This window comes from Ochotona princeps, chromosome 13, assembly GCF_030435755.1.
Source record: "Ochotona princeps isolate mOchPri1 chromosome 13, mOchPri1.hap1, whole genome shotgun sequence".
Taxonomy (NCBI): Eukaryota; Metazoa; Chordata; class Mammalia; order Lagomorpha; family Ochotonidae; genus Ochotona; species Ochotona princeps.
Genome location: NC_080844.1, coordinates 39395515 through 39683872, shown reverse-complemented (window position 1 = coordinate 39683872; position 288358 = coordinate 39395515). Strand labels below are relative to the sequence as shown.

Here is a 288358-nt window from a genome sequence, read left to right as displayed (position 1 = left end):
GTAAAGAAAAGTTAAAAGAATTTGCCTCTTCCAAACCTGCCCTACAAATGATCCTTCAAGATGTTCTCTTGACAGAGAAGAGGAATAGCACCCACTAAAACCAAAGGCAAATGGGAAGAACATCCCGGTAAAATGACAATAGAAGACCAAACCAATGAACAACCCATTCCTAAAATGACAGGACCAAAGTATCATCCATACATATTAAGCTCTGAATGTAAATGGCTTAAGCTCAATCAAACATCATAGATTAGTAGACTGAATTAAAAAACAAAACCCACCTATTTATTGTTTAGAAGAGACACACTTCACCAACAAAAATCAGCAGAAACTATATTGCATGGGTTTTGTTTTCTGTTAGTTTCATCTCTTCAAAACACTTTCTTCTGATTAACTCATTCAATGACTCATAGATCATACAGTAGCATCATTTTCTTCAAGAAGGTTCTTGATTTTCATTTTTTCAGCTACACGTTAGTCGTTCAGTAGCATGTTATTTAACTTCATGGTGTTAATTTATTTTTTCTCCCTGATGTTGATTTTGTTTTGTGTCTCTTCATTTAAGGGAATGTATAGTAGCTGTGTAATGGAGACTGTCATATCTAGTAATATGTCATTTAACTTCATGGCATTGTAAATTTCTATTTTTTTTTCTATTGTTGATTTTGTATCATGACTTTTCATTTAAGGGGATGTACAGTAACTGTGGAGACAAACATATCCAGATGTGAGGATGCAGTGTTGTATGCATTTCTACTTCCAGACAAAGTTGGACTTACAATGAAACTGTTCACTGTATCTTGACAATAGGATGCTGGACTCTCTGCCATTGTTCATGCCAGCAATGATGGACATATGACTGAGTATGAAGAACTCGATTTTAGTAATGAGATAGAGGAACTAGGTGGGAGAGAGGGAATTGGGGAAGGGATAAGGGAAATGCCAGGAGCCTATGGAACTGTATCATAAAATGATAATAACAATAATAAAATATAAACAATGACAAAAAGAAAAAAAAAAGAATGGTCAGGCGACTGAAGGTGACAGTAGAGTTGGCGTGACAGGAGGCCAGGCCGATCAGGTGAGCAAATTAAAATATCTTTTTATTATTATTAAAATATCTTAAAAACAAAACAAAAAGACAAGCTAAAATTTATTTTCCAGCATCTCTTAGGGATTTGGGCAGAGGCCTAAGTGGATACTATCACCACCCTTACTGTCTCAACTCAGAAATGGGAGCTGGTAACTCCTAAGGCAAGACAAAAGGAATTCTTCAACATCCAGTTTCCAAATGGCTGCAGAAGCAGCCGGTGCCGCTGGTGAGCCACTGTGCACCACGGTGCCGGCTGGAGGCCTTAGAGAGGTTCCTGCACTATTTTTAGGTCTGTCCATCATCCTTCCCAGGGATTCTGGGGATCCCTCACATCTTTTGCAACAGTGCATTTTCTGATTTCAAACAGCCACCTTCACTAATAAACTAAGAGCCTCGGCAGTCTCAGCACGACCATCTGTAGAATGGGACTCCTCCCGCTACCTCAGGGCCCTGGGATGAGAGCCAACAAAAAGTACATGGAGGTATCCAACCCCCTTCCCCTCAACTCCAACACTCAGTAGAAACTCAACACATGGTGAATGGTCACGCTCGCTGTCAGTGTTGGGGCATCGCAGGTTATTCTGTCCATGGACAGGAGGGGTGTGTTGGAGAGAAGAAAATCCAGCTATTTTCCTTGCAGTTGCAAATATCATAATCACAGCTTGATCATAACAGTCACTTATCAAGTTCCCTCCTATATGCCAGGGACTGTACTGAGCAACATGGCGTTCCCTGCTCCAAACCTCACAACCCTGCAAGCTACGTATCCCATTCTGCCTGTATGGCATCTGACACTCCAAATGGTTAACAATTTGTCAAAGGTTTTCACTAGGAATTCAAAGTCCATGGAGGAAAAAAAAAATGTAAGAATCATGCAAAAGTTCAGAGAATACTCAGAATAACTAGAGAACTTGAGCTACAGGCATAGAGATCTATAGTCAGTTCAACCATGTGGAGCAAATGCAGGCTGTCAAACGGCTTGATGAAGCCTTCAGAGTGGAAACCTGGTCTGGAGTGCGGAGCATTTAGTTACAACGGGCACCGTTGGGCCTCAGCATGGAGCCCTGTTTCCACAGTGCAAGATGCTGCCCGTCAAAAGCCTCCTGAGGCAGCTTTCAAACCACACGTACCTGCTTGCCCCACCTCCCCAGGGAGAGGGGACTGTGGGATAGCTGCCGCTCCAAGCAGGTCCCCAAACAAGGCTGAGATGCCCTGCAATTTGAGGAGACATGCAGGGAACTTTTTTCCCCTGTAAAAACTCATGTCTCTCAGCTTTACTGTCTCTAGGCACTGAGAGAGAAGAAAAATGCAAAGGTCACAAATAAAAATGCTACTTTCCCCCCATGCGTTTGGAGTGACATGGCGATGACAGGAAAATGTGAGCTATGCGAGGGAGGGCAAGTGGGACATGCCCCCAACGGGCTTCTCTTGACCACGGGGTTGTAGGCAGCCCAATGCGCTGCCTTGTGCACACCTGGGCAAGGCCTGGCACCCGGGCAGCAAGTCTTCAAAGCCAGTCTGTGCCCCGGTTTTGGAAATGGAGAAAAAAAAAGTGATACTGATAGAAATACCTGGTGTTTATTAGCTGTCTTCCAATGGGGTCTGTCCCCAGTGTTGCCCGTTGTAACTAAATGCTCCGTACTCTAGACCAGGTTTCCACTCTGAAGGCTTCATCAAGCCGTTTGACAGCTTTCATTTGATCCACATGGTTGAACTGACTAACCCCAGGGAACGTACTTTGCTTGAATCCTTTCCCACTTTGGCAAATGCACACCGGAGGGGTGGGAGCGGTCGTCCCAGGCAAACCATTGAGCCCAAAAACCCATCGGCTCCAGAAACAATTCCACAAGGAGGCAGGAGATTTGCTTGAATCGATATGGTGCAGCCAAAATAAATGGTTCTCATGAGAAAACATGATGACGTGCGTTGTTTTTCCTCCAACAGATCTCTGATGCCATCGGCCAAAGAGCATTACAGGAGGTTGGGTTCGGGATGCACAAAGGCTGGGGCCAGGCTGGAGTCTCCCAGGCTGCTCGCTCAGCCACAAGGGAGCAAAAACAGGGAAAGAGGCGGAAGTGGCTTTGGGTGGGTGCCGTGCGGCGCAGCAAGCCAACAGACCTAGGTTTTTGGCAGATCAAAAGATGGCTCCAGAAGATAGACAGGAGTGGGTGGTGTCTGGGCATCTCCCCAAAGCTCATCAACAGTAGCAAAGTGAAAACGCACATGGATGCTCTCCCTCCCCTCCCCGGGGTGGGGGGGGGCGGCATAGAGAATGCTGGAAGGAGAGGGGAGAGTGGAATGACAAATCCCTCCAGGGCAGTCTGGGTTGAAGGTTGCTGCTGCCTGCTCCAGCACTCCCCAGCAAGCAGGAAACACACATGGGGCCCAATGACATTGACTCTACTGCGCCGCCAGCTTATTCTGCCTCTGGGAAAATGAGAACAGCTTGACTGAAGATGTCAGGGTGGCAAGTGATTTGCAGTTAAAAAATTTTTTTTCCCTCAAGGGGGACCCCAAAAAAGACTTGGAGCCTCTTAAATCCAGCAAAGAACAGAGGCAGCACCCCCAAGTCTAGCAGGAAAAATGCAAAGCGCAAGGACTCAGGCCCTGGGTGTCTGAGATGGTCTCTGGTAGCACACTGCTGCACCACTGATGATGAAAAATGAACAGTGTGGTGCCAAGGAAAAGCCACCAGCTGCCATGGTATGGTGGCTAAACACCTAGGATTTTAACCCAGAGCTCTAACCTTGGATGCCTCATCCATATAACAGTACAATAATCCTTGCCTTACCACGTAAGGATTAGACAAAGCACAGGATATAGCAGTTGGGGTCACTGGCATTCAGTATATAACAAAAAGCTTTTGGGCAGGAGTGGGAGGAGAAGTCAGGGAGGGCTGGTGTGGTGGTTCAGTTGAGTAATCCTCCAACACCTAGCACTGAGATCCCATATGGGCACCAGTTCATGTCCTGGCAGCCCCACTTCCCATCCAGCTCATTGCTTATGACCTGGGAGAGCAGTAGGGTCAGCCTCCCATGTCACTGCCAAGGGCCTAGGGAGGTCCTCCTGTAGCCAGGCCCTGACCCTCGCCCCCTCACCACTGTCCATGTCTGGGGTCCCTTGGAAACAGCAAGCCTTTGCTTGTGGATGTGAGGTGTGGTTGGGGTACAGGCAGTCTCCCAATGCTGTTCTTGCCACAGGGCCAACTGCCACCTTGCTGAAGAGCCCTGAGCCTTGCGGCCCCACCTCCAGTCTTCATCCTCACTGTGAACCTTACCAAGGATGCCGCTCCTTCACTCCATTGCTCCCATCTTCCTCTTTCACACTGGCTGGCCTGGGAAGGCTTCTCGGATCCACCCACTTTCAGACTGGACCATTCTCTCCTAAATCCTCCCATGAGGCAGCCTCTGTCCCTACCCCAAACAGCCTGAGGGCTCAGAGGAGGTCTTGCTGCCTGCCAGCTCCTGGTCCCTCATAGTGCCATTCAGTGTGGCTCACGCAGAAGCAGGGGACGGAGGAAGGATGGCCTCCCACTTGGTCTCAGCCTATGGGTCCCCAGACAGTCTGGCGGCAGGAGGGGTCTCTCTTCCCCAGGTGTGAGTCCAAGCATATGAGGGCTGTGCTAGCCACAGGCTCGCACTCTTCACCTCAACTCCGCTCTGGACTTTTTTTTTTTTTTTTTGGTTTCTGTGAATTGAGTAATTTTTTTTCTGGGTCATTAAAAGTTGTTTAATTTGGTTAATGCTCTGTTTATTTAATAGCAGATTCCACCCTGGAAGCCAAGTTCAGAAACTAAGAGGCAGGATTGCTATTTCTTTGGTAGAGATCTCCTCGGCTCCAGTCATCTCAGGCCAGGCATGCTCTAGGAATCAGACTCCAGCTGAAAACGGGCGTCCTCGGGGAGGAGCTCCAGAGGTGGAGACAGTTCTGTAGGAAGCCCAGCTCCGCAGAGGGACAGGGGCACCGCTGGAGAAGCACCACCACGGGTAGGTTCACAACTGTAAGAATGGCATCAAAGCACACACAGAGTCTACTTCTTATCACTGCTCTTCTCACTGTTGATGGGTCCCATAACCTACTCTAGAATGAAGGAGTAAATTTAAAGATAATTGCATTCTTCTTGACAAAGTCCTGTTGGACAGGAGCCCAGGTTCAAGACCTTGTGGTGGACAGGCCTTAGGTGGGATCTTAGAATGTCTCTCAGGACAGGCTGGGGCTTCCCCAAAGCATCCCAGAGCATAGGCAGACAAATCCAAGAGAGTGAGGAAGGCTAGGCTACCACCCCTGCTGCCTAATGCCAAGACTGGGTGCAAGTCACGTCAGGCTGGACCACAGTACTCCCTGACAAGCACAAGATCTAGAGTTGACAGCAGTTCTCCTGGTAGGAGAACTATGGGCACTCCCCTGCTGGGCTGCAGCTCCCGCGGATGAGCATGAGAACCAGGGCTGGGGGTAGGTCAAGTTGGTCAAGACAGTACCCATTGGCATGTGTGAGGGCTAGGTCTGGGAACAGGTCAAGCTGAGCTAAGCTTCAGCACCCATTGGTGTGCACGAGAGTCAGGTGGGATACAGGATGGACCAGGCTAGTCCACAGAACATGCCAGCACATACAAAAACTGGGGCAGAGGGTGGCATGGTGGGGGCTTATTAGAGATCACCCCTACTGGGTCATGACACCTGCTGATGTGTGTGAAGAATGGACCTAGGGTAGACTTGGCTGAGCCACAGCACCCATTGTTTTGCATGGGATAGGTGACAGACTGAACCTGTCCCTGCACTGGCTGGTTTTAACTATCAAAACCACTCAAGTAACACTCTAAGAACATTCTTCCACATAAACATTCCCCCATCCCTGGGCAACGTATGTTCCACCCACTTTTCCCTATACCTCAACCCTCCCCCCCCTCACTGGAGGCCCACATAGACATGTATCCCCCTCAACTATGTAGGCTATATTAAAAAAATAATAATAAAATTTAAAAAGAACAAGGAAGGCAGGCCCATAGGCAGACAAGTAACTATTAGTTCTGGGGGTCTCAGGACAGCTGTTGGGGGCGCTACAATCCAACGTAGAGAAAAATGCAAACAGGCCAGGGTGCTGCAGACATGCAGTGAGGAATCACCAAGAGTAGGCTGGATTTGTTCCCACTGACAAGGCTCCTTCCTTTGCACACATGCTTCCATCCCACTCCAGAAACACACCCTGAACTCAGCCCTTGTCAGCCCTGCACAGGTTCTGTGTAGCCCCTGGAAAACATCCTGCTTTGTCGCTACAGTCACTGCCGTGTACACTCTTCTTTCTCCCCTGGAAAAGTACATCCCCGCTCTCACTGAGCTGCCATGAGGATGGAGAGGTACAGGCACGACCACTCCCATCCTGCCCTGCGTCTCCCTGTATCTGCCGTCCCACCGGATCCCCAGCCACCTTCCTCCTCCATCTCCTCCCACCCCTTTCTCGCCCCCTCCCCCCAGTCCTATGGGTTCCCCACAAAAACTCCTGTCATTACAAGCCCTTTGAAAGAATGCCACCAACTCCTGTCCCAGCCTCAACAGGAGACATGCGGCCCCACTATCCAGGGCAGGTCAACCAGAAAGCGAGCTGTGAAATGTGGGCAGCCCAGTTCACTGAGCCACACAAGCAGCGAACCTTGTTTTTCCTTCCAGCCTCCCAACCCCACCAGGAAGACGGACCACCTTGAACTAGGTCAACCAGATTTCAGGCCTCTCTGCTCGCTCCCCTTTGGCCTCCTGTGCCTCTCTCTCCACGCGGCACTAAATCGACAGTGATGATTTAGGTCTGGAGGAAAAAAATTGGCAAGTGTCATCAATTCTTGACTGAACTGGACGAGACCTTCCTGCATGGAAAATCACATCACTAAGGATGTCGGGATCAGCTCTACTGGGGTAGTTTTCTAGAAAACAGCCCAGAGCTGGCTACAGCTGCAAATCCTGGCTGCTCAGGCATGGAAGTGAGGAAAAGGGGGAACTGTTTTAGAGACGCTAGCCCCATGTGACTCATGAGGAGCCATCCATCCCACGACTTGACTTTCTCACCCTATCCTGTCCTCTGCGCTTCCACAAATGACCAAGCCTAGCTTCCTCTTGTGACCTGAGACACCAACCCCTTGGTAAACAAAGCAGCAAAAACAGCTGGCATACAAATCACACTCGCATGGGGTGATGCCCTGCTCTCTGTTGCAAAACCGTCTGCCTTAGGTCATCCCTTTACCTCTTGGGGTGGCGATATAAAAACCGATGAGTGACATATTTCCCCAGCACAACTGAAGGTGGGATAGGAAATCTCATTCCATGGCTCAGAGGATATTGCTGGGCTCAAGCCAAAAGGCACCCTGACCCGAGAGAGTTTGTTATCTTGTTTGCTTTACCCTTGAACCTAAAGCTGCACAAACAGAAGGCTTACAAAATGAGAGGTTCTTGAACTTCGTGTGTGTGTGTGTGTGTGTGTGTAGTTATTAGTACAGTGAAAATGCAGCTTACTCTCATTTCATTCCTGCAAAACTTTCGCTCCACCTACCCTTGTGTAACCAGGTCATATCAAGCCCAAGTTATATGAGAACATGGATTCTAACTTTAACAAATACATAAAGTCATGACCCTTTTGTTTTGATATGCTGCCTGTTCCAGACAGGCAGAAAAGCCACCACTAAAACCAAGAGGTATACAAGACTTCACAATTTATTAAGAAGATTAGCCGGCTTTAGTTTGTCCACTAGTGATTAGTCACTGAATGTGCATTCTCTTGGAAGCCTCAGCGGCCAGGTAACTCAGGGGCTTAACTCTGCCTTTCTCATTCTTTTTGATATGTCACGGAGCAGTGGAAAGTGTTCCTAACCATGCTATATACAACGTGACAAGCCCACCTTAAATATTGTATGTTTTTTTTTACTTTCCACTCTATTTGTAGAAGGGCCTGCTGTGAGATCACAAAGTTCATGGTTCAGCTGAACTTTTGAACTCAAGTGAGGATTTGACACAGCAAAACAATCTAAATGAACCCAACGTGAAGTTTTCATAGTCGAAACTGCTTTTCAGCCTATTGTCTGGGGTAATTGGGTAGGAAAGTTCTTTATTGATGTTGTAAAAACTACCAGTTTAATAACCAGCAGAGGGAGCGGGGAGGAGATGAGTGGATGTACCTTGGAGCATCGAAAATCACGCTTCTTTGCGAGTTCAGTGAACTCTACCTGACCCCTGGCGGAAGGTCTTCCGGGGACAACCCACCAACACTGGGGTTTGGGACAGAATGGCTGGAGCCTGCCAGAGCTTCGTATGTTGCAGCAAGATTACTCCTCAAATGCTCCACAAAATGCTAACATAACTCATTTACAAATCAGTAGCTGCTATAGAGCTCTGAGTGAACCCCATGGGCTAGATCCCTCACGTCCCCGTCCTCAGCCAGTCCTCCCAAGAGCTGTAGGAGGCTGCTCCTATGCTACTGCTGGGTACAGAACACGGAGGTCAGAGACTAGCAATTTGCCAAAGATTACAGAGCCAGAATCTGGCTTCTCTGTGCCTCAGTTTCCACATCTGCCAAACTGACATGTTGGACTAACCTCAAACAAGGGCTTTTAAGGGCTGCCTTTATACACATGCAACGGATTCCACGTAGAAGACAGAAGAGCCACAATCACAGTCATCACACCAAAACACCCCACCTGCACTGAAAACATAGAGCTGGGAGGGTTCATGAGCTCACCCAAGGTCACACAACCCATAACAACAGTAAGATAAAACCCCTGCTGTTGAGGCACATGCTCCGCCCATCTCCTGACTGCAACAATGTCAGTCATTTGGGTCTCCTTGGCCCCACAGCTCAAGTCTGGATTGAGATAGAGACAGAAGGTGGCCAAACAAGGGTGGGGAGGGGTGTTTATTCTGACTCAATATCAGATTGACCCTTTCAAAATTTTTGCTTCAAAAACAAAATCATCATCTCTTGCAGGTGTGGGGAATCCTTTCTTTCTACCAAGGTTCTATGTGGACATTTAGAACATCATTTACAGGTCACCCAAAATGACCCACTTAAAATGAACCTGAAATCGTATGAAGTTTCAAGTCCAGCCTGTGCTTGCTTGCCTGAACCAGACTCAAATGATTTTGTGGACCTTGTGCAACACAAACAGAAGCACCTCAAATATATTTTCTCAGTGTTTTGCATCTTCCATCGTTTCTGTTGAGAAGTCATTCATTGATTCTTTTTTAAAATAGATTTTTTTTTTTCAAATTCAGAAATACAGAGAGAAAGAACTTCCATCCAATGATTCACTCCCCAAACGGCCACAACAGCTGAAGCTGAGCCAATCTGAGGCCAGGAGCCAGGAGCCTCCGCTGGGTCTCCCACGCAGGTGCAGAGTCCCAAGGCTTTGGAGTGTCCTCAATTGTTTTCTCAGGCCACAAGCAGGGAGCTGGATGGGAAGAGGAGCTGCCGGGATTAGAACTGGTGCCCATACGGGATCCTGGCTCATGCAAGGTGAGGACTTTAGCTGCTAGGTCACAGCGCCGGGCCTCAGTCATTGATTCTTATGAAAAACTAAGTGTGAGTCTAGTTGCTTCTTGGAAGAAAGTCTTTTTTTCTGACTGCTTTTAAGATTCTGCCTCAGCTTTGTTTTTTGTTTTTTCGGTTTGGAGGCAATTTTACTTTGAAGTAACCCAGGCTAGTGTTTCTTTAAATTGACCTGTTTGAGGTTGAATCTGTGACCTGATGATTTTATTCATTAGGAAATTCTCAACCTTCATCTCCTCATATATTATTTCTGTACTCTCATCTCTGTTCTCTACTTCTGAGTTTTCAATATCTGTATATGAGTCCCTCAACCTTTATATCACTCACTCCTGTATCTTCTTTCTGTTTTCACATACTTCATTTTAGATCTTTTCTATTGCTGTAACTTTCATTTCAAATTCTCTCTTCAATTAAGTCATACTATGTAAATATCAACAATATCAGTGATGTGAATTATTACATTTTTAATGCTTTTTAAAATATTTTATGTTCTTTAATTTCTGGATCTCAGTCTCATCCTTTTCCTTTGAATACCAGCATAATTATTTTAGAGGTTGTGTTCAAGAATTCCAATAGCTAGAGTCCATATGGGATTAACACTCTCTTGTTTCTTCTGTTTGCATTCATGCTGTTGTGTCTTCATGTACGCCTGGTTATTTTTTATTGTCTGCTATAAGTCATGTTTTTAGAACTCTTTGTTAGACTATCTTGAGCCTAGGGTATTGTCTTCCTCCAAAGAGAGTTTACATTTTACTTGTTCTAGGTACCATGGGGCATTTGCAATCCAGGCTCATCTCATCCAAGTTCCAGGGCTGATACTATTCAAGGCTGGACCAAGAAAATACAAAGTTCATTCACACTTCCAAGATGGAGACTTTCAAGATCTCTACAAAGAGACACAGTGGTGGGAAGGACCAGCCAAGCACTTTCACAGGTTTAAATTCCAGTTTGTCCTTCACATCCTGTGAGACTTTTAAAAAAGTATTGGTTCATTTCTAAACCACTCTTTTAAAAAGACGTATTTTATTTATTTGAAAGTCAGAGTTACAGAGATAAAGAAAAAAAAATCTTTCAGCAACTGGTTCCCCACCCATGCCACCACCCAGATAGCTGCAATCGCCAGTACTGGATTGGGCTGAAGTCAGGGGCCAGGAGCTTCTTTTAAATTGGAGCCTAAGCCCCTGCATGATCCTCTGCTGCTTCCCCAGGCCATTAGAAGGGAGCTAGATTGGAAGCAGAGCAGCTGGGACTTGAACCAGCATCCATTTGAAATGCTGATGCCATAGATGGAGGTTTAACCCACATGCCAAAATGCTGACCAATCACTTCGCCCAGATTTCACAAACACCACAAGTCCTCAAGTAACTTTTGGATTTCCTTCTCCTTTTGGATCTCACACTACTAGTTCTTCACCAGGTGTCTTCTGATTGCCCCGAACAAATTTAAAACTTTTATTTTTGTTTACTTTTTTGTGTGTTTTTGCAACCAGAGATCCTCCAATTAAAAACAGAGGTTTTGGGGCCCGGCGCAGTGACCTAGTGGCTAAAGTCCTCATCTTGTATGCACCGGGATCCCATATGGGCGCTGGTTCTAATCCCAGCAGCTCCACTTTCCATCTAGCTCCCTGCTTGTGGCCTGGGAAGGCAGTCGAGGACGGCCCAAGGCCTTGGGACCCTGCACCTGCGTGGGAGACCCGGAAGAAGCTGCAGGCTCCTGGCCTCAGATTGGCTCAGCTTCAGCTGTTGTGGCCGTTTGGGGAGTGAATCATTGAATAGAAGATCTTCTCTGTGTCTCCTCCTTTCTGTATATCTCACTTTCCAGTTAAAAACACAATAATTTTAAAAATGGATGTTTTGAAATTATTGTGTTTATAATGTCTTTTTAATGAAAATACTTCTTTTGTAAAATGATGATCAGAATACACATTTTATTTCAATGTGTCCTAACACCTTATTTGACCAAAAATAATGTGACTCTTATCATTCCTCGAATTCTTTTGAAATTTGATGATTGATAAAATACATAAATCCAGGACACACAACACACATGGTGTCGGCACTATCCCATCCCCTTTTACAGGTGAGGAGCTGGCTCACAGAAGTTTCGTAGTGTAACGCCCTCAAGGTGAATCAGTTTATTAGTTTTTTTTTATTGTGGTTGAAAGCACATGTCACAGAATTTGCTGTTTTTGAATGTTGAACTATGAAACTATGGCACTGAGTACATGGTCACTACCATCCCTCTCTGGAATGTTCTCTTTTTCTCAATTCACAGGGCATCCCCAGGAAACACTTGTTTCTCCCCCTCCTTCCCTCCAACTCATGAAAATCACTATATCCTTTTGGTCTCCAGATGTGACTACTCTCGGGTATTTCTGTAAGGGCAGTGATACAATCTTGGTCTTTTTGCGACTGGCTTATTACACTATGAATGATGCTGTACGGCTCACCCACTTTAAGGCATATGTCAGAATCTCCTTGCTTTTTAACGCTGAATACCATTCCATTGTTTGAATACACCACATTTTATCTGTCTACCAGATGACGGATGTTTAGTTTGTTTCCATCTTGATTGTCTTATTTGCAGATTATCTTTTAATCTTTTTAAAAATTTTTTTATTGGGAAGTCAGATTTTACAGAGAGAAGACGAGATAAAGATCCTCCAGCCGCTGGTTCATTTCCCAAGTGGCTGCAATGGCCAGAGCTGAGATGATCCAAAGCCAGGAGCCAGGAGCTTCTTCCAAGTCTCCCATGAGGGTACAGGGTCCCAAGGCTTTGAGCCATTCTCGACTGCTTTCCCAAGCCGCAGGCAGGGAGCAGGATGGGAAGTGGAGCAGCTGGGACACAAACTGTACCCATATGGGATCCTGGTGCATGCAAGATGAGGATTTTAGCTACTAAACTATTGCACCAGGTCTTGTTAGTCTGTTTTTAAAAAACATTTCTTTTTTTTTGTTTGTTTTTTGAAAGTCAGACAGAGAAGGAGTGAGAGAGAAACCTTGCATCTGCTGGTTCACTCCCAAAATGGTCACAGAGGCCAGAGTGGGCCAGGCTCAAGTCAGGAGCTTCATCCAAGTCTCCCATGTGTGTGGTAGAGGCCCCGGCACTTGGGCCTTACTCAGTTGCTTTCTCAGGTACATTAGCAGGAAACAAGGTCGGAAGTGGAGCAGCTGGCATATGAAACCACACCTAAATAGGATGTTGCCCTTACAGGCAGCAGTTTAACCTGATACACCACAAGGAGGGCCTCCGTTTAAGATTTATTTACTTATTTGAAAGACAGAGAGCAAAAGAGACAGAGAAAAAAATTATCTTCTATTGGTTCATTCCTCCAAATCCCTCCTGCTCTAACACTGGGCCAGAGGACCCCACCTGGGTCTCCAACGCAGGCAGCAGAGATCCGAGTCCTCGGGCAATCGCCTGCTGCCTTTTCAGGGAAGCTGGATCAGAAGGAGAGCAGCCAGGACTTGAAACAGTACTCGAGTATGGGATGCCAGTGACACAAGCTGAGGTTTAGTCCGCTGCAACACAATACCTACCCTTGCAGTACTTTTGTTGAATCTAGCGCATTTATATAGTCACTTCGTGACTCATTTATTCAACAAATCTCTGTGAGGTCCTGTTGTTACCTCGGGGCTTTAAAGCTGTGACAAGATACACAAAGTTCTTCTCTCACACAGATTTTGTACTGGTGGGCAAAGCAGATGATAGACACCAAACACATAATTTTTTAAAAAGCCACACAGTGTGATAATTAACATGCATAGAACAAAAATAGGATTATTTGGGCTGATGCCATTGATGCCATGATGTAAGCAGGTTAATTCTCCACCTGCGGCACTGGTTTCCCATATAGACACCGATTCAAGTCTAGCTGCTCCACTTCTGATCCAACTCTCTGCTAACATGCCTGGGAAAGCAGTGGGCTCAATTCCTTCAGCCCCTGTACCCACGTGGGAGGCCAGGAAGATACTCCTGGCTGCCAGCTTTGGACCAGCCCAGTCCTGCCTTTGGAGAGTGAACCAGTGGATAAAGCATTTCTGTCTGTCTCTCCTCTCCCTGCAACTCTACATTTCAAGTAAAAAAAAATAAACCTTTTTTTAAAAAGTCAGCACTTTGTGATAGCTGTTGGGCTGGAGGAGACGTTAGGGTGCTCAGGGAAAACATCACAAAATAGCTAACATGTATGAAAAACCCTGAGTGTAAGCAAGGAGCCAACATGCCAAGAGTATTCAAAGTAGAGGAGCTGTAAGTAATCAGACTCTAAGGAGGAAACAAGCTTTGTGATGGAGGAAACAACAATGACCTACGCCTGGTCCTGGTGGGCAAACGGGAGAATGGTTTGGGGTCAGGTAGGGAGGGTAAGCAATGCTTCTTAAGAGGATGGAAGTTTTGATTAAGACGGAATGTTGGGAGCTGACATGGCAGCTCAACAGGCTAGGCCTCCATCTTGAAGTACAAGCATCTTATGGGCACCAGTTTGTGTCCTGGCTGCTCCACTTCCAAACTAGCTTCCTGCATGTGGCATAGGAAGGCAGTAGAAGACGGCTCAAGTCCTTGGCCTCTGCATCCACGTGGGAGACCTGGATGAAGCTCCTGGCTCCTGGATTTGGACTTGTCCATCGCTGGCCAATACAGCTATTTGGGGATTGAAGCAATGGATGGGAGATCGCTCTGTCTCTCCTTTCTGTAAATCTGCCTTTCCAATAAAATGAATTTTTTAAAAAATGGAGCAATAAATATGTAAATACCCATCCTCCTGTCAGTATTGCAACTAAGCATCCAATGTTCCTTACTGCAAAAGCCTGTGCTTGCTGCCTGAAGACTACATGCAAGGACTGGGAGCAGGGAGCCAGAAGCTGGTCTCCAGCAGGTCTTAGTGGGCCAAGATCACCACCATTGTTAGACAGGCAGGGTGTTAGTGGATAAATATGCACTCAGTCGGGGTAACTCAGAGATGCAGCCTCACCACATTCTCACAAGGCCTACTTTAGCCTTCTAGAACTAAATAGAACAAAGAATCTCTATGCTACATCACTGTCAAGTAAAAAGAACGACACATGTGAAAACTCAGAAGGAGGAGAATATTAAAACATGATAAAAAGCAGTCAGACATTGATAAATGTTGGAATTAGCAGACAAATTTAAAATAACTCAGATACGTGTGACACAGAATTTAAAGGAAAGAATGAATACAAAGGACACAAAATCCAGAGAATTTCATGGAAGACACTGAGCCTCTAAAAACATAATCAAATGGAGGGGGCAACACTGCGGTGCAGTGGGTGAAACCGCCACCTGTAATACCAGCTTTCCATATGGCTACTTCACTTAAGTTCCCTGCTAACGTGAGTGGGAAATGAGTTAAAGAAGGATCAAGTGCTTGGGCCCTGACCCCCTCTGTGAGATCCAGATGAATTGACAGATGGAAGATCCCATCCTCTCCCCACCATGTCTCATAGTGCTTTCAAATAAATAAGTATTTTTTAAAAATAAATCAAATGGAAATCCCAGAACTGAAAAATATTTGAAAAAGAAATTTTTTAATCTTACAAAATCCTCAACAAATTTAGCAAATATAGAACAACAAATATAGAATGGGTTTGTGAACTTGATATTAGGATAACAGAAATTATGCAAACTGAGCCTAATAGAAAAAAAAGTTGGGTGGAAAAATTACAGTTATAAAGACTCATGGGAAGGTATTAGCTGACCTAATAATGTACAGTGACCACAGGGGCAAAGAGAGTAAAGAGAGAATTGGGCAGAACAATTTCTTGAAAACTACTAGCCAAAATTTGTCCTAATTTGATGAACCCCAAGACTCAAAATGTCAAAGCAAGCATAAGAATAAAATCAGGTAAAACCATACATAAGCATCCTGCAGTCCAATTACTAAAAAAAATAAAAATACTATCTGAAAGAACCAGGGTGGCATTGCAGTGCAGTGGATAAAGCTGCTGCCAGCATTCCATAAGGGCGCCGGTTCTAGTCTTGGCTGCTCCACTTCCAGTCCCACTCTTGCTCCCTACTAAAGGTCTAGGAAAGCCTTGAGAACAGCACCCAGGTGGAAGACCTGGAGGACGCTCCCAGCTCCTGCTTCAGGGCAGCCCAGCTCTGGGTGTTGTGGCCACTCAGGTAGTGAATCAGCAGATGGAAGATTTCCCCCATCTTTGTCTCTAACTCTGACTTTCAAATAAAAAATAAATCTCAAAATATTTTAAAAAATAAACACACAACCCTGCGCTTTACAGATGCACTCATTAACTACAAATGCACAGATAAATTCAAAGATGAGGCAGGGCATATCATGTGAACACTAGGCATGTTAATACCAGGTTAAAGAACTCTTCAAAACAAGAGAGATTATCAAAGACAGACAGGCACGTACATTTTATAATAGTTAATGAAGAAAATACAACAAACCTAACTGCAAACACACTGGGTAATGGGCTTCAATATATTCAGAGCAAAAAAAAAAAAAGAATTAAAAAGAAAAATAGGTAAATCCACAATTACATTTAGATTGTAACATTCCCCTCAACAATGGACACAAGACACAATGTCTAAAAGCGTGTGAAATTAAACAGCATCACTAACTAATTTGAACTAATTGCTATTTAGAGCGCCTCAGGAAATTGGGAACACACATTTTTTTTTCAAGTGAGCACAGCATTTGGACAAGACAGACCAAATGCTTTGAAACCATAATGCTAAGGGAAATGAGCCAATCCCAAAAGGTTAAATACCACATGTTTGCCTTAATTTAAGATGACACGATGTTATGTATAACAAGTTATGTTATGAATGTTATATGTTGTGTATAAACCTAAATTGAAATGTCAATGAGGTGGTCACAGAAGGTGGATAAGAAATCGCATTTACTTTTACCATATTGGTTACTCGTTACTATGTCAATTAATTCCATGGTGATGTAAATTTTTGCTGATGGTATGTTGGAGCTTTTAATTGATCGGGATGATAGTCTGCTGGCTCTGTCTTCAGACCAGAGAGTGTATACCTAAGAAGCCGTTGAACTTATCTGGACAATAAGATGCTGGACTCTATGTTTGGTATATGCTTGCAATGGGGGAATCTCAACTGAACTTGAGCTGTGGTTATGCAACAGGGTGGAGGAATCCACCATGGTGGGAGGGTTTGGGGAGGGGTGGGGAGAATCCCAGTACCTATGAAACTGTGTCACATAATACAATGTAATTAATGAATTTAAAATAAAATTAAAAAAAAAAAAAAAAAAATGAAAACGTGAGCCGCGGCTGCTCTCACAGGCCCTGCTGCCATCCTGCCCCATCCCTTTCCCCCTCTCCCCTTCTGTTCCCGCCCTGTGCTGATCAGCTGGGTGGCTTCATCAGTTCCCCTGACTTTTATCACATGTATCACCATCCCATCTTCAGCCTGGAGAGGCTCCCCGAGTCTTATGCAAAGATTTTTCTCCATGAGAGCAATTTTTGTACCCTGCAGTTTTTCCACCCAATTTTCAACTACACCACATTGCACAGGCAGGTCAGTCCCCTGTGGCTCTTTGGAAGGTTCCCAGGTGATTTCAGTTCTCTCATTCTCTCTGTCCACTGTGGGTACCCACCAGGGCTGAGCTGGAGCAGACACTCAGCGGACACAAGAGAGCGCTGGGCCCAGCTTCGACTTGGTTGTGCTGCTGCCGTGCAAGCCCTTGCCTTAACCAGACAGGAGACGGTCTCCATGTGGCCGTCATTCTTGGTAGGATGACAGGTTCTCTCAGAGAGGGAGGTGGCCGATTCCCGGGAGCCAGCAACGCCTGACAGGCTTGGCTGGGAGGACAGACAATGTGGCTCCTCACATTGGAGTGGGATGTTGAGAGGCCAAGCTACCACAGACATGGTGCACACATGAAACCAAAGGCTCGACTTCCCCCAGCCTCCACACACAGGGCGGCCATGCAGCAAGTACAGCCGCCAAGAAGATCTGCCACAGACAAGCCATGAGAAAAGAGTCTTGACCCCTGCACGCTGGGAAGCTCAGCTCAGCTCAGCAAATGCACCCCCAAGCAGCACGCCAACCACACACAGACAAGGGCTGTCAATACTGTCTCCTCCCTGGAGAAAGCTAAATTCTGCACAAGTTCATATGGCTCACAGGTCTTTTACTGAATGCTATACAAGTTAGTCCTAATTTTGACCATCACCTCACTTGGGAAGTTGTGCTGGCCTCATTTTATAGCTCAGGAGATGGGGGAATCCAAGAAATTAAGATGCTCACCCCTAGGATACACTTGGGATATGCTGGCAACAGGGGTAAAGTCGGAGCTTAACGTCTACATCATGCTGTCATGTCAAGATTCCCTTAGGAGCAACAAAGACCTTCATTAAGCAGCCTTCATTCTGTAACCCTCCAAGAACTTTCTCTGGCTACTTAGGGAAGCCCCCAACTTCACAGATGCACTTACCCACCTCCCAGGCTCCCAATTCCCCAGCCCAGGTCCTTTGCTCTGCCAGGTGACTGTGGCAACCTTGGGCTCCCCACTTCTGCAGCTTAACATATTCTGTCCAAAAAACAAGAAATTGGATTTCCTTGCTCAAACTTCTGGTACTCCACCACAGTCCCTTTTCATGTCAGGCCCCTGGTCAGAACAACATGCCTGAATCCAATGTGATTTACAGATCTGTGACAATCTATAGCTACTGTGTCTGGTATGTCCCACCTCAGGAACACACGGTGAAAACAACCTTACAAAGGCCACCCAGGAGAAGCGCCGCCCCCACATGGCTCCAGTTGCCACTCTTTGCATTTAATGAACAAATTCAAATTGACAGAAAAATTAGGAGGACAAGGCAGAGATTTCCCATATCCCTCTGCTCTCACATGCAGCCTCCCCTGCGACGAACACTCCCCGCCAAAGTGGCCCATGTGTGCTCTGGTTTAGATGTCAGTTTGGGTATTACTGCCAAGACCCATGTGATAAATGGGTCTAAAGTTCAATGTTAAGGGTAGACATAAAACCTAATCATAGTATTTAAGGATGGGGCCTTGGAAATGATTAGCCCAAACTTTTAGGGTAAAGTCACCACAATCGAATCAGGGCAACATGGTAACGGGAGACAAAGATAGAGGCACACTGCTTGTTCACCTTGTGACGCTCTGCACGGCCCTGGACTCTGCCTGCACAGGGTGAACCAGAGGAGCCCATCCAGTCTTGGACGGAGAAGTTCCAAAGCCATAAGCCTTTTCACTTTCTCATTTTACTGCAGTGATGAAAAGCTGAGCAACACAAGGTAACACAACCAGTGAATCTACCCGGACACATCCTAATCACCCAGAGATTACATTAGGATTCCAGAGTTACAGTTTATCAAAACATGTCTTATTACATCATGCTCTCGCTTAGAAACCTCTGTTGGGCCTCTGTAACTGAAACGCATGTTTCTCAGGAACAAAAAGTCTTTTCCAGAGTCATGTCTATGTTCCATCACACTGAGTTTCCCAACTGTCTTCCAAGCAAGCTGTTTTCTGTACCCATGCACTTGGTGCTTCCTCTGGCATGGACACCCTCCCCTACGCCTGCAGAATCTAGGCCTAGGCTATCTCTCCTTGGAGTTTCCACAGCTTTTGGCACATATCCTTGTAACAGTGGTTTATTGCAATATAATCCAACAAACGTTTCATGAGCAATCAAGCAGTGGGCAAAGAGCCAGGCTTTGGGATCAAACAATATGTTTGTTTCCTCAATAACTCCCAAGGAAGCAGTAACACCAACACCATCATCAAAGCACATCTACCGGAAAAGTAAAATATAACTTACAGAAAAGATACACAAAGAGGAAAAAGGTCAAGCCAGGCTGGAGAAGCCAGGGGAGCCGTCATTGAGGCAGATGACATGAACACAATCTTAGGTGAGTAAGAATCTGCTAGGCCTGGCACAGCGGCTCAATACCTTACCTAGCAAGCATCAGAATCCCATATGGGCACCAGTTCATGTCCCGGCTGCTCTCGCTTCCCATCCAGCTCCCTGCCTATGGCCTGAAACAGCAGTCAAAGATGGCCCAAAGCCTTGGGACCCTGCACCTGCTTTGGAGACCTAAAAGAAGCTCCTGGCTCCTGGCTTTGAATTGGCTCATCTCTGGCCATTGTGGCCACTAGGGGAGTGAAGATGGAATATCTTTGCATCTCCTTTCTGTACATTTTATCTACCTTCCCAATAAAAATAAATCTTAAAAAGAAGAAAAATAATCTGCTGATGGGTGGATTAAGGAATGAGCTAAGAACATTCACAAGAGTATTTTTCTATATGGTCAGCAGTATAAACATCCATATATTCTCTAACATTTCTTAAGAAATGAGGGCCTGGCATGATAGCCTAGTGGCTAAAGTCCTTGCAGGTGCCAGGATCCCATGTAGCCACAGATTTATCCCAGCTGCTCCACTTCCCATCCAGTTCCCTGCTTGTGGCCTGAAAAGTAGTTGAGGATGGCCCAAAGCCTTGGGATTCTACGCCTGTGTGGGAGACCTGGAAGAAGTTTCTGGCTCCTGGCTTCGGATCAACTCATCTCTAGCCGTTGCAGCCATATGGAAAGTGAACCAGTAGACAAAAGATCTGTTTGTCTCTCCTTCCCTTTGAAAATATGACTTCCCAATGAAAATAAATAAATCTTTTTGACAAAATGAGACTAGGGCTGTTTAATCTACTATAATCCATTGGCGAATTCTATGCCTGGCATATATGTAGAACAAACAGAACCAAAAATTACTTTGTAAATTGTAATGTACACTGAACTTTTTTCACCAAAGGAAATATTATCACAGTCATCTTTCTTATGACTACATATCATGAAATTTGGACCAAAAGCATCACAAACAAGTTCTATAAATCAGAATACAGCATGGCAACAGACACAGAGAACAGAATTCAGAGAGCCATCTAGACGGGTTGTTAAATGTGGTACTTTATAAGCAGCATATGTCAACTTAAAAAGACATTTGCCTATTAATAAGAAAATAATATACCTGTTGCCCAAAAAAGGAAGAATATTCATATGACAGACCATTTTCATCAGAACCTTGCAGAAAGATGATGGAAGTGAGCATTTGTGGAAGATGGAGTTACGCAGCTCAACACTTGTCGGTGAGCACACGGAGTAATCACAGGCAGAACGGCCTCAGAGAACACCTTGTCGGGGATGCTAAGGGGATATGCTTGAACAAGTGGCTGCCCTGATGACAGGCCCTCCTCTGACTATCCTGCTTCTATTTTCCGTTCTTCACCTCCATCTCCCACATACACATCAAGGTTTTTCCATGATTTGTTTTTTATTTTTAAAATTTTCTGCTTTTTTTCTTTAATTTTATTTTTGATGATGTTTACATAGTTGATCAGAATGGGAAGGGTTGAGGACCAGGGGAAAGTGGGTATAATCATTGTTTCCAAATGTTCTACTTATGCCTCCTGTTTCTGGGGGAAGGGAGGAGATAAGGAGATGAGCCATGCCCAGCCTCCCAGTAGCCGGGCCTGGGGAAAGGCCACCTTATATCAACCCTGGGTCCCAATGTGGTGCACGCTCCAAGGGCTCTGCCCAGATAGTTTCAGTAGTTCTGACATGTTGTTGAGCTCGCCAGTTCAAGGATGAGGAACACGTTCAATGTCCACTGGCTGACACAGTCCACCTTAGAGTCTCCATTTGCCCAGATATTTGCTGTCATTACTTGATTGGGGTAGTTGTCCAATCGGTTCTGTTCTCCTTCCCCTGCTATGGTAACAGACACCTTCTGAAGACCCCCCATGGACTGCCATATTCTCCATGGTTGGATCTAGGCCAACCATCTACTGTTCAATCCTTTCCACTGAGGAGGACCAGTTCTCACAAGCAAACTCTAAGGCCCTGGGCCAGGTGACCCGGGCCCCACCAGATACCCCACCCCTGGGGTTCATGGTCCTGGTACCCACCATGCAGGTGGACCCAAGAACCTGGGCCAGGAAACCCAGGCCCCATTGGACCCCCTGCCCCTGGGGCTCATGGACCTGGCACCCACCACACTCAGACTGGCATGGCTTGCCTCACCCCGACATTCACCAATGGACGTTGCAACCTGGCTTCATCTAGCCTGCTCCCAGTTTAGCTCCTGCTGGTGGGTGATGCAACCTAGCCCGGTCCAGCCAGCATCAAGTCTTAGCCCTAAAGTGGACTGGCTGGAGTTGCAGTCTGACCTAGCCTGTCCTGCACCCTGTCTTTGTTCTCCTATCTGCCAGTAGATATTATGAACTGGCCCAGCCCCAGACCTGATTTACATGTATGCAAGTGGGAATAGTAACCTAGCATGGTCTGGGCTGCTCCTTGCCTTGGTTCTTGTGCTCACCTGCAGGGACTGTGTCCTGACAAACGAGTTCCCCAAGCTCCTCTATCAAGTCTCATCCCAGTGGCAGAGCTTATGCACACCAGTGGGTCCTTGGCCCAGATTAACTTAGTCCACCTCTTGTCCTGGAATGTACAGTGTCATTACCCAGCTGGCCCACACCCATTCCGGTTATTACTCCTGGGAGTTACAGTACAGCCATACCTGGTCCACAGCCAGAGCTCACATGTGGTTCAGCAGGAGCCAAGATCTAGCTCAGCTCATCCTACATCTACCCTGCCTCTCATGAGTACCAGTGGGTGCTGGAATCTGTCCCAGTATGACACTCCCCAGACCCAGTCCACACCCATGCTGAGGGAGACTGCAGCCATGTTAAGCCCAGACCACTGCCCCCATTCCAGTCCCTGTGCTCACCAACGGGAACCCCAAACCAGTTGGGGCATCCTTTTAGCTCCCCAACCAGACCAGTTCTCAGCCACAGATTTTGCACATGCCAGTGAAGATTGCAGTGCCCTAGGGGTGAGCTCACATATCTCCTCCACAGATTCTGCCCCCAGACCTGACTCTTGGGTGCTAGTTAATGTCCTGGGTCAGCCTAACATTACCCGTCCCCTATTCCAAATCTCACTGGTGGGTACTGTGAGCTAACCTCATCTGGTAGGCCACCAGCACTAGCTTTAGTGAATGAGAGTGAGCAGTTTTCTTGGTGGTCAGTGTTAATTACCCCAGCTCAAGTCTCCCATGCATGCTGGTACTTTCGTCTGACCCTTAAAGGTCCTCCTTTCTCCTCTTCAAACCATTGGCCTTGTCTATGGAATTCCCTTATGGAATTCATTCTCCTGGACAGGAACCCTCAGGTCCCCATTTGCCCTAACATTTGTCATCCCAGATACTCCATAAGTCCATTCTCCCTGTCACCAGAGCACATTGCCAGGCAGCCCGAGGGCTTCACCCAGTGCCATTGGCACATGGGCTACCCAGGGACTCCCCTCCACCTGCGAGTTACATTGCCCAGCTGTCCACACCTGTGCCAGTCCAAAAAACCAAATTTTTTAAAAGATTTATTTATTTTGGGCCTGGCACAGTAGCCTAGTGGGGTAAGTTCTTACCTTGCACACATTGGGATCCCGTATGGGAGCCAGTTTGTATACTTGCTGCTCTACTAACCATCCAGCTCCCTGTTTGTAGACTGGGAAAGCAGTAAGAATGGCCCAAAGCCTTGGGACCCTGCACCCGCATGGGAGACCTGGAGGAGGCTCAGAGCTCAGTGCTCAGTGCTGGCCATTGCAGCCTCTTGGGAAGTGAATCAGCAGATGGAAGATTTTTGTCTCTGTCTCCTCTTCTCTCTGTACATCTGCCTTTCCAGTAAGAAAATCTTCTGTATTAGAAGCAAATAAATAAATCTTTTTATTGTAAAGGCACATGTACAGAGAGAAGGAGAGAGAGCAGGATCTTCCATTTGCTGGCTCACTCCACAAATGGTTGCAACAATCAGAGCTGAGATGATCCAAAACCAGGAGCCAGGAGCTCCTTCTGGGACTTCCAGTGGGTGAAGGGTCCCAAAGATTTGGATTGTCCTCCACTGGTGTCCCAGACCAAAAGCAGGGAGCTGGAAAGCAAACGGAGCAGCTGGGACACGAACCAGAGACCACAGGGGCCCTGGCACAGGAGGCGAGGATTTCAGCCTTTGAGCCATTGAGCCAGGCTCTCTCCACAGTTTTCTCATTTTGTTTCACTTCAGCATCTCCTTTGGGATTCATCTATGCTGAAGACTTCACTTATCCTCTTTTCACAGAGGACACCAAAAAGTTTCAGGGTTGCAGTAGTTCTAATCCAAGAATGGCAATAAAAGTGATAAGGGTCTCCTTGCTACTCCCAGCTATAGTGAAAAAGTGTCTAATGCTGTACCATTCTGAAGTTTTTTACAGATACTTCTTAACAAGTTGATGGAGTTAGTTTCTATTCCTGTTTTGCTCAGTTTAATGTTTGCCTTTTGTTTTCTTTTGTGTTGTACTCGTGATACAAATGTGTCATTGGTAACGTTTAGTTCATTCACAATGCTGTATAACCATTCTCGCACATTTTCACTCATCATCCCCAAAGTAAACTTTGTTCTCAATAAACAACTACCACCTTCTCCCCGACAGTAGCCCTCACAGTCTACTTATGTCTCTCTCAACAGATTTTTCTTTCCAGAAATGGAATCATATAATATGTGGTCTTTGGGTTCTGGCTTCAAGGTTCTTTCACTTTGTAGAATTTCACAGTACCTTAACTTCCTTTTGGACTGTGTAATATTCCATTATATGGATATATCACGTTTTGCTTATCCATATGTCAGTTGATGAACACTGGATTTTTTTCCTCTTGACTTTTGTAAATAATTCTGCTATGAAAATAATATACATATTTTGTCTGAATATCTCTTAAAATTCTTTCAGGTGTACAAAAGAACTTCAAACTTTCATAGACAAATATGTACTTTGAAAAACTGCACACAGCTTTCAAATGTTTTTGCACCAAAATAAAATTTATTTTCCCCAGAACTCTTTGAAATATCTTCACACATTCAGGAAAGGATTAATGAAATCATACAATGAATTCTGCGTTTCGCTTGCTGAGAAACTGCCAAATGTTTTACTACACACACACTATCACATAGAAATTGCCCAGTGTTTGTTTCTCCATACACCTGCTGACACAACACTTTTAAAAAATTGTAACTATGCTACTGATTTGAAGTGGTTTCCTGTGGACTTAATATGTGTTTCTTTAATAACTAATGAAACAGATTGGTTGACAATTTTGTTTGTTTTCATTTTTTTTTTTTTAGAAATTTCTCTTTGAGACATTTACCTAATTTTTATGTTGTTCAGCATTTTTGTTGTTCAATTGCAAGTTATTTATTTACCCTGGATATGAGACTCTTGTCAGATAAATGATTTGCAGATTTTCCCCCATTCGATGGGTTCTTTTCACTCTCTCTATAGCATCCTTTGATGTATAAAAGTTTTGTTTTCTTAAAATTTATTTCATTTGAGAGGCAGAATTACAGGAACAGAGGAAGAGAGAGAAATCTCTGATCTGTTAACTTCCCAAATGGCCACAACCACCAGGGCTGGGCCAGGTAGAACCCAGGAGCTTCTTCTGGGTTTCCCATGGAAGGAAAGGGGTCCAACGACTTGAACCATTTTCTATTCTTTCCAAGGCACATAGCAGGGAGCTGTATTGGAACTGGAGCAGCCAGGACTCAAACATTTGCCTATATGGAACTCTGGTACTGTAGGCAGTAACTTTACTCACTACACCACAAGACCAGTTCCACACAAAAGCTTTAATTTTAATCAACTCCAATTATCTATTATTTTTAAAGATTTATTTTTTATTACAAAGTCAGATATACAGAGAGGAGGAGAGACAGAGAGGAAGATCTTCCGTCCAATGATTCACTCCCCAAGTGGGCCGCAACAGGCCGGTGCACGCCGATCCGAAGCTGGGAACCTGGAACCTCTTCCGGGTCTCCCACGCGGGTGCAGGGTCCCAAAGCTTTGGGCCGTCCTCGACTGCTTTCCCAGGCCACAAGCAGGGAGCTGGATGGGCAGTGGAGCTGCTGGGATTAGAACCGGCGCCCATATGGGATCCCGGGGCGTTCAAGGCGAGGACTTTAGTCACTAGGCCACACCGCCAGGCCCTATCTATTTTTTTTTTTTTTTATTGTTGCTTAGGCTTTTGCTGTCTAAGAAATTTTTGCCATGAAGATTTCTTCCTATTTCATGTTAATTGATTTATAGCTTTAGTTCTTACATCTTTCATGTTTTAATTTTTGCATGTGATGTGAAGTAAGGATCCAATTCTAGTTTTATCCATGTGGATATCAAGATACCACACTTCCCTGCTATTAAATAGTCACTGTACCTTTGGCAAAAATAAATTGACTATGGATGGGCATTACCCTAGTGGTTAAGATGAAGGTTAAGACAACCGTGATCCATATCTGAGTATCAGGGTTTGATACTTGACTACAACTGCCTGCTAATTCTAACCCTGAATAACCAGTGGTGATGGCTCAAGTAATTGGGTTCGTGGGGAACCTGAACTGAGTTCCTCCCTCCCAGTTTTCGTCCAGGCCAGTCCTGGCCACTGACAGCATTTGGGGATTGAACCAGTACATGTGATATTCATTCATCCATCCACCTCCAGCTTTCAAATAAGTGTTTTATAAACCTACCATGAATATTGGCTTTATTGCAGGACTGTTATTGTGAAGTTGTTGTTTATGTCCTCTTAAACTCGATAAGAGCTCTGAAACCCAGTGTGACAGTATTTGGAGAAGGGGCCTTTGAAAGATAATCAGGGTTAGATTCAGTGATGAGAGCAGAGCTTTTATAACGGGATTAGTACACACAGAGCAAGTGTGTCCCACCCTTCATGCACTGACTAAGCAGAGGCCATGTGAGGACACAGCAAAAAGACAGCCAACTGTAACCAGGAAAAGAGCCCTCACCAGGAATCAAATTGGCCAGTACTTGACCTTCAACTTTCAGCATCCAGAACAGTGAAAAATACACTTGGGCTGTTCAAGCCACCCAGTCCACAGGATTTTGCTAAGGAGATCTAAGCTAAGTAGGCCCACTCTTGATCCTAGTCTACTAGTCTACATTCTGCTCCCACTCCAGGACCATACTGTTCTGACGACTATAGCTTCACAGTCAGTTTTGAAATTGGGATGTGTGATCCCTCCAGCTTTGCTCTTTCAAAATCGTTTTGACAGGTTAGAGTTCTCTGCAATGTCATGTGAAGTTCAATATTAGCTATCCCATGTCTGAAGGAACAACAACAAAAAGAAACTGTGATTTTGGCAAAGATTGCATTGAATCTGTAGGTATCTTTGGGTGATATATGCGATCTTAACAAGTCCTCCAATTCATGAACATAGGGTATCTTGCCAGGTAAGTTGGCTTGCTTTTGTTGCTTTCAGCAATATTTTATAGTTTTGAGGCTGTACAAATCTTACACCTCTCTGGGTTACCTCAAATCAAAATATTTTTGGTTATTTCTAACTACAGGAAAAGATTCAATTTTACTCAACACTGTTCTGAAATGATGAGTTCAGATCCTCCTGTTTGTTAAGATATTGAATTTTTAGGAAATCCATCAATGCAAATAACACATACTTGTTATCCTGGTATCAACTTGATCATAATATATCATACTTCTCAAACTTCTTGGATACAAAATCATAGGCCTAGTGACTGGTATGAAAATTACAGAAACAAAGATGACACCTAATTTTCATGTTTGAATTATTAAGGAGACCAATGGTGCCATTCAGTCAGATATGAAAAAGAATTGATCTGGGGCCCAGCGGCGTGGCCTAGCAGCTAAAGTTCTCACCTTGAATGCCCCGGGATCCCATATGGGCGCCGGTTCTAATCCCGGCAGCTCCACTGCCCATCCAGCTCCCTGCTTGTGGCCTGGGAAAGCAGTCGAGGACGGCCCAATGCATTGGGACCCTGCACCTGCGTGGGAGACCTGGAAGAGGTTCCAGGTTCCCGGCTTCGGATCGGCGTGCACCGGCCTGTTGCGGCTCACTTGGGGGGTGAATCATTGGACGGAAGATCTTCCTCTCTGTCTCTCCTCCTCTGTGTATAACTGGCTGTAATAAAATGAATAAATCTTAAAAAAAAAAAAAAGAATTGATCTGGAAAGAAGAAAAATTCTGTTGAGAGCACACTGATTTTGGATGTCATTGAGATACCCAATGGAAGGGTGAATGCCAGGAATTTAGAATACTGACCCGAGATTGGCTGAAATCATGGCTTGTGAGTTCTCACTGGAAAAGGAAGTAAAAGCAAGAATGGGATGTAACACACCACAGGCTGTTTACCCTGCATTATTCTCTTCTTCTTGCTTTTATTAGGAAAGCCACACTTAAACCAAAACAAAAACTGATTTCTCAGCTTGCCTTGCAGCTAAGGGTGGAGAGTTATTTGATGTGGTTCTGGTCAGAGACAAAAGCAGCAGTTATTGGGTGGGGCTTTCAGGAACTTTCTTCCAAACAGAAGTGATGCGGAGGGTCTTATCCCCTCTCCCAGAAAAGCACAAGTGAAATGAAACTGGTTTGTACAGTGACTCACTTTGGGGTGACGAACACTGCTTTCTTGGCCAACACATCTGAAAGGGATTTGGGAGAAAGAACCCATGTTCTATTTAATTCTTGGGTGAGGAATCTAATAAATGGAGTGACTAAGTACCAATGGAATTCAAGGTACTGAAAAAACACTCTCATTTGCCAGATCCATTCATCCCTAGTCAATACCTTCAATTCTGAAGAGCAGAACCCTTCTCCCCTCCCTGTGAGCTCAGAGGGGACAACACAGCCTACAAATGCAAAGCACACATCTTACAGACTCACACAGAACTGACTCAGGTCTCAGCTTTGTGAGCTGCGTGGTAGTACCTCATCTCTCCAAGTCCTGTCAAGTGCACTGGGTGACAATGACAGTTCCCACCTTACAGGATCATGGGGAGTAAAGAATGAAACAAAACATTAGATTCGAAGAATAAAGCATAGTACTCAAACGTTAGCTATTATTATTGTTTTTTTTCTTAAAATTTATTTTATTTTTATTACAAAGTCAGATATACTGAGAGGAGGAGAGACAGAAAGGAAGTGGAGCTGCCGGGATTAGAACCAGCAGCCATATGGGATCAAGGCGAGGACCTTAGCCACTAGGCCACGCTGCCAAGCCCTATTATTGTTATTTGTATATCAGTTTAAAAAAAAAAAAAGAGCTCAAGGAAAGTGAGATAGGTGCTTTGAACGAAACGGTCTGCCTGAAACGTGCAATATATGTAAGGGACATGCAGAACAAATGAGCAGGGCCAAGAGTAAGGATGGGAAGGAAGCCACCTGAGAAAAGGCACAGAGCCTTCCCCAGCCCAGAACAGCAACAAAATGGGTGCATGGTGCTGTTCAGCTCCCTACACTCTCTCAGGCACACTGGCTCCCAGCGGCCATCCATTCCCAGCACCTGTGTTCTTTTGGCTCTTTTGGTGGAGGGCTGGAAGTTGTTAGAAGCCCTTTCTCTTGTTTCTCTGGAGGGCCAGAACTACCTGGAAACTTACTTCTCCTTGGGATGCAGCCTTTACCAGTGCCAGTTGTTCCCGAATGGGTCAACTTGAAATGTAACCCAAGTGTCCCAGGATGAGCTGCTTGAAGCAGGTTGACCCTTAAGCTTGACGGTGCATTTAAGGCTGACAGTGTTACCTCCCTGCCCTGTTCCTCACTCACTTCTGGTTTCCCTTGGTAATATCAGTGAGTAAACAGCACCACAAGGATCTTCCATGGCTTGGGGATATGTCTAAGGAACTATATGTCCACCACCATGTCTCTCACAGGTACACAATAGATAATGTGGAAGCAGAGAAGGACATTCTAACATGACCCAAGTCACCATTACCGTGAACAAGAACCCAAGCCTGACCAGGGCAGCATATGGTCAGTCAGAACAGAATAGCTCACTCTAGAAAACTCATTGTAACCTGAGGGCAGAAGAAGCCAACATTTTTGTCCTGTGGGTAGAATTTCTCTTTGTTTCCTTTCATGAACGCCTCCACAAACCACAATGGGTTGGGTATAAAATCTCTTGACTCAGACCTGAAGGAAGTTCAACGTCAGGTCAAGCAACAGGGAAAGGGAGGTGAAAATTCACACCCAGGGAGGTCAGAGAGAGGCGGTGGCCCCAGACCACTGCCATCCAGTCTGCCCGAGACATGTAATCTCAAGATGGGTATATGTTCTGACTCCTCCCAGTCTCCTCTTTACATTTCTGCCAGAGTGACCTTTCTGGTATGGAATTGAGGAAGGTATCACAGACAACATAGCATTATGCCAGGTAACTGCATGGTGCCAGGGTGTATAGATGACAGTCACTCATCATGCCTCTCCCCACTGAGTGTCCAAGTCCTAATTCCTAGAATCTGTATGTTATGTTGCCTCACATGGATAAAGGACCTCTGCAGATTTGCTAAGATAAGGGTTTTTCAATGGATTATCAGGGTGAGCCTAGAAGTCAAGGTCAGAATCATGTAACTATGAGTGGAAGGATGTCGGCTGTGAAGCACCAGGAATGGATTCTCCCCCAGACCCTACTGGAGGAAAGGCCCCTATGGAGCTTCTGACCTCCAAAACTCTGGGAAAAGACTTTTGTACTTGTTTAAGTCACTGATTCTGCAATAATTTTTAGCCAAAAATAAATGCAATAATGTAGGAGATAGTCATTTCTTTGTGAGTCCACCCTTGTGGTGCATGCGTGAGGACTTATTTCTCTTTGTTTCACCAATGAACAAATTAATTTCCATTTCACTTCCTTGATGTATCCCCTTGAGTACAGTCCACCATGGGGAGAAGAAACAGGAAAAAAAATGGATATTGAACCTTCATCCACATGAGGTTAACAAATGCAATCGTGAAGGATGCAGACATGTTTGCCCAAAGAAGGTAAGGCGGTGAAATAGAAAAAATACAAAGCCACATCAAGTGTGGTCTGGAGAGTCAACTTCTGCACCTGCCAGAAAGCCAGTGGCAAACACTGCTGCTTGTTAATCCAGCATCAGCTCTCCCGACTTTTCCGAGGTTTCCTCGTAAAACCCTAGTTTTGTTGAGGTCCTTTCTCCTCCCCAAAACCACATGCCTTAGAGAAAGCCTTACTTGCGGCCTGAAGCACCCCAAGGACAGCACTGATGAAAAAGGTTGAAGCCAGATTATAAGACCCCAAGAAGGCAATAACAGGGGAGAGACCTGGGACAAATTGTTGCTACTGCATAGAAGATGGATCTGGATTGGAGAGAGAGATGGGACTGAGGAGCGAGGACAAGGAAGTGGGTGGCAAAGACAAAAGGGGCCCAGATTCAGACACCATCTGAGAACTTGATGTCTGAGTGAAGTGGAAGGGCACACTTTAAAGAAAACTATAGAGTTGTTTTTTTAATCTAAGTATATTCTTGTACACACACTCATCACCATAATCCCCAGAATTAAGTGTCGTCAATGCCTCCGAATGCCCACACCTGTATTAAAGGAACGCCTCAAGTCTCGCTCCCCTTCAACTTCAGCTGGGCTGGAGCCTGTATTTAGCATATGTGAAAAGAACTTATGATTGAAGTCAGCAGAGCTGTTAAGAGCTAAGATTAACACCCAGAAAAGCCACATGGCCTTTTACCAGAGAAGGGATCCAGCGTTTTCTCTGCTTGCTTCTTTTGTCTCTTGGACAGGTGCAGAAACATGCCCCAGTCGAAACATCTGGAAGTGCATCAGGCCCTTTCCTCTGCTTTGTGTTCTCCTGTCTTCCATCAAGGGCCAGCCCCAGGAGTGTACTTGGCAGGGACACCCACACTTCTGCAGTAGTCATGCTGGCGTCACTTTTCAGTTTGAAACAAAACAGATCACTGCCCCAGGTCAGGGATTCCTACCCCTACGCACAAGTGTCATCACAGACATACAGTCAGTACTCTGGAAAGGAGACCCAAAGCTCACCGTGCCTTGGAAATGGCACCTGATCGCTGGCTTGCCATTGGTGAGAAAGTGCCACAGACTGTTGAGACAGGATCAACAGTCCTGGGACTGTAAGGTAGAGTGATCAGTGACACCCCAGGTTGAAACATGAAGGCCACCAGTGGACAGCCTGTGTGTTTCACATCATCAACGACGCCCGATGAAAGATTTCTCTTGGAGAACCCACGGAGGGCTGGCCTTTCCCTCCTGTCTCACTCCCATTCAGCCCTGTATTTATATATGCAAAAATATTACAGTTGGAGATTTTCAGGTTATATTTCATAGATGACATTTTTAATCTGCCTCAAAAATGTAAACAGAGCGAGGGTGTTCTGCAGACGCACTGCCTGAAGCCACTGTCAAACAGAAAATTCCGTGGAAAGTGTAGCCTGTCTTCAGTTTAACTAAGTTAAGGAATGCTGCAAAAACAGGTGTTGTCTGACACAAGTAATAATTATGGTGCACCTTGATGGATGGTAGCTTAATCTGTTCCTTGCACGGTAGCCTGGTCTCAGCCGACTGAGTCTAGGGCCCCAAGAGCAGAAGAGAGACTGAGTGTGGCTGGTCTGTAACACGATTTACAAGACAAGGCTTTGGGGGCAGTTCTGATTGATTCTCATAAGGGAGTTTAATCATTTCTCCTGTTTGTCCAACAAATATTTAAATCTAGATGGATATCGTGGTGCTGTTACTAACGTTTTCATTAATGGATTTTAAGAGAGTTTCATGGAGAGCATGACTTGATCCAATGACTTTAACAGAAAAGGAAAAGTTACTGGAACATTTGTAGAGGCCATGAATAGGCCCATACATTAACGCTTCTGGACGAATCCCTTGGCTCGAGAAATGACTATGGTAGATGGAAGAAAGCAAAAGAAAAGCCCTCCCTCAAACTGCCAATCCCACGCAGCCTCACATGGAGTTGGAGGGCTTCTTACTCAGGACGTCCTTCATGTACCAGCCATCCATCCCAGAGATCTTTCAGGGTCCGGAATCAAGCCATGTGATGGCTACAGGAGTCCTTCTTTTCATCCTTCTAGCTGCTATTTTTAGCTTGTGTTTTATCAGTGACAGGCAGGTCTAGCTGTTGATGTTCTTGGAGATCTTTCCAAAGCAGAAAGTAGCCCATCATCCCCAGATGGCAGAACAACACACAGGCAACCCTGATGACAAAGCCTGCAGAGCTCACTCCAGTCAACTCACCTGCTGCTTCAAGCATGGATTGTGAGAGTCCACCGGGAGGGGTAGGTGAAGACGAAGATGAAGACTCTGGGCGGCCTGCATCTGGATTCCTTCACCCAGCAACTGGGTGGCCTTGACCAAAGCACTTTTAAGTCTCAGCTTCCCCATCTGAAACCAGGGATAATGGTACAGCCTACTTTGCAGGACTCCATTAGCTCTAGTAAGTTCTACAAGACCTAGTAAGTTCTGAAGGACTAGTAAAATACAGTAAGTTCTGAAGGACATCCACATGTAAGTGCACAAATTATTTCGAAGAACTCATGGGACAGTGAGGGAGAGACAGAGAGACATGAGCCAGTGCAGGCTGTGACAGGGGTAATGACTCGAGGCCATGTGCACAACAGGACTTGCAGGAGTTCCAGAAGATGCTGTTCCAAGAAGGCATTAACACAGCCATTGGCTTGATGCAGGATCACCCATGCATTTAAGCCCAGCTGCTGTCTTCCCTGGGCTCAGCCTTGTTATCACAGGCCTCAGGGACCAAGCAGTCGGCAAGAGCCAGCAAGCAAGCAGATCCTATGTGCACATTCCTTGGATGTCCCCCATTCTAATCCTCCATGAACACCACGGTCACACTGAATGCTAACCTGCAAACTGTCCAGTCTTCCCTTCCTACCATTCCCTCCAGGAGCTCTGTTTCCTCAACTGCTTTCAAATGACACTGGCTGACACTCTGAGAATCTACTGTGTGCAGGGCACTAGTCCAGGCTTTTGACCACATAGAAGGTACCTGCTGTTACGTCACCCTCTGTGCAGTAATTAGCTCCCCCGCCACCATGTTCCTTTTTTTCGGGGTGTAGAGAGTTGTTGCTCTGTCTCCCACAGGGACTGTTTAAACTGCCATATTCCCACGAGATCACCCCCTATTTTCCAGGACCACCTGTTCCCTGGAGTTCCCATATTGGATTCCAAGGGCTAGTTCTTAGTTTTTTTTTTTTTTTTTTCCCCTTGCGCTCTGCTGGGAGAACATCAAGGAAGCATCAAGCAGAGAGCTGGACTCAGCACACACAGAATCCTCTAGGTCCTCGGTGTCTGGCTGCTATCTTGTCTCAGCCACACTATTCACGCCAGAGGATGCCCTCTCCAGGTCCTCCACACCTGGTCTCTCCAGTCTAGCTCCTTTCAAGAATTCCCTCTCTGTATTATCCAACAGGACTCAGCATGGCCAAACCTCAATTATAAGTCAAATTCACACCTCACCTCTGGATCCCAGGCAAATGTGGTTAGACCTTAGTCCACTGGTTCAGTACTCCTATGTGGTCCATGAAAGCAAGTGTTTATAACACTCTATCTAATATGTCATAAGAGACTTCCTGCCCAGGGCATATAGAAGCACTCTAGAGATAGATTTCTCTACCTAGTCCCAAACATCCTATCCTATGTAGAAACAGCCACAGAAAGCATAGCTTTGTGCTGATGTTGCTGATAAGGTCTCCTACAGAGAAAGCCCTGCCTCATGCCAGAACACAGCATCTAACCCCCTTCCTCACCTGTCAGGGCAGGATGGCCCAAGTGATCAGGAATCACCTGATGATTCAATTCATGTTTGCTGCTATGTGCACAATCATATTAAAACTTCAGTCTTCTCAACATAGCAATATCTATTCTTTTTAAGCTTATTGATTTGAAAGGCAGAAAAGAAACAAAGCTTTTATCTGCTGGTCCACTTCCTGAATACCCACAATAGCTAGGGCTAACACAAGCCAAAGGTAAGAGCCATCTGTCTCCCACATGGAACTCCGTCTCCCACATGGGTGGCAGAGACCCAGCCACAAAAGCCTCCTAGGGTGTATTAGCAAGATGCTAGAATCAGAAACAGAGCCAGGACCCATGCCCAGGCACTCTGGGAGTGATGTGGGCACCTACGTGGTAACTTGACTGGTGGGTCAAGTACCAACTGCACACCCTCCAATACCTGTTATTTTTTGGATATTTCCCATGCTCAGAATTTCAAGTCTATCCCACTAACTTTCCCAATAGTAGCCTGGGATTACTATTGTCTTCACTTTTCAATAAGAAAATTTGCACTTCAAGAGGTGAAGTTATTATTCCAAGTTGGACAGCAAAAGCTGGAATTTCAACACCTACTAATTAATCATAGCCAAGTGTTGGTGACTCTCACCGACATGAAACTAGACATTACTGGCTTGCTGGGGAGCCTCTGGCCTTGATAGCGAGTTGAGGGGCATGGATTCCAGTGTAAGAGTTCCCTTTTTTTTTCCTCCCTAGAAAGGCCTTTTTATCCATTCATTCTACATGAGGAATGCTATATGCTCTTTCTCTGTTCTTCAGCCTCCAACATCAGTGACCTTTGGTGACCCTCACCGACCTCTCGACCCCCATGGCACCAAGAGGATACCTTTCTTCCAGATCACTTGGCACCATAGAGCAGTCGAGAAGATTCACATGCCTATAGCTCTCCCTCATTCTTGGCCTAATTCCTTCCTTAACTATTAAACACACTCGCGCCATTATTTCCAGTCCATTTGCTGCTCCCTTTTCCTCCTTCACTCGTACCCAAGCAGGTTCCCTTTGTCTGTTTTTATTCTCAAATTCAGTCCTGATATGCGAGGACCCTGTAGACGCTGAAGACCACAGAGGTTCCAAGCCAGCAATCTGCAGAACGACCTGGGGCAATCTGACCATAGAGCTCATCACCAAGAAGGTAGTGTCTCCCCCACAAAAACACACCCAAAGCAAGAAAGCTCTGCTCTCCCTAGATGGGGCCAAGAGAAGTTGTGAATTCACAGCAGTCTCCAGACCACCCCCTGTGGGAAGGAGGTGGCCAACAGGACTAGGGCAGGGAGGATCTCCACTTACAGTACATGCTCAACCCAGCTCAACAGCCAACTTGCAAGCCCAAAACCCAAATGTAGAAGTACAAAGAGTTTCACAGGCTCTACCCGTGTCAGCTCAGCCAAAACCACAGAGCCAGAGTGATGCTAACCCACAGCTGGAGGGAAATGATAGTTTGGGGAATCAAAGGCTCAGGAAGGAATGAGATGATCAGACCTTGGCGAAGCACTTCCCCAAGCCAAACACAGGGGCTGCAGCTCACCCCACTGTGGCCCTGGTGCAGCAGCTAAGGAGCCTGCAAAGGCCTCTCCAAAACCCTCCTTCTAAAACTTTTGAGGAGACCAGTGCCCCTTCCCATCAATAATAACCAAAGGAAGACTCGAAGGTCCTCCCCCTCCTTTCCTTGCCAGTCTCTTTTCTTTCTGTGCCTTCAGGAATACCTGGGTCTTCTCTTCCACCCTTGCCCTCCATCAGTCTCTTGGCTCTGTGTGGAGGACCGAGACTCCTGAGGTCTTCTGCACCACTAAGGGGCACTGTATGTTTCATAGCTTCCACAGTAAAATAATACAATTTTTAAAGAGTTATTTATTTTTATTGGAAAGTGAGATACACAGAGAGGAGGAAAGAGAAGAAGATCTTCCGTCTGATGATTCACTCCCCAAGAGGCTGCAAATGGCTGGAACTGAGCTGATCCGAGGCCAGGAACCCAGAGCTTCTTCCAGATTTCCCACATGCGTGCAGAATCTCAAGGCTTTGGGCCATCCTCAACTGCTTTCCCAGGCCACAAACAGGGAGCTGGATGGGAAGCGGGGCTGCCGGGATTAGATCCAGCGCCCACATGGGATCCCATCACTCTCAAGGCTAGGACTTTAGCCACTAGGATATCATGCCAGGCTCAGACAAATGTTTTTCTTGTTAATAGTGGCCATAATTCCAATACATTACCCTCCTCACAGAGTCTGTTCTAGGCTAGCAAGATTTAAGAGAAGGTAAGGAGATGGTATGGGAAGCAAAGTTCAACCTATTTCCTCATCGCCTTAGAAACTGCAAAGGGGTTGGGAGTCTCAGGGCTTCCAGAAGATGCCTGATGTATCATCAACACTCAGTAGTTTGTGGAATTCAATAACACCTGCACATTTAAATTTCATCTTTAAACTCCCAGATTTAACAGTTACCAATAAAGCAAACCAAAATAAAATTATCTTCTAATTTATTTTTCCCTTGAATGTTCAGAAGCATCCTTATATGTACATGTATATTTAACTTTATTTTATGGCAGACAGAGGGTGAATCCCTGCATTCTGGAAGATCACTTTGAAAGCCATAAAAACAGAGGATCAAAAATTGATCAGAAACAATTGCAATGAAATTTTTGTAATTCAACATTTAACTGAATTGAACATACATTTCTGAGCATTCCCTACAACTCCCATACTAGCACTGAAAATAAAGCAAAAAAAATTCCAAGTAACATGATCCTTGACCTTGAAAATCTTTCACTCCTTATTCAACTACCACTTCCATTTCTGAGTGCCATTTGCACTCTTTTCAACAATGATAATAACATAATAAAAGTTATAGTGTCCTAGAAGAAATGTATTATCAAAATCAACTTCCATTACTGGTAAATCAGCCATGGAATGCTAAATAAAGCAAGAATTAAAACATAATAGCAATCATGTATTGAACTCTTACAGGGCACCAGCCACTATGCTGAAGTCTTTACCGTCATTCCTCCAGCATAAAATATGTGAAGTAGACACTGCTATTGCTCATCTTTACAGATGATGGAAGAGATGGTGAGAGGCGCTAAGGAACCTGCCTAGCTGATACAGCCAGAAAACAATAGAGGTTGCATCAGGATACAGATTCATCTGACACCAGAGCAGCAAATTCTCAACACCTTAGCTGCACTTCCTCTCAGGGTAATTTTGGACATCTTACAAATCTCGTTTTACTTGACTACTTATGTTAGCCCCAAAAATAGAGTGAAGCAATGCATAGCAAATAAAGTATTACAATGTCAGAAAGAATGTTGTTCAAACCATATGATTATGGAAGAGTTTGGGACGTATACTATACAACATGAGACTTTCAGGATGAAAGAGGTAGAGAGGCAGATGGGCTGATGTTGGGGCATGGCTAGGGAAGGGAACAACAGTTGCAATAAGTAGGCACATATGTCTGAAGCAGTGAAAGTGAGATGCTGGGTTATAAAAGGAAATTGGAGTAGCCTGAGCTAAGAATCTTTCCTTTAGAGGCCCGGCGGCGTGGCCTAGCGGCTAAACTCCTTGCCTTGAATGCCCCGGGATCCCATATGGCCGCCAGTTCTAGTCCCAGCAGCTCCACTTCCCATCCAGCTTCCTGCTTGTGGCCTGGGAAGGCAGTTGAGGACAGTCCAAAGCTTTGGGACCCTGCACCCGCGTGGGAGACCCGGAGGAGGTTCCTGGTTCCTGGCATCAGATCGGCACAACATCGGCCCGTTGTGGCTCACTTGGGGAGTGAAACATCTGATGGAAGATCTTCCTCTCTGTCTCTCCTCCTCTCTGTATATCCGGCTTTCCAATAATAATAAAATCTTAAAAAAAAAAAAAGGATCTTTCCTTTAGTCCATGCAGAGATTTCAAAGGATCATGAGTAGGTAAATACATAAGCAGATCCCTACAGACAATTGAACTGGGGGATGAGAGTGCGGGGACAATGACAAGATAAATGGAGAGGTGAGTACCAATTTCAGAGTCAGGAAAGGCTGAGTTTATGACCTGGGATGGCACAGGCATTGCCCCTTGCATCTGAATTGCTGGCACTGAGAGGGACATGAATAGAAAGAAAGAAGGTGGATTTGGAGGCTGACCCGATAACAATGGGAGTCAGACAAGAGACCACAATAACTGCCTCTGTCTACACATCTTGAACAACAATGTTATCATCCCCCAAAAAAGGGAAGACAGGTTTGCTGGTTGCTTCGGTTTGTGAGTTTGTGTTGGGATGGGGTGTCAGAAGCAGTGATCAGCTTTTGTCAGGGCACTTTCATGCTAGAACCACCAAATTTGCAAATATAGCACCTAAGACTAAATCCCAAAAGAAGTATCAAGGTCAGAATGTAAACTTTTGGGACATGTCTACTTCAACAAGATCAAGTTGCTCTATGCACAAAGGGTCAAAAAAAAAAAAAAACAAAAAAACAAATCCTTCCTGATTGTGACTTATTTTCAAAGCAGAGTAAATTTTATTCTTCCCACAGCCCAGTAAGGAAAGGATTCTTTTTTTCTAAGGCTCGAAGAGGTGGATTAGGTTTAATGAGGTCATAAAACTTGTACACAGAAGAACTAGAACTGGAAGTTCAATGGTATTCCAAAGTTAGGACTTGCTTCTGCTGGGGTTGCTGTGCTAGGTCAACAGCATGAGCTCAGAGGTCAAAGTCAGGCTGGTCCTCTGAATCAATAGTCGTCACACACAAGCCCACTCCGAGACCCAGGGATATGGCTGCCAGTTTTCTAGCTTGTGATACCATGCAGTATACGTCTCCCAAGTGCCTGGAAAATTCTTCCCACATAGGTATTTGTCCCTGGTATGATGCCCAAGGCCCATTTAGCCCTTCAGATCTGAATATATATGAGCAGAAATGACGTTCTGTGATGGCTATGTTTAGGATTTTTTAAAATCCCAAGAAAGTTGAATGAGAGTTTTATTTAAAGGATAACTAAAATAGAAAGCTTACTTATGAAATCATGCGTTCACAATGGCTTTTGGGACATCATCCAACAAGATTCTCAGAGTCACACAGCAACCCTGCATTCAGTGCCTGAGAAGTACATAAAGAATTCCCCCTTTTGATACATGCACTTAGCATGTAAGAATTAAGTTGCTTTTCTGTTTATTAAAATCGCCACCTTTGACCGTATAATACATATTCCACTCAAAAACAATCATTCTGTAAAATAGAGCCGCCAATAATTGGGGCCTTCCACAGCTTGGCACCTTTTTCTTTCCCCTTGGGAAAGAGCCGTCACCTAGCAATGCAGACAGCTTGTCCCCAGACACAGGGAGTCATCCCTGTCCTCTAATAATGGCTTGTCTTGCCAGGCAAGCCAGGCAAGCCATGGCAAGCCCAGAGCCTGCAGTATTTGTGGCCAATTCTTTACCCTCAGCGTAGGGCGAAGTGGGACAGAGCAAGGGCACTGACGTGAGCCCAGCAGAGGTCCTTCTGGGATGCTTCCCTCCATGCATGAGGCACAAAACAGTCAAGCAAAACAGCCATCCAGCCTAGTCCTCTTATATTTTTCATAGCCCACCCACAGCCTGGCCACCCAACTCCTCCCACGCCCATCAGAGTCTCACCTGATCCACAGGCTATTTTGAAATGTCCTGACCAGGAACCCTGCTTCCATGGTGGGAATCAGATCAGGCAATGTAGCCTGACTTTGAAGTCATGAAAAATTGTTCTTGACCATTTGAAAATGAATGTTGAGGGGTTCAGGCCTTGGGCTTGGGGGCAAGTGCCGCTCCTCACAGTGTGGTGGCTGTGGGGGGTGCCCCTGCCGGGACGGACCCAATGCTGGGGGCTCACGCCAAAGACACTGCCACAAGGCAGTGAACGAGTCCTCAGCCTCCCCCAGGACCCAAGAGAGCTCTTTCCTCAGGGTAAGTGCACCATGAGGGAACTTGGGAACTGGGTTAAAATTCCTAGCACCACCCAGCTACTAATATCTTGCAGCTGGGTGAGTTTGGGAGGGGTTCAGGCCTTGGGTTTGGGGGCAAATGCCGCTCCTCACAGTGTGGCGGCTGTGGGGGGTTCCCCTGCCGGGTCGGACCTAACGCTGGGGGCTCACGCCAAAGACACTGTTTGGAAGGCAGTGAACGAGTCCTCGACCTCCCCCAGAGCACCAGTGTACCAAATGGTGCCAGGCTTTGCCTGCTGGCTGCCCGGAGGCAAACTCTGGGGTTTTTTAAGATATGTTTGCTGCCTGGGGACACCCATGACTAAGTCCATTTTTAGTGTAGGTTAGTAGTGAATCTTGGGTGATTCCCAGTGACAGGGACATAGAAGTTTTAGGCAGGTGTGGGGACTGAGACCTGGTGGTTTGGAGGGAAGTACCGAGGAGACAATTACGGTTAGTTAGATACACCAACCCAATTCGGAATACAGAAATGGCCTGTTTGCCTAGAACATCACTGATCATCACACACTAGCCCACACCAATGCTACGGATGGGGGCCTCTCTGGCAGTGATGGGTACCATTACCCAACTGTTTGGTGGAGTGGTGGAGTGGTCACATCTGGCAGGGTCAAGACTCTATCCAATTCAGTTCTTGACTTATCAGGCCTCAAATTGTATTTTGTGAAGGAGTATGTTAGCAAGCAAAATCTTAACATGATTGCTTTTCCTGTAACTTTACTATATGCAAGTGGCATAATAACTGTCAAAGACATGCTTTGCAACAAAGTTTTAATTAGAATATAAATTATTCAATTATACTGTACTTTCTATGTATGTATAATTTTCATTAAATATTTTATAGAACACTTAAGCCAAATAAATTATATGAGTTAAAGTCAAAAAAAAAAAAAAAAAGACTATCCAGCACGCGAGAGAACTTGGTATGGGGGTAGACACTATGGGGTTCTATGGGCCCAACGCTGTGGAAATACAAGTTACCCTGGTTAGCTCACAAGCTGGGGTTGGGATGGACTAAGCTAGATGTGACCATGCCACCTGCCATCACACACAGGTGCAGGAGCCCAAAACAGTCAGTGCAGGTCAAGGCAGCAGCACCTGAAAGTGCATCCTTTAACAGGATGTGGGGTGGGCCGTGCTACCACTGGAATGGGACAGAATGGGCAGGGCTGAACAAACTTTAACTCACAAGAAACAACAGAAATCAGGTTGGAGCACAGGTCATGCCAAGTAGGTCCTTGCATCTACTGATCTTCGTAAGACACAACATCTAATGGGACAGGACAAGAGATGGGCTCTATCAAGTTGAATCAGAGCAACCACTGGCCTTCACAAGATCTAAGGCTGGGAATAGGCCCAGTTGGGCAGCTAAGGTTGAGTTTCCCACCAATGAGCGCATGGGCTGGGTTGAGTTTCCCACCAATGAGCGCATGGGCTGTAAATGGGGCTGCGTTCCGATCAGGATACGAGTGTAATCCCACTTGGCACAAGTGTGGACTGGGAATGGAAGCACCAAGCCGGGCCAGACTCCAACACCATCTGGTGCTCTGCAGGACCAGGGGAAATGTATGACAGACTAGGCTAGGTCTCAGCCCTTACTGAACCATGTGTAAGCTGTATGGGGGTATGGAAGAGCCATGGCTGGGTTGAAACACCCAACAATAAGAACCAGATTGGGTTGAAGAACAGTCAGGAAACACCACTGTTCCTGCTAGGACAGGAGGTGAACTGAAGAGGGCTGGCTCATGGACCCACTGGTATGCGCGAAACCTGGCACTGGGAGAGTTTCTGATGGAGGAGCCTGGGCAACTCCTCTGGCAGGACACAGTCCCTGCAGGTAAGCGCAAGAAGCACAATAGGAAACAACCCAGAACAGGCTATGGAAATTATCCCACTGGTATACACATGGCATGGATTAGGGGCAGACCAGGCTGAACCTATTCACATCACCCGCTGGTGAGTCCGAGCACCAGAACAGAGTGTGGGTCGAGCCAGGTTCGGTTGCGACACATACTAGTACACAATAAGGAATGCCAAGGTGAGATGAGCCGTACCAGATGTGGTTGCAGCGCCCAAACAGCACATGTGATAATCAGGGAGGAGGCAAAGCTGACAGGGGAATGTGAGCTCCCCTGCTGGACAACTACTTCCATTGGAAAGCGTGAGTCGGGATGGGGGCAGATCAGAATAGGCAGGGCTGTTACACCTGTGGGCCTCATGTGGGCTAGATAAGGGAAGGGCCATGGTGGGCTGACTGTTCCGACTGGTGCAAGCAATAACTAGAGTGGGTGAGGGTTGGTTGGGCTAGCCGCAATACTAGCTGGCAGAGGCTGGCACTTGGAGCTAATTCTGTCAAGTCAAATGCCAGAACTACCTGGAGAGTGCATAATCTGGGAGTGAGTGTGGCCTAGCAGGGAAATAGTGGGCACCTCCTTCGGGGCTACCACTCTCATTGGACAACACGAACACCAGGAAAGGGGCAGGGGTGGCTGTACAGAGGGCACCTGCCAGTAGGTGTGTGGGCTGGATAGTAGGGTTGGTTGGGTTGAGCTGGGCTTCAATGCTCATCGACACGTGCGAGAGCTAAACAGGATGTGGGACAGACTTGACAAGCCTGCGGTGCGTACTGGCTAGCATGGGAACCAGGGTAGGGGGCAGAATTGGTGGGGGTTATGGGGAGTCGCCCCAACCAGGCTGCAGCTCCAACAGGTTTGCGTGAGGACCGAGTATGAAGTGGGCAGGATCGAACTGGACTACAACACCCGTTGGTTCACGAGGAAGACAGGGCTGGAAACAGAACGGACCCAGCAATCCCAATGACCAGCATGAGCATAAGCTGATTGGTGTGATGGATGGTGTCGGACTCTGTACTAGCAAACTCGCACAAGAATCAGGCCTGGGATCATCTCAGATGAAGTTTCTTTGGAGATCCCTCCAACTGAACTGCTGATCTTAGAACCCCAACCCTGAAGAGACTGTCAGCCAGTGGATTCTGAATAGGGTTCATTGTGATTGGAACTGAGAGATTGGCAGTAATCCAGAACTGATGAACTATCAAAACTGTATGAGCAGGACCCTCAGAGCGTGCCTCCCGTTGGGGATCTGGGATGGGTGGGAGGCTGGGTGGGGCTTTTCCCTTTGTTTTTTTCCCTGACCCCAGATACAGGGTAAAATGTTATTGATGTGGAAACAATGGTATTACCCACTTTCACCCTGTAGCCCTTGACACTTTGTTCCCTAATCAACTAAGTAAGATTATTAAAAAATAATTAAAAAAAAAAAGAAAATGAATGTGGTTTCTTTTTGGGAGCAGAATTGGATCCACTTAGTCAAACAATGAGCTATGCCTCATTCCTGGGATGTGAAGATGTTATGTTTGCTTATTTTTATTTGACTTTCACACTCTTTTGCAAAGAGAAAGTTCCCAGTCTTCAAGATTACATTCAGAATTTTATGATTTCCTACCCAAGAGAGGCCTGCGATGAATGGTTCTGGCCCCTTAGTACCCAAACAAACTATCTACCAGCAGCATCCACTTAAAGAATGAAAGCTGAAAACAAAGTCTGACAAAGCTACCTTTTCTCAAAGACAAAAGTGATGGGCACAGGAACTACCATTCCCTCATTTCTAATGCCAGTAGGCTGTGGTAACATCTGGGCAGCAAGATGGAGCCACATGGGTTTATTGGCGTTATGGATTAGGAAACTGTGGAAACCCTTTTCTGAGTCTTTCTCGCATGTATTTTTCAAGGCAAGGACAGTTCAGCCAGTGGTGAGCAGTAACAACTCCCATTCTACAGAAGAGCAAACAAGCCAGTACTGACAGTGCTGGGACTCAAATCCACGCCATGACCAGTGCTCACTGACGTGTTTCCTTCCTTGGGAAATGGTCTCAAGAACAAATGCTCTGAGCCCAGCTGATCTTATTTTGATGTCCAGAGGCTCAATCATGGCTCTCCCTGTTTTCTCTTTCTCTACCCACAAGCACCATCTCTCCCCATCTCTGTGTAGGTGTCAGTGGCTCAAAACCATGCTGGGACCTGGGGAGAGGGTGAGGAAGGACAGTCACAAGCATTTAAGAGTATGTTTGCACATATAAATCTGTATGTAATTTAGTGTTTGAGAACATACAGCCAAAAGTGGCATGTACCTTAGGGCTGACATGAAGAATTAGTAAGTGTCCTGTGAATAAAAGTCTAGATGAATTCATAATTTCTTAAAAAGTTTTGGCATCTGTATCTTTTTTAAACTTCTTTAACTTATTTTTTATTTGTTCGTTTATTAGAGAGAAAGAATTTCTATCTGTTAATTCACTTCCCTTAATGCTGCCATGGCCAGAGGTGGGTCAAGCCAAAACCAGGAGCCCAGAATTCCAGCTGGGATTCTCATATAGATGGCAGAGGCCCACCTGCAATGAGCCAACGCCATCTGGCTCCTGGGGTGCACAGTATCAGGAAACTGGAATCAAACCCAGGCACTACAATATAGGATCTGCATGTCCCACTAGCAGCTGCTAGTTCAAGCACCTGTCCCATTCTTCAAAGAAAAAAAAAAGACTGAGGGAACAGAAAAACAGAGAAATACAGAATGAAAGAGAGCTCCCATCTGCTGGTTCAATCCCCAAATGTCCACAATAGCCAGAGTTGTTGGGTTGTGCAAAAGTCAGGTGCCAAAATTCAACCCAGGTCCACATGGGTGGCAGAAACTCCACTTCTCAAGTCATCATCATCATTGCTTTCCAGAGTGTAAATCAGCATGAAACTGAGTCAGGAGCTGGAGCCAGAGTCAAGTGTAGGTATCTGCTCTGGGATTAGACATGTTCAATGCCAGGCTAACTGCATGCCCATATCTGAACAAAGGCTCAAGCACTGTTAACCAACTCTGTGATCCTCAATGATTTGAACACATCACTCTGAACTCTAGCTATCAACCCACTCGTCTGCAATTGAAAAGTCTGTCAAAAGAAACTTTTTGGTCGTTCTTTGCCAAGAATCATGAGGGCTAACGAAACTGTCTTGGGAATTTCCTATCAAGCCTGGTTACCAGGTAGCTCTGCCACTTTTTAAAACACAGACCTAGGAATTCATATATATGTGGTGAATGATCTCTATGCACACTGGTAGACTAAGTTCAGTTTCTTCATAACATTTTGTTATGTAATCACTTTCTTTCTGGTTCCCATTATTAGGAATTAATTTTGCTTGGGCTAGCAAGACATGGTAGTCTCAGGGTATGATGACAGCATCTGCAGAAATCCAACAATTGAAAGAAAATCTTGTAGATGTCCATTTCCAGAAGTACAGTGGCCTGTATGTCCTGAAACACTGTGATGACAACAGTAGTATAAGAGCCATTGCCAGAGTAGCCGGTGGAAGACCTCTCTCTCCTTCCCTCTGTGCAACTCTGCCTTTCAAATAAAAATAAATCTTTAAAAAAATACACTATGCCTTAAGCAAAAGGATGAGGTAGAAAAAAGCAGATCTACAGTTATAGACAATAGAAAAATTATAGGAAGTAAAAATAACAAAAAAAAAGCTTCCCCAAGATGTCACCAGATAGAGAGGTTAGGGTAACTATAGTACCAGTATGTTTCAAAAATGCACAGGTAGAATTTAATTTAAAATTAAGTTTTAGCAAACAAATTCACAATTTAAATTACTAGAAGTAAAAGAAAGCAAGATGCCAAAGGTCAGAATCACCAACAAAACCCGATGCAGAAAGATCTCAGGCATTTGAATTACCATTTACAAAGCCAAATGAGAATGTTAACTGTGCTTTTCCATGTCTGATACATTGTAAGTATTTTAAATAGTATGCTTGAAATAAAACTCAATACAAATTAAAAGCATTTCTGAAAATGTACCAACTAAACTGCTAAAAACAAAGACAGAATTGAAAGTTTAGTGGAAAAGGACACAGTGCAGTAACCTATGGCTAAAGTCCTCTATGTGCATGCATTGGGATCCCATATGGGCACCTGCTTGTGTCCCAACTGCTCCACTTCCCATCCAGCTCCCTGCTTGTGGCCTGGGAAATTAGCAGAGGATGGCCCAAAACTTTGAGACCCTGCACCTGTGTGGGAGACCCGGAAGAAGTTTCTGACTCCTGGCTCCTGGCTTCAGACCAGCTCAGTTCCAGCTGTTGCAACCACTTGGGGACTGAATCAGTGGATGGAAGACCTTTCTCTCTGTATCTCGTTTCCTCTGTAAAATCTGACTTTCCAATAAAAAAAAAAAAAAAAAACCTTAAAAAGTTTAGTGGAAGGCTTAATCCACATTGTGAGTGAGGGAATCACAAATGAAGAAATAAAACATACCTAAAGAAATCACACAGAAGAAAATGCAGAGAAATTTTTTTTAATTAGAGAAGGTGAAGAAGACAATACTGAGAAGGTCTTTTACATTTCCGATTGCTATTTCAGAAGGCAAGAATGTTGAAAACTTCCCAATATTTTGAAATACGATCCCAATCTCTTAGAAATCCACAAAGAAAGTTCTAAACAATGAGAATATCATAAAAGTAGTCATAAATCCTTCAAAAGAATGGAGATTAGGTTTGACAGAAGACTTCTCAACAACAATGATGGAAGTCAATAGGTGGATGTCACTGAGAGAAAATAATTTCCAATCTGAAATTATAAACTCAAGGAAGCTCTTTCAAATGTGAAGGTAAAAAAATTTTAGATAATCAAAAATGGAAAAAAGTTTACCATTAACAGACTCTCCCTGAAAGGGCTTCTGAAAGAAAATACCTCAAGAAGGAAAATTACCCAACAGAAATATCTGTGATGCAGAAAGAAGCGATGAAGAGAGTGATAAACATGTAGCTCGACATTCTGAACGATGTGTCACTGATTTCTAGGTCATGACGGGACATCATTTTGCCATCAACATCTGTGTTGATGTCACTCCAGAGCTGGGAAGAGATATGCAGTGGCCCATCCTATCATGTATTTACAACACATGCAACAGACATAAATAAGCTCCAGAGCATAGATACTAGAAAATGAGGTAAGATCACTAAGAAGTAATGAGTTTTTATGATCTTGAATTGATACATAAGCCATCTACTCCAAGTGTTGCATGATTTAGTGCTTGTTTATTTGACAGACAGGGAGAAGGAGTTCCCATCCTGGGATTCACCCTCCAAATGTCTGCAGCCCTGAACGAAGCCATAAAGTCAGTCCCTGTCTCTCAAGAGGTGGCAAGAACTCTACTACCTGTGTCATCACCAGTACCACCCAGGATGTGCCTCAACGGGAAGCAGAAGAGTGGGAAACGGGAAGCAAACCCAGGGACTCCCATGCGGGACACAGACGTCTTAGCCAACACCTCTCAACTGCTAAACACTTGTCCCTAATTTATTTTAGTAATAATTTATCTTCTTTCATTTTTATTTTTATTTGAAAGGCAGAGTTACAGAAAGGAGAAATTTTCCATTTGTTGGTTCACTCTCCAAATGGCCGTAAAGGCTAAGTTGGACCAATCCAAAGCCAGAAGCCAAGAACCTCCTTTGCCGAGTGCAGGGGCCCAAAGACTTGAGCCATCCTCACTGCTTTCCCAAGCCATTAGCAGGGAACTGGATCAGAAGTGGAGCAGCAGGGACCCAGTACAACAGGTGAAGGCTTAATCTACTATACAGAACACTGGTCCCTAATAATAGTTATATTAACAGCCAGATTGCAGAATTCCTAAAAAGCTAACGATCTCATACAGAAGCTCCAGTACAACACTAATGTTGAGATCTCGTTTTCTTCATCTATAGTATTTTAGAAATTATCCTAAAGAAATAGCTATGGATTTGAACACAGATGAAACCATAGGGTATTTTAACACATTTTTATCTATAAAAATCAATAAGCTGTAAAAATATAAGCATTGCTTAATCACAGCAATAGTAACCATACTAATATCCCCAGAACATTGGGATCATACACATCAATGAGTACGATCGCTGTCTGCAGCCAATGCCAGACGCTCTGCACCTGGCACAACAGTCACTTTTGATGATTTCCACTTGACAAAGAGAGTGACTCTGTGGCCATTGATTATTCGGTGAAACATCCAGTCAACAGCCATGATGAGCCAGACAGCCCAGCTTAGCCAGCCACTAACGTATAGGGTATCCTTCCCCCTTGAGTAATCTCTCTGCTGCTCAAAAGTAAGCTGGGCTTATGTCCGGTGTGAGAACAAACGAAAGAGGATAATTGAGTCTAATTCAATGTGTACTCAGACCTTTCCATCTGCATGCAACATACTTACGGAGTGTCCTGAACATTCATCTGCCATCTGTACTGGTGGACCCCTCCAGGCGCTCCTTTTCCAGAATCCCCTCAACTACCAGCTTGACTCACAGGAAACTGTTTGATCCCTGCAGCGACCTCTGCACACTGACAGACCTGTCTGCCACCAGACACAAGAGCATTCACCACCTCCAGCACACGGCATGGAACTGCTCCAGGCCTCTAGTGAGAGGCTTCCCTACAAGTTGGCCCAGTGGGAGCCAGAAGTTCCCACAAGGTCCATGGACCACCTAGGTGATCAGGACCACAAAAAAGGTAAGGAAGCTCCCAGCCGACAACCCTCACCTCCCTCCCCAACAGTGCTGCCCAGCACTGGCCCATGCTGCAGCCACAGTTGGGAAACCAACCCAGCTGTCCTCTCCCTTCCTGAGCCGTTGCTGTTTATGGAGCCCCTTTGGCTGTGTACTTCCAAGTCCCTTTGAGAACCCCCTCCCTTCCTGAAACAATGCCCTGGCTCCAACTACAAGTCAGGTGATGACTGTATTCAACTTGGATCTTTCCAGCTAAATAGAACAGGTCTGCCCCATCCAATTGCTGCCCAGAACAGAAGGAAAGGCATTGTTGAAAGTCTTTGGAGCACTAAGCAGCACTCACATGTGTGAAGTTTCTCCTGCTCTTAGGCACCAGCTATTCAGACAACACGTTTTGACATCTCCAAGGAAGCCAAGTTTGCCACTTTGTGAACACAGTTGCCTATGATTAGGGGAGAATGTGACAAGGAGGGATTGCCTTTTCAGAACATCTCACACACAGCAATAGATCCCGTGGAAATGACCCCAGTTTTCCCTCTTCTCACTGGGAAGACGGGAACTGGATACCCCCACCTTTGAAGGTGGTAGCTTTGGTTTGGGATGGAGGGTTTCAGCAGATGTGATATAAAGGGCCTGGAGCTGGTAACCACATCTTAGAATTTGGTGACTGGCAGTTTACTTAACAATGGAATTATTGGATGGAAGAGAAATTGGAAGCCACCTGAATGTCCATGGTGGAGAAATGCTGAAACAAATGAGGTGCTATGACTGGAGTTCTCTGTACCCCGGTTAACGTAAGATTGAAGACCACTTAATGACGTGGGAATACATTTGAGACATAATGAGGTGCAAAGTTGCAAAACATGTACTACAATAATTCACCAAAATTCAGACTATGGCAATCAGCGAGTGGTAGAATTACTGAATATTTTCTTCTTTTCTGCTGATATCATCTACTTTTTGTTAAGCAATGGAGGCGGTTTGCCTTATAAAAAGAAACAAGTCATTATTCTGAAAGAATCTAAACACTGTGGGCCAGAAGAATCTAGAATTGTGCTTTTAATTCAGATAAAAACCAAATAATCTATTTAAAATCCAACCAGAGCAAGGAAGCTCAACAGGACTTCAAACCATCTCCACATAACGGGGGTGAATGTGCTGGGAACATTGGCAGTTACAGTCTGTCCGTGAAGCCAGGGAGAGCACCTGTGAGCCACAGAGATCAAGTGATACATTGCCTCTCCAGGCCATCTCCTTTCTCCATGCAGGGCTCCAGACTAAACACCTTACCAAAATGAAGCATTTCATCCTTTAGTCACCCCTGTGAGTCTTATCTATCTTCACTGTCCAAATCATGCATTTTTTTTCTATTTACAGTATCAGCAAATAAAAATGTAAAGGACAAAGAGAGGGATGGACTTTGCGGCACAGAGGTGAAAATCACTCCTTGGGACAGCCTCCAGTCCCTCTGAGTGCCTAACCCAGAAGTCCACACTCAGTTTCAGCTCTCTGCTAACGCAAATGCCAGCAAGCAATAGAGAAGAGCCCTTGTACTTGGGCCCTTGCCACCCATGGGCATCCAGGAAATTAATCAACAGACACAAAATCGAGCTCTATCTCTCTTTGGACTTTCACATACATAATTTTTTTTAAATGCCCACATGCCAGGCACTGGGGCACAGCAAGCATAGCGTGGGACTCCCATGTCTCATAGGAGTGTCTGGTTTCAACGGCAGCCACTCTGCACTTCCAGTCCAGCTTCCTGCTAAGGCACCTAGGAAGCAGTAGATGACCCAAGCTCTTGGGTCCTTGCCATCCACCTGACGGAGCTCCCAATTCCTGGCTTTGGCCTAATCTAGCCCTAGTGGATGTGGTCATTTGGGCAGTGAGCCTGTAGTAAGAGGTATCTGTCTTTATCTGTGTCTCTCTTAATCATTCTGTCTTCTTAATAAATAAACAGAATGCTTCAAAATAAATTAAAAAGCAGAGAACTGGAGAGTTCAGCACACGTTTTCCTGACATCTCAACATCCGAGAACTGAAATAAGACCTCTATGGACTTAACACAAAAGTTTAACTTTACTTCAACCCCAAAGTCTTCTTGGAAGTCCACTGAAGGAAATGCTTAACATTCAGCGGCCTTTCATCCTGTCTGCCCAGAAATGTGAACAAAGGATCTTAGAAACTTGACTCTCCACCCTGCTACTGAATTCCCTTCCTCTGCACTGGGAGACTCAGCCCCACCGGCCTGGTGTAGGTGAGAGCACCACTTCCCAGGCACCCAGCAGGGTAGCGGAGTGAGCACTCTGTTCCTGAGTGGTGAAAAGGCTGGTAAACTTGGCATCACTCTTAGTGAACACATTCTCACCTTGAGGAGGACCGTGGAGCCGTAGGTCTTAAGAGAGTTGGGGTGAAGAGGCAAGCCAGGCAAGTGCTGTGGTACCAGTACCTGCCAGTACCGCTGAACAGATCCCTCTGAGAACGCTAGGATGGGATGGACTGTGACAAAGTCAGTTTGGCAAAAGCTTTATTCTTGCACTGTTCTTGCTGGTAACTTTGTATAGTAGACACAGAAAGCTATTTGGTGCCAAGACAGACTTGTATGCCAGTAATTTTGATAACCTATGAGCTGTGCGATGTCTTTCTTTTCCTACCTTGATCCTAGCCACTTACATGGAATCTCTACTTTGAATGTATTTGAATGATCAATACACTTTAGTTCTTTTATATTTGATTTGGAGAAGCACCACCAGGAAGTTTCAAGTATCCCCATGTGTTTGAGAAAACTAAAGTCCATGAGATGAAACCTGGCACCAAGAACTGATGTGCAAAGAACTTGTGGGAAAGAAATGTAAAGAAAACTTTGCATCTATTGATAGAGCATAATAATTAGGGCCAATAAGAAGATAGTCTGGTTTTCACATGTTTGAATTGCAATAAAAGAAAATTTGGATGTGCTGTGCCAATTTTAAGTAGAAAATAAATGTATCTATAGAAGATCTTAAAAAATTGTCCTGCGGTTTTAAAAAAAATACAAAGAATCTGCTTACTGTCTTCCATCATATGGGCAAAATAGTTAACTCATGTATTAGAATTAATGCCAGAAAGAATTAAAACAAAAAGCCAAAATAAACCACTTAATGTACACACAAAGGAAAACAGCCATTGTGTGACATAGCATCCACGCTCACATGTCTACTGCATAAACCTTCTTAGTATCCGGAAGGAGGAATAGCCTACACAGCCATCACCTAGTGGTGATGCATTGTGGTGGTGTAGACACACCCAACGCAAAGCTATTCGGCCATGAAAAATGGAGTAACTGTTCATTTACAATAATATTGATGGGACTGATGGTCCCAACATTAGGAGAAATACAACAACCACAGCACCTAATCTCGCTCACGTCAAGTTCAACAAGGCTGTTCCCAAGGATGCTGCTAGGGTGTTGGCCACCAAAGGCTGGGGATGGATGTTGCGGGTAAGAAATGGACGGGGAACGGTGATTTAGCAGTTACCAACTTACAGTTCGGAATAAGAAATTCTGATGGTCTATTGTGTGGCAGGATAGAATGAATATACATAATGCATTTTTCTTAAAAAAAAAAGTTAGAAGGACTATAAACTTTTTCCCCAAAAAGGAGAGATTACATTTGAGAAGATCAATATGTACCCTAATGTAGACACAACAAACAGCATTTGGTACTCATAAAAAATGATAATTTTTTTGATGTATCAGAGATTTTAAAAACACATTCAAACACTACAGTATAAAGTTGATGTAACCTGTATTACATAATACTAAAACAGAAAAAAGTTACACAAAGGATTAAATTTTTTTTAATTGAGTCAGGTTGGCCAGTTATTTCTAGAAGAGCTAACTGGCTAACTGAATTAACCAACAGGTTATTTTCTCTTATACTGTTCTATTGGGTTGCTTGACTTCAGTTCCTCCCTTCCGCTCCTTACACCCATTCTATGCTCTACCCCCTCCCAGGGAGGGCACCAGCATGGTGTGTACATAATCCACATAGTCTGCCCAACAGGACGAAGAAGCTAAGCAAACAATCAGGTGTTCCTCTACATGACAAGCAACGTTTTGTTTTAATTTTCTTTTTCTTCTCTTTGAGATCCATGTGGGCATCTTAACCTTGAAAAACCAGGCAAACAGAAGTATCCCAACTTGCAGCAGCTCAGATCTGCCAGCTTCCAATAGCACCACTCAGACAAGCATGAGGCCATCCTGATTTGGGGATCTAAAGGTATTTACCACCAAGACAATCAGACACACGACGCAGGGGGACTTTTGAATGAGTGAAACCTTCCCAACCCAATTCTCACTGGTCACACAAGTGCAGGGCCTATTTAGAAAGAACATAAACAAGCCAGAGGTATGAGAAAAAAGGGGCCTTCCCCACACAGGACTCGCAATCGGGGAGAAGCCACGTTCTGGGAGTCCGGCTTCAAGGGAGTAAGAGGACCCACGCCTGCGTTCCATAATTCTTATTCGCTAACTGAAGCCAAGAGGCCAGGATGTGTGTTTAAAGCCTCTTTAATTCAAAGACCTGTTATCTTTACTTGACCTTATTTCCTGTCATTGGCAAGCATCAAGCTGCTTCTATTCCCCTAATAGCCATATAGTATAACCCTTGCTGGGAACAACCGCTGTGTGTACCTTCTTTTGTGGCAGGCCGCAATCTTGGGGAAGTAATGTGTCTGTTTTGAAAAGAGTCATTTATAGCCTGCTGTTTGACCTAAGGGACCCAGGAGCACCCCCAGCCACCCACCCCCACTTCTGGCCTCAGACACCGTATTTCCTTCCTGGGTTTTTCTACAGGTCTAATGCAGCACAGGTGGTGGTGTGCTCTCATACCAGGTGTCTGAGGCCAGACGCCTTCTAAAATACTGGGATCAACTTCCTCCCTTTGGCTCACAATTTTGCACTGTGCCCTAGTGAGGCTGGAGGACAGCATGGCCAGAATTTTTTATTACATTTCTGACCATCCATTACATGGCTTTTCCTCCTGTGGTTTAACAGTCCCTGGAGGTGCTATACAATCCCCCACACTTGTTAGTAGGAACAGTGAGGTCACACATGCAGGCTGACCACCCTACAGAGGAGTGAATCTAAGGGGTCCAACTACCTGATTCAACTACACAGAACTGGCCACAGAGGAGACACACCTGGGCAGGTGCGTGGCTGCAGAGAGCATCGCCTCACACACCATGCAGTGGTGAGCCTCATGCGTACACATCACCAGAGCCTAACCAGAGAGTGGGAGTTCACAGCACCTGGTACATGGCCTGGGCCCACAGGCGTGCCAAGAAGAGACCCAATCAAAAGAGCTTACAACTCAGGTTTGCTGAGAGTCGACTGGGTCTAGCACTGCACTCAGAGTAAACTTCTGAGGGATGTGCAGAGATCAACTTTCTTACAGAGACCAGGAAGCAAAGGCAGACAGGTTCAGCAGTTGCCTGAAGTGCCATGGCTCAGAAGTGGCAGAGCTCGCTCCAAGCCCCATTGAGTCAAGACTCACACTTTTCACCCATGGATCATATTGTGCCATTCAAGGGAATACGTCTGTATACCCAAAACAGTTCATACAGGTTATCCAAACATAGAAATGGTACAAAGTTGTTGTAGGAGGCACTGACAAGGATTTACCATTCAGACTAATTTCATCAGTGGTCATGTCTTACCGTAACATTCACTACCCTATATTGTATAGAGCCAACTCTACTATAAATACAAAAACAAGTTTCTGATGACTGACAATGGCCCTTCAATAGAAAATACTAGAATGTGCTCTAAACCCAATTCTCCAGCCTGAGAACCCAAACAAAACACTTTGATTTCTCTGAGGGGCCTACTTAGGGTGAACACATGTTCTAGTGGGAGCTGCCCCCCAGGCTGGCTCGGAGAGCAGCCTGAGGCCACATCTACTGCAAGCACTCTTGCACGATTATCAGGTTTCTCCAGTGAAGTTGCTGCACTGGTGGGCACAGGTCTAGCGCTGCACCTGCTTCTGCTACTTTCAGCAGAACAAGAACTCACACAAACCTGAAGGTTGGATTCGAGCACACACAGCACCCAGAGCGCATGACCCTCCTGCTCCGCTAGGACACGGATGCATGACTCACCAGGTCTTTCAAGGCTGGCAGAGGCTGGAAGAGCAGCAGGCCTTCTGGAATGCGGAGGCATCCTAATGGTTCCACGCATGCGTCTCAGCAGCTGTCCTAAAAGCAAAGGGCAGGCAGGAGAGTTAGGGACAGGGAGCGAGGGCAGGTGGGGCTCCGCACTGCCCCTGCTTCATGCAGGGCTGATTTCCTGTTCCCTCCTTCAAGTAGTAGAGTGGAGTGGAGTTGGGTGGGGGAGGAGCAGCTCCCACTGCACCAAGCAGTTTGGAAAAGCCCGTACATGGTCAGCACCTGCCATTTTACAGGTGGCAGCTCCATGTCCAAAGGCAATCAGGGAAAGCCTTGCTGAAGGTCATGGTGGGTGGTCCGAGGGGGAAGACCTGACCACTGGGTGACTGATTCCACTCTGGCTTCCCTGGTATAATGAAAAGGTCAAACACAAAACCAAGCAATCTTTACTTCAGTGTTAGGAAGACCAGAGTCGTATAAATACAGTAAGACTTCTGACCTGTCCATTTACTTGTATTTACCCCCCTCCCCTCCCCACATACCACAGTGGAGAGAGAAAACCGGGGAGATGGAGGCTACCACCTGAAACCTGGTAGAAGCACAAACAAAATTTGCTTAGAATAACCTGGGTGGGCTCGGTGTGGTAACCTAGCAGCTAAAATACTCGCCAGGATCCCATATGATGCTGGTTCATGAACCTGGCAGCCCCACTTCCCATCTAGCTCCCTGCTTGTGGCCTGGGAAAGCAGTCACAGACAGCCCAAAGCCTTAGGACCCTGTACCCGCGTGGGAGACCCAGAAGAAGTTTCTGGCTCCTGGCTTCAGATCAGCTTAGTTCCAGCCATTGCAACCACTTGGGGAGTGAATCAGCACCCTGAAGATCTTCCTCTCTGTCTCTCCTTCACTCTGTATATCTCACTTTACAATAAAGATAAATAAATCTTTTTAAAAATTAGTAAATAACCGGGGTAGGTGTTTAATACAGCAGTTAAAGGCATAGGGGACATGCACCTCCTGTTAGGGCGTGCTTGGCTCAAGCTTTCACTGCTCCCTTCCACATCAGAGGAGCATTGGAGAAAGCAACAGCAACTGACGGCTGAAGCCCGTGAGCCCCAGCAGCCCAGGAGCAGACCGGGACTGAGTGCTGAGCTCTTGGCTTCCAGCTGACCCTACCTTGGCTATTGCCCACACAGGAAGAGGGAACCAGTGAGTGGGAAGTCTCTGTCTCTATATAAAAGCAAAAGTACACTGAAACATTTGACATGATAAGTAGAAAACAATAACTAACTGGCAGAGATAGAAGGTGAACAGAATGAAGCAGATGAAATCATCAAACACGAATTCTAAAAATTTACAGGACAAGCACCAGTTTCTTCAACAGATTATAGGAGGGAAAAAAATGGAGAAGGAAGCTACAAGTTGAGAGGGCTGAGGAATATATAAAGCATATTCCATGTGAGAATATAAGTCAAATCTATCGTTAAGTGTATGAGATCATCAGGAAAACTTTAATAAATGACAGTTACTGTGCCTAATTTTTTTATTGAAAATTCAGGTTTACAGAAGGAAGGAGAGAGGTCTTCCATCCGCTGCTTCACTTCCCAAGTGGCCACAATGGCCACAATGGGCAGAGCTGAGCTGATCCAAAACCAGGAGCCAGGGGCTTCTTCCAGGTTTCCCATATGGGCTCAAGATCTCAAGGATGTGGGGCACAGGCAGGGAGGGAGCTGGATGGGAAGTGGAGCAGCCAGGACACAAACCAGCACCCATATGGGATCCCAGCATATACAAGGTGAGGATTTAGCCACTAGGCTATTGTGCTGTACCCTGTTCCTATTTTTAAAATATAAAAGTGATACTGTGGCCATGTTTAAAATAAATGAATCCAGTCTTTTGGGTATACACATAGAGAATATTTACAGTTAACATGACATTGGGACTAGTATCACAACCTACAGGCAGTGGGGGCCCCAGGTAGATAAAAGCAGCTGGGCCTCGAACAGGCACTTGTTGAAGCTGGGGAAAGGATACACGCAGTTTGGCTGCACTATTTTGCTATTTGTGTGTGTCTAAGATTTGTAGGAAAAATTAGGAAGGAGAGAAGTCAAAAGAAAAGAAGGAAAGAATGGAGTCCTTCGAATGGAGAGCTCAGCTCTGGTCTTGATCAGCTGCAAGACTCGAGGTCACTTATCTTCAGCCTCCTAGAGAGGCTCTAAAAATCAAATTAAATCACAAATATGTGTAAATAGTAGGTGATAAATGACAACCGTTATTTAATACCAAATAATGAATTTGCTGTTCTCATGTGTAAGTTAAAGTGGTGCTAGCAAAAATATACTTTAGGAGCCGGAGCTGTGGCATAGCACGCTAAGTCTCCACCTGTAGTGCTGGCATCCAATATGGGTACTAGCTCATGTCCCGGTTGCTCCACTTCCAATCTGGCTCTCTGCTTATGGACTGAGAAAGCAGAGGGAGCTGGCCCAAGTCCTTGAGTGCTCACACCCACATGGGATACCAGAGAAAGCTATAGGCTCCTGGCTTCAGACCACCCAACTTTGGCCATCGCAGCTATTTGAAGAGTGAACCAGCAGATGAAAGAGCTCTTTCCCTGTCTCTCCTTCTCTATCTGTAACTCTCTTTCAAATAAAATCAGGTAAATATATCTTTTTTTAAAATGTACTTTAGTAACAGTAACTATTACTTCAGAGGAGTTACTATGCCAAGTTAATGTTGTTCTAGATGCTTTTACTTGGAATAATTCAATCCTCGTAATCAGAGTGAAATATCTTCAAACAAAACTTAGAGACTTGTAGTGAGAAAGAGCAGTTAGTGTTGCAGGACGACACCACTAGGGATGTCTGCATCTTACAGTAGAGTGCCTGGGTGTTAACCTTGGCTCTGCAGGTGAGGGTCAAGGTGGGGTCCCTGTTACCTATGTGGCAGATGGGGAAAGAGTTCCCAACTCTGGCTTCTATCTGGTCCAGAACTACTTGAAGTAGGCATTTGGAGAGTGAATCAGTGGATCGAAGATCTCTGTCTCTCTCTCTTTTCCTGTCTTGCAATGTTATGGTCCAGAACATTAAACCACTGCCTTTATCTCTTGTATCTCATACCAGAGCACCAATGCAAGTCCCAGCTGCTCTGCTTCCCACGCTGCTCCCTGCTAATCCATCTTGGGAGTGATGGTGGTCCAAGTAGCTGGGCTCTGCCACTCATGTGGGAGGAGGAACAGTGTTCCTGCCTTCAACCTGGCCCAGCTCCAACTACTGCGACATCTGGGGAGTAAACCAGCGGATTGAAACTAGTTCCTTCTGTCACTCTTTTAAATAAACTTTTTTTTTTGAAAAATAGTTTTTTGTCTTCTACTTCACTAAATTTAGAAAACAGTAAAAATTAGAATGAATTAGTTTCAGGTTGGGGGGCTAATTTGTCTGCCAATATTATTTGACAGTACAATCATTTTGCTAGCCTAAGATTTTTTCTTTTCTAGGCATGGTCATAACATTATCATCCTCACCAGAAAAAAAAATCTGAGAACATCTTCTGGCTTTCTTCACTTTATAGTCAAAGTATTCCCTTTGAAGCACACTGCCAGTTTTCTCTCTTCTCACTGTTACCTAGACCAACTCATCCAGATGCAGCAGCATTATCTGAAGCCCTAAGATTTCCCCCAGCATCATCCTTCAGACTGTCTTGAAATCCCGTTTCTTTGCATGTTTCTTTTCAAGAGGGGGGGCGGGCGCAGAGAGCAAGAGACAGCAAGCTCCCAGCTCCCAGCACCCTCCCCAAATGCCTACAACGGCAGAGACTGGACCAGGCCAAAACAGAGCCACCAGGAACTCAGTCCTGATCTCCCAAATCAGTTGCAGGAACCCATCCATTCGAGCCTCCCTTGCCGCCTCCCAGAGTGTGCACTGATAGGAAGCCGAAGACAGAATAGGAGCAGCACTCCAACCCAGGCATTCCAATGTGGGATGTCGCCATACCAAGCAGCATCTTATAACTACGAGGGCAAGTGCCCACCCCTGCGAGGTTTTTTTTCAATGTGATATTAACTTGGATAAACGCTGACGTTGTTACGTTAGGTGGAGGAGGAACACAAGTCTGCCAAAGGGAACAACTTGTATAAATTGCCAATTATCAGAGAATTTCTCTTCAGTATACCGACTGCACCTTGTTGGGATGGCCTACTGGACACCACAGAGCTGCATGCAGCCAGGGCTGTCCCCTGGTCACGAGTCTGAAGACGGCCTCTTTCTGCTCCTTCTCTTTCCATTCCAGGCTCCCGTTCACCACAGAACATGATGAGTGGACTTAAAGACACCGGACACCAGCATTCCCACCCCCTCCTAGGCTAACCTGGCCTCGGGGGTGGCTGCCTCGCTGGGCCTAACCTCATGCACAGCCTTGCACACACTCCATCTCTCCACCCCTTACTTAAGTCCCATGCAGGCCAGGTGGTCTTACCTGTTACCCAAGCCTCGGCACCGAGTCCTCTGCCCAGTTCAGAGCAGATGCTCATCGAAAGTCTAAGTGATTCTATTTTTTAAAATACCTTATTTTTCATTTATTTGAAAGGTAGAGGGGGGAAAGAGAGGGAGAGAAAAAGAAACAGATCCTCCCCTGGCTGGTTCATTCCTCCCACTGCTTTCAACGGCCCAGGGCTGGGCTGGCTGAGCCAGGAGCCTGGAACTCCATCTAGCTCTGCAAGGTGGAGGCAGGGGTTCAAGTCCTTGGACTACCCCCACGCAGTTTCCCAGGTGCATTAGCAGGGAGTTGGATCAGAAGTAGAGTAGCTGGGACACAAACTGGCACACATATGTGATGCCAACATTATAGGCAGGGCTTAACCCACCACATTAGCACCTGAATGATTTATATGTGTTCTTCAAAGAGGTTCTTAACCCATATGCCACAAGCTGGCCCTAAGCAAGAACTTGCTGTTGCTGTCACATACATGCCCTTGAGGGGTTTTGTTTTTGTTTTGTTTTTTGGGGTTAATTTTTGAGATAACATTTTAAATTTACATTACACTAAAAAGGCTTTATGAATGAGAAGTTTAACATATATAAAGCAAAAAGACTCTACTTGGAGTATAGGCAACAGCTATAAACAATAATTAAATGGAGGGGCCCAGCGCAGTAACCTAGTGGTTAAAGTCCTTGCCTTGCATGCCTAGATCCCATATGGGCACCGGTTCATTTTCTGGCTGCTCCACTTACCTTCCAGCTCCTTGATTGCAACCTGAGAAAGCAGTTGAGGATGGCCCAAAGATTGGGACCCTGCACCTACGTGGGAGACCCGAAAGAAGCTCCTGGTTTTGGATTGGCTCAGCTCTGGCCGTTGTGGCCGCTTGGGAGTAAACAAGCAGACAGAAGAACTTTTCCTCTGTCTCTCCTCCTCTCTGTAAATCTGACTTTCCAATAAAAATAAATAAATCTTGAAAAAAGCTGAATGGAAAACTTACCATTTTACCCATTGTATAGTAATCACAAATCATTCAAACTATAGTAGCACAATATTCATTTTTTAAAATCTATTTTATTTTATTGGAAAGTGAGATTTACAGAGAAAAGGAGAGACAGAGAAACATCTTCCATCTGCTGTTTTACTCCCATAGTGGCCACAACAGCTGGAGCTGAGCCGATCTGAAGCCAGGAACCCTGAGTTTCTTCCAGATCTCCCAGGTAGGTGCAGGTTACCTAGGCCTGGGCCATCCTCGACTGCTTTCCCAGGCCACAAGCAGGGAGCTGGATGGGAAGTGGAGCAGCCAGAACACGAACCGGTGCCAATGTAGCATGCAAAGTGAGGACTTTAGCCACCAGGCTATCACACCAGGTCCACCACATTTTCTTTATCCATTCATCTGATGATGAACACTTTGGTGCCTTTTGAGTTTATGACTTTCTTAGGGACCCATAAATATATACAATTTTTAAAAATAGTAATGTACAACATGGCTGATTGGCCCACCACACAGGATAGAGCTTCTTCACTGCTGTAGCCTATATTTTTCCAAAAGATTCCAATGTCATTCACCTCCCTGGTTTAGAAGGGATGGGCCTTTGGCATGATGGCTTCAGTTGCTACTTGGGATGCCCACATTCTGCATGGGACAGAGTGCCTAGTTCAAATCCCAGCTCCTCCATTTCCTATCCATCTTCCTATTAATGCTCATCCTAGGAAGGCAGCAGATGGTAATTCAAGTGCTTGAACCCATCACAGCTCAGTCACTGTCCCTTTCCCCTGTTCCCTCCATCTCCTGGCGTTATCACACACAGGTGCCCCTGTGGGTTTGGATTCTCTGTTCATCTACCCAAACAAACTTGGGACCTGGTCCTGAAACCTAAGACAGCTCGGAGTTCCTGAAATAATTCACCCTTCCATGTGTTACATTCTTCCTCCTCTCTCTTCCTGTCCCAAGCTTCCTAGGCCTTAACAGAAGCTCTTATTTTAGTTATTGGAAAGGCAAAGAGGGAGATCTTCCATCAACTGGTTCACTCACCAAATGCTTTTGATAGCAGCCAGGGATAGGCCAGGCTGGAAGCCAGAAGACAAAAACTCCACCCAGGTTTCCTATATGGTTGGGGCCCAATTGCTTGAGCCAATACCATCTACTTCCTGTGGTGCACATTAGCAGGAACCTGGAATCAGAAGCAGAGCTAGGACTCATACCCAGGCACTACAAGACAAGACTTGGGTGTCCCACCCAGCAGTTTAATCCTGAGTCAAACACCTGCCATCCTCCGCCACAGTGCATACAGACAGACAGGTTCACATTTAGCAGCCATCAGCGGGGGCTCTGCCCCACCCAGGAGTTGTAGACGCTGCCCTACAGGGGCAGGGACAGACCTTTGGGTGTCTGACGAGGACTGGGGGCCAGCTTTCACTGCCTAACAGGGCTGTGCCTAGGCTGCAGATGTGTTAGCTGCCATCTACATGTAACACCATACACCCATGACCAAAATACACACTATGCACAGACATGAGCAGAGAAGTGGAGGAGCCTGTCCATTTTGGACTGCAAAATGGACAAGCCTGGGTTGGTCCTCCTCTGCTCAACAAGAACCCAAGTCCAGGTCAGCCCAGGTCATGGCTACTGGTGGACAACTTATCACCAGTCCTTACATCTTCTGAGGTGGTGTATCTGTTAGGGTTATCCCACCCCAACCCTGTGGGTTGGGTTTTCACTGGTGCATGGGGAGGTCAGTCCACTCCTGGTCACCAGAGCTGAGTGTCACACCACAGAGGATTGGGGCAGAGGTCCCAGTGATCCAGACTGCAGGAAAACATCCTCTTGTCTCACCAAGCTATCTGCAGAATCTAGAGAAGCCTCAAGATCTGTGAAACACAAGCTTCCATTGCTGACCCCAACATCATGGCCAAGTCCAGAAAAGCAGAGATCACATCTTGTTCACGTTATTATATCGGTCAGGATACAGTCAAGGAACAGAAGTCATACCAGTGTGACAAAGTGTACCAGAAAGAGTTGTTTGGTAAGTGAGAACTCTAGGGTGTCATGAAGGTAGCTACAGCCGGAAGCAGCTACCTCCTGCTCAATGGATGCCCAAGAGGGAACAAAACACAGAAGACTAGAGGAGAATTCCCAGGACAAAACTCAGGCCTGAAGAAAGGTCTGGTAGCTATGCTGGGATCTGTGGGGCACAAGGATGTTTCATGTTCAGCATTTGCTGCTGGAGGAATCTGCTGTTCCTGGGGCGCACAAGCCTGTACCGGGTGATGCCCAGGGGCAGCTCCTGCACACAGGAAGGAGAATCTGCCCACCCCCATGCTGGTGGAAGTGGAGGCAGAGTCCCAGCCCCAGTATCTGGGAGCAGGTGAGGAAGGGTGAGTTTGCGGTTGAGAGCCATACCGGAGCTGCCCTGGACAAGCCGTCCTCAGTGAGCTTGGCTTTAGCTTCCTAGAGTAGCAGCACTGAAGCTTACAGGGCCTTATCTGAGCTCAGCAGAGGGCAAAAGTCTTGTGACCAATTGGGGATGTGGACCACAGTCTAGGAAAGAGCCATGGGGGCAGAAATACTGCAAATCTGCTCCTTCGGTGGCAAGCAAATCATGTGCCACAGTGAGCAGGAGATGTGAACATCCACTGCCTCCCACGGGGACAAACACCTTTCCCGGCCCTCCTGTTTTGTTCATTCCAGTTCAGGCTTCTAACTGCACCAAGATTCCCTGTAGAGCAGCTCCCTCTTCTGCAGGCACTGGAGCTGAACACACCAGGACCCAGGACCTTCCTTGGTCTGACAATAACGCTCTGAGCTCCAGGCTCATACATGGGAACCTCCCTGGGCTGCCTGTTGCCAGCCCAGGGCGCACTGCAGCACCTGGGCTTTCTAGTCCCTTCTGCCTGTGTTTTTAATCTCTCTGCACCTGGTAAGCCACGCTCACAGTTCCACTTCCTGTACGTTGTCTGCGAAATGCTCCTAGGTTCCCACTCCCTTTGATCAGATTTACTGAGTTCTTGAGGCCACTTTGGTTCCATTTGAGACCTTCCTTTCTCTTTACCTCTTCACAGTACAATTCTTTCTTTATGTAACTATCTGCCTCACTGTACTGAGCTCATAAAGGAAAAGTAGCATTAATAGGTATAAAAAATGTGATACATGGAGAAATGATAAATTCAAGTCTAAATAGACTGAAATGCACATGATCAGAAGAAAAAAAAAGAAATAAAAGGAAAGGAGGAAAGGAAAGGAGGAAGGAAGAAAGGAAGGAAGGAAGGAAGGAAGGAAGGAAAGAAAGAAAGCGAACTTAACAGTCTATCATAGCAATAGGTGAATGAGTGAAAAATTACTTGCAGTTATACTTATGAGAGAACCTTATTTGGCAAGAAAGAATGAAGTAGTGATACATCCAACAAGATGGATGACCTCAGAAACACGGTGAAATAAGCCAGACGCAAAAAATCATACATTGTAGGATCCCATTTATAGGAACCATCCAGTGTAGATAAGTCCCTAGAAACACAGCGTGGATTGGTGGTTGCCAGGGCCTCAGGGCTGGGGTTGTGGATGGAGAAGAAACGCTTGCTAGATTTCCTTTTGGGGGAATGAACAGGTTTGGTGACTAGACAGAGGTAAAAGTTGCACAACTGTACCAATATACTAAATGGCCTGAAATTACTCACTTTGAAATGGTACATTTTGTGTTCTTTGAACTTTGCCAACTAAGAAAGATGAATAGAAACCAGATTTATCTCCATACCTGAAACGACCAAAAAAGCATGGACAAGATACTTGAAGCAACAATGTAATGACATCAACCACAGGCACCGGAAGAGCAGGACCCGTCTGAGACAGGGAATGAGAGAGCCAACACCACTCCTCGGCTGCTGCAGCTTCCTGGCTTCAGAGCATTCCTAGGCCCCAGCACGTGGAAGAGCAGATCCATGCAGAATTCCCCACCCTCCCAATCTGAGGTGAAGCTGATAGGAATCTGAAGGGCCTGAGAGTGCCCAGGGATGACTAAGGGAACACAGAAGTAGCTGGTCCCAGAGAAGATGTGATTGAAAATGTCTACCACAATGACCATGAACAAAAAACTAGCAGCTACATAAAGCTGGAAAATACCATCTAAAGTGAAGAGAAAAAAAGCTTGTCAACTTAAAAATTTGTCTTTCAAAGGCACTGTTCAAAGAATTAAGGAAGTAGCCACATGATGGTTGAGAATATTTGAAACCACAAAAATGACTTGTATCCAGAATATATATTTTCCAAAACACAACTTCAAAAAAAAATTCTCTTCCCCTTTACCAAAACAAGCAAAAAATGTAAACAGGTATTACATAAAGAAATATATGGAAATATATGAATGGAAAATACTCACATGAAAAGATATTTAACATCCTTTGTCATCAGAGAAAGGCAAATTATTAAATGATGTGACTACTGCACCCCATAAGACGTCTACTGTCAAAATGAGTCACCATAGCAATGTGGTAAAGCATGGGAAGCAAGTGGAAGTCTCACACTGCAGGTAGACCTGGAAGACGGCAGCCACTGTGGGAAGGTTCTTGCAGCCTTTGAGCAAGTTAAATATGCACCTGTTATCTGACCTTGCCACTCCATTCCTAAGTGTTTACCCAAGAGAAACAAAAGTGTACCTACACCCAGAGACTTAATTGCAAATACTCACAGCACTTTATTTGTCAAGGTCAAAACTGGAACCTAAAGGTCCATCCTAGAACTGAACAAATCATAGTACATCCAGCGAGGGAACACTACTCGATCATGAGAAGGATCGCATTATTGTATACATGATAACATGGAGGGACCTCAAACAATCGTGAGTGAAATACACCCAAAAAAAGGATACCATATGATTATATTTACATAAAATTCTAGAAAATACAAGCTAAATTACCGTGACAGATCACTGGTCTCCCGAAGATAAACAGAATGGGAAGAACAGAGGAGAGGGCTTGCAAAGAAGAACAAGCAGACTTTTGTGGGTAATAAACACATTCACTGACTTCATGGAGGTAAAGATTTCACATAGAAATCCAATTCCCTCATCTTTAATATTTTATACCTGAATTTAATTGAATATGCATAATTAATAGTATGTGATTATTCTTTCATAAGGCTGCCAAAGTAATAACTATATACATACTCCATTTAAGATTTGATTTTTTATTTATTTGTTGAAAGACTCAGACTAACAGACCAAGCTCCCATCTTCTGGCTCACTCCTCAAAAGTCAGGTTTGGGCCAGGCCCAAACTAAGAGATGGAAACTTAGTCCAAGTCTCTCAAAAGGGTGGCAGAAACCCCAACTGCTGGAGCCAACCCCACTGCCTCCCAGGATCTTCATGGGCAGAAACCTGGAGTCAAGAGCCAGAGCTGGGACTCCAGCACAGGCACCCTGTGTGGTGTCTCACCCAGCAGGTCACAGTGAATCTCCAAGGTCTGCCTAGAGTATGGGTCAGGCAGCTGCAGTCCACAAGCAGCCAGGCTGCCCTGCCTGTCAGGAGCTTCCCCGTGGCCTCTTAGCAGGCACTTAGACCTCTGCCCTTCTACCTTCTACAGCTCCCCTCCCCGGTGCTTATCCATTGTCCTAGAACAAAAACTGGACCAAGTGTCATGGAGCCCTCTGTCCAGGGCCCAGGTTCCTAGCTGGGGCACAATTCCAGGATCCTCTTTGAGCCCTGGGAGGCCCCACAGAGCCCCCTGTGTCAACCTCCACGTGCCCCCACACATATACTCCATGTTGTCAGAGAGAGGGGAGGAGTGCCCTATTGTGGCTCCACTGAGATCAAAACAGTTTGATCATTGCCATTTGCATTGAGGGGTTTGTCACACATGCTAATAAACAGCCAGCTGGCAGATAGTCCACCAGAGGTGGCCTCTAGTGAGTTCTTCCTGAGTGCTGTCAGCTTAGCTCCCAGGCCTGTGAACTTCCTGAGCCCTTCTAGGCTGGGCCATGTGGGAAAAGACGCATGAGGAACAGCTAGCCCTGCAAGTGGGTCCGACGTCTGGGAGGCCCAGCTCCCGTCCCTTCTCCCCACAGGAGATGCATCCCCATTGAATACTTCTAAGCCAAGCCTCAGTAGAGCTAGAGAAGCAGATCTAGAAGGGTTCTGAAGATCCCAGGACGTCAAAGCCATTTTCCCTTCCCTTCTCTGTGGTTAGGGACCTCATTTCCCAAACTTTTTTTCTGCAAAGTAGCCCACAGGCATTGTAGAGAATTCTAAAAGTCAAGAAGAAAACTATACTGCATGCCTTACCAGAATCCAGAAATAACCATTTCCATTCTGCTTTCATTTCTTCCTTTTCTATGCAAATGTTTTTCAAAGCAGCTTGATTGACAGTGCTTTCTATACACTAGACCACACTCAGCACTTGAAGCTGTTATTTAATAGCCACAAAAACTCTGAGTGGCAGGGTGCATATTATTCTCACACTGTAAATGGAGAACTCAAGGCTCCATGACGTTAAGCAATAGGAGTGAGTAGGCAGCCTGGTGGGTAAAATGCCCAAAGCCTACCACCTCAGAATATCCAGGTTCAATGCAGCTAAGGTAGACCCTTTCAGGCCACAGCATGGCTCAAGGAACCAGGTTCTCATAGCCTGCTTGGGAGACCTGGATTAAGAACCTTATTCTAGGCTTTGGCCCTAGCAACGCTTCAGATGTTCTAGCCATCTGGGGAGTGAACCAACGGAAGGCAGTGCTCTTAACTTTTTTTTTAAAAGATTTATTTATTTTTATTACAAAGTCAGATATACAGAGAGGAGAGAAAGAGAGGAAGATCTTCCGTCTGATGAATCACTCCCCAAGTGACCGCAACGGCCAGTGCTGCACCAATACGAAGCTGGGAACCTGGAACCTCTTCCAGGTCTCCCACACGGGTGCAGGGTCCCAAAGCTTTGGGCCGTCCTCAACTGCTTTCCCAGGCCACAAGCAGGGAGCTGGATGGGAAGTGGGGCTGCTGGGATTAGAACCGGCGCCCATATGGCAGCCTGGGGCGTTCAAGGCGAGGACTTTAGCCACTAGGCCACTCTGCCGGGCTGCTCTTAACTTTCTTAACAAAAGAAAGTAAATTTCTTGTCCAATGTCACCCAACAATTAAACAGTGGGGCTGGGACTCCAAGTCAGAAATCTGTTCTCAGAACTATCACTCTCACTGCCCTAACCCTAACCCTATATGGTCTATAAAATATTCAGGCAGTGCAGTTAACAACTGTACAGCACCTTGTTATTTAGAGGGGCCATCATTTCCCAGTCTCCTGCTGGTGGCCATGAGATTGTGCTCAATACTTTCTGCAACACATTCTCTGATCAGTGTCCTTTGAAATATTTTCTCAAAAACTAGACTTGACATCCTGGGGACAAGGCATAAGTACGCTTTTCTAATTTTAGGGGTGCATTTTGCCAAAACAGTCCTCCAAAAATAATGGACCAAATTATACTTCCTATATCCTCAGCCAAAGCATTCCTCATCCAAGTAATTAGAGGTAGCTCAAATTTTGCCACATGAATACTAAAAACTAGATTTATTAGGGGTTTGAAGTTGCTCCCCCTTTTCCAGGGAAAATTCCATCCACCCCTGTCCCCCCCACCCCCCACCACTGTAGCAGAGCTAGAGCCAGATGCTGAGCCAGGCTGTCTGGGATAGACAGCAAGAACAGGCAACTCTCAGGTTGTCAGAAATGCCTCTGTCCCCATTGCTGCCACCAAAGGAGAACATCATGTCGGGTGGCCCTGAGCCCGTGCCAGGGGCTGCTGAATGCCAGCATCCAGAAGGGAACATGGACTGGGGGTCAGGACTCAGGTGTCCCTCTCCGCCCCAGTACTGCAGATGGGATGAGCAAGGCCCTGCCAGCCTCACTTCTCCTGCCTTCCAGGGCTGCAGCAGGGTGTGCATTAACAGTCTGGGGCTCCTACCACTGCAATCCCTTATGTCACAGACTGGGACACTAGCTAAGGTCTGCGGTCATGCTCTACAGCACCACTTTGCAGTAGTAGGCTTTCGTCTGACCCAGCACTCCGGGAGTAAACCAACAGAATTCTCTGCCTCCTGCCTGCTGCTTCAGTGAAATAAACATTGAATAGCAGCATATTTGAAATTTCTGGTTTTTTGAGGATGTACTATTTAGTGAGGAAGATGAATGATGGGAAATGAAATAAGCTGGGAAATGACATGACATTCAGTGTTTAGAGAGCAGCAAAGCTGGGAGAGGGGAGGAGCGCCCAGGAAGGAAGCAAGCCGCTTTAAAGAGGGTGGGGGGAAGCCAACCCTGAAGAGGTGGCCTCTGGGTGAAGGAGTGGGTGGGCTGATTGCTGGACCAGTTGCATGCCCGTGGATGTGTGAGCTATGAGGTTCTCCCAGAAGCCCTAAAACCTGCCTCACTCCCCCCCAGGCCTTGCCCCACCTAGATACAAACCACCCAGTCAGGATCTGGGAGCTGACAAAATTCCTGCCAGCCACACTGGGAGGGCCGTCCTCCCGCTTCCTGCTGCTCTCCTGGTGGCACAGGAAGCCAAGCTGGGCAAATGGGCAGCCTTTGATGCAGGGGCACCTGACCCCTGCTGGGCTCATCCTCCTGGGTAGGATGTGTAGGAAGTGCTTAGCAGGAGTCTGGGCAAAACAGGCTGCCACTGCACAAGTCCGCGCATCCCCACTCCACTCCACCTCCTCCCATTATGTTTTCATCCACGCGAGACCACGTGTGCATCTGGCTGGAAGTCAAAGAGCAAGCAGGTCTTCACTTTGCTGGCCAGTTCCAGTCATGAGAGCTGGACACCTCACAACCCAGTCCTTCATTTGAATGTCCTGGCTTCCCGTTACAGCTCATTCTTGCTCTCTCACAATCCACCTCATCTGCTCCCATGATCCTCCTGGCCTCCACCTCCATCTCTATCTCATTCCTCATCTTCCAAGACCTTCATGCTCCCCTCATTCTCAGCTCAGGTGATGTCATTGACTCTCTGCAGCCCCATCTACATAGGCAGAGCCCTCAGGCGCTGCACACCTACCCATCAGTGTCCACTCTGTGGCCACCATAAACCCCAGGGTCCCTCCCCGTTTTCTCTCGGGGAGCCTGCCCTATGCTGAGTGCTCAGGGCCTGTGAGCCAAGGCTCACTGACCCATTACAATTTGGTCTACAGCCAATCATCTCCAAATGATCTCTGGCTTCGCCCCTCCCGGACACAGCCCATGAAGCCAGCTCTTCCTCTGGCCTGCACTTTTCCCAAGTTTACTCTCACAACTCCCCATGCACTGGGGATCCTGGGATGAGGCAGCTGGTCTCCCTGAGCCTCAACTCTTCTCAGCTGAGAGGTGGGGTAATGACAGCGGCTGCAAACGGAGCACTTAGGAGGGACTGCCACAGCCCTCTTAGGTACAAATCACCCAGCCCCAGCGTGTCTCCCCGCTTGGCCTCACCCCCTCCCACCAGGCACGGTGCCTCCTGGTCTTCAGCTCCATCCTGCACGGAGCACTTTATCCCCTGCAGACACATCTGAATGCTAGAGCTGCAGCTTGCCAAACACACCCTGCAATTTCCTCCTGCCTCTAATCCAGCCGCATAAGCAATGCGTGCCTCCCTCTCCATCCTCCTCTTAAGCCTAGTTGATATTTTATAAAATTATCTGGCTATTTGGGTTTGTCTAAAACATTCAGATCAGGAGGATACCCGAATTTTTTTTTTTTAAAAAGCAATTATGATTTCTTAAAACTTGTCTCAGGAAGTTTTTATAAAATGGTGAAAAACTCAGTCCCGGCTTATTATCCTGCCTTCCCACTCTGCTTTTGGAAGGATTTGCAATTCAAATCGAGGATAAGTTCTATTTTCACTTAGCAAAACACACTCCCTCTAGCAAAGAGACTTGCTTTTAAATAAATGTCCTGCAAAGCAGCCATAGCTTTATATTTTGCGTATGTAACAACTACACCAAAAGGTGCTATTGATCTCCATGCATTCTCTGTCATTGCTTCATCCATGGAAACTCAGAACCACACAAGCTACAACTTTTCCTGCTCTCGCTCTTGCTCTCTTACACACACACCTACCTCCTCTGTATTTTCAGATTTCTTCTTAACAAAGCCCCACAGATGACCGAGTTCAGCTTTAATTTGAATCATTTTAGCTGCCATCATAAGGCCAGATCACCAGTATCCAAATGAAATGAAAACTGAAGTAAAACCTGTAACTTCCATTGGGCGAGCTCTCTTTTCTAAAGACTGATTTATTTGAAAGCCAGAATGACGAGGAGAGGGAAGCGGAGACAGAGAGACCATCTATCCACTGGGTCACTCCCCAGATGGCCACAAGGGCTGGGAGTTAGGCCAGCCTGAAGCCAGAAGCCAGGAACAACATCAGGTGCCTCATGTCAGTGGCAGGGGTCCAAGCACTTAAACAATCTCCAGCTGCTTTCCTAGGTCCATTAGCAGGGAACTGGATTGCAAGTGCAGCAGCTGGGCACAAGCATGGGATTCAAATCCGAATTCCACAATTTCTAACTATGACAAGTCACCAACCGTGGTGTATTTCAGTGGCCTCATTTGAAAAGGGGTATTAAAAATTACACATGCGGGGACCTGGCACAGTGGCCTAGTGGCTGGGATCCCATAAGGGAGCCGGTTCTAATCCCACAGCCCTGCTTCCCATCCAGCTCCCTGCTCGTGGCCTGAGAAAGCAGTCGAGGACAACCCAAGGCCTTAAAACCCTGCACCCACGTGAGAGACCTGGAGAAGGTTGAGGTTCCTAGCTCCTGGCTTCCAGCTTCAGATCAGCTCAGTTCCAGCCATTGCGGCCTCTTGGGGAGTGAACCATCAGACAGAAGATCTTTCTCTCTGTCTCTCCTCCTCTCTGTATATCTGCCTTGCCAATAAAAATAAATAAATCTTTTTTTAAAAAATTGCACTTGTGAAAGAAATCAAGATGGCGGAATAGAATGAGGACACATTTAAACAGAGAAACAATAACCAGGGTGAAGCACAGCGGGCATATTCCAGGAAATAGGAGAGGACAGACCAAAGGCAGAGGGATACCTGGAGACTGACGGACACAGGAAAGCAGCGGAGACAACAGTGTGGTATTGCAGTGACCCGATAACGCCAGCAGCATTCAGCAAGAGGCGATCTGAACTCCACCAGCAACCAGGTCCTTGTAGCCCTCTAACCTAACAGCCAGCAGGTTCCAGCAAGATCAGCACCAGCAGCAATTTAGTTATTCAGAACACCTGGTGTTTCCCTAATCCTGGGAGCTGCGTGAACCGGAAGTGGGAGAAACGTCGTACAGAGAATGGTGCAACAACAGCTCAAGATCATGGGAGGTAGAGTGCTGAGCCAGGAGCTGGGCTACAGAGACCATGGTGAAAATCTAACGTAAGAACCCAGACCTGGAACTCCCTGGAGGGAATGGCACAAGTGACTGCAAACAAAGAACCATGTACCAACCGCAATAAGCAAAATTAAATTGCAGACCTGTGGGTGACAAACTTAGAAACCTGCCCAAAGGAGCAGAATCTGCTAATCAGAAGTACAATGACCAAGAACAAAAGAGACAGAGGCACAATGACTATTACTGAAGACTCCCCTGCGAAGGAGCAAAAGCCTTTGTCAACTTCAGAATTAACTGAGGAATACACTGAGAAAATGGTGGATGGAGAACTCAAAACACTTGTTTTAAAGCTTGTCACCAACGAGTTACACATGCAGGAATTTAAGGACTATGCCACACAGCAAATAGCAACACCGAAACAAAATCAATCCGAATTATTGGAAATGAAGGACGTAATAGAGCAAATTAAAAATTCAGTGCAAAGTCTCAGTCACAGAAAAAGAAGCAGAAGAAAGAATCTCAGAATTGGAAGATATTTCTTGTCACAATGGGGAAATAATCAAAAAGCTGGAGGTAGGTCTGGGTCAAGCTAAAAAAAGTATTTAAGAATTAAAAGACACTATTAAAAGGCCAAATGTAAGAGTTATGGGAATTCAAAAAGGTACAGAAAAAGAAGCTGGGTTAAAAATATATTTTAATACATTTATTATAATAATAATAAATATAATAATAATGATGAAATAATAAAGAAAAACTTCCCAAATCTGGAGAAAGAATTGGGAAACAATATCCAGGAAGGGCACAGAACTCCCAACAGGGTCGACCAAAAACAGTCCTCACCACGACACATGATCATCAGGCTATCTTCAATTGAACATCAGAAAAAGATCCTTAAATGTGCACACGAAAAAAATCAATTGACATATAGAGGAATGGCAATTAAATTCACAGTTGATCTCTCACAGGACACTACAGGCCAGAAGAGAATGGAGTGACATATTCCAGATTCTAAAAGAAAAAAATTGTCAACCCAGGATAATGTACCCAGCAAAGCTTTCCTTTATCTTTGAAAATGAAATAAAATTCTTCCACAGTAAAGAAAAGTTAAAAGAATATGCCTCTTCCAAACCTGCCCTACAAATTATAAAGATGTTCTCTTGACAGAGAAGTGCTAATAATATTTTTTTTAAAAATTGCACTTGCACCATAAATGTTGGTATGCATATGAGATTGATAATGAGCACTTAGAGTAAGTGCTCAATGAATTGAGGCTACTTTTCTCCCCTGCAATAAAAGTAAACTTGACCAAGTCCAAACTGCTTCCACAGACATAGAGATTTTCAAAAAGGCAAAGCTGTAAGGTTCTCCACTTAGGTTGTTGGTTACGGCCTTACGGTACACCCCCTATTTGCAGAAGCAATTCTCTGGCTCCACATTGGTGGGTTGCAAGGCCCCTTTGACAAAAGCAAGTCAGGCCTTCCCGTTCTGGAGGTGGGCACATGACCTGGAATCAGCCTATCAGATGCTGATACGAGATAGTACTTCTGAAACGAGGGAAGGATGGGGGTAGGTAGAGAACAGAAGAGTGGGCCACATCACTTGCTCAGGGTGAAGCCAGTTGCTGTGTGTCCAGTTACCCAGATGGCCTGTGCACAGAATCACACAGAACAATGCTGAGGCCTCCTGCCAACAGCCACTGGAGTAACCCACGTCGGAATCAGGGCCTCCAGCTGTCAAGTGACTGTTGCCCCAGCCAAGGTCCTAACTGCAGCCTTAATCTGTTCCTCACACTAGAACTCAGCTCAGCTGCCTGTGATGGAGCTTCCCAGGGGCCAGAAGACCTGAAATTGCAACCGGGCAATCAGCAAGGCTACATATTAAGTTGTAGTTAGCCTGCTGATCTGTTTCAGGTGAATTAGCTACTAATATTCCCCTAAGTAGGATATTCTGATGTAAATCTAGATATAAAAATTGAAAGAGTCCAAGGTCTTCATTGCTACAGGTCAAGGTCAGAAAGCACTCTCTTCAGGGGTTACCTGTGCTCCCCACTTCCTGTTGCCTCTCCACCCAGTTCACTGCACCGGTGAGTTCCCCTAAGTAGCTGATGCCTGGCTCATAGATCAGAAACTTACCATCTGAGGAACTCCGAGCACAGTCCTGGGACAAGCAAGCATCCACAGAACCTGGGAACTTGCTAGAAATGCCAATCCTTGGGTCTTGGAGGAAACAGGTGGAACCAGGTTCCCTGTGGAGACTCTGACACATGCCAAAACCAGAGTGGTCTTGATTGTCACAAGCAAAGTTTCTTACCCGCAGAACCCATGGCTGTGCTATTGTGGGGCAGCAGGGTGAGCCAAGACTTAGGAATCCTACAGCCCCTTAGCGGAGCACTCAGGTTCAAGTCCCGACTCCTTCTCTCCAGATCCAGCTTCCTGCTAAGGCATCCTGGGAGGCAGCAAGTGGTGGCTCTTGCTTACACAGCACCGTGTAAGTTGGAGACGCCCTTGCTATACGCATGGAACACCCAGAGGGAGTTTTTGGTTCTTGGCTTCAGTCTAGCCCAACTCTGAATGCTACAGGAGGAGTGAGCCAGTAGATGACAATTTCTGTCTCTGTCTGTTACTCTGCCTTTCAAATAGATGAAAATAAACACTGTGGGGGGGGGGGGGAAAGGGGAGGTAGAAGTGATAAAATCCATTTTCAGCTCTTCAGAAGGGGCTCAGCTGGCAACAGGCAGCCCCAGCCCCAGGCTCTGCGAGAAAAGTCTGCTCCAGCCACCTGTTCCCTCTGCCAAACACCAAACTGCAGGACTTCTGCCCACAAAACTCAATTCTGCCTGCACCCCCAAAGGTAAGGTAAGCAGCATGAGCTTGAACGCAATCTATTCTCAAATACTCTGCTCACCTGCCCCTTTCTTACCATGAGTGCTAGTAATACCCTTGGGGTAATTTTTTTGAGTTGAGAGCCAAGTTCCACAGCATGCTTGGCACATCCTCTTCTGTAACCTTGCCCACTGTGACCAACGGATGTGATGTAAATCCCCCATTCCAGAATGCTGCATGCCTTATCCATCACTAAGGGAGTCACTGTCGTGTTGCACAGTGTGTCTTTTAAAGATCTGTTTATTTGAAAGGCAGAATTACAGAGAGGGGGAGACGACAGAGGGAAAGACAGACCCGTTGGTTCACTCCTGAGACGGTGATGATTGGGACTGGGCCAAGCCACAGTCAGGAACCTGGAACTGCATCTAGGTCTCCCATGTGTGTGGCAGGAATTACTTCCACTTTCCAGGCACTTCAGCAGGCAGCCAGATTGAAAGTGGGGCAGCTGGGATGTGAACTGGCTGCCATAGGAGATGCTGGTGTCACGGGCTGCAGCTTAAACTGCAGCACCAGCCCCAAACATTAGCTATGAGCAAAGCCCCCTGCCCTTCCTTGGCAATTTAGACAAACCCAGTACTGATTTCAGATGAAAACACTAAGGTGGCTACCCTGAGAAGCACACAAATGGCTTCCAAGCCTCTCCTCGAAACAACGGTACATCGCAGTGGGGAGACAAGAGAGCACCGGACAGCTCTGCGCCCAAGGGATCGGGTTGTGAATCTTGCAACCTGAGAACTCTCACCCACAAAGCCCACCGCACAGTCCAGGCGACGTCTCCACCCGCAGCCCAAGGTTCTAACTCGTGCTGACTCTACTTCAAAGGCAGGAAAGCTTGTTTGGCCAAGTACCCAAGGAGCGTTGGTCTCAGGAATGTGACATGCTGTTAAACCACAGCCGTGTACGCTTGTGGCTGCGGAGATTTTCCAAGGATGAAGGTTTCACTTTCAAAGGAAAACACAGCACCATGTAAGTTGGAGACACAGGGTAAACGGCATCCGTGTAGAGAACACTTACTGCGCATGCGCGTGTTCCAGGTAAGGCCGGGAGGGAGGTGAGAACGAGCTCAGCTTACAAGACAAGGAGACACACTTCCTCATTTGGAGCTGCTTTCCAGGAAGTGGGGGACAAGGGCAGCTGGGAGGGGCCAAGGTCAGCACAGGGGATTGTGGGAGGCCAGGGAACACTACAAAAGGAGCTGGCTGTTACCTCAGGACAAATCTAGGGTCTGATGTGTGCCAGACAGCTGGCAGAGGTCTTAGGGGGCCGCTGGAGCAGGCACGGGACAGCAGCTGGAAGCATGGGGCCACAGGGCAGGAGAGAGGTTCCTGGTGCTTCCAGAGGTCATAGGAATGGCTCCCCGGGCTCCCACCTCCACCCACCCCTGTGACGCTCTACTCGCTCATTCGCCAAGGAGGCTGGAGGTGGTGGGCATGTCCCATCTCCAGCCACTGGAATCAGTCTGCGTTTCAAAGTCAGATACCTAAGAAAGGAATGGATACAAAATCCAACTCTGTTGAGTTCCAGAAGGGACCTGGGAGAGCCTTCCTCCATAGCCCATGTTGGGATCCTGATGGCATCTTCAAACTTGGATCCTCCAGGCATCAAAAGGCCTCACTTACCTCAAAATGTTTTCCTTTTGTGCCACTAACATCTCCTTCCTCCCATCACTTCCTGAGCCCTGGTTGCAGGAATCCCTGTTTCTACCCTGGGCCTTGGAATCCCCAAGGCAGCTGCCACCACCTCTCCAGACGCTCCTTGTGTCTCCCCAGCGTGTGGGTGGGAGGGTTCTCTGGCCAGGTGAAGGTCGTCTGCATATTAACTAGTCTCCCCTGTCCTGGGGGATGGGGGAGGCTGGGTGGAGGGAACAGTGCTGCCTGCTCCCTGGAAACTGAGAGTGATTTTCCTAGTGGAATGACAGAAGCCCAGGCAGGAACAGGGACAGTGTGACAGCCACCCAGACCAGCTGGCATGGAAGGCCACAGCAGGACAGTGACTGCTGCCAGGAAGGAAAGATGGCGACCCTTCCAGAGTGGCCGGGCAGTCTGGAACAGGCCTGACACTGAGCCCTTGCAGCGTGCTGGCTGCCCTGCAGCCTCTCCTAGCCTCGGACGGAAGTGAGCCCTGCACCAGGGCCTGTGGACCTTGGCTTTCAGGCACACTGGTGGGGAAACCACTGGGCCCTGAGCTTGGCATAGAAGGGAGAAGCCCGCCCCCTTGTGGACCTCTGGGGCGTGGCAAGGTGCAGAAGTACTACACCCACAGCAACAGGGAGCAGCCTCAGCCACCTTCGCTCAGTGCTTGCATTTCACTAGCCACGTCTGGTGGCAAGGAGAGAACTGATGGGCGCTGTCATGGAGTAGAGGAGTAGTGTCAGGGGACATGATGGGAGCTTAGGAAATGGAGACCCCACAGTCTACTTTTCTGGTGATGGGAAGTTAGCATGAAATTGGACAGATATTCTTAACTGCTTAAAAAAATGAAAAAAAAGGGAAGTGTGTTGAGCAGGCTCAACCCACCCATATCAACACTCACACATCGGAGAGGCTGGGATCGAGGCTGCCCCTGCCTCTGCTTCTGATCCAGCTTCTTGCTGATGCAACAGATGGTGGCACAGTACGAAGTGTCTTCCGCCCATGTGGCAGGCCCAGATGGAATACCTGACCCCTGGCTTCAGACAGGTCCTATCCCAGAGGGAAGATGGCTCTTCTTCGAAGAAAGAGGGGGGTAAAATGCCTGATACCAGGGGATCTTGCATGCTCCTGCCCCTGGCTGTGTACCCCTCTCCTGCCCCACCCCACCTTGTGAATCACTGCAGCTCCATGGGCCTCCCAAAGTCCCAGCCAAACAGAGGCTGCCATCCCCTAGACTGTCAGACCCCTGTCCAGTTGCTGGTTTGTCACTTGCTGCACCATTGCCCTGTTTAAAGACAAGAGGGCTTGGGAAGCGGCAGGAACAAAAGTCTTTGCCAGAGAAGAGGCAGCAGGCAGCAGCCTAACCAGCTGGGCAGGCACAGCCAGGGCTCTGGGGGCCCCGGCACCCCTGGGTCATGGCATCAGGCCCCTTGAGCCCACAGGGTGATGTCTAACATGGCCCACACCCCTTCTGCAGTGCTGGCCAAGTCTACATCATTGCTTGGCTGGGTGGCCCAGGGGTGCTTTGCGCCATCAAACATGCATGTGACCAAGGCTCCCTCTCTGGCCAGCACAGCATCCATGAACACCCATGCTGCACCCACTCATGTACTTCTGATCACCTCCCTCAGTGCCAAGCATGTTATCAGCAACTGTGTTTCTGACATGGTTTCAGAATAAATCCTGTACTAACCTGTACTAACCCAGTAAGGGCATAAAGGCAGCCCAGGGCAATGCAATCAGAAGTGCTTGCCTCAAAGCTCTCCAGTTTTAAAATCATAGGAAGAAAATGGATTTTTCGAAGTACAATGATGGGCTAACGTGACTCAAGTTTCTTATTTCACTATTCTCACAGAAACACACAGTCACAAAGTCACCAAAGATGCTGTTCAAAGGTGAGTGGACCTTCAGCAAAATGCAAAGCCTTGTAGCCCTTTGAGAAGTATGAATTATGAAGAATAAATTATGAGAAGAGACACCTTCCCTCCGGTGTGCTCCGAGCTGGAAATATGCAAACGGTAGGGGCAGAGGGTGGGTGGGAAGAGATCATTTTCCCTAGCTATAGAATCCTAACATGTTGGCCAGATCTGTGTAAGATGGTGTAATTTCATTTAAAAAACAAACAGCCCCCTAAGGTTATGATGAAGCACTCTAAGTTATTACGTAAATACCATTTAGAAATCAGAGGACTCAGACCGTGAGCACAAGCTACATTCTTTCTACAAGCTAAAGTCAGGTCATATATATAAGTCTAATTGTAGACAGAACTCTGTGGAAATACCTATTTAGACCACCCGGGTTCTGCAGCATTGCCAAATACTAATATTGTAATGAAAATTTTAAAGTCCAAAACCTACAAGCCATGAGAGGTTCAGTGCGTGGGTTGTGCCACTTCAGAACTGAAAATGTGCTTGCGTCAGCACGTCACCGAGGCAAACCTTTCTGGATGGGGAGTTTGGCCTTCAGTTCAGAATGTGGCCATGCCAGGGTCAGAAATGTGACAAAACTGCGCTTTTGCGGGGGTTAGCCAAGGTTCACAGGGTCATGACTGGGCCATTTTATCAGTCATGTCAGGCTCACACCCTATTGCCTGGGACAGATAAAAACTTTATCTGTCTAAAACTAAAATCTGCTCCTCCTGCTGCATTTTGAATAAAGAAAACCTGGCTGTGTTTATCTAAACTAGACACTTGCTTTCCCAATACCTTCTAAGGGGAGGCAGCAGGCCACAAGTTCCCGTTGGCCTGTTGGTTGCGAACTATCTAGAATTGAGGGACTAGCCTCTTATGCAAAGCTTTAGCTTCAGAGAACATTTTCTAGCGCTTTATAGCAACCCGGGTAGATGATGTTTATGAAACACTGGAGGAGCTGCAGGTGTTACAGTAGGATGATATTTCTTATCAAAGTGACACTTTTTCAGAATTGTCTTTCCTTAAAAGGGAGGAAAAAATAATGTGGACAGATTTTTTTCCAAACAGGAAATCTAATGACCATAAAAGAATTCACAAGACACCTCTGAATTGACATTCCAAGAGACTTTGGGGAAATGCAATAATTCTTTAAAGGAACGAGACACATGGCAGGTACACCCAGGCAGACGCCATTGAGCAAAAATCTCAAATCAGGGGTTTGATTGCCCCAGACGCAATTCTTAAATCCCAGGAGAATATCTTCACATTCCTCTTTATTATTTAGAAATTATACAAATGTATTATTTGAATATTTTAAAGACCATGGTACTGTGGTGGAGACACATAAATATTACAATATACATTTAGAAATTAAATAGAGTCCACACAACACTATGTAAAAAACTCATGTACAACTGCAATCAGTCCAGGGTTCGAGGCTGGCAGCCCCTCAGAGGCCTCCCTGGAACTGAGTGAATCTGGCCGGGAGATTGTCCACAGGGTACACGGTGGGACTGGTTTTCATCATAGGAGGTCCATTCAGCAGCTGCCAGTCACAATGCCTGGCCAGCTCCACAGTAAATATTTTCAGAAGAATTTTTGCAAACTCTTTGCCTACGCAGCTCCTAAGGCCACCTCCGAAAGGAATGAAGCCGAACCTGGATGCGTGCTCGGGTAGAGGCAGCAGGAAGCGGTCTGGGTTGAACTCCTCCTTGTTGGTGAAGACCTCGGCCACATCATGAGTGTCACAGATACTGTAGATAACATTCCAGCCCTTGGGAATCTGGTATCCCTACGAAAGATTATGAAGACCCAAGGACTGACAAGCTACAATTTAACTTGGAACCACAAAAAAGAGACTGATGCTATCACTGGGGGAGTTAGGAGTTCAAAGAGAGACTGGGAGGAGGGGAGAGAGAGGGAGATGGCGGGAGAGATTCAGGTGGCTGGGATGGGTATCCACAAGGGGCAGGAATTGGTGAGCAAGCAGGTAAAGAATTCAAGCCACTGTGCATCAAAGCAGAGATAGGCTTTTAAGCCCCCAATGAGAGAGAGGAGGCGGCAGGGAGAGAATTCCCAACTTACATTGAGTTCAAAAGTCTTCAGAGCCACCCGAAACCCTCCTGGAACAGGGGGGTTCAGTCGAAGGGTCTCCTTAATAACACACCCAATGTACTTCAGCTTTGCTAAAATGTCCATGTCCAGTTTGTTGTCCTGGTTGCTCTTGCAAAGTAAACCCTATCCAAACAGTCACGCGGTTGGGGTGGGAGGGGGGGAGACACACAGTTACTCCAGGCTCCAATCACATTAGCCCAGCACAGGTCAGCAGGACTAAAGTGGCCTGAAGCCCAAGGGCCTCTGCATGGGGGCTGGGGGCACGCCAGCAGCTGCTGACCATTTGCCCCTATTTACAATTCCAAGAGAATGCCGTGGCCCGGCACACAGGGTCAACAGTCTCCTCCCACCCACCTGCTGCTGACCACCACCGTCTCAGCCAGACTGGACACCCAAAGCCCAGAAAGTGGAAGCTATTCTGGAACCATCCATAGCTGAGCAGAATGTAGGAGATGGGAAGGAATATAAGGTCAAGGCCTGCCCAAGGGAATACATACTCCTTACCCCCCACCACCACTACCAAACCCCCTCCCACACACATACAGGCTCCCCTACCCAGCATTGCCTTATTCCAAAGTGGGGCAGGCAGTTGAATCTCCTCTAAGCTGACAGGGACACCCCCACCCACCCAGACCCCAGACTCCCTACCGTACTCTTCAGTTCCTCTCGAACTTTCTGGAGCACGTGGGGGTAAAGGCCCAGGTAAGAAATCAGAGAGGTGGCCGCACTGGCCGTGGTTTCGTGGCCTCCGAAGAGGAGTTCGGTTGATGATTGCTTGAGTGCCTAAGGACGAATCCAGACCCACGGCTTCAGCCAGCTGTGCGCAGTGCCACTACGTGATCCACTGCTCAGAATCCCACCGGGGCTGACAGGAAGGCAAAGGGGCAGCGCGCCTTTTAACCAAATGCCAGGTCCCTTCTGTTGGGCCACAAGAAGGAAGTGAGGAAGGGTCGGCTCTAAGAACTCCCCAGTGACAGCCGGCTTGCATTGCCACAAGAACTGTGTCTCCCACCGTTTTTTTTTTTTTTTTTCTCGCGCTGCAAATGCCAGCTTGCCCTCGGAAACCCCGCACAAGGCTGAGAGATGCTCTCAGTTCCCTTCTGCCCGCGTGATGAGAATCTGGGGGGCGGCCCTCTGCTGCGGCGGGGAGAGCGTGGGGAGGACCGAGAACCGCGCGCCGAGAGCCGGGACCCCAGCTCGGTCGCGCCGCTCGGGCAACCGCCTCTCACCTGCATGTCCAGCCGCTCTCCCCGCTCCCACGAGTGCTCGATCAACAGCTGCAGCGCATCTTTGCAGCCGCCGTCCGCCTCGGCAGCACGCAGCCGGCCGATCTTGGCGCGAATGTTCTCCTCGATGCGCGCGTGAATGAGGTTCCGCGCCTTCACGCCCTGAGCGCAGAGAATGCGCGCCGGTGAGCAGACGTGCGGCTCCCGCGTCCGGAGCTCTGCACCCTGAATGCCGCCGCCCTTACCCGGTACAGCCCGCTGAAGGGCACGTCGATGGGCAGTGAGAAGAGGTTGCGGGTCATCTCCTCGAAGGCCTCCACTAGCTGCTGCTCGTCTTCTCCGCCCGCCTCCAGCCTGGGCTCGCAGCCCAGCAGGATGCGCATGGCAATGCGGAACATCAGACGCTTCACCTCCGGGTAGACCAGAAGGCCGCGCTCACCGCAGTTGAGCCATTGCTCCAGACAACTGTTCACCTCTTCGGCGATTACTGGCACGTAGGACTGGAGCGCCTCACGACTGAAGGCCTGCATGATCACCTGAGCCCCGAGGGGAGCAGAGGATTAAAAAAAAAATCACACACATACACACACACACACACACACACACACAAAACCCGCAACTCTCCCTATCCCACTGGCTTTTCAGAATTCTCTTCCAAATACCCCTGGCCCCTGCAGCTCACGCCCGTCCGGCCAGGGAAAACTACACCCGAGCGAGGAGAGGGGCACCCAACACCCAGCATCCGCCCAACACCAATCTGCCTGAATTCCTCTACAGGCTAGGCGCCCCTCCCTGCCCGCGCCTTCACCTTCTTGCGCTGTTTATGAGAGGAGTCGTGCAGGTTGGAAAGGCAGCAGGCGCCCAAAATGGTGCGCACGGACGCCGGCCAGTGCACAGACACTAGCCGGTGCTCTCCGAGCAAGATGCGCCGCACGTTGTCCGCACCCATCACCCGCACTGTGGGCCGCCCGAACAGATGTGTCTTGTAGATGAAGCCGTATTTCCTCCGTTTCATCTGCAGAAACTTCCTCCTCTAGGAAAGGGAGGTGTGGGAGAGGGGCGGGCGTGAGAGGGTGCCTTGCTCCTAGTGGCGGTGGCCTACCTTCCCGGGGTGGAGAGGGGTACGCCTGGCCGAGGAGCCGAGCCGGACCCTGGGGAGGCGTCGGGTCGCGCCCCAGGCTCCCTTACCTGCAGCACCATCTGCAGTGTTTCCCCAAAGAACGGGAAGCCCATAGTCCCGGGGGGTAAGGGGAGGGGGCAGCTGCGGTCGCGGCTGCTCACGCAGTACAGGTCCCAGAGCTTGATCGTGGCCAGAAATAGCAGCAGTGGCAGCACGAAGGTGCAGAGAGCGCTGGCCAACAGCGCGGGGAGCCCCATGTCGCGCTGCGACCTCCCGCGCCACCTGCCGCCGCCAGCGCTTCAAGTCCTGCCGCGCGCTCGCTTTATAGGCAGCCCAGGTTGCTGCCCACGTTACCTTGGTCAGACAATTAGTTCACCCAAAGTTCATCTTTAATTGCGGATCGAGCCCCTGGCTCCTCCCCCCCGCGAGGCGCTGCCCAAAATCTTTAACCGTTTGTTCCGCGCTGAGACAGAGGCGGCGCGGTGGTGGATTCCCGGCCAGCGCGCCTCCTGGGGTGCGGGGTTAAGGAGCAGCCTCTCCGCTGCCGAGCCCCAAAGCGCCGCCGGCGGGGACATCTCAGGCTGCGGAGAGGGGGGCAGCCTGGCCCCCGAGAAGCGGGAGTTCCAAGCTCCAGGCTGCTTGGCGTTCTCTTCGGAATCTCTCCCGCCCGGTCCGACTGGCCGCCCCAGCCCAAAGCCTCAGGGGCCGGCGTTCCATTTCCAGGCCTCCTCGCGGGCTCCTTTCCACCTGCCGGGAAAGCAAAGACAGGAGCATTCAGGAACCGTTCTGCCGCCTCATCCCGTGAGTGGGGACAGGGAGGTCTAAACTGCGCAGCGGTACGCAGGCCTCCTTACTCTTCCACCGACCCCACAGAAGGACCCGGGGCTGGCATCCCAGCGAGAGCACCCACGGTGAGGAGGGTTTTGAACGGTCCTATATCAGGGTGCAAGAGGACCTCCAGGTCGTCCAAGATTCCGGGTGCAGGTTTGTGTAAGCCTGAACCCCAGCTCCCGCTGCGCAGCAGGGACTAGAATCACGACTCATCTGAGGCTGGGCGGTCAGCCCCCAAACCGACTCAGCTGGGAAACGGGGAGCAGTAGTCTTATCCCTGGCAGATGAAAAATGGGAAGGACAGCCCAGGAGTCCTGCTCCTAGACCCGGCTCCATTTGTGTTGCCCTGAAAAATCCGTTTGTGCCTCGTTCTACCTCCTTAGCATGGAGGCGACCGTTCCAGACCTGTCCCAGGCAGACCTAGGGGACTCTGGTTGTAATATCCCAGCTTTAGCACTCTAGGCTGCCTCATGAAGTTGGCCTGGTCGTGGGGCGCTGTAGCTACTGCACCTCACCCAGGTGCTGGAAAGCCATCACCCTCGGGTGAGCCAGTTGTCTACTGGCACTAAACCCAGGGCTCTGTGGACCGCCCCCGACCCCCGCTGCCAAGGGAGGATTGAGGAAGTGGCACTGGGAAAGCGGGGCGTCTGGACTGCGCCCAGCGGCAATCAGTTGCGCCTGCAGCCCACACCTGGGCTAGGTGCTGCGGACATACAGACGTGCGCTCACGCTGCCCACCTGGCCCAGCCACGCCGCTTCGGACTAGTCCGGCAGTTGGTTCGGGCGCTGGAGGCACCGGGGAGAAATCGAAACAGAATGAGGTGCGTTGATTTAGAACGGAACGCTGGCTTCTGACGGAAGCGCTCCCGCACTCTTGAGAAAGCGGTCCTGGGAGATGAAAAACTTTGAACCCAGAGTTATTAAATACGTGGCTCTCCACGTGGTCGCAGGGCGGAGGTCCGGAGAGACCTGTGGTAGTGCTAGGGCCCCACGCAATTCCAGCAGCGCTCCAAACCGGTGGTCACCGTGGGGGCGGGTTTCAGGGAGCCAGCGTCTCGCCGAGCTTTGCTCGGCCTGTCAGAGGCTCTGGAGGGGGCGGGTCTCTGCTGCCCGCATTTCTCCCGACCATCTGGGGACTGGACGCTGACCGAGTCAGCTTCTGGGCACTGGCCAGGAACTGGGGCGAAGCGCGCTGGAGGTAATTCTCAGAAATCCCGGCCCCGCCCCGTTCTGGACAGCGTCTCCGGCCGGTGAGCAAAGCCCGCGAGCAGGGGCGTGACCTGGTGCCCAGTCCCAGTCCTCGGGCCTGACCCGCCTGTGACCCCTGCAGGCTGGACCGTGACATCCGCATGAACCCTGCGGGGCCACCGCGCCAAGTTCAGCGCGCGCCGGGTCACAAGATGAGCCAGTCCTGGGCGCTGGAAATTGCCCCAGGGAAAAGAATTAAAAAAAAAAAAACCTCCCATTCAGACTGGCGGGGGTCCGCGAGGCAAGAAAGGATTAAATATAAGAGTGAAAGAGCATTCAAGACATCCTGAAGTGGGGAGGGGGAGGGTCAGTAAATCACCAGCCAATGAAAATTTCGATCTGGGCAACCTGCCAAGTTTCTTGGGGGATGAGGGGCACTGGCTTACTGGGAAACAAAATGTTTCCGGTGTGTTTACAAAACAGCCTGCCTGTTGCAAAGGAGGGAGGCTGGCCCTGAGGACCCAGGGACAGAAGAGAGTGAGATGAATTAGGACAGTCAAGCACCTGCCCCTTATGCCCCTTGTACAGCTTCTGCTTCTCCCTCAAACGCCTCCTGGTACAGTTTCCCACACCAATCTTTCCTCGGCTTGGGGCATCCCTCGACCGCAGGCCAGCGCTGGCTGGTCCTTGTCAAGCAATCTGCTTCTGAACGCAGCCACACGCAGTCTCTGCAGGGCCTCTCTGCACTGCACTGAATCTCTGGAAGTTTTCTTGTCTGCATCCTTTGGGAATATAACAGGCCCAGGAAGGCAAGGACCTGGTTTGCTCCTTCCTCCAGAGAACACCAGAGCCCAGCTACTCCTCAGCATGACCGGGCAGGATAGATGGATGATGGGGAAATGAGAGCAGAACCGAAGCCACCCCTAGAAAGGTGTGTCGTTGTTTAATCCAGAGCAGGTAAGCCAGGTGTGTTGAAGCACAGTCTCCCAGGAGGTCCCTCCTCCTCCTCTCATAAATCAGAATCCACTCCAGGAGCAAGGCTCCCTTGTCCTGCGGTGTTTCTTGGGTGGAGCTGTCCTCCCTGGGAGAATTCAGCAGTACTTGAAGGCAGGCCCAGCCACCTGTGCACCCCAGGGCCTAGCACTGGAACCTGCGATTGTAGTGGGCTGTGAAGTACCCTGTGTGAGGGCTGTTGGGTGTCAGCCTTCCTCTGAGGGCTTCACTGTTTGCGCCCTGCACACACCTCCTGCCACCCCTGGCCTTCATGCCCCTGGATCCAGCACAGAGCCAGAAGTGCACTGCCTTCCTTCTGGTTCACTGAAGATGAGCTCTGGCATGGACCACAGCTTCCCACAGCTGCTGGGGGCCTGTCGGAAGATGGGCCACAGGCTGAAACAAGGGGCCAGAACCATGGCAAAGTAGTGCTTGAATCTGATTGAACCTCTGTACCGCAAGGATTGGGGAGACCTTAGGTCAAGTAAGGGATCACCAGGGCAAATGTAAAATGGCAGAGTCGAACTGGGTGACACTTGTTCACTGGCTAGGGACTAAATGATGGGAAGAACACCTTTATTTGTGTGTGTGTGCGTGTGTGTGTGTGTGTTCAGGAATCCATTGCAGACTCCTGGGGCAAGTTGTTCACTTGTCCTTTCTCAATGTTTCCTTTGCAATGGGATGCGGAGCACTAAAGTCCTGCCACCAGCCACAGGGCAGAATTTGCTGCCCAGTTCACGGGGGGGCCTTGTGGGTCAGGGAGATCACAGAGCTTGGACCCCCAGGCTGTCCTACTCCTGGACATATTGTAGGTTTCCATTGTGTGTGTGTGTGTGGAGTGGGGGAGAGGATGTTCTTTCTGGACCTTCCCACCAGGGAACAGCTGCCCAGCTAAACCCTGGGCTCTAGGCTCCACCGCTGCCAGCAAACTTCATTTGTTTATTATTTTCTTTTTTGGCCTTCCTGTTTTGGGTACAACTATCTCGAACCACTCTGCAGACGTCTTAACCTCCCAGGAAAATAATCCCGGCTCGAGACATTGCGGTGTGCCTATTCTTCCCTGGATACAAATGGGAAGATTAAATGCGTTCTTGAAACAGGCAGTTTTCTTTTAAGAAGTCGCCAGCAGAATCCGGGGCTGTTGGGCGGCTTAGAGTCCTGGAAGCACACACAGCTGAGTTTCCGCTGAGACCTGCAGAGTGGCCAAGGAGCACCAAGTCCGGGGCCAAGTGCCTGAGGGCCTTCCGCTGGGCGCCCTCTCCACCTGTCCTCTCACTGTTAGGGCCCAAAGCCAAGCCAGGGACTCCGGCATATCCGCTTTCTTTCTAGGGTTGCAGGATCACCGCGGGTTGCTGGGAATCCCAACATCGCCCGTGAGCTGCACACAGCCTCTCCCCTACACCGAGGCCCCGCGATCCACGCATCAAGATCCTGGAAAACAGCTGAAGAGACTTGGCCGCGACCTTTCTCGGGCGTGGGGCACGGGGGAACCACACACACACACACTGGGAGACTCGGTATCCCGCGCGGTTCGCATTGTTCCTCCGGCACCTTCGGTGAAGGTTTGCTGGACCATTGATCGGGCGAATGTGCAAGCAATGCCGCATTGGAGAACTTCAGACGGGCGGCGCTCTGGCTGCGCGACAGCCGCTGGCTCAGACAAGTCCCACGGCTCGGCAGCTCAGAGGTGCAGCTCATCGTCCGCAGTCGAAGACGCGAGCGGATGGAAAAATAGCCGCAGCCCGTCCACCGGGTGCACGATGGGCACGGTCTGCATAGCGGGAAAGGCGGGCGTGGCCAGCTCCCAGCGCGCGGTGCGCACCAGCTCCACAGCCAGCAGCTGCAGCACCGCCTGCGCCAGCTCCTGGCCGACACAGCTGCGCGCACCGCCGCCGAACGGGATGTAATGGAAGCGGCCGAGGCTGCCTCGCGCATCCTCACGCGCAACGCCAAAGCGCTCCGGGTAGAAACCCTCAGGTGGACTGCTATACACTGCGGCCGTCTCGTGTGTGTCCCGGATGCTATACATCACGCTCCAGCCTTTTGGGATCTGGTAGCCCTGCGAGGAGACAAGGAAACCCATCTGACTACCAGGCACTTGGAAGCGTGGCGCTAACCTACCCTCCACCCTGAGCGCACCCAGGAGACCCAGAAACAGGGAGCGCGCTCTGCATCCTGACCTCCGCTTCTGCACTCTGGGGATATGCGTTCAGTCTCTAAAAAGAGTTCAGTCTCTAAAAAGAACAAATGAGAACAGAAACGCCCGCCTCGCGGTGATAACTGGGGAGAGTCGGGCATCTATGAACGTTCAGGAAGTCCATTTAAGTTCTCACACTTTTTAAATCTTTTTTCTCTGCCATTACACCAGAAGTAAACCCTAGTCCTGCCGCCTTGGGCTGCCTGCGGCTGCACAGCAGGGATCTGATTTCTTCTGGCTGGGGGTTGGGGGTGGGGTCACTCGGAAGGCCCTTTGCGCTGAGCTGAAACTGTTCTGCCATCCTCACCCACTGATGCCCAGCCTTCAGGGGAATCACACTGCGGAGCCTCCAAGTTGCTGGAAGGCAATTTTCAGCTTCCCTTTCACACGCAGCCCCAGCCTCCCACCCCTTCCGGGTTTGGGTGCGTCTCCCGCGCCCCTGCCTTTCACCTTCAGGTACCTATCACCTCGAGGGCTTCCTCTTTTCCATGAGCTTCTTTGGCTCTATCAAGGTGACTCCTATCAAGGAGTCAGTGGCTACTCAGGGGGACAGGATGGAGCTCCCTAGCCCCACTGCCCTGCCCTTCGGCACACCCCAGCGCCAGCGGAACCGCGGACGCAGGGCACTCACGTCGAGCTCGAAGGTGCGCAGGGCGATGCGGTAGCCCCCAGACACCGGCGGCAGGAGGCGCAGCACCTCTTTGACCACGCAGTCGACGTAGCGGAGACGGCCCAGCGTCGCGAGGTTGAGGTCAGGCTCGCACCCGCAGTCGGGCGGAGGCCCCACGCCGCCGCCGCTGGCCCCTGGCAGGCAGCCACATGCTCGCCCCAGTCCCTGCGCCACCAGCTCCTGGTGGATCTTGGCGATGGCCGCCGGATGCTGTAGCAGCAGCAGGACGAGGGACGTACTGGCGCTGGCCGTGGTGAAGAAAGCGGCGAAGAGGAGCTCTACAGCCGTCTCCTGCAAGATACCGGGGCAGCAACCGGTGCCCCTCAGCGGCGTCGCCGGGGTCATAGCCTCCTGGCTGCACCGCGGAGGCACAGAGCACTTCACTACTGTGCACAAGCCAGCCAGCTGCGATGTGCCGCCCGGGCGCTCCTTGTTAAAATCACAGTCAGCACTAGGCAAAAGGATTCCCAGAGATGGGAAAGGGTGGCGAACTTACTGGGTGCAACACCCCAGTGCCGTAAGTTGAACTCCTTGAATTTTCTCCCCAACCTTTGGAGGCCTTCTAAGTGTTCTCCTTTTACAAACTTCGGCCTTGGGGAGCAAGGGGTTACGCCATCGCCTACAACGCCAGCACTCCTTGTGAGCACGGGTTGGAGTCCCTGCTATCCCACTTTTGCTCCAGCTCCCTGCTAATGAGACTGGGAAAGCAGCAGAAGGTGACCCAAGTGCTTGGGTCCCTGTCATCCGCATGGGAGACCCAGATGGAGTTCTTGGCTCCTGACTTCAGCACCGACTGAGACAGCTATCTAGGGGAGTGAACCAGCAATTGGAAGATCTGTGTCTTCCTTTCCATAATTTCGTCTTTCAAATAAATCTTTAAGAAAAACGGAGTTGGAGCAGGTCCCATGGGGAGCCGGCCCTCCCAGCAGTGACGCTGGGTAACCACTTGATGGCGCTGCGCTTCCAGCCCCAGGCAGGTGATCCCCAAAACCTGCCTCATCAAAGCTGGAGCCATGGTTCATCCCCCTTAGCTCCCTGGATGGTCCCAGGGAGTCACCCACTATCTTCCTGAATGCTCTGCCCATAAAGGGCACAGCTCCCCCAGTGCCAGGTGCCTTCCTTGAGAGTTGCAGTCCGTTTTAATATCTAATGCCATCGGGCCCGGCGGCGTGGCCTAGCGGCTAAAGTCCTCGCCTTGAAAGCCCCGGGATCCCATATGGGCGCCGGTTCTAATCCCGGCAGCTCCACTTCCCATCCAGCTCCCTGCTTGTGGCCTGGGAAAGCAGTCGAGGATGGCCCAAAGCTTTGGGACCCTGCACCCGCGTGGGAGACCTGGAAGAGGTTCCTGGTCGCGGCATCGGATTGGCGCGTACTGGCCCGTTGCAGCTCACTTGGGGAGTGAAACATCGGATGGAAGAACTTCCTCTCCGTCTCTCCTCCTCTCTGTATATCCGGCTTTCCAATAACAATAAAATCTTAAAAAAAAAAAATCTAATGCCATCACAGGATGAAGACTGTCAGGGCTGTTATTTGCTGGTAGTCTCTCCCAGCCCAACCTGGAGCACAGAACACTGAACTGGTATAGCACATACGTGGACGCAATGAGGTGGTTGCAAGCTCCCTGGCGCCCCGCCCTGGACAAGATGGGGAGCTGGGAGGCTGACCCCAGAATCCCACACACCTAACTGGCCTGGTCTTTCACGGATGCTCAGGCCAGAATGAAGCTCCCTGCTCCCCCCTTCCTGCCCCATCCTTTCTGAGAATCTGGAGGGTGCTATCCCCTTTCCAAGTTTTGTGAAGATAGTGTGACCACCCACTCGTGTTCGAGGCAGCCCAGAGCTGCTCTGTGCACCGGCCTCCAGGGCCCATTTCCATGCTCCTCCAGGCCACAGAAGTTGTCCCATTCTCAGAGTGCCCACTGAGGCCGAGCCCCACTCTGCCAGTGAGTGGTGAACAGAAAGGAGAGGCCCAGGAAAAGGAGTCAAGTCAAGTTGCCCCAGAAAAAACTATATATATATATATTTTTTTTTTTTAACCATTTCTGACTTCTGCCTCTTCCTCAACTCAGCTGCCTCCGGTCCACACCTGGGGACCACTGCAAAGCTCTCCTTCCTTCCACTGTGTGTACTCTGGTGTGCACTGTGTGTGTGTGAGCGCATGCATGGAGGGAGTGCCATAACAGGGCCAGGCACCAGGGTGGTTCACGGGTGGAAAGTAGCTTGGGAGGAAGAGGTGAGCCTGGAAGATGGGAAGTTTGATCCTGAGCCCTTGTGAGTGTGCAGTGCCCAGGGCTTCACGGGCAGGGCACAGCAAAGGCTGAAGCAAGGAATGACCAAAGCAGGGGTGTGTGGGGTGAAGGGCCTGGACTCCAAGTCTCCCCTACTCCTGCTGAGGGCAGTGGTGGCTGGCCCCAGGCTATACAGCTAGCCCCCACTGGGGCTGAGTCCTAATAAAGGCTTCAGGGATTCACTGACAAGTGCAAGTGATTCAAAGTGGAGCCCAGCAGGAAGTGGCTCAGGATTCAGAAACCTGCTAAGGATATCAGAGAAGGGAAGAAAGGCCGAGCACCACCTACCTTCAGCTCCTGCACTGAGGGCTCCTGGCCCAGCTCTCTAGCACTGTGAATGATCAGGTCAAGGGCATCGCCTGGCTCCACAGCCTTGTCCTCCTGGAGCTTTTCAGTAATGGCTTCCTCCAGATGACGATGGAGCTGGTCCCTCGCCCGGATGCCCTGGGGCCCAAGGGCAGAAAGGGAGAGGTGGTGGTAGCAAGACTCAGGGGACCTGGCCTGGCCACCTACTGGGAAAACCTTCCTGGGGATTCTGCTGTGATGCTGGTGTTAAGTCTCCTAGCTTGGCTCCATGCCTGGCACACGGCAGGGCTCAGTAAGTGGCCAGGGATTTGTGCAGGATCCCGGAGGCAAGGCAGGTAGCTACTGTCATCCTCGGGGAGGAGGTGGGGGCTGGGCCCAAAGTCTGCTCTCTAGGTAGAAAGAGAGGTCAGGGTGGGGTCAGCCCATGGCTTTCCCCTCTTCCCTGCATCTGGTCGTGAGGGCACAGTGGGCACCAAGGCAGGGAGGGAGGGGCGTCCTGATGCAACCAGGGACCAATGGACAGATACCTCAAACTTGGCTCCGGAAGAAACTGGGTTCCCCCTGAAGACTGTGGAGTTTTGTAGTCAGAGGAGCCAGGGTTCAAATCCCATCTCTGCTCCTACTAGCAGAGTGAGCGTTAACCATGTAACCTCTTTGATCTTGGGTTGTGTCAACAAACCGAGGGTAACACTTTGCAGGCTTCCAGGATTAATTCGAAAAATGTATCCAAGGGGCTTAGCCCTCAGCGGGACTCCTGCTATATTATTTTTCGTCAAGCCACTGAAAAATAGCTAAGCCGCACAGTGAGCAGCCCCAGCTCAGGGGCGCAGGGAGCCGCTGGGGCCTCTTAGTCGCTCTCCAGGTCCAGCCGGTGGCCCGCGGTTCTGGGACTCGGAAACTAGTGGGCTCAGGGCCGCAGGGCCGCAGGGTGGGGAACAGACGCCCACTCCCGTTGGGCCAGGGCTGGCGCCGGGCTGGGCCGGGCAGTGCCTGGGGCCCTCCCGGCTTCTGAAGAGTTGCTGGAAGCCCAGCCTGGAGGCGCCGTTTGGGGAGGGGCCCGACCCACTGGCAGGACGCCCACCACCAAGACCCAGACGCGGAAAGCCGGCGGCTGCTGGACGCTGGAGCGCGTCTGCAGGGCGCGTCCCAGAGAGGATATGTGGCCTGTCCCAAATGATCCAGCGAGTCAGAACAGAAGTCAACTCCGACTTCCTCCACCCCCATCACCCTCCCACACACCGGCCCCCAGTCCCTCAGTGACGCGTGGGGTGCGCCGAGGGCCAGCGTCTTGGTTTGGGAGACCCGCGGGCGCGGTGAAATTTGAAGAGGAAGGGTCGAAGCCGCAGTACCTTGCGCAGGCCGCTGAAGGGCACGTCCAGGGGCAGGGAGAAGAGGTTCTCCACGAGCTGTTCGAAGGTCCGGGCCAGCGCGGCGCACTGCATCTCGTCCAGCCGCAGCCCCAGGAGGATACGCGCGGCCATGCGGAAGGTGAGCGCCTTGCTGGCCTCGTAGACCGCGACCGGGCCGCAGGCGGCGCACCAGGAGCGTACCTCGCGCCGCAGCGCCCCCTGCAGGCCGGGCACGTAGCGCTCCAGCGCCGCGCGGCTGAACACGCGAGCCAGGACCTGTGGGCAGCGCGCCGCGTCACGCCGGCGGCAGTCTGGGGCTCCTCTCTTGGAGCCAGAAGACCAGTTCTGCCCTTTCCTTCCTCCCCTTCTACTCAGCCCAGCTCTAAACTTGCTGGCCTTTGCTTTCGCCATGCCCTCTAGGTCAGCTCTTACTGTGCAAGCCCCTCCCATCCAGTGGCCACCTCCTGCAGACTCTAGGTGAGAGCACACAGAAGTTTGTGAATCACGAGCAGAGATGATGGTAGACTGTAGGGTCTTTTAGCCCTGTCTTGATCTCATAAACTTAAGCAGAAGAGGGTAAGGCGGCTAGCGAGGGGCCTTGATCTGGCTCGCTGAATACTCCAACACGTGACCCAGCCAGGGCTCAAAGCAGGTGCCCCGGAACCGCGGGCCTAGTGGCCCGACGGCCCAAGCTCGGTTTGCTCACCTTGCGACGCCTCCGATGCGGTTCCCCGACTGCGCCGAGGAGGGTGTGCGAACCCAGCAGGATGTGAGCGCTCTGCGGCCACTGGCTGCGCACCAGGCGGTGTTCACCCAGTAGGATGGTGCGCACATTCTCCGCCCCGCTCACGCGGATTACCGGCCTGCCCAGCAGGTGCGTCTTGAACACCGTCCCATAGCGCTCCCGGCGGGAGCTGTGGAAACGCGAGCCCTATGGGCGAGGTATGGCGTGGAGGGCTGGAGTTTCCGCGCCTGGCCGCGGAGGAGTCTCCCATATCCTGCAGGCTGGGCCCTTGCAAAAGCGGGTCCCCGGAGGGGCTCGCCTCTATCCTGTGGGAATGTCGGAGCGCCTGCTCCCGTTGGCCAGATAAGGACACTCGTGGGGACTGGAGGGCAGAACTCTTGCTGACACGTGCCCCTGATTCCTTGCAGGAAACGTGGTGACATGCTCCTCAGACCGCTTCCCAGAGCCCCTTCTGCTTCCCATTCCCACCCCGCCCCGTGGTGTTTGCTCGAATTTAAGCTGCTTTGAGGAAAGGAGAGATCCTATGCCACGGGAGGTCCAGTCTAGCGAGCAGGCGGGTGGCTAGAAAATAAGAGTCAGGCTTGGGCGGATGGGAAGGCACTAGCTAACAATTCTGGGAGCACCGAGTGTCAGGAGAGTCTGATGGGAGACTTAAATGCGGGTAGCGATGCACTGCTCACCTGGACTAACCAATGCAGCGTTTCGCCAAAGAAAGGCCAGCCCATGGAGTCCTTGGGCAGCGGCAGGGAGGAGGCACGGTCGCGGCTCAGCGTCCAGCGGAGGGTCCAGAGGTGCTGGGCCAGACTGAGCAAGAGGCCGGCACACAGGAGAGCTGTGCCTGCCGCCCCCAGCACCGACAGGGAGCTCAGCCCCCAGGGGAACATGAGGAGCTTGCGGGGAAGGGGAGGACGGGTCGAGCTGGCCGCTGGGAGTGCAGGAGAGCAGAGGACTGCGGTGGGAGCAGTGTTCACCTGTCAGGTCCGGAAGAGGCCTGGCGTTTGGGGGTCAAGCCTTAAGATTACACCGTCGGGCAAGAGCTCAGAGTCACGGTTGGGCAGTGACGGTGCGTCCTTAGCGACCCACGCTCAGGGTGCTTTTCCAATTCCCAGTCCCAAGTGCCAGTGGGGGTGAAGGCGCCAGTTGCCTGCGGAGTGCTCCCGTTTGGCGCCCCCCCCCCCGTTAGCTCCCACCTCCCTCCCGGTAACGGCAGTCCTCCAGCAGAAGGGGTGAGGCAGGGCAGGTAGGGCTGAGAACTCAGCAACTCACCGGAGTTGCCTGCCAGGGGCTGCGGATCCCCGGGGTGCAGACCCTGTCTTCTGCAGTCGTTTAACCCTAGTCCGCCCACCCTGTACACGTTTATATAGACCTTAGCTCCCTCCCCACTGACACGTGCCGGTCCCCACACCGTGACGCACCCATGCATATTTAAAGCGCTCCGCGTGGAGTAGTGATTGGAGGTGGTAGGCCGGGGCTGCTCACCCCTGGGCAGTAGGGAGTGGCAGCCGCACGGGCTGGGCTGGCGGCCGCGCCCCGAGCGCGCTCTAGGGCGGGGCCAGCGCTTTCGCGCCAGAAGCCCCCAGCACTTGGCTGCCCCTCCGGGAGCGGGACAGCCGGGCAGCCTGAGCCAACCCTAGCAGACTTGAGCTTGCGCCGATGGGATCCCCACGCTCAAGCCTCTGGATGCCCTCCCCTGGCCATTTCAGAGTTGGGTTTCTCCAACCCTTTTGCTACAACTCTTGAAAGGACAGGGCGAGCGCCCACGCCTGTGCTGGTATCAAAACAGCCTGCCAGGGACGGACTAGGGATGCTGGCTGGGGCCAACATTCTATGACCCTTGCTTTCGTTTCTCTAACAACTATACAAATCCTTCAACAGATGGGAGTTTCACTGAGACCCACGAATCAGACACGCCCCAAGTCCACGAGAAGACGCTATTCTTGGGCTCCTTTTGGCCCCAGGGACTCAATCCTCTCTGTTTCTGCATCCCATCTTGAGGGGTCCAAATGCCTCAGGACTTAAGCCTAGGTCCCTACTGCGCAGTCACAGCGGGGGCTCCCAGCTGCTTAGTGACCCAGCACCCGTCACTGGGGGAGAAGGCCCGGGTGCCTTAGTGGGCTGAGGAAGGCAGCGGTGACAGGCACATTCCTGTCTCCCAAGAGAGCGAGCACTGGAGCTGTTCGCCGTTCCTCCCCTAACTTCCAGCTTTTAATGTGCCTTAAGAATTAGCCATGTTTTTCAGTAACATAATTTAAAAGGGTGATATGCTTTGTGAAAAGCCGCGGTCAAGAAAACGAAGGTTTATTTATTTATTTTTTGGCACCACTCCCATTCCAATATCCAAGGAATAATATCTTTTTTGAAGGAGGAGGTTTTCATCCGGGAGTTCTAAACAGAACAGCGACACATTTTCAACAACTTGTTCAGCTTTTTTAATATTGCATCACAAAATCAAAGAGATGTACAGATCATTCTTTGCTTCATTCTTCGCACTTACTTTTTACAGAGCCAGATGTATAGTTTCTTACAATTACAGATCCTGATAAAGCAAAGGAGGTAAATTCACAGTAAATACAACTTAGGGAAAATTAAGAGCATACTGATACTGCCACTCAGACTCCAGTAACTGGCACCCCAGGACATGCCCAACTGTAGGTCCTCTAGAGTTCCTGTGGTCCGACCTGTGTCCATGGTGAGGAACCAGAGGGCTGCCTTTGGAGAGAGCCCTGAGCCCTGTTCCGGTGGCTTGGGGGAGGGGATACCCTGCACAAGCTGCACCTCCAGGCTCATTCTTGTCAGCTCTTGTCCTCTTTTTGCTTGAACCAACCCAATTCTAGAGTGTGACCAGCCACACAGTTACAAGCATTAGCCCTGATGAATGGAAACAGCACATTTTAGGAAAACAAAATCTTTTCTTCACTTTCAGAACAACTGAATCAAACTACAGAAGTAGCACAGATAATTCACATTCTTACTCAGCCAAATTTGACTTCAGGGAATTTTAATATTTGTCTCCTTCTCCCTCAGAATAAGCAGAATCAAAAATTTTTAATCTGCTTAAATTATACTTGAGATGAAAAAGAAGCTGAAAGTCAGGACATGACAGTGAAATGCTGCTGTAGCAGAAATGATTGCATCCAAAGCCCATGAGCTGATAAAACAAAACTAAACTAAACAAAAGGTTATATAGTCTAGATAGAAAAAATACTTACAAGGAGAGGTATAAGATTTTTAAATAATGAATTTGGAATCATTTTCACATTATCTTTGATTTGATTTATATATTACAGTTTTATCCTTTTTCCTTCTAAAAGTGAAAAAAGTCACATTTCCATATATAAAATAGTATTCAATTATTTAAAAAGCCATACAAATGATATTAGTCACTGTTTCTTTGTTGAGCCCTCACCAGCGTATTTCCTCTGTCGCCTTCCTTAATTCTGTAAACAAATCCCTGTGTCAGGCGCGGGCTCGGGAGGTTGGTGCTAACAGCCGTGTGTGGTGTGAGGGCTACGCGTGTTGGGACATACCATTCACCAGACTTCTCAGCTGCTTCACCACGGTCTCTATCAACTTCTGTTTGTCTCGATCATTCTTTCTGAACTGAGCAAATATATTGTTCTTTTTGCTAGTATCCTTCATCCTAGGAGCACAGGTGAAAGAAGATTAGCAAAAGGAAATGAAAAGCCACAGTGTCACAAGTAGAATAACCTGGCAAGTTCTGAATCACCTTCCACTAATCCTGTGCTAACAAAGACACACTTCAAAGAAAAAGTGCATTAACAAACTCAGGATGCAGCAACCACACACACACAAATCAACAGCTTTGCCTTCTTTACGAAGTAGTATCTTGGCATTAATATGCACATCCCAGGTATGTACAGCTTCTAATACATTCTATTTCCCAATACCATTCCATAAAGTATGCTAACATAATACTTCCATGAATTCTGTAAATCACATTTATAGCAAGACAAGATGAAAGAAAAAATAGTACCAGGAAACTTAAACTAGCATTTTTAAACTGAGTGATATTTCATGACAGTGAAAATTGAATTTAATTTTGAACAGCATATTCTGTTCTCTTAAATCAACTATGCCAGATACACTTAGAAATGGAGGAAAATAAGAATGAACAATTTAAAATCTCAGCAGCAATCCACTGAGTGAAGAGGAAGTGTGCTCCATAATGAAAGGAAAAGGTAACATCTAAATTTGTATTTAGTTGGACAAAATGTACCCACAAATTTTGTTAACTTAGTTTTTGTTATGGTCTCAAATCACATATTTATTTAACTGAAAAGAATGCAAATCCCTTTTGGTGGCATGCAGACTGAAGGGCACTGGTGGCAAGCATTTCCAATTCCCAATTCCTGGCCCATTTCTCTCCTTAGTGACAGATTAAAAACAAACAAACAAACAAACAAACAACCCCCCCCAAACAAGCTTTAATTCTCACTTTTATTTTCAGTTAAAAAAATATTTATAAAGTTGATAAATCTGTAATTCATAATACAGGAAGAAAACTGTTTTGTCCACATCAGGACAAGTCACAATTGTATATTAAACTACCCAAATCTGGAGAGCAAAAAAAGACGCATTAAAATGAACTGAGCTTCTGCATTGCATAAAGACATTTCTCATTTGGTGAAAATCTCTGCTTCCACATTGCATCACTGAACCCCAGCATGCTACGGCGCTGTCCATGAAGGTTTTCAGAATATACTCACTTCTCCAAAAGAGTCAGGGCTGTGTTTGGATTCACACGAAGGTACTTAGAAGCTGGCTGTCCATAATCAGCCAGATATGTAGACCAATCCCAAACCATAAACAGGTCAAGCAGCTGAGGAAGATTGGGGAAAAGAGTAAATCAGCACTTGATCTGATATAATCAAATGTGCTTCGTGGTACAATTTAATGTGAACTGCTTCTCAGATGGAACAGAAAACAAATACACATTTTCAAACACGCATTAACTGTACTTTCTAAGGCAGTATATACTACCATTTTGCTTTGAAGCTACTAAAATTATCAGGAGCTGCTTTTCTAATAAAATCCCTGTTTGCATTTCCAATTAATCATAAAATAATGAAAACAGTTTAATTATATTAGTTATATTTGTCTTACCATTTGCAGCAATGCAGTTTTTATCTATACATGTGATCCATTTAGTACCCAAATTTAATTTAATGAAGGTTGGTGCTACTTACTGTATAATTTTAAAGAACTTCTATTGAACCTTTTTTTTCTTAGGGGAAAGTGTGTTTATCTTGCAAAGAAGCTGTTTGCACCTAGACTTTTTCCAAAGTAATTTGAACCAAAAGCTCAGATAATCTCAATTAAGTGCATTAAACAACCCCTGTTGGATTTTCCCTGGTGAGTGATCCCTGGCATTATTATGAAATGAGGGCTTTGGGATTCAGCCTGTTGACTCCAGGCAATCATTTTATATAAACAAACAACAACAAAAAAGAAACTGTTTTTCTGTGATGTCTTCAAATGGGCTGTTTGCTGTATAATCTCCAGCTAGAATCAGTGTCAAATATGGAAGTAATCTTTTAAAAGCAATGCCCTGCCTAAACCAAAGCACCCAACTCCTTATCCAACTTTAAGACCCTAATCCCTTTTTAGCCACTTAAAACCAACTTCCTATCCCTATTTGAATTGTTTCAGAAGCTAAATGCTTTACTTACTGCCTCCCTACCTTCCTTTAGTTTTTATATTATTCTTTCCTTTTGTTTTAACTTACTTTCTAAGTGAGGGGTCCTTTAGTTTTGCTTTCAAATGAAGGAAGCGTTTGCATTTAGTCAGGATAAGGGAGTCTACTCAATAACTGTGGGAGGAAGAAAACTGTGCTGATTGAAATCACCTGCAGAACGGGTCCCAGAAACTAGCTTCTCCTTACGTGGGGAAAGGGACTGTTCCGTTTTCTTCCCAATTCAATTAACAGCTACTAAAAGTTTTTCTAAAAGGTGGCAGATCCTGGAATGAAAATATTAACTACTATAGTAAAGCCCCTATGTTTTATTTTAGACAAGATAACATTCTAGGCCACCAAAAGCTGAAGCACTGGAAGAGCAGTGACACTGGGACAATAAATTAGATGTTACCTGCAAAAGACCAGGGAGCTTATACAGCTCCCTATGGTTTCTGACCATTGTTTGGCCGACAAGTACACTTTTCTCTCTTTTCACAAAGAGGGAAAGTTACTTTCACACACTCAGCTGTTAATAATGTAAATCAGTATAATTACTCTGGAAAGTGTTTCTGTAATGAGCTTAAGAACCTTATGAAAGTGGCCATCAGTAATCCCTCTTCTAGAAATGTAATTTAAGGAAACAGTAATAAAGGTGAAAAGGTAGAAAGATGCTAATCTCAAAAATGTTACCAGAAACAGTCACATCTCAATATTACGGGAATGGCTAAGCAATGAGGCACTGTCTACACATGTATATCATTTGGTTATTAAAAACATTTGCACAGAATTTTAAATCATTTGGAAAGATGTCTGAAAATTTTGGCTATTTAATTCACATAAAAACGTATCTTCACCCCCAAAGAGGATAAACCTGAATAAACGTGGTCTGGTTGTTATAGTTGTGTGGTAGGATTAAGTTCCCTAGTATTCTACAATGAACATGAGTTAGCATGAGAGTTAGGAATGATGTTCATTGACTTTATACATGAGGATTCTTTTAGCAAGGACGGTGCCCCACACAACGGCAAAGAATCCGCTTCCAGGTGTAAGCATGTGCATGCACACAGCAGAAACAGCCTCCCAGGGTCCTGGCGGTAATCGCCCTTGTTTTCCAAAAGGCATTAACACCGTGACCTCTGGGAACAGAAGAGGAAGGAATCTTAAAGAAGGCTCTTCTGAATTGATGCACACACACGCCCTCCCCCCAACCAGGTGGGAAAGCAGGAGCCTACTAATGATTTAAGTCCCACTCCCACTGTGAATACAGAAGCAGATTTTCTTCCATAAAGAAACAGTATGGTTACAATTTTCACATATGGATAGATACTTACAGGCAAATCACTATAGAAATTTCAGGGACCATAAAGCTTAACCAGCCACATGTAGACAAATCTTACCCATATGCTTTCAAACTTACAGTAATATTTTATTATTTTTAAAAGATTCGTTTATTCAAAAGACAGAATGACAGAGACAGGGAGAGGTAGATAAAGGTCTTCCATCTGGGGCTGGCATTGTGGTGCAGCATATAAAGTTGCCAGCTGACATGCCGGCATCTCTTTTTTTTTTTTTTTGACGATGATGTTTACATAGTTGATTAGGGTGGAAAGGGTCAAGGGTGAGGGTAAAATGGGCGAAACCACTGTTTTCATTTTTTTTTTCTTCCTGTATCTGGGGAGAGGGGTAGATACAGGAGAAGCTGCACCTAGCCTCCCAACCGCCTCCATACCCGGGGATGGGGAATGGTCACCGGACATCATCCCAGGGTCCCCAGTGTGGAACATTGCTCAAGTGGTTTCAATAGTTCAATAGTTCTGAAATGCTGTTTATCTTGCCATTCCAAGGATGAGGAAATCCTTCCAAGGTCGATTGGATCTAAGGTCCACCTTGTAGTCTCCATTCACCCAGATATTTGCTGCCAACAACTGGCTGGGACAGTTGACCAATTTGTTCTGTCCTCCTTCCTCTGTTATGGTACCAGATGTCCTTTGTAGGCTCCAATGGACAGCCATATCTTCCCTGTGCATCTGGGTATGCGATCCACTGCTCTGCCCAAGCCACTGAGAAGGCCCAACTCTGACACACATACTCCACAGTCAGACCACAGATCTTGTGATTCTTCCATGGGCGGGGGGTCTGAGTACAGTGGTTCAGTTGGGGGGGATCCCCCAAAAAACCTTGTCTGAAGTGATCTCAGACCTGACTCTTAAGTGTGTCCTTACCCATATGGGGTCTGGCTCTGTCCGACCCCCTATCAGCCTATGCACACACTAGTTGCAATTGCTGGGTCAGTTCTGTCTCCAGCCCTGTCTCTTACATATACCAATGGATAGCATCCTATTTTGGCACCTGTTCCAGTACCCAGATGCTCCACTTTTTCTTTTTAGATGCTCCACTTCTGACCCAACTCCCTTATGCCTGGGAAAGCAGCCAAGGATGGCCCTTAGAGACCTAAAAGAAGCTCCTGCACATGGCCCAGCCTGGCCCATCCTTGGCTGTTGCAACCATTTGAAGGAGTGAACAAGCAGAGGCAAGACCAGAGACCTCTGCGTCTCTAACTCTACCCCCGCTCTCTCGCCTGCCCCCTCTTCTCTGTAAGTGCCTTTTTAGATAAATCATTTTTACTGCTCCCCCAAATAAATAAAATTTTTAAAAAGACTTATTTATTTTTATTGGGAAGTCAGATATACAGAGAGAAGGAGAGACAGAAAGGAACATCTTCTGTCTGATGATTCACTCCCCAAGTGGCCACAATGTCCAGTACTGTGCCAATCTGAAGCCAGGAGCCTGGAGCCTCTTCCAGGTCTCCAACGCGAGTGCAGGGTCCCAAGGCTTTCGGCTGTTCTTGACTGCTTTCCCAGGCCACAAGCAGGGAGCTAGATGGCAAGCAGGGCTGCCAGGACATGAACCTGAACCTATATGGGATTCCAGCACATGCAAGATGAGGACTTCAGCTGCTAGGCTACTGCACCAGGCCCAAATAAATACATTTTTAAAATATTAAAGATAAGTAATAATAAAAGATCTGTCATCCATTAATTCACTCCCCCAAAGCCCACCACAGCCATGGCTGGGTCAGGTACCAGAACCTGAAGTTTTCTCACATGGGGGCCAGGAACTTGGGCCATCATTTCATCTGCTGCTTTCCTAGGCACAATGGTGGGAAGCTGGATTGAAAATAGAACAGGGGCTGGTGCGGTAGCTTAGTGACTACAGTCCTGTATATCTGCCTTTCCAATAGGAATACATAAATCTTAAGAAAAAAAGAAAAAAGAAAGCAGAACAGCTGGGACTTAAACCTATGCTATTACATGATATGTAAACAGTGCCTTAACTGAGTGTGGCACAAGGAATGGGTTCTTACATGAATGCTTTATAAAAATACACACTGTAATAGTTAACCTGTATAAATCTGCAAAAATGTTCACATCAAGGGTTAAAGAGTGCATTACCAATGTGGGCAAAAGATTCTAAGATGTAGGTAAGACTGATTTATTTCACAACATTGACTGCCCCTCCATACTTAACATGCAGGATGCTGTGTCAGATATCAGAGACACAGTATTAAAACCAAAGTTCCTTTCATCAAGGAGATTACATCATAACCAGGGAAACAGCAAGGAAACAGTATTTTTATATCAAAAAACTTTCAGGGGCCCAGTGTGGTAGCCTAATGGGTAAAGTCCTTGCCTTGCATATGCTGGGATCCCATATAGGCACTGGTTCATATCCTGGCTTTTCCACTTCCCTTCCAACTCCCTGATTGTGGCCTGAGAAAGTGGTAGAAGATGGCCCAAGGTCTTGGGACACTGCACCTGTGTGGAAGACCTGGAAGAGGCTCCTGACTCTTGGTTTTGATCAGCTCGGGCACTTGTGGCCACTTGGAGAGTGATCCAGCAGATGGAATAACTTTCTGTCTCTCCTCTCTGTAAATCTGACTTTCCAATAAAAATAAATAAATCTTTTTTTTTTAAAGACTAATTAGTACAAAAAAAGGGTCCCCTACAAATGGTTTTGGATGATTCTGAAAGCTAACTGGAAAAAGAAAATGTTGGCCTGCAGCCAGAGAATGGCAAGTGAATGCAACCTTTCCTAGGTGCACCAGTCCAGAGAATAGAGTCCTTCTGGATAGACACTGGGTCTGGTCATCGAGTTCAGTAATTTACTAGAGAAAGCAGCATGAATGTTTCTGAAATGTCCACCAGTGTCATTCATCTATAACAATGATAAGGCTCTTTTCCCACTTTTTTAAAATTTTTTTTTTTAAAGATTTATTTATTTTATTACAAAGTCAGATATACAGAGAGGAGGACAGACAGAAACATCTTCCGTCCGATGATTCACTCCCCAAGTGAGCCGCAACGGGCCAGTGCTCGCCGATCCAAAGCCGGGAACCTGGAACCTCTTCCGGGTCTCCCACGCGGGTGCAGGGTCCCAAAGCTTTGGGCCGTCCTCGACTGCTTTCCCAGGCCACAAGCAGGGAGCTGGATGGGAAGTGGAGCTGCAGGGATTAGAACCGGCGCCCATATGGGACCCCGGGGCTTTCAAGGCGAGGACTTTAGCCGCTAGGCCACGCTGCCGGGCCCTTTTCCCACTTTTTTAAAGAAAAAATATGTAACCCCAAACCATGGCCTTATTTCTAGATCTCACCTGACAACTATGCCAACCAGATTTCAGGAAATGAACCCACTTGCACAGGTTGCCAGCTGTGGCTGTTTTGACCAAGGAGCCTCTGATTTGCTCTGGAGCCAGAGTGTTACCTCCAAGGAAGTGGGAACTGGGGTGCTGCTCATAACTTCATTCTTTACCAGAGTTCTCACCTTGCAAACTGCACCTCACCACTGGTCAGGCTTCCTGGCCACCCTAAATCCTTCACAGTAAAGCTTAAATCAGAAAACTTCACATCAATTTAAAGCCTTGTTGGGCTCGGCGGAGTGGCCTAGTGGCTAAGGTCCTCGCCTTGATCCCATATGGCCGCTGGTTCTAATCCTGGCAGCTCCACTTCCTCTCTATCTCTCCTCCTCTCAGTATATCTGACTTTGTAATAAAAATAAAAGTAAATCTTTAAAAAACAATTTTAAAGCCTTGTTTCCTTCACATGGTTGTGCATAAATAATACATATTATTAATCTCACAGAATTCATTTCAGTCTTACAGATAAACAGCGAGATGTGGTCTCAACAGGTGAATTTATTAGTTAACACATATGCCTGAAGCTCAAAGTTGTAGATGACACATGAACAAAAACAAAAATCTCCTCAGATGATCCAAAAGCAATTTTGTAAACATCTATGCAAGGCTAAAATCAGGCATATGATAATGAAAATTGGTATTATGTTTTATAAATGGGTTTGTTCCAATAGTCAAGTAAAATAATTCCACTCTAAATCCTTTTGGGAAGTGAGCAAAGTATGGATCTTATAAAAATGAACAGCAAAATAATACACCTAGCTCTATCTCATCACAATTTATATGATTATCTAAAATTAGAATCCTAACTTTTTTTTCGCCAAGGATTAAAAAAAATCCTTCATAACTAATCTGATAACATCAAATGGATGTATGCCAATATTTGTAAGTAAGTTGTAAGTTTCACTTCCTCTGCGCTCCCTGTGTGTGTCTAACAAACAAAAGATCAGCTTAAGGAAAAGTCGTTGCATGGGTGGTCCATTTATATGCTCAAAAGAGTTAAATCACTTCGGAATCACTGAGGAATCTGTGTCAAGCCCTTCAGCTCACTGACAGCTTCCTGTCCTACAGACTTGCTCCTAACCTGTACCCAAGAAGCTCGGGTCTCAGGTCTGTTGAGATCACTTTGTGCAAATGACACACTGAATCTAGGCAGACTTAAAACCATTGAGATGACTGTTTCGCCTTTGTAAAAGTGAACCCACACTGCCAGGTCATTTTTCCCTTGAATCTGGTTTAGCTTTCTTTGTTTGGGTCTTTTTGGATTTTGCTTTTGAAGCACCTCAGGGGCAGTGACCCAAGACAGAAGATAAATAAAGTTAAGCCAACCTCAAGAGAAAAGCAATTGGGGATACCAGGTTTGCTTTCGTCAACGTGAACAGTGACCTGGGAGGCTCAGGGTCAGCCCTAGTCCCCCAAGTTCCTTTTCCCAAACATTTAATCCACCTGGGACCTCAGGTTGCTTGGCAGATTCTGAAAGTAAACCAGATCATTTTTCCTTTGCCTCCGAAAAACAAACCCGAGGCAGAGGTTCCTCGAGGGCCTCCGAAATTCAAACAAAACTCCTAAACCCTGACACAGTTTTAAGGAAGAAATACTTGTCCTTCAAACAAATCCTCAGTAATTAGCCCCTGGGGATTCAAGAAAAATTGGTCTTAGGAAATTAGCCACAGTGGAGAAAAAGACAAATCCTTTTTCTAAATGTTTGGAGAAATCCAACAATGAGCTCTACATGATTTGTAAAGCACCTGCTCTTTCTCTCCCTTCGCCCCCCCCCCCCCCGTTAGGTTAGCTGAAAAACCCCACGTGCAGCCAACAATGTTAGGTGGCAGTTGGAGGCAGCTTGAGCAAGGCTTAGAAGGAGCACACACAGGATTGTGCCCCAGTCAGCTAGCCCTATTTGCTCGAGGTGCCGTTAGTTGCGTTCCTGCTCTCAGACAACCCTTACCCAAGCATGACCTCTTCAAGTGTCCCACCTGGCCAGATCTCTCTGCCAGTCCCACCTCTCTAAATGCCAGCAGTGAGCACCAAGCACCCTGTGCTGGACAGGCTGTTTAAAGACACTGTTAAGCTTCAAGTAACTTCCCACAACTCCAGAAATACAGGGTTCCTGAAGTATTCTGATGCTAAGTTACGTATCATCCTGGATGACCACTAAGTAGGTGAGTTTGGAATTTGGAAAAGAGGTAGATACTGGGATTTGCATAATAAGACTGATGCACTTCCATCTTTATTTCATGTTGAACTTTTTGGGTTACCACAATAGCTAAAGTGGCACACAGATATAGAACTATCACTTCTGTGTTTAATATATTGGAATGAATTATATTAAAACAGTACACAGTTAGTATCTTGAAAGCAACAGCTTTACTCTTTCCCATCTTGTAAGTCCTCTCTTGGTTGTGGTGACTGTTTTCCTATCTCTAGCAGAGATTCTGAATTGCTGATTTTGCAGCTCTCATGTGCAGGAGTGGGTCCCTCCTGAGGGCAGTACTGCGCGCAGTCATGGAGCTGCCTGTGATACTGCCATTCCAGCTGAGTACCACTTCCAGTCCCGGCTGCTCCACGTCCCCTCCAGGCCCCTGCTAATGGCCCCTGGAAAAGCAGCAGCAGATGGCCCAGGACCTGACATAGGTGACTGGATGGAGTTTCTGGCTCCTGGCTTCAGGCCGGCCCAGACCTGGCCACTCCAGAGTGAACCAGTACATGAATAAATCTCTTTCCCTAACTCTGCCTTTCAAATAAAATTAGTAAATCTTTTTCTTTGGGATCCTGCTCTCACGTGGCAGACCCAAAAGAAGCTCCTGGCTCCCATCTTTTGGTTTCAAATTGGCTCAGCTCTGGCCATTACAGCCATTTCAGGAGTGAATCGGTTGACGGAGTATCCTTCTCTCTGTCTTTTTGAAGTTTTACTGATTTTTATTGGAAAGGCAGATGTACACAGAGAAAAGGAGAAACAGAGAGAGAGAGAGATATCTTCCATCTATTGGTTCACTTTCCAAATGGTCACAACAGCCAGAGCTGGCTGGTTGGAGGCCAGGATCTTGGAGCTTCTCCTGGGTCTTCCACATGGGTAGCAGGGGCTCAAGCACTTTGGTCAACTTTCCCTGCATTCCCGGGCACAGTAGCAGGAAGCTGGATTGGAAGTGGAGCAGCAAGGATTTAAACTTGGGAACAACATCCAAATGGGATGCTGACACTACAGGTGGAGGCTTAATATATTACACCATGGCATCAGTCCCAGAGTTTTGCTTTTTTTTTTTTAAGATATATTTATTTTACTTGAAAAAGTTACAGAGACAAAGAGGGAGACAAATATTCTGCTAGCTTACTTCCCAAACAGCTGCAAAGATCAGAGCTGGGTTAGTGTAAAGCTGGGAGTTGGGCGTTTCCCTCAGGTTTACACGTGGGTGCAGAGACACTAACACTTGAGCCACTCTCTCTGCTGCTTTCCCATGCCTTAGCAGGGAGCTGTATAAGAAGTGGAACAGCTGGGAGTAGAACCTGAGCTCATATGGGATGCTGATACTGCAGGCATAGGATTAGCCTGATATGCCACTGTGCAGCATCATTATCCTCCTTCTTTTTTTAATGACTTTTTTTTTTTTGAAAGGCAGAGTTAGGGGTTGGAGGTTGGGGTGAGGAAAGGACAGAGAGATTTTTCATCTGCTGATTCACTCCTCAAATGGCCACAACAGCTGGGGCTGGGCCAGGCCAAAGCCAGGAACTGTTTCTGGGTCTCCTATATGGGTACAGAGACCCAGGACTTGGGCCATCTATTGCAGCATTCCCAGGTGCATTAGCAGGAAGCTAGACTAGAAGTGAGCAACAGGAACTGGGCTAGATGCCCATATGGAATGCTGGCTCTGCAGGCAGCAGCTTAACATGCAATAAATACCACAGCATTTGCCCCATGCAGTTTTTTAAATAGTTCTGTTGGCACTTGGGTTATACACACAAAACCCAATGTCTATTTTCATTTACTCAAAAAGCAGAATGATAAGGCTGGCACAGTAGTTTAGCCTCCACCTATGATGCCTGTATCCCACATGGGCACTGGTTCAAGCCCCAATTGCTCCAGTTCTAATCCAGGTCCCTATTAATGTGCCTGGGAAAGCAGCCAAAGACAGCCCAAGTCCTTGCGGGAAACCTGAAAGAAGCTCCAGGCTCTAGCTCCCAACCAGCACAGCTCTGCTCGTGTGGTACTCGAGGAGTGAACCAGCAGATGAAGATTGTTCTCTGTCCCTCCTCTCTGTGTAAATCTATCTTTCATCTAATAATAAATACATTTTTAACAAATCCACTGAAGTCTTAAAAAAACAAAAGAAGCAGATTGACAGAGATTCAAAGACACAGGGAGATGCTCAGCCTCCCCCGCTTCCCATCCTCTGGTTCACTCCTCGAACCCCCAAACCCCCAACAGCCAGGGCAGGGCCGGAAACCAGGAGCGCAGAACTCTCTCCAGATCCGCCTCCAAGATGCATCAGCAGGAAGCTGGCATGGCACGCAGGTCTCCCAGGCAGTAACTTGATGCACTGTGCCACAACATCTGCCCTCTCCACACACCTGGGGTTTAAAACATTTATATTATGTATTTAAATCCAAATAACAGACATTTGCCTAAAATCTCCTTAAACTTCTTCATAAATGCAGAAGGATGTTAGTAAGTTCTTATCAGTGATATTTTAAATTCCCTATTTCTGAAAAATCCAACCAACTATTATTCAATATAAGAAAGAACAATCCAGCTTCAAGTAGACCCACTTCAAATAGTGGAGTGTGATGTATAGTTTTTTTTTTTTTTAAAGATTAATTAACTTATTTATTTGTATGTTACCTTTGACACAATTTTATAAGTCTATACCGATGATATATAATAACAATATGGCTATTTTACCACTTACTTTATATATAAGCTAATAATTAAGACACATTAATTATCAGTAATGTCTGAAGGCTAATTCTGACAGTCAGAAATATTTCACAATGAAAGTTCCATTTCTGAAATTACCTTTTGTAAGCCATGGTGCCACCATTAAACATGTTAAATAAACACTACTGGGTCACATACTAAATTTTCTGTCCAAATTCATTACATCATCTGCTACACTTGCACAACAGGTAGTTATGTAATGACTTCACCAATGAAATCCAAAGACTTCCAATACTGAGGAAATCAAACTTTGAAAATTGTGAAGTGTTCACTAGACTTTTAGTTCTTTCTACTGAGTCACTTTTACCTCAGTGAAGCTATAAAGAAAAAGGATCCGCTTACACAGACTGACTCTGGAAGAAGTAACAAAAGGAAATAATACAGATTAGTCAATACAGAACACTGAATGCCGAGGCGTCTGTAGTGCAGGGTGCAGCAGTACTTGAGGAAAGGAAGCCAGATGGCGCTGGGCTCCTGGGTGCACGCCTTCACAGTGCACATGGGAAGAAAGGCAAGCGCAGGGAACAGTTTCTCCAAATTTGAAAGAACCCTCTCCCCTCCCAACTCCAATAGTACTGATTTTTAAAAAGGGCAATGAAAGTCTGTACAGAAAAAGAAGGAAAATAAAATTAACAGCATGACTCATTTAGTCTTCAATAAAGTCCATCACATGTTTTACTCTAAATAATACTTACATCATTAGTTACAAACACTGACTCTAGCTTTTGAACACAACTCCCCCAAAACCTAGAATAATTAATTAAAACAAAATTCTTCTGACTCCAGAGCCATCTTGCAGTTCTGTTCTTTAAAATGGAATTTGTGTGATTTGGGTAAAAGAAAACAAGCCTAGGTCATCAAATCCCAACTTCCCCAAGAGGAAAAGGGGGAGCAGTGTCTTAGCAGGTAGCAGAAAGAATAAAGACCTCTATTCCAGCCCTTCCAAGAAACACCTGGTGGAATTGTGAAGTGAATTTCAGGCTCCCACTTCATTTCTTACGCTTTGCACGTTTCAGTTCTGCCTCTTAGAGTTTATGGACAGAGCCTTCTCCATTTCGCCACGGATTCTGGGAGGAACACAGCAAGGCCACCATACCCAGCGTGATACAAACAAAGATCTCTGTGGTCTCTGGGGAAGACAAACAACCTTATGGTATTCGGGGGGTTGGTGTTCTGGGGTGCTCTTTTCATCCTTCCAATCTTACAACAGAATGTGCAGCCTTTACTTACACAGGTAAAAAGATCTGTATTTCAGTTACTCTTCTTCCATCTAAAAGACTCTTCCCTTATGCTAAACAATTTACTAACCCTAATTACCCATGTACTTCCAGATCTGACTGTATATGTAATTACCTTTTGTTAGGTATAATAATTTGCTTGATAAACATGTCAGAACACTTGCTGCTTTAGTCTGTTCAAGAGATAAATGTGGCCTTTCCACAGCCTAAAGGCATAATTAAATGAGGAGCGGGGGTGGTAAGAAGGCAGTTATCAAACCACACTGAGGCTGATTGACTAAGGCATTCACAGCATGCTGTCAAGGCTTACTTTGGGGTCTGATGCTCGCAGGAGTGCTTAGTTAGTAACAGATTTCTGACACAGGATAACAGTGATAACACTGCAGCATTTTAACCAATGTGGGGTACCTACAGGAACTTCAAAACAGGCAAGGAAAGAACTGTAAGATGCAAGTTAGGTGGGAAGCAGCTACTGGTAAAGAGTTCCCAGCATCATATCTTTGCTAAGGGTATGTATAAAGAAACAAAGTTCAAAAAATCAGACAAAGGGTCTTATTTTCTTGGGAAGCCAAATGCAGCCAGTGGAATTAAATGGATTGGAATCTAAGTTCTATGAGGCTTGCATGACATGAGTCTGCACTGTAAGAGTGCAAAAAGCTATCCCTACCTGACCCCGGGATAACCTAAGCAGGAAATTAGGGCATTTCTAAGCAAAATAGGCTGTGTCATCTTGTTAAGATAATTGTTTCCATTGGCATTGCATAAGCATCTTACACTAGGACATCAGAAACAACTCAGGCCATAGCGTCTCTTCTTTGTAAGACATAAAAACAGTGCCTGGCCCAGTGCCCTCCACACAGCTGAGGAGGTACATGATAATGAGGACACCAACAAAGAAGAGGAAAAAGAAAAACAAAACAGGTAAGAAGGTCACAAACATTCTCCAAGTTTGTATAGATTAGTTGAAAATAAATTAATAAAATACCAAAATATACTTTAGTTTTTAGAATCAGGGATAATTACCATATTCATGAATCGGGGAAAGGCTCACTAAACACCACAGCCTAAAATGAGCGAGTATTTTCTTCATAATCTTTAAAAAATATCTGATACTTCAGAATGGTGCTTCAGAAGGTTAAAGTTAACACCATTTAATCAGAAAAAAAAAATCCTTCACTGTCTCAACCTGATTAATATTTAATGGATTCTTTGCTTATATGATTTTATTTCAGATAAATAAGGAAACTATTTATTGAAAGGTTCTAAACAAGAGAGCTAGCATACTCAAATTTACCACTTAGGTAACTCTAACAATTCCACAAAGAATGGATTTGAGGAGAAAAATTTAAAGCAGAAAAAATAATTAGGAGACTTGTCACAACCTTGAAATACACTGCTGCTGATAGGAAGTTAGCTGGGACAGAGAAACGGATGAGTTCGAAAAGTAATTAAGAGGAGAACTCCCTAGGACACGCTGAGTGACTGCATCTAGGACACGGCAGAATAGTTGTCCCAACTAAAATGTAAAACATAGAAAGGAGATGGGTTCTGAGAATAAGGAAAGATGACATGTTGATAACTCTGGCCACAAAGGAAATGGAACACACAGCTAAGTGGGAATTCTAACCAAGCAACTGGATGTGTATCTAAGGCACAAGGCAGGCAGATATGTACCACGACATGGCGTGAGTAGATTAGCCCACACAGCTGGAGTGTTGGGAGCTGTGTCCTAAGGACAAAAACCTTGAGAACACCAATATTTATGTGGCAGGAAAAGGAGATCACAAAGAAGACAAAGAATAAAGACTTTGAAGAAGAGGAGAATTTAGAAAGGCTGTGATCACCATTGCCACACAACAGCAAAAAGAAACCAGTAAGACAAGGGTTAAAAGTGATTGCTGGTGTTCCTTGGCCACCCAAGTGAACACTGCTTCAGCAGTGTTGCAAAGCAGATAGCAATGGATTGAGGAGTGAATGAAAGATGAGGGAATGAGGATATTAAATTATAAACTACCCTTTTAAGGAACCTGGATACAAAGGTGGAGATTACAAATAGCAAGAATGAGACCAAAAGATTCTCCCATGGCAAGAGAAATCTGAACATGTAATAGTTGGGAAGAGGATAAAGCCGAGGAAAAGCAGATGTATAATGAAGCAAAGCCCCACAGGAAAGACGAGGTCAAGGACACACAGAGTGAGAAAAGGAAGTAAGGATGGGATTCAATGTAAACAAACTGTTCAACAACTAAAGTAACAGTGAGAGACTGACGTGTTAGGGATGAATGACAGGGGGCTCAAAGGAGCAAGGATTTTCACCATGGAGTGGAAGAATACAGCTCTGTAAATAGAACGGGGAAGAACGCCCATGTCATTCACACTGCAAGTCAGGGAAAGAAAGCCATTAGCACCAGGGAGGGCTGCAGGGCTAGGTAGTCCCTCAGACGGCTGGTGGTGGGAGAGGGGAGGCCTAGAAGAGAAAAGATACAGAATAAACAAGATGATGAGGGAATCAAAGGAGAAAGTTTGGGAGATAGGAGGGAGTGGAGTGAGAGAGTGGAAAGGCAAAGTGCTTTCACTGAACAACCAAGTACTTTAATTTCCTAGGCTGAAATATGCATGCCCGGGAACTACCAGAAATGTCAGTGCCTGTCCAGGTGTCAGAAAGAAATGGTGACTTCTTCAATGAGACCTTCAAAAGGGCAGAGAAGCCAACATTTCAATATGTGTGGGATCTAAAGGGATCTGCTGTGGCAGCTTTGCTTAAGAGCGGAGTTTTAGGAGTTCAGAACTAAGGGTCAGACTTTGTAAATTCCCTTCCAGTTCTCCAATCGGCATATTTCATGATCATATATATCATGGAGTCACACAGAATGAAGGACACTGGTAGATATTCTAACATTTAGGAAAATACAAAAACACATACAAAAAAGAAGTTTAAAGAAAATGAATGAAACATAAATTGTAAAATATTCTACAAGCTAAACTGATTTCATGTTAGGTACTAAGCATTGTGACGAATATTCACAAAAGAAGCATAGGCAAGAATAATATAAATGATTGATTTTTAAGTTTCAGAATAACTTCAGCAATTTCAGTGTTTTGGTATTTCTCTGAAAAGCTTTAGAAATTTATGCACACATTTTTCTTTTTTATGTATTTCTATTGTTATTATTATTTTCCATGATACAGTTTTGTAGCTATAGGAATGCCCGCTCTCCACTACCATTTTCCCTTATCATTACAATAGTATTGTCACTCAGCAACAGCCACAAGTCCAACACTCTTCTATTTAAGTGTATTGTGGCATTGTAGGTGTAGGCAATGATGGATAATCTAGTGTCTTATTGTCAAGGTATAATCTAGTGTCTTATTGTCAAGGTATATTTACCAGTTTCATTGTGAGTCCTTCTTTTATTTTGGAGTAGAGATGCATACTGCAACATATCTTTACTTTTTCAGTATGCTAGTTTCCATTACATACTTCATCTATGAGAATATATGCATATACATGTCTACATATATATCTATTGATTTTGAATTTTGCATGAGAACATCTGATATTGTCCTTTGGGGATTGACTCATTTCATTAAGCATAATGGTCTATAGCTGGGGCCATTTTGCTGTAAAAGGTAGGTTTTTTTTTTTAAGATTTATTTATTTTTATTGGAAAGGCAGATATACAGAGAGGAGGAGAGACAGAGAGAAAGATCTTCCATCTGCTGGTTTAATCCCCAAGCGGCCGCAATGGCAGGAGCTGAGACGATCCAAAGCCAGGAGCTAGGAGCTTCCTCCACATTTCCAAGGTGGGTGTAGGGTCCCAAGGCTGTGAACTGTCCTCTAGTGCTTTCCCAGGCCTCAAGATGGGTGGGAATTGGGACCGCCAGGATTAGCACCGAAGCCCTTATGGGATTCTAGTGCATACAAGGCGAGGACTTTAGCCAGTAGGCTACTGCACTGGCCCCTCAAGAATGTTTTGATGTCTTGGTACACATAGGCATCATGAGCATACACACACACATGTGCACATATGTATGTATGTATGACAAGGAATGAACTCCTCTGAAAGGCTGGCCTATTAGCAGTGTCGAGTTCCTGGGGCAAGCTTAGGTTGAAAACAGGGATTATGCAGACACTAATTGCATTCTGAAGTATTTAGTGTGAATCTAGAGCAGGTTTTGAGTCCTACTAGAGCAGGCACAATAACTCTTACTTCTCCCTTTAGATAAAAGCTTGTTTAACTGAATTAAATTATATTTCATGTATATTGACAGTGTTTATTTTTAAAGAATTATTTATTTCATTACAAAGTCAGATATACAGAGAGGAGGAGAGACAGAGAGGAAGATCCTCCGTCCGATGATTCACTCCCCAAGTGAGCCACAACGGCCGGTGCGCGCTGATCTGATGCTGGGAACCTGGAACCTCTTCCAGGTCTCCCACGCGGGTGCAGGGTCCCAAAGCTTTGGGCCGTCCTCAACTGCTTTCCCAGGCCACAAGCAGGGAGCTGGATGGGAAGTGGAGCTGCCGGGATTAGAACCGGCGCCCATATGGGATCCCGGGGCTTTCAAGGCGAGGACTTTAGCTGCTAGGCCACGCCGCCGGGCCCGACAGTGTCGTTTTTTAGGACAAAACATAACCACAAAGAAAAAGCATTGTCATTCATACCTAAAAAATAGCTTCTAATTTAAACCACTGGAGAAGCTCTGCATAAATACAGTTTGAGTCAGGGACTGTTTCAAACACAGATTATCTACAGTGGATCAGGACAGACTGTCTCCATGAAATTCACACAACCATCTCCTGTTACAGCTTAGCTGCATTTCAGACCACCAGTTAGGTAACATTTTAAACATCCAATTCAACTGGTGTTTAGGCTTTTCTATAACTTACAAAATGAGAAAATGAGCTTCAGAAAGATTACATAAGGGCACTGCAAAATGTTGGTAGAAAAACAGAATTAAAAGCTGGGGTGTTGTGGCACAGCTGGGAAAGACTGGTTCAAGTCCAGACTGCTCAGCTGTGGCTCCTGCTCCCCGCTAATGCTGCGGGGGGTGGAAGGTGGGGGCGGCAGAGAGTAATTTGAGTACTGGAGTCCCTGCCAGGCTCTGGATGGAGTTTGGGCTCCTGGCTTTGCTCTGGTCCAGCTGTGGCTGTTGCAGGCCTTCGAGGAGCGAAGCCTCATAGATTGAGGAGCTCTCTTTTTGTCTCTCCTTTTTCTTCGTCACTCTTTCAAAAAAGTAATTCAAACTTTTTTAAAAAAAAGTTTATTTTGATACAAAAATTGTTTGAAATCATGTATACTTTTTCAAACATCAATATTCCAGACATTTTTTTCCCTTAAAATTTTATTTATTTATTTAAAAGGCAGAATTACAGAGAAAGCCAGGAGCTTCATCCTGATCTCCCACATGGGTGGGAGGCACCCAAGCATCTTCCGTTACTTTTCTCAGGCCATTGGCTGAGAGCTGGATAGGAGGTGGAGCATCTGGGACACAGACCGGCGCCCACACAGGATGCTGGCATCACAGGCAGCAGTTTTACCAGCTATGACACAACGTTGGTGCCAAGTTCTCTAATATACATACATAAATATGTATGGATATTAGCTGTAGCATTATTTTTTAAGTGGAAAACTTCAAAAACCTTAATATCAAAAAGGAGATTTATTTAATAAACTGCAATGTGTTTTTGCTATAAAAATATGAAAATGTAGGAGACTCACATTTGCCAAATTAAATGAATAACATTGCATTGAAACATAAATTACAGCATAAAAACCACATCATTCCTTCTAAAACAAACAACCAGATTTGTGAGTCTAAGTGTGTGCCTGTGTGTACTGATGCACACTGTCAAAGATCTAGAGATCAACACATCACCTATCCTGAGAGACTGAAGAGTAGGAAAAAATGACAGATGACTCTTTATGTCTGATTTTTTAAAAAGCATGCAATATCGATTTCCCAGTTTTGATATCTATAATTGAGCTATATATGAAACTATCATTCAAGCCTGGCATGATGGCTCAATTGGCTAATCCTCCCCTTACAAGTGCTGAGATCCCATGTGGGCACCAGTTCGTGTACTGGCTGCTCAACGTCCCATCTAGCTCCCTGCTTGTGGCCTGGGAAGGCAGTAGAAGATGGCCCAAAGCCTTGGGACTCTGCACGCATGCGGGAGATCCAGAAGAAGCTCCTGGCTCCTGGCTTCAGATCAGTTTAGTTTTAGCCACTGAGGCCTTCTGGGGAGTGAACCAGTGGACGGAAGATCTTTCTATCTCTCCTCTTTGTAAATCTGCATTTCCAATGAAAATGAATAAATATTTAAAGAAAAGAAATTACCATTGGTGGGACGGGTATTTGGTTTAGAAATTAAGCTGCCACTTAATCCCAAGTTGACACATGATCCCACCCTAAAATGCCTAGGTTCAAGTTTTGGCTCTGCTTTTGATCCAACTTCCTTCCCACAAACACCTTGAGAGGCAAAAGGTGATGGCTCCAAATATGAGATCCCTGCCCCCACCTGGCACACCTGGACTGTGCTTCCGACTCCTGGCTGGGGTCTGGTCTCACTCTGGCTGCAGACAGCACAGAGATCTCTGTCTGCCTCTCCCTCTCTTCCTGCATTTTTTGGCCTTTCAAATCCTCACATATTTAAGCACACAGACTGCAAAGTTTTCGAATTACAATAGAGCAAAAAGAAGCAGGCAAGAGCCATTTGGTTCAGACTAATCCTTTATAATCTAAGGTTTCCCAAGGGGCAGCATACTTTTCTAATATCTGAACCCTAAGGTAAGCTTTGTGAGATGTCTGGTCTTGCTATATTCAGGAGTAAAACCAAATACATCTTCCTTTAATTCTTTGGCACTTCAAATGAATTTAGGATTGTCTAAAGAAAAAATACTTGCTGGAGGAGCTGTGTGAACAAGCTTGTTGTCCTGCTACTATATCTAGTCAAGCATTCGGATACTACAACTTTGGCAAATCCCATTAATACTTTAAGAAGTCAAAGACTTTACAACTTCTAAAGAAAGTTCCTGTGAAGTAGTCACTGGGGCAAGTTTAAGCAAGCAGGGTGTGTATACAATATAGTAACCAATATAATGCAAACAAAAGGAGATTTGTTTAATTATAGTGGAAATAATTGTTATTTAAAAGTGCCTTCTTCCTCATCATAAAAGAATAAACTGGACTTGTGGCAAAAGAATTGTATGTTATGATGCCTTAAGACTAGAAACAAAAGACAGAAATTTCAAAGTAAAGTCTTGGCAGACTCCCAGTCTCCATGGCAAGAATTCTGGCCGCACAATTTCTTCACATTTCCCAGGGTTCAGTCACATCCCTTTAGGTAAAACCCAAAGTTTGTTCATTTGTTCATATTTATTAGAGTTTTTCTGTCTTTAATGGTGTGCATCTGAACTCCTTCCCTACATCCTGAAATCACTTAAAGATGAGGAAGAAACGAATTTCAGACTGTATATAAAAGAAAGTAGGTGGGGGGTTGGGGAAGGATAAATGAGAACCAGGAGGCAGGTGCCCAAGGGACTTCTCTCAGTAAGCCATGGTGGTGGCAGGACATGTCAGCTGCTGATAGTTCATGATGACCTGGACTGGCCCAAGAGCCCTGCCCCACTGCCCTGGTGAAACAGAGTGAGTACAGAAATGATGCCGGCCGACTCAGTCAGTCCACCATCTCTGTAGGGCAAGTGTCACCCAATTCACTGCTTTCACCAAGGAAAAGATCTCTCCTAGAAACACACTGTGCAAAATACACTATATAACATTTTTTCCTCGTAAGTTCTGCTAAACTACTAAAAATATATAGTTGGTCTAATTTGGAAAACGGCTTCTCATGGCCATTACAGTAATACCTAAAAGAAGCAGGACTCCATCCTGACTTCGTATATAACAGTACCTTATCAATACATTTTCAAGACACTTGTGTGGCTTCCATTTTACACTCCTTGGTTTGAAAACACATTGTAAAATCTAATAGCTTTTGGGGCCCGGCAGTGTGGCCTAGCGGCTAAGGTTCTCACCTTGAACGCGCCAGGATCCCATGTGGGCATTGGTTCTAATCCCGGCAGCTCCACTTCCCATCCAGCTCCCTGCTTGTGGCCTGGGAAAGCAGTCGAGGATTGCGCTCACTTGGGGAGTGAATCCTCGGATGGAGGATGTTCCTCTCTGTCTCTCCTCCTCTCTGTATCTGACTTTGTAATATAAATAAATAAATCCTAAAAAAAAATCTAATAGCTTTTGTCTTCAACTTTACCCCAATCAATGTCATCTCTCAACTAAGTCATCTCTCAAATAATCCAGCTCTTACTTTATTATTGTTGTACTATTCACTTATATTTTTCCAATGCCAGGCAATTACAGACACTCAACAAATATTTGTTGAATGAACTGATAAGTAAACGACCAAATGAATAAGCAAAAATCCATCCATATATAATGCTTTTTATTGCAACCAGTATTGGGACTCCACCAGCAAATGTTTAGCTTACTTATGCAATGTATTTTTCAAAAGAATTTTAAGATAAAATACAAAAATATATGCAAAATAGATACAACTAGTGCGCCAGGGATTTGGCACAACAGTTAAAATATATACTACCTTGTAACAGAAAAGCAAGGCCAAGAGAAAGTGAGAATGAGAAGGAAAACAAGGTTAGTGTATAAAATGTGATACTGTTCCATATACCTGAGTTTCCCAGCACCAAAATAAAGCAAATAAAACTAATTACATCATAACTAAATACTGATAGTTTTTAAAAGATTATTTATTAATTTAATTCACTTATTTAAAGGCAGAACATGATGGGTTGCGGGACAGAGGTATCCTCTATCTGCTGGTCTACTACCCATACCCAAACAGTGCAAATGGCCAGGTCTGGGTCAAATTCACCCACCCAGGTCTCCCACATGAGCAGCAATGGTCCAAGCACTTGGGCCATCATCTGCTGCCACCCTAGGGGCAAGGAGCTGGATGTGCGGCAGGGCAACGGGGATTCCAACCAATACTATGATATGGGATACCAGCATCACAAACAACTTAACCCACTGTGACATAAACACACACCTGCCCCCACTGCTAACTCAGTATTCTTTTTTCTTTCAAGATTTATTTACTTTAATTGCAAGGTCAGATATACAGAGAGGAGAGACAGAGAGGGAGATCTTCCGGTCGATGACTCACTCCCCAAGTAGCCGCAGCTGCAACGGCCGGAGCTGCACTGATCTGAAGCCAGCAGTCTTGGAGCCTCCTCCAAGCCTTCCATGTGGGTACAGGGTCCCAAAGCCTTGGGCCAACCTCAACTGCTCTCCCAAGCCACAAGCAGGGAGCTGGATGGAAAGCATCCGGGGATTAGAATTGGTGCCCATATGGGATCCTGGCATATGCAAGGTGAGGACTTTAGCCACTAGGCTACTACACTGGGCCCTAACTCAGCAATCTTGAGATCAAAAACAAATCAGTTGCCCAGGGTCGATTCAGTTATCTAAGACTACATGAACAAGCCAATGTGAAATGCAGTAAGGTACACCATCAATAACTAATAGTAATTCAATTCTCTATAGCCTAGAATATTAAAATGACGATTCTGTCTTCCCACTCTCCCTTTCTGCTTTCCTTTCTTCCAGAGTCATACAGACAGTACAGAGTTCCCATCAGCTGGTCCACTCCCTGTCTGCAGTGCCCTCAGCTGGGAAGCCAGGAGTTGCAAATTCAAACTAAGTCTCCCACATGAGTGGCAAAGAAACATACACTGGATCCACTGCTTGATGCCTCCCAGGGTGTGACTCAGCTGTGAGGTACAAGAATACCAACCCAGGCACAACGATAAGATGCACATGTCTCAACTGATTTCCAAACCCCAAGCCAGAGGCCTGCCCCCTTAACTCTTCTTTCTGAATTTAATCTTGCGTCTTGTTAATGTATCCTTCTTAAACTAGCCAGAACAATTGTTCAAAATATAAATCACAGCAAGAAACCTTTGAATGTTTTCCCATCATATTTTCTGTACAAACTCCTCAGCACACCTGAGATGATTTGGCCCTGGTTTCATTTAAACCTCTTTCTCCTCGGCTCACTGCAATAAGAATTCTCTTAGCCGCTCTGTTTCTTGGTCACACCTTAGGACTATGTGTTTGCTTTTCCCTCTGCCAAGAATGCCATTTCCCCTGCCTCCCAACCTCATTAAGATATCTGCTCAACTGCCACCTCCCTAGACAGGCTGACCTCAGAGCGGAGTTGGTGTGGTTCACCTCATGTCCAACCACTGCCAGACCAGCCTACTTGATTTCTTTACACCATCTGAAAGCTGTTGGAATCTCCCCGCTATTACTGTAGCTATCCCTCTGACAACATGAGATTATGACAGCAGGGATTTGGCTGTCTTGCTCCTGCCACTGGATCCCCAGCACTTAACACACTGCCCAGAGCAGCTGCTCTAACATTTGTCTAAACAAGGAAACATCTGAAAGTGAGACAGTTCTTGGCCATTTGACTGACTACCTCCCAGTATCCTTAGGAACAGTGAAGGCTAAGTAGCCATTTTAGGCCACATATACTGCCTTAGAGATGAAACACTGGATTTTCTCTCAGAAAAACACACAAGCAAGCAAAATTCTGCATAAACCTCCTAAAATCACAAAATCTCTCATCTGGAGGTATAAGAAGGTCTTTTGCAGTGATAAGCAATGCCTGCTCATGAAGACAAAGGCAAAAGAAACATAATGACAGCTTCCTCCACCGCAACCATTGGGTTCCTGCACTGAGGCCCCCAGGGCCTTGCTGCAGCCTGGCTTGGGGCCCTGCTGTCACAGGCATCTGGGGAGTGAATCAGCAGATAGGAACTCCGTCCCTCTTCACCCACCTTCCTGCTTTTCAAAGCAATACAATCTTAATTTTTTTTTTAAGAAAAGCATCTGTGAGGCCAGCATGGTGGCGTAGCACTGTAATCCTTCACCTGCGGTGCCAGCATCAGATACAGGTGCTAGCTCATGTCCTGGCTGCTCCACTTCTGATCCAGCTTCATGATAAGGGCCTGGAAAAGCAGCAGAGGACGGCCCAAGGCTTTGGACCCTGGCACCTACACGGGACACCCAAAAGAAGCTTCAGGATCCCAGCTTTGGACTGGCCCAGCTCTAGTCCTTGTGGCCATTTGGGGAGTGAACCAGCGAATGGAAGATCTCCATTTCCCTGTTTTTCTCTCCATTACTCTTTCAAGTAAAATAAATAAATCTTAGAAAAAAATATGTGAAACAAGTAGTTTTAGAAGTTACCTCTTTAGGCCCGGCGCTGGGGCCTAGTAGCTAGAGTCCTCGCCTTGCATGCGCCGGGATCCCATATGGGCGCCGGTTCTAATCCCAGCAGCCCCACTTTCCATCCAGCTCCCTGCTTGTGACCTGGGAGAGCAGTCGAGGACGGCCCAAAGCCTTGGGACCCTGCACCCATGTGGGAGACCCGGCTCCTGGCTCCTAGCTTCATATCAGCTCAGTTCCGGCTGTTGCGACCGCTTGGGGAGTGAACCATCGATGGAAAATCTTCCTCTCTGTCTCTCCTCTCTGTATATCTGACTTGGCAATAAAAATAAATAAATCTTTAAAAAAAAGTGTTAACTAGTCATAACATATCAAAGAAGTGATGCCCGGACAAAGAACGTAGTTAGGTATAGCACTCCTCTCTAACCTATTAGGTAGAAAACATCAATTCAACAAAGTACCTTTTGCTCCTCTACCCTCCTCTTTTTATATTTGCAGGTGCTTACAGCTAAGTGTAAAATAAGTACTCTTGGGCAAAAAACATTCTTAAAAATTCTAAAGAACTTCCAAATCTTTTCCTACTATATCAGTGTTACTAAATAGTAACATTGTTTTCATTCTGGAAATCTTGGCTTTGTTTTAAGGTTCTAATTTGGCAAGTACTAAATTTTCTGTCTTAAGAAGAGGTGCAATTATCTTGAAAAAATGTCATTTTGATTTATTTCCTTTTTAATACTGTGAGATACTCTTTACAACAGAAAAACAATTTATCTTGATCATTTTATCAAAATATCAATCTAATCTTTCAAAAATTTCCACCTCATTTATGCATTTAAAAAACCAGAAATGAATAAAACTGTTATTTCTCTCCACCTATGCATGCTGTGGTGCAATTAAAATAGTCTGATGACTCACTAAGGAATCCGACAACTGTAAGGATTTGGACTTTATATGAGCTGATTTTTAATTTCTCACATGAGTCTTCTCACTCTACACAAGCAATCCTGTGTTGCTGTTTCATGCTTCTTAAAAACAAGTTATTCTGTGTGTAGGACAGACTGGTTTACTCCATCGAGGCTGCCTTAATCTTCTAGTAATTACCATCCTTCATTAAGTCATCTGAATGCTTACAAAAAGGGAAGGACAACAATTTCTTTTTCATTCATTTTAAAGGCAGGGAAATAGAAATCTTCCATCCGCTGGCCTGCTCTCCAAATAACTGCAATGGCTAAAGCCAGGAGCTGGAGACTTAATCTGTTTCCACATGCTGGCAGAGGCCCAAGGACTGGAGCCACCACCTGCTGCCTCCCAGGGGTTTGCATGAGCAGGAAGCTAGACTGGCAGCTGAGGAGCCAGGACACAAACCAGGCACTCCGCTACAGAATACGGGCTCCAAGCAGTATCTTAACTGCCACCCCCAAAAATGAGGTCCTCAACCAATTATTTTTTAAGACTTACTAGCATTTTATATTATTTACATTTTAATATTTGCACTTTGTCTAGAGGCTTTTCAGTACACAGCATTTGGGATGGCTAAGAGACAGACCATACCAAGGGACGACAAGGAGGCATATCAACCAGAACTTCTCCATATTGCTACCTAATAGTACAAACTAATGTAACTGCTTTGGGACACTGCTTCGCAGCATCTATTAAAACTCATTATATTCTCATTCATGTGGCTCCTGACTCAGAAATTTCACTCCCAGGAAAATATCTCACCAGAAACGTGTACATATGTTTGCTAGAAAAATACGCAAAATATTATTCATATTAGCACTATTTTAATATTTATTACTGTTTATTTTCAAAAGCAGAAAAGGAGTCTAACTATATTTTATATTATTCAAATTCTCTCTCAAAATTCTCTACAGTTCAGAGGAATGATCATTACTTCTCCCTTGGTTCGCCTAAAATCAAATACTTGAAATCAGGACCTAATCCTAGATAATTTTTATGACACATAACTGTATTTAGAATTTGGAAGAAGATAATGGTGTAGCTAATTCAAATCTAGACTAGTAAGAACCAGCTATTTCCTTCAAAAAGGTATATCTCTAAGGCTTTACACTAAATACTACATGATTTTTTTTTTATTGCAAAGTCAGATATACAGAGAAGAGGAGAGACAGAGAGGAAGAACCTCTGTCTGTTGATTCACTCTCCAAGTGGCCGCAACGGCCAGAGCTGCGTTGATCTGAAGCCAGGAGCCTCCTCCAGGTCTCCCGTGCAGGTGAAGGGTCCCAAGGCTTTGGGCCGTCCTCGACTGCTCTCCCAGGTCACAAGCAGGGAACTGGATGGGAGGCAGGACCACCGGGATTAGAACCGGCGCCCATATGGGATCCCAGCACATTCAAGAGGAGGACTGTAGCCACTAGGCTACCGTGCCAGGCCCAATATTACGTGTTTTTAAAGGCTCTTCAATGATAAGGTACCTAAACCTGAACTAGCACTGCAACTCTCTCTCAGTTGGTCTCCAGTTTCTAAACGTCCATATCATGCACACTTCAAGATCCTGTCTTTACCCCAGAGCACACGGCCAGGATTCAGGCTAAGAATTCCCATTACACTATTCAAACTAAGGTATTAGTGCCAGATCTTCATACTGTAAGTTAAAATATCTGTATTTTTGAAAAACTTATTTTTATAATAAAGATTTATTTATTTTTATCTGAAGGGCAGATTTTGCAGAGAGAGAATGAGAGATGCAGAAGGTCTTTCTCCCGCGGACTCACTCTCCAAAGAGCCACCCAGGATCGAGTTGAGCTTGAGCAGGAGTTTCCTCCAGGTTTCCTACGTGGGTACAGAGGGCCCAAAGACTTGGGCCATCCGCTACTGCTTTCCTAGGTTATAAGCAGAGAGCTGGGTGGGAAGTGCAGCAGCCTGGACATGAACCAGCAGCACCCGTGAGGGAAGCCAGTGCCACAGGGTAGCTTGCTGTTCCACCACAGAAGTCTCCAGGATTAGATTATAAACCTATAGTCCACTGGTTTATATTATAAACCTAACCTAGCAGACTCAGAAAGACACTTTAGGAAAAACTATTCCAGATGTCAATGACACACCGCTCAGCATTCACTTTATAGCTTTATCATTCAGTCTACTCAAACGTCTCCATACTATCTAGAAAATTACAACGATACTATCAAATAAATAGTGTTGTACTTTATTTTTTAATGAATCATAAAGTGAAACTGGTCCAGTTAAACAGAATTTGTGTCAGTTTCAGTGAAGCCACTGATGCTCTGGCACTAAGAACTGCTCAGAACAAGCTAAGCTGACAGACATTTTTAAAGTTTTCCACTAAAAGTGGTTGTATTTTTAAAGTCCTGGTGATTAAAAAACAATCACTAATTACCTGGAAAATTCAGTTATGTAAGTATGAGATATGTCATGTTCCAGTGATATTCAGTGAAATGTTTCTATGTATTGAGTTATAAAAATGATCATTGGTGCAATAGACTAAGTCTCCACCTGTGGGGATCCACATCCCATATGGGTGCTGGTGTGAATTTCAGCTGCTCCACTTCCAATCCAACTCCTTACTTATGGCCTTGGAAAGCAGTGGAAGTGGTGCGAGTTCTTGGGCCCTGCATCAGTGTGGGAGACCTAGAGGAGGCTCCTGGCTCCTGACAACCAACAGGCTTAGCTCTGGCCTTTAGGGTCACTGAGGAGTGAACCAGCAGACAGAAGATCTTTTTCACTATCTCTCCTTCTCTCTATAAATCTGCCTTTCAAATAAAAATAAAATATTTTTTAAAAATATTACTGAATACTGTATATTATTAAAACAAAAACTTTCAAAATTTAGGGCTTGTGCAATGATGCAGCAAGCTAACCCTTTGCCTGAAGTGTCGGCATCCCACATAGGCACCAGTTTGCGTCCTGGCTGCTCCACTTCCCTTCTAGCTCCCTGCTGTGGCCTGGGAAAGCAGTAGAGCACAGCCCAAAGCCTTGGGACCCTTCACCTGTGTGGGAAACCTGGAAAAAGCTCCTGACTCCCAGCTTCAGATGGGCCCAACTCTGGTTACTGTGGCCATCTGGGGAATGATCAAGCAGACTGAAGATATATCTCTCTGTAACTCTGACTTAGGTAAAATAAATAAACCTTCAAAAAAAAAAAAAAAAGAATTTCACATATGCATCTAAAACCCTCTTACAATATTTAACTAAACACATGCTCTTTATAAAAGAAAAGAGACACATATATCACAGTCCTTCATCATTCAGTGACATAATTTCAGAAGTGAGGGTAGAGGACAACAGGTTCTACTTGAAGAACAATTTACACCTACAAATCGTGTTCACATAGCACATCTAAATTGATTCATATAAGGCCGTACCAGCACTGCTCATCTTCCACATTGTCTACTAGGGTAGTAGGCCTTAAGATATTGTTGAGATAACTGGCTTCCATTAGCAAGCATGTGATTGGCAGGAAGATAAAGTCTTTTCACTGACAAGTCAGCTATTTTTTTTCTTTGGAGGGCAATCCTGACGATCCATCTTTTAGCTGCAGTCTCTTACCGAGTCCCAATTCTCCGGCCTTCAGCTTTGGTAGAGCTCTAACTTTCCTCTTGTATCAGCTCATACTTGTCATCAACTTCTCGATTCAGTACAGCAAATATCAGGAGTTTGACCTCAGGGCAAAGTCCGGGTGGGCAGGTAAAATCTGACCACTAGACCGACTTCCTAATCTTTCATACCTAGCAATTCATGAAGAAGTATCAAATTCAAACTAAAAAACAGAAGCATGACCCCTTGTAAGGACTATGAAAAGGGCTCTTTTGCCTTCTTAAGTATACTTGAAAAGAACTGTCAGCCCCCCTATTAAGACAGAAATGGATCACAGACCAGGAAAGGAAAAAAAAAAAAAGACAAAGAAACTCAGCTACAATGTAAATAAAAGTGTTAGTACTCCCTTTATGTTTAGTGATATACTACTTCATAAAACAGTATAAAATAATATACTATTAAATATCTTTACGATGTCAGGAACATAAAAGCAATATCAAAAGTTTAAGCCATCTTATTTAAATAATCATAAACATCTGACACAAAAGCTCTGTAGCACCTCATGTGAGACTACTATTTCCAAGATCAGATTTATTCTTGGTCAATTCTCATACTTGGCATTTCACTACTTAACTGTTAATTAAAAAAACAAACTCAAGCAGAAGACAGCTACTCATCTGAATTTATTAAATCTAGGCTACTGAAATCATAACATTCAAGCCATGTTATCATAGTCTGGCAGCTAAAGGACCAGTTGTATCTTCTGATTTCAGAATGCAAAAGTACGAGAATATGATTAAATGTTATATTTAATAATCGGGGAATTTTTAAAATCTCCGCTTACTTCAACAACAGATACAGACAGACATATCTTTCATTTGCTGGTTCACTCCCTAAATGCCGTCCCTCAAGAGCTGGGGTCGGGCCAGACACAGCTAGCAGCTAGGCATTCCATCCCAGTCTGCCGCACAGACAGCAGGGACGCACAGGCTTGGGCCATCACCAGCCACCGCCCGGGAGGCTGTGATAAGAAGCAGAGCCAGCCTGTGAATGCAGATCCTCCCACACTGCTCGCAGTGGCAGCTTAACCATTTTGCCAAATCCCTGTGTTGACTTTAGTATCAATACCACCAATTTTCATAAATGATCACAAAATTATTAAGAAACAATTTCAAGTGACATTAAAAAAGTAGTTATTATTTAGCTAATGACCAAATTCAATATTCACTGATGAACATGTTCCATGAAGCTGAGACACTGAACACATAGAGGTTCAGACAGACGTGCACGTAATAGTCATGAAGAAAACAGTTTTCTAGAGTGGCTGCTGTGGTGCAGGTAGTTAAGCCACTGCTTGAGATGTCTGCAGCCCATACCAGAGTGCCTGGGATCACGTACTGCTAATGCTTCTGACGTGGCTTCCTGCGCATGTGCACCCTGGGACGCAGCAGATGCTAGCCTAGCAGATTCCTGTCACTCAGATGGGAGACCTGTCCTGAGGGTCCAGCTCTGACCTCACCCGGGCCAGCCCAGGCTATTGCAGGAATTTGGGAGAGTAACCCAGCAGATAGACAACTTCTTTCTTTCTCTCCCTCAGTCACTCTGACTTTCAAATAATAAACAAACAGTAAACAAACCTTACAAAACAAAGCATTCTTTTAAAGATCGGTCCAAGTCAAACAAGCATATCAGAATCTTTTTGTTTTAAAGCAAGAGGTGGCAAGTAATAAATGAGAAATATATTATTACATCTTACTTGTCTGAGGTCAATGAATGCTAGCTGCAGTGTATCGCCCTGGAATCCTGGCACAGGCTCAGAACTGGCAAACACTATTAAAAAAAAAAAGAATGAAAACAAAATTGCAAAATATACAAGAGTTCAACTGCAAAATTATTTTACTTCTTACAAATGTATTATTCTACTTCTGTGTAATCATTTCAAATGAAGAGCATTTATAACCTTCAGTTGCCACTACTGAGAACGGTCCCCATACCCACCACCACAAATATTTTAATAATTTTAAACTTCCACTTTGTCATGTAATCACTGCAATCTTTACCCATAATACATTTAGAAGGTTGCCCTCTGTAAATTCAATCGCAGTAATATACTTCAGTCAAATAAAGTTTTCTGACTCTTTTTAGCCTTAGGTGAACAATTAGAAGCATTTTGAAACTATACAACCCCAGGGCCATCAACAGATGGCAAAATATGTGCTTTATTACACAATACGCTCCGTAAACTCCCACCCCAGCTAAGAGCAACAGGACACAGAGTCGAGGCATGACGTCAGCTCCACAAGCAGACGACAGGCTAAAGGTTCTGGTTAGCAAATTCAGGCCAAGAGAACGGTATCTGTTCACGAACTCTAATAACAATGTAAAAGTATCTTAACACAAAATGTTTTATTTCAAAATATTTTTCAATAATTTTTTACACTTTAAAAATTTGAATGTGAATAACAGCTTGTTTAAACTAAAGACAATTACAATATTAGTTATCCCAAAGATATTTTGGGTGCATAAAAGAGACCCTATCTTCTGATTAAGAATGTTGCAATCCTTTCCCTCTCAAATATTACTTTAATGTTTTTAAAGAAAATTGTAGATTTTCCATTTCTGAATTTAACCGACCAGTATTTTAGAAGCCATTTAAAATTTCAGTCTATATAGTTCTGGAAAACCAAAAATGGTTAAATCAGTGTATTTTGTGTGAAATACAGTTTATAAAATCTCAATATCAGCAATCATAAAAACACAAAAGCAGCACAGTTTAATCTATACAGCTTCTTTGGGGAATGGGACATTCAAAATAAGTTTTTGTTATACTGTTGTTTTTGTTCAAGGATTTATCTATTTTTATTGGAAAGTCAAATTTACAGAAAGGAGGAGAGACAGAGAGGAAGACCTTCCATCCGATGATTCACTCCCCAAGTGGTTGCAACAGCTGGAGCTGAGCTGATATGGAGCCAGGAGCTGGGTCTCCCGTGTGGGTGCAAGGTCCCAAGGCTTTGGGCCGTCCTTTACTGCTTTCCCAGGTCACAAGTAGGGAGCTGGATGGGAAGCAGGATTAGAACTGGCACCCATATGGGATCCCAGTACAAGCAAGGTGAGGACTTTAGTCACTAGGCTACTGCGCTGGGGTACAATGTTATTTTTAAGATAATCATAATTTTTGCTTGCTGGATCAAAGAAATTTTAACATAAACATTTTTTATGGAATTTAAAAATATTCAGCCTTCCTTGTTTTTTTGATATATTATATATTGTTTTACTTTTTCATTAACTCTGGATCACCATTAAGAACACTTTTTGTTCCACATAATAAAGTTACCAGTGGATGTTATGGTATTAAGAACTCTGTTCTCACACATTTTAAAAAAGAGATTTACCTGTTTTTATTTGAAGGTCAGTGTTACAGAGAGACATCCCACCTGCTGCTTCACTATCCAGATGACCACAACAGGTGCCTGGCCCATCAGAGCCAGGGGTTTCATCTGGGTCTCCAACATGGATGGCAGGATTCCCAGTATTTCAGCTAGTATCCACTGCTTTTCCCATGCCATTAGCAGGGAGCTGGATGGGAAATGGAGCAGCCAGGACTGGAAGTGGTGCCCATTTGGGATGCTGGCATTGTAGTTAGCAGCTTTATCCTCTGTACCACAACAGTGATCCCTCTCCCAACCCCTCACTATGTTATATTAAAAAGCTCAGAATACTGTGCTATTTGAGTTCTGGTATTTTAATTTTCTAATTTTTCTGCCTTAAAGTTTTAACAAATTCTTACTCCTTGCTCTTTCATCTTATTATCTTTAATTTTCTTGCGCAAAAATATCTTGAAAAAGGGAGGATCCCACACTTAAAGTTAATAGTTTTTATATGGATTTTTAGATATTACATTTTTTATTTCTTTTACTTCATTTGAAAGGTAGAAGCACAAACAGGATGAGATCCTTCATCTACTGTTTCACTTCCCAAATGCTTCCAGAAGCTACAACTGGGCTACACTGAAAGCAGCAGCGTGGAACTCCTCCAGGTCCTGCACTTGGGTGGCAGGGAAGCAACCATCTGACCCATTATCTGCTGCCTTAGCAGGTGTGCTGCAGCAGGATGCTGCATCAGAAGAGGGGAGCTGCAACTCAAGCCAGGCTCTCTGACCTGGGCAGCAGGCATCCAATGGACACAAAAAGTACCCCAAACACATGTAGTTACGGTCACTTCACCTCCTCCAGCTTTTCTACATCGAAAATTATGTATCATTTTTCTTCTTCCTCAGTTTCTGTTTAAGACCTATAGTTAACTGCATATTTTTTATAAAAAAATAAAAAATAACCGGGCCCGGCGGCGTGGCCTAGTGGCTAAAGTCCTCGCCTTGAAAGCCCCGGGATCCCATATGGGCGCCGGTTCTAGTCCCGGCAGCTCCACTTCCCATCCAGCTCCCTGCTTGTGGCCTGGGAAAGCAGTTGAGGACGGCCCAATGCATTGGGACACTGCACCCGCGTGGGAGACCTGGAAGAAGTTCCAGGTTCCCGGCTTCGGATCGGCGCGCACCGGCCCGTGGCAGCTCACTTGGAGAGTGAATCATCGGATGGAAGATCTTCCTCTCTGTCTCTCCTCCTCTGTGTATATCTGGCTGTAATAAAATGAATAAATCTTTAAAATAAATAAATAAAAAATAACCAAAGGGCTTATTGTCAAAATCATACTAGTAATATAAACTCATATGGCACTTCATAGTTTAACAAAGCAACTTTTCATACACCATTTGCTTTGATCATCACAATAACTGATTTTTATCTAAATGATGGAACATAACAACTTCTACCTGGGCCTGGTGCAATGGCTGAATAGTCTAAATTCTCACCTTTTAAGTGCTGATATCTCCTGTGAGTGCTGGTTTGTGTCCCAGCTGCTCCACTTCCCATCCAGCTCCCTGCTTGTGGCCTGGTGAAGCAGCAGAGGACGGCCCAAGGCCTTGGGACCATGTACCCACACAGGAGACCTGGATGAGACCTCTAGTCTCATCTCTTACTTCTTCCCTGAGACATCTTCAACTCCTTCCACACCAAACTACCTACCTGTACACTTCCTTGCATATAACAGTCTCTTTCCACAGTGCCTTACCCCCTTGTGCCTGAAGCATCCCTCCTCTTCTTTCTGGGTCATTTTGATTTATTCTTCAATTTAACTATCTGTGGGAAAGCTCCCATTATCTGTGTATGTTAGCATAGGTCCTTCTCCTGTTCTCTCACTGCAATGTCCTAGGTGTAGTCTAATCACAGCATACATTTAACATCTTGTATTAACCTGTCTGGGTCTTCTCACCAGCCTATGAACTCCATGGGAATAGGAATAACACTCTGATTGATTTTTATATCCCTATCACTTAAAACAATGCCTGACACATAACTCAAGAAACCATAAATTTGAAGGCCAGTGTTGTGATAGAACACGTAAAGCCACTACCTGCAAAAACTGGCACCCCATGTGACACTGGTCTGGGTCCTGGTTGCTGCACCTCCCACTCAGCTCCCTGCTAATGACCAGGGAAAAGCAGCAGAGGATGGCCAAATGCTTGGGTCTGGCCATGCATGTGGGAGACACAGAAGCTCCCAGCTCCTGGCTTCGGCCTGGTCCAGCCCCAGTTGTTGCAGCCACCTAGGGAGTGAACCAGTGGATAGAAGATCTGTCTCCCTCTGCCTCTGCAGCTCTTTGTATATGTGTGTGTGTAGACATATGTATTATATATATATATAAACACTTGAAGGGGATGCAATTCAGTCTTAATAGCCAACATATTATTCAGCTCATTTATTATCCTAGGACGATACAGTCCAACAGCACTTCCTACAATAATGGAAATGTTTGATATCCATGCTGAATAGAATTTTTCATTTTAAATTTATCAGATATTGGGCAATGCAAATTTAAAACATTCTATGCATATTTTGTACATTTCAAAGTAATTCAGGGTAGATGAAATTATTCCTAATGCTATCTTCAAAATACTAAATTGTTCATTCTCCCACTAAACAAGAAACTCCTGGAATATACTCATTTCACCTTTATCACCTGTGCCTAATAGAAAGGAAATGCTCAATAGACGTACACTATGTACATGAATAAACAGTAACACATATAATCAAATCCTTGACAATTTATGTAAAAGGTTGATTTATTTGAAAGTCAGAGTTACAGAAAGAGAAAGATCTTCCATTCACAGTTCACACTCCAGATGGTTGCAATGGCCAGCACTTAACAGGAGTAATGAGTTTTTTCAGTTACCCCACATGAGTAGCAGGTACACAGGCACTTCAGGCAGCATTTGCTGCTTTCCCAGGCCATTAGCAGGGAGCTGAATCAGAAGTGGAGGAATCAGGACCAGAACCAGCATTCACATGAGATGCCAGCATGGCAGGCAGTAGCTTTAGCCACTGCGCCACATCATTAGCCCATATAATTCACTCTGATAAGAATGTCTATTGATTCCTCACCTGTTTTTTTGAGAGGCAAGGACAGTCAGGGAGATAGAGGTGAGCTACCATGTGCTGGCTCCCTCCCCAACTGCTTGCTGCTGCTGCTGAGAACACTAGAGCCACAAGGCAGAAACGCAATCCAGGTCCACCTTCCAGGGTCTGCACTAGCAGGAAGCTAAAGGTAAGGACCTGAACTGGGAATGAAATCCAGGCGTTCCAGCCCCAATAATTCTTGAAGCAGATCTGAACCGCTGAAGTTTCTGAAAAGCTGCTGGCTGATTTGTGAACTTCTGGAAGTAATGTCTACAAATTCCTTCTTGCCTGTCTGGATTCTCATTTTGCATATGATTTGTCACATTATGACGTCTGTCTCTCCCTTTGGGTCAGCTGGTTTTTTTTTCAAGATTTATTTATTTATTGGAAAGTCATATATATATGTATATATGTGTATATATATATATATATATATATATATATATATATATAGAGAGAGAGAGAGAGAGAGAGAGAGAGGAGGAGGAGAGACAGAGAGAAATATCTTCCATCCGATGATTCATTCCCCAAGTGACTGCAAAGGCCAGTGCTATGCTGATCCGAAGCCAGCAACTAGGAGCTCTTCCAGGTCTCCCACACAGGTACAGGGTCCCAAGGCTTTGGCCCGTCCTCAACTGCTTTCCCAAGTCACAAGCAGTGAGCTGGAAGCAGGGCTGCTGGGATTAGAACCGGTTCCCACATGGGATCCTGGTGCATTCAACGCAAGGACTTTAGCCGCTAGGCCACGATGCCGGGCCCTGGGTCAGCTTTTAATGAAAACAAACAGGCACTTCCCCACTAACTTTGTCAGTTAACCATGACATAAAGACAATATTTTTTTTCATTTTTTCCAAAGGTTTATTATTTATTTGAAAGGCAGAGTTACAGGGAGAAACAGAAAAGTGGTTCTCCACCTGCTGGTTCCCTCCTCAAATGCTCAAAACAGCTGAGAGTGGGCCAGACCAAGGCCAGGAGCCTGGAGTCTATCCAGTCTCTCTTATGGGGGCAGGGACCCAAGCATTTGGGCCATAATTTGGTGAAGCTGGATGGGAAGTAGAGAAACTGGGACTGGGATTGAGTGTCCCAAATAGCAGCTTAACTCACTATACTGCAACACTTGCACCCAATAAAATATTTTTAAAAATCAGATCTGAGTCATCTGATTTCATGGGAAAGGGCTACTACAACAACAGAGTAAAACTTACATCAGCCTAACTGGGATGAAGACCCATCTGAGTCAATATAGAAGGAATTGAAAACCACAACTATAATGTATGGCATGTAAGCTGTAATTATAATAAAATAACACCTTCCAAATGGGTGATTGGTTAAATGTGAAGATAGACAGTAAAAGAGTAAGCCAGTGTTGTTAGCAAGTTAAGCTTCTGCCTGTGATGCTGCCATCCCATACAGATACGAGTCCCAACTGTTCCACACCCGATCTAGCTCCCTGCTAATGTATGCAAGAAAGTAGGGGACTATGGCCCAAGTATTTGGGTCCCTGGACCCAGAGAAGAAACCCCTGGCTCTTGGCTTTGGCTTGGCCCAGCCTTGGCTGTTACAACGCATCAGCAGATGGAAGATCTCTGTTTGTCTCTCCTCTCTCTGTAGCTCTGCCCTTCAAATACATCTTTAAAACAAAAAAGTAGGTTAAACATATGAGTTATCCCTAAGCAGGTCCTAAGGACCTGTATAACATGTAGCAGGGATGGGCAAGGGAAACTCCAAGAAGCCATGCCATAAGTGCTTATCCTGATACAAAAATATGAAACGTATCACATAATTAAATGTGGAGGCAGTAAGTCCTTGAAAATTCTGTTCTAGGCATAAACTTAGCTTTAAGGTAGAGAATGTGAATTTTATAATGAAGATATGAAAAACACCTACACATGGCAGGTAGAATTATCAGGAGGAAAGGAGAAGAGAGTATCAGTGGAGCCCTAAGAGTGAAGAGATGAAACATTTGACTAAAGACTGACAGCGAGGCTGAGGAAGCTAGGCTAAAGTTTATAACAAGAATATATCAAATGGAATCATTTTGTGAGTAGATAGATGGCTAAACACGAATACCAATAATCTAGATAGTATACATATATAACTACATATACACTTACATATATAGTATATACATATATATATATATAAATGGAAATATATATATTTCCATTTCTGGCTAGATCTGAGGATGTAAAGTAGCTAGTTAGTGGCAAGGTAAACAAAAATCCTATGTGGGGTCAGCATGATGGCTCAACAAGCTAATCTTCCATTTGGCGGCACAGGCACCCCACATGGGTGCTGGTTCTGGTTCCAGCTGATCCAGTTCCAGTCCAGCTCCCTGCTAATGAGCCTGGGAAAGCAGATTAGGATGGTCCAAGTGCCTGGGTCCTTGCACCCACAGGGCAGACCTGGAAGGTGCTTTTGGCTTCACCGTGATCCAGCCCACACTACTGCATCCATTTGGGGAGTGAACCAGCGGATGGAGGATCTCTGTCTCTCTTCTGGTTTCTCCTCTCTGTAAATCTGCATTTCAATAAATCTTAAAAAAGTGAAAAAGATATTTCTAATCCCTTGTCATTAGAAGGGATGGCTAACAGCACCACCTAGTGGTCTGTCTAGCAGTGAGGCACTCTTCCCCGGGAGTTGGGAGTCTGAATTCTTGGCTCTCAGACTTACACTCTGTGACATATGATTGGCCGCAGTGAGGTGCAAGCCTTTAGGACCAAATGTTCTTCTACATGCATCATCCCATATTTTTATAAAGTTGGATCTAGTCCTTTTCCTTTCTTGGGATTAAACATGAGCAACGTATCTTCAATCAGTTAGCTTCATACCATTAAAAGCAGTTAACAAATTCAGCTATCCAAACATTATGACAAGATGCAGTTTACTTAAAAAAAAAAAAAAAAAAAGACACGGAAATATCCTCATGATATCCACATGATTTTTCCTTAATATTTTAATTTTGGGGAACAGGCCTTTCTTGAGGCCTTTTGGCCTTTTTTGGAGGCCTGAGGTCCTACTCACAAAGCCATCTACCAAAGGGTTTTCCTTCGGTTTTCTCTCTCTTTTTGAGGCAGGCGAAGCCTTTATGCAAAATGAAGATAAATCAAGGCCTTCACAACTAGAATGCACCTACTTCTCAATAACTCACCCTTATACAGATGTTCCAGCATTTATAATGCCTTTTCTAATACCTAAGGATTTAAGATGTTAAACTCTTAGGAGCCAATGACTGCATGTAACATTTAATATTTTCCAAATAACTCAAACACAGAATAGCATCTTTGTAGTTGCTGGCTGCTATAGAAATATTATTTTGTTACTGAGGGATTCCTCAGACTTGTAAACACCTGTGACAAGGATATAATGAAGTTAAAGGAATAACCATTTTCATGTTTACACCAAGGAGTTAAATGGTATTGAGTTTAAGTATTGCAATATTACTTGGCCTTAATTTTGGTAATAAAGGCTGAACTTCAAAAAAGTCAAATGTAGCTTATAAGAATTCCCTAACTTGTTAACTTGTTAATTTACTCACCACATAAATATTTGTAGGCTTTTATTAACAGTACAACACTGTGTAGACTGCCTGCAATTTCAAATCTTCTACATTGCATTGAATTATCTATCCTGTATGGTGAAGCACTTCTTTGTTTCCAGTTCTCTTTAACCACCATCCACTGTCCCCATCAAATCAAGGCATGCATTTTCTACATTTCTTCTATTTAATTCTTTAAATCTAACTACCTCAATAATATCAATTTTTATCTTTATTCACTCATTAATTTCATGTAGTCCTCCCTCTAAAGTGTCTGGAATGCTCAAAGCCAATCTCCTTTTATTTTCATATGAAAATATTTAGAAGTCTTTTAAAAGATACTCCTGGCTTCAGTCTACTAAATACTAGATTTAATGTTCTGTGAAATAAATTTCATCATGTAAAGGTTTCAGATCTCAGGGCTAGTGTTGTGGCGTTGTGACTAAAGTCACCACAAGAGATGCCAGCATCCTGTGTGGGTGGCTAGCACATGTCCTAGCTACTACACTTGTTATCTAGCTTCCTGCCAATGGCCTGGGAAAAGCAGCAGATGGCCCTCGAACCTGGGTCCCTGCCACCCAGGAGGGAGTACCAGAAGAAGCTCCTGCCTTCTGGCTTTGGCCTGGCATAGCCCTGACCCCTGCGCATAAAATGAACAACTGGATTCAGGACACAGGCCAGTCTTGTTGCCCAGGAACGTCAGTGGCTTATGGTCAGTGTGAGTCCAAATTCCTACTTCCAGATTAGCTTGAATCATCTCTTACTGGTGCAGCAGTGAGATCCAAGGAATGCAGTAATTCTCAAACTTTATCAAAATGCTTCAGAATTATCTGGAGGGCCTACTCTCAAGTCCTCAGTTCACAAGCGAGCCTAGAGAATACGTCTTTCTAACAAGTTCCCACGTTTTATTACTGATGCTCACTGGGGAACCAGTTTGAGGCCACAGATGTAACTCACAACATCAATAATAAATGTTGTTACATATTTTGTTAGTGATCCTGTTAGAAATGTAGAAGGCATAAATGCACAGATGATATTAACTTTTAACATGAATGATCTCAATTGGCTAGTTATGGAATAAATCTTAAAATTCACTAGGGATGATCTTAACATGTTACAACAAAAATTATCATACAAATATTAGATTAAAAAATGTTCAGGGCTCGGCGCTGTGGCCTAGCAGCTAAAGTCCTCACCTTGCTCGTACTAGGATCCCATATGTGTGCTGGTTCTAATCCCGGCAGCCCTGCTTCCCATCCAGCTCCCTGCTTGTGGCCTGGGAAAGCAGTCGAGGACGGCCCAAGGCTTTAGGACCCTGCACTGGCGTGGGAGACCCACAAGAGGATCTGGGCTCCTCGCTTTGGATCGGCGCAGCACTGGCCATTGCGGTCACTTGGGGAATGAATCACTGGACGGAAGATCTTTCTCTCTGTCTCTCCTCCTCTCTGTACATATCTGACTTTGCAATAATAATAAATCTTGAAAAAAATGTTTAGAGACAGGTATTGTGGTTTAGCAAGTCAAACCACTTCCTGTAACACTGGCATCCCTCTAAAGTGCCAGATCAAATTCTGGGTGTTTCGCTTCCTACCCAGCCCCCTGCTAATGAGCCTGGGAAAGAAGCCAAGATAGCCCAAGTACTTGGATCCCTACCAGCCACAAAGGAGATCTGAATGAAGCTCCTGCCTCCTGGATTCTGCCCGGCCCAGCTTTAATTATTGTGGCTATTTGGGGAAATAAACCAGAGGGTGGAAGATCTTTGTCCGTCCCTCTCTGTAACTCTTCCAAATAAATAAGTAAAATTTTAAAATGTGCTTATCAAGCTAAAAGAAAAAAATGGAAATCTACAGAGATTTTAGAAAACTGTATTTTGGGGCCCAGCATGGTAGCCTAACAGCTAAAATCCTCGCCTTCCACACGTCTAGATGGGCGCCAGTTCTAATCCCAGTGGCCCCACTTCCCAACCAGCTCCCTGCTGGTAGCCTGGGAAAGCAATTGAGGACGGCCCAAAGCTTTGGGACCCTGCACCCATGTGGGAGACCCAGAAGAGGCTCTGGGCTCCTGGCTTCGGATCGGTTAGTTCCAGCTGTTACAGCCGCTTAGGGAGTAAATCAGCGGATGGAAGATCTTCTTGGTCTCTCCTCCTCTTTGTATACTTGACTTTACAATAAAAATAAGTAAAGCTTTAAAAAAAAATACTGTGTTTGCACTTGGGAGTACATTCTGGCTAACAAATAAGGTAGTAACAGTTTGGGTTTTAATAACAGAATATTGAAGAATGTAACTGGCAGCCCAACTGTATATCAGAGTGGCTCCCCTACCTGGATATCTCTGTATTTGAGTATCAGATACTAACCAGAAGATAGTTAACTGGTGTGCTCAAAAAAGAGCCTGAGATCTAAAATGTCACCACATGAAAGAGTAAGAACTGCAGATGACTGCCCTTCAGAAGGTTCGAAGGGATCTAAGAGTAGCTTTCCTCTAAGTAGCTTGTGGATGAAAACTTTCCTGTATGATCTTCAGCAGAACTACCACGCACAGTTGTCAGGTCATTTCCCATATGAAGGTGCTCAGCTGAGGGAAAGAGAGATGACAGAGCTGAAACCCAGCTTATATGCCACGTGACCAAGTACAGGGCAAGGCCAGGTGCAAAAAAAGGGTAAACTTTCCCTAATGCAGGTTAAGACGACAGCTCTGGAAGGCTTTTTTCTTTTAGTGAGAGATTTTTTTTTCCTGATTTGTACAAAGACCAAAATACACTAGTGCTGCCACTGGCTTTCAGGTAGAACAAGGTCCATTAGGAGAGGTTCAGTGAGAAAGTACTTTCAGCTCAATGTAAGAGACTGACAGAGCAATGTACTGTATGGAAACATATTTTCTGAAAAATCATTCATCCCCAAAACTGGATGTTCGATGAACAACTCAAAGACTACTCAGTAGGATTATTTTTAGAGAAAATTTGAAAATAAAAAAGAGAGCATGAGTGTTATAACCAGGTGGGTATTGAAACTCAGGAGTCGGGGCCCGGCAGCGTGGCCTAGCGGCTAAAGTCCTCGCCTTGAATGCCCGGGATCCCATATGGGCGCCGGTTCTAGTCCCGGCAGCTCCACTTCCCATCCAGCTCCCTGCTTGTGGCCTGGGAAAGCAGTCAAGGACGGCCCAATGCATTGGGACCCTGCACCCGCGTGGGAGACCCGGAAGAGGTTCCAGGTTCCCGGCTTCGGATCGGCGCGCACCAGCCGTTGTGGCTCACTTGGGGAGTGAATCATCGGACAGAAGATCTTTCTCTCTGTCTCTCCTCCTCTCTGTATATCTGACTTTGTAATAAAAAATAAATAAATCTTTAAAAAAAAAACTCAGGAGTCTTAGCTTCTAGGATTGTTCATATGAACTATCTATCTCCTTCTTCCTCCATTCTCCAGTAAGTTCCCATGACATCCAAACTTCTCTTCATAAACTCACTGCCCACTGTAGCCTTCCTTCTACCTAACCAACTTTTTCCTCCTGTTTCCCTTTTCCCTTTCCCTGCCCCAATGTATAAAAGCACATACAATGTATTTACACTACATATAAACTTAGTTCTTTAAAAATTATTTACTGGGCCCGGCAGCGTAGCCTAGCGGCTAAAGTCCTCGCCTTGAAAGCCCCGGGATCCCATATGGGCGCCAGTTCTAATCCCGGCAGCTCCACTTCCCATCCAGCTCCCTGCTTGTGGTCTGGGAAGGCAGTTGAGGATGGCCCAAAGCTTTGGGACCCTGCACCCGTGTGGGAGACCCGGAAGAGGTTCCTGGTCCCGGCTTCGGATCGGCACGCACCGGCCCGTTGCGGCTCACTTGGGGAGTGAAACATTGGATTGAAGATCTTTCTCTCTGTCTCTCCTCCTCTCTGTAAATATCCGGCTTTCCAATAATAATAAAATCTTTAAAAAAAAAAAAAGTTGTTTACTGGGGTCTGTCATGATGACTCAACGGCTAAGTCCTCACCTTGCAAGTGCTAGGATCCCATGTGGGTGCCAGTTCATATCCCAGCTGCTCAACTTCCCATCCAGCTCCCTGCCTCTGGCCTGGGAAAGCAGGATGGCCTAAAGCCTTGACACCCTGCACCTATGTAAGAGACCCAGAAGAAGCTCCTGGCTCTTGGCTTCAGATCAGGTTGGTTCCAGATGTTGCAGCCTTTGGGGAATGAATCGATGAATGGAAGATCTTTCTGTCTCTCCTTCTTCCCATAAATCTGATCTGTCTTTATAATAAAAACAAATAGATCTTAAAAAAAAAAAAAGCTATTTACTTCCTTGGGGTGGGGGGCGGTAAAGCAAGGGAGGGCATTAGATCCAATTGTGAAAACATCAGTAATGTTCACATCCCACAGTGGAGTGCCTGGGTTCAACTTCAGGCTCCTGTCCTCAATTCCAGCCTCCCACTAATGGGAAACTCTAGGAGTCACAGGTGATAGCTCAAATGATTGGGTTCCTGTCACTCACATGGGAGTTTTACAACGAGTTCTTGCTCCTAGCTCTGGCCCTGGTCCAGCCACAACTGTTGTGGCATTTAGAAAGTGAACCAAAGATGGGAGCGTGCACCGTTTCTTTTGAAATAAAAACATTACTTAAAATAAGATGAAAACTCCTTTCTCACAAGATTGACTTTCATGTATTTGAAAGGGAAAGTGACACAGAGAGAGGGACAAAGGAGGTGGGAGGGAGGGAGAGAGAAGTTGAAAGCGAGCAAGAGGTTAATTGAGTTTCCATCTGCTAGCCACAACAGCCAAGTCTGGGACAGGCCAAAGCCAGAAGCCAGAAACTCCATCCCAGTCTCTTACATGGATTTCAGACATTTCCCAGTGTCTTCCCAGGTATGTTAGCAGGAAGTTGGATGGGAAGCAGAGTAGAGGAGACTCAAACCAGCACTCCAATATGGGATGCCCATATTGCAAACAGTAGCATAACCTACTGTGCTGCAACACCAGCCTCCAAAGCTTACTTTTAAAATTTCTCTTAACTTTCATCAGAGAGAGCTAAATTCTACTTTTAAATGATACATGTATGAATCACTAGGAATCATAAATTGGGGGATGGAAACTTTTATATCAGAAAGGATGTGGAAGGCATCTTGATTATTTATAAAATTACTTATAGTAAACAGATATCTTTTGGAAAAGAACATTTAATATCACAGGGAATGAAATAAACATGGAAATATAATCTATACTGAGTGTATTAAATGAATTATGTAAGAATTATATATTATATATGAATTATATATTCAATACAATCAATACAGTATTGATTCAGTTTATATATAGGTACTGAAAATATAATACTGTATGAAGAGTGTTGATTATGGTAACATGGTAATTATCAAGTAGTAAAGTAAGTAGCAGAGCTTACCAAAGGCAAAAACTTTTTATTTTTTAAGATTTATTTATTTATTTGAAAGAATAACAGAGAAAAGGAAATAGAGAGAGATCTTCCACACATTTTTTACTCCCCAGGGAGCTAGCTCTAAAGCGGAGCAGCCAGAGCATTCTGACAAGAGATATTGTTCAAAGAGTAGCAACTTAACCTACTGTGCCACAAGGCAGGCCCCAAAGACAAAATCTCCAAGGAAGCCACGCTGTCTTCTCTGGCTTGGCTCTGAGTTCTGGTCTTTCCTGTTTGAACCTCTGAGGGGCAGAAACCGAGCCCTGGGAAGGGTTTACTCCATCAGCAGCCGACTGAAGACTGCCTTACAGTTAAGCTTACATTCAGCTCTGCTTGGTCTTTTTCAAGAGACTAATCCTTTAAGAAAACATTAGTTTTAAAAGTATCTTCAGGAACTCTGCTCAAAGGAGAAACTGAAAACAGAGCCTGTGCAAGGGCAGGCAGAGAGGCAGATTCAGCATGAAAGGCTTCTTCCTCTAAGGACAGCCCTTCAGGGAGAGGTGGGAGACTCAGGAGCAGAAAGCTGCCTCACCATAAGCATCTTCCGTTTTTGAGCAATAAACCTAATCAAGAAGGCACATCCAAAGCCAACGAAGGGTTCAACCATGTAATTTTCTTAAAACTACACTACAATGCAGCAACAAAAAACACTTTAACCAATATTTCATAAGATACTGGGGGGGGGAGGCGGGGAGAAGGTGGAAGGAACATGATACAGTTCCCTGAGCCTAAGGAAGTGTATGAAACAAAAATTTAAAAAAAAATATATATAGGCAACATCATACTGAAATTAAAAGACAACTTTCAAAAAACTAAGAAATCAGTTATAAGATATTTATGAGATAGGAAGAACAATTTGAGCCTAGAAACTGCAAAAACTGTTCATTTTTAGGTAGTAAATATTTTTGAAAATACAAGATATTTATTTTTATAAATGAGTTTTTTATTTTGAAAAAAAAAATAATACAGATTTGTAATTAGAGAAAGTTAAAAATACTGTCCTTTAAGGAATACACTATAAGGAAAACTAATTATGTTTTCCTGCTAGAACTTATACACAGCAGGCACACAAATATTAGATTTCTTTAAAAAGTATCTTTCCTGCTTTAGCTGCAAACTGCTGACATTTGGCTTTTTAATGTTCTTAACAAAGAATACATTATTGAAATATTTTTTTCAAATATGTGATAATCCTTCTTGTGCCCTACTGATTTTCAGCTTCTGAACAGTGGTGTCTAACTAAATTGTCAACCAGGAATTTTCATCTTTTAATCAGCATATCATTCACTTGTGAACACTGTGTGAAAACTGTTTATGTATAATCCTGTGCTGATGAAGTTATAACTTAAGGGTTGATAAAATCCACATCTAGAGGCACACATAGCAAGACTAATAGCCAATAATACACTTGGTTTTAAAGCTGACTGGCTAATGCCAATGTTAGATTACAGAATCTGCTGATCATGTTACCAAAACAAAAAGTTGCAAAAAACAATGGCAACTGAAAAGGCTAAGGAAATTTTGGGGGAAAACAAAAACTCACAAGTTTCACTTGGAATGCAGGGTCCTAAGATTATCCTTCTGCTAGGTATCTAAAAGTTATTTACATGGAAAGTAAGAATGACAAACATTGTGTTCATTTATGACAACACCAAAAACCGCTCGCACGAAGGCCAGAATGAGCACAGGAACAAGGAATCATCCGGCAGATGCAGCTGAGACATTTTCCTCTTCTTGACAAGAAGCCCCAATCCTAAGGCTCCTGAAAATTTAACTGAATCAGGTCTTTCTTTTCCAAGCTATGCAAAAAATGTTAAATATACTATAATGCAGATTCTTAAAAATGTGTACGACTTAACCAATACCATACTTACATTCACACTGTATGACGTCTAAGTTAAACTGCTCAACAGCTCCCATGCTTATCTGTTTTAATTCACTGTCCAGGAGCATCTGCATTAAGGATGTTGACAGATGCTGGCAGGCTGACATGCAAGCTGTCTGGGCAACTTTCCCCTGTTTAAAATAAACAACCAGACAAAAACCAAATAAGCAGAAATACAGCATAATGTGTCACAAAACTTATGAACCTAGCGTTCTTTTTATTTCACTTGTTCAACACAACAGTGATTACAGGTCTATGCCTGTGTATTCTGAATAGCTATGACTTTATTACTAGAAATGAAAACAAATATTTTTAGTTCCCTTGTCTTTCTCAGAATATAAATATGAAAGCTTTGACTATATTAAATAAAATAAAAATGCAAGTTTAAAAAGTATTAATTTAGATCTCTTAAAGTACTTCAAATAGTTTTTAAATGAACATTAAAAATAAGTGACATTTATGAATCATACTGAAGGAATGTTTCAGCCATACAGTGCCCCTACCCTGCCATTTTGAAGGTATTTTCATTACTAATTTGAGAGGCAGGAGTAGAGACAGAGAGAGAGCCGATCCTTTGGTTCACTCCCCAGATGTTGGCAGGAGCCTACATAGGCAGCTGAAGCCAAGAGCCAGGGGCACAGTCTGGGTCTCTGACATGGGTGGCAGGAACCCAACCACACCTGTGTTATCACTGATCTGCACTCAGGAAGGGGCTGCAGTCAGGAATGAGTTGACCTTGAACTCAGGTACTTTGATATAGGATCCAAGGTTTCTACGTATTCAGCCAAACTTCTGTTCCCATTAAAAGCCTCCTTAAGCTATCCTTTACATATTTAACCAAGCCAGAATAAAGAAAGTTAAGGACATAATTTATATTACTACTATTTAAACCGCAGCCAAATTAAAAAAGAAAACACATTTTGACTATTAGTCTTTACTTCTAACTGCCTATAGTGTATTTTCCACTACTGGCAAGAAAAAAAAAAAAAAGCTTACCTAACAAGATGACTTCAGAAACATTATAGATCTGTAATTTTTTTTGCAATTCTTTTTTTTAGAGATTATTTATTTATTTGAAAGGCAGAGTAACAGAGAAAGAGAGATTGAGAGAAAGATCTTCCATCCACTGGTTCACTCTTTAAATGGCCACGAAGGCCAGAGCCTGGCCGTCTGGAAGCCAGCATCCACTTCTGGGTGCAGGGCTCAGTTCCTTGGGCCATGCGCTGCTGCTTTCCCATCACATCAGTAGTGTGCTGAATCAGAGGTGGTGCAGTTAGAACTTGAACCAGTACCCACAGGATTGCCAGTGTCACTGAACCACAATGCCAGCTCAACACACTTGTGCTGCATTTTCAGTATGATAAATAGCACTGTTATAAAATGCTTTCTGTCATACTAAACTTCTCTAACCCAACTTTCACTGATGGCCTTAATTGAATTTAACTGCTAATTTAAGATGTTGACATGGGTTACACAGTCAAACCAAAATACTTCATCACTTTCAGTATAACATTTTCCCTCGCACAGGCTTTTGCATTTCAACCACAGCTTGAAGTTTAAAATAAGATATTACAAAGACTTACAGATAAGGCTTTCTAATATAATATCATTCCAATGGTTAACTGCCGTCAACAGAGCTTATGTGATCTGGTGACAGACTGATCCCTGATAGGATTCGAAGCTCTACAAATGTGATTAGAAATAATGGCTTTATTTCACTGTCCAGGAGCATCTGCATTAAGGACATGGAGGGACAAAACACCGTTTTTTGTCTCATTTCTATTAACAAATATTTTTCCAGTGATATTTGATTGTTTCCTACTGATCAGAAAGGCCAATGATGCCATGAAATCTTAAAACAAATTCTCCAAAAATACACCTGCTAAATAAAATTGGTATAAAAATGTTTACTAGAGTTTACTCGTTAGCAAATAAAGAAGATAAATATATTTTTGAGATACTTATTACAATATTCTTTAAAGTGTAAATTAAAAATCAGATGAAAAAAATGGCTTTTATGAATGAGTCTTCAGCATCTAGACACTACACATAGTGGAAAATTGCATATCTGCAATGGAATGTTAATTTCTCAATCAAGGCTTTAGAGATAAAAGCCAATGTGAACAATATATCTGACAGATACTGATGAACTGCCAAAAAGGAATGTGACAAACAAAGAAACCCCAGCAGGCTGCAGGATCCTAAACCCAGGAAGAATCAGTGTGGGAGACAAGCACTCCAGTCCCAAGGCAGAATAATATCAATATGAATGGGAGGGGAGAATTAAGCAGAAAAAGAAAAATCAATGGCATGCTGTTTAATTATAATGTAATAGGTTTAAGAATACTTACTGCAAATGTCATTCTGACCTAATGGGATCAGTGCATTTTAGTTTAATGTACTTTATAAATCAGCTCTATTTGTACTGTCACTAGAATGTACTAAGTGCAAAGGCAGATTAATAGATTTCCCAGATTAAAATAGGCTAATCAAAATTTCTCCTTCTTCCACATTACTTTATGATTGGAGGATCGGGGCTTCTTTCTTGTATTTGTTCATACAACTTATGCTAGGTTATCCAGAATTATACTCTTCCCACTATGCTGTAAAACACCAGAAACTTATTTTTTCAACATAACTCGGTTTTGGTATTTATTAACCAAAAGGTACTGAAATAGTACACTGTAGTTCACAAATATGTATTTTTACGATTATTATCAATAAAAATTTTTAAGCTAAAAAGAGTTCATGGAAAATGAATGAGAGCATTTTGCATGGATTTAAACAATTTTGCTCCAAAATAAACTTATCTTTTAATTTTAAAAAGTCTCTAAGCAATTATCATTATGAAATTCATTTTGTAAGTGAACATATATACACTATAATGATCTTGTTTCAAGAAAACATCTAAAAATTAACATGGTGGGCCTGGCACAGTCGCCCAACAGCTAAAATCTTCACCTTGCACATGTTGGGATCCCATATGGGCCCCAGTTCTAATCCCAGCAGCCCCACTTCCCATCCAGCTCCCTGCTTGTAATCTGGGAAAGCAGTTGAAGCTGGCCCAAAACCTTGAGACCCTGTACCCGTATGGGAGACCCAGAAGAGACCCCTGACTCCAGATTGACTCAACTCTGGCTACTGCAGCCACTTGGGGAATGAATCAGCAGACAGAAGATCTTCCTCTCTGTCTCTCCTCCTCTCTGTATATCTGACTTTCCAATTTAAAAAATATAAAATAAAATAAATCTTAAAAAAAAAAATTAAGATGGTTGGGCCCAGTGCGGTAGCCTAGCGGCTAAAGTCCTCACCTTGCATGCACGAGGATCCCATATGGGAGCTGATTCTAATCCCAGCAGCTGCTCTGCTTCCCATCCAGCTCCCTGCTGGTGACCTGAGAAAGCAGACAAGGATGGTCCAAAGCCTTGGGACCCTTCACCTGTGTGGGAGACCTGGAAGAAACTCCTGGCTCCTGGCTTCGGATTGGAGCAGCTCTGGCCAGTTGTGGCTGCTTGGACAGTGAATCATTGGATGGAAGATCTTCCTCTCTGTCTCTCTTCCTCTCTGTAAATCTGACTTTCCAAAAAAATAAATAAATCTTAAAAAAATTAACATGGTTTCAGATGCCACAAATGATTATTTATGAATAGTAATGGTGCTGAAAACCATGGTTAGGAGTACAGATATAGACTGTTCCATAAACCCAGAAGTTTCAGCAAAATAAATCTTTTTATAGTTTAAAATTTAGCTAATGACATCAAAGATTCAGATATTTTAAATGTTGTAAAAGTTATAATCTAGAAGAGTACACATAGTTTTTTAAAAGAACACTTTCTAGCTATCGAATGTGTACAAATATTCTTAAGCTTCATCTATTACTTATTTTTAAACAAAAAAAAATCTAATGAGCTCCAAATGTACACACCCCAAAATATGTGTGGTAATTTATTTGTGCTACTTTGCAGCCTTTGCCACATCTTGGTCTAACCAAATACACACTTCTGGACACCATTATAAATACTTGTAAGAGAATATCATTTTCTAAAATTAAAAAAAATCTAGGCAATTTTACAATTATTTTTTAAAACTAGCCATGTTTTTTTTAAAGTGATATGAGTCTTAACATTGTAACAGCCAAACTAAAATAATTAAGTGAAAGAACTTCGGGAACATAGTATATCTAATAAATTTCAAGTACCTAAAAATTTCTCCTGCCCTCATCTGAAAAATTAAGTTGAAATATTAACATTTCTTCCTAACAACACAAAGTTCAATAAATAAGTAAAAACACCTGTTAAACTTTTAAAGGCAACTACTTTTTCAGCCTGCTCTAACATTTTGCTGAAAACATCTTGTAAAGAGAGAAAACCCTTAGACAAACTTCTAATATTTCAAAGGAACTTGTAAAAGAGAATCTGCTGACATATTAGATCCTTTTTGCATTACCCAAAAGCTTTTCTTCTAAGAACAATTGTGGTAAAGAGACATTTGGCTCCTAGGAAATTCCCAAAGGGTCAACCACATGCATCCTTCCATGGCACCTTCACAGTGCTGCTTTCTAGATCCATGTCTCAAAAGCAGCTTTCATCATTGACTTGTGTGTCAGTCAATATGATTTATGGACTGCATTCAACAAAGTCAAAGCATATAGAAGGAGAAATATGACTACAATCTGCTAATTTGTTTTGTATTGAGCCACTTAAGAGTCAAAGACCTAATGTCAGACTGAAACCAGCAACACAATTAACCAGCCGGTGACAGATCCATCCATCCTCCCTGCCAGGCTATGCCAATCAAAGACAGCATGAGGCGACATTCGGTGAAATCAGTAAGAAAACTCATTCTCTAAGTAACCTATGTGAGGCATTGATTGACACTTTTTGAATTTAGTTTGTAGAACACAGCCACTCTTTACCTAACAGTCCTTCACTGCAAGCTGTGAAATAAGGCTTTTAATGCCAATCACAGAAACAACAAACCACAAATCACCAACCCTGAGTCTAAAAGGAATTAAGAAAACACAACTGTTTGTATGTCCAGTCAAATTTACAAAATAATTTGCTATTAGAGATTGTAGTAAAGTTGCCTTCCTTTGAAATATAAAATAATATGTTAAATAAAAATACAACACATTTTATGAGATTATGGCTTACACTATTTTGGTTTCAAAGCAGTACTTTCATAGATCTATTCAAATATAATTGTGGCAGAAATGTTGAATACTTAAAAAACCAATTTGGCACATTAAAATGTTCATTTTAAGCTTTCATTTGTCTCGCCATTCTCTTATTTCAAAGATCTAATAAAAAAGGTTTGATTTCAATAACAATTATTTGAAAGCATTTTTCAAGGCTGCTTTCATTTCTCAAGTCCTTTTGATATAAAAACGTACTCTTGAAATCATAACCATTCTTTCTGTGTTGGTCTATGCTTCCTTAATGGTCCCTGTAGAATCCATTCTCCTTTATTTATATCCTTACAAAACATAAACTTATCACAACAGACTATTTTTTTACTTAAGAAAAAAATACATATATATACACACACACATACTGAAATATACTGTGTATTACAATATTCTTTAAATTGGTAATAGGTTTTCTTTTGTAAGATCATGAAACCCTTATCAAGGGAAAAAACACCAGTAAACAAAATCACAGTCAACTGCATATTAAATCTATCATCAGTAAATGAATTTACTAATTCTGTGTAGATTTTTAATTATTTAAATTAAGGCAATAAAATATTGCTATTTTATGTAAACTCACTACCTATAAGTTTGTTAAATAAATTTCAATTAGAAGGCTACGAATAGTCTTTTGAGGCAAAAAAAGAAAAGAAAGCATTTTGATAAGTTGGTTGGTCTCCCAAAGAGACACAATTTATGGTCTCTTAAAATGCACAGATTGAAATAATAAGATCTTTTATCAAATAGAGAATAAACACTAAAATTAGACGAAAATAGACATTTTAAGTCAAGAAATCTATTATTCTTCCTTATGCTTTATGTAAAAACTACCAATTTAAAGTTTTATTACATGAAACTATATCTCCCCCAAATATAAAACTATTATTAAATCAGGGAAAACCCCTAAAGTTCTAGTAGAGATTACAAAAACCTGCCCAGGATGATTTCAGAAATGTACAAGCATTCCTTTTACACAGTGACATTTCATCCATTTTCTGGCTTGAACATACTATATAACACTGAATGTCTCAAATTCCCAAAAATACAGAATGGATGAGTAATAAAGGCTGAAGTATCAAGATAAATTTCTTTAGGGAGTTTTAATAATAACTTTAATATCACCTTGAAGACAGACTTCTGAGATTATGCCAAAAATTTGTAAGGCCTACAAAAGCATATTCAGTCTAACACCTTCAAGATTCCCCCAAATACCTCTTAGACTCCCACATTCCTCTTTTATACACTGTATCTCTAAATAAATACTTCTAGTCCTGAAAGACCTGGATACTACATCCTCACAATCATCTATGAATTCTCATTCCATCTAACAATTCCAACTTACGATATATAACACATAAATGCTTGTATATAGCCCACACATACTGAGAGAGTGAGAGAGAGAGCACACATGCAAACAGAACATGACTATCCTAAATGCTGAAAAAAGTTTCCTGAAATAGGAAAACTTCACAGCTACCTGTAATGTATGGCTCATTTCCCTCAAAATTCCTTTATCGCAATCATAGGGCTCATCAAACTTTGGCAGTTTTTTGTTTTGTTTTAAACACTCTTTTGCGCATAAACCTTTAATAATGTACAGTATTCAAAATTTGAGCTTTCCACAGGTATCATTATTGCTGTCACAGCAGAGTCAAAGTTTTGGGGGAATAGTCCTGTTTCCAAGATAATGATTATATAGGAAATTGAACAAACAAATCTATGTTTTGTCTCTCTGTATCTCTTTCTCTTCCCTACTTTGCCTTTCAAATAAATCTTTAAAACAAACAAACAAAAAAAGCCTAGCTGCCCAATGTACTTTTATCAAGTACTGTTGAGTGTTAGAATTAATCTCATTTGTTTTCCACACAACACAAACCAGGTTCCTTTCCCTGCTGGTAACAGCTAGGATTAGGCCAGAGTGCTGATAGTAGCCTGGGCCTACATTTGGTCTCTTATATAGCTGGGAGGGACTCAAACCTTCATGCGCTTCCTTCCCAGACACATTAAAAGAAATATGGATTGGAAATAGAATATTGGGCTCAAGTCAGGCAGGTCCAATATGGGATGTAAATGTTCTAAGTACCAATTGTGCAATAATTTTAGTGCCTAGGCATATGTTTAAATAGGAAGCCATTAAGACCCTATAACTCCTCTTACTTAGGTAAAACAAGAAAATCAAGAGAAGTAAAAAATAAACAAATAAAAGATGAAGTCTGGGAATAGCTAAGCCACAGAATAAAGGCTGAAAAACTAAAGCAAACAGAGGGCAGGAATTAAAGAAGCAACTCTGGGCTAACAGAGCCATTTCCTTATTTTTATATATGAGCATGTGATTTATATATGAGCATATGATTTAGAACCGGGCCCATATGGATTCCTGGCGCGTTCAAGGCGAGGACTTTAGCCACTAGGCCATGGCACCAGGCCCCCAATAAATAAATCTTACAAAGATTAAAATTTATTCTTTCTCATTTCCAGTATAATATAAAATTTCCAAGAAGTTGCCAGAATCACTATTTGATTAGACAACAGAGGCGGTTCCACATCAATATTAGCAAATTATATAAATGTCAACTAAGCTAATAGGCAATCTCATATTAATGTATAAAGATGACTGATGTATTACAAATACAGTCATAAATAAAACTGTTATCACCTGGAGCAGGTGCTGTGGTTTCAAATAAACACCAAAAAATACAGATTATTGTTATTTACTAATTTACATGTATAATTTATTTATATGTATATATTTAACATATGAATAATTTATTTTAACCTTCTGAGAATAATTCTTGAGAGTCTAATACAAATACAGTTCCACTGCCTGAGGCACAAATTTGAATAACACATTCTGTGAAACAAGCTTAATGGGAAGAGAAGCACTCAGAGACTGTGTGCAAAGTTCCCACCTCCTTAGCTTCAAATAGCTTTGCCCCTTGCATTAGTAAGTGTGGATAAAGACCTCTGCCTAAATTCTTCAGTTTCAACTATGTTTTATAGTGTTTTCTGGAAGAGATCATATTGTATGTAAGTATCCTTAGATTTGGGGATTTTTGAAGTTTTGTTGTATGTTTAACCTGAATGACAAGCGCTTTCATTGCTTAAGACTACAGGAATGCAGCTGGAGTGTATATTATTAGTTGTCTCCAACTGAAGATAAATCCAGGATGGATTTTTTTTAGGTCAGGGACATGCCTCAATAGAAGGGAGGCTATTTAAGAAAAAATTTTAAAGTCTGTGGAAAATTTATACTATGAAAAAACTATGCACAGATTTCAAATTTTCAAAATACACTTATCTTTTTAAAAAAACACTTTAAGAGAGAAAGAGAGAAGTGATCTTCTATCCAATGGTTCACTCTGCAAGTGTCTACAGCAGTCAGGTCTATGCCAGGCTGAAGCCAGGAGCCAGAAGCCAGAAACACCATTTCCTGGTCCCCTGTTTGGGTGACAGGGATCCAACGACTTGGACATCTTCTGCTGCCTTCCCAAGCCCGTTAGCAGGAAGGTGGATCAGAAGCGAAGCAGCCAAGACTCAAACATGGACTTCGAGATAGGATGCAAGCAGTACCTGAAGTTGCTGTGTGCCACAACATTGTCTCCTAAGCTAATATTTTAATTCTATCTTTCTATGAATTTTCTTTAGTACTTACAAACTAAAACAAAACAGAACAAAATACATAACCATTTTTTATACAGGAAGAACATTCTATATGACATTCAGAAATATTCAGAATGAAGCATAAGTTCTCACAGATTGCTACAGTAAACTTTTACCAACCATTCCCCTCTTGCTTCCAAAGAATGGACAGGGGCTTTTAATATCCATACTGTCAATCTAGCATTGGTTCCAGAAGAGAAAGATTTAACACAACTTGACAGGTTTCTTACAGAGCCCTCAGTCTGACGTGTGCAGTATTGCTGTGATCATGCTCTTTATCTGGGACTTCACTCTGCAAAGTGCAGTCACTTTGATTTTTGAATTATAGAACCTCCCAAGTTTTTTTTGTTTAAGTCTACATCTAGCTTGCTGTTTCTCTGTTATCTCTATCTGTTCTACAAGAATCTTGTATTTCCACTCTCGCCATTCTCCATTACTGTTCCCCCTCCACACAGGGAAGAAACAAAACCAGAGGCTCTTTGGTGCCACCAGATCAAGGCTTTCATGGAAACTTCTGACTCCAACATCTTTCTCTAAAATTTCTTTTTTTTCTCTTCAAATATGTGAGTTTCTTTTGCCCTCTTTTTCTGTTCAAGGTAACATAATTTCAATTCAAAAATCACTATCCTTTTAGTCCCTTTTCTTCCTTCATTTCAAAGGAATGATGCCACTTGAATTTTTAGAATTTTGCCACCTCTATGTGCAAAAACGCAAGTAACTTTCTAAACATGAAATATCTGTTGCAACCTGGTAGTAAAACTGTCAGATGGTACACTTGAATTTTCCTATTTAAGATGGTACCCTGCTCATTAAGCCTAGAGTAATGATCTAGTCTCTTTCATCAATGTCCTTATTAAGGAGTGAAATTGTAAGATACATTTAAGTGTGCAGATGTATGTATATCAACAAGAGCATACATACATATTTAGTCTATAGACTAAGGAGGAGTTCACTGCTATTATCTTAATTTACAATTTTTATTTGTTACAGGGTGGCTCTTGTAATTCTCATTTAATACACTGACTTCCTACTAAAATGCTCATACTGTTTCCTTCTAAAAGCCCTCTATTTCCAATTAAGCTCTGACCAAGAACAATTCAAAGTGTTGCTTCTCCTGAAGGTCCCACATGGCGAAAGGATTAGCCATGTCATCTCTGACCAGGAAGGTAATCAACATCAAGCAAGCCCCATGGGCCACTGGTCCCTAATGTCTAGCTGGGTCAGCAACAGGACCACTTACATTTCAGGACAGCTAGGCATGGTCCCTTCATGTGGCCAGCTTGCTAGGAGGGCCTAGTAGAAGAAGATAAGCAATTTATAATCAAGGGTGAAATTTTAAAGGCTTCAAACTGTGGTTACTAATGTGGCAAAACAACTGCTTTCTTGGCTGCATGAATGACTTTGGTACTGTCAATGAAATCTGTGAACTATTTCAGATGGTTTTCCTGCTAGAGCTGCTTACCAGATTGCTGTTTCAACCAAAGGAAGTCATGCTGAAGCTAAAGCAGTAGCTTCCTAAGGACTTCTCTCAAAATGGCCTATGAGAGTGTTCTGTGTTGCTGGGTTCAGAATTTTCACTATGTCTTTAACACTGTAATTTTTACAGTTGATTTTGGCTAAAAAATTTTGGACGAAAAAGTTAGGTTTGGCTAAAATATCTAAACTTACTATGGAAAGGTCACATAACTGGGAGAATTAAACATGAGTTTTGGATTAGATAATGAACCTAGTCATGAGGGAGAAGTGACTCATACCCAGTTACTCAAAAACATAACAGGGAAATAACATGTAGGAAATATGAGTTACTATTTCTGAGAGATAATGAAGAGAGCACCTGATTCAGTTAAATCCATTAATGTAATGGTGTGAGATATTAAGTACTCATCATGTGATTCTACTTCTACTTGAGTAAAATTAAATCTTTCAAACTTGAATAGTAGAGGTAAACAAAGTAGATCGAAATCTTCTATAGATAATGTTTTTGTAACAGGAATAAAGGAGACATGCAGATTAAAAAACAAAATTTAGCATCATCTAGGTAGTGTTAGGAGACTCTGACCCTAGACATAAAGAAGTTACTGTGGCTTAGCACGTTAAGCCATCACCAGTGATGGGAGCATCCTTTATGGGTACAGGGTACCGGCTGTTCTGCTTTCTATTCACCACCATGCTAATGTGCCTGGCAAAGCAGCAAACGCTGACCCAGGTAATCAGAACCCTGCCAGCCACCTGGGAGACCTGGGTGGCAATTCAGGTTCTTGGCTTCAGCCTTGCCCAATCCAGCCATTACAGCTTTTTGAGCAATGAATCAAATCCCCTTCTTCACAAATTCCCTTTCCCCACTGATTTTCTTTATTATTACAATTGTGTAGTCCTTCAAAAACAGTCCTAAGTCCATCATTCTGCTACCTAAGTATCCTGATACGGCAGGTATGAACAGTGGCAGAGTCCAGCAGCCTATTGTTAAGATACATTTAACAGCTTCATTGGGAGTCCGTCTTTGATTTGGAAGTTTCTTTCTCTTTCTTGCCTCCCCCTCTCTCTAACTCAGCTTTTCATATAAATAATTCTTTAAAAAAAAAGATTTATAAAAGATACTAAATTAGCATATCAATGAAACTATTGTAACCCCAAACAACTAAGTCATTTTTTGGGTCTTTTCTAATTGAAAAAGGCATTGATTATATTAAATTATATTGTTTATTTTATTTCTATTTATGTCTACACTGTCAAATTTAGGTTTTTATGTGGGTTTTTCGTGGGAAGAGAGTTGTAATCACTTTGGCTAAAAAGCACAATAGATCGAGCCCAGCATGGTAGCCTAGTGACTAAAGTTCTCGCCTTGCACACTCTGGGATCCCATATGGGTGCTGGTTTGTATCCTGGCTGCTTCACTTCCCTTCTAGTTCCCTGCTTGTGGCCTGGGAAAGCAGTCGAGCATGGCCCAAAGCCTTGGGACCCTGCACCCGTGTGGGAGACCCAGAAGAAGCTCCAGGCTCCTGGCTTCAGATCAGCTTAGCTCCAGCCACTGTGGCCATTTAGGTAGTGAACCAGCAGATGAAATATCATTCTCTCCTCTGCGTAAAATCTGATTTTCCAATAAAAATAAATAAATCTTTAAAAAAAAGCACAATAGATTAAACAACTGGCTAAGTTATGAATCTGCAACTTGATTTGAAAATTGGTAACAATGGAAAAGGAAATATGCAAACTAGGACATGAGTACAAACAAATAAGCATCAATTTAAATTCTCTAATATACATCATTTTTAAATTTTTTATTTAGGTGTCTAATTCACTTTTAAATTTTATTATTTACCTTAGTTTTCTTTGGAAAGGAGGTAGCCAAAGATAGAGATATCTCTTCCACCTACTAATTCCTCCAAAATGCCTACAGCAGCTGAGGCTGGGCCACACCAAAGCCCGAAGCCAGGAATTCAACGTGGGTCTTCCATGTGGGTGGCAGGGACACAAGGACCTCGGCAATCATGGCTGCCTTCCATGATGCACGTTAGCAGAAACCTGGACTTGTACCCAGGGACTCCAATATGGGATGTGGGTATCCCAACTGACATCTTAACTGTTGTGTGGAATGCCCCCCTCGAAACTTTGAAATTAAGGAAATTTATAATCTTTTTTTTTTAATTTTATACTTACAGGCAAATGAGTAAACACTTGAAAGATGCTTCTCAAAAAATTAATAAGATCCATTAAATAACCACTAGCTCTTCCATCTGGCTCAGACATTGTCCAGTCATAATCAGCAAGCTGAACAAATTCATCAATTTTCTGATTAAGTTTGGTATATATCTCTCCTTCCGCTGCATGTCGAGCATCCTGACAGGGGACAAAACAACATTAATAAATAACTATAAAAGCAGTTAATAAAGCAAGTTTTCTTACAATTCTAATTTTCACATATATTTGTCTTTGGCCTACTATTTTAAACATTCATGCAAAGCCCAGGAATAAAGCCATTGGCTTATTTGCTTGCACTGATCTGCTTAACTAGACACCAATTCTTCCTTCTTCCTTCTTCTCCAGTCTCACCATTTCCTTTTTCATCTATGTGACAGGGTACTTCACAAGGTATTAATTCCTGACTTGTTCTTAACAGCTCTAAGAAGATCCTCAGGAGAAACAAAAGCAGAAAAGTGGAAACTGTCCAAAACAAAAAACGCAGAAGACCATGCCTAATTACTGATTCAATAAGGAAAATTAAGTTGTACTGGCACAGAGGAGATGGAGATGGGATGGTTGCTGAGGCTTTGCATTTAAAGGGTAAGAAAAAACAAAAGCAGAGACAGAGATTTGTAGCTTCTCCAAGGAAAGTAAATGGGTGACTGAGTCAGCACAAATAGAAAAAAGACCTCTAGAGCTTCAGGCCTGTGTGTCTCATACCATGAGCCCAGAAGAAGGGGAAGACCAGGTCAGGCTTATGGCAGAGGGCGTTAAACTGCCACCTGCCAACACTGACATCCCTCCCATTCAGGTGTCAGTTGGTGTTCTGGCTGCTTCACTTGCAATCAGTTTCCTGCTAATGGCCTGGGAAAAGCAATGGAAGATGACGCAGGTGTTTGAGCCCCTGTCACTCACATGGGAGACCCAAATGAAACTCCTGGCTCCTGCCTTTGGCCATGTCCAGTACTGGCTGTTGGACTATCCGAGTAGATGGAAGGTCTCTCTCCTCTCTCTGTAACTCTTTCAAAATAAATATTTTTTTTTTAAATAAAGAAGACAGTTGAAGGTACGTTGCCTTTTGTATCCTACCCTGAGAAATGTCACATTTCCGCTGTAATGCATTGGTTAAAATAGTTTAAGTTTTCCCCAACAAGGATAAAGGGCCTCAGAGCCCCATTTTTGAATGAGAAAAGTATCAAGGAATTTGTGGCTATACGTATTTTGAAAATCACCATCCTTGCTAAAATAAGGAAGAAGGAAGAGATAGCCCATACTACAATTTAATTAACACAGAAAATAGGAAGGGGGTTGAGAAAATGGGAAAGAAGTCAATTCCTTCACTTTTCTTTACATCTTGATCAAATTAATTTTTATAAATCCTTGTTTAAGAAGGCGGGAAGGATCAGATATTCAAAAATCTTGAAGTCATTATGGAACACAAAACACTTTCTGAAGGAAGAAGAAAATGAGAAGACCACATTCACATCTTATAGTCAGATGAAGTAATTATATGTTTTCTGGACTTCATGTTTAGTGGAGTCATGATAAAACTGGCTCAGAAATACTAAAGGTGTGTAGAGTAACTAGGGAAAAGCAAAGGAGGAACACAAACAGCTTTAGCTGCTGCTCTCCAGCACTTGGTTGAATGATTTACTTTTCTGAGCTTACAAAAACAGCAGGTTGCATTTTTCATATCAACTATCCAGGTTAAGATAAACTTTTCTCAGGATGTTAAAAGACTGGGCAGGGGTTGGGAGAGGTATTTAAAATTGTAACAGGTTTATTAATGCTTACCATAGGTTGTAATAACGAGCAAAGACATTGAAGTCAGAGGGTGAGTGGCTATGCCGTGTGAAAGACAAACCTCAGACGGCACTTCTGAGCAGGAGCGTGTTTTAAAACCAGCACTTGAAAGGGGTTTTTCCAAGGAGTAAGGGTTCTGCTGATTTTATAATCCTGACAAACATAATCATTAGAAAATATACAAAGCTTTGATCCTCACAGCTGCCTTAAACTAACTACACTTCATTTTTAAAAACATAACAGCAAGAAACACTTTTACTGTAACCATTCTCATACTTTCATAGATATGCTAAAGTAGCTGGTGAGACATTTGTAACGGATAATTATTGATTATGATTTAAGAGACTGTCGGGAAAACTAGTTTGGAGTTGCATTGCTGAATTCAAAACAGACTCAGTCCTTAGTACCTCATCTCACCTCACAGTAACAACTAACTGGCACCCATATGGGAGACCCAGAAGACATTTCTGGCTACTGGTTTTGGATCAGTTTGGCTCCAGCTATTACAGCCAATTAGGGAGTGAACCAGTGGTTGGAAGATCTTTCTGTCCTCACCTCCCCTCTGTCTGTAACTCTGACTTTCAAGATAAATAAATATCTTTTTAAAACTACCAAGTCCATTTTATAGGTAAGGAAATCAGTAAGAGCTTCATCCTTGGATTAAAAAAAAAATGTTCAGTCAAAGGGGATTCTTAAATTTATTTATTTATTTATTTGAGCAGTAGAATTAAAGAGTTAGAGAAAGACAGAAAGAAATTTTCTATGTGGCAGCCTAACAGATACAATAGCTGCAACAGCCAAGACCGAATCAGGCCAAAGTCAGGCACTTGGAACTCCAAACAGGTCTTTGATGGGGTAGTGGAGGACCAAGTACTTGGGTAATATTCCACTGCTTGCCAGGCACATTAGCAGGAAGCTGGATTGGAAGAGGAACAACTAGGACTTGAACTGGTGCCAGCACTCTAAGTGGTGGCTAATCTTGGTGTAGCACAAATCCCCAACAAAGAAATTTATATTACTAAGATCATGACAGTGTCTCATCTGTATGACTCCAAATCAACACAAAAAGATAAATTATGAAAAAACAAACTTAATCTTGCATTTTGTTTAAAACAATCACTAATTTTTTCGCATATACTATATTTACACAAACAGCAATTTTCCAGAAAAAAGTATAATTTCAATGATAAGCAGCAATTGTTTTTTACACACAAGAGCCAATGAAGTATGAAAAGTAAATTTTACACATATGTAATTTTTCTTACATTTTAGCTTTCAAAAATCATTTAAAATAATTATTAAACTATGAAACACTAATGAGAGTTCACCTAGACCAATTCAATACCACAATGAGTTGTCAAAACATGAGTAAAATACAACACATTGGAGAAAAAACAATATACTTTTACCCATTTTAATAAGATGTTTAAAATGCTTAAAAGATTGATACTTATCTTTTATTGTTAACAATGATTATCTCTAATTTCCAACTTCCAGGAATATACTAAAATCACATATAACAAAATTGACTTAATGTTTTAGTTCTATTACAGTGATTAAAAACTTTGTGTGAGATTTTTATATACCTTAAAAGTAGAAAGTCCATAAAGTCTCGTGGTATGAATAGTTTCTTGAGAAATATTTGTAATGTTAGTTATAAAGTCTTCAAGGTATTTACAAGCTTGTTCCAGGTGTGCTGTGTTTATGATTATTTGCACTAACTAGGAGACACAAAATATTTTGGATAAATACAAGTTATAAACAAAACCATGTGATTTTTAAAAATAGAACTATTACTTGCTAATTCTACTACTGCAAGATACAACTGCTTATCTGATTTCAAAAGCCTGCTGCAAAAATATATCTAAATGTTAATATAGTTCTAAAATGACTTTTTAGAGCATTTTTCAAATTGTAAACATTTAGCAAGTTAAAAATGAGAACGTTTGACTTTTTATATAAAATCAGGCAATCAAAAATCGAAATAAAGTCCTCACATTTTCACCTACTATTCCCCAGATAAACCCTTTTCTCTCATATTCCTTAAATTTACACAGATGCTTGCTACTTTTAAAATTATGGAACAACATTCAGCAATAATTTAATTTATAATTGTTATTTCATATATAAAATATTTGGCTTATGCATCTTTTTAACCTACCTCAGTTAAACCAATATGAGGCTTTTTAATAAGGTTCAGTAAACAGCTACTCAAAGTTCTGGTCAACAGCAGATTTGTGGATTTTCTAAGCATATCATCTATTTCTGTTGAGCTAAAAACAAAGGTTGATATTATTAAGTTTCCCATGGTAACTAAATTACAAAATTCACCAACAGAATTTATTCCAAGTTATCTTTTGATATAACTAAATAAACTATAATTCATCAAAGCAGAAACTTTAATTCTTTTTAAAGATTCATTTATTTTTATTGGAAAGGCAGATCAGATTTACAGAGAGAAGCAAAGACAGAAAGATCTCCTATCTGCTGGTTCACTCCCCAAATGGCCACAACAGCCAGCGCTGAGCGGATCCAAAGCCAGGAGCCAGAAGCTCCTTCCAGGTTTCCCACGTGGATGTATGGTCTCAAGGCTTTGGGCCATCTTCTACTGCTTTCCCAGGCCATAAGCAGGGGGCTGGATGGGACATGGAGCAGCCCAGATATGAACTGGCGCCCACATGGGATCCCAGCAGATGCAAGGTGAAGATTTAGCCATTGAGTCATTGCCCCCTCTCTCCTCTCTCTTAACTCTGACTTTCAAATAAATAAAAATAAGTCTTACAGAAAAAGATAATCAATGGGAGAAGTGACTACCCTGGCAGGATTCTGTGGCAACAGCACCTGCATCCCCCCATCAGAGTACTTGGGTTCCATATCCAGTTCTAGCTCCTGGTACCAGCTTTCTACCAACACAGATCCTGGGAGGAACCAATGATGACTCAGGTCGCTAGATTCTGATTACACATGTGAGAGATCTGTACTGAGTTCTTGGCTCCTGGCTATGGTCCAACCCAGTCCCAACTATTACAGGAATCCAAAGAATAAACCAGTGGATGGGGGACTTCTTCCTCTCTGACTAGATGTCCCTCTCACACACACACTTGATCTTAGCCAAAAGGCTGAGAAGCAATCTCTCTCTCTCTTTCAAATAAATAGACAGATGACAGAAAATAGACGGATATTTTTAAAGATAAAGGACATTTTTACTACCTTATTATTAGCCTTGTATTTTTAAGATCTACATAACAAAAGTAAAAACACACAAAATTAACTTATAGCAAGCTAACACTGTTAGTAAAATATGTTTTTCTTATGAGATAATAATCTATCACAGACACACAAAAATTAAGTTTTACTATTTAACAAAAACAGTTTTGGTAATGATGTGTAAATTAATAACATACCTCCGGTGAAGTGATTCTGAAAATTTAAGGCTTGCATAAATAAACTCTTTAACTTGGATATAAATTTGAGGCACTGATTGAGACATGGGGAGTTTCTTTGGGAAAGATTGCTGTAGGAACAGAAAATTAACATGGTTTTTAAATTTTTAGACAAAGAATGTAATCACCTAAAATATATAAAAATTAAATTGACTATACATTTTAATTAGTACCTGCATCAAAAACATATACTTCTATATTATTTTTGCATTTTAAAGAAAATCTAATATTTCTATTTACCCCTATTTAATAAATCACATTACTAGATTTATTTATTTTTATTGGAAAGGCAGATATACAGACAGAAGGAGACTCAGTGAGAAAGATCTTCTGTCTGCTGGTTCACTCTCCAAGTGGCCACAACAGCCAGAGATGAGCTGATCTGAAGCCAGGAGCCTCGTCTGGGCCTCTCATGCAGGTGCAGGGTCCCAAGGTTTTGGGCCAGAGAGCTGGATGGGAAGTGGGGCAGCAAGGACATGAACCAGTCCACATATGGAATTCTGGCACATTCAAGGTGAGGATTTAGCCAAGAGGCTATTGTGCCAGGCCCATCCCATTTATTCTGAACTCCTATGATACCTTAGAAAGCAGCTCTCCAACCTCTATATAATCACACATTGGTTTAAGTCAGTTATGTATAAGTACTTACTAAGTAACTGTTTTATCAGCCAACCTTAGAAAATTCACAGTCCCTACAAAGCTAAAATGTCTACAAAAGTTTTACCAAAATAAGTACTGTCATCTTCACGCACGGCCATGCTTATCTCCATATAGCTCCAATTTTAGCATACGTGCTGCCGAAGCGAGCACTTGTCTTTACTTTCAATGTAACAGTTGTTACAGCTGTGAAAGTACCCTCAGCAAAGTCATTCCTAGTTGTTAAATCCAGTGGACTCTCAATAGTTTTTCATATTACTGCAATTCTTAGAAGTACCTCACATGCAAATAATCACCAACTCTTGTTGTTCTGACTTCCTAAACCTCTTTTACAATTCTATGGCTAAAATTTCCACAGGTCACTAACCACTCTCATAACTGCAAACTCCCCCAGCCAGTTCTTCATACCACACTCTTACTGTGTGGTTCAATCCATTTTCCACATGTTATAAAGGTATTTCTTTTATTTGTTTTTTGTTTTGTTTTGTTTTAAAAGACTTCTTTATTTATTTGAAAGGCAGAATTGGAGAAGGAGAAACAGAAAGACAAAGCTCTTCCGTCTGCTGGTTCATTCCCCAAAGGACAAGGGCTAGGAATGGTTCAGCCCAAAGCCAGGAGTTTCAGTCATGTCTTCCACATGGGTGTAGAAGCCCAGGCACTTGGCCCATCTGCCACTGCTTTCTCCAGACCATTAGCAAGCAGCTGGATTGGAAATGGGACAACAGGGATGTGAAGCAGTGTAAGGAATGCCAGTGTTGTAAGCAGTTGCTTAACACACCTGTTACAATGTTGGTCCCAGAGAGGTATTTCTAAAGTGCATTACGCCTTTATTGTCTAGAATCTGTTGGTGGCTTTTCATAACTCATAGGGAATAAAGGCTAAACTCTCCATTACTGTTCACTTAGCTCTCCAATACTGTTCTGAAGGACTATTACGACCTTTCCACTTTTCCAATTACATTTCTTTTTTCAAAATATTTCAATTAATTTTTCATGTTATCTGAAAGAGAGAAAAAGAGATAGGGAGATCTTCTGTTTACTGGTTCACTCTCCAAATGCCCACAACAGGCAACCTGGGCCAGGCTGACACTAGGAGCAGGAACTCACTCCAGTTTCCAATGTGGACAGCAGAGGCTCACCTGCTGGCATCATCATCTGCTGCCTCCTAGATAGTGCACTAACTGAAGACAGAATCAGAAGCAGGGCCAGGACTCTCATCCTGACATCCCGATTTGGAATGAGGGTGTCTCAAGCAGAATACCCAGAACAAGACTGTTGTTCTGTTCAACGGTTCTGTTGAACTGGTATGCCTAATGTCTTCCCACAATTACATTTAAAAAAATCTTTATCTCTTGTTCTTAAGGAACAGTCAGAGCTAAGCTGATTCAAAGTAAGGAGCTTCTTCTGGATCTCCCATGTGGGTGCAGGGCTCCAAGGCTTTAGGCCATCCTCTACTGCTTCTCCAGGCAACAAAAAGGAAGCTGGAGGGAAGTGCAGCAGCCAGGATACAAACCAAAACCCATATGGATCCCGATGCATGCAAAGCAAGGACTTTAGCTACTAGGCTATTGCACCAGGCCTGATATATACTTCTTTTAAAAGGCCTCAAAAGGTAGTCATATTATACAGTGATTAAGATTTTGCTTGGGATGCCTGCATCCCAAATCAGATGGACTGGCTGAGTCCTGGCAGCTTCTAGCTTCCTGTTACTGCACACCTACGGAGACAGCAGGTGACAGCTCAAGTACTTGGGTTCTTCTCACACATGTGGGAGACCAAGATCCAGTTCAGCCATAGTGTTACAGCGGTGAACCAACAGCTGGAAGATTTCTCTTGTTTCTGCCTCTCTGCCTTTAAAATAAAGTGGACTTGTAAGCTTTTTTTTTTTTTTTTAATTTAAAAACTGGGGCCAGTATTGCGGCACAGCAGTTATGGTGCAATAGTTACACACTGCCTATCATGTCAACTCCCACACTGGAGCAACAGTTCAAGTCTGGGTTCTTCTGCTTCTGACTCGGCTCCTGGCCACTTCACCTGGGAAAGCAGCAGAGGATGGCCCAAGACCTGTTCTCTCTCTTTCTTCTCTCTCTGCCATTCTGCCTTACAAATAAATGAAAAAAAATTTTTTTTTAAATTTAAAGCTGCAAAACAGATCCTCTACAGTGTTGAACATTTTAAAGAGTTTTCCACTCTTTCCTTAGAACTTAATACACTCAATACTTATTCTTCTATCTAATGTGGAATTTACCTAACATTAATACTACCTGCTCTAGGAATCTACCTAACATTTGGAACAATAAAGTTTTAGCATCTACAGGAAAGTCCCTTCTTAACTTTATCAAAGTAGTAGTTGTGATAATAACACAACCTTTAAAAACTATCAAATTAGAATTTTTTAACACACACAAACACAAGACACAAAAGAAGAAATTTTGACTTCTAGTTTCAGATTTATTTTATAAAGTAATAAACACCAAATTTGTTTTTAAGAAAATTCTTAAATTAAAAAATAGCTTGTACCTTTTCGAGGTCTGGATCTTGAAAGGGAAATTTACTAACGACAATTTTATACTCTTCTTCGCTGACAATAGGAATAGGGCTATAATTATCCTCTTCAAAAATGTCCCTGTTGAAAAAGCAGAATTGAAAACATACTATTAAAAACCATACCATTGGCTTGACATGAGACAATGACTTAAAAAAACAAAAAACTACCAGAAAGCACGTCTTGTTAATTGAAACTCCAAACAGGAAGGAACTATCTAATCATCTAAAACTCTGAAATTCAACATGAAGTAAGTCTAGTTTCTCACAATTCAAATGCAATTCCTCTTTCCATTACTTTGTTTCACATCCTCTCAGCACTTTACTTTTCAGTCTAGAACATGCTCAAGGACAACAGTCTGGAAAAGCTTGTTATCTGAATTTTAAGCAGATCCTTAAGAAGTATTTCTGTAACATTTATTTAAAAACAATTTTTGGGGGGCCTGGCAGAGTGGCCTAGTGGCTAAAGTCCTCGCTTTGAACGCCCCGGGATCCCATATGGGCGCCGGTTCTAATCCTGGCAGCTCTACTTCCCATCCAGCTCCCTGCTTGTGGTCTGGGAAAGCAGTCGAGGACGGCCCAAGGCTTTGGGACCCTGCACCCGCGTGGGAGACCCGGAAGAGGTTCCTGGTTCCCGGCTTCGGATTGGCACGCACCGGCCCACTGCAGCTTACTTGGGGAGTGAATCATTGGACGGAAGATCTTCTCTGTCTCTCCTCCTCTCTGTATATCTGACTTTGTAAAAAAAATAATAATAATAAATAAAAATAAATAAATAAAAAACAAACGCCTATGTGCTCTCCTACGTAGCCCCTCTGTCATCAGGCACAGCCATATGACTGTTTTGGGATTCCCATCCATACCTGGAAGTCTAAAACATTTACGAGCCAACTGTATAACCCTCCTTACGGTGACAAGGAAGGCGAACACATGTTAAGAAGGCAGAATCACAAATACAAATAGCCTGGATCTCTTCTGTGTGTGTAAAACATTTTGGACATTTTGAGCCTGTGCTAGAGAAACTGCTATCTAATTATCAACTGATTTTCTTAAAATATTTATTTATTCATTTATTTACTTAATTTATTTATTTATGTGAAAGGCAGAGTCAGAGAGAATGAAGAGAGACAGAGAGAGAGAGAGATCCATCTTCTCAAATGGCTGCAATGGCTTGGGTTGAGCTGAAGACAAGCACCTCTCATGTCAGTGGAAAGGGCCCTAATACCTGGGCCATTGACCACTGATTTTCCAGGTTCATTAGCAAGGAATTGGACAAGAAGTGGAGCAACCAGGATATTTGAATAGGCACCCACATGGAATACCAGCATTGCAGGCAATGGCTTGGCCTGATCAGTCATTTTGACTACCTTTAAAATATATACATATTTTACCTTTAAAAATATATATATACCATATATATATAATATATATAATATATATAAAGGCAGCTTTACAGTAAGCAAAGGAGAGACAGGGAGACAGGAATCTTCCACATGCTGGTTCACTCCTCAAATGGCTACAACAGCTGGAGCTGGGCTGGTCCAAAGCCAGGAGCCTAAATTCTCCACTGAGTTTTCACATGGATGCAGGGCCCGAGGAGTTCGGCCATCCTTTGCCATTTTTCCAGGCAAATCAGCATGGAGCTTGACTGGAAGTGGAACAACTAGGACTGAACCTGTGCCAAGAAGGAATACTGCTGCTGCAGACTGAGGTTTTGCCAACTATATCACCATTCTGGCTCCCTGACCTTTTTTTTTTTTAGATTTATTTTTTTTTATTGGAAAGTCAGATATATAGAGAGGAGGAGAGACAGAGAGGAAGATCTTCCGTCCAATGGTTCACTCCCCAAATGACCGCAACAGTCAGAGCTGAGCTAATTCGCAGCCAGGAGCCAGGAGCCTCTTTTGGGTCTCCCATGCGGGTTCGGGGTCCCAAGGCTTTGGGCCATCCTCAACTGCTTTCCCAGGCCACAAGTAGGGAGCTGGATGGGAAGTGGGGCCACAAGGACATGAACTAGCGCCCATGGGATCCCGGCACATTCAACGCAAGGACTTTATAGACACTAGGCTATAGTGCTAGGCCCCTGACCTAACTATTAATGAACAGTTTAGCAAAGTATTTATTAACATTTATTATTTGCAAGGTTTTGAGCTATGATGAAAACTACCTAGCTCATGAAGATCAAGATCCCTATTCTTGGGGCTGGCATGGTGGTACATCAAGCTGATTCTCTACCTGTAGCACTGGCATTCTATATGGGCATCAGTTCGTATTCCGGTTGCTCCATTTCCAATCCAGCTCCCTGCTTACGGCCTCAGAAAGCAGAGGATGATGGCCCAGGTTCTTGGGCCACTGAACCTATGCAGAAGACCCAAAGAAAGCACCTTGCTCCCAGATTCAGATCAACTTAGCTCTGGCTGCTGTGGCCATTCGGTGAGTGAACCAGCAGATGAAACATTTGTCTCTGTCTCTCCTCTCTCTGTAAAATTTGCCTTTCAAATACAAATAAATAAAACATATTCTTAAAAAACCTGTCCTAGGTCCCAGCATGGCAGCCTAGAAGCTGGGGTCGTTGCCTTGCATCAGAGGGACGTTATTTAAAAAAAACAAAAACAAAAACAAAAACCCAGTTCTGAAAATAAGTTCATTCTTACAGCAGATACAAAGTAAGTGCATTCTTAAAGCAGATACAATCATCATTTGCCAGTTAAAAATAAGAAATAAAAACACATGTATAAAAATATAGGCAGAAAAATACACACAACTAAGCTTTTAATAATTATAAGAAGGAGGCCAATTTTTCTTCTGATGGCAATTAAAGTCATATAGACATTAATGTACTTCAGGTCTATGCTCTGCAGGCAAGTGGTTACAGCAAAAGTAATTTTCCTATTTACAGTCTCCAAGATTCTTTAAAATTTTACGTATTTATATGAGAGGTAGAGAAACACAAATAGAAAAGGAGCTACTATCACTGGTTCACTCCCCAAAAAGCCTACAACAGCTGCAAGGCAAAGCTGAAAGCCTGAACTCAATTTAGGCTTCCCACACAGATACCTAGCTGCCTGAGCCATCCCCTGCTACCTCCCAGGGCTTGCAGTGCCAGCAGGCTGGAGTCAGGAACTACACGCAAGGACCAAGCGTCTTTTCTAAATTTTCACTACTCATTTAGATTCTTTATCTAGTTGTTATTTGTAAAAACAGAACTTCCTGGGGTTAGCATGGTGGCAGTGCATCCTAATCCTCTGCCTGCAGTGCCAGCATCCCATATCAGTGATCCACCTCCAACTCAGCTCTCTGCTAACAGCCCGAGAAAGCAGCAGAGGACAACTCCTTGGGACCTTGTATCCACAATGGGACCCTGAGGAAACTCCTGGTGCCAAGCTTTGGATCGGCCCAGGTCTGGCTGTTGTGGTCATCTGAGGAGTGAACCAGCAGATGGAAGATTTGTCTGTCTCTCCCTTTCTTTCTCTCTCTATAACTCTTTCAAGTAAAACAGTAAGTAAAAATTAATCTTAAGAGCTTACACAAAAACAAAACTTAAAAGCTATAAGTTTCAGTTTCTAATACAGAATACCTCTGAAAACTTATATACTTGCTACTGGGAAAAATTAGCTGTTATAGAAATCTGTATAATTCAAAATGTGTCATAAATGGTAAAGCCATTATGGAAAGTAGCATGGCAGTTCCTCAAAAAAATAATAAAAGATATGTTTATTGTATAATTCAGTAATCTGCGCCTGGGTGTAAATGCAAAGCATTTGAAAGCACGATCTTGAACAGAAATTTAGATTCTCATGTTTACAACAGCATTAGCCAAATACAGAAATAACTTAAATCTCCACTGACAGGTGAACAGATAAAAAAAATGTAGTATATACACATTACTTAGCATTTCAAAAAGAAATTCTGACACAGGCTACGATATGGATGAACGGGATGATGAGATTAGGCTAAAGTAAAAATGATCCAGACATAAAAGTACAAGTTTTGCAGGATTCCACTCATATGAGGTACCTATAGTAATCAAATTTGAGAGACAAAGTGGTGGTTGTCAGAGGCTTCAAAAAGGAATAAACAAAGAGCTACTGTTAAGTAGATTCAGAGGTTCCATTTGGAAAGATGAAAAACTGCAGGTGGATGGTGATACCCAATGTCAACAATGTGAATAAACTTGACACTACTGAAATGTTCACTTAAAGAGTAGTAGAAACAACAAGCTTTATGCTACATGCATTTTTTCACAATATGCAAAACCAATTACTTTAGCTCCTTACCTACTGCATTAAGCATGACTCACCTGAAAACTCCAGCCCATTTCTTAAGCAGTGTTTCATTGTATTGATCTCTTATTTCAAATAAAAGGTCAAAGAGTCGGTTCACTGGGAAACCATATCCCTAAATTATTTTTAAGAAAAGCAGATAAACAAGCATATTAAAATATTCATAAAAATGGGGGGTTACTAGAAACTCCAGAAAGCACACACTCAACTCACTGTATGATGTCCTACTGGCTTCTTTTCCTTGACCAAATAAGCATGCTAATTAATTAATTAATTTACCATTTTAAAACTAAAAAAGTTATCCCTAACTTTCTGTGCTACAGGCTGTCTCCCTCTGTCATTCTTTTCACAGTCAAATATACAAACAAAATTAAATTCCCAATCTCTTATTCATTTATTTTGTTATAAAAAAATGTCACAGATTATCTCTTATATAAAATTGAATGATCTCACTCTCTCTGACCTCTCTTTGTTGGAAGTCAACAAACTGCTTGATTTTATCTTCTTTACAAATCTCTTTCAAACCTATCACTATTTTCTATCATCTACCCACATTTCTATCTTCCAGAAATATTCCTAGTGCCACTGCTGTACTTAACAACCTCAACATCTCTTGCTTAAATCATTACAAGAGTCCTTCAACTGAAATTTCAAGCATGTGCCACTTTTAAATAGACTGTCACTCTTAAAATTACCATTCAAAAGTAAGAATTGTGATAATATCATTCCTCTGGTTTAAAACTACAAAATGCACATAGTGCTACAGCTCCCTCTGAGTGTGTCAAGCAGGTTTTCCAGTATTCTACTGTTTCTTTTACTTGATTGTGCCTTTTAATAGTCTGATTTTCTTTGAACTATATCAAATACTCAAGATTCAGATGCATCCAAGTGCCAGTTTACAAAAAGATGGTAAATTTGCACTAGAAAACAAATCAATGCTCATGCCTATACTGAGAAAGTCTTGCTTAATGAAAGATGCCAATTATGCTAAATTAGACCTGTACTTAGTGACACGGTAATTTATATTCTGATGTATGCTACTATTATGAACCTAGTAAAAACATTTCAAACTAGTAACAAGCAGTTTGAAGACAAGTGGTTCCTAGATGACACTTTGAGTGGCAACTCTTCATATCATTAAGGATATTAGAAGTTCCTCAAGTTACTTAGAAATGAACCCAACAAATGAAGGCAGTCCTAAATAAAACACAGCTGTTATCCCACAGAAAACTCTATCACAAACATATTTATCATAAAATTTATGGAAAAAAACAAAAATCCACACTAAAGGAGTTTGTAGAATATTGCCCCAGGTTTAAGAATGAAGTAGACAACTATTACTCTAGGATGGATGCAAAGACTCATGATGAAGCAACTTATTTAGTTAGTATTTCCCATCACACACACACACACACACACGTACATGAAGTCCTACGCTAAAAGATGTCCTAAAAGAAGCAAAGAGAAGAATGACACAAAAGTCAAATATATTGGGAAAATAATGCACAGTCACCTCCCTTATGGAAACTCACAGTTTAAATTTGCTCCAAGAAAGGGTTAGGAAAAGAAATATTTTATTTCACTTAACATCTCTGAACACTTTGATCACAAAATCCTTTTTAAAAGCAGCATCGGGCTTGGCAGCGTGGCCTAGTGGCTAAGGTCCTTGCCTTGATCCCATATGGCTGCTGGTTCTAATCCCGGCAGCTCCACTTCCTCTCTGTCTCTCCTCCTCTCAGTATATCTGACTTTGTAATAAAAAGAAAATAAATCTTAAAAAAAAAAAAGCAGCATCTATCATATTTAAGAAAAATGCAAGTTACTTCTAATTGCAAAATCCCAATGATTTAAGCATGAAAACAAGATAGAATTAAGTGTTCATTGTGGATGATCAAAAAAGGGGAGTTAAGATAGAGATATTAAAACTTAGAGACTGAGAAAAATCAAAAGTACTAAGATTTGAGACAATTTAATCTTATTTTTCATAAGAAAACAAACTCATAAAGTTATTTTCTCAGTCACAGAATATATGTCTAACTTGAAATTAGAAAGAAAATCAGTATATACAGATTCCAATGTGTTTCTATATAAAGTATCACATTTAAAAAATCAAGTTGGGAAATTAATAATCATTAAATCCATTTCACAAAGTTTTTTTTCTAACCTCATTTTCTAAAGTTTAGAGAACTTACAGACCCAGAATTAGTCAACCACACAACTGGAGCAAAAGTCAGGGTATACACTGCATGATCCCAAAGCCCGTCCTCCTTACTGCCTCCTACTTATCAGGTTTTTAACTTTAGTTCAGAGTTCTTTCTGCTGTGCCATGTGTTCTTTCTTTAAACTGCAGAAATACTTTATATATTCTAACTGAATGGTAGATGTTTTAGGATGGTAATATTTCCTGAATTCTATCAGGGCTGCTTAATTTAAAAAGAGCATAAACAGTCCTATGGGATAGAGGAATACCAATATGTAAGTCAACATTTACTATTACTATTAATAATTACTACCATTAATCCACAAAAAACTAAATGAGCTCAGTCTACATTTTGTATACCATCAAGTGCTCAAAACAGTCATTAATTGAATATCGTATCACTTACTTGCAAAGTATCTGCAAATATTACAATAAGATTCTTCAACTCCAAAACAAGATCAGGATCAGTACAGTAGGACTGAGAAAGTAGGGGATAGATGGGTATGATAGCAGAAACAGAAAAAAAACAGTAACAACAAAACCAGGGTTACTTTCTTAAAATGTAAGATATAAGAACCTGAAATTTTTTCTTTTCATATTCCAGACTTGCAGTAAGTTTAAAATCTGGGTTAGTTAGGTCCAAGTCTGGTTTTCTTCTATTCAGTCTAAATTCTTAGGAAGAGATCATAATATCATACTCCTTTTTTATACAATATGATAGGACTAAAATAACTATAGTATATGCAAAATAAACTGGTCAAATAATAAGACTTATATTTTAAAAGTCTTTATTTTAAGCTGAAAAGATGCTTTACACAGAAACCATGCATTTTTATTATTCTTGTTTTGTTTATTCTTCATCTTGATATAAGGTTTATTTTTTCCAATATAGGAATGACAATTCAAGTGTTTTCATAAAAATTGAGACAAAACTTGATTTCAAAAGGACAGTGAAATTTACTACTCCTTTAAACGCACCTAACGTGGCTTCGAATGTGATAGGTTCCACCGCAGACTTCATAGGTGAGTCATGAATTAACATAAAACTGTATAATTCTAGATACTCAGAGTTAGCCATGACAAAACATACTGTTACTAAAAAGTAAGAAAAAGTTGTAGCTTACCAGTGTATCAAGAATCTACATTCCTGATGAATAAAACTGGAGTCCATAAAGTCCAAATCACCCAAGTTAAGAATTCTCCTTTAACATCTTTGAAATCTTTACCAATTATAGAATCATTATGAATACTACAGTACAAAAATTAAAATATGGGGATATTTCCCCGAAAGCAATCTATTAAAATTATCTTACGGAAAGGTCCAAACTGACCAACTACTGTTTTCAAATCTTTCTATAACTAACATATTATTTACATAAACAGCATTAGAAAAAGATTTGATCAATAATTTTATTTAAATTTCAAAAATCCTCTCACTATATAAAAATTTACTAGTTTAAATGAGTTCAGATTTTGAAAACTGCAAATTTTTAAGCAATTCATAATTGTGGTGTATTACATTACTGTAAATTATAAACATAAAAGAATACGTTCTATTGAATTTTAATGGTGGAGTTTATCTTATAAACAAAGATTTTGGAATGATCATTAAAAACCCTTTCTTCACAGTGAATGAAGAGGTCAGTTGAGACTAATGAGACAAGCTTAATTCTTCATTAGCTATAATGCTACAATAGAAGTATCTTGGGAAGCCCCAGCTATTGGCAAAACCACAGCCTGGAATTACCAAAGAAAAGCCTGACATTATTAATACTTACAAATAGCAATGACCAAAAACACAGAATAAGGGAGGTACAGCATTTCTTGATGCTATATAATTCAAAATCTCTTGAAGTAACTAAATTAAAATTTTAGTATTGTGAATTGTCTGACTTACTGAATGAGCTCTAAGGACAGCAATTATCTTTGAGAGGGCCATGTTCCAAAGTTCATCAGTGTATGCCCTGGTTACTAATCCTTGAGTTACGTGTAAAATGTGATCTTCCACCACAAAGAACCTAAAAAGAGTAATTACCAAAACAGCAAGTGGTTAAAAAAATTATTCCCAGAACTTAACATAAAATTAACCATCTAATTTCCATATTAGATACATACCCTACAATTTGTGTGAAGTATCTTCTATAGCCATCAACTGTTTCGTGCTTTAAATGAAAGATAACAATCAATTTAAACCAATAAATAGCAAAACATAAAAGTTCCAAGTCACTATCACTTTATTAACAAATATTGAGAGCCTACTCTATGGCACATATATTTTTGGGCATCAAGGATATATTTGGAAATAACAAAAAATCTTTAGCCTTATGAAATATAAATTCAAAAGGAGATAGACAAGACACAAGTTACACGCTTGTCCTGTACAATCTAGTCTTGATAAAGCCCAGGAAGAGCACCTCCCATCCACTTCTCGTTTCTTTTCTCTCTCTCTTTCTGGGTAACAATAGTGATTATTAGCAGGCAGTGGGGCAAAGAGTAATGTACTGTCCTATAATTTTCTATCTTTACATATTTTCACAATGATGAAATATTACTATGAATATATTTGGTAAGTTATTTGTAATGATTTATTTATTTGAAGGGTGAGGAGAGGGAGATCTTTCATCTGATTGTTGACTCTTCAAATGATGGTAATGACCAGGGCTAGGCCAGGTTGAAGGCAGGTACCAAGAGCTTTATTCTGATTGCCCTTATGCGTGCAAGTGCCCAAGTTTTTGAGCCATCTTCTGCTGCTTTCCCAATCAGGTTAGTAGGCAGCTGGATTGAAAGTAGAGCAGATGGGACCCAATTCAATACCTATTTGGGATGCCTGCTTTACCTGTTACATTATAATACGGGGGGATTTATTAATACTTCTTAGCTTTAAAATATTTTACCAAATGTGTTATATTTCCTAGTAATTGCTTTATAATATGGTATGTTAAAAAAAATCTTCAGTGTTTCAGGTGAACTTAAAAAGAATTTGCTACTACAATTGTTCAAAGAAGATTCTGTAAATCAAATCTTTCAAGCATGTTCTATCTTACTGACATTCTCAGTCTATAAGACACTAAGACATACATAAAAAGCCACTAAGATAGTGGATTTTTCTACTTCTAATAGTTGTAACAACTTTCCTTCAAATACTTTAACTTCATCAAATGTTTGCAGGTTTAGAATTACCATTTTTAATTTAAAGGCACAAATATTTCTTTTTTTCTAATTTTTTTAACCTCTACACAAGAAAGTATACACTCAGCTTCTACTCCTTTACTGGTTACTCTAGAAATCAATTATTCATTCTTAAGTAATCAACATATATAACTAATTAGTGTTTATTCTGGACAATTTAGACACTGTAGTTTAATGTCCCTAATTTCCATTGCCATTTGATGTTTATGCTACTGTTATATATATACATACATATGTATATACATATATACTTTCTTCTTACTGCTTAGTTTTTACTTCATAGTCATAACTTTAACTCTGTAATCCGGCTGGATTTGGAGGGGAACAGGGAAAACTCCAGGGAGAGAAGACTACAGGGTAGTAACAGCAGATGGGCTAGAGGGGTGCTATCCTTAATCCTGCTGTCAAGAGGAAACACAAATCAGATGCATGAGAGTTTACAATTGGTGATACTAATCTCTTTGTTACAGCTTGCCATTTCAGACCCATAGTTTTCCACAGTTCAGCCACATGCTTGCCACCCAACTATAAACCTTGGCAGTCCACATGAAAAATTAGGAACCATTTGTGTTGGGTACAGTTTTTGCCATGAGTAAGACCCCAGAACCTCTATGCTTCAGGGTGAAGTGATCATCCTCCAGTTTCCTTCTGCACATGGTCTTGCCATTAGTGCTGTCATGGGTGTGAAGTCACGCCCTGGCATATAAATCCTGGGGTAATCCAGTGAAAGCAGGAACCCTTATCACCAATGGTTCTCTCCATGCTCAGAGCATGGAAGTCTTCTGCTCTCTCTGGAACTTTGAACAGTGATGCTGAAGAAAACAATGGGCTGTCCATGGCGGGAGCATGTAGCTCTGAGTAACAAGGGTGTCTGTAAAGTGCTGCCATGCTGTACAGTTCATAAACTGTACTATTCTTTACAGTCTATATGATAATACATATTTGTACTTCCTTTGCTATTCATTTTTCTCATGTCTCACTGTTCCCTTTTCCTTTATCATTTCCTTAGTAAGAGAGTCTTGGTGGCAAATGCTAGTCTTAGAAAATGTCCGTCTTTGGCTTTGCTTTATTTTGGATCAGTAATTCTTTTTCTCAGCATTGAAAATGTTTTACTGTTTTATTAGGAAAATGTCTTTGTATACTTAAAAGATCTTCTATTTGTCTTTTAAAAGACTTACTTATTTTTATTTGAAAGGCAGATTAATAGAGAGGAGAGGCAGAAGAGCTTCAATCTGCTGATTCATTCCCCAAATGGCAATAACAGCCAGAGCTGAGTCAATCAGAAGCCAGAAGCCAAAAGGCAAGTTTTTTTTTCTAGGTCTCCCATGTGGATGAAGGGTCCCAGGGACTTGGGCCATCCTCCACTACTTTCCCAAGTCACAAACTGGGAGCTGGATAGGAAGTAAAGCAGCCAGGACACGAACCAACACCCAAATGGAATGTCGGCACTTGCAGGTAGAGGATTAGCGAGTTGGACCATTGTGCCAGCCCCGGTATTTTGTTTTTAAAGGCAAGTTTATTGAGGCATAATTTATACATAGTAATTTTTTTAGATATAGAGGTTTTTCTACATGTAAAGTTCAGGGAGTTTTGGCAGGTATGTAGACAGTTACGTAATCATCCCCAAAATTAAGATGCAGAACGTTTCCCTCTCCAGGTTCTCTTGTGCCCCTATGTAATGAATCATTCTGCCCAATCCCAGCCCTTACCCACAACTGATCCATTTTGCCCTACAGTTTTTCCTTTTGAAAATACCAAATAACAGATCATATTGTACATAATGTGACTAGATCTCAATTTTTTCAACTAAAACAGTTCTTGAGATTTGCCATATAACTGCATATAACAATTTATTTGTAGTACTAATTAGCACTTAATTATGTAGATTATAAAATTTATTTATTTTATTTTTAGTTCTATTTATTTTAGATGTACTGCAATTTATTCAGTAATTAACAGACACTCAGGATTGTCTCCGGTTTCTGAAATTTATGAAAAAACTACTTTCATTGTCTTTTTTTTTTAAATTTTACTCATTCTAAGAACTATGTAGTAGTATTTCATTATAGTTTTATTTTATATTTCCTTGGTGAAAAATTATTCTAAACATCTTGTCGCATCTCTCTTATCCCTATATTTTTAGCTGTTGTATTACACAAATTCTTTCTCTAGTTTGGACACATGTTCTTTCTTGCACATGAGTTTTTCCAAACATTTTCTCCAATCTGTATCTTGTGTTTTCATTTTCTTGAAAATGGCTTTTGAAGAGCAAAAGTTTTAGACTGTAACAATTAACTCAGCATTTTTTTCTTTCTTTTATGGTTCATGCTTTATGTATCTCACAAAGAAAAATAATGCTGACTCAAGTCACAAGCATTTTACCCTATTTTTTCTTTCCTGAAAGTTTTATAATTTTGGATTTTATTTGTAGGTTTGCAAGCCATTTCTTGAACTGTTAAATAATATAAGTTATCATTAATTTTTTGCATATGGATCATTTATTTCTCTGTGGGTAGAAGACAGACTTTGTATAAATTCAAGTCTTGTGTATTTGATAGAATCTGTTTTATGGCCCATAATATGACCTGTTATGGTTAATGTTTACAGAAATGTGAAAAGCAAATGTTGCTTTTTTGGCCAGAGTATTCAATAAAAGCCACTAACAAAAAGACACTTAGATGCTGGCTGATAATGGTGCTTCAATCTTTTTCTGTAACATTCCACAATTCCATTATAAGGTTTCTGAGAATGTATTTCATTTTACTTATACTTCAGGTTTTTTCTGTAGATTTCTATTTCTTATCTGCCCTAAAAATTTTTAGTAATATGACATTAACTCATAATTTCTCTTCAATAGTTATCCTGAGGTAAATGCTACATTCATTGCTCCATTAAACCAATGTGAATTTCTGCATTCATTTAGCTTTTCCCGGCTCATGGTTTGTTACATATTCAGATATATTCAGACATAACTTTTACAATACAATTCATTTTTTTTTTCATATGCAGTTGCTATAAGTTTCAGCAAACATATCTTCTCATGTATTTTTTACTAGGGTCAAGTTTTTCATCCACTTAGTTTTTGGCCTGACTACTTTCTTGCCAGATCTTCAGTATGTCTCATGAAAAGACACTAAACAGTTGGTTCACTGCTGCACTCTTGGCACCTACACCAATGATTAGAATGGCAGATAATAAATAGTTACAGTTGAACAGTGACACAAGATCTGAAGAAATTAAAGTAACACAGAAGGTGAATAACAAAACCAATCCACAAACTTAACATAACTTACCATACTTGACTGTGGCTGCAATACTAGTCTTGCTTGTTTCTTTCTTTGTTTTCGGTAATAATTTTCAAATGTTTCCTCATCACCCTAAACAATGAGAAGTACACACACTCACACATATACACATACTTCTACCACTAAAACAAATACTTCATTACCTCCAAGAGTCTGTTTAAATTCTTTATCTGGACTATAAATGCTGAATGGCACTTCACATTGAGGGTCAAGAACAACTTGTTAGCATTATAGTACAAAGACCATTACGAAGAATAAAAAGTTCAAATGATTTCATATTTACCCAACTTATCACATAGGCTTTATGTATTTTTGACTGATCAAATCAAACTGGCTATCAGGAGTGAAGGAGATTAGTTATGAACATGCTGCAAAAGATGTGCATGACCTGTGGTTTTCTTCCATCTTCTACTTCATCTCTTGCCACTCCTTAACTGTCAGCATATCCAATATACTAGTCTCTCTTCATTTCCCAGTTTTTGTGTTAAGCTCCCCATGAAATATGCTTCCCAGTTTCCTTTCCCCATATGATTTTTACTTAACTTCAGTGACTCACCATAGGTGTCACTTCTCTAGCTTTAGAAGGCTTGTTGTTATTACCCAAATCAACCTGTACGTCCCTGTCATAACACTTACTTTTCACATTGTGCCCTAGTTTCCTGTCATCCATGTGGGAGACCTAAGAGCTAGCATGTACTAAACTTGGGGAATATGGGGACTTGTTTCTTAGAATACAGAATACTCAATAAACGAATCCCAAAATCTGTTTGATGAATACCTAAAGCAATATGTGGAGTCTGCCTTATGAATTTTTAATGATAATAGCAAGGGTTTCCAAGGAGACTTGGATTGGAAATTTTGGGGAAATAACTGATCCTGTTTTGTTTGTTGTTGCTTGTTTTGTTCTGTTTTAATAAAAAGGGCATGCCTAGAAACTCTAGTTTACATTCACAATAATAGCTCTTTTCTAAATGTTGGCACTTTGTTCAAATCCCCTTAAAATCCTTTTATGCTTTTTGTTTTAAAGATTTATTATATTTGAAAGAGTTACAAAGGTGATGGGGGAGAGGGAATGAAGGAGAAAGGGAGAGAGGAAGAGATGGAAAGAGCGAGAGCTTCCATCCGCTGGTTCACACCCCAGATAGCTGCCAAAGGCCAGAGCTGGGTCAGTCTGAAGCTTGGAGTCAGGAGCTTCTCTCAGGTTTCCCACAAGGCCTTGGGCAATCTGTCGCTGCCTTCCCAGACCACCAGGAGGCAGCTGGGTTGGAAGTGAAGTCACTGGAACTTGAACTGGGATCCTGGCATTTGCAAGGGATTAGCCAATTGACCCATTGCACTGGGCCCACTTAGCACAAATTTTTTGAAGACTCTTTTATATACACATATTAACATATAAATATAAAACACACTTACCAAAACAGAATAAATGTGTAAACATTGGTAAACAGGGGAAAAATCAACAAGATCTTGAACAGTTAAGACCTGAAAAAAAAGATTTTTTTTTAAACTTACAAATCAAACTATTAGTCAACTTTTTATTTTATTTAAAAAAAATTGTTTTTGGTCTTTTTACTGGTCAATTCCTGGAATGTAAGTTAAAGAAAGCAATTCATGGACTTTGTCTTGCAACATTTATCCAGTTTCCTCACAGAAAGCACATGATATAACACATGCCTTTTTAAATATCATATTAGCATTTATTCAGTAGTTTATTCTTTAAATGTTTATTATCCTTGTTGATTATTTTAAATGAACAAAAAAACTGCATAAGGACACTTCCAAAAGTTCATTGAAACTATAATTTAAATATAAATTTATTTTTGAACAGAAATTTTTCAAATCTATAATACAAAGGGTCTACAAAGAGCTCATGGAAAAAATATATTTTTAAGAAGTATGCATAAATTACTGGCATATTACATCTTTAATATATTTAGTGATTATTAGAAAATTGCTATGAGTAACTAGAGACATCCTACTTTTTCTCTGGTAAAAATTAATATGGATTTATGATTTAGCCATAGACAAAGTTTCTCCCACAAGGTACTAAGTTATACAATTTCTTACTATTGCATTGTATTTAAAACACTGTCAGAACCACTCCAGGGGCTGCTAACAGGGAAAGAACATAGCCACTTGAAACTATAATGTCCATAAAGTTGTATCCTGAATTTTGGAACCTTATAAAATGTAAAAAACCCTACAACTAATGAAATATAGTAGTTAAAAATTCTCAAACTTGAGAAAGACATAAGTGAACTCAAAATACTTTCCAAATGCTATTTATTAGGGAAAATGATAAAAAAAAAACCGCACTAATAGTGGAATGTGGGTGTATGGTTGCGCTGGAACTACTAGCAGCTAGATATGTAATACACACTAGGAAAAATTAGGAAAGAAGACTAGATGGCGCATTTTCACAATTTTTACCTTCAAGGAAGAAGAGAATACAGAGATCCTCTAAACATTAGGAAAGAACAAGATTTCAGTGTATTAACCAAGGCACAGGGACTATGTCCACATTATCTTTCTAAAGCTGTTCACCTGTCTGTATTCAGTACAATAGCACACACCCACTGCATATGCACACATGCCTATATATTTATAAATACATACATGTATGTCAGTGTGTGTAGTCTATTCCTATATCTAAAATAAAAATGTACCTATGGAACACTAAGCTGTTGCCCAAGTCACATGGTTCTAAAAAAAAGTTCTTATGGCAGAAGTTTAGCACCGGGCCTAAGATGCTACTAGGCTGTCCGCATCTCGTATCAGAATGCCTGGGTTAGATTCCTGGCTCTGCCTCCAAATTCAGCTTCTTTCGTCATTTTTTTAAGATTCATTTATTTTTATTGGAAAGGCACAATTAGAGAGAAGGAGACACAAAAAGATCTGTTCACTGGTTCAGTCCCCAAGTGGCCGCAACGAACAGAGCTGAGCCAATCTAAAGACAGGAGCCAGGAGCTTCTTCCAGGTCTCCAATGTGGGTGCAACTGCCATCCTCAGCTGCTTTCCCAGGTCACAGACAGGGAACTGAACGGAAAGTGGAGAAGCCAGGAAATGAACTGGTGCCCATATGGGATTCTGGTGGTTGCAAGGCGAGGATTCAGACAATGAGCCATTGTGCCGGGCCCATTAGCTTCCTTCTAATGCATACCTGCAGGCAGCAGGTATGGACTGAGTCCCCAAATCCCAGTTCAGCCCTTGCTCAGCACTGGCTGTGGCAGGCATTTGAGGAGAAAGTCAGTGGATGGAGGCTTGCTCTTGCCATCTGTCTCTCCTGCTATTTCTGCCTCTCAAATTTCTTTTAAACACTCAAGAAAAATTTCAAATTTATCATAGATAAATCTTTTTATGGAGGATTTACTTACTCATTTGAAAGGCAGCATTACAGAGAAAGAGGGAGATACAGAGACAAAGAAGAGAGAGAGAAATTTTTCATCTACTGGTTCACACTCCAAAAGGCTGCAACAGCTGGGGCTATACCAGGCCAAAGGTCTCCCATGTGAGTGGAAGAGGCCCAAGCACTTGGGTCATCCTACACTGCTTTCCCAGACACTTTAGCAGGGAACTAGACCAGAAGTGGAGGAGCCAGGAATTGAACAGGTACCCACATGGGATGCTAGTGTCACATGTGGCAACAACCTACAACAGCACAATGCCAGCTCCCTACCACAGATAATTCTGACTGATCACTGCAAAAATGTATACTTTTACAAATTATGTTAGAACATCTAGGTTCAACTATTTCTAACTTATACTTACAACCTGTAATAGTCTTCTGTCAATTTTATTTTTCTGTCAATTATGTAGTCTAACATTTCAGATGACTCAATTGCTATAAATTCATTATAACATAGGTTTACTTTGTACATGACAAGACTATGAAACAAAATGTATACTATGATCCAAAAGAAAAATGTACACCCCAAAACAGATAAAGAGGGCCCGGCGGCATGGCCTAGCGGCTAAAGTCCTCGCCTTGAAAGCCCTCGCCTTGAAAGCACCGGGATCCCACATGGGCGCCGGTTCTAATCCCGGCAGCTCCACTTCCCATCCATCTCCCTGCTTGTGGCCTGGGAAAGCAGTCGAGGACGGCCCAAAGCTTTGGGACCCTGCACCCGTGTGGGAGACCCGGAAGAGGTTCCAGGTTCCCGGCATCGGATCGGCACGTACCGGCCCATTGCGGCTCACTTGGGGAGTGAAATATCAGATGGAAGATCTTCCTCTCTGTTTCTCCTCCTCTCTGTGTATATCCTGGCTTTTCAATAATAATCAAAAATCTTTAAAAAAAAAACAGATAGAGAAACCTTCTTACCTCCTCTTCATTCTCATCTTCATCCTCAAGTACATGTTTCAATGTAATTTCATTCCTTTCTCCTGGAATTCTTTCATGATTGCTATAAACATTCTTTCCAAATTTCATATTACTTTGCTTCTGCAGAGCAACACTGAAGGTCTTCTGGTGCTGTGCCTATTACAAAGGGAGAAAAAAGTCAGACTATTTCTACTTCTATTATAGTCAAAATTAGTTAAAATGTATGGTCACTGTATATTCTCTTGGATTTCTGTAGCTAGGAACTATTGTGATATCACCCTGTTCATTCACTCTTCCTTTATGAACAGTCTTTAAGCATTTACCAACTTTATTCCGAAAGACTAAGAATTAACTTTTGGTTTTGTTCTCTTGTGTATTTTTTTAAATGTATTTTTATTTTGAATTACGTGGTACAATTTCATACAGTCTGTGCTCATTTTATTCCTTCTAGTTCCCTAAATTTTCCTGTTTTTAGCTTCTTGAAATTCATTTAGATTACTGAATTCAGCCTTTATTTCTTAAATTACAAATTTAAGATTATGAATCTCCCTTTAAACATAATTTCTGCTCATCCTACAAATTTTGATTGTCCTACTTTTTACAATCCCATTCAATGTGTTTTCTGTTTTCAATCCATAGGTTATTTAAAATTTTATTCTTCATTTCCAAAAGCACAAGGATTTTTAATTACTTGTTACTGGTTTCTGGAGTAATTCCAATGTGTTCAGAGGATACACTACTGCTTCAGTCCTTTCAAATTTACCAATATTTTCCATGTGGACAAGAATTTAATTTTGGTAGGTGCTCTTGAAAAGAATGTACATTGTGCAATTATAGAAGGCACTTTTTCATATGTGTCAGTTAAGTCATGGTTGTTAATCATATTATTAAAGGGTCTATTTCCTTAATCATTGATGTATTTATTTTTGTCTGCTGGCTCTACTAGTTACTATAAGGAGCAAACCCTCAACTGAACATCAATACATGATAGAGTACATAAAAGAGTTATATATAGAGAGAAAGACAGAGAGAGATTGTCCACCTGCTGGTTCGCTCCCCAAACAGCTACATTAGCCAGAGCTGCGCTGGCCTAAAGCTCAGCTCCAGGAGCTTCCTCTGGGTCTCTCCATGGGTGCAGGGGCCCAAGGACTAGTCCTCTGCTGCTCTCCCAGGTACACTAGCAGGAAACTAGATCACAAGTGGAACAGCCACATCTCCAACTGGCATGCATATGGGATGACAGTGCCACAGGTGCTGGCTTTACCATTGATACCACAGTACCGGCCCCCAGCACATTTTTTTTCACTCTGACTTTTAACCTAATAGACAACCAATGCAAGGAGACTATCAGCCAGCAATTGGGTCAATTACCATTTATTTCATAAGAAAAAAACTGAATTAGTGCTATAAAGGCATAGTAACATTAATCATATTATAAAAACAATTCATTTAAATTCACAAAATGATAAGACAGCAAATACACATGACAACATAGCCATATTTACATCATGTTAATGGCAGAAAAAATGACTCAAGGGATGTCTTCAACAGAAAGGTGATGTAGTAAGCTTGGCATAAGTTCTGCTTTGTAGTTTCTATTCATTATAGCAAAGCTCTTCAGTCTACCAAATACTTAATTGAGATGAACAAAAATACTATCAAAAGTAAACTGAAGGGCCAGCACCGTGGCACAGAAAGTTTAGCTACTGTCTGTAATGTCATCATTCTGTATAGGCAGCAGTATTAGTATAAGTTGCTCCACTTCCAACCTAGCTCCCTGCTAATGTACCTGCGAGAGCAGTAGAAGCTGACTCAAGGTCCTGAGCCTTGCATTACCCATGTGCAAGTTCAAGTCCTGGCCGCTCCATTTCCAATCTAGCTTCCCATGAGTGTGGCCAGGAATGCAGTGTATGAGAGCCAAAGTACTTGGACCCCTGTCACCAATGTGAGAAATTCTTTTGGAGTTCCAGGCTCTTGCCTCATGCCTGGCCCAGCCAGGTTTGTTGTGGCCATTTGAGGAGTGAACCAGCAGATATCTCTCGCTCCTTCTCTCTGTCTTTCTCCCTTTCTGTCTCTCCTTCTCTATAATGGTCTGAATTTCAAATATTTACATAAATAAACATTTTTAAAAGATTCACCTATTTTTATCTGAAAGGCAGAGTTACAGAAAGAGACAGGTCAAGAACTCCCATCTGCTGGTTTACTTCCCAAATGTCCACAAGGGCTAGGGATGGGCCAGGCCAAAGCCAGGAGACTTTCTTCTGACTCTCCCATGTGGGTGCTGGGGCCTAAGCACATGCGGTCTCTTCCACTGCTTCCCCAGGCATATCAGGAGGAAAACAGATCCCAGTGGAACAACTGGGTCTTGAAACTGCGCTGATAATGAGATGCTGGCACTGCAGGTAGTACTTTTACAAATTATGTCACAACACTGGCTCCATACAAATATTTTAAAACTGATTTGAAAATCAGATTTTCTAATGATCATGTGTATTAGCAACTAAAAATTAATTTTGAAAAAATATATATCACAAGTCTTTTATCACTAGAGTACAGCTCCAATTTTATTAACATAAATCACATGTGCTAATTTTCAAAATCAGTACATCTTCAAATAGTAAGCTACTGAACAAAAGCAAATTAAGAAAGAGTAACCAAACACCAGAGATCATCTATGAATCCATTTATTTGAAATATATAAGCAGGTAAATCCACAGACATATAACCAGAAGAGTTCCCCAAGATGGAGGACTGGGAATCTTAACAGCATGGTTTCTTTGTGGGATGATGAAAATGTTCTGGAACTAACAGAAATGATGGTTGTCGTGCTTGGAGTGGCAATATTGGCAGCAATCCATAACTAAACTATCAAAACCACTTGAGCAAGAATCTCGGAGCATGTCCCACATCAGGGACCTGGGACGGGTGGGAGACTGGGTGGGGTTTCTCCCTTAATATCCCCCTTTACCTCAGATACAAGAAGGAAACAATGTGGAAATAATAGTCTTACACACTCTCCTGTAGCCTGTAGCCCTTGAACCTTTTTACCCTAATTAACAATATAAAGATTGTCAAAAATATAATTTAAAAAAATGTATGTTATGACAAGAAAAAGAAAGGATGGTTGTCTAACATTTACTAATTACAGGTAAATTATTTACTTTAAAATGCTTTTGTTATCTGAATTTCATCTCAATAAAAAAGAAAAACAGCAATAGTATACTACTATGCAAAGCTAAACTAATTAAAAGATGTAACAGAAAAATCTTATTTATAGTAATCCCTTAAAAAATCAAAACAGGAAGTGTAAAGCGTTCAAAGACTTTAAGGAAGCAATAAAGCAAATCAAGGCTGGTATATCAGAAATTAAGAACACAGTAGAGCACATAAAAGTATAGTGAAGAGTCTCCAAAATAGAATGAAGCAAGCAGAAGAAAGAATCTCAGATTTGGAAGATATTTCCTGTCATCAGAGGGAAGCAAAAAAAAAGCTGGAAGCACAGCTGGATCAGGCCAAAAAAAAGTATTCAAGAATTGAAAGACACTATTAAGAGGCCAAATATAAGAGTTATGGGAGTCCTAGAAGGTGCAGAAAGAGAAGCTGAGTTTGCAAATGTATTTAATGAAATAATAAAGGAAAAATTCCCTAATCTGGAGAAAGAATTTGGAAACAAGATCCAGGAGGGGCGTAGAACTCACAACAGGCTTGACTAAAAGCAAGCTTCACCAAGACACATGATCTTCAAGCTCTCTTCAATTGAACATAAGGAAAAGATCCTTAAATGTGCATGTGAAAAAAATCAGTTGACATATAAAGGAATGCCAATTAAACTCACAAGAGACCTCTCACAGGAAACTCTACAGGCAAGAAGAGAATAGAGTGACATATTCCAGATTCTAAAAGAAAAAAATTGTCAACCCAGAATAACATATCCAGCAAAGCTTTCTTTCGTCTTTGAAAATAAAATAAAATTCTTCCACAGCAAAGAAAAGTTAAAAGAATATGCCTCTTCCAAACCTGTACTACAAAGGATACTTCAAGATGTTCTCTTGACAGAGAAGAGGAATAGCACCTACCAAAACCAAACGCAAATGTGAAGACCATCCCAGTGAAATGACAACAGAAGGCTAAACCAATGAACAGCCCATTCCTAAAATGACAGGACCAAAGTACCACCCATACATATTAAACTCTGAATGTAAATGGCTTAAGCTCAATCAAATGTCATAGATTAGTAGACTGGATTAAAAAACAAAACCCATCAGTTTATTGTCTGGAGGAGACACACTTCAACAAAGATCAGCAGAAACTATATCGCATGGGTTATGCTGTTTTCTGTTAGTTTCATCTCTTCAAAACACTTTCTTCTGATTAAATCATGCAGTAGCATCATTTTCTTCAAGAATGTTCTTGATTTTCATTCCTTCAGCTACATGTTAGTCATTTAATAGCATGTTATTTAACTTCTTGGTGTTGTTAATTTCTTTTTTCTCTCTGATGTTGATTTTGTTTTGTGGTTCTTCATTTAAGGGGATGTATAGTAGCTGTGTAATGGAGAGTGTCATATCTAGTAACATGTTATTTAACTTCATGGCATTGTAAATTTCTATTTTTCTTTCTATTGTTGATGTTGTATTATGACTTTTCATTTAAGGGGATGTACAGTAGCTGTGAAATGGAGACTAATATCCAGATGTGAGGATGCAGTGTGGTATGCATTTCTACTTCCAGACAAAGATGGACTTACAATGAAACTGTTTACTGTATCTTGACAATAGGATTCTGGACTCTCTGCCATTGTCCATGCCCGCAATGATGGACATATGACTGAGTATGAAGAACTATACTTTAGTAATGATATAGAGGAACTAGGTGGGGGGGGGGAATTGGGGAGGGGATTAGAGAATATGGAACTGTATCATAAAATGATAATAATAAAATGTTAAAATAGGAAGTGTAGCTCATGTACTTATTACTGGTTTCCTGTGATAAATTTCTTTAACAAAATATTAACAGATGTATTTCTTTAATTAGATTTTTAAATGCAGTATGTAATACTTAAGGTAGAGATTGGGCTAGAAATCATGCTGAGCATGGCTTCATTTATGCAGTGTTATAATTATTAGAACTCTTAACAGCTAACTCTTGGAAATTAGTTAAAATATAATCATTTCTAAAAGTTTCAGTATTGAAAATTTCAAATATGAGCAAAATAAACAATACAGTGAATTCCCAGTTACTATTACTTACCTTCAACAACTATTATTTTTGCTTTCTTGTTTCATCTACACATTTATTTATCTACTCACTCTACACGTAACCAAATTACTCTTTTCTCTGAGTAAGATTTATACACGAACGTACTTTAAAAAGTTCAGAGAAAAATGCCTGTCATGGAAAAAACTGCATGGATTTCAAAATTTTTTGCACTTAAATAAACTTAGCTTTTGAAAAATCACCTTAATTTACTTCTTTACTGATTTATTTATTTATCTGAAAGGCAGAGTGACAAAGAGAGACAAAGACAGACAGATCTTCTATCCACTGGTTCATTCCCCAAATGGCCACAACAGTCAGGAGTCTGGAAGCCCTTCGGGGTCTCCTGTGCGGATGACAGAACCCCGAGCACTCAGGTCATCAGCCATTGCTTTCTCAGCTGCACTGGAGGCAGCCAGCACTCCAAACTAGGACGCTTGTGTCATAAGCAGCAGCTTAACTGCTGGCCACAGCACTGACCTTACCCAATAGACCTATCTAATGATAATTATCCCTGAACACTCTGAAGTTCCTTCTGCAGTAAAATATACAGATCTCATGTATTTTGTCAAAAAAAAAATTATCATACATTTCCAACTTCTGAGAAAATGCACTTTTGTCCTTTCCCAGGTACTCTCCCCATCTACAAGCAACTACAGTTTTACCAGGATTGTGTTTCTTCCCTTCACCTTAAATTAGCTTTTCCTGCTTTAGAACTGTATATTAACATAAGCCACAGTTTATGACATTTTGGTTTAACTTTTGTGGCTCAATATATCTGTGATATTTATTTGTGTTGCTGCATTATCAGTAATGTATTCTTTTGAGCTGCTAAGTAGTATTCCACTGCAAGAATATATTATAATTAGTATTTCCATTCTCCCTTTGATCGCATTGAGGTGTCACTAATTCTGTGTCACCTAAACAAACTCTATAAACATTAAGAGACTATATTTTCATTTTTTATTGATATAACCTGGAAGTAGAACTGCTGACTCTAAATGTATTACTTTTATAATACTCAAACATTTTCCTATTGTTTGCCTACTTGTTTCTGAACTTAAGATTTTTTTTTCAAGAGTTATTTATTTTGTTGGAAAGGCAGATATACAGAGAAGAGGACAGACAGAGAGCAAGATCTTCCGTCCATTGATTCACTCCCCAGGTGATCTCAATAGCTGGAACTGAGACAATCCGAAGCCAGGAGCCTCTTCCAGGTCTCCCATAGGGGTGCAGGGTCCCAAGGCTTTGGGCCGTCCTCGACTGCTTTCCCAGGCCACAAGCAGGGAGCTGGATGGGACGCAGGGCTGCTGGGATTAGAACCGGCGCCCATATGGGATCCCAGCGTGTTCTAGGCAAGGACCTTAACTGCTACACTATCACACCAGGTCCTGAACTTACGAAATTTTAATTCAAAGTTAATACTTCTAAATTTATTTTTATAAAGATCTATTATTTTTTTAATTGGAAAGTCAGATTTACAGAGAGGAGGAGAGACAGGAAGATATTCCATCCACTGATTCACTCCCCAAGCAGCCGTAACAGCTGGAGCTGAGCCGATCCGAAGCCAGGAGCCTCTTCCGGGTCTCCCATAGGGGTGCAGGATCCCAAGGCTTTGGGCCGTCCTCTACTGCTTTCTCAGACCACAAGCAGGGTATGGAAGGGAAGTGGAGCAGCCAAGGTATGAATCAAACCAGCGCCCATATGGGATCCCTGCGCATGCAAGATGAGGACTTCAGCCACTAGGCTACTGTGCTTGCCCCAATACTTTTAATTACTTCTAAAGATGGAACAATTTAGAACGTTAGAACAAAATGCTCCCTACCTCACTCTGTGTCTACCACTTGTTAGCTAATTTTAGAACCACTGTGGCTAACAATAAAGGGTAATACAACTTCGCACATATGGAGAAGACTGCTGAGAGTTTGGTTGGTGAGTAACTAAAGATTTTAAGTGACTTAATTAAACTGACTTAATTATACTGACTTAATTAAACAAGGAACAACTATAAATTCAAAGAGAATATTAACAAAAATCCATCCTGAACAAGAACCAGAAAAGATAAAAAAGAGTAAATAAAAATGTTTTATAAACATTAAAGTGAACTTTACATGTAGTTTATATCCCAGATTATTAAAAAATAATGGATGAAAATTATTTTTAATCTCACCTGTTTCATTGCTGTTTCACCTATTTTGTCAGAATGTTTTCGAATGCTTTCCAAAAAGTCTTTGAGATCAGACATGGAGATTTCTTTAATATCCTCACGGAGTTTAGGAAGATTTTCTATCATTAGCTGACAAAACCGGTATTGACTAACCCGAGGGAAGTACACATTCTCTAATTGCTCCATAGTTTTTAAGGCAGAATAATACCTGTGATAAATTAAAAAGAAAACTCTATAAAAAGTGCTTATCACATGTATTTTATAAGCAAATGCAAGTCATTAAAAAAGCTAACATTCTCATCAAAAGCCACAGTAGGATAAGGTGCCTGGCACAATGGCTAAGGTGGCAGTTCACCCGCCCGGGCTGCCTGTCAGGTTGCCAGGGTTCTGTGCCTGCTTCTGCTCTCGATGCCGGCTTCACGCTAACGCACAGCCCGGGAGCAGCAGTGAGGCTCAAGTAACTGGGTTCCTGAGACCTGAAATGAGTTCCCAGCTCTGACTCTGGCCCACACTGCAGGCAACTGGGGACTGAATCAGATGAGAGTTCTCTAACCCTGTCTACATCTTTCAGGTTGAGTCTCCTCCAAAAAAAGGCACAGTTATAGTTAAAACAAGTAAAATTAACATCAGTTTCTATTTACTAATCCATAAATCACATGAACAAGTTGCAAGCTGAAAATTCATGGCTCCACTAACATAAGCTTCCTTAGTTTATTTCATCTAAATTTATAACACCAGGAGCGCTACCACAGTAATTACAATATTTGCTAGACATTACCACAATTATCACTATATATATGCATATATGTAATATATAATAGTTTCAAATTTCTACATTACATCACTTATTCAATAGTAATTTGACTTGCAACTTCATATTATCTTACCTATCACAATATCTATCAGGTTCCAAAAAAAAAGTATACAGCACAGACTTATTTCTAATTAAAGTAAAATGTTCAAAACTCCTTTTGGAAAAATCTTATGCTACTTGTTTAGAACAATTAGAAACACTATTAAGTGTCACAAAATCCAGGTTAAAAGCCACTGACCATCTACCACTTATTAAGGCATACTGTGACTGAGAAGTATACCAATTAGTAAACATAGTCCGTGCCCTATGACACGGATATATAATTTCATATGCTTAATTTTCCTTAGACAACTATTAGATACATGCCTATGGCAAATAATACTAATAATATTCTATAGGTAAGAAACCATGTTTACAATAAGCAAAACTAACACTCAAGCATGTTAATGTAATTAAAATTTTAATTACCTTGACATAATTGATATTTTAAACTTTATTTATTTTTTATTTGAAAGACAGAATAACTGAGAGAGGAAAAGATGGAAAGAAAGAGAGACTCAAATTCTGTCCTGTCTGGGTCTCTATATCTTAGGATAGGAGTGACAACTTCCAAGGTTCTTAATACTGGACACTGGAAGTTCCTCATTTCCAATCTTATTATTCTTCTTATTAATTTATAGAAGTTCTTTATACATTTTAGCCATAAACCCTGTCAGAAAACAACTACAAACATTTTTTTTCAGTCTATAACTTGTTTCTTTTCCTACAGATATCTTTAGATCAATGGAAATTTTTTTAAAAGATTTATTTTCTATTTGAAAGGCAGATATACAGGATCAAAGGAGAAACAAAGATTTTCCATATGCTGGTTCACTCCCAAGTGGCCACAATGGCCAGAGTTCAGCCCATCTGAAGCCAGGAGCTTCTTCCGGATCCCATGCAAGTGCAGGGTCCCAAGGCTTTGGGCCGTCTCCAACTGCTTTCCCAGGTCACAAGTAGGGAGCTGGATGGGAAGTGGGGCTGCCAGGATACGAACCAGTGCCCATATATGCAAGGACTTTAGATACTAGGCTACTGTGCCAGGCCCATGAATGGAAATTTAACAGTTTAGTATTAATCAATTTTTACAGTTGCATTTTAGAACTTGTTTAAAAAACCTTCCTTAACAAAAGATCATAGAACATAATCCTACATTTTCTTCTTTTTTTTTCCTTAAAGATTTATTTACTGTTATTGCAAAGTCAGATATACAGAGAGGAGGAGAGACACAGAGGAAGATCTTCCGTCTGTTGATTCACTCCCCAAGCAGCAAAACTGGCCAGAGCTGCACTGATCCAAAGCCAGAATCCCAGAGCCTCTTCCGGGTCTCCCACATGGGTGCAGGGTCCCAAGGCTTTGGGCTGTCCTCAACTGCTTTCCCAGGACGCAAGCAGGGAGATGGATGGCAAGCGGGGCTGCTGGGATACGAACTGGCGCCCATATGGGATCCAGGCACGCGAAAGGCGAGGAGTTTAGCTACTATGCTATTGCTCCAGGCCCATTTTCTTCTTTTTAAAAAGTGTTTATTTATTTGAAAAGCAGACTTACAGAAAAAGAAAGAAAGCTATCTTTTATCCACTGGTTCACTCCCCAACCACAGTGACAGGACCAAAGCCAGAAGCCAGGAGTTTCTTAGGTCTGTCATCTTCTGCTGCTTTTTCTAGGCACATTAGTAGAGTTGGATCTGAAGAGGAGCAGCTGGGACTTAAACTGGCCATAGGGGATAATGGCACTGTGGCATAGCTTTACCTGCTATGCCACAGCACCAAACTCTACAAGTTCCTCTAAAAGCTCTATTACTGGATGTGGAAAAAAAATTTTAAGTTCGCACATATGAGAAGTTTCTTTAAAAAGATCATAGAAAATACACTATAAAAAAATCATTCATGGACTGCAAAGCCTTCCTGTACCAAAATAATTTTCTTTCAATTCCATTTTCCATAAAGTTTTGCTAGTTCCCTCATATAAAACTACAGTAATAAATACAATGTGGTGAATATGAAAGGACTGACAATTTGGTCAGTGCACCCACCCAAATGCAGTTCACTTATTCTGACCAAAGTGCAAAGCTATTCAGTGGGAAATGGATAATGCTTTCAGTAAATGTTGCTGGGACAACTGGACATGCACAAGAAAGCAATCAATAACTCTAAAAGACTAACTTTCAATTTTCACAAAAATTAATTCAAAATGGGTTATGTGGCTCTAGGTAAAACATGAAACTCTGAGAGTCTACAACATACCACAGGAGGAAATCTAAGTTTCATTTTGGTGATGAATTCTTAGAAATTACACCAAAACACAAACCACAAAAAACGGCAAGTTGAACTTCATTAAAATTAAAAATGACTGCTCTGTAAAGTCAGTGTTAACAAAATTAAGACAAGCACAGAGAAAAAAATATCAAACTCCATATCTGATAAAAGACTTGCATTGAAATATATGGCGTAAGCCATCCCAGATACTTCAGGCATCTGGGGAGTGAGCCAGCAGATCCAAGTGCTCATTCTTTTTCCCTCTCTCAACTACATACATACACAAAAAAATTTCCAATAAAACTTATATATAAAAAAGCATAAGCAGAATAACTGGAAAGTCACTTCACAAAAGAAAACAAACAAACAAGCTAAACAGTAAATGAAAACATACTCAACACTCAACATCAGTCATGGGAGAAATACAAACTGAACTCCAGTGAATTGCTCTTCCATACTTATCAAAATGGTAAAGCCAGGATAGAATGACTAATACCATATGTTCATGAGGCTGTGGAGCAAATGAAATTCTCATACAATGATTGGGTAGGGGCATGTGTGAACGGTACATCTATTTTAGTCATTGCAGTTTCTCATAAAATACACCATGCAACCACGTTATAACCCAATAATTCTACTCCTATATGTTTACTAAAGGAAAATATGCCTGCAAAAATATCTGTTTTTCATTGCAGGCATAGTCATAACACCCCAAAACTTGAAACAGCAAAAAATACACTCTAATCAGTGAATATACAAACAAGTATTTACAATCATGTGTTAATCGGCAGTGAAAAGAAACAAACTACACAACACATTACTTTCAGAACTCAATCCAGATCTCCCATGTGGGTGACAGGGACCTCCTTTTTGAGTCATCACTTGTTGCCCCCATGACACATAGTATAAAGAAGCTAGAATTGGAAATGGAGTCAGGACTCAAACTCAGGTATTCCAAAACAGAATACAAGTAATTCAAATGGTATCTTAACCACCACATCAAACACACTTGATGGTGGCGGCTTCTAATATTTGAAGATTTTATGCCTGGTTCACACATACTGAGTATCAGCTATGAGTATGAATAAGTAAAACGACCAAGTAAAAAGATTCAACAGAAATCAAAGAACACTCAAGATCAAGCTCAAGATTCAAATTAAGGAGTCATTTGAATATAAACCTAGATTTTTAAAAACAAATTTGAAGTGATAATAACTAATAAAACTTTTAAACACTGTGAAAATCAAACCAAATACTTCTTTTATTAGGATTTAGCCACTAAGCCACTGAACCAGGCTCAAACCAAACACTTAAGAACGAGTATGATTCTGCAGATCGCCAGTTTGCAACCTCTGATTGATCATCAGTTACAGCTTTTGTTCATAGCACCTTTAAAAAAATTTATTTTAGGGCACGGCGGCGTGGCCTAGCGGCTAAAGTCCTCGCCTTCAACGCCCCGGGATCCCATATGGGCGCCGGTTCTAATCCCGGCAGCTCCACTTCCCATCCAGCTCCCTGCTTGTGGCCTGGGAAAGCAGTGGAGGACGGCCCACTGCATTGGGACACTGCACCCACGTGGGAGACCTGGAGGAGGTTCCAGGTTCCCGGCATCGGATCGGCTCAGCACTGGCCCGTTGCGGCTCACTTGGGGAGTGAATCATCGGATGGAAGATCTTCCTCTCTGTCTCTCCTCCTCTGTATATAGCTGGCTGTAATAAAATGAATAAATCTTTAAAAAAAATTATTTTATTTTATGTATTAAAGTAAAACAGTGGGGCCCAGCATGGGTACCAGTTCTAATCCCGGAGGCCCCGCTTCCCATTTAGCTCCGTACTTGTGGCCTGGGAGAGCAGTTGAGGACAGCCCAAAGCCTTGGGATTCTGCACCCACATGGGAGTCCCGGAATAGCTCTGGGTTCCTGGTTTTGGATTGGTTGAGCTCTGGTCGTTGCGGCCACTTGAGGATGAATCAGCGGATGGAAGACCTTCCTCTCTGTCTCTCCTCCTCTCTGTATATCTGACTTTGCAATAAAAATAAATAAATCTTTAAAAAAACAATGAAAGAGAGAAATAATTTTCCATCTTCTGGTTCATTCGCAAAATGGCCAGAATGGTAAGGCTAGGCCAGGCATAAGCCGTACCCTGAAACTCCATACAGGGCTCCTATGTGTGCCATTTCCTGCTGCTTTCCAGGAACATTAGCAAGGAGCTAGATCTGAAGTAGAGCAGCTGAAAACTGAACCAGCAATCAGACATGGGATGCTAATGTTGCAAATGGTACCTTAATCCACTGCCCAGCAACACTAGCCCCTATATCCATTCTCCTTATCATTAACTCATATAAACACACATACCCTTACAACAATGTGGCAGGGTAACATAAAACGAAGGAAAGAGAAGTGAGGTTCCAAAACCAGTGAGAAGGCAGACTGCATGCGTGATTTTAATCTTCACTTCATGAATCCAAAAAAAACAACAGTAAGACAATTTCTTCAAAAGCTCAAGAACACTCGAGAGGAGAGAAAAGGGCAGGCAGCAGGAACGTACAAGGAAGCTGTAAAGATCATCAATCAGAGCTAAAGAACTCCTCAGACTTGACAAAATTCAGAAGCCAAGAATAACCTAATTTATTCTATAGCATGCCTTGAAGGTTCAGGAATTGACAAAAATCCCATTACACCTGGAGGTAGGAATGAAAGGAGGACTAAAATGAAGAATATGGCTGAAAATTCTGTTGAAGAAGCAGACCCCAAATTTCATAACACATCTTGGCAAAAGGTCAAGGAGAAAATAATTTCTTCTAATATATAAAAAGCCAGTTAACAGATGTTACAGGATTAAGGTAATTTTTTTAAATCATCACTTTAAAAAATATTAACTAACTAATGTAAGGCTCCTAAAATTATTGGGTGAAGGGTTCAGAAACAGGAATCAAAACAACTCTACAGATTATTTATTAACTGCAAAGGGGAAAATACACTTGTTTAAAAGAGATCTTGGGATAATCATCCATTTAAGGAAAAGTTCAAATTTAGCAAAACCTAGAGAGAAGGCAACAGGATATGCCCTCTGATGTCACACAGCGAGGTACACAACATGACTTACATCATAATCTACTCATGGGAAGCAGTTACTCAAATCCACAAAGCCCTGATCTATGAGACAACTGGTTGGAACTCTTTTCATGGAAAACAAAGAGAAACATCAAGACTGTTCTAGATTAAAATGGGGAAGACCCAGTATACAAATCCATGATTTGGGGAGGAAAAAAAGAAACAAGACATTCTGGAGATAACAGGAGACACTTCAATATTTTAAGCGATATTATTGAAAAAAATAATTTCCCCAAATGGAAAGTATAAAGTAATAATAAAAGTCAATTATTTATGAATATAAGTGTAAATACCAAACTAATTAGTTTTCTTAAAATACGTAAATGTTTTTACTCTTGTGGGTGGGAAGTAGAGAAAATTATGCCTGCTTTTCTGAAACCAACATATAAAGCTATTATTTGAAGCTTAATAATATGAGGACATATAACCATAGAAAAATGAATGTATTATTAATAATTTTAAACACAAGATTGAATTTCAAAATAGCTAATGGTTTCCTTATTAATAAGGCAAGTCAGCCTGCTATTTAGTAGCAGCCGGTAAAATGTAGGGAATTTCAAAGTACAGCACTATGAAGCAGGACATATACAAATCTCTGACTACAAAGCTATATAAAATGCATTATGATAATTAAGTAGCTGTTATTAAAACAGAAAAAAATCTTGATTCCCCTATTCCAAATGTGTCTTATTTGTTTTTTTAATGTTGCTTTAAAACCATTCATCTTTTTTTTTTTTAAAGATTTATTCATTTTATTACAGCCAGATATACAGAGAGGAGGAGAGACAGACAGGAATATCTTCCGTCCGATGATTCACTCCCCAAGTGAGCCGCAACGGGCCGATGCGCGCCAATCCGAAGCCGGGAACCAGGAACCTCTTCCTGGTCTCCCACGCGGGTGCAGTGTCCCAATGCAGTGGGCCGTCCTCAACTTCTTTTCCAGGCCACAAGCAGGGAGCTGGATGGGAAGTGGAGCTGCCGGGATTAGAACCGGCGCCCATATGGGACCCCGGGGCGTTGAAGGCGAGGACTTTAGCTGCTAGGCCACGCCGCCGGGCCCCAAAACCATTCATCTTTTTTTTTTTTACTTTTTTTTTTAATTAATTATTATGCATTATGTGACAGTTTCATAGGCTCTGAGAATCCTCCCACCCCTCCCCACGCCCCTCCCCCCTGGTGGATTCCTCCACCTTGGTGCAGTATTACAGTTCAAATTCAATCAAGATTCTTTCCTTGCAAACATATACCAAACATAGCGTCCAGCTACTTATTGTCCAGATGGGTTGAACAGTTTCTTGGGGAGACCATTTCTGTTCCAAAGTTAGAGCTGGTAGAATATCATCCCAGTCAATTAAGAGTCCCAATATAACATTAACAGCAATTTGTAACATTATGGAATTGACATGGTTTTGCGTAACCAGTATGTTAAAAAAAAAAAAACAAAAAACAAGTTCTTGACCACAACCTATGATTTGCTCATTGACATTTCAATTTTAGTTTGTATACAGGACCGGCTGCTATATACCTTAGAATGGCTATAAGGTACCATTCAGCTGTCTCGTGTCTATTTCATTTTAGTATTTAGCCATTTGTTGTGTTGAAGTATGATTTTACTGATCTTGGCAGATTTTGGGATAATCTAGACTGGCTTGTAACTCTAACAAGACATTTGTCAACAATTAAGGTGCAGAACATTTTTTTTTGGGGGGGGGGGTGCAGGAAAGTCGCCAACACCACGGTGAAGAGTGACTAATCTTCATGTCCCACCCAGCGAGGCATGAGCAAATCCATGCCAGCTCTTTCCTGTCAGATTCCAAGCTCTACTTTTTGTTGTTTGTCTATTTATTTTAGGCAAAACCATTCATCTTTAAAATATTGTTGAAGAAAGTATTTCTATATGACAAATAGTTATTTTTCATTTATCAGGCATTCATTTGTGCTATAAGATGTAATGTGAACTATAGTATACTAGTCCAGATTGCCAAATATAATTACAAATGTAAAAATATAAAATACATAAGTATAAAAACAAAGTTGTTTTGCTTTACAGTCACATAGTCCTTGATTATACACAGTGCAATACACCAGTAAGCTAATAAAAATTTACTCATCTAAGTTCAGCTGTCTACTCTTACATTATTAACATTATCAATCCTTAAGGTTGCTTCAAAGGACAAGGGTTCAATAAATAAATGGCTAGGATTTGCTTTACTGAAAGATCCTGATGTACACACTGCATTAAACACAGTTAGTATGAAGGAGAAAATAAAATTGGTATAACTCCCATTGTTTATTTGCGCTTTCAGTAATAGAAAAAAAATATTTAAAACAACAGGAGAGGCTGGCATGACAGCTCAACTGGCTAATCCTTTACCAGCTAGCAGCAGTATCCTATAAGAACACCAGTTTGTGTTTGATCTAGTTCCCTGCTTATGGCCTGCAAAAGCTATGGAGACCAGCCCAAAGCCTTGCGTCCCTCACCTACGTGGGAAACCTGGGGAAAGCTATGGGCTCCCAGCCTTGGATCAGCTCTATTCTGGCTGTTGCGGTCATTTGGGAAGTAAACCAGTGGATGGTGGATCTTTCCGTCTCTCCTTCTTTCTGTCTCTTTGTAAATCTGTCTTTCCAATAAAAACAAATGAATCTTTTTTTTTTAAAAAAAGAAACCAACTCACCTTTTTGCACTCATCTGTTCTTTTAGTTTGCTGTACATTTCCAGTACTGCATTAAAAAAATAACATATTAGCTTTTAAAATTCAGAAAAAATCTTTTTTGAGAGATGAAAATAAGGCAAAAGAGTGTATTACAAAACTAGTAGTCTTAATTATATTTTGAGTTAGGCTATTTTCAAATAAAATGCTACATACATGAAACATCTTTATTCTCATATACAATGAACATTCATATATACACATACATTAACATATTATATTAAACCCAGAAGAATTCATGTAAATTTCTCATCTACCTTTTTATTTCCACATTGTTTTCACATAAAAATTATGTTTTCTTCAAAAACTAACCAACTCTTATACCAGGCAAACACATCATTTATGTTTACTTCCTGTAACTCATATTCCTCCTAATCCTAGGAGTTAGGCAACTGCACTTTTTATATATACCATAATTTTTTTATTTCGAATTTTCTGGTACAATCATGTAAGGTCAGGGATCCCCAAATTCCCACCCCCCCCCGACTGATTCTCCCCATATAGAAAGACTATACAATAGATAGTCCTTCATACAAGTTATAATTCCATCAGTCTGCTATTTAAGTGTGCCCCAACATTGCTGGTACAATGTCAGACAGTCCAGCATCCCATTGTCTAGATATGTCCAACAGTTTCGTTGGGAGTCCATCTTTGATTTGGAAGCAGGGATGCTTGCATTGTATCCTCACATCTGGATATGGTAGTCTCTGTTACTCCATTACTATACATTTCCTTAAGTGAGAAGCCACAAAATAAGTTTGACAACAGATACGAAGTTAACAACTGCACTTTAATTGATGAACTTGTTCTTTATTCCCATTAGACTATAGAATCCTTCAAAAGCTGGAACTAAATTATTTTCAACTTTACAGTTCCAGTACCTACCATACTACCTGATACACAATATACTTATGAGATCACTGGAAGATTGGATAGAGGGAAGAAAGCAGTTCTGGATGTGGCTCTCAGGAACACAATATTTATGTAAACTCAGAGTTGCTATCCAGCCTTGAAAGCAGACAGTAGCCATAACAGAAATGTAGCTTTAACTTTTTTCTATTTCTCTAAAAGAGTCCACCAGGGGAAGAAGTTGAATTAATCTTTCATATCCTATCAGCACCCAATTTTTTCAGGCTTATTACCAGACAGGGACAAAGCATTCATTTATAGGTTGTCTTCATAGTTGTCACAACGTGTCTGGAAGTGACAAACAGGTATTACTATCATCACTGTGAAGAGTAAGTTTCTCAACCTTGAAACCTAACAAGCAACTACTTTGTTTATTCAAAATGAATGTGCAAATATTCCTGTCCCATTAGAGGTTAGCCTGACTAAATTTGACTCTAAAAAGTGAAAAGCTGTTCTCCCAAGTGAGAAAGCAGTACTTTGTTGTCAGCCAAATAAACTGATTGTTTTCACTGCAATTTGCATTATTAGCTAAAATTTATTGTATGAACACAATATAAAACACTATATTCTATTTCTTTGGATATGGTAATTCGGGTTCTTTTAAAAAAAAAAGTTTGAAAACAGGACACTGAAGTGTACATGAGCATACCTACCCCCTCTGTTTCAACAGCATATATTAACTCCAGGGAAAGAAAATACTGACTTAACCGCTTCAGAACTTTTTGATGTCCCTATAATACTTCACCCCTAATAGACACCATATACCTAGCCTTTCCACAATACAGGAAGAAATGCAAGAAGGGAGAAGACCTAGCACTTCTAATGTTTTCTTACCTTATCAGCAAAATGAGATTGTGAGCAAAGCAAAACCAACCTGTTAAGTAACAAACAGAAAACAATGGAAAACTAGAGGTAAAACATTAGGCAAATTAGGCAAAGGTGAGAAAGGGTAATTAAAAGACACTCTCCCCATGAGAAAGCTTTTTGAGGGGGAAAAAACTAACAGGAAAGTGAGGGGAATGAACAGCAAACCAAGCAGAGAGGAAACAGAAAGTGAGAGTTGTTCTAGAAACTGATGTGACAGTTAAACAGGGGCTTCATAATGTGAGAAAACCATAGAAATTCAGGTAAAAGAGTAATCAGGAAAGACGATCAAGGGCTTTGTTGAGAGGCAATAACCAAATAATCTGTAATTTCCATAATACAGAATGACTGCTGCTATAACATTATAATTTTTACCAGGCCAAGCATTACATTATAAACAAGTTTAACTCACCTGGAAGGCATAATTGTAATTTTTCTACCACAGTAGTAATATTCCTTTGTTGAATTCTACATCGAATAATATCTTCTGTTTGAACTATCACCTTAGAAAAGAAAAAAAGTCCTTTTTAAGCAAACATTTAAGCAGTATGTACTTTGCGAGTATGGTAAAAATGTATAATTTTTCTCACCTCTTTTCCAGCATCTTGAAACCTTCGGTTGGTATCAGTAACTTGCACCTTAAAAATAATTTCAATTTAGTTAGACAAATAATGTATAAAGCTGCTCTGTTGTAACTGCTCACCCTTGTAATCAGATCATGCTTCATGAGAAACTCAGAACAAAGAAATGCAAATTCAAATTAACTCTACAGTTTGAACTTGAACTTTTGATTGAAAAGGGCTTTTGTTAACTTCAATTACTTATGACAGTTCTATTTAACAGATTCTGTGGCAAACTTCTCAAATTTACTCAGGATTTTTGAACTTTGCTTGCTTCTCTAAGTCTGTCAAACAATTCAAATCACTGACCCAATTGACCACTCGTCCCTTTTTGATAACTTCAATGAGGTCTATGTGCCATTCATTGTCTGTAGGAAATGGTGATTGCATTTTATGGTAATTAAACATTCATACTTTGCTGAATGCAAACACCTGGTGGTTGATTAACATCAAACATGAAAATCTCAATCCACAGCAACATTTTAATGCTGCAAGTGCAGGCAAAACTCAACCTCAAATTTTCCCACATATTAAGTGACTCATTAGGTCATCATAGTAAGGAAGCACATTCCAGTTATTAAAAATCTCATTAATTTCTGAACAAAGATACTCAGTGACCTCATTGATGCTGTATTTGGTCTCTTGTTATCTGAATATCCTTTATATAATGGTTTTCTAATCATAACCTTTGAATTCTGTCTGCTAAGCATTCTAAATATAAAGAAAAATAAATAGGACAATTCTTATAATTAACTATTTTATATGCTGACTAAAGAAATAATCCGCGCTTTAATGTTTTTGCTGTTGACAGAAACTGTAGCTCAACTTTGCATAGGAAAAGTATACACTGTTGCTAAACTATCTTTAAAAAGAACTTCAATATTATAATTTTAAAACAACAATTCATACTAGTTTTTGAAGTATATTGAATAATAGCTTTTTATCAGTATTATATATTAACTGTTGTCTTAAAAATTCTAAAACTGCAAATAGGGCCTTTCATTGTATGTATGCTTTGAGTTAATTTCTCCACATAGAAAGAAATCCTATTAAATTAATGCATTACCTGCTGCAGAAGAAAAAAAAATTATTCTTGTCATTAGCATGACAACTGTTAACACAGCACAAAAAGCATTCCAAAATAAATATACTCATCCACCTCTTGAAAGCACATTAAATAAGACTTGCACATATGAATTAATACTTGGCTAATTTAATGAAAACATGAGCAAACAGAATCCTACACTAGATCTTAGCCAAAAGGCCGAGAAGTGATATAAACAGAACCCTAACACATTTCTTACCTTCAGTTTTTCTGCATCAGCTCTTACTTTAAGAAGCTCTGTAATGGCATCTACAAAACCCTGATGATGAAAATTACACATCTTTTCAATTTCCTTGTCATGATTACGGATACAAGCATCTAGTTTTTCCATAAATTTCTTGTGTGCATTTGGTTGGTCATCATACACAGACCTGTATGCATGTAAGAAAACTAAAATTAACTTCCCATTTCATCAAAACTTCTTTGTTAAGCCAAACTTTTGCAAAAGCTGGTATCTTAAAATTAAATCTCTGAACAAATGAGTTTGAAAGTACTGCCTTTAGTAGAAATAACCTGAGTAGAATAAATAACTTTTAAAATGTTTATACATCTATTTGTAAGGCAGAGAGACATACTGAAACATAACAGAGACAGAAAGAAATCCCCCATCTCCTGACTCACTCCCCAGATATCCGTAACAGCCAGGACTGGGACAGGCTGAAGCCAGGAGCCAAGAACTCAACCCAAATCTTCCACATGGGTGACATGGACCTTCAGTTATCACCTGCTACCTCCAGAATGAAGCTGGAAACAGGAACAGTGACTCAAACACAGATGTAGGTACCTTAACCACAGTGCCGAATTTGTTTTTAAGTTGCTAATGTTAGGCGAGTAACAAGCCATGCAGATACATCACTAGCTATCCAAAATTAAAGGTCTGAGGCACAGGAGATGTGGACATAGCAGAAGCCTTCAACACTCCGATAGGGACGAGTTAGGTTCACTACCCAGGGCACACAGAAAACAACCTGACACAGGTCTTTTGAGAAGAGAAAGGACATGTGTGTTACCCAGCAAGGAAGTAGAATGTCTAAGTAGTGTCTACCCCCTCAATTGGGAATCTCAAGCAAGTTTTATGTAGTCAAAAAAGAGGAAGATAAATTCAGTGGACTTCCTGGTTGGTGGGGCCGGGGCAGGACCATATACAGACTGGTATGAGGGAAAGCAGTGAATGCTGTATGCTTTTCAGATCCTCCATTTCCTGCATACGACCAGCTTTTCTGTTCCACTTAGTTACCAACTCTGGTTCTGTGGAGAGGTACACCCTGGTTCTGGATGTCATCCATATGTTAACAATCCTTTCTACACGTGTCGCTCAATTATCTTTAACCAGCTTTTCTAAGAAAACAGGAACTTTAAAAGAAGTGATCAGACGTTTAGGCCAGAACCTACTGTTAAGCGCAGGAAGAGGAGGAACAGGGAAACACAGAGGAGGCTTCTGCGGTTCCAGTGTCAAGAGACCTGATTAAGAGGACAATATTGTTTTCAATCCTAAGGCTCAAAAAAGGATCCTTAGTGAATGGGCAAACAACATTTCTACATCATTTACTACGTGTCAGGTCAAGTTCTAAATGCTTTCTATACTGAATCTTTTTTTTTAAAGATTTATTTATTTTATTACAGCCAGATATACAGAGAGGAGTAGAGACAGAGAGGAAGATCTTCCGTCCGATGATTCACTCCCCAAGTGAGCCGCAACGGGCCGATGCGCACCAATCCGAAGCCGGGAACCAGGAACCTCTTCCAGGTCTCCCACACGGGTGCAGTATCCCAATGCATTAGGCCATCCTCGACTGCTTTCCCAGGCCACAAGCAGGGAGCTGGATGGGAAGTGGAGCTGCCGGGATTAGAACCGGCGCCCATATGGGATCCCGGGGCGTTGAAGGCGAGGACTTTAGCTGCTAGGCCACGCCGCCGGACCCTAAACTGAATCTTTAAAAAAAATTTTTTTTTTAATTTATTTGAAAGCTAGAATGGCATTGGCCAAAGTGGGGCCAGTTCCTGCTGCATTTCCCAGCCCATTAGTGAGAACTGAATCCAAAGTATAGTCAGAACACAAATCAATCCAGTGCCTGCTTAGGATGCTAGCATCTCAGTGATGGCTTTACCTGCTACACAATACTGGCCTCTCTATGTCAATTCTTTTTTTTTTTTTAAGATGTATTTATTTTTATTGGAAAGTCAGATACACAGAGAGCAGGAGAGACAGAGATGAAGATCTTCCGTCCACTGATTCACTCCCCAAGTGGCCACAATGGCCAGAACTGAGTCAATTTGAAGCCAGGAGCCTTTTCCGGATCTCCCACGTGAGTGCAGTGTCCTAAGGTTTTAGGTCATCCCTGACTGCTTTCCCAGGCTACAAGCAGGGAGCTGGATGGGAAGTGGGACCTTCGGGATTAGAACCAGCACTGCCCATATGGATCCTGGCGTGTGCAAGGCGAGGAGGACTTTAGCCACTATGTTACAGTGTTGGCCCCAATATCAACTCTTACATCCTCAGCAGAAGCCTATAAAGCAGATACTGTTACTACCCTTGCTTAAAGAATGAGTTACAGATTATGTGACTGCCATAGATTCAACACCTAATAAGTAATAGATGCGATATGGAGCCTGGAGGTACAGCTCCAGAGCTCCTTCTCTGAAACACAAGGTTATATTGCACTCGTCACAGGCTTTCCAAACATGGCATGCATGCATGTTTCTGTAAATCTCAGGTTCTGCTGTCTGCACATAGACAGAAGTTCTTTATTTATCAGGAAGAAAACGACGAATCTTGCCCCTGAATCCTCACAATGAAATCTTTATAATGCTCTTTTTTTTTTTTTAAGATTTATTCATTTTATTACAGCCAGATATACACAGAGGAGGAGAGACAGAGAGAAAGATCTTCCATCCGATGATTCACTCCCCAAGTGAGCCGCAACGGGCCGATGCGCGCCAATCCGAAGCCGGGAACCAGGAACCTCTTCCTGGTCTCCCACGCGGGTGCAGTGTCCCAATGCATTGGGCTGTCCTCAACTGCTTTCCCAGGCCACAAGCAGGGAGCTGGATGGGAAGTGGAGCTGCCGGGATTAGAACCGGCGCCCATATGGGACCCCGGGGCGTTGAAGGCGAGGACTTTAGCCGCTAGGCCACGCCGCCGGGCCCTATAATGCTATTTCAAATAAATGTTTCTTTTTTTTTTTTTTTTAAAGATTTATTCATTTTATTACAGCCAGATATACACAGAGGAGGAGAGACAGAGAGGAAGATCTTCCGTCCGATGATTCACTCCCCAAGTGAGCCTCAACGGGCTGATGCGCGCCGATCCGAAGTAAATGTTTCTTGGAGTGGGGGGGGGGGGGGGGTTGGGCCTCAACCAATGCTTACACAATGACTGGTGGAGATCCTGGGTCACAGACCTTGAGGTTTTGCGTGACTACAGACTACAGTCAGCAATATAGGCAGTCTTGTCTATGTGAGCAAGCCTCATGAAGGACCTTGTACATCAGGGCTTGCATAAACTTTCCCGATTAACAATACCCTTAGTGCAGCCCACTACCAAAACGCTGAGGGAGTAAGTGCTGTGCACAATTCTACTGGGAAAGGAAAACTGGAACTCTTCTGGACCTGCCCGTGCCTGTACACACACACACACACACACACACACACACACACTCCCATCCCTTGCCCACAAAATCTCAGTTCCTTCAGCAGACTTTTCAGCAATCATTTCTATGCCAAGTAATCTTTTAATCAATATGACAGGTAAACTTACACTCTTTTAGTGTCATTCTAAAACATTATCATTTAAATGTTCTATATTTGTGTCACGTATTTTTTAATCTATAAACAAACCATACATTTCTTCAGAGCATCCTCCATGTCCTAACTTTTTAATGAGTGCCTAATACAAAATGAGAAACAACAATACAGAACAGCAATTATTAACAGCTGAGTTAGAAAGAGACTTTAATTTTGGACATCTCTTCTACCTACACTATCTCTCAACACAAACTCTCAATCCCATCTTGACTTACAGCTTTAAATTCCTTTGAAACACAGTCATGTCCCATACTTACATTTGCAGCCCAGACTTTTCCTCAATCTTCAAAATCATGTCTCTCCAAGTATATGTCAGATAAGTACTGAGTTACTGAGCTTCTTGCCCCAAATATGTTCCTCTCATTTTCTCTGACAACTCATTATTCTAGTTGTTCAGTCAAAAAAAAAAAAAGAAAGAAAAGAAAAGAAAAAAGAAAGAAAACACACACATATATATTTGGAGCCAACACAGAGGTGGGTATAGCTAAACCTGTGCCTGCAGTGCTAGCAACCCATGTAGATACTGGTTTGAATCCCAAGGTGACACTTCAGAACCAGCTCCCTGCTGGTGGCCTAGGAAGGCAGCTAAGGAGGGCCCAAGGCCTTGGGCCCCTGTACCCACATGGGAAACCTGGAGGAGGCTCCTGGCTCCTAGCTTCAGAGCAGCCCAGCTCTGGCTGCTGCAGCCAATTGGGAAGTGAAACAGCAGATCAAAAAAAATCTCTCTCTTTCAAACAAAAATAAATTAAATCTTCAAACAACAGCAACAATAACAACAACAACAACAAGCCTTTGAAATCTTCCCTGATAATCTTTGTTTCACTGTCAACCCTAAGACAATTCAGCAAACATAAGCACATCTTACCACTTCCATCACAAGAATAAGTCATCAACAATTCTTGCCTAGATTATTTTCCAATGCTTCCTAACTAGCCTCCTAATTCCACCCTGCTTTCCTTGAATCTCAACTCAGTAGTCAAATAATGACTACTAGGAATGAGCCCATTCAAATCTCAGTCATATTCCATGTCTGTCTTCTGTATCTGTTTCCCCGCCCATCTCCCCTCTGCCTTCAAGCCAAATGGCATACATCTATATACCCATATATCTACACAGATGTACAGATACCTCTAAAAAGGAAAACGCTCTAGTTCTATTACATAGTCCATTAAGTCCCTATATAATCCTGCCTGTTTGCTCACTGGCTTCATTTCCTGTTAGTTACTCCATTTACTGCACTTATTCCACACCAGCGACACTGATCTCACAGATTCTTAAAACTACTAGGTCCCTGGCAGTAAGCAACTGCCTAGGCTGCCTTGTACCTAGGCAAGTGTTACAGTACTAGGAGAAAAGCAGCCAGGAGCCGGCAGGGACTCCTGGGCCTAGTTAATGCCAAATTTGTGTTAACCATACCAGTATGTTAGTTGCTTTTTTTTCCCTAAAGATATGTGGGGAAGGTTGGGAACACTGGGCTGGGATACGCCACCCCAGCCCCCAGATGGGGGCTGGGAGGGAGTGCAGATTGCCCAGAGAAGGGCATCTGGGGCCGTATAGGAGTGGGAGCAGCTGAGAACATGTTTGATAGGGAAATAATGACTTCTGAGGGCTTCCACAAATCAGGCCACTGCACTCACAGGCAGGCAAGGGATCTGACATGGGATGGTTTACAAGCAGGACATCAGAGGGCATGTCTGGGTCAGACCAAGACACCCGCCCACATGAGAGACCTGGGCTGTGCTAAACAGCATCGCTCGCCACCCACTAGCACATGTAAAAACTGGGGCAAAGGGACATTTCTGGCTGGACTAGGCCACAGTATCCACTCACAAGTGTCAGAGCAAGGGGTGAGCCACATCAGGCTGCACTGCAGCACCCACCAGAATGCAGAAGAACCAGATCTGGGGGCAGTTTCTATAAGGGACTTGTAGGTTTGCCTCCGTAAGACTGCTGCACCTGCCGGTTTATGCGGAGAGCTGGGGGTGGTGATGGGCCAAATCAGGCTGGACCACAGAATTCACCTGAGAGGAACCCACCGGATACATGCAGGAGCTGGGGCTGGGAGGAGGTCAGGCTGGGCCAGGCTGCTGTACCTGCTTGTATATTGAAAGGCTGGGACAGAGGGCAGACAACGCCAAACAGGGCTACTACACCCACTGGCATACACAGGATGCAGTGCTGGGAGCTGACTTGGTAGGGGAACTTGGGAACTCTCCCGCTAAGCTGCAACAACACTTGTCGGCATATGTGTGGGCCAGGTCTAGGGGTGTGTTGGGTAGGGCCAGTCCATAGTACACACTGGCACAAGTAAGAACTAAAACAGGGTGCAGGCCAGGCTTGGCTGGACTGCAACACCCACCCACACCCAGTTCCCATGAAGCTTGGTGCAGGGAGTAGGCCTGGCTGGGCTAGTATGCTGGCAGGAGCCAGACTGGGGCTGGGCTGGGTTGAGCCAGACTGTAGCACCTTCTGCTGAATGCCAAGACTGAGAGCAGGCCATCTCAGACTGGGTCATAGTACCCACTGATACACACAAGATTCAGGGTTGGGAGCAGGCTCTTGTAGGGAAACCTCCAGGACTCTCCTGTTGGGCCTCTGCTTCCATGGGGGAACTTGAGAGCTGAGTCCAGGGGCAGGCCAGCTTGGAATACCTGCTGTCCAGTACCAGAACTGGGTGCAACTCATATACGGCTTGACTGAAGTACCCTCAGCAGGCATAAGAACTAAGGCTGGGAGCATGCCTAGCAGAGGAACTATAGGCACTCACCTGGTAGGCTATTCATGTTCACCTACTGCTGGTGAACATGAGAACCAGGGCTGGGGGTGGGCAAGGTTGGACAAGGCAATGGCATACATGAGAGTTGAGTCTGGATGAGGGACAGGCTGAGTTAAGCCACAGCACCCATGGGTTTGCCCAAGAGTTGGATAGGATAAGGTATGTGCATTGACTGAGGAAAGTGACAGAACGCACCTGACCTTGCACTGGCTAGCGCACACAAGAGTCAAGTCTAAGGCCACTTCACAAGAGGTTTCTTGGGGGATTCCACAATTAGACCACTAGACTCAGGCCCTGGCCACAAGGAAAAATCATGTGTTTTCCAACCTTAGAGTGCATATCCTCCTCAGCTGCTAATGCCTGTGCAGTGGACAGCATGTCCAGATGCACACAGGGGACATAACAGCCAGCTCATCTAGGCCAGCAGGGAATGTTGACTGCCTGGTCAAAGGACAGAAAGCAGAACAGATTTGGACAGTTCTGGCCAAGCTTTGCAGCATGTCCCTGAGTCTGTGGATGCACTGAGGTGGACTCTGTCAACCAATAGACCTTAGTTTTCGCAACCCTGGTGCAGCTTCTCTGAACTATAAAAAAACACTCAAGTAACACCCTCAGAACACTCTAGGGTCTCTAAGGGATCATCAAATGACCATCCCTTATGCCTGGGGTGCTGATGTAGTTTGACAGTAAAGAGCAGTCCCTTCCACCCATCACATTCCTCCATACCTAACCCCCCCTCCAAATCTGAGGCCCACATGGGTGTGCATCCTTCTCAATTATGTAAACAATATTTAAAAGTCAATAAAAATTTTAAAAGAAAAAACCATGCCAGGAACATTTTCTTCCTATGTTTTGCACATGCTCTACCTGCATCACACTTCTTATATGTGTCTGCCTCCTTCAGCTCCTTCAGTTCCTTCAGGTCTGCAATTTACCCAGATGAGGCCTTTCTGTCTATGCTAGCTAGATTATACATACACACATACATTCCCCTTCTCTGCTTCAGTTCTAATTTTATTTTTTACCATCTAAATATTTAGTTTACTATCCAAAGGACTGTGTCAGTAACCTTTGTAGAATACACTATGTCACACATGTATTTATGATTACCTATCTTCCCTCACTGGAATGCAGGTTGCATGAAGACGCAATTTTTGCCTACTTTGCTCCCTTCATAACCTTCTCCCACAAGAGCAAGTTTTGCTTTGTTCCCTTCTATACCCTTTGTCCAAGACCAGCATCTATCACTTTGAAGATATTTAATAATGAGTGGCTGGACAAGTAACTCAATGGAACCAGAAAGGGCACTTATGTTGTTCAGCTTCATGTAAGCCACCTGACTTCTCCAAATCTCAATTTTCTCAACCATAACAAAGGAACAAAGACTATCTACAGCAATGAACAAGCAGGATTTGAAGTTAAAAATCCAATACTATTTATACTGACACTCCCCAATATAAAACTTATAAATCTGACAGATAGATATGTGTGAAGAAAAACATAAAACTCCAATGAGAGATATCAAAGAATTAAATTAATGAAAATATTTACCATGCTTATAAATAGGAAGAATATTGTGAAGGAAATCAGTCCTTCCAAATAATCTAGAGATTCAATACAATCCCAGTAAAAATTCCAGAAAATTACTTTGCAGATATCAACAAAACGATCCATCAGTTTAAAAAGATAAAAGATCCAGAATACAATATAATAATTAATTCAAAACAGATCATAGGCCTAAATGTGAAATGCAAAATTATAAAACTTTTAGAAGATAACTGAAAATCTAAATGATCTTAGATGTGGGGTAGTTTTTAAAATACAACATCAAAGGGACAAGTCAAGAAAGATGTAACTGGTAAGATAGATTAAAGTAAAACATTTCTGGGCCCAGCATTGTAGAATGCCAACTGAGACACCAACATTATATTTTGAGCACTAGTTCAAGTCCTGCCTGCTCCACTTTGGTTCCAGCTTTCTATTACTGACCTAGGCAAAGTGGCAGAAGAGGGTTCAAATGCTCTCCCATCCATGGGGCCCCAGCACCAGCCATTATGGTTATATAGGGAGTGAACCACCATGTAGAAGACTTTTCTCTCTCTTTCTCTTTCCCGTCTCTCTCTTTTCTCTCTCTCTCTCTGTAACTCTGACTTTCAAGACAAATTTTAAAATCTCCTCCCAAAAAATAACAGTAAAAATTTTCTACTCCATGAAACTCCATGTTAGAATGGCCATCATCAAAAGCCAATAACAAAAACTGGCGAGAACTTGGAGAAATGGAAATAAACATACTCTGAGTGGGAATATAAATTAGTGCAGTTATTTTTTTTTAATTGACTTATTTTTTAATTGGAAAAACAGATTTCACAGAGAGGAAAGGCAGAAGGAAAAATCTACCACCTGCTGGTTCACTCCCCAAATGGCAGCAATGGCCAAAGCTGAGTTGACCTGAAGTCAGGAGCCAGGAGCTTCTTCTAGGCCTCCCATATAGGTGCAGGGGAGAGTCCAAAGGCTTTGGGCCATCCTCCACTGCTTTCCCAGGCCATAAGCAAGGAGATGGAAAGGAAGTGTAGTGCCTGGGACATGAACTGATGCCCATATGGGATGCCGGTGCTTGCAAGCAGAGGATTAGCCAATTGAGCCATTGCACCAGCCTCAGTCCAGCTATTCTGGAAACCAGCATGAAGGCTCCTCAAAACCTAGAACTATCATTCAGCAATTCTTTCTCATTGCACTCACTGCATTCACAACAGCCAAGACATGGAAGCAACCCAAGTTCCCACTGACAGACCAGACAGACAGTAGGTAAAGAAACTGTGCTATACATACACACAATGGGATAGTATCCAGCCATGAAAAAGATTTAGGCTCTCTCAGTTGCAGGTGGAACTGGAGGACATTATGTTACTGTGTAACAGGCTAAGCCTCTACTTGCAGTGTCATGGGGGGTGGCAATTCGAATCCTGTTAGCTGTACTTCTGTCAGTCCCCTGCTAGTGGCCTAGGAGGGCAGTGGACAATGGCCCAGGCCCTTGGGTCCCTGCATACACATGGGAGACTAAGAAGAAACTCCTGGCTTCACACTAGCCTGTTACAGCCATTATGTCCATTTAGGGAGTGAACTAGCTGATGGAGGATCAAATTCTGTGTCTCTCCTTCTTTTCCTGTAACTGCCTTTAAAATAAAAATAAATAAATCTTTCTTTTAAAAAAGATAACTAAGTCACATATAGACAAAAATTGTGGCCAGCATTGGACCATATCAGGATGCCACTTCAATTCCTGCTGTTGTGTTTCTAATCCAGCTTCTTGGTAATGCACCACAGAAGGCAGATGATGGCCCAAATGCATGGGCCTCAGCCACCCACATGGGAGACCTACATGGAGTTCTGGGTTCCTAACTTCAACCTGGCCTAGTCCTGACTGTTGCAGTCATTTGGGGAATGAACCCGCAGATGAATGGATGGTCTCCCTATCTTTCCCTTTCTCTGATGTTCTAATTTTCAAACAAACAAACAAACAAACAAAAGGTAAAAAAAAAAATTAAGACAGGGTATAGTGCTGTGGCAGGCTGAGTAAAGCCACTGCCTGTGGTGCTAGCATCCCATATGGGTGCCAGTTCAAGTCATGGCTATTCCACTTCTTATCCAGTTTCCTGTTAATGTACCTGGGAAAGCAGTGGAAAGCAGGCTAAGTGCTTCAGCCTCTGTACCCATGTGGGATACCTGGATAAAGCTCCTGGCTCCTAGTTTTAGACCAGCACAGCTCTGGGCATTGTGGCCATTTGGGGAGTGAATCAGCACATAGAAGGTCAGTCCCAGTCTCTCTCTCTCTCTCTCTCTCTCTCTCTCTCTCTCTCTCTCTCTCTCTCTCTCTGCCTTTCAAATAAATAAACAAATCTTTAAACACACACACACACACACACACACAAAGAGAAAGAGAGAGAGATGACCAAGGCAAATACTGCATGTTCCTACCTGTGAAAACTAACAAGGTGATGGAATAGAAATTGAAAACAGAACTGTGGCTATCAACCCTGGAAAGGGCATAGGACAGGGAGGGTGAGTGATAACAATGAACAAGTAAAGGTTACAATTGGAAAGAAGCAAATTTATAATGTTCTATAGAACTGTGATTGACAATAAATTCTTTGAAATACTAGAAAAATTTTTAAATGTTCCCAACACAAAGACTCGATAGATACCTAAGGTGATACATACGTCAATTACCCTGATCACACATTGTGCATAATTGATAAAATGCCACTTTTACTACACAGTAAGTATAATTACTACATGTGAATTAAACTGCTTTTTAAAATATAAATTTAAAAAAAGACAGAAAAAAGACATAGAAGAAACATAAGTACATATAATAGTGAAAGAAGCTAATGTGAAAAGGCTACCTGCATCATTCCAAGTATATGACATTCTGGGAAAGGCGAAGCTACAGAACAATAACAGTATCAGTGACTGTCAGGAGAGGAAGGAATGAGGAGGCAGAGCACACTGATCTTCAAAGCAATGAAAATATTTTGCATGGCATGGCAACGGTCAATAGAAGGCACACGTATTTGTTCCAAACCACTGGTTTGCGTCCTGGCTGCTCCATTTCCTTACCAGCCGCCTGGTTATGCCCTGGGGAAGCAGCGCAGGATGGTCTAATGCCTTAGGATCCTGCATGCACATGGGAAACCTGGAAGAAGCTCCTAGCTCCTGGCTTCAGATCAGTTCAGCTCCAGCCATTAGAGCCATTTGGAGTGTAAATCAGTAGATGGGAGATCTTTCTCTCTTTCTATCAAAAAATTTCCCAACACAGTCTGCACAGCAGGAATTATTTATCTTTTCTCTGGGATCTATGCTTAATCATAGAGCTGATTTGGAGGGGCAAAAGAACACGGAGAGAAGCACGGAAGATGTGCCCTTTCATTCAACAGACCCCCACAGTGATTTAACTGGCTAGAGACACACCCTTACTCCCGCTTCAGCTTACAGATGGTGATCATGAAAATAACTATGAAAAAAATGTAGCAAGTGTTGTGCATACATCATTTCATTAAATGTTCACCATTAAATGTTCACCAAATTATTTTGGCATTCAACTATGCAAATGAAGTTAAGGAAAACTAAGACATGGAATCCAAACAGTAATAAAGACAAAATTTAATTCCAGGTTTACTCGACTCCAAAGCCAGCTTTTAGCTCTTAAATTATACAGCCTGTCCAACAAGCAGCATGGAATGTGGAGAGAAAGTTAGCAGCACAGCAACCAACCAGATCACCTTTGAAGATCAGCAATTGAGAATGACTCAACAGGGAATCCCTGATGTGCACTGTTGCACCCATCAGGTGAAATCAACCAATGGACAGAGAGGGGATGAGAACTGAGGCATAGCTAATTGTTAGACAGTGTTAAATTACAAATGCAACAAAACAAGGATGACTAAAACAGAAAGGAGAGAAAACTGAGGGCTCTGTATCTATCTGATTTCAGTGGCAGGAACTCTACAAAACCTATTTTTCTTCCCTTTTTGGTATTTGATTAATAGTCAGTATTCTTCAAAAAACTGATTTTCAGGACAGAAAGGAAAACATGTTCAGCAGTATTAATTATTTGACCTCCCAAGTTAGTTAAAGTTATAATTGCATCATACATTGCTAAATACATAAATATTGGAAAACAAATGAACATATATAACACTAGCAAGAATGAATACTAAAACTTGGTAAATTTCCCATTATTCCATGTCCAGAATTTTATCTTCATGTTCCATATACAGTGAGATCAACATAAGGGAGTTTAGTCCTCCTTTTCCACAGCTTAGTACAATAAGATCTTGCTTCTGGCAAAATTTAATGCTACATACAAAAATAAAGATGCAAAATAAAATTTAAAAAATGGATTGCTTTAAAACTTCTAATGAATAGAAGAGATGGCTTATGTTACTAAAGACTTTCTTTTTAAAAACAATGAAAATGTATCAAAAGTACAATTTAAATATAATTTTTAAAGTACAAACACACTTTCTGTCTTAACTGTATCAAGTCTATGTACTAAAGTGTTAAAATATGAGTTATTACACAGTAATTTATCAGTCAATATATCAGACTTATGGCAATTTAAAAGGTAAATCTTTCAGATGCCTTCTTGAATTGTGTGTACAGGACCCCACCTAGTGGTAATAAAATAAATACAAAAAGGAAACTAAAAATTGATTCTTGAATATAAATGCTTTCATCATCAAATCAACTGTTTTAACTAAGGAGCCTAAGCTACGTTAATTTTTTAGACAGATATTATATTCTATAAATGATTAGCAACCATACTGTATAATCTTATTTTTGTAAAGAAATAGTCCTTTTGATGAAAACCAAAGAACATCCACTGACTATTACATGATTAAGAATCTGTTAATAAACTAGAATATTTTTTATAAAGTACATATCTTTGTACTGTTCCTGGCATCATTTTCCTTCACTGTATCCTTAATTATAAAGAATTCCATTACAATAACTGTGAAGAAAATAAAATGTACTAGCCTCCTGAGAAATGTACTTTTAATTTTTTGAACTAAAATAATGCCTACTCTTTTAGGAAAGCTGATATACTCTCAAATGATGCCTAGTCCCAATTTCTACAAATTATCTATATTTACTGCAGTACTGTAATTCTTTTCCTAGACAACATAAAAATATATTTTTTTCTCCTCCAGAATGCTTCATTTAAATTTTTTTTTCTGAAAGAGTAACAGAGAGAAAGAGAGTCAGAAAGATTTACCATCCACTGGTTCACTCCCCAGATGATCGCAACGGACTGGGACGACGAGCCAGGGCCAGGCGTTTCATCCCAGTTTCCCACACTGGTGCAGGGGCCATCACCCACTACTTTCCCAGGTTAATTAACAGGGAGCTGGATGTGAAATGGAGCAGCTGGTACTCAAATCAGCACCCATGACTGTGTTCCAGGCAACGGCTAACCCTATTATTGCCACAATGCTGGCCCCAACGCCAAATCTTTCTCCAAACGTTTATCTCACTCTTTTGGCTCTACCAAAACTGTATCTGTTACTTCTAATTTTCACTGCATGCTTTTTAATGTCTTTCATATGTTTTGCCAGTTCCTCAAATGATACATTAGCCTTAATTCTGCATTTCTAGCAATAAAAATATTTTTGCATTATTTCAGGAATCTTTACTTTTAAAGTCAAAATATTTTTACTGTTTTTCATAATGCTTCAAATGGCACATGAAGTTTAGCATATGAACCTTAGTTTAGCATTTTAACACAAACTTCATGGTAATAAAGTTCCTTATGATCCTTCTTTAGCGATTTAGTATCAATACTGAATTACTCTCAGATTCCAGATACCAACTTAGAATTATCTAATCAGAAGAATTAGCACTACATTTTGATCACTATAAAATACGTTTTTTCTGAATACTGAATATACTTTTAAGACAGCCACTCTAGTAACAGCTTTTTACAAACTAAACATGCCTAAAAATGCTATTAAGGAATCAGTTTTAAAAGTAATCAAAGGCAAGCATTTAGAATATTGGTTAAGAGGGCTACATCTTCTTATTGAATACTGGTTAAGAGGACCACAACATCAGAATGCCTAGTTGGATTCCCACCTCCAGCTCCCAACATCACCTTCCTGTTAACGCACACACAGAGGTGCAGGCGAAGGCACAAGCGACTGGTCCCTGTCACCCACATGAAAGAACTGCATCAGTTTCTCTGCAGGCATCTGGGGGTGAATGAGGAGATGGGACAGCACGAGAGCACACCTGCTCTCTCTCGCAGTCTCCTTCCCTGCTGCTCAAATTAAAACAAACAAATAATCACAAAAAAACTAAAAATTTCCAAGAGTTATGAAAGCCATCCTATCCAATACATATTTCTTGTTGTCAAATGCAAAATAGTTTTGAAATATCAAAATTCTATCAATAAATTTGGTGAATTAGTCAAATTATTTTGCAGCAAACTAGCCATTTGGCAACTGATTCAAAACCAAGATTTGTAAACATTTCCCTAAGCTGTAGACGAAATATTGAAGTTCAGAATAGTATATACACAAATCCAAATAATCAGAACCACTACATAACAAAAAAAGCTTTGAGACCCAATTTCCCCCAAAGTAATCAGCAAGTCCTGTACAGCCCCTGGCTGAGATGCCTGAGTGATGCTGAGATGCAGTGTTTGCTCCTGTGTGTGTGACTATTTTGTTTTCTGATAAATTTTTGAATCCTGGGAAATGTGAATTGGGAAACTAATGTTATCTTCACTGGCATGGCATTTCCAACACCAGTTATTATTCTCTTGAAATTCTGTAACTGAAGTGAGAAGTAGTACTGAAAGACTGCAATTGCTTTTGGGAGCCTTCAAACACATTAAAGTTCTCCAAAATTTCAGGAATAATCAATGTGAGAAACAACTATCTAAAACATTAACTGAAGAATAGCAAATAAATTAACATTTGGGAGAAGCCCCCCTCCTTTTAAGATTTAATTATTTTTATTGAAAAGTCAGATCTACAAGAAAGGAGGAGAGACAGAAAGGAAGATCTATCATCTGATGATAAACTCCCCAAGCAGATGCAAAGGTCAGAGCTGCGCCAATCTGAAGCCAGGAGCCAGGAGCTTCTTCTGGGTCTCCCACATGGGTGCAGGGTCCCAAGGATTTGGGCCATCCTTGACTGCTTTCCCAGGCCACAAGCAGGGAACTGGATGGGAATCGGAGCCACTGAGACAGGAACCGGCACCCACATGCAATTCTGGTGCATGCAAGGTGAGGACTTTAGGCACTAGGCTACCACAGCGGGTGCCTTACTTGATTTTTAAAATTGCTTCTGTTATCTCAGTTAAGTTATCCTTTAGAGTGCTGAATCATTTCTCAGTGTTTTGTTGAAGTTTTGTTGGGTTTCCTTAAACTACTTTGAAATATTTTCCATCTGAGAGTTTGCTAATACAAACTGCTATCTGGTCAGTTGATGGCGTCCTGCTTTGTTCGTTAAATGAGTTATGGTTCTCATAAAGTTCTTCATGCTTGCTGGTATATGTTACCTATCCACTAAAGGATTACAGTTTTTCCAGTCTTTAAATTCAGGTTTTGTTGTACCTTTTATAGAAATTCTATGCAGTTCCCTTATTTTCTCTTAGCCAGTGGAAACTTTCCCTAGTTCAGCATCTTTAGTCAAGGTCTGCCTTAAGTCCACTGTTGGTGTGTTGTGATTATTTCAGAATTAGAGGAAACCCTATTCCAAGTTTGTTCTAAGTCCCCAGTTGTTGTGTTAGTCAGAACAATCTAGGGAAGTATCTAAAAAGGGACAGACCATCTCTGGAAGTCTCTTTCTGGGACTGTGGTAGACTCAGACAACTCAAGCCCAAGCATCCACTCTGCCCATGCTGGATTCGGCCCTGCTGGACCTCACCTTAGCACCCATGCAGTTTCATGAGTGTGCACCAGACCCATTAGGTGTCACTTCAACAGGCCACACTTTTCACTCTAAGGTGAAGCCCTAAACTCACTTTCCTGTTCTGCTCCCCAGCAGCTGGAGTCTGTCAGACCCTGTGGGGGGCATGGTAAAGACATTTCCTCTACCACTTGGCTAAGGAGGGTCCAAAGGCTCAGTCTTTGAGAACTGACCTAATATCAGGGACCAGGGCTTTTCCTGTGATCATGTGGTACCTGCTTTCAAGTCTATTCCCTACGTCTTTCCTAAGTGGGAGACAAGTGTCTCCAATCTGTGCTGGTAGAGCGGGAGGAGAGCTGACGCAGGCAATCTTTTCTAATTAGTGTACTAAAACCAAGCACTGCAGTCCTTCACCTGGTTTCCTTGGCTCTTGTAAAATTAGCTTGGTACATGAGTAGCTGTTCAGACTGGGATCCCATAATGAAGGTATTTGCATTTCATTAATGTGGTTCTAAAAGGATTTAATGAGAATCTTACACCCATGGTATTCTGCTACATAATATATCAGGAACTCATCAGATACATATGACAGACAGTCTTAGGCCTCAAAGACAATTTATTATGCCTGCATTTAAAAAATTATCTTACTTATGTTCATTTTATTTGAAAGACAAAGAATGATTTTCCGTGCACTAAATCACTCCCCAAATGCCTGTGACTGCCAAGGCTGAATCAACCCGAAGCCAGAAGCCAATCCAGCCTCCCCTACAGGTGACAGGACCCAAGGACTTGAGCCATCATCATGCTGCCTCCCACAGGAAGCAAAATGAGAAGAGCAGCAGCCAGGATTCCAACCAGATACTCACACTGGATGTGGACATCGTAGCAATGTCTGTTTTTTAAGACTTATTTTTTATGTCTATTTGAAAGGCAGAGCCGTACAAAGGGGGACAGAGAAAGAGATCTTCCATCTGCTGGTTCACTCTCTAAATAGCTGCAGCAGCCAGAGCTGATCCGATCTGAAGCCAGAAACCTCCTCTAGGTCTCCCATGTGGGTACAGGCCCAACAACTTGAGCCATACTCCACTGCTTTCCTAGGCCATAAGCATGGGGCTAGATCAGAAGTAGAACAGCTGGGACATGAACTGGCACATACATAGGATACCAGAGCCACAAACAGAGGCCTAGCCCAATATGCCATGGCACTGGCCTCAGTCAAGCAATGTCTTAACTACTTTGCCAAACACCCACCCCTGTATTTTTAAAACATCTACACAAATACGCATATATGGCATAAACATTTAGACACAACAAAATAATACGATGTCTTAAATGTCCATGCTATGAGATTTCACATATAAAAATGTAGTTACACACATGTCTATGTAGAATACAGTGTTAGAAAATGCAAACATTTCATAGAGGAAATAGGAATTCAACAACAGTAATATTTGAAAAAGAGGAGAAATAAGGATGGTACTCAACCACGGGTAAAGAGAGACAGGAAAGAACATGGCATTGTGAAAAAGTCTAGCTGATATGAATGATATATGTTGTTAGTAGGAATACTATTTCAATTCTTACAACAGAGATTCTCTTTATTTGGTGGCAGCCTGGGGGTAACAAGACCCTCCTCTGTGATTACAGAAGAACTTATGGACCTTCTCCCTTGCAAGTATATAAACAGAACTGTCCATCTTCCTTCTGAGAACTGCTACCTATCTGTGCCTGGATGAGCAGCATGTTCTTTCCTAATTACTACACACTAATCCATCACATCAGGCTGGATAACTGAAACGGGTTCAGTCTGATATACTCTTCCAGGAATTTTGAATTAGAATTCGGAGATAGTCAGCTGTATATGCCAGGTTGATGCATGCAAGCTAGAGGTACTCATCCTGCCCTAAGCAAAGAGAGAAGCAGAGAAAGCCAGAGAAACAAAGAACAAAGAAAACAGAGAAGTGCATCAAGGAGATTTAGAAAAAAAACATGATGGTCAACTTCTTTTCAGTCTTTTTGAAAAGTCTGGCTGCCCTAAGATTTTTGTGAGGCAGTTAGTAACTTCCTATATACTTTTTTCATTTTTCTTGATTCAATTCATATTGATTTGGGGACATACAATTAAAAGGAATACCTGACTGGGATGTTTATGTGGGATCACAGACAACTGAGAAGCTTATAGACTCACTCATCTGACTGAAACAGTACATCACATCAACCCAGGTTACGGATAGATCACTGTAATAACTACCTCGGTCTCCAGCCTAATTTTTATGGTACAAAAATACTGTACTACCATATAATTCAGAAATAAGAGTTTTCAGGCATCATTTAAATTAATAAAACTCCCAAGCAAAGGAAAAAAAAGCTTGTCAAACAGGTCTCCAGAATGATGGTGGTGATGATGACAATAGTGGTAATGATCCTGATGATGATAATCATCACCTATCATCTAACCTATCATAATTTTAACTTTTCAAAACATCTACACTATGTCGCTAAGTAAAGATTTTAGAAATTCAGGTTAGAGACAGGAATTGTAGCACAGCAGGCTAGGCTGCCACTTGCGCGGTTGTATCTGAGTGCCAGTTTGAGTCTTACCTACTCTACTTCACACAACTACCTGCTAATGAACTGGTAGCCATGGATGATGGCTCAATACTCGGGTCCCTAGCACTGACATGAGAGACGCAGACGCAGATGCAGTTCCTGGCTACTGGCTTCAGTGTGACCCAGCCTCGGCTATGGCAGCCATTTGGGGAGTGAACCATCAGAAGAAATCCAGTTCTTACCCTCACACTTGCGTTCACTCTCTCTATTTCTACCTTTCAAAGGAATGAATAAATAAGTCTTTTTAAAAATTCAGGATGGTGGCCTAGAGACTAAAGTCCTCGCCTTGAACGCACCCGGATCCGATATGGTCGCTGGTTCTAATCCCAGTGGCCCTGCTGCCCATCCAGCTCCCTGCTTGTGGCCTGGGAAAGCAGTCAAGGATGGCCCAAAGCCTTGGGACCCTGCACCCGTGTGGAAGACCTGGAGGAAGTTCCTGGCTCCTGGCTTCGGATCAGAGCAGCACCGGCCATTGTGGTCACCTGGGGAGTGAATCAACAGATGATGGATCGTCCTCTCTGTCTCTCCTCCTCTCTGTATATCTGACTTTCCAATAAAAATAAATAAATCTTAAAAAAAATTCAGGATGCAATAACTACTACTCTTGTTATCCTAACTAATTATATACAATGTAGATACTTAGTAACTGAAAGTTTACTGCAACTAGAGGAGGGAAAACAAATGTATAAACACAAAATTCAAAGTCTTATCACTGAATACTAAAAAAGATTTCTGGTTTACAAAACAGACATTTTGTATTTATTTTCCAAGGAAATACTCCATTTAGTTTCCTATATGTTCTCTCAAATTATTTTATAAAATAATGTGCTTTTTCTAATTCAGTTGAAGACATTCTGTCAATTTTGAATTGAGAAAGTTGACATCCCTTAATTTAAAAACAAAGACACAAATCATGTCTTATAAGATCACAAGGCATGTCAAGGCATCAGTAGCAAGTAAAGTCAAAAAATAAATCAATACTTGTTTTCCTTACATTTCTAATGTTTAACTTTACTTGTCTTTCTTTACTGTTTGTGCGATGTTTACAACTTGTTCTCTACCAGTATTCTATCTACATGTACAGGTAAGAGCCTGGTGCAGTGTGCTGCTCAACACTGCTTCCTTTGATGAGGGCTGGCATTTTGTTGGACTGAATGTCATTCACTGTAATTTTGGCTAATAGCACAGAACAGTCGTTAATGAACATCCTTTGTGGTGAAACCTGAACTGATAATCAGGCGACACAGATTTGCAATAGACTTCCTTCTTCCTGTTTTTACTTTCCTGACTAAGTGATGTTTCTTCCTGTTGATTTCTGTGTTACTTGGTAAAACGCAAAAGATGAGAAATGAAAACACCGAGCACACACAACTTTATTTGTACTCTTGGATAAACCAAATTGCTAAAATAAGTTTTAATTTAAAAAAAATTAAACAAATAAGTAGATTTATGATTGTGAATAAAGACTACTTCCCCTCAAGACTTGAGAAATTTTTAAAAGATCAGATTGTTTGCAGCAGATAAAACACACATGTTGCCTAACAGTCTAAGATAAACTACATGTCCTACTAAGTCATTTACAGGGATATTAACTACACTTAAGGAGAAATGCACTGAATGGCAGACTGCTCGACAAAGCAACAAAAAGAACATTATTCAAATGAAAAATAAAACAAAAATTAGCTGAACTTCACAATTATGATCTGTGCATATTTTAATGCCAAAGATATATGTAGTCTATAAATATGCTCATTTTTCAAAATAAATATACAACATTAACATTTAAGCACCAAAATATATCACCAATAAACTTTCATGAAACAGAAACCACAAGAGATGAAAAAGGAGAAAAATACAGAAATAAGCTAATAAAAATAGACTTTAACATACCTCTTTCAACCCAAGAAAGCTAAAGTCAAAATCAATGTGGAGAAAAATGGTGGGGTGGGGGAGAATGGTATAGACTTGAAAAACTGGGGGTCAGCAGGTGGAGTATGAGCACGAGTTTGAGTCCTGGCAGCTCCACTTACAATCCAGTTTCCCAGCTAACGGCCTGGGAAAGCAGTGGAGGATGGCTCAAGTCCTTGGACCACTGTACCCCTTGGGAGACCCAGAAGAGACACCCAGCTCCTGGCTTCGGATCAGCCCAGATCTGGTTGTGGCAGCCATTGGCAAGTCAATCAGTGAATGGGAGAACTCACTCTCTGTCTTGCCTTCTCTCTGTAATTGTGCCTTTCAAATAAAAATAAATATTTTTTAAATGGGGGGGAGGAAACAGTGCCTGGGTCATTTACATCCCCTATCAGAATTCCTGGGTTCAAGTACAAGTTCCACTTCCAGTTAATTCCAGGTTCTGGCTAATGCACACTCTCAAATGTAGTGGGAGACTTGGAAGAAGCTCCTGGCTTCAGATCAGCTCATCTCTGTCCATCGCAGACAGTTGGGGAGTGAACCAATGGATGGAAGATGTTTCTCTGTCTCTCCTTTTCTCCTCCATAAAAACAAGTGAGTATTAAAGAACAAAATGCCAGTTGGGACACCTGTATCCCACACTGGAGTGCCTAAGATCAATGCCAGCTTCCTGCAGGCATTAGAGACAGCTCAAGCAACTGGGTCCCTCCCACCCACACGAGAGACCAGGACTGTGGTCCTCACACTTGGTCTTGGTCATGTGGGGGCATTTGGGGAGTAAAACAACAGACAGGAGAGAAAATTTGTTTTCTCTCTCTCTCTCTCTCTCTCTCTCTCTTTCATATAAATTCTTTTTTTTTTTTTAAGAAATAGTTTTTTTTTCATTTTTTTATTATTTTTTTATTTTTATTACAAAGTCAGATATACTGAGAGGAGGAGAGATAGAGAGGAAGTGGAGCTGCCGGGATTAGAACCAGCGGCCATATGGGATCAAGGCGAGGACCTTAGCCACTAGGCCACGCTGCCGAGCCCCATATAAATTCTTAATAATTTAAAAAAAAGCAAAAAAACTTTTATGTGTATTATAACCACCAAATACTTAAAGCATTAACATTTAAACTAAGAAATTAAATATTTACTGCTTGAACTTAGCCATTCCACTCTTACGTATACCTGCCTAAAATAAAAAACAGGTATTTAAATAAAACTTGTTCACATGCTCAACAGCCAAGTCACAGGAACAATTCAAGTAACCATAAACTTAATGAGAAAGAACTGTCTTAGTCTGCGTGACGTGCTACAACAGAGTTGCAGAGACTCATTTCTCACAGTTCTAGATGCTGGGAAGTCCAAGCCCATAGCAGATCTGGTGACAGGGTGGGCTGTTCGTGATTGGTAGGCAACACTTTCCAGTTAGGTTCTCAAGGCAAAAGGGCTAGTTCTCCATGGTTCTTTTAAGGGGTGCTAATCTCATTCACAAAAACTTTGCTCTCTTGATTTAAGGCCCTACCTCTTAACACTGTCATACTGCTGATTTAGGTTTCAGCAAGTATTTGGGTTTACACAAATCCTAATTTTTATATAAACTTCGAGGATACTTTTTAAAGTTCACAGTATATGGAATTAAAGGTTGATTTTGGTGCAAAAGACTTTTAAGTTCATGTGTCTGAGGGGTCTTCAAAAAAGTTCGCAGATAATACATACTATAAAAACACTATATGGGGCCAGCATTATGGTACAGCAAGATAAGTTATTACCAGCAATACCTACTTCCCATATGGGTGCTGGTTTGTGTCCTGGATGCTCCTCTTCCAGATACAACTCCCCATTAATGTGTCTGGGAAATCAGCAGAATATAGTCCATGTCCTTGGGCTTGGAGACCCACACAGAGCTCCAGACTCTTGGTTTTATCTTGACTCAGCCCTGGCCATTGTGGCCATTTGGGGAGTGAACCTGCAAATGTAAGATGTCTTTCTCTCCCTCCCACTGTCTCTCCCTCTCTTTTTTCCTTTCTTTGTAATTCTAACTTTGAAATAAATCTTAAAGAAGCATAGATTTCAAAAAATATTTGCAGCAAAACTTAATGTTTTAATGACATTCTTCTACAAACTTTTTGAAGCAAACTCATTTAGATGAATCCCTAGAACATTATACTAAAATAAAAGAGCCAGGCACCAAAAAAAAGTCATTTATATGAAATATTCAGAATAGATAAGGCCATAGGGACAGATGGCTGGGACAAATGGCCAAGACAAGGGAAGTGGGAAGTGACTGCATAATGTGTATACAGGTCCCCTTCCTGACAACAAAAATATTTTAAGATTAGATAATGGTGATGGCCTCATGGCATGGCAAATGAATATGTCACTGATCCACACACTTAAACTGTTTTATTGTTTATGCTGATTCATCTCCATTTAAAAAATAAAACAAGAGCAAGCTTTTGAAGAAGGTCTGTTTTAGGAATATCAGTGTAAAGAATTCCATGAACCTGCTCCCTAATGAGAAAATCACAACAAATGAAAATAGTTTTTAAAAAACTGGGAGTGAGCACTGTGACACAGCCAGTTACCCTTGTGGGGACTCTGTACAGCAATTCCAACCCTTTATTTCAGCTTGCCACCGATGAGGGGGTCTCTGCTGCCTTTGAAACAGGCCCTGGTCTAACTCCCAGGCTGACAAGCCATCCTCTGAAATTCAGGTAGGGGCCTTCATGCCACTGGGTTGGCCTTCACGCTCACACGGTTGCTCTCCAGGGCTGATGTCTGCATCATTCCAGCAGTGCTACACCACTGCTATTACTAAGACCCCTCCAGGGTCTCCACTGCAGTTCTGTTCCCACCGCTTCACCAAGCACTGTCATGAAGTGGCTGGTCCCCTGAGTAGAGACACTATGACCCCATGATGCTAGCATCCTGAACACCTACAAAACCAGCATCATGTGCATAATGCCAAGGTTTGCCATCAGCACCTGGGTCACTCGAAACAAGGCTGCAGCTGCAATCATAGAGTACTTCATTGGCTCAATGCAGGGCAACAAATCCTGAATTGGTTTTAGGCAAATCATACAGAAACACCCCTGAGTTCATGAACCAGCCTGCCCTGTTAGATTCTTGGCCTGTAAAGGTCATTTGGAAGATTTCTGGGATGTCCTCAAGGTCTTTTTCACATTGCCTTGCTAATTAGTACATGGCTCCCTTTTACCTACACAAATCTCTTCAACAAACACCTCCTCACTGTATTCTTGTCCCAAACATGCTTTTCCTTAGCTCCTTCTCTGGTCAGCCTGTGACTTCCAAATTATTTCCACTCTGTACCTTTTTCTACTGGGTTTCACTGCAAAACTAACTAAAAACATCCATTAACACCCATGCCACAGCCTGAATACTCTGCATATTGACACCCCCTCTACCAAATTAAATAAATCCATGGTGTTTAGAAGTTTGCCTCCTACAGAATCTCAGGACACAAAATGACCAGCCTTCCTCTTCGCCATGGTGTCACAGGGCGGCCTTCAGTCCCGCCCTCTACAGAATTCTCACTCCTGTGTGACTCCTCATCAGCATGACCTTTCCCTCCACACGTTCAGCAGCGTTCTGGTTCGCTAAGCCCTTTCCAGAACTGACTGGAACACTCTGCTTATAAGTATTCTAGGCTTTCTATAGCCTGCTTCTCCAAATTCTTCCAATTTTTCCAGTAACCAGTTCTAAAGGCTCTTTCACATCTTCAGGGATAGTTAGAATAATGAGCCTCCTCCTTGGTACCCATTTTCTGTATTAGGTAACTTTTCATTACTTATGGTAACAAGTGAAAACAAAAATACACGAAGAGAAGTTAATCCTACGAAGTGAAAAGTTTCATTCTGGCCCTCTGGACTGAGCATCTGTAAAGGCTGTTCTTGTTGGCTGGGTCCACTGGCCACACAGCACACTGCATGTCAAAAGCGAGTGTGTGTCCATGACTATAGGGTGTCTCATAAAGCCACCAGGATTTAATCATAAGGGATCTACTATGAACACTCAATCCAGTCCAGTCACCCCCCCAAAGGCCCCTTATTCAAATACCATTTTTCCACCTTCTTAGTACTGAAGGTAACACTGCGGGTCTTTGAGGGATATTCAATACCCAAGCTAAAACCAAACCAATGCTGTAAAAGGACAGAAGAAAAGCCCAAAGACAATTTTCTGGGGACTGAATTAAAGCTTGATAAAGGTTTATGGTGTTTTGTTATACTATTTTACCTTTTTAAACAAATTTTTAAATTTAATAATAAATATTTTAATTCTTTGAAGGTTTTTCGTTTGCTTTGGTTTTTTGGTTTTGTTTTTATTTTCATTATTCTCCATGTTATAGTTCTGGCAGGATAGAGATTCACGTTCCTCCTCCCAAGTTTCCCTCCTATTACCCTCCCCAACAATATCACAGTAGTATAGTCCCTTAGTAACAGTTACTAGGGCCCGGCGGCGTGGCCTAGTGGCTAAAGTCCTGGCCTTGAAAGCGCCCGGGATCCCATATGGGCGCCGGTTCTAATCCTGGCAGCTCCACTTCCCATCCAGCTCCCTGCTTGTAGCCTGGGAAAGCAGTGGAGGACGGCCCAAGGCCTTGGGACCATGCACCCATGTGGGAGACCTGGAAGAGGTTCCAGGTTCCTGGCTTCGGATCAGCGCAAAACCGGCCGTTGCGGCTCACTTGGGGAATGAATCATTGGACGGAAGATCTTCCTCTCTGTCTCTCCTCTCTGTAAATCCGCCTTTCCAATAAAAATAAAATAAATCTTTAAAAAAAAAAACAGTTACTAACAGTTACAAGTTTAACTTTCTGCTGTTTAAGTGCATCATGGCACTGTAAGCATAGGCAAAGGTAGAAAATCTAGTAGCACACGGTAAAGGTATATTTAAATGTTTCATTGGGAGTCCTACTTTCATTCAGGAGAGCACACATACCACAGCATAGCGTTACTACCCAGTATGTAGTTTCTATCACATATATATGAGAATATACGTATATACTTCATTACCTGTATCTATTTATTACACACTGTGCATGAAGGTTGTCATATCAGAGAGAACAAATATTCTAATTTTAAAAAATCATTCCTGGGCCCGGCGGCATGCCCTAGCGGCTAAGGTCCTCGCCTTGAAAGCCCCGGGATCCCATATGGGCGCCGGTTCTAGTCCCGGCAGCTCCACTTCCCATCCAGCTCCCTGCTTATGGCCTGGGAAAGCAGTCGAGGACGGCCCAATGCATTGGGACACTGCACCCGCGTGGGAAACCCGGAAGAGGTTCCAGGTTCCTGGCATCGGATCCGCGCGCACTGGCCCATTGCGGCTCACTTGGGGAGTGAATCATTGGATGGAAGATCTTCCTCTCTGTCTCTCCTCCTCTCTGTATATCTGGCTGTAATAAAAAATGAATAAATCTTTAAAAAAAAATCATTCCTTTATTTTCATTTTTCTTGAAAAGTAGAAAGAAAGTCACTGCTCCACTCTCTAAATGCCCACAGCAGCCAGGTCTGGGCAAGCAAAGTTAAGGAGTCCAGAACTCAGTTAGGGCTGCAGGGAGCCACACAGCTGAGCCACCACCTGCTGCCTCCCTGGATGCACATGATCAGGATGCTGGCTAGGAAGTAGAGAAACCAGGACTTGAACTAGGAACCCCAATGTAGATGTAATCACCCCAAGCAGTGACTAATGCACCACGCACCAATCCCATAAAAGACTTTTTAAACATAATGTTAGTACCTCAGTCCATGAACCTCCCCAAAAAAAGTTAGGGAAAAAAATGGTATTCACTAAACCACTGTTTAAAAGACTCTGGTAATGCCTTCCATGTGCATATGGAAACACTGTACTTGTAAATGAGCGAGAACAAGTATATATATGTGTGTGTGTGTATAGTAAGTATGAATCACTGGAATCTGCAAAATAGAGTGGGTTCCAACATTGTACGCAGTTAACACACTACCCAACAAAAGCAAAAGGAATAACATCGGAAGACATACATTCTTTTTTTTTTTTTTAAGATTTATTCATTTTATTACAGCCAGATATACACAGAGGAGGAGAGACAGAGAGGAAGATCTTCCGTCCAATGATTCACTCCCCAAGCAAGCCGCAATGGGCCGATGCTATGCTGATCCGAAGCCGGGAACCTGGAACCTCCTCCAGGTCTCCCACACGGGTGCAGTGTCCCAATGCATTGGGCCGTCCTCCATTGCTTTCCCAGGCTACAAGCAGGGAGCTGGATGGAAAGTGAAGCTGCCGGGACTAGAACCGGCGCCCATATGGGATCCTGGGGCTTTCAAGGCAAGGACTTTAGCCACTAGGCCACGCCGCCGGGCCCAGACATACATTCTTGTTAAGAATGTCCCCAGAGTCATATACTTCAACATTCTCTTCAAAGGTAATTTCATCTTTTTCAACTATACCAGCTAACATATTCTCCCAAGAAGTGTCTCCTTCATAACCAATATTTTTCAAAATGGACCATTCTAGTAACTAAATCATGCCAGTAAGGAAAACAAATTTCTTTTTACCCTGATGTCTATTTTCATCACCAAGCCTGTAGTTGTATTCAAAGAGATCAATAGGTTAGAAAATTAAGAGGATAGGAGAATCAAGATGGCGGAATAGGGTAAGGACACATTTAAACGGATGGAGAAACATTTAATCAGGATGAAGCACAGAGAACACATTCCAGGAAATAGGAGAGGACAGAACAAAAGCAGAGACTGACAGACACAGGAAAGCAGCGAAAACAATGGTGTGGTGTTGCAGTGACTGATAGTCCAGCAGCATTTAGATAATTGCGATCTGAACTCCACCAGCAGCCCGAACTCTACTAGCAACCAGATGGGAAAGGACTTTCACTGGGAGCTTGGGAGGTGAACCCAGACAAAGAACTGTCCATCCTGCTGGTCCGTTTGATTTGACCAGGAGCAGAGACAGAGCAGCAGATCCCAGACGAACAGTGTGAGAACAGGGTGAATTTCACAGCCCAGTCAGCCCCCTAGAGCTGAATTGGACGCCATTTTGCATAAGGAGGCAAAGGCAAGGGAAAGGACTGAGCACACGCTGAGCTGGGAGTGAACTCATTTCTGACTCAGTGAACTGCATCAACATGGCATTCTACAGGTTCCACCCAAGACAGACCTGGGTAGCCCTCAGACCTGATGGCCAGCAGATCAAGAATTCTACTAGTGGCACGTCAGGTGCCATTCTGTACAGTGTGGCAGAAGTTTTAGGACTGCAGGAGACAACAGTGAGCTGCACGTGTGTTGAGCTCGCGAGAACTCACTGAGTTCCGTGGATTGCACTGGTTCTGCAGGAAAATAACACGATTGTGGCATCGTATGGGTCAAAATAGGTCAGTGTGGCATCAGACCTAATGGCCAACAGGTTCCAGCCAGATCAGCACCAACAACAACCTAGCTATATAGGACACCTGGTGTCTCCCTAATCCTGGGACCTGCTCCAACCAGAAGTGGGAGAAAGTTTGCAGAGACAACAGTGCAGCCTCAGCACGATATCACAGGAGGTGGAGAGTGGTGAGACAGGAGTTGGGGCTACAGAGACCATGGTGAAAATCTAACATAAGAACTGAGACCTGGAACTTGCTGGAGAGAATGGCACAATTGGCTGCAAGCAAAGAGCTGGATACCAACTGCAATAAGTAAAATCAAACTGCAGACCTGTGGTTGACACAGCTTAGAAACTTGCCCCAAGGAGAAGAATCTGATAACCAGAAGTACAATGACCAAGAGCAAAAGAAGAGACAAAGGCAAAATGAATATTATTGAAGACTCCCCTGCAAAGGAGCAAACCCCTAGGCCAACCTCAGAGTTAACTGAGGAAGACATCGAGAAAATGGGGGACACAGAATTCAGAAAACTTATTATAAAGCTTCTGATCAACAATGAGAAGCATATACAAGAGTTCAAAGAATTTAAGAAACATGTTAAACAGGAAAAAGCAGCAATTAAGCAAATCAAGGCTGATATATCAGAAATTAAGAATACAGTAGAGCACATTAAAAGTACAGTGGAGGGCCCAGCGGCGTGGCCTAGCAGCTAAAGTCCTCGCCTTCAACGCCCCGGGATCCCATATGGACGCCGGTTCTAATCCCAGCAGCTCCACTTCCCATCCAGCTCCCTGCTTGTGGCCTGGGAAAGCAGTGGAGGACGGCCCAATGCATTGGGACACTGCACCTGCGTGGGAGACCCGGAAGAGGTTCCAGGTTCCCGGCTTCGGATTGGCGCGCGCCGGCTCGTTGCAGCTCACTTGGGGAGTGAATCATTGGACGGAAGATCTTCCTCTCTGTCTCTCCTCCTCTGTGTATATCTGGCTGTAATAAAATCAATAAATATTAAAAAAAAAAAAAGTACAGTGGAGAGTCTCCAAAATAGAATGAAGCAAGCAGAAGAAAGAATCTCAGAATTGGAAGATATTTCCTGTCATCAGAGGGAAGCAAACAAAAAGCTGGAAGCAGAGCCGGATCAGGTCAAAAAAAGTATTCAAGAATTGAAAGACACTATTAAGAGGCCAAATATAAGAGTTATGGGAGTCCTAGAAGGTGCAGAAAGAGAAACTGGCTTTCCAAATATATTTAATGAAATAATACAGGAAAATTTCCCTAATCTAGAGAAAGAATTGGGAAACAAGTTCCAGCAGGGGCATAGAACTCCCAATAGGCTTGACCAAAAGCAAGCTTCACCAAGACACATGATCATCAAGCTCTCTTCAATTGAACATAAGGAAAAGATCCTTAAATGCGAATGTGAAAAAAAATCAGTTGACATATAAAGGAATGCCAATTAAACTCACAAAAGATCTCTCACAGGAAACTCTACAGGCAAGAAGAGAATGGAGTGACATATTCCAGATTCTAAAAGAAAAAAATTGTCGGCCCAGGATAACATATCCAGCAAAGCTTTCTTTCGTCTTTGAAAATAAAATAAAATTCTTCCACAGCAAAGAAAAGTTAAAAGAATATGCCTCTTCCAAACCTGTACTACAAAGGATACTTCAAGATGTTCTCTTGACAGAGAAGAGGAATAGCACCTACCAAAACCAAAGGCAAATGTAAAGAACATCCCAGTAAAAAGACAATAGAAGACTAAACCAATGAACAACCCATTCCTAAAATGACAAGACCAAAATACCACCAATACATATTAAACTCTGAATGTAAATGGCTTAAGCTCAATCAAACGTCATAGATTAGTAGACTGGATTAAAAAACAAAACCCATCATCTATTTGTTGCCTACAGGAGACACATTTCACCAACAAAAATCAGCGGAAACTATGTCTCATGGATTTTGAGTTTTTTTGTTAGTTTCATCTCTTCAAAGCAGTTTCTTCTGATTAAATTCTTCAATGACATATAGATCATAAAGTAGCATTATTTTCTTCAAGAAGGTTCTTGATTTTCTTTTTCATTTCTTCAGCGACACATTAGTCATTCAGTAGCATATTATTTAACTTCATGGTGTTGTTATTTTTCCTTCCTGTTGTTGATTTTTTTTAAAGATTTATTTATTTTTATTACAAAGTCAGAGGAGGAGAGACAGAGAGGAAGATCTTCCGTCCAATGATTCACTCCCCAAGTGAGCTGCAACGGCTGGTGCGCGCCGATCCGAAGCTGGGAACCAGGAACCTCTTCCAGGTCTCCCACGTGGGTACAGGGTCCCAAGGCCTTGGGCCATCCTCCACTGCTTTCCCAGGCCATAAGCAGGGAGCTGGATGGGAAGTGGAGCTGCCAGGATTAGAACCGGCACCCATATGGGATCTCGGGTGCGTTCAGGCCAGGACTTTAGCCACTAGGCCACGCCGCCGGGCCCTGATTTTGTTTTGTGTCTTTTTATTTAAGGGAATGTATAGCAGCTGTGTAATGGAGACTGTCATATATAGTAACATGTTATTTAACTTCAAGGCAGTGTAAATTTCTATTTTTTTTCCTATTTTTGATTCTGCACTGTGACTTTTCATTTAAGGGGATGTACAGTAGCTGTGAAATGGAGACTAACATATCCAGATGTAAGGATACAATGTAGTATGCATCTCTACTTCCAGATCAAGCATGGACTTACAATGAAAGTGTTTACTATCTCTTGATAATAGATAGATGCTGGACTCTCTGCCATTGTCCATGCCCGCAATGATGGACATATGACTGTGTATGAAGAATTATACTTTAGCAATGATATAGGGGAACTAGGTGGGGGGGATTGGGGAGGGGATAAGGGAAATCCCAGGAGCCTCTTTAACTGTATCATAAAATGATAATAATAATAATAATAAATAAATTTTAAAAGAAAATAAAAAGAAAATTAAGAGAATAGACTAATGATGCATTATTACATCATGTAGGAACTTTATGAGACAAAAGTTTACAATAACGTTCATCACACATTAAGAATACAGCAGTTAAGAATACAGCATTAAGAATACTGCAGTGAACCAATCAGGAAAGCCACCAACGTTCCGAGTTTCCTGGGCATGTAAACACTCTGCTTCCCATGGCCCAAACAAGGAAATGGAGATCCAGAGAGTGAATTTTGCCCATGGGTAGCGCGTTCCCAGTGTCAGAGCAAGGCAAGAACAAGAAGCGGATATCCTAAATCTCATAACAAGAGGCTTAACGTGCCTGCAACTGGCTTCACTTCACACCCACTGCGTTCTGCTCCTAGGAGAGGTATCCTGAAGAAACGCAATTAGGAAGGTAGGATCACGCTCAAGGTTCCTGACTAGGTGAATCCTACTTAATCGTTACAACGCTACAAATTATGAAAACTTACATTTAAAAGAAACTTATTTTTGATCACAATGCTTACCCCACTCTAACAGTTTTGTACAGTGTCTAACACTCTATTAGGGCTGCCAGTACTCAGTCTGACTTGGAATATTCATTATCTTAAAGACCAGGAGGTGGAGATTCCTTCTAAAATAAGGAGGAGGGGAATCATGTAAAATTAATGAACTGCTCATAAATACGTAAGAGCTCCCGGTGAGCAGAGCAGCTTCTACCACCAAGCTTCTGAACCGCGGACCCTCGCCTCGCGCCCACGCTCCCCTCCCGCCCATTCTTCGGGCGCACAGGGCATCAGGCTGGCGTCTGCCTGCATCTACGGCTCAACTTTAACTCTCCCACGCCCGCCGGGGATGCCACCTGCCCACGACCCGGCACCTCGGCCCCAACACGGCGCGGGCAGGCCTCGGGTGTGTCCTCGGGACCCGGGGCCGCTCGGCGACATTCAGGGACGCCGGGGGCAGCCACACCCACCGGCGTGCGGGTGACAGCTCAGCAGGCACAGTCGGCCTCTGCCGAGCCGCCGCGCCGCCGCCTCGCCGACAGGTGTAGCTCCTCTCTGCCTCGCCCCGGTCCCGGTCCGGGTCCGAGTCCCGCCGCCCAAGAGCCGCCCGGCCCGCCCCCGCGCGCACCACCTGTCGGGCCATTCCGCGCGCGCCCGCCGGCGGACGCCACGCCCGGCTAGGCGAGAGGGCCGCCGGGGGAAGCCCGGAGTTCCGGGAGGAGGAGAGCTTTACCGAAGGGTGGGCCCCACGCAGGCAGTGTCCGTGCTCTCAATCTCCTGCAAAATTCGCTCGTGCTCTGGGACGGCGCCCAGACCCTCGAAGCTGTCCGCCATCTTGGCTGGAAGCTGAGGAACCAGCGGAGCGCGGCGCCGCGGGAACGACGGGAGCGAGCGGCAGGTGGCGCGAGCGCGAAGGGGCGGGGCCGGGGCGGGTGGGGCGGGGCGTGGGTTGGGGCTTGGCGGGGCCTTGGGCGAGGTGGGGCTTGGAGGGGGATTGGGCGGAATTGAGGCTGGCCGGGCGGGACGAGGCGGGGAGGAGCGTGCGGCGAGGTGGGGCGGGGCGAGGGGCGGGGCGGAGAGCGAGGTGGGGCGGGGCTTGAGGCGGGTCTGGGCGGAACTTGAGGCGAGGCGGGGCGGGGCGGGGCGCTCAAGACCCAACCCGGGCAGGTCACCTGCCGGCCATCGCCTTCCGCGTCCCTGTCCGCCTGGGATGGCGAGGGGGCGGTTCTCTGACCCCTGGCGGGCCTTTGGGCGAGACCCTGCCGGTCGCACAGGCTTGAGTTCTGTGTGCCGGACCCTCAGCTACGCGCGGGCTATACCGTAGGAATGGGGACGGTGGACATTGGTAACAAAGCTATTGGAACATTTGACGGTGGTGGCCAGAGGTGTGGGGAAACCGAGAAAGGAAAACATGCAGTCACAAAAAAGCAAAGTGTGAGCCTTAGCCGACGGATTTCTCAAACCTTGGTGACTGGGGGAGATTCCTGCTGGTGGCCCGCAGGAAGTTCACGAAGGCGAATCGCCGGAGCCCTGGATTCTGAGCTCCAGGGGAGGTGCGACCTTTGGGACAGAGGGCAATCTGACTTGATGCCAAGGTCCTTAAACCCCAAAGCCCCCAGGTCGCAGTGGCTGGGATGAGGAGGACTCAGGCTAAAGTACCAGTCCTGAGTAAATGACATGTTTGTGGGACGCCCAAGGAAGCAGTTTGTGGTGATCAAAGCTGCTGCCGAGCCAGGTTAATCAGCAGGACTGCCAAGCAGCCCGGAGGCTGACTCTTTTCTTGTCTGCAGTCTGGGAGGGCTTTGACCTTGCCGGTGAACCAGCCAAGCTGTGTAACTTGCGCCCTTCAGCGAACTTCAAGGAGAAGCCAACCCCACACAAAAACGCTGAGAGGTGGGATTGGAAGACGTGTCCTCAAGTTGTGACACTGGATAAGATTCCGATCTCTGTCACTTTCTGGTAATCTTGGTTTCCCTGTCTGTGCGTGGCTCACGGTGCTGTTCCATATTGTACATCAGAACGTGTGTGAGGGCACCTATTACAAAAACAACTGCACAGATTTTAAAAAAAAGTTTGCACCAAAACCATCTTTTCTCTGCGAGCCTTATGAATTACCCTCGTATTAGTTTTCTGCTGTAATGGTTGCAAATCACCAGGGATCTGGTAACTTTAAACAATTCTAGTTTAGTTCTCTGGGTTAGAAGTTTAACATGGGGGGCAGGGGGCTGCAGAATGGCTCAGTGGCTGAATACTCGCCTTGCAAGTGCCCAGGATCCCATATATGCTCCACTTCCCATCCAGCTCCCTGCTTGTGGCCTGGGAAAGCAGCTGAGGATGGCCCAGAGCCTTGGGGTCCCTCACCCATGTGGGAGACCCTGGAGAGGCTCCTGGCTCCTGATCAGCTCAGATCCTGCCATTGCCGCTGCTTGGGATGTGAGCCAGTGGACAGAGGCTCTTTCTGTCTTCTCTCTGTAAATCCGTCTTTCCAATAAAAATAAATAAACCTTTTTAAAAATAGAAGCCTGACATGGGTCTGACTGGGTTATAATCCAGCTGTTAGCTTGCTTTGAGCTTTCCAGAGGTGCTCGGAGAGGATTTGTTCCCTTCCTTTTTGAGCTTTAAGCTCCACCCCAATCTTTGGCTTGTGCCCCACGCCGCCTTCATCTTCAAAACCAGCGACATTACATCTGCCTAAGCATTCTTAGACACTGTCCACCAACTCCTACCAAGGGTCTCTGCTTCTTCTAGCAGGGGATGTAGTTTATAGTCCAACTGTGTAATTCAGGATAAGCTTCTGCTTCAAGGTCCTTATCCTTAGTCATGTAACATCCCTTTTGTCGCATAAAGTCGTATACTCACAGGCTCCAAGAATTGGGAAGACCACCATCCTACCAACCACATTTAGGAAGGCCCCTATTCATACCTTCCTTCCTGTCAATCTGGAAGCAATCTGTCTTTGAAAAATTCAGCTCATTATTTGCTTCCTTCATAAAAATTTCCGCTTCCCAACCAGCTCCCTCCTAATGCACGTGAGGAAGTAGTAGAAAATGATTCAAATGCTTGAGCCCTTGCCATGCACATGGAAGACTGGCTGGAGTCTGGCCTGGCTGCTACAGCCATTTACAGAGAGAACCAGTGGGTGGAAGATCTTTCTTCTCTCTGTCTTTGTGTAACTGCCTTAAAAATAAATCTTTTTTGTTATCATTTATTTTTATTGGAAATTCAGATATGCAAGAAAGAGAAGGAGAAGAGACAGTGAAGAAGATCTTCTGTCTGCTGATTCACTCCCCCAAGTGGCCACAACAGCCAGAGCTAAGCCAATCTGAAGCCAGGAGTCAGGAGCTTCTCCCAGGCCTCCCACATGGGTGCAGGGTCCCAAGGCTTTGGGCCATCCTCAGCTGCTTTCCAGGCCACAGGCAGGGAGCTGGATGGGAAGTGGAGCAGCTGGGATTAGAACTATCACCCATATGGCATCTTGGCACATGCAAGGCGAGGACTTTAGCCACTTGGCTAGCTTGCCAGACCCACAAATAAATCTTTACAAAAAAGAAAAAAAAAGATTCCCTTAGCTAATCATAATCTTCTTTAAAGACTAAGACTAGCAGAATTTTCCACCTCTCCACTCCTGTTTCAATAGTTTAGGCTTGTTTTTATTAGTTTCTTGGCACACGCCTGTGGGGCTTGGCTTCGTTTGTATGCTTGGTCCTTAGGGAACCCGAGTGAATGCTTTCTAGCAACACCAGGAAGCCCTGCCCATCCACCTGCTGCTCTTACCAAGGAGCCCGATGGCAAGCCAGTGCCAAGTCTCCATAGCCTCTCCCTGTTTCCACCGCCTTGGTGGTACGGGACAGTCCAGACCTGCTCTGGGAAATGCTTTTTCCCTGTGCTTCCAGAATACATGGGCCTAGATGCCTTTAGCCCCCAGTCCGCCACCACTGTCACACCATCAGGGCCCTTGAGTTCACGTGGCTCAAAAGAAATATTTTGCAACTTCCTGTAGTTCCTCATTGAGTTCTGCACATAACTGAGAGAAAGCTGGAGGGGTTCTGAAACCAAACGGTGCTGAAGCTCTGAAACCCTTGGAAAATGTCCAGGATAAGCCAAAAAGGATCCTTCCAAACAGGTTTGGGCAGAAGGTAGGAGTTTGATTCATGTGAGCCTGGTAACAATCAGGAATTAATCCCATACCAAATTGGAAGAAGTCACTTTCTTCAGACTAGCACTTTACATACTGAAATGTGATATGGTTTATCAAGGGCCCTTCTGGGGAATCTACAGCACTGGGATGGTGTTACTTGCAATTCTTTGGCACCGTCTGGAGCCCCCACAGAATACACGGTATATACAAACTTTTGTCAGAGAGCATATAAGCTTTACCCATTTCTGTGTTTATTTTAAAACCTTCCCTTGGATGCTGCTACATCCCTGTGCATAGACTCAACCTTTCTAATTGCTTTTTGTTGTTTGTTTAGGAGGAAAACACTGAACTGTTTGCTTGACCAACTACCCCTCCAGCGACTGAGACACCACCACCTGGTGTTAGAACAACGTAACTGCAGGAGAGGGGGCAGAATAAAAAACTGACTCTAAAATAAGAACACCCAAAATGAGGGCAAATAGTATCTCCTGCTATAAAGAGAATACAGTGGAGACGATCTTGGCTCAGTCAATGGGAATAATCAAAATTCATTGCTTGGAAAAACAAAACAAGGCACGCAGCCCAGGGCCTGGGACATGGGCAGCTTCCTGCAGGACAGGAGTCTCGTTCTGACCATCCCTTCCTTCCCGAAGCATCTGTGACTCAGGCCTGTCCCCCTTCTCGCCCCCAGCCCTGACACCACTTATCCAAACCAAGTCCCAAATGCTGCTGGGGGACCCAGCCCTACTCAGTCAATCCTCGGGCCACGCCCATTTCAACACATGCCCATAGACTGCCTCAACAGAAGCAGAACTCACTTCCACGCAACTTAAGTCAAGATGGAAGGAAGTGCTTTTGTGCATTTACTTTTTCTGCCATAGTTTCTTGCTGGTTCCCTCTGTGACTTCTTCCTCCCCCCCAAAGATGTATTTATTTATGTGAAAGACTTACAGAGAGAGGGAGGGAAAGAGATCTTCCTCCAGGTTACCTACACGAGTAGCAGGAACCCAAGCACCTGATCCACCTTCCACTGCTTTTCCAGGCACATTAGCAGAACTGGATGGGAAATGGAGCAGCCAGGACATAAACTGGCATTTATATGGGATTTTGGCATTGCAAGTGGTGGCTTGGCCCACCAGCCTCCACCTCTGTGAATTCTGAAAACTTAGGCTAAGGATTTAAAACAATGTCCTCCCTAACTCTGTAGATTTTAATCTAGGCAGTGCTCTGCCAAATATGTGTATGTAGCAGGATGGGAGTGGGAGGAGTGGGGATTGAAGGGAGGAAGCCTACCCGAGGGGTAAGTGGCCCAATCTGTGTGGAGGAGGTTGGGATAGGAGTGCATATTGCATGTGGAGTTCTGTTTTGGAAGTGGATATTAACTTTCAGAAACCTTTGTTCAAAGAGGAAATTACACCAGTAAGATTGGCCAAGCAGGAGACACATTCTGTGTCGAGTAAAAAACCAACCAGCAAAGTAAGAATTTAACTTGTAAATAATCTCTCAGCCATTAACAGCCTACACTTTGAATCTCTTGTCTAATAAGCTATCTTGGGTGAGCATCCTCAAGAGGAGGCTGTTGAATAGAACTGCCCTAATCCGGCACTGAGCTGTTGCAGTTCAAACTCCAACACATCTCTCCACGCCGAGCCCCGAGGGGTTATCAGCATGGCTGAACCTCTGCTTCTTCCAGGGTGAGTTGGGAACAGTAATAGTCCCTGCCTTGACACACATGTGTAGGGATTGAAGGAGAGAATATGTATATAATGTTTTGTCTGGAGCTCAATTAGTGTTAGGGACTGGGATCCCTGGACATTGGGTTAGGAAGCCAGGTAGCCCAGCAGTTGACTTCCTCTATGATAAAATAAAATAAAATAAAATAAAGCCAGACATAGAAATGTGTTTTATTTTTTTAGACCTTTACAAAATATCATGGTTCTATATGATGATTTCTGGATGCGCAGTGGGTGGAAACTACCTGACACTTGTTTCCTATTGTGGATAAGTACATTCTTTAGGTTAGACTCAGTTCCAGGGGCAACTTAGAGAGCCCTCAGTCTTGTACTGTAAGGCAAGTGCCTCTAGGTTGTTCTTAGGGGCAGTGGTCAACCTTTGAGATGCATACACTGGTAGTGAGTCTCTTTCCACTTTTCCAGGCACCCTTTCTCAGTCATGCGCAGAGACAAAATCAGAACTGGTCCCTGCCCAGCCCACTGCCTGGCATACAGTAGGTGCTCCATTACTATTGGGTAAGTGATTGATTCCAATGCAAATACTTGTGTTGAGTTTAATGTCTACAGAGATTCTCCTCGTCACCAGCTAAAGCAAACACCTTGATCTTGATCCTCTCAAAACTCTGCCAATATCACCCAGATGTTTCCTAAAGAGTTTCAGAGCCCTTGTGATGTAATTGTAGAACTGTAACCCAAAGTATAGTAGCCACGCTTTCCAGATAGATGTCCAAGGTGACACCTGGCACTCCTCCAGCTTTGGCCGTGTTGAAGCAGTGCCCCCGTGTGGCCACACTCTGAAAGTGCATGAGAATCAACAAAGCTTGGCCCAGCCTGGGAGGATTCCAGCAGCAGAACTGTGTCTGGGAATGTGCTGTTCCATAAAGATCCGGACCCCAAGGTGGAAAACAATAGCAGGAAATTGAAATTGATGCCAAATAAATCACTTTTTCCCTAAACTATGGGCCAGTGTTCAGAGGAGTTCAAAAGCACTTAGACATGGGCTTTGTTCATTTAACAACTATTTTTATTGAATGTTTAGTGTGTGCCGGGAACTGTGCTGGGTCTAATTTGTGTACATGCGACCCATGCAGATGCACTTACAGTAATTCTCTCCTAGTATCATCTTGTAATTTATATATATATATATATATATATATATATATATATATATATATATATATATAAAACTAAGACCCCATCTGTCTTTAATATATATACTCAAAGTCAGACTTAGAGAAAGAGAGAGATGGGGGCAGTCTTTCATCTGCTGGTCCACTAATGGGCACTTGGGACATCTTTCCCTGTTTTTCCCAGGCTGTTAGCAGTGAGCTAGATAGGAAGTGGAGCACCTGGGACACAAACCTGCACCATAGGGATGCCAGCATTGCAGATGGCAGTTTTACCTGCTATAGCACAACACCAGACCCTAAAACTGTCATTTATGTATTAGGAAAAGAGAGTTCTGTCATTAGTTCACGCCCCCAAATGCTCCTCACAGCCCCAGACCTGGTTGGGGTTGGGGAATACTGAAGGCTGAATCCAGAATTCATCCCGTGTCTCCCACATAAGTGGCAGTAACTCAGTCACTTGCACAACCACCGGTGCCCCTTGGGGTCTACACCAGCAGGGAGCTGGAGTTGGGAACTGGATCAGGAAAGTGGACCCACATACTCCAACGTGAGTTATGGACATCTTACCCCCCAGCCCCTGCGGTATATAATGATTTTTTAACAAGGGACATGCGTTTTCATTTTGTTTTGTGTCTCCACAAGTTATGTGGCTGTTTCTGGATCTTGCTATGCCAACAGCACCTAGACCATGCTGCCTCACTGTACGTATGCTGTTGTTGTTTATTTACTAAATGAATGAGTAAAGAAGCATTGGCTGTGAGTGACACATTAAGTGTATTTCAAGTGTTCCTTTCTACAACTCTGTTAGTAGTTGCAAAGCCAGGATTTGAACCCATGTCCTTTTCAGTTCCATATCCTATTGACTTAATCATCATATACACAAAACAGTCTCCCTGACTGGATAATTCATTGCCAAACACAAATTTTTCTTAAAAAATTCTCTAGTGCTGTAAAGATCAGACAACTATGAAACCATTGAAATGTCTGATGGAAACTGGGCACCAACACATCTTCCTCTTAGCCGGAACCCCAGACTTCCACAAGGTGCCATGCACCCAGAGGCACAGTCATGGCTAGACTCCACTTCTGAACAGTGTCTCTGGACTCCATTTTCCATCCCCCATGTGGAGCTCCTACGCCACTCTCATTGGTGATTCAGTGAGGTCATAGGCACTTGGGGTGGACATGGGCACAGCAGTTAAGCTCCTTCGTGTGCCTGATTCAAGTTCTGGCTCCAGTCCCAATCCCTGTTGACACACACCCTGGGAAGCCGCATGTGACGGCTCGCGTCCTTGGTTCCCACCCGCATGGGAGACCTGGATGAGCTCAAGCTCCTGGGTTCGGCCTCAAGCCCTAGAGCTGTTGCATGTACGTGGACAGTGAACAAGTGGACAGAAGATCTCTCCCTGTCTGTGTCTATCTCTCTGCCTTTCAAATAAATGAAAATCATAATTTTTATAACTTTCTCCAGGTGGCCCAGCAGAAGTTCCAGGCTCCTGGCTTCACTCTGGCACAGTCAAGGTCATGGTGGCCACTTGAATGGAAGACCTCTCCCTTTGTTTCTTTGTCTTTTGAGAAAATTAAATTTTTTTCTCACTACAAAAAATGATAGAACTGACATATCATTTAATTTCACTTAATCATTCAACAGTGTAAACATATTTCAAAATATAGCATTTACCCATGAATGTATTAGCTCATTTGTCAAAAATATAAATTTTTAAAATGTGCGTGACTCAATATTTTCTGCCTACACAGTGTTTCATATGCTACACCTGTTTACTTTGAGATTCTGAAGTATGTGTTTATTCAATTATAGGAAATATATATCCAGATGTAATTTAGACAGTAATGATAAAAGTGATATTTCCTGGACATTTCCTGCTTGGGGGACCAGCACTAACCATCTCAAACAGGCTTTACCATAATCCTCATTTTGTAGATTCAAAACAAGGCCAAATCCTACAACTAGTAAAGATCTGGTTCAGATTAAGAACTAGATCTTTGAGCTTAATCAATGTGTTCTGATAATGTTAAGTAGAGAGTTTGCGTTTCTGAACACACAAACAGCAAGAGCATTCTGGAATCTCTATAGCTGAAGCAACTCGTGAATGTCTTAGTTTTTGTATGTCATCTTAAGATTTTATAGTGTATCCAGTTAAGGGTTTAAAAAATGGTTTCTGTTCTTTTCCAAAAGCACATTATCTTTATTGCAAAAACCACTGAAGTCAAAGGAATACAATATCCTGTTTGTTCTTACACTGATAAAATTTGATGGTCACTTCTTGGAAAAGAGCCCAAGAGAGTCTGTGACTATAAGTGTGCAACAATTATGTTATCATAGAACAATTACAGAAATTTCTTCCAGTGCGTCATCTCTCGCACATTTCCCTTTTTCTCCTGTTTTTCCCAGCTCTCTGGGGGACTGTCTGTACCCCCCACTGATTTTGTAACACACCGCAATGTTTCAGGGATCTTATCTCAGGCTCAGCTACAGCAGCTGGACCTGCTGTGACTGCTGAGCCTAAAGTCCTGGGGGGAATCGGGCAGGAGATGGGCTGCACCGTGGAGCTTGCTCTGGGGACAGCCCAACACAAAGTCAGGCGGTGAGAGAAAGCTTGGATGGTGTAGCAGAGACTTCTCTGCCTTTCCAATAAAAATAAGTAGATCTTGTTTTTTTAAAAACAGAAAGAAATGAAGTATTCAGGCCTCCTCCTCTTCTACACTGCCCATGTGTCTTTACCTTATAAGGTCACCAATGGGTTCCTACGGACACACAAATTAGTTGATCAAGTGTTATTTGCCAGGCAGTGGAAGCTTTTGCAGAAGATGCTACAGTATAAGTCAGGCATAGGCGCTGCCCTCAGAAATCATTAGTTTCAAAATGGTTATTACCAAAAACACCTGCTGCATATGCACAGACACACAAGCACACGCGGGGTCAGAACAAGCGCCCTGGACTCCTTGGGGTTTCAGAGGGCTGAGCTTTCACACCTCTGGCGGTGGGGGGAGGGAGGACAAGTGGCAAAACACACACACACACACACACGCAATCTTTTCACAATCTACAACGAAGACTTATTGCAGTGTTTGATATCTTATTCATACACGGATGGATGTCTGCCCCAGGGAAGCAGAGAGGATGAAATTTGAAAAGCTGTCCTTTTAACTCAAAAACACATGGCCTTTAATTTCAACACTTTTCTTGAACTGAGCAAATTAATACCCATACTACCATAGAAGCTGTTTTTAGACCTTGCATGGAAACAAGAAAATGCGTATCTGAGAGATGAAGAGAAGCAATAATACAAATGAACATCTACGTTTTTCGAACAGCTCATATCCAACAAAATATAAATCAGTTTCATTGATATGTCCAATCATTCTGGATTGTTGTTTTTCCACTGCGTGATATTTTGGAGAAAGCAATGGAAATTTCAGCTTCTCAAAATGAGTTCTTGCCATGACAAATCAGGAAACGAACATAACGCAAAAACAAGACCAGAGAACTGTCTGTGGTGATTTCTCAAAGGATGAGAAGACGGAGACAAAATACGTGGATGCTTAACTGCTTTTATAAAACTGCTCAAAGAAGAGTTCGAGAAGAACAGGAAAGGACAATGTAAAGGTTACTAAACAGGAAGCAGCGAAACGTAAAGGGGCCCTACCTTAGAGCAGCTTCAACGGGCAGCTCAAAGGACTGAATCTCAGCCAGGACGTTCTCCTGGATTTGATCTGCGTCTTCTTCTAACACAGCTCCACAGGCCGCCGGCTTCCTGGAGGCAGCCATCAGGTTTTACAGGCGAAACAACTGTCGTGTTTGAAATCAATGTAGTCTTCTTAGACTTCCTGAAGGGATTCTCACTGCTCAGCCCAAGGAGCAGCAAAAACAGACTCGCTCTCTGACTTCACGCTATCAAGGCCCTTGCTTCCAAGAATGTTGCCCAGCTGTTGCTGTCCTGTCTCTACTTAGAACATTTCACTGATTATTGACCTTGACATAGTTCAAAAAGTTCCTGCCTGATGCCTGCTATATTTATTCACTTGTTTTTCAAAGACAGTAGCTACAAGGAGGAATTGGAACCTTAACACTATAAATCTTACTAAGTAGGCTTGATGGATGGGAAATTTTTGTAAAGTCAGATTTTACAGAGAGAAGGAGAGACGGAGAGAAAAATCTTCCATTCGCTGTTTCACTGCCCAAGTGGCCACAGTGGCTGGAGCTGAGCCGATCCGAAGCTAGGAGCCAGAAACTTCTGGATCTCCCACAATGTGCAGGGTCCCAAGGCTTTGGGCCAGCCTCTACTGCTTTCCCAGGCCACAAGCAGGGAGCTGTAAGGGAAATGGAGCAGCTGAGATATGAACCAGTGCCCATATGGGATCCCAGGCATGTGCAAAGCAAGGACTGTAGCCACTAGGCTATCACACCAGGCCCAATGTTTTTTTTGCTGCAAGACTATTCATGCTACATATTCATGTAGTTACATTAACACATGATCCAAGGCTTCCTGTATTCCTGCAACTCTGCCCTTGGCCTCAAATCCAACTTGTATAGCAAGAATGTAACGTTCTATTGGATGGAATTTTGAGATATTTGGGCTGGCTCCTTGGTCCTCCACTGCCTTTTCTTCTCCACTCGACTCTCCGCTGTGTGAATTCCCTCAAATCGAGACCCACTAGCTCTGTTATCTCATGTTCAGATAGGAACACTCTTGGAGATCAAGTCTGTTCCCTAGCAGCCAGTTACACCTCATTGCTCACTGTGCATGAGTCTGCTAGATGCTTGCTTGTTTTCTTTACTTCCTTTAAGATCTACTTACTTCTTTTTTTAAGATTTACTTTTATTGGGAAATCAGACATACACAGAGGAGGAGAGACAGAGAGGAAGACCTTCCATCCGATGATTCACTCTCCAAGCGGCTGCAAGAGCTGGAGCTGTGCTGATCCAAAGCCAGGAGCCCAGAGCCTTTTCTAGGTCTCCCACATGGATGTAGGGTCCCAAGGCTTTGGGCCATCCTCAACTTCTTTCCCAGGCCACAAGCAGGGAGCTGGATGGGAAGCAGGGCCACAAGGACAGGAACCAGCAGCCACATAGGATCCCTGGACGTGCAAGGTGAAGACTTTGGCCACTAGGCTACCGCACCAGGCCAAGGGATCATGTAATTTTAATACAGCATGTTAAAGTGCTATTTGCAGGCAGCCACTGTAGGACAGCTAATTAACCTAAAGGAAGGGTGGAAAGATTCCTTCAAACGCAGTATCACTGCAAGAACAGACAAGGAGAAATCTGCCAAGCAAAGGAAGGTAAGAAGCAAGAGTGATTCAGGCAGAGGTGTGAATAGCTCAGCCAAGCCATGAGCCGTGGACCATGGGCCCGATGTGAGTGCTTTGTGTATCGCAACCACAAGAGGTGTAGGGCAGTCTGGGATGGCACGGATAACAGCGCAGAGTTCAGAGACAGGAAGGCCTCTTTGGTTATTCTATGCCGATCAGGCTCATCTTAGAGATATTTTCTTTGCACAGATGTGATTAACACAGAGCACACTAGTCATTCATTCAAAGAATATTCTTCCAGGTAATAATGTATGAATTAGACACACACCTTTTTTTCTTTAAGATTTACTTATTGGAAAGTCAGATTTACAGAGAGAAAATGAGACAGAGAGAAAGATCTTTCATTCACTGGTTCACTCCCTGAGAGACCACAATGGCCAGAGCTGAGCCAATCTGAAGCCAGGATCCAGGAACTTCCTCCAGGTCTCCCATGCGGTGCAGGGTCCCAAGACTTTGGGCCATCCTCTACTGCTTTCCCAGGCCACAGGCAGGGAGCTGGACTGGAAGTGGAGTAGCTGGGATACGAACTGGTGCCCATATGGGATCCTGGCACATGCGAGGCAAGGACTTTAGCCATTAGGCTACTGCAGGACCTCGATCCTTCTTTAAAGAATGGTCTATGAGAGCTCTGTGCTCTGCCTCTCCACTGCTGGCCTGGCCTTCCATGGCTTCATCTCCTACCACCCAGCCGTTATTCCACCTGCTTCAGTGACCCTGGCCTCCTCGGCGTTCTGCCCACCTCCCCTGGTAGGCTCCACCTCAGGGCTTTCATTCTGCCCTCCTCTTTTGCAACCTCTTCTGTCTCTAAAAGCGTTTTCCCTTTAATCCAGCACTTCCTATCCCCATGCCACTTCCTCTATTTCATTTTCATGCACTAAATAGATGTTACCTTCTTAGACATTGTACCCCTCTCTTACTGCTCTATCTCCCTTCTCAGAATGCAAGTGAATATGGATAGGAAATCTTGTTAATTGATTTTGATTTTATGTACTTCACTGATGTAACTCCAGCGTGTAATACAGTGACTGGACGATAGAGGGCGCACAATAAACATTTGTTGGATGAATGGGAGGATGAACGGACAAACATGCAGACAGGGAGACAGAGGAGGAAAAGAAACATGAAAACTGGGAATACATGAAAGCAAGACATGAGTGCTGGAGTAAAAGGAGTCAAGATTCCAGAAAGAATAATCCATGCCATCGACAGCTGAGTGCATGAACAAAATGTGGCACAAACACAGCAACTTGGGCCCGGCAGCATGGCCTAGCGGCTAAAGTCTTCACTTTGAACACCCCGGGATCCCATATGGGCGCCGGTTCTAATCCCGGCAGCTCCACTTCCCATCCAGCTCCTGCTTATGGCCTGGGAAAGCAGTCGAGGACGACCCAATACTTTGGGATCCTACACCCGCGTGGGAGACCTGGAGGAGGTTCCTGATTCCCGGCTTCGGATCGGCTCAGCACCAGCCCTTGCGGCTACTTGGGGAGTGAATCATCAGACAGAAGATCTTCCTCTCTGTCTCTCCTCCTCTCTGTATATCTGACTTTGTAATTAAAAATAAATAAATCTTAAAAAAATAAATAAACACAGCAACTGAATATTGCTTGGGTTTACAAAGAAAGAAAATCCTGCCACAGGCTAAAGCAGAGAAGAACTTTGAGGACATTATGCTAAGTGAAACAAGCCAGTTACATATAAAAGACAAACATACCATTTCACTTACATGAAGTGTCTGGAGTAGTTAGATCCACAGACACAGAGAGTAGAATGATGGATAGCAAGGGTTGGGGGCTGGGGAGCTGTTACTCAGTGGATTAGTGTCTGTTCTGCAAGGCCAAAATGCTCTGAACATCTGATACTGGGAATGTACTTAACACTGCTCGTTATACACTTTAAAAGACTGCTCGAATGCAGGAGCGGGTTGGGCATTGTGGCACAGCAGCCAAGGCTTCGGGTACGTGCATCCCAGTTGGAAGTTCCTGTTTCAAGTCCCAGTTACTCCATGATTCCAACAGTTTCCTGTTAATGTGCCTGGGAGACAGCAAATGATGACCCAAGTACTCGACTCCCTGCCACCCCCGTGAGAGATTCAGATGGAATTCCTGGCTCGTGACTTCATCCCAGGCCTGGCTGCTGAAAGCATTTATAGAGTGAACCAATAGATGGAAGATATCTCCCCATCATTCTGATTTTCAAATAAATAATTTGGGGGAATATCAGGAGGGCTCTGAAGCAAATGTAGCATCTGTACAGGAGGGTCACTGGGAATAAAAATTGGAGAATGGGTACCATTTGGATATTACAGGATGACTAAGGGATACAATGGCAAGTCAGACACAGAGAAGTTGGTGAGAATAGAGACTACTAATGTGGAGGGAGAACATAGCCAGGGAAGTGAAGGTATGGCTCAGATACTGAACAAGGATATGCTTGTCGGAGTCAAGGATGGAGAAAGAAAAATAAGCAGAGATTGGATCTTTATGTTTTGTTGTCATAGTGGCTAACAAAATGACCGACACTAGGCAGGTGCATGATAGATGGTCAATGGATAATCTCGACACAGAAGCACAGTGCTTTGTAGGTTGATCCGAAGCCAGGAATTAGGAGCTTCTTCTGGGTCTCCCACATGTGTTGCCAGGTTCCAATGCTTTGGAACACACTCCACTGCTTTCTCAGGCCACAAGCAGGGAGCTGGACGGGAACAGAGCAGACATGAAACAAACTGACATCCTTATGGGATCCCAGCTAGTACAAGGCAAGGATTTGGCCACAGAGCCGTAGCACTAGGCCCTCAAATAAAATAATTCTTAAGAATCTATTCTAAATTTCTACTGCAACTCACCACACTTTTCTGTCTGTGTGGTGTGATAAGCTAAACCTCTACCCATTTGGGTGCAGGTTCAAGTCCTGGCTGCTCCATTTCCATTCCAACTCCCTGTTTATGGTGGAAGTTTAGCCTGCTGAGTCATTGTGTCAGCCCTGAGAACACTTAAAATGTACTCTCCCTGCTGTTTTCAAGGATATAATAATGGGTATTACTATTCTAATTGCAGTGCGACACCACAATTTAAATTATTTTAGCTCTGCCATAGTCCTAACATGGGAGCAATTATTCCCAGTTCCTCACCATTTTCAAAATTGTAGTCCTCCTGCCATTCCATACAAGTTATAGAATGCGCTTCTCAGGGTCTACAAAAGATCATTTTTGGATTTTGACAGGCGTTGGATTAAACCTGTCTATCAATTTGAGAACATTAGCATATTTATTGTGTTGGGTTTTTCCAGTCCATGAAGACACTATCTCTCCAGGTGTTTGGATTGTCTTTTGTACCTCTTCTCCATCCTTTGAGGTTTTTGGCATACACTCACGTTCTGTCAAGTTACGCCCCAATATTTTGGCATTTGACTTGGTAATATTGTTGTTGAATATTTAAAAACTAAAAAAAATTATTTGAGGGGCTAGCTCAATTGGCTAATCCTCTGCTTGCAAGCTCTGGCATCCCATGTGGGAGTCGGTTTGTGTCTCAGCTCCTCTACTTCCCGTCCATCTCCTACTTGTGGCATGAGCAGGCAGGTGGAGGATGGCCCAAGGCTTTGGGACTCTGCACCTGCAAAGGAGACCCTGGAAGAAGCCAGAAAGAAGCTCCTGGCTTCAGATCAGCTCAGCTCCAACTGTAGTAGCCGTTTGGGGAATGAACTAGGCAGATGGAAAATCTTGCCCTTCCCCCTTTCTTTCCCTGGAAGCCTGGGGTGCTGAGCCACACCCCAGGAGGCACAGTGTGTTACAGTTCAGCCAGGATTGCTGCCCTTGAGCCATAACCTCTGCCCTGTCTCACAGGCAAAGCGGGACCAAGCAGGCTCCTTGGCAGTGTGGCTGAGGGCTCTTGCTCTTCACTGTGGAGGGGCTTGCTGGGAGGAGAGTGGGAGAGACACCCCCTGCAGTTCCTCTTTGGCAGGTTCTGTGCTTCCTCTAAGGGTCCTTCAGCTGAGAGCTCTGTGGGGCAACCTAGAGCTGAGCAAACAAGAAGGCTATTTCCTGCTCCACCCTCCCCCCACCCACTCAGCAGAAGCCCTCCTGACAGGGGAAACCTGCAGGGGTAGGGAGCTCGCAAAGAGACCCACATACTATATAGGGGCCTGTCTGCCTTCCTTCTTGAGCTTGGAGGTAGACATCTGCATAGCCCAGGGGCTCTGTGTGCAGGTGAGTTTAAAAGCATCCGCTTGCTTTTGTACACTGCCTGGGGGCCAGCCAAGTAGCCACAGGCTGGGCTGAGAAGGAGAGCTTTTCATTGCTGACCACCTTTAGAGAAGGCTAGGCCATGGGCCCTGGTCATCTCTGTGCATTTCAGGTGACTGAGAGTAGGAGGGGCAGATGGAATGACTGGTGAAATGCATGCACCTCGTCTTTGCTGCTAATAGCCCAGGGAGGGGCGGGAGTTCAGAGCACAGGAGACCCAGCTAAGACCAGAGAATGAGGGAAGTGCCTTGATGCCACACGGCAAGGCACTAACAGAGAAGACTCCATGGGAACCCAGACCCCCAGTCTTCCAGAGCTCTGCACTCCTGTGCACCTGCTCAGGGATCACTCTGCCCTGTGCCAGAGGGATGAGGCAGCAGGCTGTGCTAAGCCTCCACATGATGCTGGTAATGTCCCTGGGGAGTCTGGGTCTTCGCAGCATTCTTGTCTGATCCCAGGCAAAGTCCATGCTACCTGGCCCTACCCTTAGGCAGAAGAAGCTACCAGAGAGGAGGCCATGTTGCTGTTCTCTTTGGCCCTCATCCTCATCTCGTTGGCGGTCTCTAACATCATGGGCGATGTGAACGATGTTTGCGTTGGAAGCCCGGGAATCCCAGGAGCTCCCGGGACCCATGGACTGCCTGGCAGAGACGGGAGGGATGGCGTCAAAGGAGACCCTGGGCCCCCAGGTATGGTATGGCAGACCCTGGCTGGACCCAATGTGGTTGGGACTTGGCGGAACTTCTTCAGGACCCTTAGGTTGAGATGTGCCACAAGTCCATTCCCAAGGTACCCAAGGGGGTGGGAAATGGGTTGATTTGGGTAGGGTCCCCATCACTGTGTCCCCTTTTTTCTGCAGGCCCTATGGGCCCCCCTGGAGGAATGCCAGGTCTCCCTGGGCGGGATGGGCTAATTGGAGCCCCTGGTGTTGCTGGCGAGCGTGGAGACAAAGGCGAGCCTGGTGAGAGAGGTCCTCCAGGTGAGTGGAGTAGTGGTGGTGATGCAGACACCATCATGGGCAGTGGTGACATGGTGCTCATGCTGTCAGTTCCATGGGGACTGTTGGGGACCTGTAAAAAAAAAAAAACACAGAGGGCTCCAGAGTGTAGTGTTCAACCTAAGCAGAGTGTGAGATGCAGGGGAGAGATCAGATATGCATGGGTAGTGTGGTCACAATTCAGGCGCTAACAGGTTAGAACAGGGCCCATGCATCACAACCACTGAGAAAACACAGGGTGGTGGGTATGGGGAGATGGACAGCCCTGGGAGACAGAGGAGGAGGCACTTCTTGCAGCAGAGGTGCTGGGGAATTCTGCAAGGTCCAGGGAGGCTTGCAGACTAGGGATGCTGGCAGAGCGTGTGATGAGGAGCCTTACCTGCAACAAGGAGCACTAATGCTTTGAATAGCAGTCAGGGTACCCAGGGAAAATGCAGAGACAGCCACATTTATCCTTAATAGAGGGGGAAGGGTGAGCACTGGGGACTTGCGTGTTAGCCAGAATGCCCCACAGAGCTGGGAAGGCAAAGCCCTTTAAGAGCTGCTGCAGGAAAGAAGGGTAAGATGATAGGAGCTTAGCAGGTACGGAAGTGTGAGTTGGGAGTTGTAGAATCCCTCCAGCTTTGGAGAGCCTTGTAAGTTGGGGGTCTGGACAGTAAATGGGTGGGGTTCCAGACTTGCAGAGGGCAAAGCCACTTCTTGGCAGCACATGGAGCTATTTGTAAGGCTTGTCTCTCATCCTGGTTGGGCCGGGGGAGGGGTGGTTTCTCCACAGGGCTTCCAGCTTACATGGATGAGGAGCTCCAAAGCACACTCCACGAACTCAGACAACAGATCCTGCAGTCGATGGGAGGTAAGGGGATCCCCCAAGTGTTTGTGTGTGTGGAGGGGGGCATCCCACATGCTCCCCTCATCCTCAGCACCAGCCTTTGGAAAAAAAGACCCAACTGAGAAATACAGTCATGGAGGTCTTGGTGGGTTGGATAAATGCTCCTTTCTCTTTCTTAACATTTTGTGCCCAGGAGAGACAGACATGTCCTAGGACAGCAAATTCGTACTTTTATTCACTCTTGGTTTTTGGCAATGATTGCTAAAGTGGATGAGTGGATGGGTAGCTGAAAGAGTAGAGATGGATTTAGGAAGAGGGAGGGAGGGAAGGCCAGAGAGAGGCAGAGATGAAGATGGGACTGGTGAGAATCGAATGGCAGAGAGCCCCAGGTAGGAAGAGGGACTCCATGGCTGACTTTGACTTCTTTCCTTTCAGTTCTCAGTTTGCAGGGGTCCATGCTGGCTGTGGGAGAGAAGATCTTCTCCACCAATGGGAAGTCAGTCAATTTTGATGCCGCTCAAGAGTTGTGTGCTCAAGCAGGTGGTCACATTGCTGTCCCAAGGAATGCAGAGGAGAACGAGGCCATCGCAAGTATTGTAAAGAACCGTAACACCTACGCCTACCTTGGCCTGGTTGAAGGCCCCAACCCTGGAGACTTCCACTACCTGGATGGGGACCCCGTGAACTACACCAACTGGTACACAGGGGAGCCCAGAGGTCAAGGCCGGGAAAACTGCGTGGAGATGTACACAGATGGGAAGTGGAATGACAAGAGCTGCCTGCAGTACCGGCTGGTCATCTGTGAGTTCTGATCAAGCATACACGTAGGCCACAAGATGCATAACACACTACCTTGCCTTTCAGCTTCCCTCCCTCCCAAGGATCCCCACGGCTATGAGATGCTGTAATTCCTTATCAATGAAATTGCTTTGTAGCTATTGGAGTTGGAGACCTCCTTAGCCACTCCGTTCCCCAGCTGGGCTCTGGCTGTTGCCCCTATGATCACTGATCAGTCTTGACACTCCCCTTGAACCCATTCTTAGAACATGAGGGTTTTCACTAACCTTGACCTCAGCACGAGGCAGAGTCATCCTCCTCCGTCCCCACCTTGTCCAGTTCCTTCTCTCACAGATGGCAGCTGGATGGAAGGAGCCTCTAAAGGCGCAGAGACTGCCTCCTTCCCTCCCCCTCGACTTGTCCACTGTGGCACACCCTCTGGCCAGTCTCAGCAAGACTTTGCAGTCGTGGTTGCTTTTGATTAGATGAGTAGACATACTTTTAGGAAAGCATGCATGCGGGGCTGTCTCTGGGGTCTCCCAGACATGTCTGGTCTCCAAGAAGTGCAGGGGGCGGTGAAGAGGTGGTCAACTTGACCCTGGTGACTGGCAGGTGCAATCCATTCCCCTGAGTCTTTGAGTGTCAACTCACTCCCTTGACCTACAAATAGCCAATCTAGGGGTGTGTGTGGGGGGGGGAAGAACTTGCTCTCTACCCCCACCCTAAAAGAGCCTGGGTGGCTTCCTGGTTGTGGACATATCCCACTTCACTTCAGAGCTGGGTGAGATGTTCACAACATACCACGCTACACCTCTGACTCTGCCCCTTATCTTTTTGTAAATTCATTCAATCTGACATTTCATCAAAATATAATGAGCACCAGGTCCTGTCTTGGAAGGATACCTGGAGATATTTGTCTTTCCTCAACCTATTTCTTCATCTACGTAATGAGGATAAAGTACTCGTTTTTCTTAAGTGATCACCATCCCTCTCTCTGCCATAAACACAGTTACAAAAAGAAACTTCTTGATGAGCACATCCTACATATCAACTACCTTTACAGGCATATCTGACACATCTTATTAAAAATCATTAAATCTTTTCACAATGCCATAGGTTCGGTATTGTTATTTTCCACCATTTAAAAACCACAAATAAGTTGAGACTTTGAGAAGTTCAATGTTCTGAGTGCTGTTAGGTCGAGCACTCATTCACATTTCCCAACCTTGATCCCTGGAGCTCACATTCATCACTACCCTCATCTGTCAACGTGAGCAACATCATACTTCCGAAATTTTATAAATCAAACTAACACTGGCTTTGAGTCCTGCTTTGCTGGAAACATTGAAAAGGCGAGCTGGTCTCCTTCCTCCAGTGTACAGAAAGATGGAGAACTAGAGACATGCTTGGAGGGATATTTGGGCAGGCGTTTTGATGGCTGGCACCAAGGCAATCCTGGGGCCACATCCACGGAGTGCATTAGTGGCAGTGACGGGATGCCTTCCCCCCCTGCTTAGCCACATGGAAGTGTTTCACTGCTCAGCAATGGGAAATACCATGCAGGGCTCCATCTCAGTCTTAGGTCGTCGTGACATGGGACCAGGTGGCACCCTCCAAGGACATGTGGGAATGGGCCAGCATCTCTTCTTGCTTGTGGAGGCATCACCTGTATATCCTGTCTCCAGAAAGATCCCCACTCCTCCTGAGATAAAACATTTAAAAATAAAGCGTGGAGGGGAGGGGACATATGACAGCTCAGTTGGGCTGATCCACCACCTTGCAGTGCTGGTTCATGTTCTGGCTGCTCCACTTCTCAACCAGCATCCTGCTAATGGCCTGGGAAAGCAGTGCAGGATGGCCCAAAGCCTTGGGATCCTGCACCCGCGTGGCAGCTCCTGGCTCCTGGTTTCGGGCCGCTTAGCTTGAAAGGCCTTTGCAACCGTTTGGGGAGTGATCCAGCAGATGGAAGATCATTCTCTTTCTCCTTTTTTTCTATAAATCTGCCTTTCCAATAAAAAATATTTAAACAAATAAGAATAAAACATGGTAGACAGAGAGAGAGAGGGAGACAGGGAGAGGGAGAAAGAGAGAGAGAGAGAAAGACAGAGAACAATTTTACCAGTAGATCAACTCCCCAGGTACTCACAGTGAGCAGGACTGGCTTGTGCCCACCTGAGCCGAAGCTGGGGGCCAGCCACTGAGTCAAGGTTTTGCAGATGACTGCCAGTCAAGCTCTCCCTACTACCTCCAAGAGTCTGCATTATCAGGCAACTAGGGGGAACCAGAGGTGGGCATTACATCCAGGCACTCCAATATTAGGTGTGGGCATCTTAACCTCTGGGCCAAAGCATCCAATTCCTATACATCATGACTCATGATACATTCATTTGGGACAACTTAGACAATTCCAAATGGTCTTTTGGCATATTTTTCTAAGTCTCAGATATATTGGCATGGAGTCCACTTTACATAACATGATTTTATAGTGTTAGTTCCATCTATAGTTGTGTAATGCCCCCTTTTCCTTTCTGATGTTTATTCCTTACACATTTTAGACTTCGTGTTGCTATTACATCAGCAACCACATGCCCCCCTCTAAGGTGCTTGCCACCACAGTTTGATGACTCTCTCTGGGTCCTCTAGTTTGCTGAGTTTTCCAGTCTCAGCAGAGGTTGCTGGGATACAGCTGCAGGGTCCCGGCTGCCGGCTCTCCGGCGAGCTTGTGACTACCCCTGATTGTGTCATCATCCTAATGTTAGTGGTTACCATGGACACCATCCACCACCCCCTTCCTCGATCAGGAAGCAAACAGAAGAGGCCTTGGTGTGCTCTTGAAAAACTGGCGCTCCCTTGCTATCTGCTCCAGTTGCATGACTAGTCTGGAATCAAAGGGGGTGGGTGTTTATTCTACACCCTGTCATGGGCACCTTTGAAAAGCACTTTGGCAATGGGCATGGTTGCATAACTGCATAAGAAGGAAGAAGTCAAAAATAGAAATGACTCAAACGACCACAGTCATATTGGCTCAATTTATGTTTTCTTGCAAAAAACCAGGAGTTTTTTTAAAATTACTAGCTGTATAGTTATTTCCTTATTCTAATTCACTCATCGAATAACTATTTCTTAATTACGGCATCTCTCTTCACTTTTTAAAAAAGATGTATTCATTTATTTGAAAGGCAGAATGACAAATAGAGAGGGAGAAAGACACAGAGATACTCTGTCTACTGGCTCACTCCTCAGATAGCCAAAATGGCCAGGGCTGAAGCTAGGAACACCAACCAGGTCTCCTGCAGGGGTGGCAGGAACCCAAGCACTTGGATCATCTTCTGCTTTCCCAGGCATGTTAGCAGGAAGCTGGGTTGGAAGTGGAGCAGTCGAGACTCAAAGTTCCACTCTGATATAGCGTACTAGCATTGCGAGCAGCTGCATATCCCATTGTGCCACAATGTAGATCCCAATGGTAGCATATTTAATATATATACACACACATATACATACATATATGTATGTATATAGATATACACATACATATATAAAAAATACAATCATCTCTCAGTGTCATTGGAGGATCAGTCTCACTACACCCTGTGCTCTTATCTCTTATGCACGGTGATGTACTGTGCATACCTGCTATACCCATCCTCTCAAATACTGTAAACCATTCGTAGGTTACTTATAGCACACAAGACAATAGAGACGCCTCATAATTGTTGTTACACTGTACTGTTCAGGGAATAATGGTAAGGAAAAAGTCTATACATATTCAGTGTACATACAATCATCGTAGTCCTGACTGTGCTCCTAATTTTGATTTGCGCCTGATTGTAAACTCCTGGATATGGAGAGCCAACTGTATATTAATTTGCCAGGAGTGTGCCATCCAGTTTCTGAGGTGTGTTCTTTTTGTCAACTCTCCACTTCTTTCCAATTGCACGTGGTCACTTTTACAAGGTGAACTCACATCTCTGCAAACTCCCTTGGACAGAATCCTGGAGTGTCTGGGTGAAGAGTAAGATTCGTTATGACTTTCACATGCTGCTGTGCATGAGGCCATGATGAGCTGGGACATTCGGAAAAGAATTGTTCACCTTGGCATAAATAGCAACAACAACAATTATGATGATGGTGATGATGATGATGACGATAACGATGATGATGAGCAACAACCGCGGCTCAAATTCAAACCCCAGATCCGTGAGACCACCAACCTTCTTCAAGGGGAACCCCTACGGAGCTGCAGGCCTTTTCCTTGTCCTGTTGCTCATGGGCGTGCTTTCCCTGCTGCTTTCTCGAAGACCTCTCTTTGTGTAAGCCTGTGGCCAGGGCAGGCTTTGGGTTTTGTGTAAACCCTCATGCTTCTGGAAGGCTTGCCTATTTGCCCCAGGGGTTGAAGTCTTTGTGCTCTGAGTCCCCAACCCTGCATTGTCATATGGGTAGTGCCAGGAAATGTAGCTCTGAGGATTTTCTGTAAATGGAGTCTCTCCTTGTTCCTGGCAGCCTTCCCACAATGGACATAGGCCTGGTGACTTGAGGACATCAAGGCCAATGACCTTTCAGATGCCAAGATGTCAACTGTAAGACGAAACCAGAGGGGAATGACTCAGTCCTGCTAATCAACAGCAGGAAAACAAACCTCTTGAGTTGTTTAGTGGGATTGGAGAGTTCTGAGAAGTGAGCATGAGTGTAGCAAGGTGGGCCTCAAAGATGCCATCGGGAACTTGGCCCACTTGATCAGGCTCTGGCGATAAGCATGGGTGACCTGGGGAACCTGGGCTAACAGAGTCACAGACCTGCTGCTCTCCCTCTGGGATCTGCTTCTCCTCCCTCTCATACCACAACATGTCCCATGTGCCCAGCCCTGGCTTGCACCCCAGGGAGACAAGAAGATGCAAGCCTACCTGCTGCTTTCATGAGATAGAAGCACTAGAGGGCACTGTGCTGAGAGCCTGTAGTTCTAGCAACCATAGTTGCCGAGGGTGAAGACGGGTCTGTATGTGAGAGCGGTATGAGCAAAGTGGAAGGCAGTATAGGGGCTGGTGCCGTGGCATAGTAGGTTAAGCCACCTCCTGTAGTGCCAGCATCTTCTAGGGATGCTGGTTCAAGTCCCAGATGCTCCAATTCCAGTCCAGGTCTCTGCTGATCATGTGAAAGCAGCAGAGGATGGCCCAGGTATTTGAACCCCTGCACACATGTGGGAGACCTTGAAGAAGTTCGTGGCTTTGACCAGGGTCATTGCTAGCCATTGTGGCCACCCAGGGCTGTCAATCAGCAGAAGGAAGATCTAGGAAGATTTCTCTCTCTCTCTCTCTCTCTCTCTTTCCCTCTTAGTCTCTGCCTGTTTAACTTTCAAATAGTTTTTTTTTTTTTTCAAAAGAAGTCTCTTTATTAGCATTGTGGTGATATTTGCAAAAATGTCCTGATAAAATATAGGCTGTGATGTGTTTATACAAATAGTTAAACTAAAATGAAATAAACACATGATTGTTGTTGAATAACCACACTATTGTAATAACATAGGGAAAAATAGTGCAAGTGGAGGGGAAACAGGGAGGGTGGAGGTGGAAATTCCCAAGAGCATGAAACTGCATCATGATATTTTCATATGATATTCTTAGGTAAATGAGAAAATTTTTCAATGTTAGAAATAATTATTAGTGAAAAGAGTTTCACCATAATCTCAAAGAATCACATTTTGCAAATGCATATATATATATGTGTGTGTGTGTGTGTGTGTGTGTGAATATATGTGTGTGTATATATACACATATAAGTGAGATCTCATTCTGGGCTACTGCTGCCATTAACAGTAGGTATTTCAAAGTCAACCTCTCTTTTAGGATCTACCATGCCCTTGTATCTCTCCCCACGATGTCTTTCTAGGTATGGACTCCAGTTGGAAGCTGGTTTGCAATAGCTTACAAAGCATTGAAAAATGCTCCCTTTAGCCTGACTTATTTTTATGACAGCCACAAGTGGACTCCAAATAAGGCAGAAAATAATCATACATCAGCCTAGAGCAACTCCCCAGTCGGGGTATGGAATTTGGCCATGTCTAGGTCTCTGAAATCGCACCAGTGACCAGACTAGAATTGTCATCAAAAGGATAGGTGTAATGACAAACCAGCAAGCTCTCCACCACAGCCATCTCTTGCGCCAATCATCATTTCTATATCTTCAATAAACCTGTTGCCTCCATAAATCCAGATGACCCCCACTATTTCCAGTACAGCTACAGCCAGAATGCCCCACCCAGCACAGAAGTGGTCAGTCAGAAGAACCCAGTAAACGCCAGCCTGGGTCACACACATGAGACCAAGGAGAAACAAAGCCAAGCAACAACCCCAAGTTACGGGAACCCTCATTTTCTTCATCAACTTGGGGAACAAACCCTGGATCAGTGTTGGAATAGCACCAACAAGTGCAAATTGAGAATCCAGACCCAAAGTCAAAAGCATGAAGAAAAATAATATGGGCCAAAATGGGCCTCCTGGGAGCTGGGCTAAAGCTGCTGGATAAGCAATGAATGCCAAATCAAAACCTGATGCTACGACTTGAGAGACTTCCTTTCCAGATACATGAGCCATGTGTCCCAGGATAGAAAAAATAGCAAACCCAGCAATCACACTTGTGAGGCAGTTTGTCACACAAACTACAATGGCATCAGAGTAGCAGTTATTATGGAACTTACTGTAAGATGATAGAGCAACTAAGCCACCCCAAGCCACTTCAAGAGAAAAAAATATCTGGGTGGCAGCACCTTTCCAAACCTCCACTTCCCTCAATTTAGTAAAATTAGACTGTGATCAAATGTATGAAATGCCTTCGGATGCACCTTCCAGGGTTGCTCCTTGTATTAAAAGGATGAGTAGGACCACGTAGGGGCAAAGAGCTGTGAAATAAACCACTTTGCCGGAAGACTTGATTCCTTTAAATAGCACTGTTGTAACGATGAGCCATGCCAGAAGAAGACAAAGTGCTAACTCTCACACAATGACTCCAGTCTTATCTATTCCACTGGATCGTTGGAGCACCACTTCATCCCAATACTGCTCACTGGGAAGCTGCCCTGGCTGATACATCTCACTCCCAGGGATACAGGTCAGATTGTTGATGTCAATCCAGGTTTTATTCACTTGGATGATCTCTCTTGTTCCAGTACTTACATTACAGCTAGTTAATATGGGCGACCTGCTGCAGCTGTCATCTGACCAAGAAGAGCAGATTTCCATGGCACTTCACGTTGAAAAGACACAAACAAGTAGTAAAGACTATAGGCAATAATGACATTGTAACAGAGCGCCTCAAAAATGGATAGCAGGGCCATTGTAACTCCCACACCTTGAAACAATGGAAAAATCCTCCAAATGGAAATTGGACCCAAGCTAGCAAACTGCCCCATTGAACACTCTAGGAAGAACAGTGGTAAACCAGCCAAGGCTAGCATAATTGTGTAAGGTATCAAGAAGGCACCTCCACCGTTGTTGTAAGTCAGATATGGGAATCTCCACACATTTCCCAGTCCCACTGCACATCCTATCAGAGATAGAAGATAGTCTGATTTTTTGGACCAGTTACCACGTTCTTGATTCTCATCATGTTCATCAACATGGAAATTCTCAGATGAAATTGTCACTTTCTCCTTTCTTCTGCACTTGAAGAAGCCCAGGCACTTGAACTTGTCCATGGTTTGCTTACTCTCTCGACTGGCTCTGCCTCCTCTCTTCTGACAGTCTGGCCAGGTTTGACTTGGGGCAGGTGTACACTCCTCCATTGCTACCTGCCAGAGGGAGCCAAAAACATTCTACAGATGGTTGTTCATTAATCTGGAGTTGAAGGTCAGTTCAGTGCCGCCCCTCGTCACTGGGTGGATTGCGCCTGGCATTGTTGAAGCATCTGCCTGAAGCCTGGGCTGGATGGCCAGCTTCTCTGCCACCATCTCTGTACTCTGCAAGATCCCTACCTAGTAAGTTGTTTCTGGAGGAAAATAGTGTTGGGGAGGATGGGGACAGTGGGCTAAGGGTCTGGCCTCTTGGCTTGTCCTGGTGAGGTGCAGGCAGGGGCTGTAGTGGGAGTGTCATACCCACCTGGGGCTCTGTGGTCTTCAACTGGTTCACCTGTGTCCTTTCTTTGTCCACTTGATTCTACACAAACTTAAGTGCTGTCTTTTCCAAAGTGTGTGTGTATGCTGGTGAAACGTGCCAGCCTTGAATGTGACCATCATCAGGGGAGGTCAAAAAAATTGGAAGAGGAATGGTGGACATGATGTGATCTCGAAAGTTCCCTCTCACTGAGTCCTGGAGGAAGGGAAGGGTCAAGGGAGCTGAGGGGCTGGGATAGGCCAGGGCAGAGACTGTGGTTAGCAGCCAGGGCTGGGGACATGGATTCAGGGGCCGGGAGCTGAGCCGGGGAGGAGTCCCATGAAGGTAGGGCTGCCAAGGCTTCCTGCAGGAGGGACCGATTTGAGCAGAAGCCTGATGAGGACACATAGGCCCAAAGGAGCTGGGCAAGATGAAGAGGGTCCTGCTAGGAGAAAGCAGGGGCTGGCCCCTAGCAGGTCCCCTGAGCAGACATCTCAGGGGCCTGAGGTCTGCCCTGGTAAACAGGATCTCTTGGTGGAAAAGCCTCAAGCCAACAGATGTACATCCTCCAGGCAGAGGCAACAGCCCAAGAAGCTTCCATTTTCAGGGTAAGAATCCTGCCTCCCTGGCAAGTGCCCATCACAAAGCTGAGGGAATGGACAGATTATTGGGGAAACAGCTGCGGTTCTGAGTGTGGCTGGGGCTCTGGCAAGTAAAGCAGACATCCTATACTAAATGACACAGTGGATATCATAAAGCAGGTCCAGTCAAGCCTTCACCACCTCCAGAGTTTAACCCTTACTGTAGGGTCGGCAGAAAAGGGCAGAAGATGGACACTGAGACTTCTGTGGCCAGGAAAGAAAAAAAAAAAAAAGATAAGGTGGGGCCAGCACCGTGGCTCAATATGCTATTTCTGTAATGTCAAGCACTGACATCCCGTTTGGATTCAGGTTTGTATCCTGGCAACTCTACTTCCAGTCCAGCTCCCTGATTATGGTCTGGGGAGGCAGTGGCAGTGGAGGATGACCCAAGTCCTTGGGACCCTGCACCCTTGTGGAAGATCCAGAAAAGGCTCCTGGCTTTCATTTGACACAACTCTGGTTGTTGCAGCCATCTGGGGGAATGAACTAACAGATTCTCTTTCTCTTCTCTTTGTAAAATTGTCCTTTTTAATAAAAATAAATCTTTTTTAAAAATAAAAAAAGTAAATGAAGAGAGGCTCTTGGAGGCAAAGGGCGAGCATCAGGACTAGTTCTTCATCTTTTAGGCTCCTGTAGTCTCCCAGAGATGAGGCACGTGACCACTCAGCCTGGTGCCAACAGGGGTGGGTCCTGCGGCCCCAGGCAGAGCAGATCTTTATCACCTTTGCTTCTGTCTTTGCATTAGCACCAACCTAAGTCTTTTTCTTTTTTTAATGTATTGTTATTTGATGAGGAAAGAGCTGGGGAGATGGGGAGAAAGACATAAAGAGCAATACTGTCCTCTGGTGGCCTACCCAAATGTTGACAATGGCCCCCTGATGGGGCTGTACCAGGGGGCCTGGAATCACTGAGACTCCCATGTGGGTGGAAGTGACCCCAGGGCAGGAGTCATCAATGCTGCCGCAAGGGTCTGTTTCAGTAGGAAATGAGTTGAAAGTGGAGCCAGATATTGAATCCAAGCCCTCTAATATACAGCGTGGGTGTCTTAACCACTAAGGCAGACACTGCCCTGCCTCTGATATTTTAAACTAAATTTTTCTCTTTTTAAGTTTTTTTCAAAGAAATTTTATTTGAAAGGTGGAGTTACAGATAGTAGAAGAGACAGAAAGATCTTCCATCTCCTGGTTCACTCCCCAGATGGCTGCAATGACTGCAGCTGAGAGAATCCGAAGCCAAGAGCCAGGAGCCAGGAGCTTCCTCGGTCTCCTACGAGAGTACAGAGTCCCAAGGACTTGGGCCATCCTCTGTTGCTTTCCCAGGCCATAAGCAGGGAGCTGGATCAGAAGCGGAGCAGCTAGGAGATGGACCGGCACCCATACAGGTTGGTGCCAGCCCCAATTTTAAAATAAAATTTTAAAAATGTTTAATTTTTTTTTTTTCATTTAATTTGAAGGATACACACACACACACACACACACACTGGGCAGGGCTGGGCCAGACTGTGAGTCAATCGTTCAAGTACTTGAGTGACTATCTGCTGCTTTTCAAGGTTTGCATTAGCAGGAAACAGAAATTGAAAGTCAGGTCAAGACTCACATTGGGTGCTAAACTATGGGATGTGGGAGTTTCTGGTGACATCCTAACTGCTGTGCCAAACACCTGCCATGGACTCTGATGTTTCAGACCTGTCTGTCTGCCTAGTAATCTGTGGCAAACTCAGGGCCAAAGGTCGTGATGCTTCTGTTCATCTGCCATCCTGGGCACAGGCTGTATATCCCCCTCAGGCAGTAAGGAATGGTGGCTGTGCAAAATGAGAAGTCATTGTCTTCCTTGACCCTGAGGTGAGAACCATGCACCTGTTTCCATCCCTCTCTGTGCTATTCCTGTGCGTGGCGAGAGCATCTTTGGAAACGAAAACCTGCCTGGATGCTGAGAAGACCTGCTCGGTGGTGGCCTGCAGTGTCCCAGTTACCAATGGCACCCCTGGCAGAGACGGGAGAGATGGCCCCAAGGGAGAAAAGGGAGAGCCAGGTAAGGTGACAGGGCTGCTCTGGCTGCCAAAGCCTTCACCCCCAGCAGGAGGCAGATCCACCTGAAGGATGGATCACAGAGACCTAGAAAGGCTCCCTTTTCGTCCTGACCCAGAATAATCCCTAGAAATGGTCTCCCCGTGATCCCATATTTACACCCACAAACTGGTGTTGAGAGGTTGTCCTTGGAGAGGGCGCGTCAGGGGCTCTCAGGACAGACCATCCTCTGTGTTCCCATTAACTCATGAGCTACTTTCTAGGGTCAGTGTCAGTCTTCGAGGGAGAGAGTGAGCCACAGTTGCTGGGCCTCACAATCTTTGTCCTCCGCCAGGTCAAGGTCTCAGAGGCCTACAGGGCCCTCCCGGAAAAATGGGGCCTCCAGGAAGCACAGGGGTTCCTGGAGCTCCAGGACTGAAAGGCCAAAAAGGAGACAGAGGAGACAATTCTGGTAAGAAGCGTGGTGTGGCCCGAGGGGACCTGGGAACTCTGGGAATTGGAGGCCCACGAGGGAGAGGCGCCTACTCCTGCACCTTCACCTCTGATTGCTGATGCATCACAGGGGCCTGAGTAGAGACTTTCCAAGCCTGCCAGGCTCTTTTCCTGGGCAGGCCTCTGCATGAGACGGGGCTTGGATTTCAGCACGTGAGACAGCCAAGTATGTGGCTCAGGGTAGTGAAAAGAAGAACTGGACTCATCAGGGGTCTCTGCAAATGGTCTGACTCACTGGATATTGACTGGTTGATTTCAGAGGAAAATAAAGCAAAATTAGTAAGAAAGAGAGCAAAATGACAACCTATTGATGGATATTTGCCCTCTGGCTTGCCAGAACAATGAAAGCATCAAAGAGTTGACCTGGAATGAGAAGTGAAAATAAATCATGAAGAGGGGCTGTGGCATATCAGGTTAAACTGCTAAGTGTGGTGCCGACATCCCTTGTGAACTCCTGCTCGAGTCCTGGCTGTTCACCTCCTATGCAGCTCCCTGCTAATGCACCTGGGAAAGCAGAGCAGGATGGCCAAAGCGCAGGATGGCCACTGCATCCACATGGGAGACCCAGAGGACGCTCAGGCCTCCTGGCTTTGACCATTTAGGGAATGAACCAATAGATAGAAGATCTCTTTCTGGCTCTTGCTCTCAAACTCTCTCTGTAATTCTGCCTTCAACTTTAGAAAAAAAAAATAAGAACAAAGAAAATCATGAAGAAAAAGGAGAGCAATGGGTAGGATATTTTCTTGAGAAGTGTCACACACAGGCAGGTGCTGTTGTGCATCTAGTTAAGCCACTATGTAAGATATCCACAGCCCGGCTCCAACCCTGTGTGTTCCACATCCACTCCAGTGGTTGGACTCTCAGCTCTGGTCTTGGACTCCAGCCCCTTGCTAAGGAGTATCCTGGGAGATGGCAGGTGATGGCCTAAGTATCTAAGTCGGGTCCCTGGCAACTACACAGGAGAGCAAGATGGAGTTCCTGGCTCCTGACTTCAGCCTGGCCCAGCCCCGGCTAGGATGAGCATCTGGAGTGAATCAGTGCATGGAAGCTTTCTTCGTCTCCCTCTCTCTCTCTTGCTCTGCCTTTCAAATATATTTTCTTTAAATAGTAAATAAACTCAGTGTGATACAATGTGTAAGCAGTATGAGGAGATTAGAACCTAGAAAAATAATTCTGAATTGTTAACGCAACTAAGATATCTGGAAAAGCAGGATTATAGTACATTTTTACTTTTGGCTTAGTTTCGTGTTTTAATTTTTAAATGTACTTTTTAGTAAGTCATTTTTTATCATATATGGTTTCTTTTTTTTCCAAAGATTTATTTTTTATTACAAAGTCAGATATACACAGAGGAGGAGAGACAGAGAGGAAGATCTTTCGTCCGATGATTCACTCCCCAAGTGAGCCGCAACGGCCGGTGCGCGCCGATCCAAAGCCGGGAACCAGGAACCTCTTCCAGGTCTCCCACGCGGGTGCAGGGTCCCAATGCATTGGGCCGTTCTCGACTGCTTTCCCAGGCCACAAGCAGGGAGCTGGATGGGAAGTGGAGCTTCTGGGATTAGAACCGGCACCCATATGGGATCCTGGGGCGTTCAAGGGGAGGACCTTAGCCGCTAGGCCACACCGCCGGGCCCTCATATATGGTTTCTAATATAATTTATTCCTTTTTTATTTGCCTGCTAGAGAGAGCAAGAGAGAGAGCAAAAGAGGACATTCCCCTCTTCCATCCGTTAGTCCAATGTCCAAATGTCAGCAATGCAACAACAGCTGGGGCTGAGCCAGGCTGAATCCAGAAACTGGCAACTCAATCCCAGTCTCCCACATGACTGGCAGAGCCTGACTACTTCAGCTACGATCACTGCCATGTGGAGTGTGCATTAGCAGGAAGCTAGTCACGCACGGCAAGAACTCCAGACCCAGCCCCTCTGATACAGGTTGCTTGCACCTGATGCAGCATCTTAGTGGCTAGATCAAACACCCCTCCCCCTGTGATGTTTTCCTCCCCCTCCCCCCCCAAAAAAAAAACCAACCTCTCTCCCTCTTTGCCTTGTAGCTATAGAGGCTAAACTGGCTAACTTAGAGTCAGAGCTAAGGAACTTGAAAGCACAACTGGACTACACCAAAAAACGTAAGTTTGGCCTCAGCCTCAGGGTTTTCTTCAGCACGGTTTAGGTGAGGGGGAGGGAGGAAGACAACACTCATTTTACGCCAAGACCTGTGCTAGCTTGGCATTCGCTCGCACTATGGTTTCACTCCATCCTCTCACCTGCCCTCGCCATGGTTTTCATACTGATTTAAACGTAGCAGTGAGGCAAAACAGGTGTGGGAAGTGTAGGTGGCTCACTTGAGTTCTGGGAGCTGGGATGTGGCAGGGGCAGGCTGGAGGCTCCTGGAAGTCTGTTTTCTCCAACACCTAGGCTCCTGACACCTCAAGTTACTGCCCCTCCACAGCCCTCAGGGTGTGCTTGGCAGCAAGGCTTGGTCATACCATCCTACATCCACCCGTGCCCAGTGTTAAGCAGACAAGTGATTGGCTCCCAGGTGGGATGGTACAGGAGCATCTGGCTGTCAGCCAAGTGTGCCGCCTATCTTCCCGAGGCACCTGCACGTCTGAGGCTCCACCCTCTGCTGGGCATGCCCAGAAATGTTCTTGCCTGAGTGGGGGTAGGTGGGAGGAGATGTCTGCTGGCAACTGGCCAGTGCCAAGCTTCCCAGCCCGCTAGACCAATGCAACACCCTGTGCTTTCAGTGCAGGCCTTCTCCTTGGGCAAAAAGTCGGGCCAGAAGCTCTACTTGACCAATGGGGAAAAGTTGCCATTTCATAAGGTGAAGGAGCTGTGCGAAAGGCACCAGGCGACCGTGGCTACCCCCAGGAATGCCAACGAGAACCAGGCCATCCAGAAGGTGGCCAAGGACACCGCCTTCCTGGGCATCACAGACGAGAAGATTGAAGGCCAGTTCACCTATGTGACGGGAGGCCAGCTGGCCTATAGCAACTGGAAGAAGGATGAACCCAATGACCATGGCTCGGGAGAGGACTGTGTGGTCCTCCTGCAAGACGGGTTGTGGAACGACATCAGCTGCTCCTCCTCCTTCCTGGCTGTCTGTGAATTCCAGGTGTGAGGTAGTTCCTCAGCCTCCCCACCCTGACCCCTGGCCCTGTCTCCCGTTCTGTGGCTTTGAAAGAGAACTCAGCGCTGGTTTCCTCATGCAGTGTACAGTCTTTCATCTGAGGGCTGTGCAGGGAACCAAAGGGGCTGCATTGGCTTGTGGAGTGTGAAGGGAGGAGAGGCTGGTGATGGGGGTTCTGGGATTGGGTCTGGCTGGGGGCAAGGGCTACTTTGGTCCTGCTGGGAACACTGAGAGTGAGCCCTGGAACGGGCTTACCCAGGCCCAGCCTCTGACCAAAGGATGCTGGACTAGCCAGGGTGACCCACTGATGCCACGCCTGCCTGGCCTCAGCAACTCCCTAGGACTGACCCAGGCCTTTTTGGGACATGGGTATTGCTTTGAGGAGTTCAGGAGCTGCCCCTGAACACTTGGCACTTCCTGACTGCAATACCTGGTGATATCCCACGTGGGAAACAATTGTAGTTCTAGGAAACCCCTCCTTATTCTCTGGGAGCTGTGGGCCAATGTGGGAGAAGACAAAAGTCACACAGGGTGCACCCCTCCCCAGGACCTCTCCCTCAGCAGGAACAGCTGCTTCCCACTACTACAGGTCTACCAGCCCATTTTCTGCACACACAAGAGGAAAACAGCACCACAGCTGTGGCTCAAATCACGCAACACCCCCAGTCAAGTCCACAAAACTTCCATCACGAGTAGTATCTCATTGTTGTCTTGGTGTCTGGTTCTGTACCTGACCATGGAGAATTTCCAACCATCCTCAGCAGGTGCATCTGCCATCACATAGCACTCGTGCAGAGGAAGGAGCAGAGGAAGGCCACCTCTGGCTGAATATCACTCACCAAAAGAACTTGGAAAGTATGGCATGAAGGTGCTGAGGGCCACTTGAACTTAGCAAAAAGTGTTTGTAAACCTTAGTCTTCTGTTTCTCCCACCGCCCTTCTTCTTGCTACTGGAGTGACTGAGACAGCCACCTCAATATTGGGTTAGTAAGTGGTTGGTGAATGCTTGCTGTGTGAGTACATGAACTCATTAAAGGGAGATAGATGGGCTGGGTGCAGGCAGTGCCCTCTACCCTCCATGTGCCTCTGTAGAAGGAGCCAGGTGGGTGCAGCTTGGGCTGGGATGTGCCAAAGGCACTGGAGTCAGCAGAGCCAGGGGGCTGGGCCTGCGGACCTAGCCTCTGGCACCCCTGGCCTGTGATGCAGCTGAGTTTTCAGTCCCACCAAGTTCCTTTTCAGGTCACACATGGGGACTGTGAGAACAGCATGTTTGTAACATGAGTGGAACACCTCACTACTTCTAGTTCAAATCCAGACTGCTTAGCTAGAGGTCCAGGGAACTGTTTACCAACAGTTAGAAGCACATGCTAAGCCGAGGGTTGTGGCTGACAGAAAAAGGGAAGGATGAAGATGCACACATCTGGTGACTGGCAGCAGCAGCATTAATATTCTCAAGCACAGAAGCAGTAGCTGTATCTTCTCATGGCCAAGACAAATGAGAACACACCATCAGTTAACAATTTTGCAATTCTATATTTGATGATTCATTGATTGTCAATGTTGGGTTGCATTTCTTTGTTTTTCTTATTTTGTTCTATCAGTTGCAAATTCCCTAGCTTCTCCTTATTTTTCAGACCCTTAGTATAAACACATAAAAGGCTCTGAAATGTGACCTGTTTGCTAAACAATTTTACCTATCTGACCTCTTAAACTCAAGGCATTTAACACTATGCTGTTTGGACTTAAATTGCATTGAGTCATAAGTACACTGAATCTAGGAAAATGTAAGGAATACTGTTAGTTTATAAGTAGGGCCTACTAAAAAAGCTGTTTTTTTCCCTCTCAATATCATGGTTACTACTGCAACACAAAGACAGGATGCTACCATTTAAATTTTTCCTTGTACAGGCATCTAAGCTTCTGGGTGGCAGGGAGGGAGCACAGAGCCCTGCACTGGCCTCTGTCTGCGTGGCGCTGAGTAAATCATCCTCATGGCGACGCCTGTTATGGTCTCCAATGGGAACACACCCACCATCTGAGATCCCTACTGGGTCTCAGTGATGAAATGATCCCAAATCAGACTATAGGATTTTATCATTTGGGGCTGAAAAACATGCTAGAATATTCCTCACTTGCTGCTTGCACTGTATCACATGCTGAATGAAGTTAAATCAAGACAGCCCTGTAATTAAAAGGACATTAATTAAAAGTGACTCCATGTATGTGAAGAGTTAGGTGGGCCTGGGGTAGGTCTACAGACCCAAGAGGCATATATACTGAGCCCATAGCATTCTGCATATGTCAGGGAAAAACTGACATTTGAACAGTACGGACAGTCCCACAACAGAATCTCTTTGAGAGATGGAATCAAATGTATGATGATAGATATCAGAATTGACAAACACAAAAGCAGCATTTAAGAGACAACTCACATCATTTTATTTAAATTAACCCATTTCACTCAATAACGTGATACATGAAATGACTATCAGCATTAGTCTTTATGGTTTCTTTTGGGAAAGGACTCCTTAAACATTGGGCTTGATTTCCATGATGCTTAACTCCATGGTCAAAATGTGTTTCTTTATTGAAAAGGAACCCATTAATCACAAGTGAAGAGAAAGGCTAAGACACACACCATCAGAAACAACTCCTAGTGCATATTTGTTTATGTTGTGGTTTTACCTGACAGCACTTTTTGGGAGAGGCAGTTGTTTCTCATAAATGTTTGCTAATATAAATAACTGCCCCCCTGCCCCCCACTGCTCCATCATGGAAGAGGAAATGAGGGCTGGTCCTGAGAACAAGCAATCCAAAGGAACCTCAGGAATACCCCCTAGGGGTGACAGTCATTCCACCAGGGGAGGGGACAGTCAGCGACCCTCCCTCCCCAACCAGCCAGAAGCAGGAAGATATTTCCATCAGAATGAAAAGACAGTAACTTGGTGGGTAAACCAAGAACTAGAATCTTCACAGCTGGAGGAAGACATGTGCAGTCTGGAGAAAGTCATGGGAAAAACACGACTGCGAACAGAGCCTGGTTTCCCACCAGCAGTCTCATAAGGAGGGGATAGTCAGGAACGGTCTTGCACTGGTCTCTGATGACAGTACAAGGAACAAATTTTGTAGTTTTCACTACAAAAAATAAAAATTGGAATGATAACAAGCAGAAAGTGTGCTTAGTAATAAACACTGACTGAACACCTGTGAGCAAGACCACAGGACAAGTGACAAGGGACAGCCCTGAGCCACAGGCACACTCCGACAGTGGCCAACAGAGCCCTGGCCTCGACAGGGCACCGTGTATGGCTCCACGTGTGCAAAGAACACTTCTGGCAGCATGCGGGAAGGCCGTCCTCCACCTTGCTTCTCAGCAAGACTTCTGTGCCTCTAGGTAACTGTCCAGCCTGCTCCATTCCAGGTTCTCTACTTTTTTCTACAATTTCAGAAATAGAAGTTTGAAAGGCTGATATGCTGCCTTACGGGAGCTTAATCAATGTGTAAAGAATTTAATGTATTGTGGAGGTGTCCTGTATCTTGGTCCAGAAAGGTGGGGAGCATTTTGAGGGAGAGCTGGTAGTGAGGGCAAGGTATTAATGAGCTGGCAGGAGCAAAGAAAACTCAACAAGCAAGTCTTGTGCGGGTCTCAGCCCAGCTGACAGCACTGGAAGCCTCATCCAATCTGCTTAGGGAAAATGGAACACTTCAGGGTTCTACACAGCTTAGAGGGACAGACACGTTACAAAAGTAGAAATATCACTGAGTAAAAACAGCACGTAAAAAAGTGTTTGAATGTAAAACTGTAGAGAAAGCTTCTGAATAGCTTCTTTTAATTTTGTTTTTGACGCTTCGGTCTATAAGCGAGCAAGATGGAAAGAGATGCTACCCCAAAGAGGAAAGTCTGCAGGAACCAGAGCAGCTGGGCCCGGCTGTCGGTGATTCCTTTAGACCTAAAAGAGAACAAATGCAAACTATAAACACCAGATTATTGATCTTACAATTTCATATCACTGTCATCCTTCTTCTTATTTGTTTTTTGCACCTTCTATCTACTTCCACCTCCCTCGGTTTCTGAACTTGAGGGGCAACTGCCGTCTCATCTTTCCTGCTTCCTTATAACTGTGCTCAGGCAGGAGACTGTCACTGTGCAGGGCAGAGGGTTACAGGCAGCATCTCATGAGCTGAGGAGGAAGGAGGGCAGCCCTGCAACGGCTTAAGAGCAAGTGTGCTAAGGATGGGAGGATGGACACCGCGCAGGAATCCAAGCTTGGCACCCCTAGCTATGACCTGGGCACATCACTCAGTGCTCAGAAACAGTGCTCTGCTGAGAAAACCAATAATACTGCTATCTGCCCCACTCAGTTTATGAAATGTAAACACAGAGTGCTTAGGAAAGACACTGGAACAGAGTATAGACAAACACCTGCTCGCACAGTCATTCAACAGAAAATGATCCAACTTAAGTGATTAGCTTGCTACAGGCGCATATGTATATAATTAAGTCTCATTTGGATGACTATTTAAAACAAACTTTACATATATATGTACATATATAAAACACATATACATATATGCAGATTTTTCTACTAATAAGTTAAAGAAAGATAGCATATTTTAACAATATAAAAACCTGATAAACTTTCACATCCATTTTTCAAAGTTAACAGACTTGGCTACAATTTGAACATCCTCATTTTAGTAGAGACCTATAAAACTCAAGAATAAACATGATTCAAAATGCTGATAGCTTTCTACTGAGACCAGGAACCAGGCATGATGCCCTCCAGCTCTATTCTGGCCAACATGCACTGGAACACTACTCAGAACAAAAGGGAAGAAACACAAAGGGACAGAACTGCAAGTGGAAAATAAAACTTCTTTACTGGTAGACACAATTGTATAACAAGAAAACTAGAAAGCATCTATAGGTGAATTCTTAAAATAACCTAAGAATTTTGCAAGATTTCCAGGGAAATATCAATATATAAAAATTTACTACATTCAGATACACTACCACCAACAAAACAGAAATTGAAGAAGTCACTTGTAATTGCATCTGAAAGGACAGGAAACCAGAAATGAACCTAATAAAGAATGTGAAAGACCTCTTAAAAACTACAGGCCATTATAGGAAATGTAAAGACATGGAGCTAGGTAATTTTTCATGGGTTAGAAGACTCAATAATGGAAACACACCATTCCTCTCCAAGTTAATTCATATCGTCGATCTAGTAAATATGCCAACAGATTGATTTTTGTAATACAGGATGATGAATAAGGCCACGCAGAGGTCCTGGAACAGGGAGGGGACCCTTAGAACAACTAGGGTGAGTTCAAGCTGTATCAGCTATCACTGATTGCTAGGAACTCCTGTAAGACAGACGTGTGCTGGCCCAAGGACAAAGAGCCAAATCAAAAGGACGGAGAGTGAGGCGGACAGGTGGAAATCAGACACTGCACATCAAATGGTTCTGGGATAACTGGGCATCCATATGGAAAAAAACCAAAGCTGGTGCTTGTCTCTTATACGAAAGCAGTTAGTTGCAGGTAGATTAAAGATCAAAGACCTAGGGTGTGGACTTTCCCCCTTATGATTAAGACATCTGCCTCCCCCATCTCAGAGATTGCTGAAGCACTAGGGTTCCCGCCTTGTGGCAGGCCTGGACGGCATTCCTGACTCCTGACTGTGGATTTGGCTCAGCCCCAGGCAGTGAAGACACTGGGAGAGTGAGTGAACAGAGTGAAACTCTATTAAATAAAACTATTAAGAAAAAAGATTTAAATGTTTTTTAAAAATTCACTGTGAGTTAATTATAGAATATATAACTAGAGGAATGATATGCAAAATATCAAAATATAAAACTATTCAAGATTTTTAAAATTAAAGGTTTATTTTAATTTTTGTTGGAAAGACAGATTTATAGAGAGAAGATAGAAAAAAGATTTTTCATCCTCTGGTTCAATCCTCAAGTGGCTACAATAGCTAGAGCTGAGCCAATCCAGAGCCAGGAACCTCTTCCAGGTCTCTCATGTGGGTGCAGAGTCCCAAGGCTTTGGGCCATCCTCTACAGCTTTCCCAGGACACAAGCAGGGAAATGGATAGGAAGTGGAGCAGGCATTTGGGATACCAGTGCACACAATGTGAGGATTTAGCTACTGAGCCATTGCACCAAGCCCTTCACCAAAACTTTCTAAAAACACATTATTTGAAAGATGGCAGAAAAGCAGAGAGAGACAAACACTACTGGATCACCCTCCAAATGCCAACAGCCAGCAGTAGCCAGCCTGATACAAGGAGCTGAGGACTTGGGCACCCATAGACTCAAGCCGGCATCTGTGGCCTCCCAGATGGACAGCAGGCTGGAATTGAGACCAGAGCCAGGATCTGGAAACAGGCTCTCTGACATGGGATGGGGCTGTTCAAAGTAGCACCTCAATTGCCAAGGCCAAATGCCTGCTCCCAAGGTTCCTTTAAAACACAGGAATGTGCTTACTATCACGATCATGACAGATATGAAGTTAAACATATAGCCCACTTTTATCTCTAGTTAAAAAGAAACACACTCCCCAAAAAGTATGTACTTTGAAAATGTAGAGTTTAAGAGACTCTCTTGAATTGTCCTTGAATTACTGTTTAGGGATTTACACCTGGAAGGTGGATAGGAAATGTAAGCTTCTTGCCCTCTCCAAGGTAATTTCTGTATTATGTAAGGCACAGAACATTGTTTTATACATGTTGATTGCTGAATTAACATTAACACCTATGCATTAAAAAAGGAATTCTTCAATGCTGACATCTCATGTGGACGCTGGTTCAAGCCCCTGCTGCTCCACTTCTGATCCAGCTCCCAACTAATGACCTCAGGAAGCAGCACAAGATGGGCCAAGTGCTTTGGCCCCAGCACCCACCCGGGAGACCCACAAGAAGTTCTTGGCTCCTGCCTGGTGCAGCTTTGAGTATTGTGGTCATTGGGGAAGTGAGCCAGCAGATGGAAGGTATTTCCCCTTCTTCTCCTCTAACTCTGCCTTTCAAGTGAAAAAACTTATTTTAAAAGGAAGGTAGGAGGAGAATTCAGCAAACAAAATGTTGCAGGCAATTATTCCTAAGTTGTAAGATATGCAAAGCTGAAAATGTGCCATGTTTTCTTGTATTCACTGATTCAAATGTATTAGTCTTTCACTGGCTTCACAATTCCAAAGGAATATTAATTCTGATGTATAGCAACCTATGACAGTCTAACATGCCAGACCTTAAAGAACTGATTTGAAGAAAACAACAGAAACCCAACCTCCCTGGCTAGTTCTCCTCCTCCCTTCAAAGATCTGTATAACACAATTGAGCTTATTTTGGTTTTCATGAGGCCCCAGATGCCAGCAACAATAGTTGTCAAGCTGAGGGGCTGGATCAGACAGCCCCTAGCTTACTCCACCAAGAGGCCAAGGGAGAGAGGTCCCAAAACACTCTAGCATTCCCTACAAGCCAGGCCCAGAAAAGAGTTTCAACAAGCCACCTGAACATTTCCTTGCAATATGGGGAAAGAATTCCTATCCCATTCAAGAATGTAAAGAGAGGTTCACCTGCTGGGAAACAGAGTAAAGAAACACAGCAACACTGAGCACTGTGCTTAGAGGTGAGCCCACTGGAGGCACAGGAGGCTCCAGGCTGTGAGCTGTGCAGGACCTAACGGAAAGGGAACCTCACAAGAAGGTAATGTCCCCCCAACACACTGTCATGGATAAGGGGTAAGAGGCATGCTGTAGGGGGCATCAGAAGGAAACAGGAGAGCTGTAGGAGGATCCTGCTGACGATGGTCTCAAAGACCTCCCAGGATGAAGCAGCCAGCCCGGCCTCTGCACCACACGCAGCACCTGGGTCCCCTCACTACCCTTGCCCTTCCAAAGGGTCCAACAGCAGCTGTCACAGGTGCATAAGGAAGAGAAGTGGACTGAGAAAAGGCACCAACTGCACCCTCTCCCCAAATCAGGCTCCTTGGTCCCTGGGGCTGACACCAGATGTTGTGATTTTAGAACAAAATTTATGGATTTAATAATGAGACTTCATACTTTCATACTACCAGATAATGACTGGAAAAATCTATACATCTGATGGAAGTTTTATCTGCAGCAAGAGGAGCAGATAGGGAACAATCCACTGGGTGAATTCATTTGTGCAGAGGGGAGAAAGTCTAAGATTGCCTTCTGCTTCCCTCTGGAAAATCCACTTTGCTTAATAAATAAGAGGACACAGTAACATCAACAACTTACACTTTTAGCAGTGTCTGACACTCTATGCATACCATCAGCATAATTCTTATTATCAAAAGAGCAATAATAAAGGATTTGATCTCCCACATTTAGAAGAATTATAACAGTTATACAGGTGATAGTTAACCTCTAAGCAAAAAAAAGGTATTTACAGAACAATTTGGCATAATTACAACCATCTTTTTTCCTTGCACCATGCTATCTGTGTATGCATATATCAAGTTCAAATGTATACAGAATCCTTTTTAATACTCTCACACAGTGTTAACCTACAGGAGCATCTGCTGGGTAGGGTCAGTTTGCTAGTTTTACAAAAGAATGTACTCCTAAGTCAGCAGCAAGATCCAATTCCCTGGAGTTAGAAAGCTGACACATGTATGTGAGAGCAGCTTCTTGGGTGATTTAGTGTCAGGTCAGGGCTATCGATCATTGGCCCAGGCGGAGAGTGAAGCTTTTCATCAAACTGGAAGGCAGACTCCTAAACTTTTGCTTTAGTTGGTGCCACACAGGCAAAACCAACCAACCAACCAACCAAGCCAACTCAGCGAATGGTTTAAATAATTGATAACTAGAACAAGCTAACGAATTCACTCATCAACTATTTACCGAGTCCTTCTTCGGGGTCAGGCTCAGTATCAGGCCTGGGTCCTCAGCCCTATCCTGAGGCCCACAAGTGTGTGAATGTGGCTGCTCTTGACTTCCACCAGATATCACGCAAGATCTGAACAAAGACTTACTTGCACAGCACCATGGCATACACGGACTCTGCCACGTGAACCAGCCAGGCAAGCCAATACCTGAAACAATAACAAGTCAGGGCAGTGTCATGGAACAATGGGGAAGCTGCCTCTCGGGACTTAACCTGAGCCACCCATGCCTTCTTCTACTCTCGGCCACTCTGCTTCTGATTCAGTTCCCTGCTAATGCACTCCCTGGACATTATCAAGTGATAGCTCAAGTACTAGGCTTCTTGCCAGCCTTTGGGAGTCAACTGGATGAAAGAATTGTGAATCAGTGAATGAAAAGAATTCTATACAAAACAAAATACTTTTTTTTAAAGGTCAGTCTATTTAAGGGGAATATCTGATGATGAATCTAACACAAAAATCTCAAATGGAAACACGGCTTCAGGGGACGTGGCCCCATTGTTAAAGAGCTACAGGCACCTGCAGGCCTCCAGAGCCATGGGGCCCACATTTCATTTCTGTTGCTCTCCTTACCCATTGTGCAGGAGTGTGGGATAACGGTCCACCAGGTGCTGCGTGAAGGAGCCCAGGAGCCCAAGGCTCTGATAGGGGACACTCTGAGGCCAGAAGATAACCCACTGCAAGAGAACCAGAGGTGCAGCATATCTGTTAGGTCACCAGAGAGTCAGCAAGCTCTTGTTTTGGAGAGAGAGTCAAGTAACACGAGTGCTGCCAAATGAAGTACAGGCCAAAGAAGCTCTGAGCGAAGTCATGTGGACTCAAATGGAAATCTATGCTGGAAAAACTGGGTGATTGCCAGAATCAATGCCCAGGGTGAATGACTCCCATTTTTAATGAACTTCATCCAAAACAGCCTCCCCTAAAGTTCATGTTTAAAAATTTATATGCTCTTGCCAGCTCCTGTACTACAGGGACTGTGGGTTTGGGCTGTACCTCTTGTTTAGAATCATATTCTCTACTTTCACTCTCAAACTGGTAACACACTACACAGACACAGGGAGTCAGACTTGTGAAGTTCTAACAGTAATTGAGAAGGGTTGGTGCAATGGCTCAATTGGCTAATTTTCCACCTACAAGTGACGGCATACCATAATGGGTGCCAGTTTGTGTCCCAGCTGCTCCACTTCGCATCTAACTCCTTGCTTATGGCCTGGGGAAGCAGTGGAGAACAGCTCAAGTCTTGGGACCACTGCACCCATGTGGGAGACCAAGGAGCTCCTGCTTCCTGGTTTTGAATCAGCTCAGCTCTGGCTGTTTCAGTCTTTTGGGCAGTGAACCAGTGGATGGAGGATCTCCCTCTGTCTCTCCTCTCTGCAAATCTGCCTTTCTAATAAAAAACACATAAACCTTAAGAGTAATTGCTAATCAGGTAACGTTTTTGCCACAATTGTAACAACTTCTCCCTTCTCTCTATTACAAACATTTCTGTGAATAATTACTTAAGCTCCAAAATTTAGTGATCCACCTAGATCTCAGTCAAGAGCAAATCTGCTTCCCCCAGGATGGTGTGGAATGGCTCACATTCAAATAAAGTATTAAATACCACTGCATCTAAAAAAAACCCAACCAAACAACAACAAAAAAACAAACGGAAGGAGGGCTGGGGGCATCTGCCAGTTCCTCTGAATCCCAACTCGAATTTTCGGTTTCCCATAATCTACATTCAAATTCGTTAGAATCCTGGAACAGAAATGCTCTTTCGAAAACGTCCAGAGTTCAACGCCTCCATTTTCCAAGTGAAGAAACGAGGGTGGAGGTGAGCAGAGGGAGGCCAGTAAATAACACTGTGGAAACGACCAAGCCTCCGATTCCACGACCTGCTAGCAAGTATCCAAGTGGTTGTGCCTTCCTTCTTAATTCAACAGTTCACTCCCCAACCAATGTCCGGGCATCTTCCCCGTTTGTTATCCTTAAAACAAACTTTTTCTCAGCTGTAGAAAAGTCACCCTCGCTCTCAGGACTGCTGTTTTCTGTACCAGTGCCGCCCCACTCCCGTCACCAGCTATACCATAACCATGCTTGGCTTTAACGCCGGTTTTTTCAGGCAACTACACCTGCCGCCTTGGAAGCGCTATCCTTGACACTCCCACCATGAACTGCTGACTCGGTGAAGTCAGGGAAACCATGGGGGGAGGAGGACACCAAGGTGGGACCCCTCTTACACACAAATCTAAGAAACCAGTTAACCTAGGACAGCGGCAGGCGCTGTCCTACGAGAACCCAGAGGACCAAACCTGGTGCGCCCGCTGCCCCAATGCCTCACCGCGAAGAATCCCAGTCCTAGGCCCGTGATGAGCGAGGGCAGGGGCCTGGCTGTACGGAAGTAGGCGGAAGCGTCCCTTCGGGTCTCAGACTTCGCCACCACCATTCTGCAACCCCCAGGCTTCCAGCCGTCAGGCGAGGAGCCGTCCCCGCCTCAGCACGAGAAAAGCCAGGCCAACCGGTTTCGCAGGGTCTCCAACACCTGCCCAACGCCATGGCGGGGAAGTGCGCCTGCGCCTCCGGTCGGGGTTCAAGCTGCCGCCGCCACGCTCCAGCGCCGGCGAGTGGGACCTGCGCCTGCGCAGCCCCTCCGCTGGGCTGCTGGCCGCGCTGGGCCCGGGCTCGGGCTGCGCCTCCAGGCCGCTGCCCCTACCGTGTAATAGCCAAACGAGAGCGTGATGACCACGACCCAGAATAGGCTGCTCCTCTGGAAGTGGGCCGCGTCGCCTGCTGCCCTGGCCATCGTGCAGCTCCTTTCCCGGTCTGGCTGGACTCTGATGGGTTGGACCCAGGGCGAGAGGGCGGGCCGGAGGCGGGCCCTGGGCAGCGGCTCCTCTGACCCTGGGCAGGGTAATGGCAGAAGATTCTGTGCTGGTCGCTGCTGGGCTGGCTCCAGTGAGGAGCTTTGTCCAGCCTGTCAAACCAGGTGGGCTAGTCTTTATCTTGTCTCCTCCTTGAAAGTCAGTGTATTCACTAACTCTCCAGGTAACTCCGCCTTTCAAACATTTTTTTTTTTTTTTAAAGAAAAAGGAGTGTGTTGAGCCATCCTTGCACCCGTGATTAAATTCGCCTTGACCATAATAAATGATCTTTTTGATGTGCTGTGAGATTTGGTAGTATTATGTCATAATTGCTTTCATCTGTGTTCAGCACAGGTTTGTCTGTAGTTTTGTTATTTTTGTTTGGTTTTCTTGTCTAGTTTGAGTACCAGGGCAAGTCTGGTCTCCTTGAAGGAGCCTGGGGACATTCCCTTCGTTTCAATAGTTTGGAATAGTTGTGGAAGATTGGAGTTGGCTCTTGCTTACTGCACTGATTATGGCCCAGAACGATAGCCCAGAGGCTAAACCTCACCTTGCATGCACCAGGATCCCTTATGAGTGCCAATTCATGTCCCAGATGTTCCATTTCCTATCCATCACCCTGCTTATGGCCTGGGAAAGTAATAAAGGATGGCCCAAAGCCTTGAGATCCTGCACACCATGTGAGAGACGTGAAAGAGGCTCCTGGCCAGCTCAATTCAGCTCTGTCCGTTGGGGCCACTTGCGTGGTGAACCAGTGAACTGTGATCTCTCTCTCTCTGTAAATCTGCCTTTCTAATAATAATAAACAAATCTTCCAAAAAAATTTTTCAGTGATGGCTTTTTGTCCTGTACTTTCTTTGTTGGGAGATTCCTTGATGTGACCAGTACCCACTAAAGGAGGGAACCTTAGAAAAACAACGGAAATAGCAGATACATTAATTTTGATGTAATTTTGGAACCCTATGTATAATGTATATATGTATTTGGAAATGTATGCATAATAATGTATGTATTTGTTGCAGAGAGAGCAAGAATTCACACAGGACACAAGTTTACGATGTTAGGAAGAGTTGGTTTCAATCCTATCAGTTCGACCTAAACCCAGCCATTGTAGCCATTAGGGTATGAACTAGTAAACAGAAAAATCTGTGTAACTATCTTTCAAATATATATGACATTTTGGCCCAGATGTATGTACAATTATTGCATGTATTTAAAAAATTTTTTTTAAAAATGTAGATTTACAGAAAGAAGGAGATACAAAGAGAAAGATCTTCCATCTGCTGGCTCACTCCCCAAGTGACTGCAATGGCCAAAGCTGAGCCAGTCTGAAAGTAGAAGCCAGGAACTTCTTCCAGGTCTCCCACGCAGGCGCAAGGTCACAAGGCTTTGGCCATCCTGCATTCTCAGCTTCCTTCCACCCCTCCTCCACCCCCAAGCCACAAGCAGAGAACTGGATGGGAAGCAGAGTAGCCAAGACAAAAACCCACACCCATATGGGATCCAGCACATTCAAGGCAAGGATTTAGTCACTAAACCATTGCATCACTGAACCATTGCACCAGTTCCCAATTATTGCCTGTAAGTAAAAATTTCCTTCAAGTTTAAGGAGATGAAAATTGCAAAGTGAGACCAGTAATGAAAGAAGTGATGTCATCACTACAATTATGCCATGTTCTCTGAGACAAGTTTGAAGTCTGCAGAACAGAGTTCCTAACCAGATTCTACCCCAGGGATTTGGGGTGGATTAATGAAAAGCAAACAGAGCCACATCTGGCCCATGGTGCTTTATAAACTTATTAGTGATGTTACTCAACCTTCAGTGTGGGTTCCAAGCTCTGCTCAATCATTGTGGTGTTATCTGTGTGGGAAGCCAGTTTAGACAAGAGACCGTTTTACCCAGTCCTTAGGAATGGCACAAGCCCTGACATTTGCAGGATATTGTTGTAAGCAGTATCGTCCTTTAGTTCTCAGAGCAGGCAGGGCTGTCAGATTATTGTTCTTGGAGGGAAGGAGATACTGGACACTGAGAAGCACTCGGGAGCCTGAGAGGGAGGAGTGCGGCTGGGCGCTGAAGGGTTCCACTGTGGAGGTGCTGTGGGACATGTGAAGTATTCCAGAACTTCATCATCTCCCAGGAAACTCAATCAACTCAGTTTACTCATCTTTTTTTCAGTCTTTCTTTAGTTCTCATCCACATTGACTGTAGATTTTTCAAAGTGGTGACAGGTATATATGTAACCAAAGTACAGAACTTGTGTGGTGAATATTCATCCTCATTACATTTTCTGGACAACTTCACCTGGATGCATTATGGGACGTTTCTGATTCCTTTGGCCCAGACAGCTTTGTTGAGCCTGGTATCAATGCACACATCTGGAGTCCCTACTGCTTTACATGGCAAACTTCTGGATCTCTTCAAGTACCTGAGGAGCCCACTACTTGAAGTCCACGCCATGGATGTGCTTGTGAATGTTGATGGGGTACTCCCATGCCACTGCCTCACTGTTGGCAGAACGGCCCGTCGTCTTCTCTGCTCTTTTTGGCAGGAGCCATCTCATAGGACCCAAGCTAGAAAGGAAGGTTTAAATCTTTTTTTAACCTGAGAGTCTGGGCTGTCTATGTGTTGAATTCTGATGCAATTTGTTTCCCTGACGAAACGCATTGCTAATAAATATCAAGTATTGACACCTGCAGGGTGCAAGCACTATGGCATAGCTTTACAGCTTATAAAGCTGCTTATGGTGCCAGCATCCTATGTTTGCAGCAGTTCGTGTCCTGGCCATTCCAGTTCCCATCCAGCTCCCCACTAATGGCTTGGCAAAGCAGTGGAGCATGATCCAAACACATGGTTGCTTGTACTCACGTGGGAGACCCAAAAGGAACTCCTGACTCTTGGCTTTGGAATCAACATTACTCCAGCTGGTATGGCTATTTGGGGAATGAATCAGGGGATTGCTCCGTATTCTCTTTGTCTCTGTAGCACTGCCTTTCAAATAATTTTTTTTTTTAATGAACATCAACAAATACTGTATTTTTGGTCATTCTCACTTTAATCACATCACCCTATTTGGTTCCTCTTTTCCCTCTGTGAATAACTCTGTTTCTGAATATTCCTTTAATTTTTTAAAAAAACTATTATTGTAATAATATAGGGGAGGCAGATTTTGGAAGGGGCTAAGTGAAATCCAAGAGCCTGTGCAACTGTATCATAAAACAATAATATTAATGGAAAAAAGAGAAAATTATTACTTATTGAAAAGGGGACAGAAAGAGAGAGAGGGAGAGAGAGGGAAAACTTTTCCATCTACGGGTTCCTCTTCAAATGCCCTGAAGTGCTGGGCCCACTTTCCTTCGGCCTCCCAGTGTCCTCATTAGGATGATCTCCTAGCCAGCTGGCAGCAGTCACATTGATTGCCAGGGTCACGTGAGGCTGGTTTAAAGTTGTGTTTAATACTCCCTGCATGTGTAAATTCTGTTTTCCTTGTTATTTTTGCTCTATCCACAATTTTTATTTTATGTCCCGTAGAAAATTGATAGTTTTCACTACCTTTTTACAATTGGTAAGACTTTTTTCCAAGTATATTTCTAATCATTTATCCAACCAACATTTTTCAAAAACTTTCCTACCTTAAAACTGGCTTCTCAGCATTTCCCTAAGATACTAAATTTCTGCAAGGGAGACTTTGGAGAAAAAAATTGTTACACTAAGTGCAGGAGAGGCAAAATGGCTTGAGCAAAGTACTGTAGGGAGCCTGAAATCATCCTGTCTTTCAGCAACAAACCCTGAGCAGAGCAGTTACTTCCTGTATTGTGTCTCTAGGCCTCTACCTTATAGGTTTCTATGAGTATATGAATATTTGGAAGACAGTGAGACAGAGATCTTGCTTGCATCGGTTACCTCTCCCAAAGCCTGTAGTAGCTGTAAACGCTCCATGCTGAGGCCAGGAGTCCTGAACTCCATGTGGGTCTCTCCCAACAAGAGAGGCAGAGACCCAGGCACTTGGGCCACCTACTGCTGCCTCCCCAGAGACCTGTGGGCAGGAAGGAGCAGAAGTGGAGGCGCTGGGACCACAGCAGGCACCTCAATACAGGATGCAAGCATTGCTAGTGGTGCCCTCAGCTGCTACCCACACCCAGCACAACTAATTGCACACATATTCTCCCTGAGGGAAGAGCAGGGCAGCTCTACCAGGTGATGCCAATCACCTGTGTGCCTGGTGAGGCCTTTGCTCACTAGGGCACTGTGCCTGTCAGAGAGATCACAGGGACAAACATCAGGTTGAACGCTGGAGGTCACCCTGTGCCTGAAACCTCTATGTCCCCAACAGGAAACGATAGGTACCCACATTGCAAATGTCTTATGGGGGAAGTGAGAATATTGGTTTTCCTGGGAGCTCAATGAATGGCAGCTGGGATTTGAGACTAGGGATAACGGATTACCAGCAGCTGAGTCTGGGGTGGAGCTTGTGTAGGGTGGAACAGGGAGGAGCAGACTAGAGAGAGGATAAGGCCAATGGAGAGCTGAATGGGAGGGTAAGGCAGGTCTGGGGGGGGAATATCAGGGATGTGTATAGTTGGTATGAGCCAGGACCCAGCAGAATCACTCAAGATGGACCTGAAAAGGAGCTCATCATTCTCTCTGTCTCCCGACAAGTCTCCATTGATGGATTCCAGTGGTGAGTGTCTAAGTGCTGGGGTTCCTGAGAGGCTGCGATCCTGAGGGTCCCTCGGGGGTTGGAGATGTCATCTTTGAAAGTTCAGGTTCAGGGTCCAGGGACAGCTTGTGACACAGCTGTGTTGCCTGACTGTAGCACAGAGCAATGAGGGAGTCATGTTCTGAGAGCCTGGGCTGTGTAGATATGAACCACACATGGGGACACCTGGAGAAGCTTCCTACATTTTTTTTAAGTTTCATTCATTTTTATTGGAAAGTGAGAAAACAGAGAGAAAGAGAAAGATCTTTCATCTGCTGCTTCACTATCTAATTGGCCATAACTGGCAGCAGCTGAACCTGATCTGAAACCAGGAGGCAAAAGCTGCTTCTTGGTCTCTCACTGAGATGCACGGTCTCAAGGCTTTGGGCTGTCTGACTGTTTTCCCAGGACACAAGCAGGGAGCTGGATGGGAAGTGGGGCCGCCGTGATTAGAACCTGTGTCTGAGCCTGGCTCAGTGGCCTATTGGCTAAGGTTTTCGCCTTGCAAGCACCGGGATCCCATATGGGCACCCTTTGTAATCCTGACATCCTGGCTTCCCGTCCCGCTCTCTGTTTGGCCTGGGAAAGCAGTGGAGGACAGCCCAAAGCCTTGGCGCTCTGTGCCCTCGTGGGAAACCCGGAAGAACTCCTGGCTCCTGGCTTCGGATCAGCGTAACACCAGCTGTTGTGCACTTGGGGAGTGAATATCAGAAGGAACATCTTCCTCTCTGTCTCTCCTCCTCTCTGTATATACCTGCCGTTCCAGTAAAAATCAGTAAATCTTAAAAAAAAAAAAAAGAAAGAAAGAAAAGAAAAGAAAAAGAACCGGCGTCCACATGGGATCCCTGCACGTTCAAGGTGAGGACTTTAGCAGCTAAGGTATCATGCCTGGCCACTTTCTACATATTGACGACTCCTTTGGAAGTATTTTGGACCAGCAGTGTTCTGCATTCCGTTGGAAGCTATGGGGGTGATTTCAGAGGATGTGGGTAAGAGACCCTCACGCCCTGGTGCTGGGCTTGTCAATCAGGGCAGCCTCTGTGGACAAGAGTGTGGAGATTTCCTCAAAACTAGAAGTAGACTTTCCACGTGATCCAGCCACCCCACCGTTGGGTGTGTACCCCAAACCTGACTGCAGTATGTCTGAGAGAGAGCTACAAAACCTTGATTATCGCAGTAGCCAACTCCTGGTTTGGGCGTGCTCGGCTCTGTGGGACGCGGAAATTTTTGGGGTGAACCTGTGGTTGGTAGATCCCTGGTGCCAAAGCTTTTCTTTTTCTCCCTCACCGTGTGACACTGTCTTTCAATAATAATTAATAATAATAATAATAACATCCTTAAACATTCAGGGAAACTTTTTCCGGTATGGATGTTTCGGTGGCATGTCAAGGCCTGATGTTCTCAATCTTTTAGCTTTTTAATCCATTAGCTGTTTTCTTTTTCTTTCTATTTTTTTATACAAAAAAATGTACTCTTCACTTGAAAAACAGTTACACAGAAAAAGAGAGAGAAACTTCCATTTCCAGGTTCATTTTCAAAGAACATTAGTGAGCGTTGTGTTGCACGGGACTTCAGCACCAGAGGGATGTGCCCGGCAGGGAGTGCCCTTGGCAGCACAGGAGAACACTTCACCAGCTCAATCTCATCCCCCAGCTCGGGCCTTTATTAGCTCACAAGTGATTCAGAGGCAGGGCGGAACTTTGCTAATGCCGACTGTGCATGAGACTTGGGGGGTCTAGCTCCTTGGAAATGGTGAATTTCAAATCCCTGGAGACTGGCCTGGCCTGATTTTTCCAGACGGAACCTGTGGGAGAAGCAAAGTCCTGGGGTCCACTCAGCCCCTTTGCATCCTATATCTTCCTGGTGTGTTTTTGAGATATCCAAGTTGGAGCTACCTCAAGAGGAGAGGCGGCATCAACAAGCTGGTGGAAAGGGATCTTCGTTTTAAATTTTATTTCCCATGAGCTTTCCTCTGGAGTGAACCTCTCAGCTTCTCACTCTCCCTGTCTCTGAGGCAAAACTCTGCATTGGGGCCTGCGTGTGGCTTTGCTGGCCAACCCTCCATGTGGCAGAGCTGACATCCCATATGGGTGCCAGTTCATGTCTCAGGTGCTAAACTTTTAATCCAGCCTCCTGTTTATGCCTACAGAAAGCAGTGGAGGATGTCTCAAGCCCTTGCACCCTGCACCCACGTGGATCCTGGAAGAAGTTCCTGGGTTTTCGCTTTGGATCAGCTCAACTCAGGCTTTTGTGGCTGCTTAAAGAGTGAACCAGCAGATGGATCTTTCTTTGTTGGTTCTTTATCTGTAAATCTGCCTTTCCTATAAAAATAAATTAATCATAGAAAAAATAAAACTTCATCTCAATCCCCCAGAGCATTATGCTGCCACCAGTGCAGTGTCCTTAGGCTGTTGAAGGGCTCTGTGCAGCTGCTCTGAACCCCAGGGTAGGGAGTGCCCTCCCCAGTGCCCTGCTCCTCCTGGGCGCTGTGGGAGAACTAGGTATGTGTGTTTAGCTACCAATTATGCCACTGAGATGGTATTTTAAAAAGGGAAAAAGCACGTGTTAAAAAAGGGAACACCTGTCAGATGTAGATAAACTGCCCTTCAAAAAGGCTGGGAACTTCATGTTGACTTAGATTGGTGTTGGGGTGGAATGAGTGGAACAGAGGGCAGCCTGAGACCAGGGCATCGTGGTTGTGCCCAGCTGCCTCTTCCCAGTGGCCTTTGGCTGGCAACAGGGAGCTCTGCCAGCCTCGTGTGAGTGCTGTGCTGCCAGAGTGGAGGGATGTGGCACCTCAGCTGGCACTGGCTGTGGGAGACCTGGGACTGGTCAGCCCCCCACAGTCATATTTCTCTGCTAATATTCTTTGTGCCTATATTTTTATTTTAGATTGATTGATTTGAAAGGTTGACCTGTAGGGAGAGACACAGATCTTGCATCCCATGGTTCACTCCCTAAATGGCCCCTGAAGCTAGGAGCTTCTCAGACCGGCTCTCCCACGTGGGTGCAGAGCCTCAAGCACTCAGTGCCTTCTGAGAAGCCTTAGCAAGGAGCTGAATCCAGAAGTGGAGCATCTGGGCTCGAACCAGCACCCCTATGGGATGCCAGGATTGCAGTCGGTAGTTATACCCACCAGACCACAGCATGACTCCACAATCTTCTATTTTTCTGTTTTTTAGATGTACCAACAAGAGAAGATGGTGATAACAAAAGTGGAACACGACCGGCAAGAGGAAAAATGAAACCACGCCATACATTTTCAAATCACGACCTGAAGCTCCTTAACCGGCAGTTTGCAATAAATCCCTACCCTGACTTTACCACCAGGAAAGCATTGGCCCAACAACTGAAATGCAATATATATGTAATTGATGTATGTCAAATATGTGCAGATTTATGTGAACATGTCTGTTTGTGGACAACTAGGGAGAATGCACAAAGTTAAAAAGTTGAACAGCATTTCATCACCTGGGACAATATAGATGTTGTATCACATTGTTTATCTCACAGTGGGTGTAATAAAACAGATTGTGAAATTTGCAAGCAGGTAGGAAGCAGGTAGGAAGCCACTGAATGATCCAGGACACAGGCAGTGATGGTTCTGAACAGGTGCTAGTGTCCTTCAGGGAACAATGTGGAGAATGCTTCATTTGGGGCATGTTGGTGTTGGGATGCCTGTTCCACCTCGATGGGGACACAGTAAGAACTACAAAATGCCCCTCCATTGTGGATGTAACTAGACTCTTGCTTTCTCTTTCTTTCTAGAACTGGTTTAGACATAGAAGATCCAGGCTGCTGGCCCTGGAGAGACAGAGAATACAAATTGCAAAGTCTCTTCATCCAGACGCTGTGTATGATCTCTCAGGTGTAAACCCTCTGACCGCCCAGACACAGTATCCCAGCATCGCTGCCTCCTGTACCTCCACCTGTTCTTCCGAGGGCACCCCAGTGGCTCTGCTCAGTGGACCCAACTCCTCTGCTCAACTGAAAAGAGAGGCCACTGATGACCCCTATGGCTCCTGTAACCCAGTGGCACTGGGCTCCCTGGAGAAAGTGAGACATGCTTTGGAAGGGAATGCAGAATGTACCGGAATTGGCTCCTTTCCCGGTGCCATACCAGGACAGATGCTTCTTTATTAAGCAGAAGAAGTCTGAGCCAATCAAGATGGAGCCTGACCAGTGCTCCCTCATGGCCAGTGTCCCTGATGCTCACGAATAACAGGAAGAGCAGACAAGCTATTAATACACCCTCTAGAGGACCCCAGCCCAACAGCAGCAGGACCAGAGCAAGCACCCTTAGAAGCAGCAGTAGTTGCTGCTGCTGCTGCTGCTGCTGCTGGTCAATGGCTCCAGGTCCTGCTGTGTGTGCTGCAGGGCTTGGGTCTGTGGGGCCCCTGGGAGACTGCCTGCTGCCGCAGTGGCAGGATGGAGCGTCTCCCAGGATAAAGACTTCCTGTTGCACGAGGGCAAGACAGGGAGCAAGGAGCTGCTCAGGTGCCCAATTTTGAAATCTAGAGCCTTTGGAAAGAGACATATCCCAATTTCATCATCTCCAGCTTTTCACAGGGCTGCAGGGAAGGGCGTGAAGCTTTTGCGAAGAGTGGACATGGCTCCTGCTTTGAGAACACGCTTGGTGCCCAAGGTCAAAGACTTTACAATCCACGAGTGCCCAAAGAGGGCTTTGGCTTCCCAATTCAGGATTTCCATGTGCAGATAATGTTAGGGTTTCATTGCTGTTTTTATGATTGCCAAACCATGTTGCCCCTATCCCCTGAAGCTGTACATGAAGTGACATAAATAGAGGTTCCTCAGATTTAATAGTGTTATGTTCATGGTGTTAATCCTTCATCAATATGACCATTAGAGTTGATAAAGGATAGTGTTCAGTTTACGTTTATGTTTCAGAAGGACATGTACAATTAGGATTTTAGTGGTGGCATATTTCAGAATGTGTTGAGTGCTAAACTAGAATGCTACTACTCATCTTTGCTAGGTTTTTTACAATTTACTAAATTTGTTAAAATTAGAATTTTTAAATAAATGTTTGGATTTTTCAATGTGTGGTTCTGATAAGTTCATTGTAAGAAGACTTTTGACTACTGATTCGGTGTTACAGGTGATTAGACAATAATCATGCCTCGTGGGTCATTTTTCAGGTTTTATTCCTAATGTTTTCTTGATGTTTCCTTGCCAGGCGCTTGTGGCTTAGAAAAACAGTTTGGGAATAGAGCCAGAGAGCAGAGAGACTCACCGCACGGCCGTGGGAAGGTGTGCTGTGACGTTCTGCTGGCTGTGTGCCATGCGGTCCTGCTGTATGGCCCCCTGGCCATCTTGAGCCATGTGTTCTGCTACCTGCTGATTGGGCCCCCGTACTCTGGGTGTAACCCAGGGAGTAGGAGCCAGGCTTGCACGGGGCAGGAACCAAACACAGCACTCTCACCTTGGACTCCGGCTCTATCCTCCACTTATGTCTTAGGAAGGCTGACCTCACTACACTCCCTACCAGGGATCCCACCCAACAACCAGGAGAGCTGTAGCAGACCAGCCTGTGTCAAGAGGCCTGAGACCACAGCGTGTGGGATGGGGCTCCTTGACAGGAAGGGCCCCCTCACTCCCCTTCTATATACCAGACACCCCTCGCTGTAAAAACCCTTACTCCTGCTTTTGGGGTAAGCATTCTCTTTAGGGAGCTGCACCTTCCCAGTCCAAAACTTTCCCTTGAAGAACTTCCACGTAAGCTTCATCAATTCTTGACCCCCGCCTGACCCACAAAGAAACACAACCTGATGTAAGGGTGAGGGAGCTGCTCTGAGGAACGTACTACGAAGGAGTGTCCACTCCAAGCTGGAGACAATAGGCACCCAGCCACTGGCATCCTGGAGTTGGGGTCCTTCTTCCCCATAGAACCCTGGAAACCCTGCCAGCCATTTCCCATGACCTCCTCCAAGCACAACAGATACACAACAGGAAGTGTGCAGGACCAGGTCCAAGCCTTTGCGTGTCAGGTCCAGTCCTGGTCACTTACTGGGAGACT

At 44.0% G+C, this 288358-nt stretch overlaps 6 protein-coding genes, 1 long non-coding RNA gene and 2 pseudogenes across 13 annotated transcripts; 3 read left to right on the top strand and 6 right to left on the bottom strand.

The window, feature by feature from the left end:
- Positions 1 to 79414: 79414 nt before the first annotated feature.
- LOC101516255 (cytochrome P450 26A1) lies at positions 79415 to 83344 on the bottom strand. The gene is made up of 7 exons (XM_004583530.3): positions 82684 to 83344; positions 82304 to 82528; positions 81741 to 82031; positions 81499 to 81657; positions 80918 to 81052; positions 80240 to 80392; positions 79415 to 79946 (listed from the first exon to the last, which is right to left on the bottom strand). The coding sequence occupies exons 1-7, from the start codon at positions 82870 to 82872 to the stop codon at positions 79605 to 79607; spliced, it is 1494 nt and encodes a 497-aa protein (XP_004583587.2). The 5' UTR covers positions 82873 to 83344; the 3' UTR covers positions 79415 to 79604.
- Positions 83345 to 87263: 3919 nt separating this feature from the next.
- On the bottom strand, positions 87264 to 94069 carry LOC101516011 (cytochrome P450 26C1). The gene is made up of 6 exons (XM_004583529.2): positions 93862 to 94069; positions 93143 to 93367; positions 92437 to 92712; positions 91070 to 91225; positions 88456 to 88785; positions 87264 to 87686 (listed from the first exon to the last, which is right to left on the bottom strand). The coding sequence occupies exons 1-6, from the start codon at positions 94063 to 94065 to the stop codon at positions 87309 to 87311; spliced, it is 1569 nt and encodes a 522-aa protein (XP_004583586.2). The 5' UTR covers positions 94066 to 94069; the 3' UTR covers positions 87264 to 87308.
- Positions 94070 to 96428: 2359 nt separating this feature from the next.
- On the bottom strand, positions 96429 to 243072 carry EXOC6 (exocyst complex component 6). Of its 6 annotated transcripts, none has more exons than XM_058671949.1 (22): positions 242989 to 243072; positions 201192 to 201363; positions 199858 to 199905; positions 199680 to 199770; positions 197459 to 197504; positions 188567 to 188771; positions 181141 to 181296; positions 178233 to 178301; positions 176808 to 176891; positions 172441 to 172487; positions 172223 to 172343; positions 170732 to 170803; positions 168143 to 168240; positions 163819 to 163924; positions 160604 to 160713; positions 159361 to 159472; positions 158786 to 158920; positions 155373 to 155552; positions 142857 to 142998; positions 127273 to 127346; positions 97909 to 98021; positions 96429 to 96821 (listed from the first exon to the last, which is right to left on the bottom strand). In XM_058671949.1, exons 2-22 carry the CDS (start codon positions 201321 to 201323, stop codon positions 96689 to 96691), a joined length of 2274 nt encoding a protein of 757 aa, XP_058527932.1. In that variant the 5' UTR covers positions 201324 to 201363; positions 242989 to 243072; the 3' UTR covers positions 96429 to 96688. The 6 variants fall into 6 exon arrangements, with proteins under 6 accessions (XP_058527932.1, XP_004583585.2, XP_058527928.1 ...); XM_004583528.4 differs by lacking the exon at positions 242989 to 243072 and adding an exon at positions 233053 to 233183; XM_058671945.1 differs by lacking the exon at positions 242989 to 243072 and adding an exon at positions 232790 to 232977.
- Positions 237785 to 241013, top strand: LOC131481784 (uncharacterized). Its single transcript, XR_009246556.1, has 3 exons — positions 237785 to 238151; positions 238614 to 238706; positions 240792 to 241013. It is a non-coding gene; the product is annotated as an uncharacterized LOC131481784 (long non-coding RNA).
- A 5724-nt stretch (positions 243073 to 248796) lies between the features above and the next one.
- On the top strand, positions 248797 to 252107 carry LOC101536174 (pulmonary surfactant-associated protein A-like). Its single transcript, XM_004583526.3, has 5 exons — positions 248797 to 248858; positions 249385 to 249583; positions 249754 to 249873; positions 250667 to 250744; positions 251156 to 252107. Exons 2-5 carry the CDS (start codon positions 249412 to 249414, stop codon positions 251530 to 251532), a joined length of 747 nt encoding a protein of 248 aa, XP_004583583.1. The 5' UTR covers positions 248797 to 248858; positions 249385 to 249411; the 3' UTR covers positions 251533 to 252107.
- A 5148-nt stretch (positions 252108 to 257255) lies between these two features.
- On the bottom strand, positions 257256 to 259196 carry LOC101522543 (sodium- and chloride-dependent neutral and basic amino acid transporter B(0+)-like; annotated as a pseudogene).
- A 2822-nt stretch (positions 259197 to 262018) lies between these two features.
- Positions 262019 to 265861, top strand: LOC101522295 (mannose-binding protein A-like). Its single transcript, XM_004583614.4, has 4 exons — positions 262019 to 262250; positions 262581 to 262697; positions 264792 to 264866; positions 265488 to 265861. The coding sequence occupies exons 1-4, from the start codon at positions 262070 to 262072 to the stop codon at positions 265859 to 265861; spliced, it is 747 nt and encodes a 248-aa protein (XP_004583671.2). The 5' UTR covers positions 262019 to 262069.
- Positions 265862 to 269309: 3448 nt separating this feature from the next.
- TMEM254 (transmembrane protein 254) lies at positions 269310 to 277579 on the bottom strand. Of its 2 annotated transcripts, none has more exons than XM_004583525.3 (4): positions 277477 to 277579; positions 275355 to 275458; positions 274872 to 274931; positions 269310 to 269819 (listed from the first exon to the last, which is right to left on the bottom strand). In XM_004583525.3, exons 1-4 carry the CDS (start codon positions 277564 to 277566, stop codon positions 269699 to 269701), a joined length of 375 nt encoding a protein of 124 aa, XP_004583582.3. In that variant the 5' UTR covers positions 277567 to 277579; the 3' UTR covers positions 269310 to 269698. The 2 variants fall into 2 exon arrangements, with proteins under 2 accessions (XP_004583582.3, XP_012781910.2); XM_012926456.2 differs by lacking the exon at positions 277477 to 277579 and adding an exon at positions 277105 to 277464.
- A 2206-nt stretch (positions 277580 to 279785) lies between these two features.
- On the bottom strand, positions 279786 to 280180 carry LOC105941727 (large ribosomal subunit protein eL31-like; annotated as a pseudogene).
- Positions 280181 to 288358: the final 8178 nt, after the last annotated feature.

What these genes read in the sequence shown, in the direction of transcription:
- LOC101516255 (XM_004583530.3), bottom strand. Translation starts at nt 82,872, where the DNA reads ATGGGGCTCCCCGCGCTGTTGGCCAGCGCTCTCTGCACCTTCGTGCTG. An exon ending in CCTTCAGCGGGCTGTACCGG is followed by an intron (nt 81,658 to 81,740) that starts GTAAGGGCGGCG and finishes CTCTGCGCTCAG; the next exon opens with GGCGTGAAGGCGCGGAACCT. An exon ending in TGAAGACTTTTGAACTCAAT is followed by an intron (nt 79,947 to 80,239) that starts GTAAGTTGGGAA and finishes AATCTTTCGTAG; the next exon opens with GGATACCAGATTCCCAAGGG.
- LOC101516011 (XM_004583529.2), bottom strand. Translation starts at nt 94,065, where the DNA reads ATGTTCCCCTGGGGGCTGAGCTCCCTGTCGGTGCTGGGGGCGGCAGGC. An exon ending in CCTCAGTGCAGGAGCTGAAG is followed by an intron (nt 88,786 to 91,069) that starts GTAGGTGGTGCT and finishes GGTATCTTGCAG; the next exon opens with GAGACGGCTGTAGAGCTCCT. An exon ending in TGCGCACCTTCGAGCTCGAC is followed by an intron (nt 87,687 to 88,455) that starts GTGAGTGCCCTG and finishes GTCTCCTCGCAG; the next exon opens with GGCTACCAGATCCCAAAAGG.
- EXOC6 (XM_058671945.1), bottom strand. Translation starts at nt 232,962, where the DNA reads ATGGCCCGACAGGTGGTGCGCGCGGGGGCGGGCCGGGCGGCTCTTGGG. An exon ending in TACACATTTATTCTGTTTTG is followed by an intron (nt 176,892 to 178,232) that starts GTAAGTGTGTTT and finishes CTCATTGTTTAG; the next exon opens with GGTGATGAGGAAACATTTGA. An exon ending in CTCATATTGGTTTAACTGAG is followed by an intron (nt 158,921 to 159,360) that starts GTAGGTTAAAAA and finishes TGTGTCTCCTAG; the next exon opens with TTAGTGCAAATAATCATAAA.
- LOC101536174 (XM_004583526.3), top strand. Translation starts at nt 249,412, where the DNA reads ATGTTGCTGTTCTCTTTGGCCCTCATCCTCATCTCGTTGGCGGTCTCT. An exon ending in TGGTGAGAGAGGTCCTCCAG is followed by an intron (nt 249,874 to 250,666) that starts GTGAGTGGAGTA and finishes GTTTCTCCACAG; the next exon opens with GGCTTCCAGCTTACATGGAT. An exon ending in GATCCTGCAGTCGATGGGAG is followed by an intron (nt 250,745 to 251,155) that starts GTAAGGGGATCC and finishes CTTTCCTTTCAG; the next exon opens with TTCTCAGTTTGCAGGGGTCC.
- LOC101522295 (XM_004583614.4), top strand. Translation starts at nt 262,070, where the DNA reads ATGCACCTGTTTCCATCCCTCTCTGTGCTATTCCTGTGCGTGGCGAGA. An exon ending in AGACAGAGGAGACAATTCTG is followed by an intron (nt 262,698 to 264,791) that starts GTAAGAAGCGTG and finishes TTTGCCTTGTAG; the next exon opens with CTATAGAGGCTAAACTGGCT. An exon ending in ACTGGACTACACCAAAAAAC is followed by an intron (nt 264,867 to 265,487) that starts GTAAGTTTGGCC and finishes CTGTGCTTTCAG; the next exon opens with TGCAGGCCTTCTCCTTGGGC.
- TMEM254 (XM_012926456.2), bottom strand. Translation starts at nt 277,209, where the DNA reads ATGGTGGTGGCGAAGTCTGAGACCCGAAGGGACGCTTCCGCCTACTTC. An exon ending in TAGGACTGGGATTCTTCGCG is followed by an intron (nt 275,459 to 277,104) that starts GTGAGGCATTGG and finishes GTTCTCTTGCAG; the next exon opens with TGGGTTATCTTCTGGCCTCA. An exon ending in TATGCCATGGTGCTGTGCAA is followed by an intron (nt 269,820 to 274,871) that starts GTAAGTCTTTGT and finishes GTTCTCTTTTAG; the next exon opens with GTCTAAAGGAATCACCGACA.